General features: G+C 48.9%; 1 protein-coding gene across 1 annotated transcript; it reads right to left on the bottom strand.

The window, feature by feature from the left end:
• Positions 1-58,235: 58,235 nt before the first annotated feature.
• LOC138579599 (cytochrome c oxidase subunit 6A, mitochondrial-like) lies at positions 58,236-265,882 on the bottom strand. The gene is made up of 3 exons (XM_069649865.1): positions 265,570-265,882; positions 78,157-78,299; positions 58,236-58,509 (listed from the first exon to the last, which is right to left on the bottom strand). The coding sequence occupies exons 1-3, from the start codon at positions 265,655-265,657 to the stop codon at positions 58,414-58,416; spliced, it is 327 nt and encodes a 108-aa protein (XP_069505966.1). The 5' UTR covers positions 265,658-265,882; the 3' UTR covers positions 58,236-58,413.
• Between the last annotated feature and the right edge of the window lie 22,476 nt (positions 265,883-288,358).

Genomic DNA, 288,358 nt, shown 5'->3' with positions numbered 1-288,358 from the left:
CTCCGCCCTGAGTGCTTGTAACTCATTCCGCACTTCTTGCGAATCCTCCATCTCAAGGTCTGAAGGCAGGCGTCTCAATCTGTCAAGCTGGGATGTACGTGAAGACTGCGTACCTGTTTTCTTTGATGTGGATCTTGTTGGGGCCGCCAGGCTGTAGCCAGCTGAATGACGAGTGTGTGACTCGGGGAACCCGCCTCTCCACCACCCAAATGGTACAGGGTGGAGGATGGACAGACTCCCAGCGTCACGGAAGGCACTATCCTGATTAACGTGACGGTGGGACTGTGCAAGCACAGACAGGAGAGGCAGCAGTCAGGTTGAAGATTCGGAACAAGGTGAAGTCCAAGGAGAACGCGGGATCACACCAAACAAAGACTAAGTCGGGGCACCAATCCGCAGGAAGACACTTTCAGGCGAACTTCAGGTAGCTGGTTTGGAGATGGCTGACTAGCCCGATGGTCTGTAGATCCAAAAAGGACGAGGCACCAGGCAGGACCAGACAGGAAAAGGGGAACCAGATAGGGAAGGGAAACCAACAAGGGAGAGCCCAAGGAATAGGGAAAAAGACAAAGGCCCAATTGGTCCCAGGAGAGTCAGAGGGGAAACTGGAGCCAAGGGAACCCAGGGCGAGAACAAGGAACCCAGGCTACTGGAGGTCAAGTAGGGCAAGTGGGACCAAAGAGACCCTTGGGCAAAACTGGGCACCCAGGCAGGCAGAAGGCAAGCAGGACAAAAAGGACCCAGGGTTGAGCAGGGCACCCAGGCAGGCTGGAGGCAAGGCAAGGCAAAAGGGCCCAAGAGGACCCAGGGTTGAGCAGGGCACCCAGGCAGGCTGGAGGCAAGGCAAGGCAAAAGGGCCCAAGAGGACCCAGGGTTGAGCAGGGCACCCAGGCAGGCTGGGGGCAAGGCAAGGTGGAAGCAGGAACCACAGGAAACCAGGAGCGAGCAACACGAACGAAGCTTCCGCGTTGAGACGCGGTTAGCTTCTGCTTGCGGTTCCCTTTTATGGGCCGCCGGCACCCGCGAGGCCTGAAACGCAAGCCGTTTCGTCTCCGGGTGCCGGCGGACCCGAAACGAGGCTTGGAAGGCAAGCCCTTCCCAAAGCGCAGGCCCAATCTACAGCGCATGCGCGGAACCGAGACAGCGGTTTCCCGCGCATGCGCCGCAACCCTCCAGCAGCGGTTCCAGAAGCTCTCCTCCTGGCGGCTCCCCAGGCGCGAAAGCGCGGGTAGATCCGCCAGGAGGGAGAAGGGAGAGCGATCGCAACGGACCTCGGTCTCCCCAAAAGTGGCGTGACAAGGAGAGACTGAAGGTTGCTTGAGGCTTTCAAAGGACAATGACTGTGCAGCAGCCAATCGTCCAAATACGGATACACGTGAATATCCTGAAGCCAGAGATAAGCTGCGATAACCGACATCATCTTCGTAAAGACACGCAGTGCTGAGCTGAGGCCAAAAGGGAGCACTCGGAACTGGAAGTGCTCCTCTCCCACAGAAAACCGTAGGTATCTTGGATGTGGATTCCAGATCAGGATATACATATACGCATCCTGGAGGTCCACCATGCTGAGCCAATCGCTCTTCTGCAAAGGGGACTTTATCTGACAGGGCGTGATCATCTTGAATTTCACTTGGGGTAGAGAGAGATTGAACTGGGAAAGGTCTAGGATGGTGCGCAGGCCAGCCTGGTTGGGGTTGTGCACCGTAAACAGCCAGGAATAGAGGCCTTCCCCTCGCTTCCCCTAGAGGAATGACCAGCAATGACCCGCAAATCTGGTGAGGAGGGCAGGGCCGGCAGACACCTTGCTGCCATCGTGAGACATGAAAAGGGATACAAGGTGATAAGCGCAATCAAAACAACAGAGGGGGAGGTGGTAGTACAACCATGCGCGATACCGGTCGTCTTTAGGCAATACTACGATACCCTGTACACCACCAGGGGAACTCCACCAGAAGCGGAACTGCAGAGCTACGTGAGAGAGGCCCCTCTCCCAAAAATGTGTAATGAGGCAACGGAGTCCTTGGTAAACCTCATTACGGTAGATGAGATTGTAAATGCAATTCGAGCTCTGCCCTCCTCTAAGGCTGCGGGCACGGATGGCCTGACTGCTGAGTTTTAAGGAGTGGGGCCCCGTAGTAGCTCGACATATGCTGGCAGTGTGGGAAGAGGGGTTGACAATGGGACAGCTACCCCTCGATGTGCGAGGCAGTTATCACCCTATTCCTGGAAACGGGCAAGGACCCCCTTGAATGCTCATCCTATCGCCCGATATCCCTATTGAACCTTGACACAACATTTTTTGCCAAAATGCTGACGGACCGGTTGCCTCCGTACGTCTCGCAAGTTGTCCACATGGACCAATCTGGGTTCATCCCAGAGAGGTCAACGTCCCTGAATCTCCGGCGATTGTTCACTATTCTTGCCCAGATAGACCCCAACGCACAGGCAGTGGCAGCCCTCCTAGACATGGAAAAAGCTTTTAACTCCGTGGAGTGGAGCTATCTATTTGAAGTGTTGGCTTGAGTTCGGGATCCCAAAATATTTCCTCAGGGCGGTGCAGCTCCTCTATGCAGGATCCAGCGATTAAATAATTGTGGGCAGCACGCGCTGCTGCATTTTTAGGCTAGGTCGCGGTACCAGACAAGACTGCCCCCTCTCGCCCCTGCTATTCGCCATGGCAATTGAAATAATGGCAGCCCGACTGGGAAGATAGCATGGGCATAGGGGTCTGGCAATGGGGAGGTAAGGGGGGTGGGTGAGGGAATTGATTACTTTGTACGCATACAACGCAATTGTCTATATCAAAGACCCCACTAATAACCTAGCTCCGATGACTCTAGAGATTGATCCGTTTGGGATGGCATCAGGCTTGAGAATCAACAAGTCTAAATCCTATCTGTTCCCCCTCAATGAAAACACTTTTCGTCCCCCGAACATCCTGGGATATGGGTGGGAGCAACAGGTGGTCACACACCTGGGGGTGCGGGTAAGTAGGGACGCTGGAACACTTCTAGAGCACAATCATCATAGGTATCTACAAGTGTTGAGATCCAGCGTGGGGAGGTGGTATGGTTTGTCCCTCTCCCTTCTGGGGAGAATAGCAATTGCCAAAATGATAGTGGTACCCAAGCGTCTTTACATTTTTCAAAACGTCCCTTTCTGGCCAGGGGCTGGCTTCTTCCGAGGGATTCTCTCTTTATTAACTAAACTGGCTTGGCACCCAAAAGGCCCATGCATAAGATGGGAGATGCTGACGCTGCAGTGGGAGCGAGGGGCGGGGGTAGGCGCACCGGATATGGAGCTATACTTCCTGGCAGCACAGCTGTCCTTTGCGAAAATTCTGGATGCCGGCAGCCCAGACTACCCCCCACATTCGTATCGAACGAGGCTCATTACACCTGCACTCCCTACAGGGATTGTTGATCTCGGCAGGTCACGAGACAGGTGTAGATTCGACCCGGTGGCATGAACAGTACACGCCTGGAAAAGGGCTCTGAAAAGGATGGGAGTGGATCGCCCATTTGATCCGGGCATCTGACTTTGGAACATAGAGACCTATGGCCCCAACTTGTGACAAGGCCATTATTCAAGAATGGGGGTCTGAGGGGTGGGCATCGCTCGTATGGAGGATATGTATCCAGACCGGAAGTTTGTCTCTCAGGAATTATTTGTAGAAATGATGGGGGCAGCTTCCAACGCAAACTCCAGTATTTCAGACTGAAATCGGCTTTCAGAGAATAGACCCCCGGTATTCCCGGAGATCCCACGAACAACCAAACTACTACAGTATATTAGAAACTCCCCCGGGTGTAGGGTGGTGGTGTCCGCACCGTATAAAATACTCCAGACGGTTACACCCCGGGACGACTGAAATGTATGGGACATTGGGAGCAGGACTCTGGGGTAGAATTCACAGACAAGCAATGGGAGGTGATCTGTTGCATCACGCATGAGGGAGCGCTTAATTCTAGGCTACAGTTAATTCAACATAAGACTCTGCACATAATCTACATCTCTCCAGCACGCATACACCAGTACGACTCCACAAAACCCGCTAAGTGTCTGAGATGCAACGTGGACCCAGCAAATATGGTACATATGATGTGGGATTGCGGTAAGATCCGCCCCTTCTGGGAGGGAGTGGTCAAGGTTATGTCAGAAATGTTGGGACATCCGGTGACGGGAGGGCTGTTGTGTTGCATGTTTGGGTGGCTCCCCCGGGTGCCGAAGCAATATCGTAAACTACTATCTACATGTATGATTATAGCGACGAGGTGCATTCTGATGAAGTGGACAAACTCCTCCCCACCGGGGGTGCAAGTATGGTTGAAATATTTAATATGGTTCAGCGAGATGGACTCGGAATATGCAAATCGTTGTGGACTCCCCAACTGACCCAAGAATATTTGGAACCCTTTCACTACGTATCTACTGAACAGAGAAGGTCCACAGACATGCCCTGATGGTGGGAACGAATAGTGGACTGCCATAACTGTGAGCCACCTCCTAGGAGGGAGTAGCAATTACATTTGATTTAGCCGGGTCTCTCTACAGGTGTTCTATTACCCCGTGTTAAGTACTGCATATTCCTGAGGCGCCTACTTGCATGAATGTATGCTTTACTGTGATATCAACAAAAGTTATTCTGTATCTAGTTGAACACTCAATGTAACGAAATTGTGCAAACTGTATGTGGCCTAGGTGGTGGAGGTACGAATCAAACAATAAAGAAAGTTAAAAAAAAAACATTTGCAAATGGAAATATAAATGAGCTGTAAATTGAGCCATTTGGATTTGTTCTTCACGTGTATATTTTTGGTCATGTAAAACTCTGTTGAAGCTTGATGTAAAATACCATTATTCTGCCAAATACCTGTTGCTACTGAGGTAATCTCTTTCATCATTATAGTTTGCCTACACCCAGCATTGTTCTCTGGCCACTCACCATGAATAAATAACTTTGCTAGGAGATGTTTCCTGGCCTTATCTAGTTCAATGGTACTCATTTTTAAAGTGGATTTTTGCAACCTTAGACACTATCTTTCTACACAGGAACAAAAACCTCATGCTTTATTCCTGCTAGATTTTCCACAATCAATACCAAATCCAACAATCTTTGCATTAATTCTGCACAATATTTAAATTCTGTATACCTCCCCGATTCTCAGGGTTCAGCAAACAGTGGCTTCGAAACAATGCATTAACAACCTTATATCCACCTCAATGTGGTTACAGTAGAATGAATAGCCTGTCAACAACGCACTTGTCATAAATCAAAAACAGCAAGCTAAATCACATTCTCGAGACCCATTTATGTCAGATATACGTATGGGATCACAGGTGATATGGGGAGTACTTCCCCATCCTAATCAACAGCACCACCCAAATACACCTTTTGATTCTATCTAGCCCTGTCTGCGGCTCATCTAGACCCAGTGAATCCCTCACCCTTTAGCAATGCTAAGCCAAGAACCAGGTCGGTGTATAGAAAGAATATATTTGTATTCATTATTCTGGAAAATGTAATATTTACAGTACTTCACATGACACACCACATTCTCTGTGACACCAAAACAAAGATGAAATACAAATATATCACATTTTGGGGATTAACCAGGTTACTCACCGTAGTGAACAACTTACTGCTAGTCCATAGTCCCCTTTCCTCCATACTTATGGCACTTTCCTCCATCCTGTGGGACGGGACCGGAGCACTTTGTAAAAAGCATAACATTTTTCAAAAATGTGTCCTTCCTCACTTTTTATGCGGGGTACCGCACCCCCGTAACCCCGCCCTTCTTCGCTCCACCCAGCGCATCGTCCATCAGTCCTTTTCTATTGCCAGGTCAGAGACCTTAAAGCAATAATAGAGGAACCTTATTAGAGTGGAACGGCGGGTGGGCGTATGGAGGAAAGGGGACTATGGACTAGGAGTAAGGTGGTCACTACGGTGAGTAACCTGGTTATACTCCTACGTCCCATCCCCTTTCCTCAATACTTATGGGAGATTCCCAAGCACTCCTCACATGAACTATGGGTGGATGGAAACCCCTTTACTGAAAAAGGTTTTTCAGTACAGCCTGCCCAAACTGAGCATCAGATCTGGAGCTCAAGTCCAAGCAGTAATGTTTACAAAAAGCCGATGGGGAGGTCCAAGTTGCCGCTTTCGCAATGGTCTCCCAGGGGACATACTTTTGAAAGGCAACAGCAGCTGTCTTGCCCCATACCAGATGTGCATGAATCCCTTTAGGAGACTGCAGGCCCTGAACAGTGTAAGACTCTGAAATACAGGCAGCAATCCATCTGGAGATAGTCGCTTTTGAGGCCTGCTTGCGGACTGCCAAAGGTCACTAAAAGTTGAGAAGAACCCCTAAGCTCAGAAGTTCTGTCCAAATAGAACTTAAAGAGCTCTTCTAACATCCAGGCAATGCAAAACCCTTTCAGCTTCCGAACCTGGGTTTGGAAAGAAGACAGGCAGCGAGATTGACTGATTCAGATGGAAATCGGAAACCACCTTTGGTAGGAAAGAAGGATTTCTCCTAAGGACAACCTTATCCTTGTGGAGAACTAAGAAGGGATGCTCCACCGACAACGCTTGGAGCTCACTCACTTGCCTTGCTGATGTAACGGCGACCAAGAAAGCTACCTTCCACGAAAGGTACTTAAGATCTACCGTAGCCATTGGTTCGAAAGGCTTATGGCACAAGCCGTAAGGACCACGTTCAGATCCCACGTCGGATGCGGTTTACGAACCGGAGGGTAAAGACGCATAAGACCCGCAAAGTGCCGCTTAATCACTGGGTTTGATAGTGAGAAGGAGCACTGGTCCGTGGATAGATAGGCGGCCACCGCCGAAAGATAAGTCCTGCATGACAGGACATGAATGCCCGACTCTGCAAGATGAGAAACGAAATACAGCACAGTGTCAATCGTAGATACCCTGGGGTCCAACTGCTTAGCTAAGCACCAGCGACAGAATCAAAGCCACTTGCTCTTATACTGCGAGCTCGTTGAGGGCTTCCTGGCTGCCTGAATTATGTGCATGTTGTTAGCAGACAGGTTGAGATGTTCTAGAGATCTGAACTCAGGCACCATGCCGCCAAGCTGAATGATTGCGGGGAAGGATGCCACATTCGCTGATCTCTCTGGTGAAGCAGGTCGGGAACTAGCGGAAGCCTGATCGGTGCACACATCGACAGATGTTGTAGCTCTGAAAACCAGAATCTGGCCAGCCACCACGGAGCTATGAGCAGAAGAGAACAATTCACTGTGTTCTTCAGCTTGCAAATCGTCCGATGAATCAGAGGCACAGGCGGGAAAGCATAGGCTCTCATGTTGTGCCAGGGAATCTCAAGAGTGTCTCCCAGAGAGGAAGCTCCCAGCCCATTCCTGGAGGCATACAGAGGAAGTTTTCCTGTTGGCCGATGTCGCGAAGAGGTACACTTCTGGAGTGCCCCAACACAGGAATATCTGCAAGAGGACATCCGCCTTCAATTCCCACTCATAACTGACCATTGTTTGTCGGCTGAGGGCATCTGCCGTGACGTTCAGCTGGCGAGGGATGTGTACTGCCACCAGCCAGACACCATGCTGAACCGCCCATTCCCAAATCTGAATGGCAAGATCCACAAGACGAGGGGACTTGGTGCCCCCCTGCTTGTTGATGTAAAACATGGACACCACATTGTCCGTGCGGACACAAACCACTTTGTTGGCAAGGTCTGAATGCCTTGAGCACCAGGACAATCGCCAGAAGCTCCAGATATTATGTGAAGGAACTTGTCTTGTGGTGACCAGGGGTCGGAGACCTGAACGTCGCAGCCCACCCCAAAAGGGAAGAGTCCGTCGTGTTCGTCATCATCGGAGCGGGGTCTTTGAAACCTCCACCCACCGACAGGTTGCTGAGAGACGACCACCACACCAGGTCCACTCTCATGAAAGCTGGAATCGATATTATTTTGGAGTCCAGACCCACAGCCTGACGCCAAGAACTCCGAAGAGCCATTTGCGTCCGCCTCATCCTGTGTCGAACAAGGGGAAGAGCCAATACGCACGAGCCCATGAGGCCCTGAAGCCTCTGGAACCACCAGGCCGACATGCTCTCCGACTGTGCAAACATCTGACACGTGGCCAACATATCTGCCATTCTGTCCTCGATCAGGTAAACTCTGCAGTCGATCGTGTTCCAACGAAAACCCAGGAAAATCAGGTCCTGAGAGACCGTCATGGAAAATTTCCACCAGTTCACCGACAGCCCAAGGTGAAACAGGAGCTGGAGGAGAGACTGAAGATTGCTCGAGGCTTTCAACGGACAAGGAATGCGCAGCAACCAATCATCCAAATATGGATACACATGGATACCCTGTAGCCGATGATACGCTGCGATAACAGACATCATCTTCGTAAAGACATGCGGTGCCGAGCTGAGGACAAAAGGGAGCACTCGGAACTGGAAGTGCTCCTCCCCCACAGAAAACCGTAGGTATCTCCGATGTGGATTCCAGACAAGGATAGGCATATACGCATCCTGAAGGTCCACCACGCTGAGCCAATCGCCCTTCTGTAAAGAGGACTTTATCTGTGATCATCTTGAATTTCTCTTGGGTTAGAGAGATATTGAACTGGGAAAGGTCTAGGATGGTGTGCAGGCCAGCCTGGTTGGGTTTGGGCACCGTAAACAGCTGGGAATAGAAGCCCTCCCCTCGCTCCCCTAGAGAAACAGGTTCCACCGCCCTGAGATCCAGCAAATTCAGAATCTCGGCTCTGAGGGAGGGTGACCCCGACTGCTGGAAGGGAGGATTGATGGGTGGGGTAGGGGGAAGGGGTAGGCGGAAGCCCACCCGAGCGACTGACAAGACCCACCGGTCCTCGGTGATGGTCTGCCACGCCTCCCAATGAGACGCAATGTGTCCTCCCACCGGGGGTCTCGTGCGAGCGCAGAGAAACTTAATTTAGCTGGTTTTTCGGTGGCAGCGCCACTTGAACCTGAAGAGGAGGTTGAGGAACGGGAGAAAAACCGTCTCCGTTGCTGCCTTCGGCGGGAATTTCCCAATGGGGTATCAACCCTGTGGGACTTTTGGTCCAGAAAACCCCTGAAACCAGAGGAAGGCCGAGGCTGTGAGGACGTTCTCTGTGCCCTGAAAGGCGGTTTCACCAAGACCGACAAAGACTTGGCGGTCAGAGTGCTATCCTTAGTTTTGGTCAGTTCAACGTCTGTTGTGGAATGAAAAAGCTCCTTACCATCAGAGGGGAAGTTCCAAACCTTATCCAGGACATCCTTAGAGAACTTGGAGGCATGCAGCCAAGCCTGACGAGGGATGTCCACGCCAAGCATGAGGCCGCGGGCCGAGGTGTCGACATAATGCGCCTAGGCCTCCAGCATGTCCTTTGCCAGGACCCTAACATCTGACAAACCCGCTCTGAAATCCTCTAGATTTTCGACGGGAATAAATTCCTCAAATTCCGACAGACCTTTCCATATTTTCATATTCGTCCCCGCTAACACCAGTTCTGCATTCGCTTGATGTAACTGCATAGCTGAATTAGCAAAAATACTCCTTCCCAAAGAGTCAAGAAGCTTGTCCTCTTTAGCCAGAACCTGTGTAGCCGTTGCGGAAGACGATGCAGCAGGTAAGGATTGTAAAGTGGCCGCAGCCACTACCGTGGAGGAGGGGGGCGGACACAACGCTAAAGCCACCTCTTCCGAAGAATGGAGCCTATATCGCACGTCAATCTTCTTGTTGCCAAACAGTCCAGAGTGTGTTTTTTCCCAAACTTTACGGACCTCGGCCAAAACGTCCTTCTGCAAGAACAAGTCAGTACGCTCCAAAGGAGACAAGGTGAACGCCCTCGAAAGCACGCATTCCTGCGGAGAGGGTGCCTCGGGTACTGGAACATCCAGTAAACACATCATGGCCAGCACCCGGTCGTGAAAGGCTCTGACAGAGCGGGGCTGGTCATCGCTGTCCTGATCCTCTTGTGCGTCTTCCAGCAGATCCGGCTCAGGCTGAGTTGCATCAGGCACCATTGTAGACCTGTCCAATGGGAACAACGGAGGCAAGGGAGGAAGAGCCGGGGGAGGTCCAGCCGGTAAAGGCGGCGCCAGCGGAACCACAGGTGCCGCAGCTGGGACCGTTGGTGCAGGTGGGCATATCTCCCTAAACAAGCCTCGAAAATACTCCTTCATGGGGTCGGAATGCATTAGTCTTTGACACTTGCCAAAAAAGACGTCCTCCGCCGATGATTTAGGCGCGACTGGAGGAGGCCTCTCATGAGTGGAGTAATTCCAGGGACGCAAGGGAGAGGGCTGCCAAGAGGGCCCTTCTCCACTGGAGTCTACATAAATCAACGGCGCCGATGCCGCAGGAAGCGAGACATTGTGCGGCAGGGGCATCCTTCAGTCATAAACTGGACGAAAAGGATGTGCAGAAGGAAAACGATGTTCACCTGAAAACCCTCTGCCCACACCTAGGGCCAATGGCGTAGTTTTAAAGGAGGTATCCAAAATGGCCGCCATAGTCTTGGCGGGAGCAGCCGCCATATTGTCAGCACCTGAGGAGAACTGTGACACATGTTGAAGTGAGACAGGGGTCTCCACAGGTGGGTCTGGGGTCTTCATTTTAGCCTTGATACAAGGAACCTCGGCCGAACCGGTGCTGCGAGGCCTAGAATGTTTTTGAGACATGCTATCAGCCAGAGAAGCCTTGAACGGAAGGACCTCAGTACTGCCGACAACTGAGGAATTCCGGTCCACACTCAATGCCCCCTCAACAGGTCTGGTGTCATCGCTTGAACGGGAGCGATGAGGAACACACCTCACCGACAAAATCTTAACAGGTCTCTCAGAACTGTTGGTCACCCTAGCCACCAAACGAGGGACCTCGGACCCGAGCCCGGTATCTAAGGCCCTTTCACCATGGGCCTCAAACTTTTGTTCGGTACTAACAGCCTCAACTGAGGCCTCAGGGCATACCCCAGTGTTTTTACGGGAAGCTCCAGCCAAGGAGACCTCGAAGCAAGCTCCAGTACCGGCCGCCACAGTAGAGCTGCGCCCACAAATAGCCCCCACAGGAGGGGCCTCGGATAGTAATCCGGTGTCAATAGGCCCCTTACAGAGACCCTCGGAGAAAACTCTGGTACACTTTTTAGGCCTAGAAAACACCTCAGGGCAAACCCTGGTAATAGAGCTATTGATGCTCCTCCCGGACCTGGAAGACCCCGGGAAGGAGTCCCCCAGCCAGGGTGCTCTAAAAAGTGAAGAACTCACCGGGCGTTTCTTCTTTTCTTCGATGAAAGTAAGAAAATGCAATGGGGGAGCACGCTGGAACACCTCCTCTCACCGCTTCAAACGATGTTGAAGCGCCCGGACCGAAAGGGAGTCGCAGTAAAAGCACGAGTCCCACCGGTGGTCGAGACCCAAGCACTCTAACCAAAGAGGATGGGGGTCCGCCCTAGCGAAGCGTCGCGGACAAGAAGAACAAGTAGGAAAATCTAACTGAAACGGCATAGACGGACTCGCGACCGCTAAGCCGGAGCAGGAGAGGAGGACACTGGAAGGAAAAAATCTTCCAAAGATGCAAGTGCGTCCAGTCCCGATCGAGCAGAGAAAAGGACTAATGGGCGATGTGCTGGGCAGAGCTGAGGAGAGCGGGGTTACGTCCGCGTGCGGTACCCCGCGTAAAAAGAGAGGAAGGAAATATTTTTGAAAAATGTGATGCTTTTTACAAAGTGCTCCGGTCCCCTCCCACAGGACGGAGGAATGTCCCATAAGTATGGAGGAAAGGGGCCAGGACGTAGGAATATATATGTTTCAGTTTTGAAAGGGGCGGGTTGAGATATCATACTGAGAGTATGACCACAGCTCTCGTGTTTGATGGTGGTATCTGTGCCTGCATTTTAACACACATTTATTTCTGCAGCAGAAAAATGTATTTATGTTATTTTTACTGTTCACAGCACAGATCTAGTTCGAGAGCAAGGGAGCACTGTGCTGAGTTTGGGTAGCCAGCATTTGGGCAGTAGCGCGGTATTGGGAGCAGAGGTCTATGCGTCGCTATGGCTGTCCATTGGAATTTGTCCTTAGGTGTCGTTGAAAAAGCCATGTTTTGAGATATTAGCGAAATTGGACAACTGGCGAGGCATTCCTATCCGACACAAAGATCGAGTTCCAGAGGGAGAGTATGTGACAAGAGGAATGTTTGCGGGTCCTCTCTTTGTGGACAGTGATTCAAGCCGGTTGGTCAATTTGCTGCGGAGGAGCGTGCGCCACCAAATATATGTAGCTTAGCAGCCAGGTACACTGGTGTGCTACTCATGACAGCTTTGTAGATGATACATGCAGTGTTGAACACATTCCTTGTACAGTAAAGGTGCAAATTCAGCGCTGCCATGGTGGGGGGGGGCGCACCTTTCAAATACGTACCTGATGGGGGTACACAGCGGGGGAGGGGAGGGCGCATTCCTGGGGTAAGGACCTCATTGACTGCAGCGCTGTGTAATTTATGTGCAGGTGTAGCAGGAGAGGTCCATGGGGAAGACTGGAATTGGGGGTATATAGTGGGGCATGCAGGGGATAGGGATAAGGGGCATGGGTAGTGTGTAGAAAATATAGTGTAGCACGATGTGAACAGCACAACAGCCATTTTGGAGTATAGGCCTCAGGTAAGTAAAACATGCATCTTTCGCAGCCACAGGCCTCATGTCCTGGGTATCCATGAATTTCTCGAGCGCTCAGCTACAGCAGGGTGCTGGAGAAATGTTGCAGTTTGGCCGTTACCAGGAGAACGCAGCCAGAGGAATGGATTCAGCAGATACTTTGAGGCCAGCGAGCTAGGCACCTGGGTGCTCGCTGGGAACTTGTAGGGAATTAGAATCAAATGCATTAACATAAAATCCAACCACGGTGAGGTACGCAATTTCAAATCACCCCTTGGCAGATGGTCATGGGAAGAGGGTTGTGGGGTGAGGGGATGAGCGACGGGGAACCAATCACAAGGATAGGTTTCAGTGTCCCTAGGGTACAACAGTGTTTTGTGTCCTTACCGATTTCCGCGGGGCACCTCATTGGTCGGATGCAATGTGAATGTCTCCCCTTTGCCAAGCTCAGATTGTTTGATGGGGACTGACCAATGGCAGATGAATAAAATTCCAGTGGGCAGCACAAACACGTAATGCTTTGAAACATAATTGTGAGGCGGTGTGGGAATGTTTGTTACGTCATGATGGGTGGTGTTGGACAATGGAGGATGGGGGATTCTGGATGGCATGATCCAATTACAAGTATTCAATGTATGCTATGATATAGGGGACCGACATTGTCCCACCAATCAGCTTGTGTAAGGTGATTTAAAAAATGTTTCAATTGTGTGTATGCAAATTATGTTGTTTGTGTATAAAGGTTTTGCCCGTTGTGAGCAGTGTTGACAGCTCACTTCAATTTGTTCCGATCCACAGACTTTTGAACCATGCTTTCCCAGCCGTGTTCTGGGCCGAAATAAATTGCGCTACTTCTGGCTTCGTGTACTCTCCTTTTAGTATTACTTTGGTGTTCCAGTCGTTACTTGCCTTGGAGGACCCCTGACAGACTTGCTAGGAGAGGAAGCCAATGCAGTTTGTGTAGGACAGGGTGATTCAGTCAAATTTATGTGCATCCGTAATAATATGTGCTGCAGTATGGTGGACTGCTTTTGGGGTAACCGAGTGAGCAGCAAGGAGCCCAGTCAGGCGGGCATTTCCCCAATCAATGTACGACAACATACAGGCCTGCAAAACATTCTGCATGTCCTGCGGCGGGAGTAAGGGTTTGATTTTGCAAAGAGTGGAAATTCTGAGCCAGGCTGTTTGGACCGTCTTTGCTATGTTTTCCTGGAAGGACAGGCTGCTGTCAACGGTGAAGCCTAAGGACTTTGCTGAGTCCAAGAGTTGTGCATCAAATCCTTCTGGGCACATATCATTGAGCTATTGTTGGACAAGTTGTTTTTTAGTAGGCAGAATGATGAGCACAAATTCAGTCTTGGGTGGGTAGAGGCAGTCAACATCCAGGACTGGATGATGGCTAAGTAATCGCAGACAGAAATGATGTCCGTCCGTGTATTGGTGGATGGCTATGTTGGGATCTTTGAGGAGAGTGCCCAGAGGTTTCATGTAAACGCTAAAAAGGATTGGTGAGGGGATGGAGCCTTGAGGGACTCTGCAGGAGACCCGGAGTTGGTTAGAATGCAATGAGTTCATCTAGATGACCTGGTGTCTGCCCGAGAGGCAGGAGGTAAACCAATTCAGGACAGTGCAGAGAATGCCATCCTGTCAGCAAGGAGAATACAGCTGAGAGGCCAAGAGGATGATGATCCATGATTTGGAGGGACATTCACCAACTGGATGGTGGCTGTCTCGATGCTACACTTGGGGCGGAACCCTGACTGATAGTCATTTAGGGAGTGAAGTTGTTAGATTCTGACAAGTAGTTGTGTAGCGACTACTGTTCCCACGATTTTGCCAATAAACGTGAGGTTCGTAATGTGCTGGTAGTTGGTCACGTTGTCTGGATCTAGGGTTGTTTTTTTCAAAAGAGGTCCTATAAGACCAGTCTTGAGGGTGTCCGGGAATGACCCTTCTGTGAGTGAGGCACGAATGATGCTGAGGAGCCCCTTGAGTGCTGGGCCCATCAATTTTGTAATGATGGAGGCCAGGATGATATCATCAGAGTAAGATGTAGGATTGAGGGAGGGAATTGTTTTTAAGGGATCCGGGGGGGAGAGAGAAGCAAATTCGGTCCAGAGAGGAAATGCGTGCTGAGGCGCACTGGGGCGCTAATGCTGTGGGAGATTGATTTGATGGTCTCTCAGATTTTGTAAATTTTTTCTAAATACATTTGTTGATTCCATCGCATTTGTCCTGAGTTCCTGGTACCTTGGGTCGGTAGGGGTTTGGTACAATGATTTACTACTTCAAAAAGGGCTTTCCTCCTGTTAGAGGCTGCCACAATGGTGGTGAAGCAGTAAGTAGCTTTGGATTCGGTAATCAGAATCCTATGGTTGGACCGTAGAGATATGAGTTTGGTGAGGTCTCCAGTGTTACGGTTTTTGCACCACTGTTTCTCTGGAGCTCTAATTGAGCATAAGTTGGGGGTGTACCAAGGGGCAAATGGTTTGGTCTTAGCGTGGCTGGTTTTTACGCCTTAAGCTAGATAATCGGCATGAAAAATGTTGACCTTTGGGGAACAAACATATCTCACAGGAGGCACTTTAACGCCATGAACTTTCTTACAGGTATAGGAACCTGCATTGGCCTATTTTTCTTGAATAAGGCCTGTAACAGCAGAGAGAAGCCCTTTCATGATCTTCACAGCAGATTGGCAATATTCAATCCTCTACTACTTTGTGTTTAGTCTGGTCTTGTAAGTGTAGGTTGCGCTGGTGTGATGTCACGAGAGGCAGAGCATTTATTTTGCAAGAGGAAGAACAGCCGTCATCAGGATTCTACTGGTAGTAGCGCTACAGCGCACAGTCACATTAGCAGCAGATGTCTATTACAACTAATATAATAGAATTATACTAGCATTATCAGTAGTAGCAGTATTTATGATCAGATGAGGAATTGAACCCGAACAAGACGTAATTATGCTCCAGCAAATTGTGTCTTACCCGAAGGCTGCTCCGCAGGAGCCCAAGGTTCGCTAGGTCAGCAGTTTCCTATCGCCGGGGAGCCCTCTCTCAAAGATAAGCAGCTCTGTGCTCAGGCCTCAACATTTTTAAAATCCTGCTAGACCTGCAGGTCAAGTAACATAGTTAATCTACTCCACCTCAGAGAAATTAACTCAACCAATGAACTTGATACCATAATATCTATCAGATGAGAAATTGTGGTAAAGCATGAAGAAACATCAGCAATGTTAAAGTGCCTGTTCAGTACTTTCCTCCTCCTGGACAGGTTGGAACATAATTTTCTAAAGACCACAGAGAGTACAAGCATCCCTGCATGTCAAAGCCCATAGAGCAGGGCTAATATGGATGTTTTGATACATTTGGGTGACAGGCTTAGAGTTGGAAATAGCTTGCTGGCTTGAGTAAGGGCAAGAATGCATCTAAAATTAGGATTTGAGTAAGGGTTAGGATAAATAATGTTTACACAATGGACCATCAGCTGAAGCCCTGGGTAGGGTTAGAATATGAGTTTGTCATTGAACTTATTAAACAAAAGGAGCAGAAAATAGTGCAGGATGTTACCAGAAAGAATATGGTTGACTGCAAACTGGCACAGAACTATAGTCATAAAGATAACAGTGCACTGTTTTTGTGCAATAAGACACATGTGAGTGGTTGCATTGTGGTTTACAAAAGATTGACTCTTTAACATTTTTTGTCAACCAAAATGCAGCCACTCACAAATGATTTGTGTCTTATTGCACAAAAAAGGTGGCAGAGGCTTGCAGATGGGGTCTACAGTCCGCTGCATACTTTTAGTTCGATTTAAACACTCATGAAAATAGATGTGAGCAGCATGGTTCATGAATATAAATGAGCCATCTCCAAACTAACTATACTTGGCAGGCAACAATTTACATTCTATTTTGAGGCTGGACATTTGGGAAAGGTCCCAGGGAAGGGGCTGTGTGCCTTGTGGTCACAACAACCAGGGATACCACAGGGACTTGGCTCCATTGCAGCAGCGTCTCCTCTACAGCCACTCACTTCTGATCTGTCCTGTCAGGAATGTACAAATAACAGCCCATTTTTCAGAGTCTGTATCAACATTGCATTCCCCTTACCACGCCCTCAGATTTTTGTATTCTCTTTATGGCACAGTACTTTCAATGGCAGCTCAGCAGCCCCCGCTTTGAGTCCTCGCTCCACACAATAAACCTGTAGTGGTTTGTCTGTTGCTTGCTGCGGATGCCGTTGAGCTTGGAGCCTAGGGCGCTCAAATTGTCACTGTCCCACTCATGTTCTGAAGGGCAGGTTATGCCCAGCAATGCTTTTCCCTCCATGGACACATCCGGCCTCACCGTCCAAGGCCCAGCCTGAGCTTCAGCCTCTCCCAGATCCATGCCACATCATCAGAAGGCCATTAAACAACTCTGTTATGGACAATGTGTTAATTTTCAAACTCTTTGCAGTGCTTCTCTTCCTCAACATTGGAGCCTGGGCTACCAAACCTATGAATTCCAAATATACATAAATTGATGAGAGAATAATTTTCTGATGAATTATGAATGATTTAACAGACACATTTAGCAAATTTAAATAATCCTATCCAGGCTTAGATTACATAGCCATGGGGTGTCTGATGGGGAATGACACACATTACTAACCATAATCGTATTTCTGATGATTGTATCTGCTTAGATTCACATGCTGTGCATGTAATCCAACATCTAGTGGTAATCGCAGAGTATTGTATCTTTTTTTCGAAGATCAAAAAGGGACGTCGACATGGGCGTTACTGTAATACTATCCCTAACGTGACGTGTAATGTACCCAAAATCCCTCACGCGTCGAGGTCCCACCAGTTGTTTTTCTACTGCCGCGTGGGAACCTTGCAGAATGTTTGAGTGAGTACAGAAGAGAAAAAGTGTAAGATGTCTATGTTCCTTCTGCTCGAATAGGGGAGGAAGGGTGGGCGCATGTGAATCTGAGCAGATAAAATCATCAGAAATGCGATTACGGTCAGTAATGTATGTCTTCTGATGCTTGTGAATCTGATTAGAATCACATGCTGTGCATAGACTAGAGAGCAGTACCCATAGATAGTGGTGGGATGTGTGAAGGAACAGTAGCAAGGAGATGTGTTAGCCCTGCTTGCCCCACCTGAGAATCAGACTTAACAAGTGTGTGTCTAAGCAGTAGTGGTGGGTGAAAGAGTGAACAGAACTCCCTAATTGCTGCTTTGCAAATGGAATCTAGAGGAACATTTGCTATGAATGCTATGGTAGCCCCTGTGCCCCGAATAGAGTGAGCTCTAGGCATAAAGGATAGATCTATCTTGGCAAGAGAGTAACAGTGTGATGCAATTTACAATCCATTTGGAAATAGCTGATTTAGAGACAAGGTCGCCTTCACTACCAGCTGTCACAGAGACAAAGAATTGGTTCGTCTTTCTCAGTGGCATTGTTTTCTCAAGGTAGTAGATTACTGCCAGCCTTACATCCAGTGTGTAGAGGCTTCTTTCTGCCAAGTTAGTGTGGTTTTGGAAGAAAGTGGGATGGTCGATTGATTTACATTGAACTTTGAGATGTATCTAGGTGCATAACTGCATAACGTGAGTCTGTGTGCAAAACCACCTTGTTTTTGTGAACAGTTACAAAGGGATCCTGAACTGAAAGGGCCTGCAGTTTACTAACCCCCCTTATTGAGGTAATGGCCACTAGAAAGGCAGTCTTATATGTGAGGGCCTTAAGGCTAGCCTTGTGCATGGGCTCAAAGGGAGGCCCCATTAATCTGGTAAGGACAACATTCAAGTCCCATTCAGGAGTTGGGTTGGAAATAGGGGGAGGAAGTCTCTTTAGCCCTCCCATGAAGACCTTAATGACAGAAATGTTCCACCATGAAACCTTGCTCTGGGATGTGGTATACACAGAGAGCGCGGCCAGGTGGACCTTTAGGGAATTGAAAACTAGTCCTAAGTCTAATAGGTGTGTTAGATAAGGAACAAGTTACTTACCTGTAACTGTTGTTCTCCAGCATGGGTCTGGCATGGATTCACATGCTCATGAATATTCCCCGTCGTCAGGCTGGGAATCCTTGGTAAAGAAAAAATCAGTGTCAGTTTCTTTTCTGATCTGTCTTTCTTAGTAGTAACCAATCACTGATCTCTGGATCATACTGCCCCCAGCCAATGACTGCCCTCTCCCTAAGCCCCGCCTCTGGCAGCCATCCTCAGATTTGGTAGCACGCCAAGTGGCAGTATGACCAAGTGAAGAGCCGCAGAGGGGTAGGTGGGAGGGTTCGCATGTGAATCCATGCCAGACCCATGCTGGAGAACAACAGTTACAGGTAAGTAACTTGTTCCTTCTACAGCATGGGGTCTGGCATGGATTCACATGCTCATGAATAAAAGAATACATAGCAGTATACTCATGCACAACCACGGGAGGTGGCAACAGGCTCAACATTAAGCAATACAACAACTCAACATTAAGCATCTCTTACCTCCTCACCAGGCTCACCTTAAGCGAACAGGTTGCGCAGCACTGCTTGGCCGACCCTGGACTCCTCCCTGGAGTCCCGATCGACGCAGTAGAATCTTGTGAAGGTGTGCGTCGACCTCCACGTTGCAGCCCTGCAGATGTCCAGCAGAGGCACACCAGACAGGAACGCTGTGGTCGCAGCGATCGCTCTGGTCGAATGGGCTCTCGGACGGCCGGGCAGCGGTCGGTTTTCCAAACGGTGACAATGCATGATGCAGCCGGAGAGCCATCTGGAAATGGAAGTCTTCGAGAGAGCCTTCCCTTGATTCACGGACCCAAAGTTCACAAACAGTTGTGACGTCTTCCGAAAACTTTGTGCGGTCCACATAGAACTAAAGGCGCTCTAGCTACATCCAGCAAGTGCAAAGTCCTCTCGGCCGGCGTCGAAGGCGACGGGAAGAAAACTGGTAACACCAAGGGCTCGTTGAGGTGGAAGTCCAACAGCACCTTGGGCATGAAGGAGGGGTGCGTTCTCAGCACTACCCTTGTGTCATGAAAAGTCAAGTATGGAGGCTTGCAAGATAGGGCCTGAATCTCTCCCACTCGTAATGCAGAGGTGATGGCCACGAGGAACGCTGTCTTCCATGACAGGAACTTCAAAGGCGCCGAATGCATAGGCTCGAATGGGGCTCCCATGAACCTGGTCAGCACCACATTAAGCTCCCACGCCGGGGTAGGGGCCTTCACCGTCGGGAATGATCGGAATAGTCCCTTCATAATTTCCTTTACCAGGCGATGAGACCACAAGGACACCCGTCCCGTAGTCCTGGTATATCGGGAGATGGCAGCCAGATGTATTTTTATGGAGGCGTGAGCCAGTCCAGCTTTGGTCAGCGACAGTAGGTCCGGCAGCACTTGAGGGGACGTAATCCGCAGAGGGTTAATCTTCTGTGCACGGCACCAGACAGAGAACCTCTTCCACTTATGACCGTAACACTTTAGAGTCGAGGACGCCCTGGCCTTTGCAAGAACCTCTCTGCAATCAGCCGGGATATCGTACCCTCCAAACTCTAGTGCTGCAGGAGCCAGGCCTGCAAGTTCAGCGACTGTGGGTCATGATGGAGAATGGCGCCTCCTTCCCTGGAGAGAAGATCCGCGTCTGCGGGCAGCTTGACTGGTGGGGACGTTGACAAGTCCAGAAGGTCCGGGAACTAGATCTGCTTCGGCCATGCCGGTGTGACAAGGATCATCCTGCACCTGGACTTCTTGAGCTGGTTGATGAGGCGGAGCAGCAACGGCAACGGAGGGAACACGTATAGAAACAGCCCGTCCCAAGGGAACGAGAAAGAATCGCCCATGCTCCTCGGCTGTGGGAACCTGCTGGCGAACCTCTGGCACTTGGAGTTCGTCGCTGTTGCGAACAGGTCAATCTGGGGTTTTCCCCATCGTTGGAAGAGTCGATCCACTTGGTCCTGGCGCAGTTCCCACTCGTGGCACGAGCACAGCTCCCTGCTGAATGAGTCCGCAATGGTGTTTTTTTCATTCCTGCCAGGTGGAAGGGAACCAGAAACATCCCCTGGGCGACGGCCCAGTGCCACAGATCCTGGGCCTCCTTGGATAGGGCTGGGGATCTGGTGGCTCCCTGCTTCCGTATATAAAACATTGTGGTGGTGTTGTCGGTGAAGATCCTCACTACTTTGCCCATGAGGGCCGGAAGGAACAACTTGAGAGCCCAGAACACTGCTCGGAGCTCCAGAATGTTGATGTGGAGAGACCTCTCCTCCGGGAACCAAAGGTCTCTTGCGTGGAGGTCTCCGGTGTGGGCCCCCCAACCCTCCAGAGAGGCGTCCGTCGTCACCGTCTCCTGAAACGCCGGGATTTGAAATTCCGTGCCTGTCATGAGGTGAGCACGGATGCCCCACCATAAGATCGCCCGACGGAACCCCTCGTCGAGAGGGATCCTGTCCTCGAAACAGCCTGTCGCCTGAAACCAGCGGGCGTCGAGGAACTCCTGTAGCGGACGCATCCGAAGTCTGCAAAGGGGTACAAGATAGATGCATGAGGACATCATCCCGAGGAGGGACTTGATGGACCTCACCTTGGCCACGTCTGTGGCTAGCAGGCGCCGCACCTTGCCCAGGATGGTCTTGGTCCTCTCCTCTGAAGGGGAGGCCAATTGCCCCACTGTATCGAGCTTCGCTCCCAGAAACAGTGCTATCTGCGATGGAACTAGGTGGGATTTGGGGTAGTTGATGGCGAACCCCAGCTCCGTGAGCAACCAAACGGTCCTCGCTGTGTGTTCGACGGCGAGTTCCCTTCTCCTTGCCCGGATTAGCCAGTCGTCCAGGTAGGGGTAAACGTGGATCCCCTGCAGACGCAGCCGCGCCGCCACTGGTGCCAGGCACTTGGTGAAAACCCTGGGTGCCGACTTTAATCCGAACGGTAGGGCCCTGAATTGGTAGTGGAGTCCCTGAACCACGAACCTGAGGAACTTCCTGTGCCTTTTTAGAATAGGGATGTGGAAGTAAGCGTCCTCCAGGTCCAAAGACGATAGGAAGTCGCCTTCCTCCAGCTGTCCTAGCACATGCTGGAGGGTGACCATCCTGAATTTCTGCACCTTGATGTACTTGTTTAAGCGACGCAGGTCCAGGATGGGGCGCCAACCGCCAGTCTTCTTCTTGACGAGGAAGTACCTTGAGTACACTCCGGAGCCCCGGAGCCCTCTGGGGACGAGCTCGATGGCACCTTTCTTGAGCATCGCCTTTACCTCCAACAGTAGTTGAGGGACGTGATTCTCCTTCCTGGCCACGGGTGGAATGCGAGGGCACTTCTTTTGGAATTCCAGCGAGTGCCCGTTGGCCAGGGTGTCCAACACCCAACGTTCGGTGGAGATGGACTCCCACACGCCGACGAACTTCGTCAGCCGGCCTCCCACCGGGGTACTTCGGTGGGGGCCCGACAACCCGACCGGGTCAGTCTTGCTTGGAGGCAGCCTTGCCGCCTTGGCCTCCTTGGCGATGGCGGCGGGAACCCCCTTGCTTGCCGCGACCTCTGTAGGCCTCCTGGGAAGAGGAGCGGGCCACCTGGCGGTAAGTGGAAGAGCCAACGCTGGATCCTTTGGAGGCACCCTGTCTGCCTCCGGAGCTCCGAAAGGGCCGTTGCTGTTGAAGCACCCCCAGTGCCCGGGCCGTCTCCGAGTCGGTCTTGATGGCCTGTAGGGACTCATCCACCAAAAAGGTTGCTGCTGTCGAACAGCCTGTCCAACACCCCGGTCTGGACGTCCTGGCGAAAGTCTGACGCCTTGAGCCATCCTCGTCGTCGGAGGAAAACTCTGTTGCCCAGCTGGCGAAATCCGGTATCAGCAATGTCCGTTGCCACCGTTATGGCGTGATCCGACGCTGCCTCGCCTTCCTGCAGAATTTCTCCCTTTTGTCATCAGGCAGGAAGTCTAGCAGGGGAGCTATCTTGAACCAGAGCTCCCTGTCGTAGCGGGCCACGATCGCTAAGGCATTGGCCGCCTTAATCGTCATCGCCGCCGACGAGATGACTCGTCGTCCCATAGAGTCCAACTTCTTGCCCTCGCTGTCTGGCGGGGAAGTGGAAGTTGAGGCCACCACACCCGCTGCCTTCTTCTTAGCCGCTGCCGAGACGACAGAGTCCGGCGTGGGCTTGGCCCTGAGGCACAAGGGGGCGGCATCAGGGACTCTGTACTTCTTCTCGTACCTGTCCCTCCTGGCTGGTGTCGTGGAAGGGTTCTTGAGGACAGCAAGCCCCTCGTCCCAGATGTCGTCGAGTAAAGGCACCGCGAGGACTGTCTTCCTCCTGGCCTCTCGTCGTTGGTACAGAAACCCCTCCTTTTTCTGTTCTTCAGGGCAGAGCTGGAAGAGCTCGGATGCCCTGGTTATCATGGCGTGGAAAGAGCCAATTTCGTCGGCTGAAGACACCCAAGGGGGGGTGACGACGGGACGTCCGCTGTGTCATTGCCGCCATCATCATCCATCCCCGTCGCTGTATCCGACGCCGTATCCTCTCTAGGGTCCGGCGAGGGGGATGAGGGGTCCACCATTCTTGCAGGCACGAAGGGCGGAGCGGGGTGGACTCTCCTCCGCTTGTTCGGAGGACTTCCCGACGGGCCTGGTTCTGGATCCTCCGTCGGGGTGTGTGGTAATCTCGTCCTTATCTTGGTGCATAAGGATTCGATTGCCAACAAAATGGCCGCCAAGCTATCCTGGGGCTCGGGCAATGGCTGCGACGGACGGGATGGCCGCTCCACTGGGCCCTGTTCGTCGTCGCTATCTTCGATCACGTCAGCATGGACCATCCTCTGGGATCGAACCTTCTCAAACCTCTGGTTGAGGCCTATGAACCTCTCGAAGAGGCCTAAGGACCTCTCATTGAGGCCTACGGACCTTTCGTTGAGGCCCTTCTCGGTTTCCACCAGTTCCTCCTCAGAGGCTGATTCCGAGTCTGTAATGGCCACCGCCCCCACCTCTTTTTCAGCGGGGGGCTTCACGGGGGTCTTAGCGATGGGCTGGAAAGAGGAATCCCTCCGCGGTGGCAGGGATACTCTGAGCCCGAAGGGCGTTTCCACAGGCGTAGTCTCAGCCGGCTTCGCCAGGTTCGCAGCGACCACTTCGGTAGAGGCCTTTGCCGGGTGGATCAAAGCCCTCACCACCTTAGGTGCGTCCTGGGCCTTCGCCTTGGGGGGAGGGTCAGCGCCTCGCTCCCCCTTCGAGATCGACCGGGTCCGCTCCAGCGGCCTACCTGGGTTCTCGAACTTCCTCTTCCCCGAACCAGAGCGCTGGCTCGTGGTCGAACATGCCGGGGAAGTAGCGCCCTGCTTGGCAACCGAAGAGCCCGACCTTTCGGCGCTCCCGATGGCCGCAGACTTGCGGTGCTTGGCCTTCTGTTGGGCCCCCGTCACAAGGGCACTCTCGTAGGACTTAGAAGCCCGTTCAGACTTCTTCACCTTCTCACCTGCTGTGCCCTTCTCCAGCCAGGCGGCGAGGAGGGAACGACGATCTTGTTTCATCCGTTCCGAAAGGTTTTTGCAGAACGCACAGTCTTTCTCCACGTGCGTCTTGTCCTCATGAATGCAGTAGAGATGTCGCGAATGCTCGTCCTCCTTGAAAACGTTCTGTAATCCGCATCCAGGGCAGCACCTGAACAGCTTGGATCCGGGTGTCGAGCTTCCCTTGTCCTGGGCCATGTCCGTTGAGGTAGGCCGCAGATCTTCCAGAATCCTCCAAGAAGTATAAACTCGACGAAAACTTCACCCTTGAGGGGCGTAGAAGAATTCCGAAACGGGTCCCCGTTATCGGAAGTAGAAACGCTGGAGCTTGAGGCACGATTAAACTGAAAAAATGAGAAAATCTCCTGAAGAAACGTGAAAACGCAGTAAAAAAAACTTGAGAGCTAAACACGAGGACTCCCAACACTTGAGCATGTGGTAAAAATCTGAGGATGGCTGTCAGAGGCGGGGCTTAGGAAGAGGGCAGTCATTGGCTGGGGGCAGTATGACCCAGAGATCAGTGATTAGTTACTACTAAGAAAGACAGATCAGAAACGAAACTGATACTGATTTTTTTCTTTACCGAGGATTCCCAGCCTGACGACGGGGAATATTCATGAGCATGTGAATCCATGCCAGACCCCATGCTGGAGAAAGGAAAATATCTTTAGGGGAGCGGTCAATGGGATTGACGTTTTTAGTATAGTATTGCACCAGATAACAAAGCGCTTCTACTTGTTGAAGTAGCAATGTCTAGTGTTGGGTTTTCGTACTTCCCTGCACATGTCCATCCAACTCTGAGGGAGTTGAAGGTGCCCAAACTCTGCCTTCAGGAGCCAAGCTGCTAAGTTGTGTGCCTGGGGCATGGATGCAGTGTCTCTCCCTGGTCCTGAGACAGCATGTTTGGGCATGCAAGCTTCCTGGGAGGGGAGACTGACATTTCCATGTGTGAACCAAGGCTGCCAGGCCCACATTGGTGCAACCAGGATCATCTTGACTTGTTCCTGCTGCATCTTGTGCACTATCCTGTTGAGAAGGGGAATCGGGGGGGGGGGAGCGTAGGCAAATCTCCCGGACCATGTTATCCAGAGACCATTCCCATTGGAGTGTTTCTGTGGGTACCTGGAAGCGTAATCTGGCCATTGGGCATTCTCCAGAGTTGCGAACAAGTCGATCTCTAGGAAACCCCCTTCTATAAAGACGTTGTGTAGAATGTGCTCTTGCAACCGCCACTCGTGCTCTACGGGTAGGGAGAAGTCTCTGCTGAGCATGTCTGGCGGAAGGTTGTGTTCCCCTGGAACATGTTGTGAGAGGAGGAACATGTCGTGTTTGAGTGCTCACTTCCAGATCTTCTGGGACAGCCAGGATAGCCCTGGAGAGTGAGTGCCCCCCTGTTTGATCAGGTAGTACATGGCCATGTACTTTCTGTAAGGACAAGAACTGTCTTCCTCTGAAGGTGTACTTGGGAGGATTTCAGAGCTTTGAACACTGCAAGCAGTTCCAACAGATTAAGGTGATTGGACGCTAATGATGGGGACCACATGCTGTGCGCTGTCTGTTGAAGGAGGTGAACCCCCCCACCCTGATAAAAATGCGTCCGTGGGGAGTGGCCTCTACTGTGAGGGTGGTGAAGGTTTCTCATGCTGAAGGTTTTCCCTTGACCACCACTGCACAGACTAACAAGGGCTGTCAAGCCAACCGCTAGATCATCGCACTGGCCACTGGCCTGATACCATTGGCTCAAGAGCCACACCTGCATGGGGTGCATGCGTAGGTGAGCGTGAGAAACTAGGAAGACATCATCCCCAGGAGTTACAGAGCGAGGGATCTGGAACCGCATGTTTTGAACCCTCTCGTTGTAGGGCAAGACAAGCTCGTCTTCTGTCCGAAGCAAGGCCCCCAGAAACCTGTTTGACTTGGCTGGTGACCAGACTTGATTTGTTCTCGTCGATAGAGAATCCCAGACTGAATGGGAGATCTACTGTTGCCTGAGTATTCGCTAGGCACGTTCCGTACGAGCCGCCTGTTATGAGCCAGTCGTCGAGATAGGGATACACGGGGATGGACTGCCTGCGCAGGTAAGCCGCTGCTACCACCAGTACCTTTGTAAACAACCTCTGGGCTGAGGCAATGCCGAAGGGAAGAACTTTGAACTGATAGTGCGTGTCCTCTATCATGAACCTTAGGTACTTTCTGTGGGCTGGCAACATTGACATATGAAAGTATGCATCTTTCATGGGCAATGCGGCCATGTAGTCCCCCTGCGGCAGAAGTGGGATTACTTCCTGAAGAGTTGTCATTCTGAACCTTTGTGGCTTAACATACTTGTTTGCAGATCTAAAATACGGCACCTGGTTAGATCCATGTTGGGTACAAGTAAATACACTGAATAAATACCCTTGTTTACCTGGAGATGAGGAGCGACTTTGATGGCGCCCTTTTCCAGCAGGACCTAGACCTCGTCCAACAGGATGCGCAGATGGTCTGTGACAGTAATCTGCTTCTGGATGGATTGTAGCGGGGTGGCCAGAGGAAATTGATGCCGTACACGTGGGCGACGGTCTTGCGTACCTACTGATCTGATGTGACCCCCTCCCATGCGAGGGCAAACGATGTTAGGTGTCCCCCGACTGGGGAAGTGTGGGAGGGGACACATATCGTCGAGTCACTTGGAGGCAGAGCCTGGGGAGCCTCTGGAAGGAGAGTTTCTACTCCTGCCTTTCCCACGACAAAAACTGTTTTGTTGAGATTGGAAATTACCAGAGGAGCCCTGTCTGGAGGACCAGTTGGATCCTCCAGAGCCATACTGTGCATGGGGAGAGCGGCAGAAGGACTGCCCTCGAAAGGACCGGCGGGAATTGGAGTTGCCGCGCTGGACGAAGGGTTTAGCAGAGATCTTCAGAGCATCCACAATCACTTTCCCAAAAAGATTGGTGTCCTCCACTGAATTGTTGATCAAAGAAGCCTGAGTCTCTGGTTTGAACCCAGAATTCTTCAACCAGTCGTGGCGTTTGAGCAGGGTTCCCTGGGCAAGTACACGCCTGCAGTTTCGACAAGAGTCCAAGGTGTTTTTGAGCATATTCTGGGTGACTTGGCTGCCCTCTGCAACCACAGCCAAAAGGTGGGTGCGAGTAGGTTCCGGGACATCCTGAAGGCCGTCCTGGACAAGGCCCCATTGAACGTCATTATAGCTTGCGAGGAGCGTGGTGTTGTTGGCAATCCTGGTGGAAAATGCCAGAGGTGGTAAAACGCTTGCCAAGGGCATGCAACCTTTTGCAGTCTTTGTCAGGAGGGGATTCTGAAGAGAACAGCGGTACATCTGCCCTATTACGAGTAGTGGTGACAACCAGGAAGTCAGGGATGGAGTGGACCCTGATCTAGAAAGTGGTCAGCAGATGTCTTCAAAAGGTTGTTGAACATCATCTGGTCGTCTATAGGTGACGAGTCTCTAGACTGGGAGGCGCATCCAGAATAAATGGTGTCAGTGTACTGTGGCGGGGTGTGCCACGTGCCTTGGTCTGGATCCTGATATGTGAGATCCTGGCTGCCCTGGACATGGTCTTCGGTATAGGAAACATCCAGGCTAGGATCATCTAGGTCATCCCCAAAGACTTCCATTTGGGGGTCCTGATGGGATTCCTCCAAGGAGGGGAATTGGTCACCGGGAGAGTGGAGCCTCTGGGACGTAGGAGTGATCGGGCACAGGTCCACATCCCTATACCTCCTCAAAATGACCTCGAATTGGCCTGTGAACTCAGCCATCCTGTTCATACAAGCCTCAAACGTGCCCCTGGTCCATTCAGAATAGTCTGAGGGATTTGGAGGGGGGAAAGGGCCGTGCATTAGGGGCTGTGTCATGATGTAGGGCCCTAGAAAGAGGGGAAGCCAGAGAATAGCCCTCATGCGAAGATGGGGCCTTCCTAGGGTCCAAAACGGGCAATTGGCCTTAGAAAGCTTCTCCTGAGTGTTTTTGTCGAGTGGACTCGTTTCTGTGCGTCTTTCGGCACATCTGCGTCTTTCGATGCTACTGTGTCTTTCGGCGCTACTGAAGGAGATTTAGTACCAGGCGTAGGCTGCGGAGTCGGATGTGCCGGGGGTGCCGAAATGCAAGGTTTGGAAGGCCCAGATGAAGAATTCGACGGACCTGCAGGCGTGGAAACTTTCCTTGACGTGTCAGCCGGGGAGATTTTGGTGGTGTGTGCTTAGAAGCATGTGCTGCGTGAATGTCCCTGTCGCTGGCATGTGACTTTCCCATAGCACTGCCGGCAGCATGCCTGTCGGGGCCGTGGACGGGCACGTGGGAGCGTGAGGTCTCTACAGTAAGGTCAACGGCCTCCGAATCAGAGCCGCATTGCCGACGGATTCATTGTCTGAGGCAACAGCGCTGGTGGGGCAGTGACTCTAGTCCTGCATGGCGTATGCCGCACACCATTTGTTACGCCTGTCTTTCAGTGTCTTGGGCCGAAAGAGCTCACAGGCTTTACACGAGCGCTCTTCGTTGTCATGAGGGAGACACCCTTGCATCGGAAGGAATTTTGCCGTTGGAAGATGTGCAAAATTTAAATGGAGTCCTCTCCATAGCAGAGGGAAGCAGCAGCTAGGCCAAGAGAAAGGGCAGAGAAGAGGTAATGGAAAGACATTCTCAAGAGAAGACAATTAAATAGGGCTCCACTCTCCCTACTGTAAAGGCCAGGGCGGAGGGTCAAGGCCACGTGGGAAACAGTCGCTGATCGGCCCAGGATGGAAGGTCGGCGGACAGGACCAGTCATCGAACAGCCGTCGAGTAGTCGTCGAAGGCAAGCGAAAACCGCCGAAGACCAGTGAAGTAGCAATATAAACTCTTACTAGTTCTGCATTATGTCTGACCAACTAGGTAGGTGGAAAAAAACAATCTGGTGGGACCTTGACGTATGAGGGATTTTGGGTACACTACACGTCACGTTCGGGATAATGTTACAGTCACGCCCATGCGACGTCCCTTTTCGATCTTCGAAAAAAATGCACTACTCCGTGATTACCGCTAGATGTCAGAATATATGCACAGCTTGTGATTCTAAGCAGATTCACAAGCATCAGAAACATTGGTATACTGAGTGGTATAATGTAAGATCTTTATTTTATCACACCAGTTCTGGGACACCTGAATATCATTTGTTATTAACTACTGACAGGTCTCACTGATGGCTACTCTCTGATCTCCTCTTATAAAAAGCAGAAGCAGACAAAGCCACCAGGCAGACACTCATTGGTTCTCAGTAGACATACACCTCAAAGCTGCTCCAGTGCCCATCCACCCAAAATGCCTTCACCAAGAGGCTTGAATGGCAATCTGCCACAGATTGATTTCAGGTAATTTGGTATTAAATGGGTGCACTGCTGCATCAGGATCGTAGGACAGCCAACGGCTCCCATATCACTGGCCGCCAAAGGAACATGTGTGCCGCAGGCATCCTAATTATTATCGAAATGCTTATCATACTTGGTGGAGCTTGGGTCCCCAATTAGATTTTTAGGCAATTAAAGAGATTCCGGTCAGACGGATACGCACATCGTAACGTACCTAGGCCTTTTTTCAATTAGGCTTATACATGACGCAAGCTTCCCCTAATTTAAAACCACCACCACGGAGAAGGCTCTGTATCAGTGTTCTCGCAACGGTCGTGAACAATCGCCCGGACCCGTGCATCCTGTTTTTCTGAGGTTTTCTTGATTCAAGTAGGTATTTAGTTAGAGTAGGGAAGGATCATTCACTTGAGTCCCCATAGCACCAGTAGTATCACAACCTGGGGTAAGAAAGATTAATCACTTTTTGTTTACATATTTAAAATACCAGAGTGGAAAATGTAATTGGCTATTCTTTCTTCTAAATATAGCTCATGTTCCTCTTCTCTGTAATGTTCCTCAGGGGGTGTGTCCAGTAGCACTCCTTCCTGGGGGAATTTGTCACACAGGCCGTGTAATATAAGCTTGAGGGGCCTATTCTTTAAAGAAGGGGAGGTGCAGCATCCAGTATTTCTGAGAAAAGGCAATATCTCCAAGCTGTGTTGACAGATTGCAAGAACGTTTCTTTCTCTCCTGAGTCAAGGATGCTATGCTTAAGGATTTGGCTTCCACAGCCCAAAATGTGCTTCACGCCAAGAGAACGCAGTATTGTTCTAATCCATGACTACCCTGCAGAGCACAGTGGAAGAATATGCAAAAACCCTGTGCCCTGGGTTAAGGGCTTCTTCCTCGCGCTCGGATAACAGACCAGTCATTCTCTCCTGCCACCTTGCCATAACCTACAACACCTAGTATTCCTTCTTGACCCATGCCTCCCAAATACGGAAGGACCCTTTGTCGGATTCACTATTTGAGCCGACCCCAGTTATATGCTTCAGATCAAGACAGAGTGTTGTTTATATTGTTTAATCTTGAAAGAAAACGCACTAGCCTGGGCAACCCGTATGTAGACGGAAATAGCCCCATATTGAGTGATTATGATGGCTTCTTAGAAGCATTTTGCACAATATTTGATGGCCAATATACTGTTCAGGCTGTCCGTAATGAATTATTACATATTAGATAAGGGGCTGCAGATTTACTCTACTGTATGTCCCATTTTAAGGGGTTGGTTACCCAAACAAATTGGCCTGAAGATGCACAAATAACCATCTTCCATAAAGACCTTAAGGAGGACCCGAAATAATCTCTCCGACTTCCTCACATTAGTAATTTGCATTGATCATAGAGCCATGGAAAGAAATGGAGAGCAACAAAGATTGAAATATCGCCGACCCATGCCTCCTTAATGGGAGCAAGAATCCTCTTCCTTAGGAAGCACCAGAAGACCTGTCCCTCTGGATGAGCGAAAAAGACAAAGACATTTAAATCATGTTTTTATTGTGGTGACTCACCCATCCAGTCAGAGTGTCCTTGGAGGGCACCCTCACCTCGGGGAAACACCAAAGCTCGTCCCCAATAGGGAATCTGAGGCAGAGCCAACCTACTAATTTGGTAGATTTATATCTTAATTCACGTAAGTGGGAGGGGGTTAGCTCTTAGAGACAGCGGGGCATCTGGGAATCTCATAGATTTTGCTTTTGCGCACAAAAACGAGTTTCCTTTACTCCCCAAAGGTAAAACAGAACCTATATAACCAGTGGATGGTTCCCCTCTGTTTCCAGCTCTATATTTTGTATTTTTATTTTATTGTGCATTTGTTAGGCGCTTATACATCAAGTAAATTATGTTTCAAAGCGGTCCCAGGGCAGCAGTGAGGGAATATGGGAATGGAAAATAAACAATGAGAGGAGGCGGACCTATTAGGCCTTGTGAGAATTCAGAATGCGCAATTGCAGAGAGAGCAAGAGGGAAGGGGAGGGTTTAGTTGTATCAGGGGAAGTGCTGAGAGGGATGATGGAGGCGAGCGAGTGCTAGTTGTAAAAGGGGGAAGTGCTGAGAGTATTGTAAGTGCATAGGTGGAGTTGTCAGCTGAGAATAAATAAGTGCAGGCCAGTAGTGACAAAAGCTGGTGGGTGCCAGGGCAAAGTGCTGGGAGGAGTGGAGGCTGTAGGCGATTGGGTGTGAGAGGCCAGGACCCGGGAGGACACATAAGGACCCTTGTCACCAATCTCAGCCACTCTGGGAAATTAGCAGAGGGAGGAAGGGAAGGAGGAGGTGAAAAGGAAAATCTAGAGGAGATTCCGGAATTTGAGGAGATCCAGCTCAAGACATAGAGGAAGAGAGAGGCTGTTCCATAGGAAGGAGCCTGCCGAAGACAGAGATCGGCCATCAGTTCGCTGTTTAGTGAAGGGCTTAACACAGAGTTGGTGCTGGAGGAATGTAGATATCTGGAGGGAGAATATTTAGTGAGAGCAAGTTTTAGGTAGCATGGTCCCTGGCCCCAGACAGCCTTTTGAATGATGCAGAGGGATTTGAATTTGATCCTTGCAGCAACCGGGAGCCAGTGGAGAGTTTTTAGGGCTGGAGAGATGCAGTCCCTGGGCTTGAGGCCAAGGATACGTTTTGCAGCTATATTCTGGATTAGCTGGAGTCGTAGGGAAGAAGAGGGTAGAATAAGGTGGAGGCTATTGCAGTAGTCTAGCCTAGAGAGAACCAGGGCTCTAGAGACTTTGCGTTTCTGGAGGAAACTGAGGAAAGGAGGTGGAGTTGAAAACGGGACCTCTTGGTAATGTCCGGAATGTGAGGGATGGAGGAGAGAGAGGAGTCGAAGATGACTGCAAGTTTTCTGCCCTCAGATGAAGGAGAAGTGGGAGAGCCCATAGAAGATGGGCAGAGTGAGGGAAAGAAAGAGGGAGCAAGAGTCCCAATAGGAAGGATCTCAGTCTTGCTGGCGTTGTGGCAGAGATCACTGGGAGAACACCAGGACTGGATGGCAGATAGACAGTCGGGAATGAAGGGGGAAGTAAGAAGAGTATCAGAGGGAAGTTTGAAGAAGAGTTATGTGTCATCTGCGTAACAATGGAGATTTGGGGAGAAGGTGGAAATGAGGTGTGCAAGCGGAGCAAGGTAGTCGTTAAAGAACCAACAGGAAAAGTTGGAGCCCTGAGGGACGCCACAGGTGGAGATAGAGGTGGTGGAGGAGAAAATGCCCAGAATGACCTGGGATGGACGGTCACTGAAGATGGAGGGTTAACCAGTCCAGTGCCACCTCCGAGATACCCAGGGCATCATAGAGCCGTGTTATGAGGATGGAGTGGTTGACTGTATCAGATGCCGAGGCAAGATCAAGTAGGATGAGAACAGAGTGAAGGGATGCGAGCAGTTCCTCACGGGTGTTCAGAAGAGCAGTTTCCGTGCCTCTGGACGCTCGGAATCTAGATTGTTGGTCATGTAGGCAGTCAACAAGTTCGGTGTGCTGGATCAGTTGGGGGAGGGACAGCTTCCCCAAGAGTTTCCCAAGGAAGGGGTGATAGATATGGGGCGGAAGATGGCTGGCCAAAACGGGTCTGCAGAAGGTTTTTTTCAGGAGGGGCGCACAAGAGAGGGCTTGAGGGAGGAGGGGAAAGACCAGTAACAAAAGAGTGGTTGCAGAGACCAGCGAGTGCAGAGACAAGGGAGCCAATGTTCTCCTTAATGGTTCTGGAGAAGCAGGGAAAACCTGTTTGGAGGAGACCTTCATAGAGCAGACAACTCTGGTGACCTCATTAGCTGTGATAGTAGAGAAGGAGGAGAGCGAGGCAGAGGGAGGTTGGGAGGTCATAGGAGGCAAGGGTGTGGGAGAAGGGGCATGAGAGAAGGATGCAAGCAGACTCAGATTGTCCTGATTTTTTTCAGTGAAATGTTTGGCCAGGACGTTGCAGAGGGTCTGGGATTGACGAGGCGAGGAGGAGACTGCGGATGGGTTGGCTAGTTCCCTGCAGATTTTAAAGAGTTCAGCCGTGTTGTTGGATGCACCAGAGACGCAAGCCTGGATGTGGGCCCTTTTCTTGGTGTGGATGGTGAGTCTGTATTGCCTTTGGAGAAGGCGACAGGCCAGTTTGTCAGAGGGTGATCCTGAGGTCTGCCATTTCCCTTATGGAGCTCTGCACTTGCGTTTCAGGTCTGCAAATTCAGAGTCGTACCAGGTGTTACGCTTAAAGGCATGTTTCAGGTGGCTCCACATGACTGGGGCAGGAGTGTCAAGAGTATTAGTAATGGCAAGTTGGAGGTTGTTGAGAGCAGTGTCGGAGGTAGAGTCTGGAGTGGGAGGAAAAGGTAGATGAGAAGGCAGCAACTGACACTCCTTTAATCGGACAGATGTTCGTGAACGAGGTTGGCAGGGCTGGTGGAGGTGAGGTTAGAGGGCTGAGAGGACCCAGGTGAGAGGAGAGGAGAGTGGTCTGACCAGGAGAGTGGGGTGATCTTAAAGGTATCAAGAGTGTGTTCAGCAGAGCGGGCAGGGCCGGAAAGGAGGATGGAGAGGGAGAATGAGGCGCAAAGGTCATGGAAGAGAGTGAATGCCGAGATTGAGGAGTCAAGGTGGATGTTAAAATCGCCTATGAGAAGGAGTTTAGAAGTGGTAGTGAGGAGGAGGAGAAATCAGCCCATTCAGAGAGGAACAGGGTGGTAGAGCCGGGTGGCCTGTAGATGGTGGCAATGGTCAGAGAAGAGGTGGGAGAGATGACCAACTTGCAGATCAGGCTTTCGAAAAGGAAGAAGAAAAGGTCTGGGCGGGTATGAGGGAGGAAGGGACCACTGCAAGGATGATAAGAGCAAACACCCGGCCTCCGTGGTTAGTGCGAGGCTTGGAGATGATGTTATAACTGAGTCAAAAGCAGTGACTGTGCTGGCCTTGAACCACTTCTCGGTAAGAGCAAGTATGAAAGCCTGACCATGGTTTGTGCTCAGTTCCACCAAGAAGTACTAGAATTCAACACTATAGCCGCACCTCATTTTCAACTCATTCTGGGCACACCACGGCTAAAATTCCATAACCCTGCTATTTATCTGAGAAACCACAGACTTACTTTTCAGGGGTCACAATGTCCTCATTTGTATTAAAAAACCTTTCAGATGACTCTCCCTCATTAATTTCCAGAAGTGTTCCTGTGGTTCTATCCCCTTCTCCCCAGCAAGCCTTATTCACCTTACAACAACTACCCCAGGAGTACCTTGATTTACTAAGATGTATTTGATCCTGAAGAGGCTTATTGATAGGGAAACTAAAGCAAAAATACCCTATCGTTGAATATTACCAGGTTACTCACCGTAGTGACCACCTTACTCCTAACGGCCGCCATTTTGTCCTCATCTGAGGGGAACTGCGGCATGTGAGGAAGTGAGGCAGGGGTCCGCGTCAATGGGTCAGGGGTCTTAATTTTAGCCTTAACGTAAGGAACCTCAGCAGAGCCGGTACTATGAGGCCTGGAATGTTTCTGCGACATACCAACCGCCAACTGAGCCTTCGAAGGAAGGGCCTCGGCACTGCCGGTAAAAGATGAAAACTTTCTTTGCCCCCTCAACAGGTCTGCTGTCACCACAAGAGCGGGAACGGTGCGCTGTCACCGACAGGGCCTTGGTACCAACCGACAAGGGTTGGTATCCTTAGCCTCTGTACGAGGGACCTCGGACCTAGGCCCGGTAGAAGCCTTATCGGCACGGGCCTCGAACATCCGTTCAGTAACCTCAAGCCCAGCCAAGACCTTGGGGCGCACCCCGGTTATGTTTTTGAGGGAAGCCGAAAGAGCGGCCTCAGAGCAAGTTCCGGTACCCCACGACTCAGTAGAACTGGGTCTACAAACAGCTCCCACAGGAGGGGCCTCGGAACGTACTACGGTGTTCACAGGCCCCTTACGGAGACCCTCGGAGAAAACTCTGGTAGAATTATTAGGCCCGACAGGCACCTCAGGGCGAACCCCGGTAACAGAGCGATCAACGCCCCTTCCGGCTCGAGAGGAACCCGGAAAGGTATCCCCCGGCCGGGGTGCTCTGAATAGTAAAGAACTTACCGGGCGTTTTTTCTTCTCGTCGATGAACGCCTGAAAATGCGAAGGAGGAGTCCGTCCGAACACCTCCTCCCACCGCTCTAACCGACGTTGAAGTGCCCGGACCGAAAGGGAGTCACAGTAAAACAGGAGTCCCAACGGTGTTCCGGACCCAAACACTCTAAACAAAGAGGATGGGGATCCGCCCTCGCGAAGCGACGGTGACACGATGAACAGTCTGGAAAATTTAGTTTAAAAGACATAGACAGACTAGTAAACGAACGCTAGCGAGAGCCAGAGAGGGAAAATAAGGAAGAAAATCTTCCGAGGATGCAAGTGCGTCCGGCCCCGATCGTGGAGAAAAGGACTGATGGGCGATGCGCAGGGCGTAGCCAAGGTAGCCAAGGTGGGCGGGAATGCTTTTTTACAAAGTGCTCCGGTCCCGTCTCACAGGACGGAGAGATGTCCCATAAGTGTGGAGGAAAGGGGGCGGGACGTAGGAGTATATGTCCTGACTGAAAGAGAAAAAGTGATCCTCAAAGAATACATAAAAGAGAATCTTAGGAAAGTGTTAATTCGACATTCTACTTCCCCTGCAGGAGCACCCCTAATCTTCATCCCCAAAAAAGAGGACGAACTCTGGCCAAGTGTGGAATATAAACAGCTCAACACGATAACCATAAAGAACCGTTATCCTCTTTCTCTCATACAGGTTTTATTGGATGAAGCCAGAGACAGCCACATATACAACAAATTGCACCTTAAAGGGTCATACAAATTAATATGACTCGCGGAAGGGGAAGAATGGAAGACTGTTTTAAAATTAGATACGGGCATTTTGAGTACCTTGTTATGCCATTTGGGCTATGTAATGCCCCTGCAGTTTTCGATACTTTCTCAATTATATCTTTAGGGATATATTGGACATTTATGTTGACATATATTTGGATGATATCATCATCTTTTCTGTATCTTATGAACTTACCCACGTCCGAGAAGTTTTACAATGCCTTAGAGACCATTGCCTTTATGCAAAACCGTAGAAATGTTCTTCTCACCAAGCCAGGAACTCTTATTTAGGTTATATATTAACCTGAAGGAATCGAGATGAACCCCAAGAACATTTTGTCTGTGATTGGATGGTCTATTTCCCGTTATGTTAAGGAATTACAACAGTTTTTGGGGTTCGCCAACTTTTATAGGTTTATTCCCAGTTGTTCCCACATCTAACTTCCTCTTTTCCAAACTGCTTAAAAAGGAGGTTATGAATGGACTGCTGAAACTGACCTGGCCTTTCAAAACCTCAAGCGATTATTCACTAACGCTCCAGCACTCCGACTACCTGATCCGGATCTTCCTTTTATAATGGAAGCCGATGCCTTAACCGATGCTACAGCAGAAGCTCTTTCCCAAAATGATAAAGCTACCGAAGTAATCCATCCCTTGGCATACCATTCACGTACATTTACACCTCCTAAAAAGAACTATAGCATATTTGAAAAAGAGTTACTAGCAATCAAGGAGGCATTCCTGAATTGCAGACGTCTATTGGAAGGGGCACGACAACACTCACTGTTTTCATAGACCACTGTAACCTAGGTTTCCTGAAAACAGCTAGATCTTTGAATCAATGCCATAATTGGTGGATACATTTCTTTGCTCGATTCTATTTTATTGTCACCCGGATATTTAAACACCAAGGCGGAGCTTATCAATGTGACGAAGAAGAAACAGAAGGTATACCTTTTGTACCCTTGGATAAAATAGTCAGTGCCCTTTGTCTGCAATTGTTCACTTACGAAGAATGCCTCAGAAGAAGTTACACGACTACCTTAAGACATGAATTCCTCCAAAACGATGTTACCAACACGGAAAAACAAGGTCTTCTATTTCACCGAAAGAAGTTATGGTTACCCACTAAAGAGAGTCAAGAAACACTTCTGTCTTGATGTCAGGATTTACCTGGTTCCGGTCATTTTGGCTAAGACAAACCTTAGAGAAGGTTCAGCATTATTGTCATGCGATGCCTTGGATATTGGCGTCTATGGCCCCGTTGGAGTCGCTACCGCACTTCCTGATTTCCAGCACGCCTTCAACTACGTACATGCAGCGGTCTAGTTCTTTTACGTCGTATGTACGTAGTACTATTTAGGCACTCCTCCTCTTGACATCTGCGTGTTGCAACCTTTCGGTCAGCTGTGTTTTTTTCCTTTGCTGCCGTTGTTGCCCTACGCTTTGTTCCCGGTCTCTTCCGGTTTTCTCTCTTTGTTATCTTTCTCTCCCTCTCTGCCCGTACTCCCTCCTGTTTAGGCTACTTTTCAGTGCGTGGACCTCGATACGGGTTTCTTTCCTAGCGGCCTCGCCGCATCTTACTTTCACTTTCTGTCCTGCTGCCTATGCTTTGGGCTTTTGTGGTTGTCCGAACTCCAATTTAACTATTTCGGATTCCTGTGCCCACATTTGGACGAATACGTTCTTCCACTTGAATCCTGCATCTTCCAGTCCAGCTGTCACAATTCCAAGGGGTTTTTTGCCACGTTTGTCTTTTTTCCCTAATTTTGTCCCTCCCGGGAGGGGGGTCCTCAGGGAAGTGCTCTCTAGTAGCCTTCACTGTGGCTTCCTCTCGTGTGAGACTCAAACTTCAAAACAAAAAGGAGAAGGACTACAGATCCCATCGATCCTTGAGCCCAGTGGAAGAGGACACGATTTCCTCAGGTGAGGAGGTGGAGGAGGGAAAGTGGGACATTCAGCCTCAACAAGAAAAGAAAGTTGACAATTATGCCTGGTGGGAAAGAATGAAAGGCGTTACCACTGATTATATCAAAGGATGTGGTGTCTGTGCTTGTGCCAAACCTTGAGACGGACCTTGGCAGACTTGTTTGTTTGATTTCATCACAAACCTTCCTCAAGACAACGTTCATACAGCTATACTAACTACTGGGGATTCCATACACTAAAATGACACATTCTATAGCCTTAAAGGATGTCCCCTGTGCTCCTGTTTTTGCTTGTTGCTTAATTAATCACATCTTTCGTTTTCATAGACTCCCTCGGGCATTGATCACAGATCATGGAACCCAATTCATTTCTGCATTTTGTAAAGAAATCTGTAAGAGACTAGGTTTCGATCATCAATACTCTTCTGCATATCATCCCCAAACGGATGAATAGTGTGAAAGAGCCACCCAAATGCTTGGTCAATATTTACGTTGTTATGTCATGGAAAATGGAGTAGGCTGAAAAAACCTTTTACCCATGGCTGAGTTATCTTACAACAATACTATAATACCTATTTCATGTCTGATGGTTATCATCCTATTACTCTTGCCATGATAAATACCTTTGATCATAAAGTTCCTTCAGCCCAAGATCAGATTCATCAGATTGTCTCAGGACTTAAGGCTAGCAAAAAACATCTCCAAGCTGCACAAGACCATGCTTGCCTGGGTGCAGCCAAAAGAAGACGCCTTGCACCTATATAAAAGATAAACAATTTAGTATGGTTGTCCGCTGATCATATCAAACTCCCGGCTTGTTCCAAGAAACTGAAACCTTTTTCTATCTCTCGTATCATTAATCCAGTGGTCATGGAAGGTTACCTGCACAATATCGGGGGCATCCTGTTTTTCATGTCTCCCTTCTAAAACCTGGTCTCCTTTTGCAGGTGTATGCCTAGATATTGTCTCTGGTCCTTTCCGGTCGTGGGTCCTCAGAAGGTATTCGAAGTTCAGGACATTGTGGACTCCCGTTTTCGGGGTTGTTCTTTGCAACACCAGGTCCATTGGAAACGCTATGGTGTGGAGGAGGGATCATGGGGCCTTGTCTGACATGTCATGGATCCCCGACTTGCCAAACAATTTAATGTCCGGTGCCCATGGAAACCTGGCCCTGTCATTGTCCCAAATCCTCAGGGGGAAGGTTTGGGAAGGGGTGATGTCAGGCTCATAGGACAGCCAAAGGCTTCCGTTCCACTGCCCGCCAAAGGAACGCGCGCGCAGCAGGCATTTCCTAATTATTCTCGAAATGCTTACCGTGCTCTTTGGCGCTTGGGTACCCGATGTGTTTTTTAGGTTTTCAAGAGATTCCGGTCAGAGAAGAATGCACGTTGATTTAGTACATGATAAAGTACCTAGGTTATTTATTCCAATTAGGCTTGTACATGATGAGAGTTTCCTATAGTGTAAAAGCACGGAGAAAGGTCTGTGTCAGTGTTCTCGCAGCGGTCGTACATGTTGCTCCGGACACGTGCATCCTGTTTTTCTGAAGTTTTCTTCATTCAAGTAGGTATTTAGTTAGAGTAGGGAAGGATCATTCACTGGAGCCCCCATAGCAGGAGGAGTGTCACAACTTTGGGTAAGAAAGATTAATCAATTTTTGTTTGCATATTTAATTTATCAGAGTGGGGAATAAAATTCGGTATTCATTCTTTTAAACACAGCTCCTGTCCTCTTCTCTGCATTGTTCCTGAGGAGGTGTATTCAGTAGCACTCCTGCTTGAGGGAGTTTGTCACACAGGCTGTGTAATATAAACTTGTGGGGCCTATTCTTTAAGGAAGGGGAGGAGCAGCATCCAGTATTTCTGAGAGAACATGAGATCTCTCTGCTGTGGTGACATCCTGCCACCTAGAAGGCAGCCGTGGACAGTGCCATTAGTGTATACAAAGATTTCAGAAGTGACACTCAACCACAGGGTTGAGTAACCTGAAAATGGTACTCGACCCACCTAAAAAGTACCTTAATATGGTAGTGGATTTTGCAAGGCCTGGTGCTGAAACAGCCTAAATTTCACATAGATAGAGCACTCTCCAAATTAGTATATATCTCTTGTGGTTTACTGATGTTTTCCTGTTAGTGTAAGTACTGTGATAAATAAAATTAGCAGAGAGCCCAATTTGCATGACTTGCTCAGGAAGGTATCATGCTTGGATCACTATGACAGACATCTTTCATACCTACAATTCTGTGGTAATTCTTATGTTCCCAAAATGCTCTTTGCTTTTAAGAAAATTGTCATGACTCTGTCCCCCCGAAAGTGTGCCGCCCCACCCTCCACCAGCTGCACTTGGCTGTGGCTCTGCACCTCAGCCCTGCGCGCATCACTCAGTCCCCCGCCCACACCATTTCAAGCACCGTTTATGATTGCATGATAACTAGCATTGTTAGTATTGGGACTGGCTTTAGTGCAATTAGTAGTTGTATTGGCAGAAGTAGTAGTAACCGAAAAAGCTTTAAAAGTACTACTAGTAATCGTATTAGTCATTCAACTCTGACTGCAAGTACTGGTTATAATGTTAGTACTATCATGTCCTCAACTATGTGCACAACGTAACAAATTTCCAGCTAATATGTTGAATCTGTATTGTAACACTGAAGAAAATTACATATGGAACCAGCTATTCTCAAGCAAAAAATGTACTGTGATGAGATCAATAGTGCAATTCCTTGATGTAATTTATCCAGATGGAAAAATTGATTAGATATGCAACTCTGGATTTATTTTATTATAAAAGGCATGATGAATAGTTATGTATTTTAATTGTGAGTCATATATGGAATGGAAATTCTTAAATTTTCTTTTTCTTTTATGTTATATTGAAATTGTAAAATTGTTTTATTGTAAATATGAATGTGAAAAAGTTTGTATTTGAAAGGTTGATTTAATCAGCCAAAACAAATAAAAAAAATGTTTTAAAAAATGTTAGTACTGGTGGTAGTTTTAGTACAGGCAGGCCTGTACAGCTCTGCCCGAGTTCTAGGGGTATTGGTGTGCAGGGGCCTCATTTTTCACCAGCGCTATATTCCAACAGCTTAGTATCCTTCACAGAAGGGAATATAATACAATTCAGGGCGAAACATTATCTAACCTGCAACAAACGGTACATAAGAAGGTATCGGAAGGTGATTTCCTGTGTAGGGTTCGGTGAGAGTGAGACCATACAGCAAGCCTGCCCTCAATTTGTGAAGACTGATGATTCCATAGGCAATATGTCCATGCCATCGGCCCCACCATGCAGCTTCATTCTGTTTCATTCCTGCTGGACTTTAGGAGTCGTTCGCCGAAATATGAGGTGGATATTCTCGCGGTTTTGCGCGAGGCTGTAGCGTTTGAAAATGGTAGGGAAGGTTGGTCGATACTGGAATCTAGGTGGTTTTCATGAGGGGCGCTGTTCAGGGGTCGCAGGATGTTGCCCTTCATGGTACAGCATCGCGCATGCACGTGTTTGTAGTTCCTTGTGTTCTCAGCTTGGGGGCTTTTCTTTAAATTGACCACACCGAGGTGTTGCCCTTCTACACGTGTTAAGGTCGGTAGGGTTCAGGGGCACGCACTTTTTGCAGTCGCCATGCGGCATCCATTTTCCTTTGTTTGATATCTTACGAAGATAAAGGTGCAAATCTTAAAAAAGGTTTAAACTCAATATTATGGGATGCCGAAGCTGCTTTTTTGCTTACGGTAAAAAAGAGGAAATGGCCGCCATGCCACACGCTCCTTTTCAAAGCGGTGCAATGGCCAATGCAGGGGCCTGCACACAATGTATTACATTACCCCCCTAGCCTAGGGGGGTTGTCTCTGAGTTACCCCACGTTTTGGGGGTATTGTTACAAGGTTTCGGGTATTGTTACAAGGTTTCTTGTCCGTTGCTCTGTGGAGCAGCAGGGCTAGCAAGATGCAGGGGAATAGGTTTATGAAACCGGCGTGGCAGACGAATGATGGGGTTGCATCATACGGCAGAGCAGCGAACTACACTGGCTTGGCACCAAGTGCTGAACGTGGTTCCTGTACAGTTTTAAGTTTGCATACAGTTCATTATGTGTAGAAATGCTGCAGTTAAAAGTAGAGGCAGGGGTAATTACGGTTGAGGTCCCCATGTCAGGCTCAAATAGGTGGTTATGGAGCGCCAATACATTTTACACATTGTGGTCACCGCACCAGGGGCAATTAAGGTTTGGGATTGCGGCTGGCGAAAATACAAGTATGATGGCCAGTAATTTACTGGGTTAAATCGGGAAGTTATGGCAGGCATAAAAAGAAGGTTATGGCGTTCACTATGGGGGTTTGTCTATGGACCACGTGCCGCAGTTTATTTTCATTGTTGAAGGGGACTTGGGGCGAGGCCGGTGGTAGCACGTAGTTGCTACGCGCGCGCCGAGATTCAAACCTGTGCTAGGCTGAGTAGTGTGGGTTTCTGAAGTATTATCGACGCGGAGGCGTATTACGGTAACTTATGTGTTTATTATATATTTTACATCTTAGGAAGGAGATCAGTAAGTATGTAGCATCAGGCCCCACCGGCTGACGACCTCTTCAGTTGGCCATTCAAACTTCGTCCGTTCGCTCACACTCGAAGCGTCCTCTGCACTATGACGTGCTTCAAAGGATCACCTCTCGTGCTTGCCTGGTCACGAGCTCTGCAGTCTTTTGGCTGACTTGCTTATACTACACATCTCCCCCTTTTAATATTCGAAAACAAAACAAAACTGTCTCTTTACAAATTGTATTGGGCTCATTGTTCGCATACGAAGTCTTTCAATCTGCAGGGATGATGAATGGTTCTCCCTCTTCTTGATGTGCGTGCGATATCTGTTCTTGGTTTTGGCAAGGAAATCATTGATGGATCTTTCTCCTGTGTTACATCCCTCTGACATCTCTCAACATCACTGGTACCATTTGCATTCATACCCACTCTTGACTTTTCTAGACTACTAAGCATTGGTGCATTCTCTACAGGGGTATCCCACACACACACTCTCTTCATATTCCAGACTCTTCCATCTTCAACCCTTACTGCATGTTTGAAAACTTCAATGACTCCAACTGGCTTGGACCATTTACATGGACCATTTCTCAATACAGGTGGAAGTTTGATTTTCACTCGTCCTCCAACTACTAACATTGGACTCCCTTTTTTTTAGAACTTACAGACACATCATGATTTCTTTTGTTTCTTAACTGCATAGTTCTGATGTTCTGACATGCATCTCCGAAATCGTTCTTTATCACAGTCACCCTTTTTAACCAGGATGGTGTTAACTTGGTGTTAGCCTTCCTACCTCTACTCATTTCAAATGGCGACAGACCAGTCGTACAGTGTGTTGTGAAACGGTGTGCATTAATCTTTTGTTTAACGGCTTCTTCCCATTTCACACCGTTTGCCCAAGCCCATCTCACAGCATCTTTAAGCACTCTGTTGAAGCGCTCAACCACCCCATTAGTCTGTGGGTGATATATGGCACTTCTTATGTACAATGGAGTTTTCCACACAATATTTCTCCATTTCCCTTGAACGGAATTGAACCCCATTGTCCGTTAGTATGCTTTTGGGTAAACCTTCCCTTCCACATACTTCTTTCAAGAAATCAACTACTATTTTTGCAGTCATGCATGGTTTAATCATGACTTCAACCCATCTAGTCAAAAGATCAATAATCACTATACAATACTGTTGTTTCCCCTCACTGTAAATTGGACCTATTATGTCCATACCTAAATCTTCCCATATGTTACCTGGAAGATCAGTAATTACCATGGGGTATTTCTCACTCACACAACCTCTATCACTCTCTTTGCAAAGGATACAGTCACGTATGACTCTCTCAGCTTGTAAATCACATCCTGGCCACCAAAATTCATCTCGTATTCTTCTCTTCGTCTTTACAATTCCCTGGTGACCTTCATGACCTAACTCAATGATCTTCTGACGTAGGCTTACAGGTGGAACTATTCTGTCACTCCTCATAATTCTGTTATTTTCCACCTTCAGTTCATTAGCAACGTTCCAGAATTCTAACAGTCCATTTTCTTCATATTTGGTCTTGGTCAATGCATCACCACATATAATGATGTGTTTCAATTTATTGAACGTATCATCCAACTCCTCTGCTTTGTTCCATTCTTTTTCCGATATGGATAGTTCTTCAATGTTTAACACAACCTCAGATTCCATATCTTCAACGTCATCTACTTCCAAGACGTTAGTAAGTCTTGATAAACAATCAGCAGCACGATTTTTTTTTCCTGGTACATATTTCACTGTACTATTATACTCTTGCAGAAGTATGACCCATCTTTTCATACGATTTGATACATTGTCCAAACCTTTTCTCATTATGACATGGACTAATGGTTTGTGATCTGTGCGAAACTCTACTTCTGTTCCCCAAATGAAATTTTGAAATTTCTCTGCCGCCCATTTAATGGCCAACATCTCCTTTTCAATGGCTGCATATGTCTTTTCAGCACCCTTCAGCAATCTGGATGCAAAGGCTATTAACTTTTCTTTACCATCACTTTCTTGGGTGATAACTGCACCAAGTCCTACATTGCTTGCATCTGTCGTGATAACGGTTTTCTTGCCACTCTTGAAATTTCGCAATGATGGCGCTTTATTCAGTTCATGTTTTATCCACTTAAATTCTTCTTCACATTCTGTATCCCATGCAAATGTTTTCCTCTTCAATAATTCACGCAAAGGAACAGTATGTGTAGCAAAATCACGCATGAATTTTGAATAGTATTCAGCCATGCCGATGAATGTACGTACTTCCTCTTTAGATTTGGGCCTTGGCATATTTTCTATTGCTTCTACTAGCTGTCTCTTGGGTCTTACTCCCTCTGCCGATATAGTATGTCCTAAATACTCAATTTCACTACAATTTATCCTGCAATTTTCCTTACTAAGGGTCATTCCAGCTTTGTACAATTTCTTGAATACTTCTCGTATTTTCTCGTCATGTGTTTCTTGGTCAGTAGCATGCACCAAAATATCATCCTGGAAGCATATAACACTGCGATCTCCTTCAAACAATTTATGCATGACTTTCTGGAAAACAGATGCAGCCGATATTAGCCCAAACGGTAATCTCTTGTACTGATATAGACCATCTGGCGTAATAAATGCTGTCATGCGTCTGGATTCTTTGTGTAGATTCACCTGATGATATGCCGAAGTCAAATCAAGGGTGGAGAAATGCTTCGATGGACCAATGGTGGAAACTATTTCATGAATGTTTGGAAGTGGGTGTCTGTCAGGAATTACGCATTTATTCAGTTCACGCATGTCAACACATATTCTCAATTTCCCAGATTTCTTCCGTAAGACAACCAACGGGGATACCCATTCACTGGCGTCAATGCTTTCTATGACTCCTTGCTTAACCAAATCCTTTAGTTCCTTTTTTACTTCTTCTCTCATAGAAAGGGGAATATTCCGTAATTTCTGCGCCACTGGAATACATCCTGGTTTCATTGTGATTTTATGAGAATACCCACGCAAACACCCAATTTCCTTCCTGAACACGTTCTTCATTATTTCTTCTATTTCTTCATGTGTCAACCGTTTTCTTGTTTCATCATTTTCAATATTCATCACTGACTCAACAGCATTGGCATCTAATCTCACTCTGAGTTTGCTCTGATGGGTCCAGCTTAATAAAGGAGTTCTCCCCGATTTCGTAATGTAAATCTTCCCATTCGCTTTTCTGTTTTTAAATTTGAGTGAAGCCCAAAACCATCCAATGATATCTATTTTAATGCCACCATAGGCTCTGGGTCGAATGTCAGGTTCATGTAAATATTCATGTTTCTTTCTGTCCCACATTTCTTGTGGTATTAGTGTATATTTGGCACCAGAATCCACCATCATGTGCATATTCACTCCATCTACACACACCATGGCTTTAGGGCTTTCTATTTCTTCTTGTTCCTCATCAGATATAGCAAAAACACATTCATCATCATCGATATTACTGTCATTGTCACTACCAATCCAATTCATGGAAGTATTTGATGCTTTACAACATCTGGCATAGTGGCCCTTGCCCTTGCATTTGCCACATATAATTTTTAAAGCAGGGCATTCAGGACAATCAGCCCAATGGTCAGTACTGTCACACCTAAAGCATCTTCCTTCATTTCTTCTTCTTGGGTTGCCTCCTCGTCTGCGTGGACTTCTTCTCTTCTCATTTACTCTGGTTGCACCTCCGCCCCTTCTATTTCCATTCCACAATGAATTTCGAGGTCTTCCTGATTTGTCTCTGCTGTTAGTTACATCCATCACTTGGTTTATAGATTCAGTGTTTTTATTTGTGTTTATAATGGTATTACTCTTAGGGGCTTCTTGTTTGATTTCCACAGACTGCATCCTGTTTTCTAGCTCTTGAACACATTTTTCTGTATGTTCAACCTCTTTGGCTATCCTCAGAACTGTGTCGAGGGGTGGGTCATCTTCAGCCCACAATTTTTCCCTTACTTTGCCGCTTCTGCACTCTAACATGAATTGATCACGTAGTCTCTCATCCAATTGTGCATTGAATTTACAGGTTCTAGCTAATTTTCTTAAATTAGTTATGTATTGTTCAACACTTTCGCCTTCCTCTTGAACTTTCTTCCCGAATTTGTACCATTCTAATATAGTGCTTAATTTCTTTTCATAATGTTTACTCATCTTCTTCACAGAGCATTCATAATCGTTTAAATCTGCACTTTCTTCCGGCAATAGTTCTGGCAGATCTTCAAATTTTTCTTGTCCAGCTGGTCCTAAGCAATGTAACAGAAGAGATTTCCTTTTCTCTATACTACAATTAGGACCGCACACTACTCCTGCATAGTGTTCAAAGGCCTTGATCCATCTCTTCCACGGTATTGAAGGTTCCCCTACATCTGTCAAAAAGAACATGGGAGGTGGAACACCACTGAATGCCATTTTGAACGATTGTTAAAACTTGTCTAATTAATATTGCGCCCAATATTGGCAGTGTACCTTTGTGGTAATTCAATTCCAGTTCACATTCATTTTTCCATATCAGCGTTTCTCATTATAATGTGTTTCCACCATTAAAATGTTACACTTGTCTTGCAAAGGAAAGTAGTTGGCTACTAGAGTTCACTTGCTCATCTATAACGTGGTGTGCAATGTAAATATTGTTTTTACCTTTCCCTGCTATTAAAGGTAGTTTGGTAATCAGAACTCACTTGCCTGTCTACAACATGGTGTACGGTAAACAACTTCCATGTACACACTGTGAGCTGACTGAGCGGCGTGGTATTCTCACGGCTGTTTCTTATCAAAGATAACGAAAACACTTACGTGATGGTGTGGTCTCACAGACAGAGGGGTTTAAAGGTGGCCGCTGCAATGTTCACGAGAACGGAGCGGCCATACACATCGTTGGGCCACTGCCACGCTCGGAAAACAGAGCGGAGCGGCCCGGTTCCCCTGGAAATGTTCACCGGCAAATGAACACAGGCGGTGGAGCCTGAATCCTCGTCGCCACTTGAAGTATTATCGACGCGGAGGCGTATTACGGTAACTTATGTGTTTATTATATATTTTACATCTTAGGAAGGAGATCAGTAAGTATGTAGCATCAGGCCCCACCGGCTGACGACCTCTTCAGTTGGCCATTCAAACTTCGTCCGCTCGCTCACACTCGAAGCGTCCTCTGCACTATGACGTGCTTCAAAGGATCACCTCTCGTGCTTGCCTGGTCACGAGCTCTGCAGTCTTTTGGCTGACTTGCTTATACTACAGTTTCCCTTCACTCAGATTCCCTAACCCTGGTCCCCAGATACTGCAGTAATAAACAGAGATTTTTGTTGGTGGAAAAATTATGGCCGTAGGCTTATTTTATTTTCTACAAAACAATAGCACCAATAATAACATGATAAGTAATAAATGACACCACTCGCTTTTGGGCACTTCGTGTCCAGGATGTGTAGATGCCCCTCCCACTTCATGGCTGGTCTTATTTACCCGGGGCATCCGATCCTGGACACGTGCCGCCGCCTACGACATTCTGTGACCGTGTACCGAAGGAAGTACTCAGTGTTCCTGTTCCATGTTCCTTTCTCCTTGCCCTTTGCTGGGTGGGTTGGGTGGAAAAACGTTCCTATCTCCCCCTGATCCAGGCCCTGGGAGCCTACCCGTAGTAGGTGAGCTCCTTACATGACTGTGGCTCGCCTTCTTTCTCGGGGGTATTTATACCCCATTGGCCTATTGTTGCTAGCTGGGGGCAGGACTTCCTCCTGCCCCCATGTTGCTATTTCTCACACCTTTCCCCTAAAAGTTTCGGTTGCCTAGGCTACGCTGCGGGTGGGGGCGCCGCTTGGCTGCCCCTCCCTTTACCCTTCACGCCGTTTGGATTCCCCCCACCCTGCGCCTAACTCCCCAGGCCCTCTATCGTGCCGCACTTTGTGCCGCACAGAGCCTGGGGCATAGGCTGAGTAGTGTGGGTTTCCCTTCACTCAGATTCCCTAACCCTGGTCCCCAGTTACTGCAGTAATAAACAGACAGAGATTTTTGTTGGTGGAAAAATTATGGCCGTAGGCTTATTTTATTTTCTACAAAACAATAGCACCAATAATAACATGATAAGTAATAAATGACACCACTCGCTTTTGGGCACTTCGTGTCCAGGATGTGTAGATGCCCCTCCCACTTCATGGCTGGTCTTATTTACCCGGGGCATCCGATCCTGGACACGTGCCGCCACACCTGAGTGGGTGAAGCCTCGGCCGCTCAGGTCCCCCCAAAAAGGTGTCCCTACTTACAACCTCGCTCCGCTAAAGCTCTAAAAATGTTATCCGTAAAAATTCCCATCCCTTTGTTGTATAAATGTATCCCATCCTGGTGGAACAAGTCTGGATTGTTCTGTGACAAACCATGCTTTATAAACTGGATCCCCATGCTTTTGCAGTATTTTTCTACTGCCTTGTTGAGTTTTTTCCTTGCAACTTCGATTGCATGCCTCCTGTGCGCGCCGTATCAAACTCTGCGTGTGATTATCTCCGACATGAACATTTCGGTTTTCCACCAGCAATGCGCTATCGCCCTTAAGGACTCACACATGTTGCGCAGCAGTTCACCTTTATTTGTCTTGACTAGGTCATTTCCGCCCAGGTGGATTACCAGGTACTCGGGTGGATCCCTGAAACCGATCAAATCCGACAACCGTTCGTGGATGTCCTCCCAGTGCATCCCAGGAAGGCCCCACCAGGAAGTTATTGTCTTTTTAAAATGTAGACCCTCTTTGAAATCTTCGATCCACCTGCCTGCCCGGGTTACAAATGAATGGCCGACTATCCATCCCGACTTGTATGGGCTCGTATCTGCATGGGGTGGATAGGAAAGAAATCATATCAAATGTTCTCTTACATATATTTTGAAGCATTGAGACCTCCACCACCCGATTTTTTCACTCCTTTCTCTCCCAAACCTCCTGCCCATGCTGACGTGGCTGCCCCTATTCCAAAGGAATGGGTCCCAAATTCCGCTGCATCCGATCCTGCTACGGCTATGGTTTTCTTTAGCACTGCCTGGAATTGATATCTGCTGAGCGCCCTGCCGTCCCTATGGATTAGTAGTTGGCCCCCAACATCGGGCCGTACCTCGATGAATTCTTGTGTAATGTACCTGGGGCAGTGCCCCCTATCCTTAATACAATTCAGCTCTATTGTTCTACCTTTCCCCATTTGGTCTGTCTTTGATTTCCTAAGTAGAATTGACATGCCCTTGGACCCCACGCTGATGTCGCCTCTTGCTATGCCGTCCCCTGCCACCGTGTTGCGTGCTACCAGTTCCCCAATCCTAAAAGCCCCGTAATACGCTAATGCAAATGCGGCCCTGAACAGCTTTGTCTCATATATGTCGCTGCACGTGCCTTCCAACAACTGCAAGAGCTTTATCATTTTGCAAAAAATAAGGGGTCTCCTCCTATCCGGCTTCTTTCCTTCCAATTTTGCCCAGCCCTTCATTGCATATGTTATCCGAGGGCTACCAGTTGGGTCTGTCACCCCTGCCACCTTAGCGGTATAGGCGACAGCGGGCAAATGGGCTGCCGCCCAGCTTTTTCTTTTCCCTTGCGCAAATGCTTTCTCCAGGAATTCACACAATTTGGAGATTGTGATCTCCCCCACATCTTGTAAACCAGTTTCTTTTAACACATTATTTACATTCTTCTTGTATTGCTTACCAGTCTTGTATGTTATGGTGTTCATGGCCAATCTTTCTATCACCTGGCCTTGTACTTCCTCTTCTGAGTCAACCTTGTAGCTGACCGTTTTTTCTCCATTGCTTCTAATGGGACCCATGCCTTTAGTGGCGTGGGCGTTTTTATCCTGTTTGCGTCCGGCCGCAGCTCCCGAAATTTGTCCCACTGGAAACGAGACAAGGCGTCAGCGACCACATTTGCTTCCCCGGCGATATGCCTCGCCTTTAATACCACATTATTATTCAGACACTCCAATGTAATTGCCCTCATCAATTCCAATACCAGCGGGCATGATGCGCTTCCATTGTTTACTACATGCACTACCGCCATATTGTCTGACCACACATTCAGCTCCTTGCTATTTAGCTCTGCCTCCCAGGCACACAGAGCTACCCAGATAGGGAACAGCTCCAATAATGTGATATTACTCGTCCAAGATGCCTCCCGCCATGCATTTGGCCACTCTTCTGCGCACCAGTTTGTTCCTAATATTGCCCCAAAACCAAAACCCCCGGCTGCGTCTGTAAATAGCACCCTATTGCTTTCTTCGTTTAGTGGTGAGCGCCAGATTACCGCTCCGTTGAATGTTTTAAGGAATACACCCCACACCTCCAAATCTTTCTTGATTCCTCCGCCCATTCTGATTCTGTGGTGACCTTCTTTTGCCCCTCTTGTTCGCTGTTCGATCCTTCTCTGAAATATCCTGCCTTGTGGTATAACCCTTCCAGCAAATTTTAGTTTTCCTGCCAGTAATTGTAGCTCCTTAACCGTGGCCTTGTTTTTTTCTCTTAGGCTTTTGATTGTACTCAAGAGGTCTGCTACCTTTTCCTCCGGGATCCTGCACACTCCCTTTCGTGAGTCTATTTCTATACCCAGAAATTGTATTCTCTGAGTAGGGTCCATTGTTTTTTCTTCTGCCAGCGGAAAACCCCACTCCTCCGTTAATGTCATGAATTTATTTAAGGTTGCCCCACATAACTCAGAACCCTGTGGTCCGACGAATAAGAAATCGTCCAAGTAGTGGACCACTTGTGCCTCCTCTAGCTCCTTTGTGAGTGACCATTGTAAGAACGAACTCACTTTCTCAAAATATGCACATGAGATAGCGCAACCCATTGGTAGGCATTTATCAACATAATATTCGCCCTCCCAGTGCATGCGTAGCCACCTTTGTGATTCCCAGTTGACTGGTAGTAAGCAAAAAGCTGATTTTATATCTACCTTCGCCATCAATGCCCCTTTCCCTGCTTTCCTGACCACCTGCACCGCATCCTGAAAATCTGCATATGTCACTGATGCTGCCTCTTGTGATATGCCGTCGTTTACTGATGCCCCAGGGGGGTATGATAAGTGATGTATCAGCCTGAACTCGCCTGGTTCCTTCTTTGGGACCAGTCCCAATGGTGAGCATATATATTCGTCAAACGGGGGAGACCTGTATGGTCCCCCTATCCTTCCCAGTTCTACTTCTTTCCTGATCTTCTGGCCCACTAACACTCTGTTTTCTAAGGCAGATTTCAGGTTTTTTGGGATATTATGGGAACCATGACCCTCAAAAGGTATCTTGAAGCCCTCCTGGAAGCCTCTTGTGATTGTCTTTGCGATTTCTTTGTCTGGGAATACCTGTAGCCAGTTTTCCATTCTTTCAACTTTGACTGGCGTGGCCCCCTTTTCCATGTTTATCTCAATTCCGTTTCTCCAGAGCCCTGTGTGTGCTAGATGTTGTTCTGGTACATTTTGCTGTACTATGTTCGCCCCTACAATTTTCGCATCTGTGGCTAAATTTGCATTTCTTGCCCCAGCTGCATGGTACCCCGTTTTCAAAGTTTCTACATTGTGCTGCCTCTGTCCTACTCGGCCCATTGGTACTTCTCCCCCCCCTTGTGCTGTTGGCAATATGTTGTTCTGACAACTTCTCTGTGTGTTGTATTGCCTGCTCCGAAAACTCTGCTCTCTTGATCTGTCATAATTGCTCTCATATCTTCTGTTACCATATCTATAATCGTTTCTGGAATCGTACTGCCAATATTGCCTCCTTTCGATAGCCCCCTGAACTGCTCTGCTCCCTAGCGTCCCATTTTTCTTTTAGCACATTAAATATGTATAGATTCAAGTTCTCTTCGTCCCAACCTATGTCTGGGAAGCAATCCATTTCTTTTCTGAATTCATGGTCGTATTCTTTCCATGCATCCCCCCCAAATGCTTTGTAAACTTTTAACACCCTCTGCTGGTAAGTTACCAGTGACAACCCATCTTCTGGATATTTCTGCAGGATAATGGTGGACATAATTTGGAAAGCCGCTGTCCAATTATCGAAATTCCTAGCTACCGGTGCCCTCTTCAGTAATCCTTTCTCATCTTCTTTCATATCCTCCAGTGCTACATTCTGACCTCTCTTCTGTACATCTAGCAATGAAAAGATATCTATAAATTCTTTCCTCCATATCTTCTCCTTCACTTTCTCGTTAATATACCATACTTGGGCCTTCATTGAACGTCCCTGTCTCCCTCTGATCCAGGCCCTGGGAGCCTACCCGTAGTAGGTGAGCTCCTTACCTGACTGTAGCTTGCCTTCTTTCTCGGGGGTATTTATACCCCATTGGCCTATTGTTGCTAGCTGGGGGCAGGACTTCCTCCTGCCCCCATGTTGCTATTTCTCACACCTTTCCCCTAAAAGTTTTGGTTGCCTAGGCTACGCTGCGGGTGGGGGCGCCGCTTGGCTGCCCCTCCCTTTACCCTTCGCGCCGTTTGGATTCCCCCCACCCTGCGCCTAACTCCCCAGGCCCTCTATCGTGCCGCACTTTGTGCCGCACGGGGCCTGGGGCATATGCTACGTTGTGTTCTGGCTGCCAGGACAAACGCGCCGCACCCGACTCCTGACAGGGGTGGGCAAAGACCAGTTCATAAACAGTGGGACGGTGGGAAGGAGCATTATGGGTTATTAAAGCAGATGGATCTCCCAATTTTGCGAACTACTGCCATTTTTGGATGGTCGAGCAATGCAGGGTTATTGCATGTTCATTAAGGGATTATTTTGGGTACAACTGGTTTCTATTTGAGGATTGTGTCTCATGTGCTACATAGCCCCTATGCACAATGTTTTGTTAAAAACGGTCTTCATTTGTGGGGAGTAAAATGTGTCCAGTACTGAGGCTGGTTTTCTCATGGTCTTTACCCTGCGTTAGCCTTCCAAGTAATTTCTGGGGAATTAAGTACGGGAGTATGGTGGTGCGTGGCCTTGCTCCGCACTATTCCTTTAGGTTTGATACGAGCGCGGGTTGTAAGGTAGGTAAGTGGTTCCCATGCAGTGTAATATGCTCTAGTGAGGTGCAGGTGGCTCTTTGGGGCGGCAGCATGTGGCTCTTGTTCTGGAGGGGCTGGTTTTGTGATAGCTACAGCCATCACAAGGACTCAGGGGGTTCAGCGCTTGCTGACTACAATATGCATGTGATCAGCCTTTTGCATCCTGATGAGCGCTCTATCCTGCTGAGCGCTACATAACGAAACGTCACTATCGTAGCCCTTGGGCGTCTGCTTGCATTCACAGTAATTTAGTAAATGGGCCTAATTTTGCAGATATTAACAATAAATATGGTGATCCATCCCGGTATAAAATGGGTAGTGTAAGTCGAAACAATGCTGGATGATGCCACTTTGGTTGGGTCAGAAGGTGAAAGGTCGCGTCTCATCGCTTCCGGGGATACAGTTCGGGATAGGGCCAAAGGGGTCACTTCCTGTTATGTCATCAGAGGTCAAGGGTGGTGGTAGGTCACTTCTGCCACCCCTGACAATTTTGGTGGATAGACAAGCTAGAAGAAAGGACTGTCATGTGTAATGCGCCTGTACAGCGGGGCATCAGGGTTCCTTGGGGCTAGGACATGGGGCATGTACGCGTCCGTACGCAAGTGTTTCAGTGACCCAGGCTAAGCCAGATGGCAGGTCATTTAATATAACACGCCTATGCACAAGTGTTCAAGGGGCATGGGATCTGCACGAGGGCCTGTCATTTATTTAAAAACACATAGGACATAAGTGTTTTCGTGTTCTTCTTGTTCCATGGAAGAAGTATATGGCAGTTACTTGGCTACAGAATGAGTTGTTCGGGAGCCATTACTTTATAAACAGATGTGGCCAGACCGGCGTCTTGCAATTTTCACCTACTATTGTAGGAGGAGGGCAAATTAATCAAATAGGTAACAATTTATGTATTGGGTTAGCTAATACATCACCAGCTGCTTGTTTGACCAGGGTAGCTGGTTGGCTAGGGGTACCTACGGTCGATGGATGTGGGGCTCCAGTGTGTGTGGATGGGCCAGCTGAGGGACACTAGTGTGCAGATTACGGTGTGAATAACAGATTTGTGCTTATGTGTTATCACAGGATATGAAAACTATGTGGATGCCTCAGTCGGGGCACAGGAGTGTTACGGCGAACGCAGCATAATGATCATGATAGGTCTGGTAAGCGGTGGGACACCCGACAATTACATACCAGTCGTAAGACTGGAGGATGGCATAAAATGTACGATATGTTCCAAATTGAGCTTTTTTTGTGCAGCGGTAAGGTCTGCAAGTACCGCGGCCCGACGACCGCAAAAAGATTTGGGGAGCTAGGTGGCCTCCCGCAATGTGCATGTACATGGTAAACCTAGACAAGGGTGAAGTCACTTATTTACAGCATTTATACATTATTTGAGATGACAAGGCCCAAGGTACGGCAAACAGAGCATACTCATTGGTAGGGTGGTCATGGTTTTTGGGATGGCACTCCTTTAAGACAAACCAATATGCTGGAATTGTGGTTTAGGTGAAGGTGGAGGGTCATTTGCAGCTACAACAATGAGAAGTTAGAATACCGGTACTTATTTACTAAGGCAGCTTGGCGAAAGCATGCCCTGCGGGGAGGCTGGGTGCATCTAGAACAAGGGCAAGCGGTGGGGTCTTACACAAGGTGGATTTATAAGGTAAAACTGGATGTGGAAAACACTGTGATAGGTGGGAATTGTGGTTTGGGTGAAGGTCGTTTACTGGCTAGAGCAAGTATAAGTTTTATTGAAGCATGGGGGCATTGACGTTAGCGGGTGGGGGCCACCCCCAAAGCGCGGCGGAGTTAGGGGCAGTCCTAGCCGGGTCAGAGTTTTCCACGGATTGAACTGTGGGCGGTTACCCGATGGCCGTACCCGAGCCAAAGTATCTGGCGTGTATGTCCAGTGCCTTGTGACATGCATGGAGGCGGCAAGGGGACACCGGAACAGTCAGAAGTTGCCCCACCTTTTTGGTGGCTAGGCGTTGTTTGTGGTATAGATGGTCATGAACCCTGGTGCTTTAGGGCTCTGACTGCCCCCTAATTTGTACTATGCTCCAATAAACTGTGATCTGTGTTTCCAAAATGTAAAATGTTGTTGGTCTATTATTCACTGACTGCTCACGTTCTGGTTTCCAAGATATGTCATCCACACACGACAAGGGGGGGCACCAATGGGGGCTGACACTGCTAAGGGGATGTACCAACCCTGCAGGGGGCGCTCGAGGGACGTCCCACATAGCGTGGGCGCCCCTCAGGCAGCGCCCCCCCGGCTAGGGACGTTCCCACCCCTTTCGCTCCATCACGACTGGGGGCGGCATCCCCAGGGCAGGCATTTCCGCCCAGCCCTGGGGACGGCCTACAAATAGGGAGGAGGACTGCAAAAACGGCCTCTTTTGCAGTCCTCCTCCATCGAATTACCCACCCACCCTCACCCAATAGCAGCTTAGGGAGCACAATTGGATCGAACTGGAGTATGAGGATCTAGGTAGGGAAGAACAGGGAGGGAGGAACTGGGTTGGACGGAGGATGGAGGTATAAGTGGCGGTGTGGTAAGCAGTTTCAAGGGTTGGCTTTCTTGGTGGGGTATTAGTTGACCAATTTGTACAAGAAAGCGAGGGTCAATGAGGGTAAAGGAAAAACTGTTTAAAATGATTTCTTACTTCAAATGGTTTTTTATATTACATTTTCAAAGTACAGCGAGGTGTAAGTGAAGTTGAAAGGAAAGTGGGTTAAATTGTTTGCTGCTCATGGTAGAAATTTCAATCGTTCGGGGGAGGGGTGAATAGCGAAAAGGTTTAAAAAGACCTGCAGACTTCAATTCGTAGTCAGTTTTCATTTTTCAGTGGACATTGAGGTGTAAGTGGTTGCAAAGGCAGTGTTTTAAGATTCGTGTGGCAGGGGGTATAGTTGTTCCAATTTTAAGCATTGACTGGGGTGTGTCGGGCGAAAAAGGTTGCAAAATGTTTTGCATGCTTCATTTTGTATTAATTTTTACGTTTTCAGCGGAGATCGAGGTGTAAGTGGGTGAAGGGATTTGTGTGAAATGACTGGCTTTATTTTGTACTAATTGTTCCTTTTTTGTCACAGGCGGAGTTAGGGGCAGTCCTAGCCGGGGAGGAGTTTGCCACAGCTTGAACCGTGGGCGGTTACCCGATGGCCATACCCGAGCCAAAGTCGGAATGGCGGGCATTGGATCCCTATGGACACTGGAGACTATTCACCTTCATGTGCAGTGGCCCAAGGGAGAAGCACTCTGTGCACCAATCTGGCACGTATGTCCGGTGCCTTGCGACATGCATGGAGGCGGCAAGGGGACACCGGAACAGTCAGAAGTTGCCCCAGCTTTTTGGGGCTAGGCGTTTTTTGTGGTATAGATGGTCATGAACCATGGTGCTTTAGGGCTGGGACTGCCCCCCAATTTGTATTATGCTCCAATAAACTGTGATCTGTGTTTCCAAAATGTAAAATGTTGTTGGTCTATTATTCACTGACTGCTCAGGTTCTGGTTTCCAAGATATGCCATCCTCACATGACAAGGGGGAGGGGGGCTAAGGGGGGCTGACACTGCTAAGTATTTTTCACAGAAGGGAATATAATACAATTCAGGCCAAAACATTATCTAACCTGCAACAAACAGTACATAAGTAGGTATCGGTAGGTGATTTCCTGTGTAGGATTTGGTGAGAGTGAGACCATACAGCAAGCCTGCCCTCAATTTGTGAAGACTGATGATTCCTAAGGCAATATGTCCATGCCATCGGCCCCACCATGCAGCTTCATTCTGTGGCAAAATCCAATATAGAGCAATGAAGGAGACGGTGAGTGGCTGCTGATTATCATCCCGGGCACTGCACAGCAGAACAAACTATGACAGCCAGAAGGGGAGCTGAAAACATACATGATCACTTAATTAAAGCTATTGAGCTTTTTATCTATTAGTCAACGCCCCCCCCCCCCAAGATGTTGGGGTCCATTTCAATCGAACAACTTGAAATGCCTGAACGTTATCCCTAGTAGTGTCTGACTTGGTTATATATTGCAGTTTCACATACTGCGTCCAGCCATTTCTGCGGAGTAATATCAAAAGACTGAATAATTAAAAACCTGTCTGCTTGAGATCGAGTGATGCACAGCAGGGGTTGTGTTCATGCAGTCTCCCCCAGAATGGGAACTGTCACCAAAAACGTTCACGTTGTCTGGTTGAAAGGCCTACGAAATGGGTACTTCTCATAGAGAGCTACAACCCTGCATTTCTGACATATCCACAATGAAGGGAGCATGGGGACAATACACACACACTTGAAGCAGTCCTCCTCTGGGATGATGGCATCAAGGGGGTGGGTTCCAATGAAAATGTTAACACATCACTGTTATAGCTGAAGCAAGAAAGAAGTGAGACAAGAAATAAGAGTAACAGTTTTATTAATATAGTCTTGTTGATACATGTTCTTGGACATTTTGTGAGGTCTCTTCTCATGCATTTTCTTTTCTGGCTGGTGCTCGCCTATCGTCTACAGGAACGGAGGGATCCACTGGATTTCACTGCCCTCCAGTTCATGATTGAGCCCACAAGACAGCCATGTTCAGGGCCCATGGTGCGAGTCTTCGTAGCCGGTCGGGAGAGGGTTGGCATGTGGGTTATGGAAGAGCGAGTGATTCCCATCTCCCCAAGGAAACCGCTGAAAAACATGAGAAGGTTAATTGTGTTCAGATGCCCATGTTAGCCAGTGTACCTGATTTCACTGGAGAACCCTTCTCCTCATTTATCTCTGCTTCTATCACCATCTACCATCCCTCATTACAGACGCGAGTCTCTTGCACCCTGCTAATACTTGCTGCTATCGCCGTCAGCCATCCCTAATTAAAGACCTGAGCCACTTGCACTGCCTTATACCTGCCGCTATCGCTCGCCGTATGCTATCTCCCACTACAGACATGATCCACCTTCACCCCTCTTAAACCTGTTGCTCTCACAGTCTGCTACCCCATTACAGACCTAAGTTCCCAACGCTACTTATACCAGCTTCTATCGCCGCCTACCACCCAAAATCACACACAAGCCCCCTGCATCATACTTTTAATTGCTGCTGCCGTCACCTGTCATCCAGCAATACAGACCTGAACCCCCTGTACACCACTTGTATCGGCTGCTAGAACTGCCTGCCATCCCTAATTACACACAAAATCCCTAACACCCCAATTATACCTGCTGCTTTCCAGAATTACACACAAGCCCCCAGAACCCTACGTATGCATGCTGTTATCACTGCCTGCCTTCCGGAATTACATGAATGAGCTCCCTGCACCTCACTTATACCTGCTGCTATCCCTTCAACCACCCCTCATTACAGACCTGAGCCTAGCGCCCCTCTACCTAATGCTAACATCCAGCATTACAGACCTGAGTACCCTGCACCCCACTTATACCTGCTGCTATCGCTGCTAGCCATCCTCCATTACAGAACTCAGCCTAGTGCAGTCCATTGCTGTTATCGACGCCTGTCATCCAGCCTTACGAACCTGAACCCCCGCACCCTACTTACATTTGCTGCTATTGCTGCAGGTCATCCAGGATTACAGACCTGAGACCCCTGCATCCCATTCACACCTGCTGCTATCACTGCCTGCCAACCCGCGTTAAAGACCCGAGCCTCCTGTACCACACGTATGCCTTCTATTGCTGCCAGCTACCCCCCATTAGAGACCTGAGCCCCGTGCACCTCACTTATAACTGCTGCTATCGCTCCAGCCATCCCCCATTAAAGACCTGAGTTCCCTTCTCTCCATTAATACCTGTTGCTATAGCCACCTGGCATCCAGCCGTACCAACCTGAGCTCCATGCAGCCCTCTTATAACTTCTGCTATCGCCCTCTGCCATCCCTTATTACAGACCTGAAGACCCTTCACACAATTTACACCTGCTGCTATCGCTGCCTGGCATCCCGCATTAAAGACCTGAGCCTCCTGCCCCGCACATATACCTGCTACCATCACTGCCTGTTTCTCGAATTATATACGTGAGCCTGCTACACCCCACTTTTACCAGCAGCTATTGCCACCTGTAATCTGGCATTACAGAACTGACCCCTCTGCACCTCATACCTGCTGCCATCGCTTATTACTGTCATGAGCACCCTGCAACCCACTTATACCTGCTGCTATCGCTGCCTGACATCCCCCATGACATAACTGACCCCCCCTCCTGTACCTGACTCATGACCTGCTGCTTTCACCGCCTACCGCCAATGAGTCATTGCATGCCTAAACCCCATTCAACCCACACTAATCTGCAGTCATCACTGCATTTGGTCCTCAAAGAAAGATTTGAAGTCCCTCCTCATACACCGAGCTGCTGTTATTGTTTTTTGCCATATTTCATAACATACCTGACCAACCCTGTCTCAGCTCAGGGGCAACGTGCTCGCCTTGGAAGCAAGACGACGCTAAGCAACTCAGGTTCGAACCCCGGGTCTGCGCTTAGAAACCTCTGGGTATTAAGCGCGTTATAAATAACGTAGTAGATCATCGATCTCCCATTTCCCAATTGACCTCTTTTTGCACCACATAGTCCAGCTGTTTTGGACCCTTGCCACAGAACTTTGCTTTCGTCATCCCAGGTAGGCCCGGCTGTTATCAATTTGTACAGTCCCCCGCCGCCGCCTCGGTGCCCGTGTTGCCGGACCACCCTCTCCAGTGAGTTTGCCGGCTCCACTGGGCCAGAGCGTGCCTCCAGGATCGGAGAGAGGAGGCGCTGGTCCCAGGAGCTGGGAGGAGACGCCGGAAGACCCTCGGCAACCAGAGATACCTGGAGGAGTGCTGGGCGACAGTGGCCGCATACCCTGGAAGGTGAGCGGCGGGGGAACAGACAGACACCAAAATAATTAAAGGAATCTTTCTGCCTAAACAGTTTGTTAGTGGTGACTGCATACCCATATACAGGAAGCAAACAACACCAAACCTACATCAGCGGCCAGTGTTACTTTGGAATCCCAGAGGCGTCACACTCTACCCCTGGAGACACCCATGAGTGGAGCCAGATGGCAGCTATGCATCCCGAACTATTGTTCCTTTGTAATCCGTGAGGTTTCACACTGTCCCCTGGAGACACCTGTGAATGGAGCCAGTTGGCAGTACTTTTCTCCCCTACCCTGTCCCCCCAGTGAAGGAGCAGATCCCCCCCAAACACGGGGGGGCGACGAACAGTGATAAAAAGGGGGAACCCACCCACATTTTTCCGCAGAGGCATCTTTGGGAGCAAGGCAGACGGAGACAAACCATTCTATGACTATTAACATTTGGGGTCCATATCAGGCATTGAAGCCGCTTAGCATGACATGGTGAGAGGGCAACAAGGAATATAGTACAGTAGGGACAGCCTCCGGAGGGCTGACAGCGCTAGCAATGACTTGAAAGAAGGAAAGTGCCAAGAAGGCAGGCGGGCAGACCAGAATGGAAGCCTACACGACAGGAGGGGAAAAAGAACATGCAACAACGGACAGAGGGGGAGGAGATGGGAATCCAGCGCCAGGCAGGATATCGTGAGAGAAAATCAGGAAGCCAAAATCCAGCTGGAGCAAAAAATAGATGCAGTGGGGCTAGATGTAGGACTCCTAGGGCATGATCTATGTAAAGTCTCTTCGAGAGTCACAGAGGCGGAATACCGTATCTCGGTGGTGGAGGATGCAGTGGGCCCTCTAACTGGAGACGTGCAAGCCAGACTTCGCAGAACGGAGCAGGTAGAGAATAGAAGATGCCAATAGGAGGTCCTGTAGAAGCAACCTACGCCTAAGCGGCCTACCAGAAAGAGCTGTGGGGTCCTCAATGGAACTGTTCCTGGAAGCATGGATTCAAGAATGGATGGGAATGCAAAGTCTGTCAAAGCTTTTCTCCATAGAACAGGTCCACAGAATTCCGAGCAAAAAACCACCCCCAGGGGCGCCACCTAGACAGCTCATCGCCAAGTTGCTCAATCACAGAGATAGAGATGTAATTTTGCACGTGGCCAGGAGGAAGGGCCCACTGGAGTACAATGGAGCGAAGATTGCCATACTTCACAAAAGCAGTTAAAAAGGCTAGGCAATCCTTTGACGCCGTACACAGGAAGCTCTGGGCAAAAGGAATTAAATATGCCTTGATTTTTCAGCAACATTGAGAATAAGCAGCCCACAGGGAGTACGCATCTTCACAAGACCTGCAGAAGCATGGGACAGGGTGGAGGCGGCCACTTCCTCTGCAAATGAACAGCTGCTGAAACCAGCCAAGAGTATGACATGGAGACGAATCATGGGAAAACACTGCAAAATGAGACAGGCAGTGCTTGCCGGAGAAGCCCCAATAGATAACAGACTGACCCTTGAATCCGGTGGCCGACAGCTGAGACACAACGGAAGAGCATTTGAAGATAATGGAGAAAGATCAGGTTTAGGAAAAGTAATGTAGCACCATGGACTGAAACCTGGCGGTGGGGCAGAGCAGCCACTACGCACAGCCCCCACGATGAACCTTGGTTTTAGTTGTGGAACTGGGATGAACAAGAAGGAGTATTGGTTGAGAAAGATGCTTCAGGTTGGGGTGAAGTATAGGGTTGGGGGAGGAGATGGGAGTTGGGAGATTATCAGGGGGAGGAAAGGGAGTTGGGAGGAGTTGAAGTTGGTTGTCATGTTATTAATGCACAATTGTGGATGGAAGCGACCAACACCACCTAACAGGGTGTTAACACCACATGCCCTAGGCAAGTAAACTACAATATGACTGATGGGGAAACGTAGAACAATTAAGTGCTTGATGCGGAAGGTCAATGTCCTTCTTGACAAAATTAAGAGCGGATTGGTGACCCGTTACATACGGAATCTGAAAGCAGAATTGATACTACTAAAAGAAACCCATTTGATGGGAGCGATGCATATTCTTTTAGGGAAAGGCCAATATACAGTGGTAGAGCATGTGGGGTATAAAGTGATAGAGACGAGGGGTGGAGGGAGATATGTTGTGGTCACGGGTGACCTGTGGGGAGAATCGGTCTTAATTGCTAATGTGTATGCCCCTCCTCCGCAACAGACAGATATGCTAGCAGAAATACAGGGAGCATTAGCGGAACATGGGGCTAACCTCACCATAGTTGGAGGGGACTTCAATGATGTCCTTAACAGGGGGATGGATGGGTGGTTGCAGGGGCGGGAAAGACCCAAGGGTAGGGATAGCATGAAATTAGCAACATTCATAGAAGCAACAGAGCTGCAGGATGTGTGGAGAGAACTACATCCCGTTGAGCAACAATTCTCGTTCCACTCTGGTGCCCACAACTCGATGTCTGGCTGGACTACCTGTTGCTGCCCTGCATATCGCTTGATAGAGTAACGAATGCACAATATTTGGCCAGAGGGCTCTCGGACCATGATCCGTTATACATTAAAATTGAAAGGAACTAAAGGGTCGGGCGTGGCGAGTGGAGACTTAATGCCTATTACCGAGGAAATGACAAAATCACTTGAACAGAGGTACAGTGGACAATAGCAGCACGTTATGGGAAGCATATAAGACCGTGATTAGAGGGATAGCGCAGTGTGCGGTAGGGCCACATAAAAGGGATGGGAGAAACTACAGGTGAAAGAAGACGAAGTGGCTGGGGCAGAGAGGCGCCAAGTACAAGCACACACTGTAGAAACAAAAAGGGCCTTGCATATAGCTCTTACGGCATATAGGGTGGCGGCGATGGATTAAGCCCGCAAAGCTTACTGGGCTACACGAGCCAGGGTGTACGGACTGGGGCTCAGATGCTGGCCTGGCTAGAGAGGAGAGAGGAAGGTGTAAGGTGGGTGAGAACCATTACTGATGGGATGGGGGAATACTCGGAAGGGGACGAGATAGCACAAGCCTTTGCAGAATACTACCAGACGCTCTGCAAGGAGATACCATGGCCCTCACCCACGTAGATAGACAGATACTTGACGAGGATAGCCCTGCCAAGCCTGGGAAAACAGTCACGACCAAACTTAGACAAAAATATAACAAAAGAGGAGGTCTTAGCAGCAATAAACAGTCTGGAACAAGGGAAAACACCCGGACCAAATGGAATCCCGGTGGAATTCTGTAGATGTGTGGGGGAAAAGGTGGGTGAACCCATGCTGGGAATGTTTCAAGACAGTCGGGAGAAGGGGGAACTCCTGAAGGACCTGAGGACAGCCACCATTGTGGTCATTCATAAAAAGGGGAAGCCTCCAAATGAAAGTCCTTCATATCGGCCCATCGCGTTACTGGACGTGGAGGCCAAAATACTGGCAAAGGTTCTGGCTAACAGACTGCACCAATTGATAGGTGAGTTAATACATTCAGATCAGTGTGGCTTTCTGCCTAGGAGAGCTACCGGGGTGAATTTGAGAAGGATATACATTGCATTGGCACTCTCAGAATTACTAGAAAGGCCCTCACACGGTAATGACGCTAGATTCCGACAATTCCTTGGTCTCAGTAGGGTGTAATTTCCTCTAGGCGATGATGGCCAGGATGGGATTGGGACCCAATTCCTTGGCGTGGGTACAGCTACTCTAAACACGACCACTGGCTCGGGTGAAGGTCAACGGCCATACATCTTGCACGTTCCTGCTGCAGAGGGGCACCCAAAAGGGCTGCTCACTATCACCCCTGTTGTTCCTTAATGCGATTTAACCATTAGCACAGAGAAATAGGGTAGACCCACTGATTCAAGGCTTTTACTGGCATGAGGAATGGGAGTACAAGATCTCCCTGTACACAGACAATCTCATATACTTGGGGAACCCGGGAAGATATGGCCTGAGAATAATAAAAACATTGCGGGAGTTTGGGTGGTACTGCAGAGTTAAAATTAACTGGGACAAATCCGTGATCATGCCAGTAATAGGTGGGAAAGCTGCAATACAGACGGGCTATCCCCTGCGGGTGGACGAAGAAGTGTTCAAATACTTGGGGATACAAGTGTATTGGGAAGCGGGGAAATTCCTGGAAGGCAACCTCGACCCATTAATCTTTAGATTAAGGGAGGATGCCAAACATTGGGCTACATTGACAGTAAAAATGCTAGGGTGAGTTAATCTGCTCAAGATGCTGGCACTTCCCCGGCTGTTATAAATATTACAAAACACTCTTGTGTGGAAGGGCGCTGCTGTCGGAGCTGTCAGGGCCCTGACCAACATTGTGTGAGTTGGCTCTGCTCCCTTTCCAGCACAGGAAGGAAGTGCTGCCTTAAAAGCCCTGCGTCCAAGCTCTTGCGGCGTAAGCCCGCTGTGTGAAAGGGCGCTGCAGCCTGGGCAGTCTGGGCTTCCATGGTAAAGGAGGCCCAATTGGAGCAACCAAAGCCACTGTTGCGGCGCCATCGAAAAGGGCTGAACAAAGTCAGCTCTACACGTGCCCCAGCCGCCTTGGATGGTAGGCAGTACACGTAACCTGCCGAGCCTGGTAGAGTGAAAGCACTACATGACTAAAGGCAAGTGTTGGAGTGGGAAGTGCGAGGAGTGACTCGCGCTATGCCGTGGGGGGGTGTTGCCTCGACTTTCACACTTTCAAACTTCCCAATACTTCCCTATATTTCCTTATCAGACTGCTTGCTGGTGATGCGTCGCCGACTGTGGCTTGCAACCACTTGCAGGCTTGTTTAACAAAGTTATTCACTGTAGTGACTACCTTACTCCTAGTCCATAGTCCCCTTTCCTCTGTACTTGTGGGACATTCCGTCCTTCGGGACGGGACCGGAGCACTTTTGTCAAAAAGCATCAAAAATGAAAATGTTTGTCCACCTCTTTTTACGTAGGGTACCGCACACGGCCGTAACCCCACCCCCCTGAGCTCCACCCCGCGCATCGCCCTTCAGTCCTTTTGTATCAACAGGTCTGCAACCATTTAAGCAATAGAGGATACTTATTAGAGGGGACGGCGGGCGTGCATATGAAAGAAATGGGACTATGGACTAGGAGTAATGTAGTCACTACAGTGCTTAACTTTGTTATACTCCTACGTCCCTTTTCTTCCATACTTGTGGGAGATTCCCAAGCACTCCTCACAGGTAATATGGGTGGATGGAAACTCCTTACTGAAAAAGGTTTTTAACAACAGCCTGGCCGAATTGAGCATCAGCCCTGGAGCTCAGGTCCAAGTAGTAATGCTTACAAAAAGCAGATGGGGAAGCCCATGTAGTCGCTTTGGCAATGGTTTCCCAGGGAACATATTTTTGGAAGGCAACAGCAGCCGCTTTGCCACGTACAAGATGGGCATGAATGCCCTTCAGAGATTGAAGGCCCTGAATGGTATACGCCTCTGACATACAGGAGGCAATCCAACGGGAGATAGAAGCTTTTGAAGCAGGTTTCCCTTTTGGGTCTCCGAACATAACAAAGAATTGGGAGGAGCCCGAGTTCAGTTGTTCTGTCCAGATAGAACTTCAGACCTCGTCTGACATCTAAATTATGTAATACTCTCTCGGCATCTGAGGCCGGGTTCGGAAAAAAGACAGGTAATGATATAGATTGATTCAAATGAAAATCAGTCCCTACTTTAGGAAGGAAAGAAGTATGAGTGCAGAGCACAACCTTGTCCTTATGGAAGGTGAGGAACGGATGTTCCACAGACAAAGCTTAAGGCTTGCTTACTCGCCTTGCCGAAGTCATTGCAATTAGAAATGCAACCTTCCATGAAAGGTACTTTATATCCACCGTAGCCATTGGTTCAAATGGTTTATGGCATAAGGAGTTGAGGACCACATTTAAATCCCATTTTGGATGAGGATTTCGTACAGGTGGAAAAAGATGTAATAGACCTGCGAAATGCCTTTTAATGACTGGTGTTGTCAAAGAAAAGGAACTGTTGTCAGTGGACAGGTAGGCGGAAATAGCAACAAGTAAGTCCTACAAGACTAGACATGAATGCCTGAAGCTGTCAGATGAGATATGAACGAGATAACAGTGTCAATCGTAGCATGTCTGGGGTTCAGCTGCTTAGCTAAACACCAGTGGCAAAACCGGAGACACTGCTCCTATACTGAGACCTTATAGAGGGTTTCCTGGCCGCTTGGATAATGCGCAAATTGTCCTCCGACAAGATAAACCGGGCTAAGGTTTTGAATTCAGGAACCAGGCCGCCAAGCTGAATGATTGTGGGGAGGGGTGCCACATCTGCTGATCGCACTCATGAAGCAGGTTGGGAATCAACAGCAGTCTGATCAGAGGACAAATCGACAGATGCTGAAGTTCGGAGAACCAGAATCTGGCTGGCCACCACGGAGCTATGAACAGGAGAGTGCAATTCGTTGTATTCCTGAGCCTGCCAAGTGACCGATGAATCGGAGGAAGAGGCGGGAAGGGATAGGCCTTCATGTTGTGCCACGGAATTTTGAAAGCGTCGCCTAGGGAGGAGGCCCCAAGGTTGTTCCTGGATGCATAAAGAGGACGTTTCCTGTTTGTAGAATCCGCAAAAAGGTCCACTTCAGAGTGCCCCACTATGGAAAGATGGTGGAGAGGACCTCCGTGTTCAGTTCCCAATCGTAGCTGGCCACTGTCTGTCAGCTGAGTGAGTCTGCAGTCACATTGAATTGACCCGGAATGTGTACCGCCAGTAGCCAAATGCTGTGCTGGATGGCCCATTCCCAAATCTGAATGGCAGGGTTCACAAGAGGTGGTGATTTGGTGCCACCCTGCTTGTTGATATAAAACATCGACACTGAGGTATCCGTGTGGATGCAGACCACCCTGTTCGTGATGGACGGTTGGAAAGCTTTCAGCGCTAGAAAAACAGCCAGGAGTTCCAAATAATTTATATAAAACTGCCTGTCCTGCAGCATCCACAGAATAAAAACCTGGAGATGATCCCGCGTTGTGCCCCACCCCAGAAGGGAGGCGTCTGTGGTAATCGTCACTTGTGGGCAGGGCTCCTGAAATGAGGCCCCCCACTGTCAGATTGTTGGTCGAAGACCACCATAGAAGGTCCGCCATCATGCAGGATGGAACTGGGATCATCTTGGAATCCGAGTCCAAAGCCTGACACTAAGAGCTCCGAAGACCCAGCTGCATACGCCTCATTTTGAGACGCGCAAGAGGAAGAGCAAGTACGCACAAAGCCATGAGGCCAAGAAGTCTCTGGAAACACCAAGCTGTTATGTGCTCTGACTGGATGAAGAGATAACACGTGGCGAATATATCCGCAATCCTGTCTGCCGTCAAATACACCCTGGAGTCGATCGTGTTCCAACGGAAACCCAGGAAAATCAGGTCTTGGGATACTGTCATGGAAGATTTCCGCCAGTTCACTGACAGCCCAAGATGGAACAGGAGCTGGAGGAGGGACTGGAGATTGCTCGAAGCCTTCGGTGGACAAGGGCTGCGTAGGAGCCAGTCCAAATACGGATATACATGAACACTCTGTAGTCGAAGGAAAGCTGCAATGACCGACATCAGCTTCATAAAGAGATGCAACGCCGAGCTGAGACCAAAAGGGAGCACACAGAACTGGGAAAGCTCCCCTCCAAGGGAGAACCGCAGATATTTTCGATGCAGCCTCCATTTCAGGATGTGCATATACGCGTCCTGAAGGTCCACTACACTGAGCCAGTCGCCCTTCCGAAGAGAGGATTTTATTGGGCAAGGTGTGATCATCTTGAATTTCTCTTGGGGAAGAGAAAGGTTGAACTGGGAAAGGTCGAGAATGGTGCGCAGGCCAGCCTGGTTGGGTTTGGGCACCGCAAACAGACGAGTAGAAGCCCTCCCCTTGTTCCCCAAGGGCAACAGGTTCCACCGCCCTGAGGTCTAGAAGCTTCTGAACCTCGGCTCTGAGGGATGGTGTTCCGATCTGTTGGAAGGGAGGGTTGAAGGGTGGGGTAGGAGGGAGGGTCAAGCAAAAGGCCGCCCAAGCGATGGACAAAACCCACCCGTCTTCAGTGATGGTCTGCCACGCCTCCAGATGAGACAAGATTCGCTCTCCCACTGGAGTCTCGTGCGACCGACAAAAAATATAATTTTGCAGATTTGTCCGCAGGGAGACTACCTGCTCCTACAGAGGAGACTGATGGGTGAGAGAAAAACCGACCACGTTGTTTTCAACGGGTGCCGCCAACTGGCGGTTCAGTTCTGCGCACCCGGCGGTCCTGAAAACCCCTGAAGCCAGAGAAGGATTGAGATTGAGACCCTGACCTCTGTGTATAAGGGGCCTTAACTGGGACCTTCGCAAGGACCGACAAAGATTTGGTGGTTTGGGTGCTCGCCTTGGTCTTTGTAAGTTCCTCATCCGTAGAAGAATGAAACAATTCCCTGCCGTCGAAGGGAAGGTCCAGAGCTTTATCTTGCACCTCCTTCAAAAACTTTGTTGCATGGAGCCATGCCTGGCGGGAGGTGTCAATTCCCACCATAAGGCCTCAAGCTGAGGTATCCACAAGGTGTGCCGCAGCTTCTAGCAAATCTTGTGCCTACACCCTGGCATCCGACAAACCGGCTTTGAATTCATCTAGCCTATCCGCAGAAATACACTCCTTAAAATCAACCAACCTCTTCCACAGCCTCATATTAGCTGCAGCCAGGATGAGCTCGGTATTTGCTTGACAAAGTTGGAGTGCTGAGTTGGCAAAGACTTTCTTGCACAAGGAGTCCAGAATCCTGTCTTCCTTGGACAGAATCTGAGCCACATCCGTTGAGGTCTCAGAGGCCGGCTTGGACTGAAGCGTCACCTCAGCTACTGCCGTCGAGGAAGGGAGCGCAGAAGACGCCAAGGCTATCTCCTCAGAGGTGTGGAGCCTGTAACGGGCGTAAATTCTCTTATTGATATGTAGCCCAGTGTGGAGCTTATCCCAGACCTTACGGGCCTCAGCCAAAACATCCTTCTGCAACCGCCAGGGTGGAAGGTGGAGCCAGAGGTTCAGGGTAGATTTCCTTGAAAAAACCCTTAAAATACTCCTTCATGCGGTCAGAGCGCACGAGCCTCTGAAATTTCCCGAAAAATACATTCTCTGACGAAGGTTTAGGCGCTGGGGCAGGCAGAGGCCTCTCATATCGGGCATACCCCCACGAACGCAATGAGGATGCTTGCCAGGAAGGCCCACCACCAATCGGGTCAGCATAGACCAGTGGAACAGAAGCAGGTGGAAGCGAGATAGTATGAGGCAGCGGCATTCGAGCACGCCAGTCATAAGAAGGGCGGAACGTTGGCAGGGCCGGTAACAGAGGAGTTACGGTTTATGACCACCCTCTTTGCCCCCTCGACAGAACCGGTATCACCGCGTCCCTGAGTGCGGGAATGCTGAGGAATCACAGACAAGACCTTCAGAGCAGGTCCCTCGGTTTTGTCGGTACAGACCTTAGCCTCAAAAAGAGGAACCTCGGGTTTCCTCCCGGTACGTGTAGCTCCCTCGTGAGGGGCCTTAAGCCATGGCTCGGTACAGAAAGCTCCAGAAAAGGAGGCCTCAGGGCGTACCCCGGTGTCTGTGTGGAAAGCTCCAGAAACGGAGACCTCGGAGCGAACCCCGGTCTCCAAAGCCACAGATTAACTGGGCTGAAGTTGACAGGTGAACCTCGGAACGTTGTCCGGTCTTGACAAGTCCATCGCGGGAACCCTCTGAGAAAACTCTGGTACGCATATTAGGCCTGCGAGGCACCTCAGGGGAACCCCTGGTGGTAGATCTGCTCAAGCCCCTGCCGGACCTAGAAGACCCCGGGAAGGAGTCCCCCAGCCTGGGCATCCTAAAAAGTAAGGAACTTACCGGGCGTCTCTTCTTTTCGTAGATGAAAAGCTGAAGATGAGGTAGAGGAACACGCTGAAAAACCTCCTCCCACCGAAGAAGACGGTGCTGGAGTGCCCGGACAGAGAGGAAATCGCAGTAGAAACACGAATCCCAGCAATGGTCCGGACTGAGACGCTCCAAGCAGAGAGAATGGGGATCCGCCCCAGCGAAGAGACATTCGCATGAAGAACAGGATACATATCCCAGACACTCCGGCATAGACAGAGGACTGAGCGAACGCAGAACCGGAGCAGAAGAGAAGGACAACGGGAACAAAAAAATCTTTCCCGGTAATGCAGGTGCGTCCAGCCCCGACCGCGCTGAGAAAAGGACTGAAGGACGATGCACGGGGCAGAGCTCAGGAGGGCAGTGTTATGGCTGTGTGCGGTACCCGCGTAAAAAGAGAAGGACAAACATTTTCATTTTTTATGCTTTTTATGCTTTTTCACAAAAGTGCTCGGGTCCGAAGGACGGAATGTCCCACAAGTATGGAGGAAATGGGACGGGACGTGTGAGTATACCCATTCCAGGTGGAAACAGAGGGTACGAGACAGGCTCTGGCTGCCTCCTGAGCTATCAGGCGTGCCCTGTCTACACTACCTTGCCAGGGATTTGCTTGGGATGCTACCCTGCCTTGCCATATGCCACCTTATGGAGGGAATCCTCACATGATGCATTTAACTTTTACCTGATGGTCTATTGGTTGTTGGCTATTGCTGGCCTTCCAATTCCTGGAGGTCTACAAGTAGCGACTAGCAGTGACACTCCCACCATAACATTTTGTGTATCCTTGTGTGCTCCACCAATTGCTGCTCAAAATTGTTGCACCAATTTAACCAACTTTAGCATTTTAAGCATTTCAAGCATTTTACATTTTAAACACTTGCATTATTTTTTTTCTTATTTATATTGAACTATTTAATTATTTAATGTTGTGCTAAGTTAATTGCTAAAACCGTTGTGCATAGTATATTTCTTATCCTCACCACTGGACTAACATTGTTAAACCGAAGGCTGAAGGCATGATTTCAGGGGGAGGGGGACAGACCAAAATATCTTGGCTTTTTAAACTTATAAACGTGGTTAATATGGTAATCACTGAAATTAAGGTTTTTTTTGGATGACATTGATGGTCCTGAGCAATGGCAAAAAAAAGAAGGGGGGCAAGGGTGGTGTCAAATTCAGCCTCAAACTGGTAGCAGGAGATTTTGGGGACTTGATCACCTGTGAAATTTTGCCCGAAAAGGAGAAGAGGGTGGTGGGCTCTAACACGCATATTGCAAGGGTGGATCATATGGCGCCTTTTAAAATTCCCCTCACTTCTACCCAGGAGGGGGGCCGGAAGTTTGTGCTTTGTGCAAAACAGTTAGGCAAAGATCCAGGAGCACTTCCATTAAGTATTGTGGAGACCCATTCCCCCGCCCCCATGAAGGAAGGTGCAGCTTTCGGGGTGAGTGGGGGTATCAATACTAGCATTGGAGCATTGGGAGGGAATGTGGACCGTGGAGGGCGACCTGCTCCAACCCCCAATGGCCCCCTCCTGGCCCCTCCTGAATCTCTCGATCAGCTTGATGCCCCCCCAAATGAAATCTCAGAATGGGAAACATAGAGGCCCCATGGAAGCTGGTAGCTCGACGAAAAAGGGGTAAGTGGAAAAAATGTAGACCACCCCTATTGGAGAAGCAATCTATTAAGAGGGGGCCACTTCTCCCAGCTCCCGGGAAATTAGAACTCAGACAGATTTGCAAAATCCAGTCCTGGAATCTATTAGCCATGACCACAAACATAAGCCCTCCAGAGAATCTGGCAACCAACTCAGTCAACCAGTGTATCCCATTGGTGGAAGTAGCTTTGGCCAAGATCCTTGGCAAACAGCTGAGCACCATCATGGAAGAATTAAAGGTGCTTAGGGGACTGATCGTTCCACTGGGGATTAATCTGGAAGTCCTTGGGCCTGCATTGGAGGCTAGTGGCCACCCCATCAATGGGACAAGCAAGAGGGATTGACTTGCGTGCCATCCCCCCTATGGGTATAAAGATCGAGGTACGCTCTCAGCAATTCTTTGAATCTAACCTCAGACACGTGGCTGTATCCCCCAACAACCCAATTGTGTGTCCCATATTATGGGGGAGGTTCGGGGGAAGGAGCCTTGTTGGCCACTATAGGTGGCATAGCCATTACTCCGGACAACACCCCTGTTTCCGACCAGCTGGATTGACTATTGGGGGACGGACCAGAGGTGGCTACCCCCCTAAGATTTATTTCCAGGAATATAGCCGACTTAAATCAAGTGACCATTGATCCGGCTTGGTGTAACTTCATTAGGGGATATCAGGTCCTACTGTTCCAGGAAACGTGGGCTATGGACCCAGTTGCCTTCCAGGGCTATGTGACCATCACAATTCATGCCACTAAAGGCCATAGTGGGCTCCAGATTTAGTATGATGTTAGGCTTGAATGGGAAGTGGTATCTGTTGACACAGGTTCTGCGGATCTCCAATTAGTGGTTGTGACTTTAGAGGGGGAGCAATTTTTGCTCTTCAACTTATACATCAGGCTGAGTGTGAACAAGGGCTTGGAGACCCTATTGAAATTACATGAATTGCGCAACTCTGATACTCGCCTGATTTTGAAAAGCCACTTTATCTTGGTGGCTGGGGACTTGAATTTACAAGTGGAACCTTTTGCAGTAACAGAAGATCTCTGGGAAGATCAGGACCTTGCACGGTCTATTCCCCAATACTGTCTGTTCCCCCCCAAAAGATTTCTCAAAGCGGCATTAGAGACAGCATGCATTATTGCCAGCTTGAGTCTTAGAGCATGCAGGGAGCATGGTCCGAAGGGAGCCTCTCACGTCGACCTCATATTCATTTCGGCCAGTCACTGGCCAATAACCTGGAACCTATCATTCATAGGATGAAGAGTGACCATAAACACTTGTCCCTCTCCTATTGCATTACACCCAGTGGAACTCCGGGTGCGGGGTGGGGGGGGGGATGCGAACAAATAGTGGTCGAGGGTCACACTAGGTCATCGATAAAGTGGGCAGAGTGGACCGAGAGAGGCATAAAGGATGAGGCGTATGCGGCAACAGTGGGAAACCTGGGCAATATTTGTAAAATTGGCATACCAGCATCTTCCATAATCGCAGAATTCCAAGATTCTGGGCAAAAAACGGATACCTCGACAAATGCAAAGACCAAATGTAGGGCCATGGCTAAAATAAATTCTTGGTACAATGTCGAATGCTCTAGATCAAAAAAAGACCTAGGGCCTCATTACGAGGTCGGCGGTAAGGGGTGAACGGCAACGGTAAGGGTGCCGTTTCCGTTAACCCCTTACCGCCGCATTACGAAGCCCCTTAGCGGGTCCCGCTAAGGGAGCTTGGTTTTACCAGGCGCCCTTAGTGGGAGCCGCTAAGGGACCAGGTAGCTAATAATGGGCCTGCTATTAGCGGGCTCGTTAATAGCTCCATCCCCATTCCCATTGAGCCCTATGGGGGCTCGAATGGGAATGGGGAATGGTTCTCAGAATGGGGATTTACCGGGTCCTCCAAGGTTGGTCCCTATTCCGAGAACCCGGACCCGGAATGCGGTAAGGGGGTAGCCATGGTGCTAATAGCACCATGGCTACCTCCAACTTCGTCATGAGGCCCCTAGTGTTGCATGTTACAACTCCAAGACCTGTGGACAAAGGGGTACTACAACAACTGATGCATAATCACAAAGCACTTTAGCGTGCAACGAAAAAAAAACACATGCCCACGCTTTTTGGGCCTCCCTTCGTGAGGCAATGGAAAAAAGGGACATAGTGTGGTTCTAGAAGTTGGTTTCCCTGAGTAAGCTGGATGGCAGCTAGTCTCTACAATGCTGTATCTCGGGTGCTGTCTAGCAAAGGTATTTTTCAAATCTGTATGCAGCCCCGGGAAGGCACAATGTGTACCATATCGCTGTTGAACTGGATGCAATTCCCCCAGTAGCATTGGCTATAACACTTAAGGAAGTGGAAGAGGCACTGGGTTCACAAAAAAAGGGGAAAGCGGCTAGGCCCGATTTGATCCCTTTAGATTTCTATCGGGATGAAATGACCATCTGGGTCCCAATTCTATGTAGAGTATTCAACGCTGCCATTCGAGCCAAGGAAATCCTGCGATCCTAGAGGGGAGCCACAATAGTACCCATACATAAAAAAGGGCCCAAAGACCACCCCAAAAATGATTGCCCCAATCGCCCTACAAGACTGCACCGGGAAAACATTTTGCAAAGTCCTGTTGGGAAAATTGCAGAAATGGGTGGAGTACACAAGACTTATCAGTAATGCCCAGGTGGGATTTCGAACTGGTCGAGGCACTGCGGATCACTGCTTTTTGTTGACTCTACTAATCCAGAAATACACAAAATTATAAAAAATTAATTTATATGTCATTTTTCTGGATCTCAAAATGGCCTTTGATTCTGTGCCAAGAGCATTATTATGGGTCATTCTGAAGAAGCGGAAAGTCCCGAAAGAACTACTCTGCACACCTAGGCCACAGTGCGATATGGTCTGGGAGGGGACCAGACTGATCACTTCGAAGTATTGAAGGGTGTTCGCCAGTGATGCGTTCTGGCTCTGGTTATTTTCCCGTTTATACATCCAGGAAATTGTGGATTCATTGGAGGTAGGTGCCCTGGATGCCCCAAAATCGGGTAAAAAAAATGGCCTACCGTATTTTTCGCGGATGACGTGGCCATTCTCGCCACTTCTCCAGCTGAGCTGAGAGTGGCACTTAACATCTTCTCAGCTAAATGTAAGGAGCTTGGCCTTGAGCTTAATGGCACCAAAACTAAAGTTATGGTCTTCAAACCCCCCTTTCAAAGACCTGCCAGGTGAAGATCAAGGTTGATGGCCTCGTATTGGATCAAGTTAGGCAATTTGATTACCTGCGTATTAGGTTCAACGAGGGGGCTGGGGTGGTCAGACCAACTTGTTAAATCCAAGGTAAATCTAAGTAAATATAACGGGACTATTCGTTCTTTTTTTACAGGCCATGGTAGGTGGGCAATCTCACCGGCACTAGAGCTATTTGATAAAGAAGCATTGCCTGCGGCACTCTATGGTGCAAAGATTTGGGGCTGTGCAAGTACAAAAATTAGATCTCATGTTGAGAACAATTTCTTAAAGAAGTTATTGCTCTTGCCTAAGAACGCTCCAACCTCGTTGATCCATTTGGAACTCCAAATTTTGCCTCTAGCCGACTTGATTGCCCCCTTTATTGGGTGAGACTTTGGTCTACCCCTAGTCTGGCCCCCTATAGAGATGCTCTATGGGATTTTTTGCAATTGAAAGGCGCAAAAAACCAGGGCTCGGTCCTCCATGTGAAAACAGAGTTGTGTGCGTTGGGTGCTAGACATTTTTGGGAAAAGCCTAGTGAGTGTCGTCCTTTACTTAGGGCCGACCTTAAGACAACTGCCAAACGCAACGCTTTCAGGAATCTAGAGATTTAAAGGTATACCTTGAAAAATGGCCCAGTGTTTCTCCTACCCAACTCTTTGGGGAATTGCAAACCATTTTTAGATGGAATACATGCCCCTTAAGAGCGCTCCCTATATGTTCGTTTCAGGCTGGGCTTTTTGCACACAGCTTATTATACTTGTGAATGGTCCTTACACAACTCTGGTGTATGTCCTCCTATAACCAAGCAGATGAAACGCTAACTCATTTCATGTTGATATGTCCAATCCTAATGGAACCTCCTCCTAGTTGACATGGAGCTAAGAAATACAAGGGAAGCAATGCAGTTCCTCACTATTACACTGGAGTGGATATTAGTATTTGCTTCAACTAGGTATTTTAACGGGGCTTGGCTCCTAAGAAGCAAGTTGATGGGCATTGAGTCATTGTAACCATAGATCACCCCTGAGGCTGCGAGCTTGCTCTACTCTTGAGGCCTAAACTTAATTTCATTGAAGTTCTTTTAACTAGCATCACTTGTTTTTAAGAATCTTGTGGTTTTACTTTGAATTAATGCTTTGTGGTTTTCATTGAATTTTATGTCAATTGAATGTGAATGTAGTAACTGTGATTGTAATGTTTTGTGCTAAAGGACCACTCTGAATAAAGCTATTAAACAAAATATTACAAAACACTCCAATGCGGATACCCAAAACACAATTCGATGTGATCAATGCCCTGATGAGGGAGATTAGATAAGGTAATAGGAACCCACGCATAACCATGAATACACTGACAAGATCTGTATGGGAACGAGGGTTTGGACTACCCGACATTTAGAATTATTACTTGGCAGCCCATCTGATAGCTGCAAACTAATGGCTTTTTGGGAGGAAGAATCTCTCGCATACAAGACTCGAGATAGTATCCATGCAAGGAATGGACCACATGCAGATACTCTATGTGAACCCAGGGTGGCGCTGCCTCCCCCCCAGCGGGTCAGAGACGGGTGCAAATACAGGAAGAAACCACAACAGCTATGGGATAGAAGGAGAAGATAACTAAGTGGCAGCCACTGTGGGGAAACCAGGGACTTAAGGAGATCTGTAAATTAGGGTACCAATCGCGATGGGTTGAGGTGGGAATTAATGAAGTGGGGATGTGATCGAGAACAATGGGCTGATGTCGTTCAAGGCTAAGAGAGAAGCATGGCCTGGCCCCTGAATAAGCATGTACATATCTGTGATTGACACATGCTATGATGGCACGATTCGGGGACGATTTTGACCTTTTGGAGCAATGTCCCTTGGAAATCAATCTTTTCACAGATGAGCAGGAGGAGAAAGGGATTTCCAGCTATATCAGGCCATTAATAACTTTACGGCATACCGACTCACACAATTGAAGGGCAAATGGGAAAGCGATCTCAGGACCCTAGAAAGTGAGGAATGGGTGGAGGCAATGGTGGATACAAGGGAGACAAATGTATCTGCACGGATGAGACTGATACAGTACAATATACTGCACAGGGTGTATTACTCGAGGGATAGATTGTACAGGATGCAGAGAGCCAAGAGCAACTACCGCCTTAAGTGCGGGGTGCAAAGGGCACCTTTCATCACCTGCTCTGGGAGTGCCAATTGTTCTCTGAACTATAGGACAAGGTTCTCGATAAACTGTCAAGAGTGCTAGGTAGCGCAGTACCTAAATATCCCAAAATGCTACTACTGCACACCAGTGGGGAATACGATGGGAGCAGATGGGAAAGCAAACTGATCTCAATAGCTGCAATGGTGGTTGTAGCAGTAAAGTGGTGATCCAGACAAATGTCCACGATGGGGACCTGGAAGATAGGTATGGAACCCTTTCTTAGTATGGAAGAAATAACATATAGGAACAGAACGTTGCAAGGGAAGTACCTGAACATTTGGGGGAAGTGGGAGCAGGTTATGGGGTAATGCCAATGCAGACATGGAGCGCTGGGAAGGCAGGACTGGATTTGGAAGGGTAGGGGAATGGGTCAGGCTAGTTATGAAAGGGACGGGTGGCACGAGTGAAATTGTGTATGTTGGTATTGTTTTGTTTAGTTGTTTATTCATGAAAATGTCAATAAACAGAATACATTCTACAGTCCCATATTTCTGACCGCAATCGCATACCTTGGTGCGGATCCGGAGGTGGTGGTACGGTTTGAACTCTGGAGGCTCATGGGGGTGGTTCTCCTTTTTGAGCCATGCATTGAGCATGCAGATGGCCACGCCGGGTAATGCCACCACGAAGGTCAAAACCTTCCACGTGCGACCTGCTCAACAAACAAAAAACCCATGATTAATTAGCAGATTCTTAAGTAATATGACTGAGCAGTAAAACTGTGTGAAAATACTTCGTCAGATTTCAAAACACTCCTTGATAGGTGTGTCTGCAGATTAATGCTTTTCCGAACATTATGAGCAGTTTGCACACAATGTTTCAGGTGATAGGAGCTAAAATAGGACAAATAGGATATGAGTGGTCACATTTTGGAATCAGTCTTGTTAGGCAGAGCAAGAGGTTGCTAGAGCAGTTGAGAGAATAGGCTTTAGTCGAGGGAGAGCAAGCAAATTAACAGGTTTAAGTTGAGGGACAAAAGTAAAATAGGATTTAGTTGAGCAGGTGGTGGAAAAGTCAAACATGATAGGGCATCTTTTTGTGACTACTTGATACTACATCCGAGTAAACACTCTCCATGACATAAAACAAATAACATCTCTTGTGAAAGTGAGAAGAACAACATCCCAGACTTGTTTAGAGGCAGGCAGGTGATTCCATTCAGTGGCTATAAAAAGTCTTTTAACTCTTTGGTGGCAAGAAGAGATTATATTCAGTGGCTAGAACTAAGTGTGCCTTTTTTGGGACATGTATAAATACTAGCAAGTGTTAAAGATGGCCTCAAGAACACACCAACTCTCGAAGACTGTTTGAGGATCTTTATTTGAATTTTTAAATCAGGTCTCACTGAGGACCGTCCCTCTCTCTCTCCCGTGGGGTTTTCCTGCCCTGGCGTACCTCGATCTGTAACTCCTACTTTCTGTGATCTGACTGGCTACATGTGAGGACCTAAAGGTAATCAATCACCTTGTCACCTTCTCTATCTTCTCTATCTAGCTGTGTCTGGGTATTTCTGTGCGGGTCCTAACCAGAGTCCCACAAAGACTAGGAGATGTTAAGAGAGGGTGCCGGTCTCACTTAGCCTTGCCCTTTCACTCCCTTGGAGTTACCTCCCAGATCCTTATTTTCTTCCTCCTCGTTCTACTCTCCTCCCTGCTCTTCCCCCCACTCTCCTCCTCTCTGTGTCCCACTCTCTAGCCTTCTGGGTATCCCCCTTTACTTTGCCTAGATAACGTTCCCTATACTTACTGAGTCTTCCTCCACTTCGCCCGACATTCACTTTGCCATACGTTTACTCCTTCATGCCTTTGCTTCATCTCCATCGTCACATTGCGAAGCTGGTAATGAATGTGGTTAAGGTTAGCTAATGGTTAGGGTTGGGGCTAAGGGGAGCAGGGGATAGAATATGGGGTAAAACATAAGGGGGGTGGCTCACGGGGTCACTCCCTGCAATGACAAAGTGAATGCTAGGAGAAGTGAAAGACAGGTGACATAAAGGTATGGAGAAATAAATGTAACTAAGTGAATGTGTGGCAAAGGGAATGCAGGCGAAGTAAAGACATACATCCATCCCTCCAATGTTCTTTGGTCTTACTGCGCTCTACTACTTTCTCTGCTCCACTGCACTACTCTCCACTCAACTGCCCTTCTCTCTCCACTCGATTTCTACAATGCACTCCACCCTCCTTCTCGAGGTCATTTTTCATTCACTCTCCCATTAACCTGGCACACTCACTCGCACATACAGCCCCAACTCATATCCTTAATATCAGTCACTCACTTTGCTCAACATATACGCATTCTCACAGCCAAGAACCACTTTCTCTAACCAACCAATCACTCATCTTGCACATGCTCTTTACAATTCTCCTTCATACTCTGCAGCACTTGCCTACCTCCTCTTGATCTCTCGGTGTCCCTCCTCCTCCTCTGACCTCACACGAGAAACCCACACTGCCTGGTTTCCTATGTCCAGCTTTATACTCCTCCTCCCCCTCCATTGGTCCTTGTGCCAACCTGCTTTCCCGGGTCAATAGCTATCCTGTTTCTCCAGCAGGGACGTGGTATACAGGTGCGAGGCTTTAACATGCCAGTGTAGTCGTACCCCCTCCTCCAAGGGTCATCTGGAGTTCTGCAATGGTAGCCTGTGAAACACATAATTAGTCTTAAAGTTCAAATCCGTTTAGTCTCTAAATGCTGGGCCTGCCGGAGTTCTGCAATGACAGTCCCTCTGCAAGTTCTTTGGTGTGTGCTTTGGAGACTCTGGGTTACCGATTCACAGGCGCACTGCTCCCCTGTCTGGTTGCTATCTGCCAGCTCTCTCACTGGTGGATCGTGTGTCCTCTTCCGCCGGAAGGAATTATGGATTTTGCGGTACTAGAAAAGAAGAAAACAGACACTGGCGATCATTTTATATGGAAAGTAAGGGGTGACAACAAGTGTTACTTGGCATTTGTAGCCAGGCACAAGTAGAAGGGACAGGGCTTGGGCACTTCAAACTCCCACACCCCACCTCTGGGTCAGGCCTCCTGCCCCAAGTTGAGAGAGGTCCTCATCCCCTCTTGGCAGGGTCAGATCCCTGACCCAGTCACAGAAAAAATAGAAAAAGTCTTAGAATTCTTTCTGACGGGAGGAGATTAGATTTAGTGCCTGGAACGGAGTGTGCCACCTTTCTGTGATGAAACAAAATACTAGTAGTGAATAGAAAACCTCTTACAATTCTTCGGAGGTAGATGATTTACATTACGTGGTAATAACCGAATGAACCATTTTTTGTGACAAGATAAACTACTAGTAGCAACTAGAAAGAGTCTTAGAATTTTTTAAGGCAGTCGAGGATTGAATTCAGTGGCTTTAACTCACTGCGCAAAACAAGTGTCAACATATTGTGGATAAGGAAAAGTGACCATTTTGAGTGCTAATATGTCTGGCGAACCTAAACATGTAATTGGAAGAGGGATTCATGCAGAGAAAGTTTAGTCCACTGTCTCTAGAATAGAAGGGAGGAAGAAGTTGCAGATTTTATCTACTGACGACTTGGGAGAAAAAACAAACAACGTATCAGTGGAGGATATGTGAAGCTCCTGATCTCCCGTTCCAATACTGTGCTCATCCAAAGATGATGAGTCTGAGAATAATGTTGATAATGATGAGCATCAATAAGGTGACCTTTCGGAGTCCAGGTCGTTGCACATAATTTTGGATTAAAGTGAAACAGAGGAGCAGAAAGAGGAGAACAATACTGTTGTTGCAGAGAAAGGAGGTAAACACAAAGCTACTCTTCCATGTATGTACAAGGTCTTTGAAAGACAGCCTGTCAGATTTGAAAGTGCAAAACATCATCATGTAGCAGCCACAACACTAACTCTCCCACCACAACTGCCTCCGGATGACACATTTTCTTGGTCCAGAAAAGTACAAAATATGGAGGTTCTTTATAATACATGACAAAGAACTACAGCATCTCGCCACCTGCACGTTGTACAAAAAAACTGTCAGGGAAAGGCCAAACCTAAGTTTGGTATCACATGTTTGCGGTGCTATATAATTAAACACAATGTGCAGAATTGGGATGAACCCAGAAAACCTGCACTGCAGCTCTCTCACAAGTAGCTAGTCCCCATACCACTCCTGAGTCTGTACTGTCACCCCAAAAAACATGAATGCTGTCCCATAGCTCCAATGACGGACTAGAGTGCGGACCAGACCATCCAGTTTATCGCAAGTTCCCGGTTTGCAAAATAACCACAAAATCAGTTGACTGCTGCCATGCCACAAAAGTGCCCAAATGTGAACAAAACGTGCACGTTTTCTTTTAAGGAAATGAAAAGTTCTTTCCTTAATAGAAAAAAAGAGGGCACATTTGATTGCACATATCCGTGATGGGGCTAAGCATAATGCTGAGGCCATGCAGCAAGGTGGAGAGTCCCCAGGGGATGGAGATGGAACCAGAACCCTAGATCCAGATGGCATGGCCAACTACCGGCCCATTAAGATCCTCCTGTTTATTGACAAAATCTTGGAAAAAGTAGTTGCTGCACAACTACTCACCAGAATCGAACAACTCCACCTCCTCAATGACTATCAGTCAGGGTTCCTCACCAAGTGTAGCATCAAGACAGCCACCATTCAGGTGGTGCGCGATACCCTCCAAATCATCGATAAGGGTGATTCATGCCTTCTCTTCGTCCTCTGGGTTGCATTCGACACTGTCGAACACCGCATCATTTTCTCCCTCCTTGATGACAGGATGGGATTCTCTGGCACTGTCCTGAATTGGTTTACCTCCCATCTCTCTGGCAGACACCATGCAGCCACCATGCAGACACCATGCTGTCCAGATATACTTGTTGTGCTCTAACCGACTCCAGGTCTCCTGGGGAGTCCCCCAACAATCCATCCTCTCACCAATCCTTTTTAACCTTTGCACTGAGTCTCTGGGCACACTCCTTAAAGATCCTACTATAGCCATCCACTAATACACAGGTGATACTCAGTTGTACATGAGATTAAATAGCACGCAGGACACCATTTGTCTCTGCAATTACCTGACCATCATCCAGTCCTGGATGTCGACTGCCTACCTCAAACTAAACCCATCTAAGACTGAATTCGTCCTCATTAGTCCACCCGCTAAAAAACAACTTTTCTAACGGCTAATGATATGCGCCTAGAAGGATTTGATTCACAACTCTCAGACTCAGCAAAATCCTTAGGCTGCACCATTGACAGCAGCCTGTCCTTCCAGAAGCACATATCCAAGAAGGCCCAAATAACCTGGCTCCAAATCGCTAGCCTTTAAAAAAAAAACCTTTCATCCTACCGCAGGACTTCCAAATTGTAGTGCAAGCCCTTGTGGTCTCGCACATCAATGGGGAAAATGCTTTCCTTATAGGGCTACGAGCTGCTCACTTGGCTCCCTTAAAATCAGTCCACCACCCTGCAAGACATCTTACTACGGGAGCAGAGAAATTTGACTGAAACAACCCTATCCTACGCAAACTACATTGCCTTCCTCTCCAAGCCAGGATACTGCTCAAGACTGCATGTATCATCTACAAAGCAGCCACAAGTAGCACACCAGCGTACCCGGTGGCTAAGCCCTGCATATCTGGTCGCATATGCTTCTCGCGCAGCAAATTGACCAACCGGCTTTAATCACAACTAGCCCGCAAAGACAGGACCCACAAATAATCCCTTTCTTGTGTTGCACCCACCCTCTGGAGCACAAACCTGGTGTTGGCTTGGCATGCCTCCACAATTCTCTAATTTCGCAAATCTCTCAAAACATAGCTCTTTCAACACCTGGCCAATGACTAATTCCAATGGACGCACATACCAACACACAGTCCACACAATAATGCTCTACTGTTAAAAGCTGCAAGCCCAAATGCTGGCTACCCACACTCTGTACAGCACTCCGCTGCTCTCGAGCTAGGTCCGCGCTTTAAACATTAGAATAAAATGGAGCATGGGAGCATTGAAATTCCTTTTGAGTGCTGCAGATCTCCCAGACCTGGGCTATAAGGTATTGATGTGTAAAGGATAGCGAGTGTTGACATGTCCCATTTCTCTGAGCCCCTCTCTCTCTCGCTACCCCTTTCTCTCACCTTCTCTCTCTCTCTCGCTCTTTTTCTCCCTCCCCACCCAAGCCTCTCTCTCTCGCTGTCTCTTTCCCTTACTGACCCCCTGGAGTCCAACTCTCTTGCTGTTCCTTCAACTTGACCCGTCTTTTGTGCTTCCCCCAATCCTGACTCCCTTTTGTACTCCCCTAGCCCCTTGTGTGTTTCTGCAGGACCCTAACCCTCTTGTGCTCTCCCAGCACATCCCTCTTTTGAGCATCGCTCAGCATTCGCACCTTTTGTGCTCCTCTAGCCCTCTTTTGTGCTGGCCCCAGCATCCAGACCCTCTTTTGCACTCCCCCAACTCAGCACCCTCTTTTGAAGTACCCCAAACCCATTACACTCTTTTGTGCTTCCCCGGCACTCTTTTGTGCTCACCCCAACCTCATGACCCTCTTTGTGCTCCCTTCAGCCCTGCATGCCCTGGAACTGTATTGTGTCACCCTCCAGCCCTGGCTAAGAATAGTCATTTAGTGATTAAACTAGCTCTTCATGCTGGACTCCTCATACTTCTAAGCACTGTAAATAGTTAATTTTGTGTGTGTGCCACCACGGACCTTTCTTTTTTTCATCTGTCCCAGCCCCAGTGGCCCTGTCACTGTGTATTACCCCAGTTCCACCAGCTGGTGTTGTGCCCTCTCCAGACCTCAGCCCTCTCTTATACCCGGTTGGCCCAGTCCAAGCACTTCATGCGGGATTCCTCCAGTTTCGAAGCGCTGTCATTTGTCACTTCCTTGTGCGCCAGATGGCCCTGTCGCTGTGACCTTTCTCAACCCCACAGGCCGTCACTGTGTCCAACCCCTGCTCCTCCATCCTCGAGCCTCTCTTAAGCATCCCATATACCCCAGCACTGTGTGACCCTGTCAAAGTTAAGAAAACCATCATTGACGATGGAAATGGCATTTTGTAAACGCTGTAAAAATGTTCTAATAATTACAAACCTTCTTTTCTCTCTGTACTATAGCTATAAAAGTTGTGTATGCTTTGGTCTGAAAACAATAACGAGTGATGCATTTCAGCATTAAAAAATGCCTCAATAATCATGCAAAACCCGCCACAACGTGCCGTAAAATGTCACATTCCATGCCGCAATATCTTGGAGGGTCTTCTGACAGATTGTAACAGCAGGAGATGCAAATATAATTTGTGCGACTACTGTTCTGTCCTTGAGACCTGTCCCAGCTCTTTTACAACCACAGTTAGGCAGACAGAGCCACCTTTCAACAAGGCAGATATGACCCAGGCCTTGCGAAATACTTTAAAATTCTGCTACATCTGTGTAGGTGAGTAACTTAGTTTACCTATTCGACCTAACAGAAATGTACTCGACCCATGGCGACAGTGATAAAAACTTTACCATTGCTTTCTGTAAAATGGTGGATGTCACGATAACCCCACTTCATGTTTGATGCACTGCTGCCACCCAGAAGCCAGCCCTGCACAGTGAAAGTTTTATTTAAAATGTACTACAAAGTTTCCCTACAGTAAATGTCAAATAAATGTTTCTAACCACCCAAGAATTTCATTTTTACTTGCCAGAAATGTTAAGTGCCATGCAAGGTACTAGACCTTCATAAAAAAAAAAAAAAAAATCCTTGACTATCTGAGTGGTACCTGCTACCCCTGGCATTGTTTTCAGTTCTCCCAGTGAAATTACACGAGCTGCGAACATGAAAATGTTTTGGCTGCTCTAATTGCTGCTACACAAGCAAGCATCACAGCCAGAAACATGCAAGTTTGAACGCCCCTGGAAGTTCATCTAGCATTGGCGATCACACAGGATGGTTAAGTGGAATGTCTTCCAAGTAGGCAACATTATAATTGTATATTCAACTGCAGGTATTTAGTTTGGTGCATTTTAATGTTCTACAGCATTAATTGTTTTTGTGATTATCCAAAATTGAAAACATCTAAAGAATTGCTTCATAAAGAACACCATCTGCCCCAGGCCATCAACTTTAATATGACGAATTTGCAGATCTAAGTTTGGCATTGAACCAGCCTTACTATCTACATTTGGGGCCAAATTACAGAAGGGAATAGTTTCTTACCTGTAACTCCATTTCTCCAGCATTGGTATCTTTCATGGATTCACATGCTTAGAATATTCCCCGTCGCCACACTGGGAACCCTCGGTACACTTATAAAGCCGTTTTCCATAAGAAAAACGTCGACACTTTTCCGTCCTATCTATGTCGTTTTTGGGCTGCTCACGCATGCCCCAATAGGACGTAGTGGTATAAATGCCCCGCCCCCGCGGCTCCCTTCAGATTTTAATCCCTCCAAAGTAGCATGGGGGGAATACAAACATGTACATTGCATTCAGGGGAGGCCGATGGGCACATGTGAATCCATGAAAGATAACAATGCTGGAGAAATGGAGGGTAAGAAACTATTCCCTTCTCGAGCATTGGATCTTTCATGGATTCACATGCTTAGAATAGATTGTATAGCAGTAACCCTGATATGGCGGTGTGAATGCAATCCAACATCATCATAAGCATATATTTTTTCCAACTTTTATTCATTATTATTATTATTATTTTTTAAAACAACTACAGGTTAGTTCAAAGAACAATCACCACAGTAATCACACTAACCACCATATGCATTTAGGTATACGTATATATGTATATATACATATATATATATATAAAACAAGGTAATTCCTCTGAATAGGGCTTACCTCACTGAAACAGATGGCGCAAGACTGCTCGTCCCATCTGCACATCGTCCACATGTTGCCATTCGAGGCAATAATGGCGGGTAAATGTGTGTGGCACCGACCAGGACGCCGCTTGGCAAATGTCCGTCAGCGGAATCTCTGCTCACAGCGCCGCCGAAGACAAAGTTGATCTCGTGGAATGAGCTCTCGGACGTCCTTCTAGCGGTTTCCCCGCCTTGGAGTGACAAAAAGCAATCGTCGACGAGACCCATCGATCTAGTTTTGAGATTGCCTTTCCTCTCGTCGACGGACCATAAGCCACGAACAGTTGTTGCGTAGTCCTGAAGGAACAAGTTACTTACCTGTAACTGTTGTTCTGCAGCATGGGTCTGGCATGGATTCACATGCTCATGAATATTCCCCGTCGTCAGGCTGGGAATCCTCGGTAAAGAAAAAATCAGTATCAGTTTTGTTTCTGATCTGTCTTTCGTAGTAGTAACCAATCACTGATCTCTGCGTCATACTGACCACAGCCAATGACTGCCATCTCCCTAAGCCCCGCCTCTGGCAGCCATCTTCAGATTTGGTAGCACGTGAAGTGGCAGTATGACCAAGTGAAGAGCCGCAGATGGGTAGGCGGGAGGGTTCGCATGTGAATCCATGCCAGACCCATGCTGGAGAACAACGTTACAGGTAAGTAACTTGTTCCTTCTCCAGCATGGGGTCTGGCATGGATTCACATGCTCATGAATATAAGAATACATAGCAGTACACACATGCACAACCACAGGAGGTGGCAAAGGCTCAACATTAAGCAATACAACAACTCAACATTAAGCATCTCTTACCTCCTCACCAGGCTCACCTTAAGCGAACAGGTTGCGCAGCACTGCTTGGCCGACCCTGGACTCCTCCCTGGAATCCCGATTGACGCAGTAGAATCTCGTGAAGGTGTGCGTCGACCTCCACGTAGCAGCCCTGCAGATGTCCAGCAGGGGCACACCAGATAGGAAACGCCGTAGTAGCAGCGATCGCTCTGGTCGAATGGGCTCTCGGACGGCCTGGCAGCGGTCGGTTAGCCAACCGGTGGCAGTGCATGATGCAGCCGGAGAGCCATTTGGAAATAGAAGACTTCGAGAGAGCCTTCCCTTGATTCACATGTCCAAAGTTCACAAACAGCTGTGATGTCCTCCGAAAACTCTTCGTGCGGTCCACGTAGAACTTCAGCGCTCTAGCCACATCAGCAGTTGCGGGACGTGATTTTCCTTCCTGGCCACAGGTGGAATGTGAGGGCACATCTTCAGGAATTCGTCCTCTTGCCAGGGTATCCAGCACCCAACAATCGGTGGAGATGGACTTCCACACGCCGATGAACTTCGTCAGCCGGCCTCCCACCGGAGTGCTTCGGTGGGGGCCCGAGTCCACGGCCGGTTCAGTCCTGCTTGGAGGTGGTGGCCTTGCCGCCCTGGCCACCTTGCCGACGGCGGCGAGGCGCTCCCTGCTTGCCGCGACCCCTGTAGGCCTCCTGAGACGAGGAGCGTGCCGCCTGGAGGTAGGACGACGAGCCACCGCTGGATCCCTTGGAGGCCCCCTGTCTGCCTCCGGAGCTCCGAAAGGGCGGTCGTTACTGAAGGGCTCCTAGGGCGCGGGCCGTCTCCGTGTCCGTCTTTTATGGCTTGGAGGGATTCGTCCACCGCCTTCCCGAACAAGTTGCTGCCATTGAACGGCATGTCCAACACCCTGGTCTGGACGTCCTGACGGAAGTCGGTCGCCCGGAGCCAACCCCGTCGTCGTAGGCAAACTCCGTTGCCCAGCTGGCGGAACCCGGTATCGGCAATATCGGTTGCCACCATTATGGCGTGGTCCGACGCCACCTCGCCTTCTTGAAGTATTTCCAGGGCCTCGGACCTCTTGTCGTCCGGTAGGAAGTCCAATATGGGGGCCAGCTTAAACCAGAGCTCCCTGTCGTAACGGGCCACGATCGCCAGGGCGTTGGCCGCCTTGATCGTCGTCGCCGCCGACGAAATGACCCGTCGCCCCATGGCGTCCAACTTCTTTCCCTCGCCGTCCGGAGGGGAATTCGACGTTGAGGCTCCTGACCCCGCCGCTTTCTTCTTCGCCGCCGCCGAGACGACCGAGTCTGGCATTGGCTGGGCCCTGAGGCACAGGGGAGCGGTCTCTGGGACCCGGTACTTCTTCTCGTACCAGTCCCGTTTGGCTGGTGCCATGGAGGGGTTCTTGAGTACCGACAGGCCCTCCTCCCAGATGTCATCGATTAGAGGCACCGCGATGACAGTCTTCCTCTTGGCCTCCCGGCGCTGATAGAGGAAACCTTCCTTTTTCTGCTCCTCCGGGCAGAGCTGGAACAATTCGAACGCCCTGGCGATCATGGCGTGGAATGAGCCAATCTCGTCGGGCGGAGATGCCCGTGCGACGGGAGACCCGTTCCGTCGTCGTCGCCCTCAGAACTCGTCGTCGAGCCCACCGCACCGTCATCTCCCCACTCGTTGGAGGATGAGGAGGGAACTGCAGGCCTTACGGGGGCGAGCGGAGGAGAGGGTTGGGTCCTCCGTCGTTTGTTCTGAGGACTTCCCGACGGGCCAGGTTGCGGGTCCTCCGGCCTGGGCCGTGGTAATCTCGTCCTTATCTCAGAGCATAAGGACTGGATCGCAAACAAAATGGCCACCAAGCCATCCTGAGGCCTAGGTTCCAGCTCCGCCGGAAGGGAAGGCTGCTCTTCCTCGCCATCGTCGTCTTCCTCGGTTATCTCCCGAGGATCTTCCTTGCGGGACCGAACCTTCTCGAATTGTACTTCGAGATTCCTCGCGACCTCGGTCAGTTCCCCCTCTGAGGTGAGGCTGACTCCGAGCTCGAGGAGGCTACCGTGCCCCCCCACCCCCTGTTCCATCATGGGGGCCATGACGATGGGCTGAAAAGAGGATTCCCTCCTTGGCGGCAGGGAAACTCTAGTCCCGGAGGCAGTCTCCGCTGGCGGGGTCTCTGCAGGCTTGGCCAGAGTCGCCGCGATCGCCTCGATAGAGGCCTTTGCCTGCTGGGTAGGGGCCTTCACCACCTTAGGTGCGTCCTGGGCCTTCTCCTTAGGGGGAGGGGCGACGCATCGCTACCCTCTCCCGAGATCAGACGGGGCTTCTCCCGAAGCTTACCCGGGGTCGGGGCGCCCGCACAGGACTTAGAAGCCCGCTCGGACCCTTTCTTCTTCTTCTCACCAGTTGAGCACTTCTCCAACCAGCTGGCGAGACGAGATCGACAGTCCCTCATGGTCCGCTCCGACAAGTTCTTGCAGAACTGGCAGTCCTTCTCTACATGAGTCTTGTCCCCATGAAGACAGTAGAGGCATCGCAAATCTTCGTCCTCCTTAAACACATTCTGCAGCCCGCATCCAGGGCAGCTGCGAAACAGCTTGGGTCCGGGTGACGAACTCGCGTCCTGGGCCATCTCGAAGTAGGCCGCGAATCTTCTGGAATCCTCCAAGAGGTTGATTCGACGAAATCTTCACCCTTGAGCGGCGTAGGAAAATCCCGCAACGGGTACCCGTTAACGGGAGTAGAAACGGTGGAGCTTGAGGCTCGATTAACTGAAAAAATGTGAAAATTCACCTGAAAAAGCGCGAAACACGCAGTAAAAGCTCGAGAGCTAAGCACGAGGACTCCCAACCCTTGAACGTGCGGTAAAAATCTAAAGATGGCTGCCAGAGGCGGGGCTTAGGGAGATGGCAGTCATTGGCTGTGGTCAGTATGACGCAGAGATCAGTGATTGGTTACTACTACGAAAGACAGATCAGAAACGAAACTGATACTGATTTTTTCTTTACCGAGGATTCCCAGCCTGACGACGGGGAATATTCGTGAGCATGTGAATCCATGCCAGACCCCATGCTGGAGAATTGCTGAGTCCGATGAAGATAACATTTTAGAGCTCTCTTCACGTCCAAAGTATGGAGGGCTTTTCCTGCAGCCGATGAAGGAGTCGCGAAAAAGGTAGGTAGAACAGTTGACGAATGTTTATGATAAATAGTAGGAACTTTCGGAATGAAATGAGGATTAGTCGCCAGCACTACTTTGTCCTTAAAGAACCTCAAGTACGACGGATCTATAACCAAAGCTTGTATCTCCGACAGCCGTCGTGCTGATGTGATAGCTATTAGAAAAGCCAACTTCCACGATAAGAACTTCATAGACGAGGAAGCCATTGGTTCAAAGGGAGCTTTCATTAGCCCCGCTAACACCAAGTTAAGACTCCAGGTCGGTGGAAAGTGTTTAATCGGTGGAAATGTACGGAATAAACCCTTCATGAAGTGCTTTATCAGCCTATCACTAAACAAGGGAGACGACTGTCTTCTCCGCGTGAATCTTGAAATGGCAGCTAGGTGTACCTTTATCGACGAAAAGAATAACCCACTCTTCGCCAAATGCAGCAAATATTGTAGAAGCTGTTCCGGAGTTATATTCAGGGGCTGTAATCCCGGCTGATTTTAACACCACACGCAGAATCTCCTCCACTTGCATGCATACGAAGTGTTCATGGACGGAGCCCGCGCGGCCTGCAGGATTTTCTGGCAATCCAACGAAATACTCAGGTACCAAACTCCGAGAAGTCAGGAGCCAAGCTGTGAGGTTGAGACTATCCGGGTCGTGGTGCCACACTGTTCCCTTGGCCCGGGACAGGAGGTTCGGGACTTTCCGAAATGTTATCGGCCGCGCTATTGACAGTTGTAGCAGGTCCAAGAACCACGCTTGTCTCGGCCAATAAGGAGTCACTTGGATCACTCGACACTTGTATCTGTGAATCCATTGCAGGGTCCTCCGTATGAGAGGAAACGGGGGAAGGTGTACAGAAACTTGTCCGTCCACGGGAAGGAGAACGCTTACCCGAGCGAGCCTACCTGTGGCCACCTGCTGGTGTACAGTTCGCATTTTTAGTTCTACCCTGTTGCAAAGAGATCCAGCGGAGGCTGCCCCCACTTTCCGAAGATCTTCGACAACTGAAGATTGTCCAGCTCCCTTTCGTGTATTTGGTCCATTTTCCGGCTGAGGGAATCCTCTTGCTCGTTCCTTACCCCGGGGAGATGGTGAGCTACGACGGTTATATTGTGTTTCAGAGCCCACTGCCATACTTTCTGAGCCTCGGTGGAAATGCTTCTGGAATGAGTACCTACCTGTTTTCTCAAGTAAAACATTGTTGTAGTGTTGTCTGTCAATATTCGCACTACCAAGCCCATTATGTGCGGTAGAAAAGCTTTCAGGGCCCAACGCACTGCCCTCAACTCCAATATGTTGATATGCAGGAGCGATTCCTTGGGCGACCATCGACCCTGCGTTTGGAGAGTGACCATATGTGCTCCCCAACCAGTCAGCGACGCGTCCGTCACTATGGTCACACGGAATTCCGGTTCTTGCAGGGGTACCCCCCTGGATAGGTTCTGGAAGTCTTGCCACCATCGAAGAGCTCGCAGGAGCTCGTCGTCGACGATCAGCTTGTCCGACCAAAGTCCCTGGGTCTGGGTCCATCGGTCCGCAAGGAACTCTTGAATTGGCCTCATGAAAAGGCGGCAGTTGTTCACCAAAGGGATGCACGACGCCATAGCGCCCAGTATCGACATATATCTCCTCACTGATACTTTCGTATTGACCCTCCACTGTTTTACCAGCTGATTGAGTCTGTGGATTCTGTCGACGGATGGTCTTACCAACCCTGACTGGGTTTCGAACTGTGCACCCAAGAACACTAAGCTTCTCGACGGAGTCAACAAGGACTTCTCGAAGTTTACTGCAAATCCTAGTCGTCGTAAAAGCTGCATGGTGGCCTGTAAACTTGCTTGAGTTGCCATAGGGGACGATCCCCTCACCAACCAGTCGTCGAGATACGGGTAAACGTGATGCCCTTGCTTTCTCAACCATGCTGCAACTGGAGCTAAACATTTCGTGAACATCCTAGGGGAGACTTTTAGTCCAAAAGGAAGCACTGTGAACTCGTAGTGAGTCCGCCCGACCACAAATTTTAGGAACTTTCTGTGTCGTCGACGCATTGGTATGTGGAAGTACGCATCTTGAAGGTCCAGCGACACCAGAAAGTCCACTTCTTGAATAGATCGGATCACTTCCTGAAGTGTGAGCATCTTAAATTTTAGGCTTTTCAACGTTTTGTTGAGGTCTCGAAGGTCGAGAATGGGACGCCATTTTCCATTGGGCTTTTTCACTACGAAGTATCGGGAATACACATTGACCCCTCTGTGACGCAGGAACCAATTCTATAGCCCCTTTTTGTAGCATAAGCACTACCTCCTGTTTCAACACGCTCAGGTGGGGTTGAGCTGAAAACGCTGGTGGAACTGTCATGATGCCCGCTCCTGGGGAGCCGGTTCAAGCCCTGCGTCCCCGAAAGTGGACATCCAGTCCCCAAGGAAGGACCCAGCAACCCCATATAGGGGCCCTTTGGACAGTGTCCTGGCGCCTATGGCGCCAGGCTAATAAAAGACATCAGTCCTGGCGCCATAGGCGCCAGGCTCATTATGGGAGTGCTTGGGTGCACTTACCTGATGCAGACCATGCTGCAGGATCTCGGCCTCCTTGAGGCCTGAAAGGAACTACTTTACCTGTGGGACTAATTTACCATTCGGGCGTGGTCGGGGAAGGATACATACCTGATTGGAGGAAGGATACATACCTGGAACTTCTTCCAAGGCTATTTAAACCCCACCCGAACAGCCACACGTGCTTCGCGTTATTCTGCATCTAGCAGCTGGACGCTCACCGTGTCTGCTCCTGCATCCTGACTTCTGCCACGCCTGCCAGCATCCTGGATCACCTGCAAAGGAAGAGAAGAAGAGAACAGAAGAAGGAAAAGTCCTTACCTGCTAAATCCGCATCCCGGAGACATCTCGCCGACAATCCTGAAAAGGAAGACTTTTATTTAAAAGCTCATCGCGTCGATCGCTGCAGCGCCGCATTCCACTCACCTTTACAGGGCGCCTCCATGTTCAGCAGCGATCATCCGGATTCGCAGTCACGCCCCAGCGCCTAGGGAGAAAAAGACCAGAACAAAAGGTGAGAGAGAGAAGGGAATAAGGAAAGCTAAATCTCCATGTTAAGACTTACCTGTCGATTCATTCCCTCTTCATTTCGGGTCCGCGCCGCATCCTGGCATTTCCGGACCCCGGCCCCTAAGGGGAAAAAGAGACATCAGCGTTAATGAGCGAATGAAAAGACATTACCAAAAAACGCTCATTAAAGACTTACCTGATTTCTACAAGGATTTCACCTCTCATCTCGGGTCGGTGCCTGTTCCCCGGCATTCCGTACCCCGGCCCCTATGGGGAAAAAGACACTAGCATTAGTACATTAATGCATGGACACAAGGGGAACCTCTTATCAAAAAACTTACCCGGAAGCCAAGCAAGTTTGGTTCTCACCAATCCGAAAATCCAGTGAAGTAACTGGATACCAACGCGCCCCTGCATCAGAAGCAGGATGGAGAGCTTGTCCTTCCAGACCCTAAGGTGAGACGTTACGAGGAATCACAGAAGGGTTTCGAGGAGGGTGAGAGGGGAAAGTGTGAGGCCGATTGCATTACCGCGCAGACAGTTAATCCCCTATTTTCGCCTACAGAAGGATACTTCTGCGAGCCAGACAAGCCAGATTTGGGGGCCCGGTCCAGTCCGTCTTCCGAACCCTGCGCATCACCTTAGAAGAGGTCACAGCAGCGCGAACCAGGCCAGCGCCTCCGTGGGAGTCAGGTGAGCGTAACAGGAACATGCGGGGGATTGCTTTTGAATTGCAGGGAATGCCCGAACTTTACAGTGTCCAACACCCACTGCTCCGTGGTTATTTGTTCCCATTCGTCGACACAATGAGATACCCTGCCTCCCAGGACGTTCTGACGCCCGTCAGTGCTGGTCTTTGGCTTGTTTATCTTTCGATGACGAGGAGTAGCCTGTCCTCTTCCTAGAGGCCTGTTAGTCTCGGAGTCTTTTTGTGGTCTGAGAAGCCCACTTGTAGCCCTGCGAGGAGTACGCCGGCCTATTGAAAGCCCGGTCCCTTGATGTTGAGAATCGGGAGTTTCCCGATGCTCCTCTAAAGGGGCGAAATGAACGAAAATTTCTCTCACTCTGGAGGGCACCCAAAGAACGCGTCGTGTCAGAGTCCTCCATCATGCCATTTAAGGCCTTGTCCACCTTTTCGCCGAAAAGAAGGTCTCCCTCAAAAGGCATATCCAGCACCTTGTATTGCACCTTGGGTCTAAAGTTGGTGCATTTAAGCCACGCCTGTCTCCGTAGAACAACCCCGTTGTTGACTTGTTTAAACCCCGATTCTGCGAGGTCCACAGCGATATTTATAGAATGATTAGAGGCTTCTTCCTCCTCTCGGACGAGTAACATCACCGCCTTCCTGTGTTCTTCTGGGAGATGTTCTAGTATGGGTGCCAACCGGTGCCACATCTCTCTATCATATCTGGCCATTATAGCCAGAGAGTTGGCCGCCTTCACCGTCGTTGCACCCACCGACAACACCTTCTTGCCAAAGGCATCTTGTCTCCTGCCCTCGTTCTCCAGAGGAGTCGTGCATTTGTGCTGGGACCTTGCTTTTCTCGCTGCAGCCGCTGACACCACCGACTCTGGGGTTGGTTGGGAGGATAAACATTTGGGAGTGGATTCTGGAGCTTTAAATGTCTTCTCCAGTCTACCTTTTATTGCGGGCTCCGAGAAGGGATGACGCATCGTCTGTAGACCCTCCTGCCACACATGATCTTGGATGGGGACTGAGAACACCGACCTCCTTCTCTTCCCCATGTGGTCGAACAGAAAACAGTATTTTTTCTCCTCCTCCTGGGCCAATCCGAATTCGGTACAAGCCTTACTCATCACGGCATGGAAAGACCCAATGTCGTCCGGGGGCGACGGTTGAGCTGGGCTCCCTGGAGCTTCGAACTCCGCTTCCGACTCCCAGGTTGGATCCCTAGAGGGGGATAACAAAATATCCGATATGGACCTCCTGTCTCATTCTGAGTCCAGCAGCTCTCCTTCCTCCGGGCGTGTACGTGGGAGGTCCTCACGGGCCGGTATTGCCGTCGACACCGTCGGAGCTGGCCGATGGGAAGGACCGGCTCGTCGATGTCCGGTATCGTCAGAGCTGCCACCTGAGGTAACCTCTCATCCAATTTCCTTAATAAGGTCTGCAATGTAGACAGAACCTCCAGAGATAGAACAGTCTGAGGGTTAAGCAACGATGTTGTAACCGGGATATTTGTCCCGCTCGAAAGAGTCTAACCCCTTGTAACCCCAGCTCTGCAGGTCCAGCTACCCACTCACACTCGTCGTCCACTGAGGATATGGACAAGGCCGCCTCCTGCTGCAGCAAGGATTCCGGCAAAACTGGGTCGTGTACTTCCGGCCGCCAGGCCTCCTGTAGAATCTCCGTCGACGAGGCTTAATTTTGGCCAGCCGTCGTCATCGTAGTCGTAGCCGCCACCTGTGGCAGAGCAGCCGATGAAACCAACTGCGTCATTGGTAGTGAACGAGTCGACGACCGTCCTCCCGTCGACGACGGTGGTATCTGCGCAGCTCCTGAAGGCGTTCCCGCCTTTTTTTAACTTGACCTGTGTTTCTCAGACTCTCGACTCGAGGATGATCTACGATGATCACCTGAGGAGGATCTCGACTTCTCTTTCCTCTCCTTTTTCGATGAGGATGACAATGAGGTTTTCTTCAGTGAAGCTTCTCTTGCGGAATGCTTTTCCGAAGACCCTTTCTCCGAAGACCCTTTATCCGCAGAGCGTGCTTTCTTCACCGGGGGTTCAGCTGATGCTGAACGGCAGGGGGCCCACAAAGATGTTGTTGTCGAGGCCAAGCTACGCGTGGAGCCTACCTCCGAAGGCGGGTACGCACCTGCTCCGTCGTTCAACCAGGCCACCAACCGCCGACTTCGGTCTTTAAGAGTCTTCTGGGAGAAGCCCTTACAGATGTCACACTTGTCTGCCGAATGGTGAGGGTGTAGACAATATATACAATCCATATGGCCATCTCCCTCATATACTTTCTTTAGCCCGCATGTAGCGCACGGGCGGAAAAGAGCTTTTCCAGACATTAGGAAAAAACGCAACGAAACAACCTAGTCAAAATAGTAGAAGACGCGAGGTGATCCCACTACTTTGGAAGACGGTTGAAATCTGAAGGGAGGCGCGGGGGCGGGGCATTTATACCGCTACGTCCTATTGGGGCATGTGTGAGCAGCCCAAAAACGACGTAGATAGGACACAAAAGTGTCGAAGTTTTTCCTATGGAAAACGGCTTTATAAGTGTACCAAGGGTTCCCAGTCTGGCGACGAGGAATATTCTAAGCATGTGAATCCATGAAAGATCCAATGCTGGAGAAATATACACTGGTGCAAGTGCAATTTCGTACAGTAATAGTACTATTGCAAACAGCATATGCTTTCAATGTAAATTTGCACCAGGGAAAGGTTTTCCCTGGTGCTACTACCATTCCATATTAGCACTAGGGCACAATTTGCCCTGGTGCAAAAATGTGTTGAAATGTATTGAAATATGTCTTGAAAGTGTAGGTTTTTGTGCACGGGAAAACTTTGCCTTGGTGCTAAGACTGTGTAAAATTGTACTTACAACAGTGCAACATTTCTATAAGGCCCTTGGTGTTGTCCATCAAGTTGGTATCACCACATGTCCTCTTCAAAGGGTTCAATTTTGGTTTCTTTATTCAGCCAAATCAATATTGAAAACTGATTCATTGGTGAGGGGGCGCTCGAGAGCCCAGCTCTGATGGCTGCCTTTGAGTGAGCTACCGCTCTACCCTCGACTGTCTGGTTACCATCCTGCGGTTCCAACGCTGTTCTGCTGTTGCAGCATTCTCTATCTGCGTGTGAACATATCAGGCAACTTTTGAGCCCTTTTACAGCCTCAGCAAATACTTTTTCTGTCTCTAACACCGTGCGACGAGTGCATTGCTGAGCCCGGGCTCCCGCCTTTTCCTCCAACGGCCGCGCATAAAGCATGAGCTGCCGGGGGCTAGGATCGCTTGCCAGATGAGTCAGGGATCTTGAGGCAATTGGGAAGGAGGGAAAGAGGCCCAGGAGTGTGCAGTAGTAGCTCGGGGAGGATACAGGGGGAACGGGGTCTGGGATCACCAGGGTCTGTAGTGCGGGGAGGGTGGTGTATGCGTTAGCTTTAAAATACAGTGAGAACTTAAGATGCCATTTTTAGATATTAGCAGCCATATTGGAATTGAGTCCTAGCTCCGCACTACAACCAGAATCGCAGCCTGGACATCAGTGTGCGCACGCGAGAATAGGGAATACCATGCAGCATGGGCAGAAAGGCCAGAGCTACAGAGATTCATAAACCTTTAATTGTCTCATGTTGCCAGCATTAGTATCCCAGAAGGAATGTGCCCTGCAAGGCCACAAGGGGGTTGAGAGCTCTCTGCGAAAAGAGATCCCACAAGGAGGGCACGAGACTCCGAACTTCCCTGTCCCAGGTCTAAATAATAACATCCAGAGGCCCCCATCCCAAGACCTTCAACATTCCAAGGTACCAGTCAGTCCCAGACCCCCAACCATAAAACTGTTAAACGCCCCCAATCGATCAGAAAAGATCAGAAAGCAGGGACCAGTTGCCTTCACCATAGGGCACGTGATTTGTGCTGCAAGGTGCCAAGAGGGATAAAACAACATAGCTAAAACGATGGTGTGAAGATTTGGATGGGTGCCGATGTGTCTGGAATCAAGATAGCGTGTGCGATGATATGACCTTGAAGTATCCCCTTAGCCCTTGTCTGCAGGACCAGGTGCATGTTAGGTTAGAGATAGAGCATGTATTGTTTTTCTTCACATAATTTCCAATTACTTGTATCATTGTATCTGATGATGCGCAAGGAGGAGCACACATGGAAGAAGAAAGGACACACGGGGCAGGGACCAATGCCTGGCATCCCGCACAGAGCAGATACCCTATGTATTGGGTCGCGCCAACCAGCCATTTGAATTTTTTACCTTGGGAGGCGTGGCCAGAGCTCATGGAGTAGAGAGGTGCCTGGGCAGAGCGTCCAGATCCTGCATACAATCCTCTACGTCAACGGTAACTGCAAATATAAGGGCTGAAATCAGGGCCCCTGTGGAGAGCAAGTGATTCTAGATCAAGCAGGAGAAAATCTGACAAAAATCGGACCCTGCTTCCTGGTTATAGAGGTGCACAAACACAAGCCCCCGAGCGAACACGATGGCGGGCGGCGTTGTGGCCTAGGAGAGGAAAGAAGGTGGAGCTGGACTAGCCACAGCTACGCACTTAGACTGCACAGGACGGAGCGGCTGGTGATTTTTCCAGGCTGAAGACCACTAGTGATCAAGGCTGCGACCCCAGACAACTGAAGGCAAATGAACCATCGATCGCAGCCAGTGGAGAGCAAAAGAAGCCGTCTCCAACATCAAGACGGGCCGGAGACGAGCCGAGTTGGCAGATCGCAAAGCCAGGAGGGACAGAGGAGCTGGCGGAGCTGCGTGTGCCGGATGGTTACAGCACGGCAACCCCGCTGAATGAGGACACGGAGCTGCGGATAACAGGTTGGATGTGGCGGACAGCCCAGCGGGGAAACGGGAGAAGAAACAGCAGCAGACGCGCACGAAAACCGGAGAGGTGACACCTGTAAGAGAAGCAGTGCTGGGAAATAAGACTCGGAAGAGAGGCTTGTCACTGGTGGGCCTTAAGGGGGAACCCAGGCGGCAAGCAAAGCGGAGCGGACGCTGCTGGGAACAGAGGGAGAAACGGCAGGCTAAAGGTGCAGAACCCGGCGCACTTGGTGCACAGCTGTAAGGCAGCATAAAAGGCCACACTGGGACACGGCAGAGTTGCTCCACACAGACAAAGGGCACATTGCCTACATGGGAGCCGTGGGGCCCGGAATGCTGGAAACAACCACATAAAAGAAAGGAAAGGCGCGGTATTACAACACCACTACACCGAACAGTGAAGCCCAGGAAACAGGGCTGAGAGGAGGCCCTGCTGAGAAGCGAATTGCTACCAGGAAACCCCAGAGGGATGCACGTGGCGGCTCCGGACACTGGGGAAAAAAAGCTGCGACCATGCATACTACGGGTGAGTGTGCCTGCTGTGGCAAATGCTCACGCTGTTTTGGGGATACCGGGGGACAACAGGCGCCAAGCGAGTATAGCAGATATGAGGCTCGACATAATACAGCACTGGCAGACACCCAGCAAGGAGGCAACCACACGGTCTGCTGCGGTGCACCTCCCCCTGGCCGGATAGAACCTTGGCTCGGGGTCAAGAAGGGAGAGCGGACAAAGCAGTGGCCGGGAAAGGGGCGGATGCCACGAACATAAGGAAAGACCGCTGCCTTAAGCTATCTTTCCAGCCCACACACTAGAAACACTTAAAAGTAGAGGTGAGACTGCGCTCCTCACACTGTACAAAGGGATCAAGTGCGAAGTGTGAACAGTGAACGCGGCTGACACAGATATACCCCAAAGCAGTGGAGGGCCACCGCGGGCAGCACCAGGCGCAAGACTGAAGTCAGGAAACAACGCACGACCGTCACTTGGGTATTAGGGAGACACCAATAAATAAGCGGCTGCTCTCACCTAAGAACACGAGCGTGTGATAGCAGGGAGAGCTGACACACTGTCAGGGTAGTGCGAGATCTGGGCTTCAATACAACACAGCTCCAACCCGCAAGTTGCCATTAGCCAGGACCACCACAGGTGGCAATGTCCCAGTCCAAAAGGAAGAACAAACCTACCATCATGGAATCCTTTGCTGCAGCCAAACCACGGGAACAAACGCAAAACACCAATGTGGCCCACCCAAATCAAGTGGCCCCAGATGAACACAACATAAACAAACAGGTGTTGGAGGCCATTGCTGGGCTGCAATCCTTTATAGACACCAAAATAGAAGAGGTTAAGACAGACATCCAACTGATGCGCCAGGATATGCACAACCACATGTAGCGCGTAACAGCCAAAGAGACTGAGCAACGGGAAACAACAGAAAAACTGAAAGACATCCAGAACAGAGTGCAGGAATTGGAGAGGGCGGAGGATGCCAAAGGATGGTCAAGACGCAACAATGTGTGCCTACTATGAATCCCCGAAGGGATGGAAGGCTCAAACCCCACACATTTTGTAGAAACCCTGCTACAACAGGAGATAGGAGCGGCCCGTCTTTCACAGGGCTTTGCGGTGGAGAGGGCCCACAAAACCTTACAAAAAAGGCCACCACCTGAACACACCCCCGACCGATAATAGCAAGGATCCTGAACTTTCAGGACAGGGAAATCATATTGTGCTACTTGCGAGAAGGAGATGAAATAAGAAGGGATAACGCCAAAATTGCAATATACCCAGATTACACGCCAGCTGTACAGAGAGTGAGAAATTAGTTTGTCCCAATCAAGGCCAGGCTGCTGCAACTAAACCTCAAGTACATGCTGATGTACCCGTCCAGGCTTAAGGTGCTGCATAAGGGGCGAGCTGTTTTCCCAGAGACACCAGCGGCGGCCACCATGTGGCTGGAAAACAACAACATGGCGGAAGGGGAAGAAACTGTAACATAACCTAAATCGCTGAGACTAGGTGGGAGCACCCGACGAACACGGAATCCTGAAAGTGCTGCGTACAGTGGCATTCTTCTATGGACATCTAACTTAACCGTAACCAAGACAAAGCACTTATGAAGGATGGGGGAACTGCTGGGCCACTTGGCCTGAGCCAGAAGGCACTCCCCGGCGAAAGGACTGGTGCCGACCCGTTGTTGGTGCACCACAACCCACACCACACCCCGCTCAAGAGGTCCCAGATGGGTCAAGACCGAGCCGGGGCATCTGAACGTTGCCTGACTAGGGCAACGGCTGGGTTCAGTTGGTTAAGTTTGGTTTGTTGTTTGAAATGTTTCAAAGTCTTCACAATAACTGATGTAATGGGACTACGGGTGCTTAAAGGGGTGAAAATGGGAGACTGGGATAAAAATTGGGTGAGGGCGAAGGTTTAGCGGGAGCAGTTTGGGTGGGGGACATGGAAGCGGGCTAAAACACACAATAATGGTGGCTGATATAAAAGTGCTTACATGCAACATCAGAGGAATGGGCACTTACATGCGTAGGAACTGGGTCAAATCCTTTTTGAAACTGAAGAAAGTATCCATAGCATTGCTACAAGAGACCCACCTCAATGCTGACGGCAGCAGCAAAGTAGAGGGACATTGGGGGGGGCAAGGCTTTGGTGCAACATACTCCAAATACGCAAGGGGTGTGTACACATGGATTAGTGAAACTGTACCCTTCTGCCTGCTGGCAAAAGAGGCAGATGCAGAGGGGAGATACCTGATAGGGGAAGCATCGAGCAGGTGGAGATCTGCATAGTGAACTCCTACCTTCCCAATTGTTGGACCTTGGCGTACTTGAACGAGCTGATCCTGAAACTGGCCCCTTATCGCGACTGCTTTTTCATCTGGGGGGGGGCGGGAGATGGGTGATTTTAATTGTGTTCGCGATGCCATTCTTGACAGGTCTAATCTGCCGTCGAAGGGGGCGGAGACGACTCCATTGAAATTAGATAAAGTGATAGGGAACCTAGACCTAGCGGAAGTGTGGAGAGAGCTACACCTGGGGGAACACGGAATTCTCCAATTTTCTATCTCCGCACGGGCTATATACCAGAATAGATTATCTGCTGATAGGCAGGACACATCTCCCTCAAATAGAGTCAGCAAAGTATCTGGGTAAATTGATATCGGACCACTCACCGTTACTCATGGACTGGAAAATGCGGGGCCCTACGCCACCCATACCACAGTGGCGTATGCCAGTGGATGCCTTGACAGGTGGTGCCTTTAGAGAGGGACTCCGGAGTAGAATATCGGGATACATAGATAATAATGTGGGGAGTGCAGAGAGATGGAGCACAGTCTGGGAGACACTAAAAGTTGTGGTGAGGGGGGAAGCCATTGCCAGTGCGGGAGGTATCAGAAGGTTGCTGGGACATGACCTGGAGGCAAGTGAAGAAAAGATCAGACAGATGGAGGTATGCGCCCAGAAAACCAGGGAGGTAGAAGAGGAATTATCGGCAGCCAGGGACAGTTACTATGACACCTGGAATAGGCTATCGAAGTTCGATTACATTGCAAGAACCACTAGGACACACTCAGGACATAAACAAAGCAGGCTGTTGTTGTGGCTGTGCAAAAGGGAAACTCCGAGACACCTGACCACAGTGATTAAAGATGAAACTGGTGAGGTGCACACATCCCAACTATCAATTCATGACCCCTTCAGAAAATTGTATTCCCGATTGTACGTCCACGACATGCCAGTACCCCACAGCGACATACTAGACACCATATAAGAAATAGGCCAGCCCACACTTAATAGCACACAGCGCAAAGCACTATAAGGGGAACTAATGGCAGAAGACATAGGCGAAGCAATCAAATCATTAACCGCTTGCAAGACCGCTGGGAGCGACGGGTTGCCCCCTGAGTTCTATAAGGCGTACAGCCCCAAATTAACCCCATTCCTGCACTAGGTATTTAAGTAGGCGTATCAAAATAAGGTACTGCCTGGGATCATGAGGGAGACACTAGTGGTCCCAATACCTAAACCTGGTAAACCCACGGATGAGTGTGCGTATAAAAATAAGGTACTGCCTGGGACCATGAGGGAGACACTAGTGGTCCCAATACCTAAACCTGGTAAACCCACGGACGAGTGTGATTCATATAGACCATTAGCGACGCTGAACTACGATGTCAAAATATTGACAACCATACTGGCCAAACGGCTGTCTAGGGTCATTGGAACCATAGTACATGGGGACCAAAATGGGTTTATATCAGGCCTAAATACAGCAATAAACTTGCGACGGCTGCAACACTTTGTGGCACAAATGACAGGCCTGCAAGAACAGTACGCAATAGTCTCTAGATGCTATAAAACCATTTGACTCTATATACTGGGAATGGCTGATTGCGGTACTGAGGGAATAGGGGTTAGGCGAATACTTCATCGGCTGGGTCAAAATACTATATGAAACGCCGGTAGCAAGGGTGAAAACTGGAAGAACAGTGTCAGCAACCTGGGACATCCAGAGGGGAACCAGACAGGGCTGCCCACTGTCGCCGATGCTTTATGTCTAGGGCTTAGAGCCGAAAGCGTTATACCTGGGGAACAATTTTTCGATGCAGGAATCAGAGTGGGTGGAGTGGACCATATAGTATCCTTATATGCAGATGATGTACAAAAAACCCACATCTTAATCTGCCAGTAATTATGGAGGTGCTGGAGAACTTTGCACAAGTATCAGGGATCTCCCTTAATAAAGGGAAATCCTGCATATTTCTGTTAGCAGGACTGGCAGGGAAAACAGGAAGACCTCCCGGTCGTTGGGCTCCGGTGGCAGCTGACGTCGTTTAGATACCTAGGAGTAAATATCTGGCACACACCAGAACATATGCACGTGGGAACCACCGCACTGGCTGTGACAGGACTCAGGAAGTCAATTAAATTCTTGTCTAAACTACCGCTGTTGGTGATGGGCAGGGTCGCCATCACTAAAATCAAAGTCCTGCCGAGGTTTTTGTATTTCTTCCACAATGTCCTTTATTATATCCCGGCCTCCTTCTTTCGCCTACTGGAAAGGTTACTGAGAGAACTTCTCTGGGGTCCCACCAGACACAAGCTATCTCTGACCACACTCATGCTACCGTATAAAGCAGGTGGGGTATAATTACCGGATCTCGAGTAATACTATCTGGCAGGACAACTCAGCTTTGTGGCCAAGTGGCTGGCAGATGAGACCACATCGGAAACAAAGCTGATAAAACAACTAGTAGCGCCTGCACACCTAAAAGAAATACTGTGGGTTCCACTGGGGTGCTTGGGCAATGTCCCAATGATTGTAATGCTAGGCAGGAGGGTTTGGGGCAGGGCACTGAAACTGCTGGGACAGGAACATCCCTACTCGCCTGAGACCCCGATGTTTGCACATCCAGAGCAGATCTGGCGAATGCGAGGCAATGGGAAAGCTATGGCATTTACACCTGGGGGGACGTATATGAGGAGGGTGTTTTCAGGGAATTTGCAGCTATGGGAGAGAAAGAGGGACTACCCAAGGGCCAGTTTCTATGGTATCAGAGGACCTGTAGGATAGCAAAAAATAAATGGAAAGTGTGGCCAGAGGAGCCAGCAACAGATCCAATACTAACGGTACTACACAGCCTGGGCGATGGGTGGCGGCCAGTATCAAGAATCTATAGTCAGCTGGTGGATAGGCCCAACCCCAAGAGTGCAGCACTGAAACAGTTGTGGGAGACTGACCTGGGAACCAACATAACGGAGAAGGAATGGGATAGAATCCTGATGTATCCCCGGAAAGTGTCACGAAATGTTCAATTTAGGTTGATCCAATTAAATATTTTGTATAGGACCTACATGACACCCAGCAGAATGGCTAAATTTAGTAACAGAGCACACCCATTATGCCTTTCGTGCAGGTCACATGTTTTGGGGGTGCCTGAAGATACAGCGCTTCTGGGCCAAGATAAAAAAAACTTGCAAAAAGGCAGGAGTGATAAGGTATGAATGGACACCGAAAGAATGCTTACTGGGGGCTTACCCAAGAATAAGCAAAATTCAGACATGTGGTCAAATTCATGGACATGGTATGTATACTGGCCAAAAGGTCCATCGCAATGGCGTGAAAGACGGTGGGGGGCCTGCAATATGCCAGATGGCACAGAGAACTGGAACACTGGACAGGGGCAGAAACCAGAGTATGGGGCGATGCGGTAGCCAAAGTCGGAGGTGATGCAAGCCCAGCATTTGAGACCTGGAAAGGAACAAGTTACTTACCTGTAACTGTTGTTCTCCAGCATGGGTCTGGCATGGATTCACATGCTCATGAATATTCCCCGTCGTCAGGCTGGGAATCCTCGGTAAAGAAAAAATCAGTATCAGTTTCGTTTCTGATCTGTCTTTCTTATTAGTAAACAATCACTGATCTCTGGGTCATACTGCCCCCAGCCAATGACTGCCCTCTCGCTAAGCCCCTCCCCTAGCAGCCATCCTCAGATTTGGTAGCACGTAAAGTGGTAGTATGACCAATTGAAGAGCTGCAGAGGGGAAGGAGGAAGGGTTCGCATTTGAATCCATGCCAGACCCATGCTGGAGAACAACAGTTACAGGTAAGTAACTTGTTCCTTCTCCAGCATGGGGTCTGGCATGGATTCACATGCTCATGAATATAAGAATACATAGCAGTATACACATGCACAACCACAGGAGGTGGCAACAGGCTCAACATTAAGCAATACAACAACTCAACATTAAGCATCTCTTATCTCCTCACCAGGCTCACCTTAAGCGAACAGGTTGCGCAGCACTGCTTGGCCGACCCTGGACTCCTCCCTAGAGTCCCGATCGACGCAGTAGAATCTTGTGAAGGTGTGCGTCGACCTCCACGTAGCAGTCCTGCAGATGTCCAGCAGGGGCACACCAGACAGGAATGCCGTGGTAGCAGCGATCGCTCTGGTCGAATGGGCTCTAGGACGGCCGGGCAGCAGTCGGTTTGCCAACCGGTGACAGTGCATGATGCAGCCGGAGAGCCATCTGGAAATGGAAGCCTTCGAGAGAGCCTTTCCTTGATTCACAGGTCCAAAGTTCACAAACAGCTGTGATATCTTCCGAAAACTCTTCGTGCGGTCCACGTAAAACTTCAGCGCTCTAGCCACATCCAGCGAGTGCAAAGTCCTCTCGGCCTGAGACGAAGGCGACGGGAAGAAAACTGGCAACACCAAGGACTCGTTGAGGTGGAAGTCCGACGGCACCTTGGGCATAAGGAGGGGTGCGTCCTCAGCACCACCCTCGTGTCGTGAAAAGTCAAGTATGGAGGCTTGCAAGATAGGGCCTGGATCTCTCTCACTCATCGTGCGGAGGTGATGGCCACGAGAAATGCTGTCTTCCACGACAGGAACTTCAACGGCGCTGAATGCATAGGCTCGAATGAGCCTGGTCAGAACCACGTTGAGCTCCCACGCCGGGGCAGGGGTCTTCACCGGCGGGAACGATCGGAATAGTCCCTTCATAAATTCCTTCACCAGGCGATGAGACCACAAGGACGCCCGTCCTGTAGTTCTGGTGTATCGAGAGATGGCCGCCAGATGTATCTTGATGGAGGTGTGAGCCAGTCCAGCTTTGGCCAGCGACAGTAGGTATGGCAATACTTGAGGGGCCGTAAGTGGCAGAGGGTTAATCCTCTGTGCACGGCACCAGACAGAGAACCTCTTCCACTTATGTCCATAGCATTTGAGAGTTGAGGACGCCCTGGCTTTTGCAAGAACCTCTCTGCAGTCAGCCGGGATATCGTATCCTCCAAACTCTAGTGCTGCAGGAGCCAAGCCTGCAAGTTCAGCGACTCTGGGTCGTGATGAAGAATGGCGCCTCCTTCTCTGGAGAGAAGATCTGCGTCCGTCGCCAGCTTGATAGGTGGGGACGCTGACAAGTCCAGAAGGTCCGGGAACCAGATCTGTCTCGGCCACGACGGTGCGACGAGGATCATCCTTCACCTGGACCTCTTGAGCTGGTTGATGAGACGGAGCAGCAACGGCAACGGAGGGAACACGTACAGGAACAGGCCGTCCCAAGGGAACGAGAAAGCATCGTCCATGCTCCTCGGCTGTGCGAACCTGCTGGCGAACCTCTGGCACTTGGAGTTCGTCGCCGTCGCGAACAGGTCGATCTGGGGTTTGCCCATCATTGAAAGAGCCGATCCACCTGGTCCTGGCGTAGTTCCCACTCATGGCACGAGCGCAGCTCCCTGCTGAGTGAGTCGGTGATGGTGTTTTTTTATTCCTGGCAGGTGGAAGGGAACCAGAAACATCCTCTGGGCGACGGCCCAGTGCCACAGATCCTGGGCCTCCTTGGATAGGGCTTGGGATCTGGTGCCTCCCTGTGAAGAACCTCACCACTTTGTCCTTGAGGGATGGAAGGAACGATTTGAGCACCCAGAACACGGCTCGTAGCTCCAGGATGTTGATGTGGAGAGACCTCTCCTTCCGGGAGCCAGAGGCCTCTTGCGTGGAGATCTCCGGTGTGGGCCCCCCATCCCTCCAGGGAGGCGTCCGTCATTACCGTCTCCTGATACGCCGGGGTCTAAAAGTCCATGCCTGCCGTGAGGTGCGCACGGGCACCCCAGCATAGAATCGCCCGACAGAACTCCTCGTCGAGCGGGATCCTGCCTTCGAAGCTGCCTGCCGCTTGAATCCAGCGGGCGTCGAGGAACTCTTGTAGTGGACGCATCCGAAGTCTGCAAAGGGGCACAAGGTAGATGCATGAGGACATCATCCCGAGGAGGGACTTGATGGATCTCACTCTGGCCACATCCGTGGCTAACAGGCGCTGCACCTTGCCCAAAATGGCTTTCATCCTTTCTTCCGACGGAGATGCCAATCGCTTCACTGTATCGAGCTTCGCTCCCAGAAACAGTGCCACCTGCGACTGGACCAGATGGGATTTGGGGTAGTTGATGGCGAATCCCAGCTCGGTGAGCATGCGGACGGTCCTTGCTGTGTGTTCGACGGCGAGTTCTCTTGACCTTGCACGGATTAGCCAGTCGTCCAGGTAGGGGTAGACGTGGATCCCTTGCAGGCGCAACCGTGCCGCCACAGGTGCAAGGCACTTGGTGAACCCCCTGGGTGCCGACTTTAATCCGAACGGCAGGGCTCTGAATTGGTAGTGACGCCCCTGGACTACGAATCCGAGGAACTTTCTGTGTCCTTTTAGAATGGGGATGTGGAAGTAAGCATCCTCCAGGTCCAGAGACGATAGGAAGGGAATAGTTTCTTACCTGTAACTCCATTTCTCCAGCATTGGTATCTTTCATGGATTCACATGCTTAGAATATTCCCCGTCGTCAGACTGGGACCCCTAGGTACACAAATATAGCCTTTTCCTATAGGAAAACTTCTGACACTTTTGTGTCCTAGCTACGTCCTTTTGGGGCCCGCATACGCATGCCCCGTAGAACGTTGTGGTATAAAAGCCCCGCCCCCGTGGCTTCCTTCAGATTTCGGCCCCTCCAAAGTAGGAAGGGTTAAACCTATAAAGCATATACATTGCATCCTGGGGAGGCTGGCGGACGCATGTGAATCCATGAAAGATACCAATGCTGGAGAAATGGAGTTACAGGTAAGAAACTATTCCCTTCTCCAGCATTGGATCTTTCATGGATTCACATGCTTAGAATAGATTGTATAGCAGTAAACTGGAAGACAGTGGTGAGAATGCAATGCAACATACATCCACACAAAATACATAATGCATAGGTACACAAGAAATAGGTTTACCCATACACCTGTACCTCCATGCATAGGTACACAAGAAATAAGTGTACCCATATACCTGTACCTCCATAAAGCATACGGTTAACAACAGGTAGAAAAAACTCTCCACAGTGCAGAGCTTACCTTATTGAAACAGATGGTGCAGGACTGCTCTTCCCATCTGCACCTCATCCGCATGCTGCCTCGCAAGGCAGTAATGGCGGTTAAACGTGTGGGGCACCGACCATGCCGCAGCCTGGCATATGTCCGTTAGCGGAATTCCTGCCCATAATGCTGCTGAAGAGGACGTTGATCTTGTAGAATGGGTTCTAGGATGCCCTTGCAGTGGCCTTCCGGCCTTGGAGTGACAAAACGCAATCGTCGACGAGACCCACCGAGCCAGTCCTTGCTTAAAAATTGCATTTCCTCTCTTCGACGGCCCATACGCGATGAACAGTTGTCGAGTAGACCTGAGTTCTTGTGTACAGTGTAGGTAAAATTTTAGGGCCCTCTTAACGTCCAAGGTATGAAGGGCTTTTTCCGCTGCCGATGATTGGGTCGCGAAAAAAGTAGGGAGGACAATGGACAAGTGTTTGTGATACACTGTAGGAACTTTCGAAACGAAAGTAGGATTAGTTGCCAGAACCACCTTGTCTTTAAAGAATCTTAGGTATGGAGGGTCTACGACCAAAGCTTGCAGTTCCGAGATTCTCCTAGCTGACGTGATAGCTATTAAGAACGCCAACTTCCACGATACGAATTTCATGGCCGAGGTGGCCATAGTCTCGATGGGTGGTTTCATTAAGCCTGCCAGCACTATGTTGAGACTCCATGTTGGTGGAAACCGTTTTATTGGGGGAAAAGTTCGAAATAAACCCCTCATGAAGTGTTTCACTAACCTGTCGCTGAATAAAGGAGACGACTGTCTCTTCCTCGTGAACCTAGAGATGGCCGCCAGGTGCACCTTTATCGATGTGAAAGATAAACCCCCCTCTGCCAAGTGAAGCAGGTAAGGCAGAACTTGCTCCGGAGTCACCCTTAACGGGTGTAGTGCTTGTTGTCCTCGACACCACTCACAGAACCTTCGCCACTTATAGGTATAAGATTTGTTGGTAGAAGGGGCCCGAGCCGCTTGCAGAATTTTTTGGCAATCCTCCGAAACGTCTAAGGTACCAAATTCCGAAAAGTCAGGAGCCAGGCTGTGAGGTTGAGACTGTCCGGGTCGTGATGCCACACCGTACCTTTGTCCCGGGATGGTAGGTTCGGGATCCTCGGAAACGCTATTGGTTGTTCCAGCGACAAGTGAAGCAGGTCGGAAAACCATGGTTGCCTCGGCCAGTAGAATTACCCGGCAACTGTACCTGCGTATCCACTGCACTGCCCTCCGTATGAGGGGGAATGGAGGAAAAGCGTAAAGGAACTTGTCCGTTCATGGGAAGGAGAACGCCTCCCCCATGGAACCCTCCTGAGGCCATCTGCTTGCGAATTGCTCGCATTTCTTGTTTTCCTTCGTTGCAAAGACATCCAGTGAGGGGTGACCCCATTTCTCGAAAACTTTCGTCAGCGGAACTGTGTCCATTTCCCATTCGTGTATCTGGGTCATCCTTCTGCTGAAGGAATCCGCCTGCGAGTTCCTCACTCCCGGGAGATGGTGAGCCACGATGGATATCTCGTGCTTTAATGCCCAATGCCACACTTTCTGTGCCTCTATGGAAAGGGTCCTGGATGAGTCCCCCCTTGTTTTCTCACATAAAACATGGCCGTCGTATTGTCCGTCAGCACTCGTACTCTCGATCCCTTGATGTGTGGTAAGAACGCCTTCAAGGCCCATCGCACTTCTCTGAGCTCTAACACGTTGATGTGTAGGAGTGACTCCGTTTGAGACCAACAACCTTGCGTTTGAAGAGTGCCCATGTGAGCTCCCCAGCCGGTTAGAGACGCATCCGTGACTATGGTTAGCTGGAACTCCGGCTCCAGTAGGGGTGCACCACTGTTCAGGTTGTGGAAACTCTGCCACTACTGAAGAGTCCGAAGCAGTTTGTCGTTGTCGATGATTATCTTGTCTGACCACGATCCTTGGGCCTGTGTCCACCGGTCCGCCAGGAACTCCTGAACTGGCCTCATGAATAGGTGACAGTTGGCCACCAGATGGATGCAGGATGCCATGGCCCCTAGGACCGAAACGTATTTTCTCACTGAAAGCTTGGTGTTTCGCCGTAGACAACCCGCCAGTTGATTGAGTTTTGAGATTCTGTCGAGGGAAGGCTTCACTAGCTCCGACTGGGTTTTGAACTGTGCCCCCAGAAACACCAATGTTCTCGATGGCATCAACGAGGATTTTTCGATGTTTATGGCGAATCCCAGCTGTTGTAGAAGCTGCATGGTGGCTTGCAAACTTGTGTTGGTCGACGCTGGGGAGGATCCCCTTACCAGCCAGTCGTCGAGATAAGGGTACACATGGTGGCCCTGCCTTCTTAGCCAGGCCGCTACTGGGGCCAGGCATTTCGTGAACGTTCTGGGGGAGGTTTTGAGCCCAAAGGGAAGAACCGTGAACTGGTAGTGAGTCCGCCCTATCACAAACCTCAGGAACTTCCTGCGCTTCCGACACATTGGAATATGGAAGTACGCGTCCTGCAAATCCAGGGACGCCAGAAAATCCCCTTCTTGAACGGCTCCGATCACTTCCTGGAGCGTGAGCATTTTGAATTTTAGGCTCTTTAAGGACTTGTTGAGATTGCGTAAGTCTAGAATGGGACGCCATTTTCCGTTTGGCTTTTTCACGACAAAGTATCTTGAGTAAACCCCTTGACCTTTCTGAGATGCTGGAACTAATTCTATCGCACCTTTTGCTAACATGAGTGCTACCTCCTGTTGCAGTACCCTCAGATGGTATTGAGCGACGAACGCAGGGGGAAAGTGCGGAGGGCTGCGCTTGAATTGTAGAGAATGTCCGTTCCTTATTGTGTCCAGCACCCATTGATCTGTCGTTATTCGTTCCCATTCGTCGACATAGGCTGATACTCTTCCTCCCAGAACGGTGTGTTGCTCGTCATTGCTGATCTTTGTTTTGCTTCTCTCTCAACGACGGATAGGATGGTCTCTTCCTGGAGGTCTGGAAGTTCCGGCGTCGGTTTGTTGCTTGAGAAGCACGCCTGTATCCCTGGGAGGGGTACGCCGACCTACTGAAGGATCTGTCTCCTGACGCAGAGAATCTGGAATTACCTGAAGTCCCTCTAAAGGGACGAAAAGACTTGTAGCTTCGGCCACTCTGGAGGGCACCCAATGAACGTGCCGTGTCAGAGTCCTCTTTCATTCCCTTCAGGGCCTCATCTACTTTCTCTCCGAATAGAAGGTCTCCCTCAAAGGGCATATCTAATACTTTGTATTGTACCTCCGGTCTGAAGTAGGTACATTTAAGCCATGACTGTCGTCGCAACACGACCCCATTATTGACTTGCTTGAAGCCCGATTCAGCGAGGTCCACCGCGATGTTTATTGCGTGATTGGAGGCTTCCTCACCCTCTCGGACGAGTAACATTGCTGCCTTCCTATGCTCTTCCGGAATATGATCCAGCAACGGAGCCAGCCTGTGCCACATTTCTCTGTCGTATCTGGCTACAATAGCCAGAGAGTTTGCAGCCTTTACTGTAATTGCTCCCACAGATAGCACTTTTTTGCCGAAGGCATCCTGACGTCTTGCCTCGTTTTCAGGCGGAGTCGTGCACTTGTGCTGGGCCTTAGCTTTCCTCGCCGCTGCCGGCGAAACCACAGAGTCAGGCTTTGGTTGGGAGGATAAGCACTTGGGGGTACACTCTGGAGCCTTAAATTTTTACTCAAGGCGACCTTTTACCGCCGGCTCGGAAAAGGGGTGACGCATTGTCTGCAAACCCTCTTTCCACACATGATCTAGGATGGGTATTGAAAACACTGACCTCCTTCTCTTACCCATGTGGTCGAAAAGAAAACAGTCCTTTTTCTGTTCCTCCTGGGACAAACCGAATTCCTTACACGACTTCTCCATCATAGAGTGGAATGATGCAATATCATCCGGGGGGACGGCTGAGCCGGGCTCCTTGGGGTTTCTAGTTCCATCTCTGACTCCCAGGCTGGATCCCTGGAGGGGGATGAGGAGATATCCGACATGGCTCCTCTGTCAGAATCCGAATCTGGCAGCTCACCTTCCTCTTGGGGTGCTGGTGGTGCTGAGACTGGCGTGCGTAAGTGAGTCGGTGGACGGGACGGGCCCGGCTCGTCGACGGGTGACTGTGGCAGGTTTACCTGAGGTAGCCTCTGGTCCAACGACTTTAATAAAGACTGAAGCATGGACAGAACCTCCAACGACAAAACAGATTGAGGATTGAGAAGAGGGGCAGACACCAGAACTCCGGATCCCCTCGTCGACGACTTGCCAACCGCTCGTAGCCCGAGGTCTGCCGGGCCAGGTATTCCCCCGCTCTCGTCCTCTCCCGAGGACAGCAACACTGCCTGTTCCTGCAGTAAAGTATCTGGAGGGATCGGATCGAAAACTTCAGGCCTCCAGGCTTCCTGTAGAACCTCCGTCGACGAGGCCACCGTCGCTGTCGTTGTCGGCGGGACAGTAGGTACCACGTGCGTCAGTGGTAGGGAGGAGGCCGATGACTGGACCGCCGTCGACGACGGTGGCATAGCAGGTGGTTTAGGCGGTCCCGCCTTTTCTGCACTTGACCTGCTTTTACCCGACTCTCGACTCGTGGTCGATCTATGGTGATCGCCCGAGGAGGATTTCGGCCTTTCCTTGTCATGCTTTTTGACGAAGATGCCGATTTTCTCGTCGAAGATTCTTTAGCTGAATGACTCCGAGATGACTCTTTCTCCGCCGGTCGAGATTTCTTCGCCGGTGGTTCCGACGAAACAGCGCGGTGTGATGTTTTTGCTGATTGTGTGGAGCCTACCTCCGAAGGGGGGTATGCCCCCGCTCCATCATTCAACCATGCCACCAGACGCTGACTTCGGTATTTGAGAGTCTTTTGAGAAAACCCTTTCCATATGTCACAGTTATCAGCCGAATGATGAGGGTGGAGACAGTATATACAATCCATATGTCCATCCCCCTCTCGAACTTTTTTCAAGCCGCACGTCGCGCACGGACGGAACAGCGCCTTTCCCGACATGAAGGAAAAAATTCACCTAACTCCAACTTCAAGTACACAACCTTGTACAAAATAGTAAGACGACACAAGGAGATCCCTCTACTTTGGAGACGGTTGAAATCTGAAGGGAGCCTCGGCGGCGGGACTTTTATACCGTGACGTCCTACGGGGCATGCGTATGCTCCTATAGGAAAAAGCTATATATGTGTACCGAGGGGTCCCAGTCTGACGAGGGGGAATATTCTAAGCATGTGAATCCATGAAAGATCCAATGCTGGAGAAATGGAGTTACAGGTAAGAAACTATTCCCTTCCTATCGTCTCTGGACCTGGAGGATGCTTACTTCCACATCCCCATTCTAAAAGGACACAGAAAGTTCCTCAGATTCGTAGTCCAGGGGCGTCACTACCAATTCAGAGCCCTGCCGTTCGGATTAAAGTCGGCACCCAGGGGGTTCACCAAGTGCCTCGCACCTGTGGCGGCACGGTTGCGCCTGCAAGGGATCCACGTCTACCCGTACCTGGACGACTGGCTAATCCGTGCAAGGTCAAGAGAACTCGCCGTCGAACACACAGCGAGGACCGTCCGCCTGCTCACGGAGCTGGGATTCGCCATCAACTACCCCAAATCCCATCTGGTCCCGTCGCAGGTGGCACTGTTTCTGGGAGCGAAGCTCGATACAGTGAAGCGATTGGCATCTCGAGTCGGAAGAAAGGACGAAAGCCATTTTGGGCAAGGTGCAGCGCCTGTTAGCCACGGAGGTGGCCAGAGTGAGATCCATCAAGTCCCTCCTCGGGATGATGTCCTCATGCATCTACCTTGTGCCCCTTTGCAGACTTCGGATGCGTCCACTACAAGAGTTCCATCGCCCTTACCTCCAACAGCAGTTGAGGGACGTGATTCTCCTTCCTGGCCACGGGAGGAATGCGAGGACACTTCTTTTGAAATTCTAGCGAGTGTCCGCGGGCCAGGGTGTCCAGCACCCAACGGTCGGTGGAGATGGACTCCCACACGCTGACGAACTTCGTCAGCCGGCCTCCCACCGGGGTGCTTCGGTGGGGTCCCGACGCTACTGCTGGTTCAGTCCTGCTTGGAAGAGGCCTTGCCGCCTTGGCCTCCTTGCCGACGGCAGCGAGACCCTCCTTGCTTGCCGCGGCCTCTGTAGGCCTCCTGGGACGAGGAGCGGGCTGCCTGGCGGTAAGTAGAAGAGCCACGGCTGGATCCCTTGGAGGCTCCCTGTCTGCCTCCGGAGCTCTGTAAGGGCCGCCGTTGCTGAAGGACGCCTAGGGCTCAGGCTGTTTCCGTGTCTGTCTTGATGGCCTGGAAGGGCTCATCCACCGTCTTTCCAAACAGGTTGTTGCCGTCTAACGGCATGTCCAACACTCTGGTCTGGACGTCCTGGCGAAAATCTGTCGCCTTGAGCCATCCTCGTCGTCGGAGGCAAACCCCGTTGCCCAGTTGGCGAAATCCGGCATCGGCAATGTCCGTTGCCACCGTTATGGCGTGATCCGACGCCACCTCGCCTTCCTGCAGAATCTGTAGGGCCTCCGCCCTCTTGTCGTCCGGTAGGAAGTCTAGCAGAGGAGCTATCTTGAACCAAAGCTCCCTGTCATAACGGGCCACAATCGCTAAGGCATTGGCCGCCTTAATCGTCGTCGCCGCCGACGAGATGACTCGTTGTCCCATGGAGTCCAACTTCTTGCCCTCGCTGTTTGGCGGGGAAGTGGAAGTTGAAGCCGCCGCACCCGCTGCTTTCTTCTTGGCCGCTGCCGAGACGACAGAGTCCGGCGTGGGCTGGGCCCTGAGGCACAAGGGGGCGGCATCGGGGACCCGGTACTTCTTCTCGTACCTGTCCCTTATGGCGGGTGTCGTGGAGGGGTTCTTCAGGATAGCCAGCCCCTCGTCCCAGATGTCGTCGAGCAAAGGCACCGCGAGGCCTGTCTTTCTCTTGGCCTCTCGTTGTTGGTAAAAAAACCTTCCTTTTTCTGTTCCTCAGGGCAGAGCTGGAAGAGCTCGGATGCCCTGGATATCATGGCGTGAAAAGAGCCAATTTCGTCGGGCGGAGATGCCCGGGGGGGGGTGATGACAGGATGTCTGTTGTATCATCGCCGCCGTCGTCGTCCGTCCCCGTCGCTGTATCCGTTGCCGTATCCTCCCGAGGGTCCAGCGAGGGGGATGAGGGGTCCACAGGCCTCGCAGGCACGAAGGGCGGCGCAGGGTGGACTCTCCTCCGCTCGTTCGGAGGGCTTCCCGACGGCCCTGGTTCTGGATCCTCCGTCGGGGTCCGTGGTAACCTCGTCCTTATCTCAGTACATAAGGATTGGATCGCCAACAAAATGGCCGCCGAGCTATCCTGGGGCTCGGGTAATGGCTGCGACGGACGGGATGGCTGCTCCACTGGGCCCTCGTCGTCCATATCGTCGCTATCTTCGATCACATCAGCGGGAACCTTCCCAAGGGATTGAACCTTCTCGAACCTCTCGTTGAGGCCTACGAACTTCTTGTTGAGGCCTTTCACGGTTTCCACCGGATCCTCCTCGGAGGCTGAATCTGAGTCCGTAATGGCCACCTGCCCCCCCGTCTTTTTCCACCGTTGTCTTCACGGGGGTCTAATGATGGTCTGGAAAGAGGATTCCCTCTGCGGTGGCAGGAAACTCTGGGCCCCGAGGCCACCTCCACTGGCGTAGCCTCAGCCGGCTTCGCCAGGGCCGCTACGACAACCTCGATATAGGCCTTTGCCGGTTGGATCAAGGCACTCACCACCTTAGGTGCGTCCTGGGCCTTCGCTTTGGAGTGAGGGCCATCGCCTTGCTCCCCCTCGGCTCCCTTCGAGATCGACCGGGGCCTCTCCAGAAGCTTACCTGGGTTCTCAGACTTCCTCTTCCCCGAACCAGAGCGCTGGCTAGTGGTTGATTCTGCCGGGGAAGTCGCGCCCTGCCTGGCAGCCGAGGAGCCCAACCTTTCGGCGCTCCCGGTGCCCGCGGACCTTCAGTTGGGCCCCCGTCGCCAGGGCGCCCTCACAGGACTTAGAAGACCGCTCAGACTTTTTGTTCGCCTTCTCACCTGCTGTGCCCTTCTCCAGCCAGGCGGCGAGGCGGGAACGACGATTTTGCTTGGCCCGTTCCGACAGGTTCTTGCAGAACGCACAGTCCTTCTCCACGTGCATCTTGTCCTCATGAAGGCAGTAGAGACATCTCGAATGCTCGTCCTCCTTGAAAACATTTTGCAATCCGCATCCTGGGCAGCTCCTGAACAGCTTGGATCCGGGCGTCGAGCTTCCCTTGTCCTGGGCCGTGTCCGTTGAGGTAGGCCACAGATCTTCTGGAATCCTCCAAGAAGCGTAACTCGACAAAAACGTCACCCTTGAGGGGCGTAGAAGAATTCCGAAACGGGTCCCCGTTATCGGAAGTAGAAACGGTGGAGCTTGCGGCTCGATAAAACCGAAAAAATGAGAAAACTCTCCCGAAAAAGCGCGAAAACGCAGTAAAAGCTTGAGAGCTAAAGCACAAGGACTCCCAACACTTGAACGTGCGGTAAAAATCTGAGGATGGCTGCCAGAGGCGGGGCTTAGGGAGAGGGCAGTCATTGGCTGGGGGCAGTATGACCCAGAGATCAGTGATTGGTTACTACTAAGAAAGACAGATCAGAAACGAAACTGATACTGATTTTTTCTTTACTGAGGATTCCCAGCCTGACGACGGGGAATATTCATGAGCATGTGAATCCATGCCAGATTCCATGATGGAGAAACATTGATCTGGGACATGTTCTACCCATCAGACGATAAACCCCCATGACTGAATAGGGACCACGCTTGGTGGTAACTAAGACTTACTATTAGCTAGACTATTGAAACATGGAAAACCGAATGGTCACCCAATTGCCCCCCCCAACAACCACGCTGTTGCCCTACACCCCAGAATCCCCTTAGGCTAAATGAAGAGTGCCCCAAAGTGCGACTCAAGCAATGAAGACCGTTGTTGTTATAACATAACTTGTTTTTGCTTTTAACCTGTTATTATATGCAAATATGATAATGATGGCAAATTTCGATGCTAAGTGCAAATGCACATTATAAATGCCAATAAAAACATTTTAAAATGAAAATTGGATTTGTACCTTATGTAATTTACGTCACTGATGACGCTGTGTGCCTTTAAAAAATATTGCTCATACCTACTTTGGCAGAACCTTCCGTGGCAGCAGAGTGCTTTGCTGGCGCATTTCTATTTTTGTGGAAATAAAACTTTGTTCTCCTTGCAAGAGGTGTGCTTGGCCCTTTTCCCTAGTGGGTTGCATTTTTTTCTGGTGTGAGCGTTGTGGAGTTTCTCAAACTTTTTGGTGACCCCGATGTGATCCCACGACCCCCGCGAAGACGGAGTTTTCCAGGCCGCATTTCTGGAGAGGCCGCGCCCATCTACAGTGACCAGTCCAAAGCGTGCAACCCGCAGTGGTGTAAATGAGCCATTTTCACAGAATCGTTGTCTGCTCTTTAAAGTGGGGCGCAGCTCCTAGGAGAGTGAAGGTCGTTATTGGGACCAGCTGATGGAGAAGCTCGGGTGAACATGCAGATGTAAGTACACCTCTTGCGAGCGACAACGGGGACAGAGGTGAGGTGCAGTTTGTGCATGTGAAGGGAGAGTGTGCAAGGCAAGTTTTTATATTTTTTATTCTTATTATTAAGGAGATAACCAGGAGGAAACAGGAGTGCGGGAACCTTTATGAGTAAGGGGAGACAATGGCGCCATTCTTTATTGTGATAGAGGGATACAAAAAGTAGGAGCTCTGTATAATTAGAGAGCTCGGATTCCTGTGCCCAATATATTTCGGGTGAGCGAAGGAGGCAGAGTAGTAATAGTTGTTTTAGTGTATTGAGTTAGTATTGTGAATTCGGTGGAGGCCGTGGAAGGGCAACAGGTGGGAGGGAGCGCAAGGGGAGGGGGCATGGACAGGGAGCGACTGGGAGGCAGGAACAGAGGACTGGTAGTGAGTGTAATAACACTGTGTGTGACGTGTCTATCTTTTGAACATACCATTATCAAAATGGGGGTAACGACTCTGCTAAGGACCACCATTGAGGAACAGATTTGGGCGAGTAGCCAAATCTGTTCCTCAATGGTGGTCCTTACAAGCTCTCTGCTCTGGGCGATATCTCTGGCGCCTCCTGGGCGTCCCCTTCGTCATCTTCAAATTCATCCACAGAATCCCACTCTACTTCCTGCAGTTCTCGATCCGCCTCCCTGTCAAACCTTACAGTCCCATAACCTACGCTTTCCGCCCGCCATGATCGCCCTTCCCTCTATCAACATGCACATCTTTTATTGCAGTGCTATCCAATCTAAACAGAATGTCTCTCGCCCTCCACTCATCCAGCCCACACCCCTGGTTTCTCTCCACTTGCTTCACCGCCCTCAGGCGGGCCAGTTCTGCTTGTGTTACCTACAAAGCACCCTCTAACTACTTCTGTGACTACTTTCCTGTGGCATAATGTTGTTTGGTGTCGGTCGGTATGGGGGCGGGGCGGTGGCAGGCGTGGGCACATATGTCGGATTTGTGTATGCTGTTCCCGGGCAGGTAGTAAGTGGACAAAGCTCCACTAAGCATTTGCTATACTTCTGGTGGCACTATCTTCGCGCCGGGGTGTACACTCAACGTTATCCTTTATATACTCCACCGTTGGCAAGAAAAAAGGGAAGTGATGGACGGAAAGTGAGGCGAGGAGTGGACACTCGACTATCGCTATTACACAGGGGCCTGGAAGGGCACATTATGTGCTATGGGCTGAAATGGACAAGAATTACTTTATCAAAACTCTCCCGCCCCTTACTGCCAGGGCCGGGAAATGGAATATATCCTTTAAAAAGCAAACAGCAGGGATTCCCTTGGCGGTGTGGGACATGAAAAGTTTACTGGTCGCAATTGTGTGAGATTAGCCGAGTGGCATATGGGTTAAGGCCGGCTATCCAGGAGTGAAGCTAGATGGTGATGAGCACAATGGGGCCCCTTTCAACAATATCAGAGCGCAGGTGTGGGACGCACTGCGGCGAGCACATCCGGACACATCGTACTTGCAGTACACTAAGAGGGGCGATGAGGTCCCTGCGCAGTACATTTTAAAGGTTCTGGAGATCTGGAGAGCAGAGAAGGCTGATCAGTGGGACCAATCAGTTCATCTTTTCTACTTTGTTATAAAAAGGGGATTACCCAAGGAAGTGCAGAAAGCACCCAACAAGATAGTGGGAGGAGAAGGGGTGGGCTGAGATTCAGACCATCATATTACATCTTTGTAAAAGGATGCAAGAACGAGAGAAGGAAACAGCTCAACGACTGCAGGCTGAGGAAGCAAAACTAGTGCCGAAAATATTATCTAAAATAGCACTTGAAGGGGCGGTAACAACAAATACATAGAATGATTAAGCGGAGCAGAATGCAGCGCGCACAGATGTGAGGATAGCAGCGTTCTGGCCAGGTTAAGGACAGGGACAGTAGGGCGGCGGACCTCAACATCGGTATCCTTAATGGCAACAAGGTCAGCAGCGAGGGAGGGGGGTGTTGCATGGGGAGTAAGGGGGTTCGGTGGAATGGGACCCAGGAGTGGTGTGGGACCTTCCTAATGCTGGAGCTCTGGGAAGTGGGGATATTTTGCAAGATATTGTAGACGCAGGCAGGGTATAACCCATATGACCAAACTGCCACTGTATCACCACAGCCGTGTACCTTGCCACCTCTGAGGTGCACCACTATCCCCGATGAAATACACCAAGCCTACACCCAATTGCCATCAAGGCCCCCATATGTGCAGGCACACACCTCACCTAACACACACCCACAAGCTGCCCAGCAGAATACTTTGTATGGAGGACAAATGGCCACAATCAATTCAGTGCCAAATGGGACGGTAGAGCCTTACCGAAGGGTCAGTGTTATGGGTGGAAACCCTTTCACAACCCCAGGTACCAATACCTACCCCAATTAGGACAGCCCACATAAAGCTCTTGCGTGCCAGTCCTATCCATTACTACCCACCGTGTCGAAGAACCCTTGGTGGGTGCTGAGATAGCAGTTCATCTTTATGGTCGACACAGGTGCCACTAAATCATGCATCAGTGATGGAAACTTCCCAATATCAGGTGAGACTCTTGAGACGCAGGGATTTGGTGGGGCTGTCACAACAATTGCCTACACAGAAGAGGTAGCTATCAAAAGAGGAGGAAAAGTGGAGCGTGCACCCCTACGGTACTCATAAGCGTCCCCGATAAATTTGTTGGGGCGGGATTTGTTGAGAAAACTGCACATGACCATTTACTTTACAGACCACTTGGTGGTATGTACTACCCCAGGAATGTGTGCCTTAACGGTAATGGTCATCATACAGGCCCAAGGAGGGGAGGTGGTGGTTTGCGGTATCCCTGTGGACCCGGACATGTTTGTATATGGAATAACAGTATTGCTTAATGCAGTGCCCCAGATGAACAAGTTACTTACCCCTGGAAACGTTCTTTCGATTGGATGTTCCTCCCACATATTCCTCATCTTATGATAATTATCCTTACAGCTTCAGCTGCTGCTTTATAATTGTTTTCGACAGGGGGTGCTGTGTGCCGTCTCGTCGAGCCGATGTCCCTCAAGGGCCTCCGTTCAACTATCAACGTCATCATCAGTATAAGTAGTGCACTCAGCACCGATTGGCTTCAGTTCTGTTTTTCCCTTTCTGAAGAGGAATTACCAGGCGTACCATAGACCTTAGGCTCCGAGAAAGCGTAAAGTTTAAGAACACTTAAATTCTACGGTGGGGTAGACGATGAGGAATACATGGGAGGAACATCCAATCGAAAGAACGTTAACATGGGTAAGGAACAAGTTACTTACCTGTAACTGTTGTTCTCCAGCATGGGTCTGGCATGAATTCACATGCTCATGAATATTCCCTGTCGCCAGGCTGGGAATCCTCGGTAAAGAAAAAATCAGTATCAGTTTCGTTTCTGATCTGTCTTTCTCAGTAGTAACCAATCACTGGTCTCTGGGTCATACTGCCCCCAGCCAATGACTGCCCTCTCCCTAAGCCCCGCCTCTGGCAGCCATCTTCAGTTTTGGTAGCACGTAAAGTGGCAGTATGACCAAGTGAAGAGCCGTAGAGGGGCAGGAGGGAGGGTTCGCATGTGAATCCATGCCAGACCCACACTGGAGAACAACAGTTACAGGTAAGTAACTTGTTCCTTCTCCAGCATGGGGTCTGGAATGGATTCACATGCTCATGAATATAAGAATACATAGCAGAACACACATGCACAACCAACGGGAGGTGGAAAAAAGGGCTCAACATTAAGCAATACATCGAAACTCAACATTAAACAGTTCTTACCTTCTCACCAGGCTCACTTCAGGCGAACAGGTTGCGCAGCACCGCTTGGCCGACCCTGGACTCCTCCCTGGAATCCCGGTCGACGCAGTAGAATCTCGTGAAGGTGTGCGTCGACCTCCACGTAGTAGCCCTGCAGATGTCCAGCAAGGGCACACCAGACAAGAACGCCCTGGTAGCAGCGATAGCTCTGGTCGAATGGGCTCTCGGATGGCCAGGCAACAGTCGGTTTGCCAACCGATGACAGTGTGTGACGCAGCCGGAGAGCCATCTGGAAATGGAAGCCTTTGAGAGAGCCTTCCCTTGGTTCACAGGTCCAAAGTTCACAAAAAGCTGTGATGTCTTCCGAAAACTCTTCGTGCGGTCCACGTAGAACTTCAGCGCTCTAGCCACATCCAGCGAGTGCAAAGTCCTCTCGGCCAGAGACGAAGGCGACGGGAAGAAAACAGGTAACACCAAGGACTTGTTGAGGTGGAAGCCCGACGGCACCTTGGGCATAAACGAGGGGTGCGTCCTCAGCACCGCCCTCATGTCGTGAAAAGTCAAGTATGGAGGCTTGCAGGATAGGGCCTGGATCTCTCCCACTCGCCGTGCGGAGGTGATGGCCACTAGAAACTCAGTCTTCCACGACAGGAATTTCAACAGTGCCGAATGCAGGGGCTCGAATGGCGCCCCCATGAGCCTGGTCAGCACCACGTTGAGTTCCCACGCCGGGGCAAGGGCCTTCACCGGCGGGAACGATCAGAACAGTCCCTTTATAAATTCCTTCACCAGGCGATGGGACCACAAGGACGCCCGTCCTGTGGTCCTGGTGTATCGGGAGATCGCAGCCAGATGTATCTTGATGGAGGCGTGAGCCAGTCCAGCCTTGGCCAGCGACAGTAGGTACGGCAGCACTTGAGGGGCCGTAATCCGTAGAGGGTTAATCTTCTGTGCACGGCACCAGACCGAGAACCTCTTCCACTTATGTCCGTAGCACTTGAGAGTTGAGGACGCCCTGGATTGTGCAAGGACCTCTCTGCAGTCAGCTGGGATATCGTACCCTCCAAACTCTAGCACTGCAGGAGCCAGGCCTGCAAGTTCAGTGACTCTGGGTAGTGATGAAGTATGGCGCCTCCTTCTCTAGAGAGAAGATCCGCGTCCGTCGGCAGCTTGACTGGTGGGGATGCTGACAAGTCCAGAAGGTCCGGGAACCAGATCTGCCTCGGCCACGCCGGTGCGACCAGGATCATCCTGCACCGGGACCTCTTGAGCTGGTTGACGAGTCGGAGCAGCAACGGCAACGGAGGGAACGCATAAAGGAACAGGCCTTCCCAGGGGAACGAGAAAGCATCGCCAATGCTCCTCGGCTGGGGAAACCTGCTGGCGAACCTCTGGCACTTGGAGTTCGTCACCGTCGCAAACAGGTCAGTCTGGGATTTTCCCCATCGTCGGAAGAGTCGATCCACTTGAGCCTGACGTAGTTCCCACTCGTGGCACAAGCGCAGCTCCCTGCTGAGTGAGTCGGCGATGGTGTTTTTATCCCTGCCAGATGAAAGGGCACCAGAAACATCCCTTGGGCGACGGCCCAATGCCAGAGATTCTGGGCTTCCTTGGAGAGGGCTGGGGATCTGGTTCCTCCCTGCTTCCGGATGTAGAACATTGTGGCGGTGTTGTCAGTGAATGTTCTCACCACCTTGCCCTTGAGGGACGGGAGAAAGGACCAGAGGGCCCAGAACACTGCACAGAGCTCCAGGATGTTGATGTGGAGCATCTTCTCCTCCGGGAGCCAAAGGCCTCTTGCGTGAAGATCTCCGGTGTGTGCTCCCCACCCTTCCAGGGAGGCATCCGTCGTCACCGTTATCTGGTGGGATGGGGTCTGAAAGTCTGTGCCCGCCGTCAGATGAGCGCTGGTGCCCCACCACCGGATCGCTCGTCGGAAGGTCTCGTCGAGCGGAATCCCATCCTCGAAGCTGCCCGTCGCTTGGATCCAGCGGGAGTCGAGGAACTCTTGCAGAGGGCGCATCCGAAGCCTACACAGGCGCACGAGATATATGCAGGAGGACATCATCCCGAGGAGGGACTTGATGGACCTCACCCTGGCCACGTCGGTGGCCAGCATATGCTGCACCTTGCCCAGGATTGCCTTCATCCTTTCTTCCGACGGTGAGGCCAGGCGCGCCACTGTGTCGAGCTTTGCTCCCAGAAACAGTGCGACTTGCGACGGGACCAGGTGGGATTTGGGAAAGTTGATGGAGAATCCCAGGTCCGAGAGCAGCTGGACGGTCTTTGCTGTGTGATCCACGGCGAGCTCCCTTGTCCCTGCTCGGATGAGCCAGTCGTCCAGGTAGGGGTAGACGTGGATCCCCTGCAGGCGCAGCCGCGCCGCCACCGGTGCGAGGCACTTGGTGAACACCCTGGGTGCCGACTTCAATCCGAACGGGAGGGCCTTGAACTGGTAGTGCCGTCCTTGGACCAAGAACCTGAGGAACTTTCGGTGACTTTTCAGAATGGGGATGTGGAAGTACGCATCCTCCAAATCCAACGACAACAGGAAATCGCCCTCCTCCAGTTGTCCCAGCACATGCTGGAGGGTGACCATCCGGAACTTCTGTGCCTTGATGTACTTGTTCAGCCGTCGCAGGTCCAGGATGGGGCACCATCCTCCTGTCTTCTTTTTTACTAGGAAGTACCTTGAGTATACTCCGGAGCCCCGGAGCCTCTTCGGGACGAGCTCGATGGCACCTTTTCTGAGCAACGCCCTCACCTCCAAAAGTAGTTGAGGGACGTGATTTTCCTTCCTGACCACGGGTGGAATGCGGGGGCACTTTTTTAGAAATTCGAGGGTGTGCCCCTGGGCCAGGGCGTCCAGCACCCAACGGTCGGTGGAGATGGACTCCCACACGCTGATGAACTTCGCCAGCCGGCCTCCCACCGGGGTGCTTCGGTGGGGGCCCGACCCCGCTGTCGGTTCAATCTTGCTTGGAGGATGCCTTGCTGCCTTGGCCTCCCTGGCAACGACGGCAGGGCCCCCCCGACTTGCCTCGTCCTCTATAGGCTTCCTGCGACGAGGAGCGGGCCGCTTGGCGGTACGTAGAGGAGCCACTGCCGAATTCCTTGGAGGCACCCTGCTTGCCTCCGGTGCTCCGAAAGGACGGCCTCCGTTGCCGGAGAACGCCTAGGTCCCTAGCAGTCTCTGTGTCCGCCTTGATGGCTTGGAGGGACTCATCCACCATTTTCCCAAACAGGTTGTTCTCGTCGACCTTGGCTTGTACATCCTGGCGGAAATCCGTCGCCTTGAGCCAACCTCGTCGTCTAAGGCAAACGCTGTTGCCTAGCTGGCGGAAACCAGTGTCAGCAATGTCCATTGCCACCGTAATGCCGTGGTCCGACGCCACTTCGCCTTCTTGCAAGATCTCCAGAAGGAAGTACAACAGGGGGGCGATCTTTTACCATAACTCCCTGTCGTAGCGGGCCACGATCGCGAGGGCGTTGGCCACCTTAATCATTGTTGCCACCGACGAAATAACTCGTCGTCCTATTGCGTCCAGCTTCTTCCCTTCGCCGTCCGGCGGGGAAGTTGACGTTGAGACCGATTCCCACCGCTTTCTTCTTGGCCGCCGCTGAGACGACCGAGTCCGGGGTAGGTTGTGCCCTAAGGCACAAAGGGGCCGCGTCAGGGACCCGGTACTTCTTCTCGTACCAATCCTTTTTGGCAGGCGTCGTAGACATGTTCTTGAGAAGGGTGAGACCCTCGTCCCAGATGTCATCCAGCAGAGGCACGGCAAGGACTGACTTCCTCCTGGCCTTGCGCCGTTGGTAAAGGAAACCTTCCTTCTTCTTGTCTTCGGGGCAGAGCTGAAAAAGCTCGGATGCCGTGGCGATCATTGCATGGAAAGATCCAGTCTCATCGGACGGGGAGGCCCGGGCTGGTGATGGGAGCTCCGTCCCGTTGTCACCGCCGTCGTCGTCGGTACCCGTCGTGGCTGTGTCTGTTCCCGTGTCATCCCCAGGGACGGCGGACGTGGATAAAGGCCGAGCAGGCCGCGAGGGCTGAGAAGGCGGGGCTGGGTGGATCCGTCTTCTCTTGTTCGGGGGGCTTCCCGTCGGGACCGGCTCTGGTTCCTCCGTCGGACCTGGTACCGGGTCCTCTGTCGGTGGTAAGGGCAATCTCGTCCTTATTTCCGAACATAAGGATTGTATTGCCAACAAAATGGCCGCCGAGTTATCCTGCGGCTCCGGAAGCGACGGCTGACTAGGACCCTCGCCGGTGCCGCCGTCACTCTCGTCGTCACCCTCGTCGGGATCCCTCCCGTGGTGACGGGCCTCTTCGACGCCCTCGTCGAGGCCCTCTAGGACTTCTGCCAGCTCCTCCTCGGATGGTGTGTCCGTGTCCACAATGGCCACCGCCCCCCCCCCCTTTTTCCGCCCTGGTCTTCACGGGGGTCTTTTCGATGGGTCTGAAAGAGGCTTCCCTCTGCGGAGGCAGGGAGACTCTGGGCGCCGAGGTCGCCTCCCTGGTGTAGCCTCCACAGGCCGGGTGAATCAAGGCCTTCACCGCCTTAGGCGCGCTTGAGGCCTTCACCTTGGGGGGAGGGTCACCGTCTCGCTCCCCCTCGGCCGAATCCTTCGAGATCGACCGGGGCCTCTCCAGAGGCTTACCCGGGTTCTCGGATTTCCTCTTCCCCGAACCAGAGCGTTGGCTCGTGGTTGATGGTGCCGGGGAAGGCGCGCCCTGCCTGGCAGCCGAAGAGCCCGACCGTTCGGCGCTCCCGGTGCCCGTGGACTCACAGTGCTTTGCCTTCTGTTGGGCCCCCGTCACCGGGGCGCCCTCACAGGACTTAGAAGACCGCTCGGACTTCTTCTTCTCACCTGACGGACTCCTTCCTTCCAGCCAGTTGGAGAGACTAAGGTGTCGGTCCCAGATGGTCTGTTCCGACATGTTCCTGCAAAACGCACAGTCCTTCTCCATGTGTGTCTTGTCCTGATGAAGGCAGTAGAGACATTTCGAATGCTCGTCCTCCTTGAACACATTCTGTAGCTGGCATCCAGGGCAAACTCTGAACAGCTTTCCGGGCGTCGAGCTTCCTTTCTCCTGGGCCATGTCTGGGTAGGCCGCAGAAACTTCTGGAATCCCCCAAGAAGCGTAACTCGACGAAATCTTCACCCTTGAGGGAGGTAGAAAAAAATCCGACACAGATACCCGTTAATCGGATGTAGAGACGGTGGAGCTTGAGGCTCCATTTGACCGAAAAATTTGAAAAAAGCACGAAAACGCAGCAAAAGCTCGAGAGCTAAACACGGGGACTCCCAACACTTGAGTGTGCGGTAAAAATCTGAAGATGGCTGCCAGAGGCGGGGCTTAGGGAGAGGGCAGTCATTGGCTGGGGGCAGTATGACCCAGAGACCAGTGATTGGTTACTACTGAGAAAGACAGATCAGAAACAAAACTGATACTGATTTTTTCTTTACCGAGGATTCCCAGCCTGACGACGGGGAATATTCATGAGCATGTGAATCCATGCCAGACCCCATGCTGGAGAAGTAACTTGTTCTTCAAATGGATTGTGCCCTCCGACGTATTCCTCATCTTATGATAGACTCCCAAAGCAATAATAATTTGGTGGTGGGAGTACAAATTATATTTTGTTTTAACTGTTGTCATGGACTGAATGAAGGACCGCTTTTGCAAATTGCCCTTCCTGACTGGAAGATGAGTCCAGGCAGTAATGTCTCACAAACGCGCGAATAGGCGACCAATTAGCCGCTGAACAAATGTCTTTGATTGGGACACCTCTCTGAAGAGCAGCAGAGGTTGCCATGCCCCTTGTGGAATGTGCTCTCAAGCCTTCAGGCGGGTCTTTGCCCGCTAACCTGTAACATTCCCCAATAGCCATGGTGATTCATCTGGATATGGTTTGTTTTGTAACGGCTCAACCCAATTTAGGGCCTGTATAGCCAATGAATAATTGGTAATTTTTATTAAATGTAGCCATTCTTGATATATAAAAACTAAGAGCCTTTTTGGATCCAGCCTATGCAGTCGTTGCTCCTCCTTTCCAGGATCAGGAGGTGGATAGAAAGTTGGCAAAATGATCTTTTGCGACAAGTGGAAGTCGGAGACTACTTTAGGTAGAAAAGAAGGTTTCACCCTGAGAGCAACCTTGGGCCTCATTACAACCTGCCAGTCCGGGACCGTGCAAAATCCGTGACGGCGGTAAAAACGTTTCCGTGTCCGCAAGGTTGCGGAAAAACCGTCCGATTACACGCTGTCGGTCGCGCGCACCACACGGACTCGGAAACGTTGTTAACGCCGTCACGGAAAACCCCACGGAAATGGAAATAACGAAGCCACAAGTGGCGCAAAACCCGTTTCCGCCTCCGCCACCACGGACACGGAACCGGAAATACCATGATCGCCAAAACAGGAAACAGAGAGGCGGCCATCATATAAAAGCACAATCCATTGCCATCCAGAGCCAGCACAAGCACAATCCTAACTCTGAGAAGCCAAAAGGGACCACCAGCATGTCTGCCAGCACTCCTGCTCAGAGGCAGCGCAAACAGCGCTTCAGCGAGGCGGAGCTAACCGTCTTGGTGGAGCACATTGTGGACAATGCTGAGATGCTGTTCAGCGCCGACCAACGGCGTGCCACACAGCAGCGGAGGAAGGAGGTGTGGGCCGAAGCTGCACGCAAGTGCACCGCCGTGGGCGTGGCAGTGAGGAGCGTGAAGGACTGCCACAAGCGTTGGGACGACCTGAGGCTGAGGGTACGCAACCTCATTTCCACGCACCGCCAACGCAGCAGTGGGACAGGCGGAGGACCACTTCCCCACTGGGGCTGCAAGCATGGGAGGAGCATTGCAGCAGCGTCCTCCACCTAGAGGGAATCCATGGGATCGGGCAGGCTGAGGCAGGAGTGAGCCCACCTGCAGATGCCGGTAAGTGCCCAAACATGAATGCCACATGTAAATATGCAGTTGTGAGTACTGGGCCAAAGGACCCATTAACAACCCCCCCCCCCCCCATGCAGTGCATGTGTGGGGACCAAAGGACCCATTAACAACCCCCCCCAGGCAGTGCATGTGTGGGCAAAAGGACCCATTAACAACCCCCCCCAGGCAGTGCATGTGTGGGCCAAAGGACCCATCATGATCCGTATGGCAACCAATATCACTGAATGCAGACACCAGCAATCAGATGCATGTGACTAACACTATTCAATGTACAATCTTAATGACGCATGTGATGCACCCATCTGCCACCGCAACAAAGGTGATGCTGGAAATGCATCTGAGGGACAGGGCCTCTGAATCCTTGTCCTTTTTCTGTTTTTACCGTGTGTTCTGTCATGTTTTCTGCCCAGGAGTCCATGAGGGACTCCTGGCAGTGCAGCTCTCTCTTTTGGTTTGGTGAACAGACCCATGGGATACCCTTATGGCATCCATGGGTAGGGGTACAACCCTGTGCCCCTAGTGTATGTTTTTGGGCACCTGTGGGTGGCCCACAGAGCAGGGTATGGGCTGGTGGCAGCTCCATGCTGAACTTGACAGGTGCTCTGGGTGTCCTCCATTTTGGGATACCCAGGCCCTGCCATTGGGATCAGTTGATTCCTGATAGAAACAAGATGGCCCCTGTGGCCTCTTGCTTTCTATTGCCTGTTGTCTTGTTTTTCCCAAAGTCCTGGGAAGCCCTGACTCTGTCCCTTCCCCCTGACTGGCTGTTGGGTGGAAGTTCCATATATGGTGTGGTTGTGAAGGCCCAGCTAGACTGACTGGAGCCTTCCCAGTGACTGTATGTTATGGGTACCTCCTGTGGGTGGGACCTGGGTGAATGGAGTGTGTGACCAATATACACTCCTTGTTGTGGTTGTCTGGTTTCTGGCATATGAGACAAAGACTGAGACAGCCCTGCCCGAAACTGGCCTGAATGCAGTGTGTAGTGTTGAATGGCTGGGTACTTGTCCCAATCCACATTCCTTGTTGTGAGTGTCTGAAAGGGAGGAGTGTGACCTGAATGCACTGTGTGCCTGATTGGCTGACTGACTGCATGAATGCCCTTCTGTGTGATTGGCTGCTGTGTGTGTGCCAGCAGTGTGGATGAGAGACAGAATAGTATATCTGGGGACCTCTCACCACTGGAAGTTGTTCAGAAGCGTTCAGAAGCTGAGTCTCCACTCAAGAGTAACTGGATTTGCTGACCCTCGACGCCCAGCTGGAAGAAGAAGACTTGCTGTTGCTTTTGCTTCGACCGATCCGAAGGCTGCCGTGTTCGTCGAGGACTGACCCGAGAGAGGACCTGGCTAGGCGCCCTCTTCCCGTGCTCCGAGGGACCATCGAGCACCGCTGAATCTTCGCCGAAGCGCCCTGGAAGTCAGACCCTCGAAAGGCTGCCGACCCGAGACGGGACCGCCGAGGAGATCGAAGTGAAGCACCCGGACATCGACGCCGTCGAAGTCCATTGCCGTCGACCAGGGTTCGCAGGTCTGTGTAACCGCTGGAGGCCCGTCGAAGTTGTGTTGCCCAGCCGTGGGAACCACTTGACGCCGTGCCGCCGACGACCGGAGCCGTCCGCTCCTTGCCTAAGAACATTTGAATTGAAGGACTTCCTCGACCGCACCGTCGACCGCTTTATCCTGCCGGAGAAAGTCGAGGACGACCAACGCGCCGAGGAGAATCCGCCGGTGGGTTTCCCGCCACCTCACGACCCCAAAGACTCGAGCGACTCGACGCCCTTGTTGGGCTACCGTCATTCACAATCTTTGCGGTCCAGAACTAGTGTCGCCGAGGTGCCCCGCACGCCTCTTCCTCGCAGGACGCCGACGTCTCGACGCCGACGAGCACCGCTCGGATCGAAGCCTGCCGCCTCATCGACGCCGCTCTACCCTGTTTGTTGTCGGACGTTCGACGCCCCGTGTCTCCCGCTTGAAAGGGAAGGCATTCAAGAAGGGCCGTCGATTCCCCCGACATCGAACACCGAGTTCCTCGACGCCTCTCGACGATCCGTGACTCCTGCTTTAAAGGGGGTCATTCAAGAAGGATCTGTCGACGCCTCTTCGAAGAACTCGACTCCACCAGGTACATTGGGGGGGTAAAAACATTGTAGGAGAGAATAAGACTATTGAACAATATATGGACTGGGCTTGTGTTATATCTCTTTATTTTACAGGTTGCCCAGGTGGGGGGATCTCCACACAGAACTGTGTCCAGTGGTAGGGGCCAGTATTCTGCCTATTGTTTCAACCCTCTGTTATCTCTCCTCTCTCTATTGCTGGTTTCCTTCTTATTGATCTGTGTGCCATTTTAACAGTATTGTGAATGCACTTTAATGAGGTCTAATATTAGTGGTACCACTTTAGAATTGTAGCTATTTACCATTATTGATTTTCCTGAGCACAAAGTGCGTTATTGTGATAAGTGTACATAACCTTTGAATATTAATTATATAAAGACTGTGTTTTCAGTAATACAGTGTGTGGACATTCCTTTGTGGGGGCTTGGGGGATACACTGTACTTAAGAACCAGCCTGCATCACCTCCTGAGAAGCTAGGCCTTGATTGCTCGTCCATCGCTACCGTAATAGAGAATCTTGGCTGGGGTCCTCTGTGCCTCTCCTCTACCATATAGAGAGCGGAAGTACAGACCCCCCCACCGGTCTTCACAAGCTGGTGGCAGCGGTGGGATGCTTATGGTTTTAAGACTCAGTGTATAACCGTGCCACTTACAAAATATCCGCACTTTATTAGATTAAGGTTTGGGTGTGTACCAAATAACTGCATTACAGGCAATGGAGCCCATTGCAAATGGTAAATTGACTCGGATGAGCTTAGAGGCTCTCCAGAGTGCTTGTGAAGCCAGGGAGTTAGACTTTGTGGATAAGTCCAGGGCTGAGCTGATAGCTGCCCTGGTGGACTACCAGACTGATGGTGAAACCCTTGATGAAGGGGGGGATACAACCAGTGAGGACTCTGCCCCTGGGGTTGTCGCTGAATCTGTTTCTGGGAATGCCACCATTCCTGCTGCCTCTGTTCCAAACCCCAGCAATTCCATGGAACTTGAGTTATTAAGGATGAAATTGGCCTTTGAATATTGCAAGTTGGAAATAGAAGCTGAGCTTAGGAAAGAGGAGCTGGCACAGCAAGTGGAACTCAAGAATAGGGATCTTGCGCTCAAAGACAAGGACACTGAATGTCAGAGAATCCAGCTAGAGAGAGCTAGAGTGGAGACTTCAGCTAGACCAATTGAGAGTGGCAGGTCCCCAGCCACCAAGTTTATGAAAGATTTGGTTGGTGTGTTTATGGAGGGTTCAGATAACCTCCAATGGATTGAAGCGTTTGAAATGGCTTGTGCAATTCATGATGTAGATAAAAGAGATTGGGCTAAGTGTTTGTTAAGCAGAGTGCCTCAAACTGGATATGACTGTATTCTGAAGCTGAGTGTGGAAGAAAGGGGTCAGTATGAGTGTATGAAGTCTGCTTTGATTGCCAAGTTTGGCAAGACACCTACCCAATACCTTAAAAGGTTCAGGGATTTTAAGAAAAGAGAGAATGTGTCTTGGGTTGACTGGGTGAGTACTGCGCACATGAACATGATGGGGTGGATTGATGGTTACAAGGTGAAAACTTTTGTTGAGTTGTCCCACCTCTTGTTTTTTGAGCATTTTTCTGAAGCCTGTTCACCAGAGCTGCGTCAGTATGTGGCTGACCAGAACATTTTGGACCCCTTTAAGCTGGCTAGGTTGGCTGACAAGTGGGTCTCCCACCGGGTGTCCCCTAAGGACTCCAGTGGGAAGGACAAGGACAAAGAAAAGGGGACCTCTCAGAAAGCTGAGGAGTCCCAAAAGCAATCACAGTCGGGTAAACCAAAACCTTCCTCTCCTAAGACCCAAAAATCTAGTGGGGATAAGTCCTCTGTGGGTGGGAATAAGAGTAGTGGTCCACCTGCTGCAAAGCAGGTTCCCAGTGGTTCCAGTACCGTACCCCGCACTCCTGGCACTTGTTGGGATTGTGGGGCTCTGGATCACAAAAGGGGTGACCCCAAGTGTAAAGGTAAGGCACTTGGAGTACAGGCTGTCAGCCTGACCTACCCTTACCCCGTGTCTGAGGTGGAGGCCACTGTCCTCCCCTCCTCTACAGGAATCACATTTGGTGCTCCGGTAGAGATTTCCTTAGTGTCCCTTGGGGCCTGGGACCAGTACGCAGAAGTACTGGCAACTATCCCGCAGAACACCCGTAGGTTTTTGAGAAGTGTCCTCTTGAATGGCCAGCCTTCTACTGGTTTGAGAGACACTGGGGCAAGCATGACAGTGGTGGACAGGACCCTGCTCAAGCCAGAGGACTATGTAGGTGCTCCTCTGAGAACCACCAGGTTAGCTGGTGGGCCTCCCAAATTATCGCCTGTAGCCCTAGTCACCCTCATGATTGGAGACAAGACAGCAAAGCTTCCTGTCCTGGTTCAGGACAATGTCCCTGCTAACATTCTGTTAGGAAATGATCTAGTAGAATTGGGGTTGATCTCGGATGGTCTTCCCACGACTGCTGCTGCAGTCACTAGGTCACAGGTGACACCGGGTCTGGCTGTGAGTCCGGTACCCGAGCCAAAGGCGAGGCCTAAGGCAAGAAGGAGGAAGACCAAGAAGGCCACCTCTGTGGAGGGAACACCTTCTCTTCCTGCTGTTCCGACAGCACCCATTGGGATCCATGCTCCGGACGGGCTGGGTCCAGTGGAAAACCCAAACTCAACTCCTGTGGGAGAAGAGACAGAAGACTCTCCTGTGGGAGAGGTTCTCAACCCGGAGGATCATCCCGACCTTCAATGCTTGTTAGCTGAAGGGGGACCCTCCCGGGCAGACTTCTGTAAGGGACAGAGAGAGTGCCTCTCTCTCTCGAGGGACTGAGGAAACAGGCCCTGTCCCAGGCACAAGGAGAAGTGCCTAAGACATTCCGGATTTATTGGGAGGGTGAGCTCCTTGTTAGTGAGCCCACTAAGCCTGAACCTGGTGCCCGCAAGAGGTTGGTGGTACCCCAGGTTTACAGGCCCTTCCTACTGCAGTTGGCGCATGAGGTGCCCTTGGCTGGTCATCTTGGGACCAAGAAGACTAAGCAGAGGCTCTCTGCCCATTTCTACTGGCCACGGATGAGAGTAGAGGTGGAGTCCCACTGCAGGACCTGCCCAACTTGTCAGTTGTCTGGCAAAACTGGAGGCAGTGTCATTGCCCCACTACAGCTGTTGCCAGTGGTTGGCACACCATCTGAGAGGGTGGGCATCGACATCGTCGGTCCCCTTGACCCTCCCTCATGTCTCTTGCTAGCTTCCGGGCAAGAAGAGGATGAGAGTGAGCCCCTTCCTGATTTGCTGCATAGCAACCCTCAGGATGGCTCAGTGGAGGGAGTACAACTCTCTCCAGATTTGACAACAGAGCAGCAGAGGGCCTGCAGGGCTTTGCTCCAGCAGTATGCCTCTCTGTTTTCACTGACCCCGGGCCTTACACCGTGGTGTAAGCACGAAATTGACACTGGTGACAGTGTGCCTGTCAAAAGCAGGAGCTATCGTATGTCAGATACCGTCAAAAACCACATCCAGGCTGAGGTTGCCAAGATGTTGGATCTGGGTGTTATTGAACCCTCAACCAGTCCCTGGTCCAGTCCAGTGGTCCTTGTCCCCAAGGCAAGTTCCCAGGCGGGTACCAAGGATTGGAGGTTCTGTGTGGACTACCGAGGAGTCAATGCCGTCACCAAAACTGACGCGCACCCATTGCCCAGGGCTGATGAGCTCGTGGACACTATAGGTGCTGCCAAATTTGTGAGCACCTTTGACCTTACCTCAGGCTATTGGCAAATAGCTCTGACGGACCATGCCAAGGAAAAAACGGCATTCTCCACACCTGAGGGACTCTACCAGTTTAGGGTCATGCCCTTTGGGTTGAAGAATGCCCCTGCCACCTTCCAGAGATTGGTCAACCATGCGCTCAGTGGGCTGGAAGCCTTTTGTGTGGCTTACTTAGACGACATTGCCGTCTACAGTTCCACCTGGGAAGAGCATTTGACACATCTGGATAAGGTGTTGCAGGCCTTGAAAAGGGCTAACCTCACTATCAAGGCCACCAAGTGCCAGATAGCTCAGGGGAAAGTTACCTATCTTGGTCATGAGGTAGGAGGGGGTCAAATCCAACCTCTCTCCAGTAAAGTACGGGATGTACAGAACTGGGAGACTCCCACTACTCAAACCCAGGTGAGAGCCTTTTTGGGCCTCACTGGGTACTATCGCAATTTCATGGCAGACTATGGAACCATAGCTGCACCCCTGACAGCTCTAACTTCACCCAAACAGCCTAGGAAGGTTAATTGGACTGAAGACTGTCAGAGGGCCTTTGATGGCTTGAAAGAAAGTCTGTGTAGGGCACCTGTGTTGAGTGCGCCTGACTACAGCCGACCCTTTATCGTCCAGACGGATGCCTGCGACACCGGAATTGGAGCTGTCTTGTCCCAGTTAGATGACAAAGGGAGAGAACATCCTATCATATTCATCAGTAGACAACTCAAGGGTAGAGAACTTAGGTGGGCTACTGTTGAAAAGGAATGTTTTAGTATAGTGTGGAGCCTTAGGCGTTTTAGGCCCTACCTTACGGGGTCCACCTTCAAGGTCCATACAGATCATAAACCCCTGAAGTGGCTTATGCAGATGAAGGGTGAGAATCCGAAATTGCTCAGGTGGTCGATTAGCCTACAAGGGCTAGACTTCACCATAGAGCACAGACCAGGGAAGAGTCACAATAATGCAGATGGCCTTTCCAGAAGGTATGTTGACCGTCTGGATGAGGGTGTCTATCCCGTGGGAGATTAGGCACCCTCCACCTCAGTCTGGGGGGGGCGACTGTGATGCTGGAAATGCATCTGAGGGACAGGGCCTCTGAATCCTTGTCCTTTTTCTGTTTTTACCGTGTGTTCTGTCATGTTTTCTGCCCAGGAGTCCATGAGGGACTCCTGGCAGTGCAGCTCTCTCTTTTGGTTTGGTGAACAGACCCATGGGATACCCTTATGGCACCCATGGGTAGGGGTACAACCCTGTGCCCCTAGTGTATGTTTTTGGGCACCTGTGGGTGGCCCACAGAGCAGGGTATGGGCTGGTGGCAGCTCCATGCTGAACTTGACAGGTGCTCTGGGTGTCCTCCATTTTGGGAGACCCAGGCCCTGCCATTGGGATCAGTTGATTCCTGATAGAAACAAGATGGCCCCTGTGGCCTCTTGCTTTCTATTGCCTGTTGTCTTGTTTTTCCCAAAGTCCTGGGAAGCCCTGACTCTGTCCCTTCCCCCTGACTGGCTGTTGGGTGGAAGTTCCATATATGGTGTGGTTGTGAAGGCCCAGCTAGACTGACTGGAGCCTTCCCAGTGACTGTATGTTATGGGTACCTCCTGTGGGTGGGACCTGGGTGAATGGAGTGTGTGACCAATATACACTCCTTGTTGTGGTTGTCTGGTTTCTGGCATATGAGACAAAGACTGAGACAGCCCTGCCCGAAACTGGCCTGAATGCAGTGTGTAGTGTTGAATGGCTGGGTACTTGTCCCAATCCACATTCCTTGTTGTGAGTGTCTGAAAGGGAGGAGTGTGGCCTGAATGCACTGTGTGCCTGATTGGCTGACTGACTGCATGAATGCCCTTCTGTGTGATTGGCTGCTGTGTGTGTGCCAGCAGTGTGGATGAGAGACAGAATAGTATATCTGGGGACCTCTCACCACTGGAAGTTGTTCAGAAGCGTTCAGAAGCTGAGTCTCTACTCAAGAGTAACTGGATTTGCTGACCCTCGACGCCCAGCTGGAAGAAGAAGACTTGCTGTTGCTTTTGCTTCGACCGATCCGAAGGCTGCCGTGTTCGTCGAGGACTGACCCGAGAGAGGACCTGGCTAGGCGCCCTCTTCCCGTGCTCCGAGGGACCATCGAGCACCGCTGAATCTTCGCCGAAGCGCCCTGGAAGTCAGACCCTCGAAAGGCTGCCGACCCGAGACGGGACCGCCGAGGAGATCGAAGTGAAGCACCCGGACATCGACGCCGTCGAAGTCCATTGCCGTCGACCAGGGTTCGCAGGTCTGTGTAACCGCTGGAGGCCCGTCGAAGTTGTGTTGCCCAGCCGTGGGAACCACTTGACGCCGTGCCGCCGACGACCGGAGCCGTCCGCTCCTTGCCTAAGAACATTTGAATTGGAGGACTTCCTCGACCGCACCGTCGACCGCTTTATCCTGCCGGAGAAAGTCGAGGACGACCAACGCGCCGAGGAGAATCCGCCGGTGGGTTTCCCGCCACCTCACGACCCCAAAGACTCGAGCGACTCGACGCCCTTGTTGGGCTACCGTCATTCACAATCTTTGCGGTCCAGAACTAGTGTCGCCGAGGTGCCCCGCACGCCTCTTCCTCGCAGGACGCCGACGTCTCGACGCCGACGAGCACCGCTCGGATCGAAGCCTTCCGCCTCATCGACGCCGCTCTACCCTGTTTGTTGTCGGACGTTCGACGCCCCGTGTCTCCCGCTTGAAAGGGAAGGCATTCAAGAAAGGCCGTCGATTCCCCGACACCGAACACCGAGTTCCTCGACGCTTCTCGACGCCTCTCGACGATCCGTGACTCCTGCTTTAAAGGGGGTCATTCAAGAAGGATCTGTCGACGCCTCTTCGAAGAACTCGACTCCACCAGGTACATTGGGGGGGTAAAAACATTGTAGGAGAGAATAAGACTATTGAACAATATATGGACTGGGCTTGTGTTATATCTCTTTATTTTACAGGTTGCCCAGGTGGGGGGATCTCCACACAGAACTGTGTCCAGTGGTAGGGGCCAGTATTCTGCCTATTGTTTCAACCCTCTGTTATCTCTCCTCTCTCTATTGCTGGTTTCCTTCTTATTGATCTGTGTGCCATTTTAACAGTATTGTGAATGCACTTTAATGAGGTCTAATATTAGTGGTACCACTTTAGAATTGTAGATATTTACCATTATTGATTTTCCTGAGCACAAAGTGCGTTATTGTGATAAGTGTACATAACCTTTGAATATTAATTATATAAAGACTGTGTTTTCAGTAATACAGTGTGTGGACATTCCTTTGTGGGGGCTTGGGGGATACACTGTACTTAAGAACCAGCCTGCATCACCTCCTGAGAAGCTAGGCCTTGATTGCTCGTCCATCGCTACCGTAATAGAGAATCTTGGCTGGGGTCCTCTGTGCCTCTCCTCTACCATATAGAGAGCGGAAGTACAGACCCCCCCACCGGTCTTCACAACAACACTAATTGCATGCCCTTTGTGTCCCCACAGCCGTTTCAAGTGACAGTGATACTGCACAACAGGCCAGCCAATCTGCAGTACACTAGCCACCGCCACCACACGGGAGGATGCTGCCGGCAGTTCTGCACCTCTGGCCACATTACCAGCCACTACAGATGTGCGGCACACCACCACCACCGACATCCCCACCGTCTCCACACTGGCTGAGTTTAGACAGGTGCCACGGGAACCTATCATGGCCACCCAACACAACACCGAAGGCAGCAGCACTGCAGAGGGGGCGGCCTGCAGTGATAACAGTGCCCCGCAAGAGCACTCGGAAACGGGGCCACAGGGGGAGATGCCCACATTGGAAGACCTGGGCTCCTTCCATGAGCTGGGGTTCAGCCCCACTTCACTGGGGAGTCCCATGAGGTCGCCCACCCCATCCAAGGCCGAACTGAATGCCCGCATGCAGCGGATGGAGGACCAGCAGGCTACCCTCACCCAGCTGGTGGAGAGGCAGCTAGAGGAATCCAGGCTGCAGAGGGAGAGCTACAGCGCCTCAGTGCGTCGCCTGTCGAGGTCCATTGGACGCTTTGCGAGCACCATAGTGACCCTTGCACGCCATGTGCGGGAGGGCAACGACCACACCTCCAGGCGTGTAGAGGCCATGTTGGTTGGCCAACAGGCAAATCTGGCACGGATGCCCTCAATCCCAGATTCTGGCCCATCAAACACTACCACCCCATCCAGCTCCACTACTGCCAGTCCAAGGAGGCGCTCGAGTAGGCTAACGGGTCCTTCGGGCAAGGTAGCACAGGCACAGAAGCGCACACGGAAGTGATGGCATGTGTGTGGGGTAGTGCAGGACACATGTGGACTACAAGGGTGTGAGAGGGGTGGGCACGTTTGGGTGGTGGGGTAGGTAGTTTTGGGGGTTTGGACAATGGGCTCTGGGTGGGGGTGGGCACGTTTGGGTGGTGGGTGGCCCCGGGTGTACAGCTTCCCTAACCAATGCACCTTCTTCCCTGTTGTTATTACATCAATACATCACCATTTCAAATCAAGACATACATGTGTGGACATTGATCATTTATTTTGCAGTGCAACTATTAATTCATTGTTGTCACCATGTTTGTGCATTTCTGTGAATGTGCTGTGACTCAAAAGTAAATGCGAATCAGGGCATCCCGTGCTCTCTGGCCATCATGTGGACCCCCAGGGGGAGGCGGTGCCATCCCATCTCCATCCCCATCTCCATCCCCATCCCCATCTCCATCCCCATCCCCATCTTCCGCATCTGCGTCTGGTGGCATTGGGATGTTCCTGCGCAGGCATATATTGTGCAGCATGGCACATACGAGCGTGATTTTGCCCGTCTTCACTGGGCTGTACAGCAGTGATCCGCCAGATCTGCTCAGACAGCGGAAACGGGCCTTCAGCAGTCCAAATGTCCTCTCAATCATTCCACGTGTGCGGATATGTGCCCTATTGTATGCCTCTTCATGCCTGTTCCTTGGTCTCCGTACAGGTGTCATCATCCATGGCGTGAGTGCATATCCCGCATCACCTACATGGGATGTAGATGGGGGAACATGTCAGTGTTTGCGGCATCATGTCCTCATCTGCTGCTGTGCATTCGTGTATCATCATTCATTCATGCATATGTACCATGCAGTGTATGGAGGTATGTCTTGGGCATCACAAGGTATGTCGCTGACTGCATATGGGCCTTGCATGTTTACTGTGCCCTGCGGGTGACATTTGATTGTGTGCATGTCATGGTGCAGTGCTGTCCACACATGGCAGAGTGACTCCACTGTACGGAAGTAGTAAATACACGTCGTCTCATTTACACGCCTCTCATGCTTTTTGGGGCAGTGTTTCAATTGAGGGTGGGTGTCTGCAGTGGCACAGGGTTCATGGGACAGTGACGGGATTGGCTGTGGCAGCGTGTGCACGGGCACATTGTGGTGCCCTGTCATGTCTTCCTTCATGATGTTTGGCATCCGCTGTGTATTTGGTAGATGGAAGGGGGGTGATGCATGTGCGGTCACAGCGGCACACTCACAATGCTCATTGGCCTGGACACACACACACCACTCCGACAGGGTTGTGGCATCGTCAGCTGTACTCACCCAATAGCCATGTGCTTTGTCCGGCATAGCGTTCCATGTACCGTGGCAACGTGGAATTCTGCAGTACCATTGAGTCATGTGATGAGCCTGGGAAACGTGCGCAGCAGTGTGTAATCAGTTGCATGGCATCACAAACCATCTGGACATTCAAAGAGTGATACTGTTTCCTATTGCGGAACACCGCCTCAATTGCATGTGGAACTGTCAGCTCGACGTGGGTGCAGTCAACTGCGCCTATGCAATTTGGCATGCCTGCTATGGCATGGAAGGCCAACTTGGTGGCAATGACCTCGGGGAGGGTGCGGGGTAGGGCTATGTGTTCCGACACATGGCGCAACAGGGCATCCAGTACCTGTACCAGGATTTTTGAGAAACACGGTTGTGATATGCCGTGCAGCTCACCAACCTTGTGTTGATAGGTGCCAGTGCCAAGGAAATGCAGAACTGAGACAACCTTCAAGAGGGGCAGGTGGTGGTGGGGGTGTCAATTAGGCTGCTGATGTTGTCCTCAATCATGGCGGTGATGTGCAGGATTGTTGCACGGTCCAGCAGGTATAGGGTGTGGATCTGTCCTGGGGTGAGGTTCCAGGGTGAGGCCCTGATGCGTGGTATTGGTGGCTGGCGGCGGGGTCGGGCTGGCTGGGCAATGGGGTTTGCCATAGCTGCAGGGTTGGCTGGTTGCCGCCTGCGCCTCCTCCGCCTACGCCTCCTCCTCTGCGCCATTACTGCCACCATGTGCAGTGCTGCCTGTTAGTTGAGTAGGCCCAGTCCCAGTGCTACTAGACCTGCTGCCTGCATGGTTCTGTGTTGTGTTGGGCTGGGTGTGGCCCTTTTGTAGGCTCCCAGTGGCCTGCTAGGTCCTGCTGGGCTGATTTGGTGCACCTGTGCCCTGATTCAGTTCAGCAGGCAGTGTATAACGCCATGTTCGCGGTGGCGGCGGTTCCGCCACCGTGATCACGGTATTTCCGCCATTTTTTTTCCGGTATTTCCGTGTCCGCGCTAGTTGTGATGCTCACGGTGTTTCGTGTTGACGGTAACGGAGGGGTTTCCGTGCAGACGGACTTAACGGGAACCCTATTTCCGCGGTGGCGGTTTAGGGTGGTGCTATTACCGGGGCCGCGGGTCATGATTGCGCGTACATGGAAACGGTGCCGGTATGGTTTTACCGGCAGTGTTAATTCCGGACCGGAGTACTTGTAATGAGGCCCCTTGTCTTTATAGAAAACCTATGTGGGGGTTTACAGGAAAGTGCCTGCAACTCGCTTACCCTGCGGGCTGACGTTATTGCAATTAGCAAAACTGTTTTGAAGGTGAACAGTCTTAATGGGCATGAGTGTATAGGCTAAAAAGGAATGCATGTTAGAAATCTTAACACCAGGTTAAGATCCCATACAGAGACTTTGAATGAAACTGGTGGAAATACATTAGTAAGACCCTTTAGGAATTGAACAATCAGAGGGATTTAAAAATATGAATCCTCCTCTGACAAGCGCTTAAAAATAGAGCCGCCAGGTAACCTTTAATTGTTCCAATCTGGAGCCCTAGATTCACCAAGTGTAACAAAAAAGAAAGCACCATAAGAGTGTCACATAGAAAGGGATCCAAATTCTGATCCCTGCACCAGCTGCTGAAATTGTTCAAAAGGCAGCAGTACAAAGATTTCGTTGCTGGCCTCCTGGCCGAAAGCAAGATCTCCATTTCGTCATCCAGTAGGTCCCAATCCTTGTATCTCAACCTCTCAGAAACCATGCGTGAAGGTTGAGAATCTTGACCTCTGGATGGAGAACCTAACCCTTCTCGAGGTCCTTTGTGGAAGACGTATTGGAGGGCAGATGGACATTTCCGGAAGGTCCAGGTACCACGTCCTCCTGGCCAAATCTCGGGCAATTAGGATCATGTATTTCCCAAACTTTCTCAACCTCCTGATCACATGAGGAATGACAGGGATTGGAGGAAACGGGTTCAGGAGTGGAAATTACCAGTCCACTATGAACGGGTCCCCTAGAGCTCCTCTTGGGTGAAATTCCCTGCAGCAGAACAGTTTGCACTTCCGGTTAACACTAGTGCGAACAGATCCACTTGAGGGGTTCCCCAAAGGGTGAAGATCTCTTGAATGACGTCCTAAGCTAGTTCCCATTTGTGGGAGACTGTGCCCTGCCTGCTCAGAGCATCCACCGCCATGATCTTCTCTCCGGCTAGGTGAAGTGCCTATAGAGAGATTCCTTCTTGGATTGCCCAGAACCAGAGCTGCATTGCTTCTCTGCACAGTGGTACTGACCCTACACCTCCTCTTTGTTGAGGTAGTACATGACCACTGTGTTGACTGTCATTATCAGGACGTTCTTTCTCCGTACAGAGGACAGGAAGGTCTTTAGCGCTAGTATGATGGCTCTCAGCTCCAAAAGGTTGATGTGTGGTTTGGACTCTGATGGAGACCAACAACTGCTGGTTGTCAGGTCGTCGGCGTGGCCTCCACACCCAGTGAGGGAGGCGTCCGTCACTACAGTTATTTCCGGCGATGGTGTTAAATCTGCATTTATCTATGATAGTTTAGCATGAGCTAATCCAGCCACTAATTAATGCATTCATTTGGCATTCATTTAGTATGGGCCATTTTTTAAGCACTATAGTTTGTTTTGATTGTAGCAGAACCATGTAATTATGTACTCTTGAAATCATGTATAGCACATTCTGTGTTTCTAGGCGCTAGAAGTCTGTTTTGTGTCTTGTATCTTGTTCATATTACTAGACTTTTTGCTGAGCGAGGAGCAAGAATTGTTTTCGAAGCCGAACACAGCGTGTAAATATTTTAATAACAAATGTTGTCTATTGGCGGACCGTCAGATCCTTTGGCACAGAAAATATAGCCTTAACTACGGGGCTGCAGATATAGCATGTAGAATGTTTTCGTTCTGCAGGAGTTAGGATGCCTCGTACGAGAGAAAGAATTTTTGCTTCTTAGAATATGTTCTAGTACAGTTCATGCCATAACAATGTATGCACGTAGGTAGACACATGCTGTTTTCCATGAAATGCTTTCTACGCATATATGTAATGTGCATCATAGCCACAACGCTAATGTACAACAGTGACTGTTCTGTTCAGTAGATTAGGTTCAGCGAGCTAGAGGGGGTTGTCTCACAGCTAGTTGAGAGAGAAGTGTGAGAGTCACAGTCTTAGGGCCTCATTAGGAGGTTGGAGGTAAAAAACTGTTTTTACCGGCATGGAGCAAATATCGTGTCCGTGTAGGTAGGAGGCCGCTAACAGTGGCCCATTAGGAGTTAGCGTAAACAAGCGTAGCGGCATGCCGGTAACAACATTACCGGCATGCCGCTAAAGTCCCCAAAATGCCCCTTAGCGGCATCATGGGAAGCGCAGACAGCACTACCGCCGCCGTCCACCTCTAAATAACGGGCCCAGCATCAAAGGATATGGCATTAGCGGTCACTGCTAATAGCGGCCACCGCTATTAGCGGAACCAGAAGTAACGTTGTTGCGCCGGAACGGGAAAGGGCACGGCGGCCATCTTTAAAAACACATTCCATTGCCATCCTGACTACACAGGACCTGGAGCTCATTCTGACAGAAGAAAAACATCTACTCCACCGATGCTAAAGGCAGTGAAGAAAGGGGCATCGCGGCAGCGTAAGGTTCTCGGAGGACGAGCTCACAAAGCTAGCAGACACGCTGGCTGAAAATGCTGAGGTGGTCTTCGCAAATGACCTCAAGAGAGCAGCCCAGCTCAAGAAAAAGGACATCTGGGAACTAGTATCCCATAAAGTGAGCGCAGTTGGGAAAACACCCCGCACACTGAAGGATGTGCGTAAACGTTGGGACGACCTGCGCCTCACGAGTGCGTAACATCATGTCGGCCAACCGGAGCCAGGTCATGGCTACAGCGGGGGCCCAAGCTCTCCTATTAAACTCAGCCGCTGGGAGGAAACCTGCATCAGCACTATTGGCATAGAGTCGATTGAAGGTGTGTGCGAGATGCAACATGGCGCCACGTCATCGACAGATGGAGGTGAGTGTCCTAAAATAACACTGTAATGCAAAGTATGATGATAGTCCACCAATGTGACCATGCCATGAGGCAATGCATGGCCCATTTCAGACACATGGACACATCCCTGCATAGATGCCGTCCTCAGCACTGACAAATCCACAAGCATGCAGCATGCCAATGCCATACCTGAGAAACATTCCACAAACATGGAAATGGCATTTGCCACACTGCACGTAGTCCACAACAAAAAAGCCTGTAACACAGCATACACCACCTCAAACATGTGTTAACCTAACGTATGCCTGCATGCTCCTGCCATATAGCAAGCAAGCTGAAAATCAAAACTCCAATACCTAATCCTCTCTAATGTGTAGAACAGCAATAATACCAATGTATGCATGATGCATGTAGAACCATCACTGATGCCGTCCCTCTCTCGGTCCCCCACAGGCTCAGATCCTGACAGTGAGTCCTGGGACTCAGTGGTGCAGGCAACAACTCGTAGGAAGAAGGCCAGGGGCAGGGAAGAAGGCAACAGTCCTTCTACATCAAAAGGCCCAAGCAAACCACAACTGCCACAGAAGGGGAAGGCACCACAGGATGCTCCGTCACTGGGGCGGCTAAGGGCCACTGCCACAGCAACTGTGCCCACAACTGCTGTGCCCACTGCACAGGAACCAGTGGGCGATGGTGTCCTTTCAGCTACCAACAGCTCTGTTAGGGAGGCAGCAGCCACAGCACCCCAGAGTGATGAGGATGTACAGAACTAAAGCCAGGTGTGTGTCCCTGTGGAGGATGAGTCATCAGACTTACCTGCGACACCCAGCCCCCCACCACCACCCCAGATCACCCCATTCAGCACCACCAATGACAGCACACAGGAGCAGTCTGGAGGGGAACCAGGGCAAGGGAGATGGAGCCCCACAGTGGAGCCACATGATCTGGGACCCTTGCCACATGCAGCATCCACCTCCACTGGTTTCCGGGATGGGGTGCAGCAAAGGGCACACACGGAGCAACGCCAGGAGGAGCTGGCAGTTTGTATCGGACAGTGCCCATGCAAGGCAGGAGGGCCGGGACAACACAGGGTCTTTGAGACAGGACATTGAGGCAAGCACAACTCGTATATACGAGGAGTTGTCTGCAGTAAGGCAGGTCATTTCCCGAATAGCGGATGCCTTGGAGGCAGAGCGTCCTGCCCCAAGACTGGAGCAAGCGGTCTCGGCCTCCTCCTCGAGCTCCACTTAGACCAGCCCCCTTCGCCGGTCTGCGCGAACCTTGCGGCACTCAGACATTCCGCCATCAGATGCGGGAAGTGGAAAAAAGTAGCAGGGGCAGCCTGATTATGGCAATTTATGCTGCAACCTGCAGCATCCAATAGAACACCATGTTTGGGGGAGTTGTGGTGGGAGGGGGGAGAGGGTGTGTGGGGGAGTTGTGGGGGGAGAGGGAGAGCGTTTGAGGGGGATTGCGGGGGGAGGGGGAAATGGGAGAGGGTGTGTGGGGGAGTTGTGGGGGAGGCGGAGGGGGGAGAGTATTAGAGGTGGAGGATATGAGCACTTTTTACTATTTACAGTTTAATACACTTGTGTACCTGAAAAAATACTTGAGTGGACATTCCTTATTGAGTATGTGTCATTTATTGGTTTACAGTGCATAGTGTTAATGTACTCCCACACCCAGTGCCCTCAGTCCCACTTTCATGGCACCCTCTGCACCCATGTGTCTCAGAAATATTGGCCAATCACAGACTGGCGCACGGCACGTCCCTCCTGTGCATCGCCACTGCCATGATGTGCGCCCACATCTTCTTCATCATCACCTGGTGGTTGCTATTCAATGTCAGGGGGCAGGGGCACGTTCCGTCGGATGCACATGTTGTGCAGCATGACACATGCTATGATGATCTTGGCCACCTTCTCATGCCTGTAGGAGTGCCCCACCCGACCGGCTAAGACAGCGAAACGTGCCTTCATCAGACCAAAGGTCTGCTCGTTGACTACACGGGTACGGGCACGATTGTAGTCCTCTTCGTGCCTGTGATGCGGGTTCCGGACAGGGGTATGGAGCCACATCTTCAAGGGATAACCACTATCACCTACATGGGTGCAAAATAAGGTATGTGTCAGTCAAATCATGATGGACAGCTGTACTTATCACACATGCCTGCAAATATTTGTGGCTCACATGCACATGTCCCTGGTTGTATGCACACATTTTACCTTGCCACAATGTGTGCTGTGCCATGGACTTATGGTGTGGATTGCGTCTTCAAGATGATACATGGTGTACACTGCCTTGATGTTGCTCAGGCACTGTGGACGCATACCACTGTTTGTTTTGAATATGTGATGTGTAGTGTTCAGTATGATTTACTTTCTGGCAGCGTTGGCAGTAGTCTCTGCATTATTTAACATTCAGCGCTTATTATTCCCATGGTGACATGCTGCACTACTGTGGTGGTGGCCCTATGACAAGCAGTGGATTCCCTTGGTGGTTTTGATGTGTGCACTCTCGTGGATGCTTGTCCTGTGTAGTGATTTGCTGCAGACATTTACATTGTGCATACTCACAGCATGTTGCTGGATTGTGTTATGGAGGGTGAGGACTGATGATGGGTGGTGGATGTGTTGTGGGATCTGGGGTGGTAGGAAGTTTGGCATGTTGTGCAGCTTACATCATTGCTATGGGGATTGGTTGTCATGTTCAGTTTGGGATGCTTTGGGGCACATTGTTTTGGGATGTGGACATTGTGCAGTCACCACAACAATGGCACCATGGTGGTGTGTGTGTTAGGGAGAATTCTCTGTATAGGCTAATTTCCCAAACCTAGTGAGTCCCCCAGCAGCTTTGCTGGATTTTTGGGGTTTATTTTTTTCTCCTGCTAAGAGTGAGACTCTTTTTCTCCCACTCTTAGGCATGATTTGAGAATGTCCTTTGACTTTGTAATGTGTTTTATGGGCTATGGGGTCTTTTACTCCATAGGGCTTCATGTGTTTTTGGTATATGTGTTACACAGCACCCTCAGTGCAGTAACACAGTGGTGTCATAGTGACCCCCAAACATACACTCCATACCCTGGGACTGACTACTGTCTCCCAGGGCATGTAAAGTAACCATTGGCTTTACTAATCTCAAATTGTGAACAGAACCAGTACAAACCATCATATTGTGGAAGTACTGGTAGGGGTAATTAGATTGCCCCTGGTTCTGATTTCCAAGGGGGCACTGTCCAGTCCCCCCTTGTCGAGTTTCTGGCTGGTGGCAGTGGATACCACGCAAAATATTCCACCGGAATATTTCCTATGGGATTTTCCCATTCATTTTAAACGCACCACTTTTTTGGTGCAATGTTAAAGATACCGCTGGGTTATTTATTTCATATTTATTCCCCGGTTGGGTCTTTTTGCCAGGACTCGGTTTTAAAATGGCGTTTGTGCTCGCCTCTGTAACTCCAACCCAAGTCGAGCCCTTTGTTCCACGTTTGGCGGGCTTCTGCACAGAAGCCTCCAAAAGTGGTGCCACTCTGTCTGGGTCTACAGGATGTGTGGGAGGGGGGAATAGGCACCCTGGACTGAGTTGCCTCGGCAACTCAAGTCGCACTCTTGTGTGATTGGCCCAGTGGTGAGCCGCCCGGCTCACCACTTAGCATGTTTGAGTGACAGCTAGGATTGATGAATGGGGGTTTTCTGCATAAAAGCAGGGCTTTGGGGACTGGAAGTTCAGAAGTCGCCACAGGACCTAAAGAATCCAGTAGGGAGAAGCTGAACCGACCTGCAACAACGACACCACCGGTGGAGCCCTGCTGAACCGAACTCACCACTTCCCAATGACAGAGAAGATCTTCCTCCAGGAGAGTCTTCTTCCTTTGCGCTGGTGGGGTTAACCAGTTCGCCTTTTTTTCGCCTGCCTGGATCGTCTTGTGGTCGAATCGCCCGTGCCAAGCACCCCAGCGGCCAGATAGCCACGCTTCACCACTACTGCGAATAAAAGGGTAGTACCTTTTAACCGGGAAACTCTGCGGCTGGTTTCTTCCCTGGCAATGCATCGACCTCCAGCTTTCCTCCACGTCGAGATCTTCTCTTCCCCTGGACGGAACAGAGACTTGCACCCGCTGCCAGGAACAACTGCCTCCGCTGGAGCTTTCTCACCATTTCAGGTACTGTGTCCCGTCTGGTCTCCCTTGCAACAGACTGTTCAAGGTGTCCCGTAAATCCTTGACTCTCTATCCTGGGGTGACCTCGGACCTGTTAACTAACTTTTCTGAACTGATCTAACTCCTTTTTGAACTACCTGCAAAGACTTTTAAAGTGTACTTCAACTGGGTGATCTTGGGCACATTCAACCTTCCTCTCTCCAAGAGTGGGCCTGGCCTATGAACATTTTGCTCTACAGTAGACCCTGCCTTTCTTGACTTGCTGTGGTTCTTTAAAAGTGTTGGTATTGTGTGTTTTTCTATTTCTGCCTTTTCTCTCCCTTTTTAAATCATTATTGGAGTGCCATCTATGGTTAGGCGCTCACCTCTGCTTTGCTAAATAAGTGGTGTACTAACATAGACTTGTCAAATAATTGATTAGGGAGGTGTATATATTTCTAGTGACTGTGTTTGAACTTGCTTGACATATTAGTGCCAGTGTGTAATTTTACAAGTGTGTTTTTAAATAAATAATTATATACTTTTATACCAAAGCTCTGGTCATTGTTTGCTTGTGCTACTGTATTTTTGTACCTAATGTGTGTACTCTATATACTGCCTAACTCTTCTTGGGAGAAGTCTGACTGCTCAGCCACAGCTACCAGGTAAATCTGGGTGGTACAGACTGCTACCAATTGGGTTTACTGCTAACACTTGTAGTCTTAAACTTTTTGCAGTGGTCCCTAAGGGAACTGCACAGGTTTCTGCCTAACAGTGTGCATCTCTCCCCCCATTACACTGCCATGTGCCTGTCACGCAACTTACCAAGCAGCCAGGCATGTCGTCCTGCCTGTCGCTCCATGTAGCGTGGTAGCGTGGAGTTGCTCAGGACCATTAAGTCATGAGATGATCCGGGAAATCGGGCACAACAATGTGTGATGATCTTGCTGGAGTCACATACCATCTGTACATTGATGGAGAATTTATATCTTACGGTTGCGATACACCACATCCGTTGCATGCAGGACCACCAATTCCACATGGGTGCACTGAAGTGCACCAATACAATTTGGCATGCCTGCCAGTGCATGGAAGCCAACTTTCGTGTCAAAGATCTCCTGGGCAGTCCGTGGTAGGGATATGTAGTTCCTTGAGTGCTTCAGGAGGGCATCCAGCACTTGGTACAGCATTCGAAAAAATAAGGGTTGTGATATGCTATGCATCTGCCACACTGTGTGCTGGTAGGTGCCTGTGGTCAGGAAGTGGCGCACAGACACTACCTTCACTAGAGGTGGGTGGGATGGCGGTGCATATTCCAATCAGGCTGACAATGTTGTCGTGTATCATGTCCACAATTGTGGTGATGGTGTCCCGGTCCAGACGGTACAGGGTGTGGATCTGCTCAGGGGTTAGGTTGAATGGAATGGCTCTGATGCAAGGGATTGGGGGCTGCCTGTGTGGTACCACTGGCTGCACTGGTGGGGCTTGCTGGGCCTGTCCCACCCTCCTTCTCCTCCTGCGTCTCCTCTGTGGTGCCTGTTGTTGTTGCTAGTGTAGCAATGCAAGCATGTCCTCCAGCCCCAGTATTACTACTACAAGTGGAATCATTTTGGTGTGGAAAGGGGTGTGGTGTGTGGGTGTGCGCCTTTTGTGCTGGGCTAGACTCCATTGCCTCCATCTGTGCTGATTGTGTGCACTTGTGGCAGTTGGGAACACTGCACATTGCTGTTTGCGGGTGGTTTGCGATGCCGGTATTGCTGGCATCCCGGTATCCCTTATTACCACCTTCATGATCCCGGTATTTGCATGTCTGCCTGACTTGTGATGTCCTCCTGTTAGCGGCATCCCGGTATTGCCGGACCGAAGGGCCGCGTGCCTGCGCGCATGCCGGTAGGGGGGAGCACGGTATCAGCGGTGCCGCTAATACCGGGTTCTTGAGTCGGAATAGCCCGGAGCGGTATGCGGTGCCGGTAATTCCTCACCGGTATCGTTTTTCCATTACCTCCAACCTCGTAATGCGGCCCTAGTCTTGGAGGCTAGCTGGTTTGGGATTACTGAAGCTTTCATTGCTAGAGAGTGATTGCTTTTGCTGCCTATTAGAGATTAGTGACATTCTGTCATGCATAACATAAACCTGCATTTTGCAATTTATTATGAATTCTGTGTTTTGTGATCTCTCCGTGTTAGTATGTGTTTCATTCTTGTTTCAGTAGTATTTACCTCTAGATTCACAATGGCTGCCAAAAAGATTCTCCCATGAGAATGTTGTCCTTGCAAGCCCACCACAGAAGGTCCTGAGAGACTCTGCTTGGAACTTTCAGGTTGTCTGACATTCTGCCTAAGAATTGGGACCATTGAGTCCTGGGAGCCCATTGGAAGGATCTCATTCTGAGGCGGGCGCTGGCACCAGAAAAATGCAGGATGCTATGAGAACGAGCAACCTCAAAAAATTGAAGACCAGAAGATGCTGGGCACTCTGGAATTTGGTGGAGACCATCTGTAGAATATGTTGAGCTCTCACCTCAGGTGGCGAGGATTTTTCAGAGGAAGCATCCAGGACTGCTCCAATAAATTGGGAGTGTTTGAGATGGTATCATGTGGGACTTCTTGTAATTGTCAGAGAAGCCTAGACTGTGGAGAGAGTGGCAGGTTACGCTGAGATGTTCCTGGGCTTGTTCAGGTGAACTCCCCCTGATCAGCAAATCGTCCAGGAAGGGGTAGACGTGAATCCCCCCTCTCCTGAGACTCGCTACCATCAACTTGGTGAAAACCCTCGGACGGAGGTCAGCCCGAATGGCAGAACTCGAAACTGATAATGAGAACTGCCAACCTCACGTACTTTCTGTGCTTGTGATGGATGGGCACATGAAAGTAAGCATCCTGAATGTCCAATGACACCATACAGTCTTGGGAGTTGGAGAGCCTGAAGAATTTGGGAAAAGGTAACCATCTTGAACTTGTCCTTCCTGAGGAATTGTTCAAGTTTCTTAAGTCCAAGATGGGCCTCAACATCCGTCCTTTTTGGGAATTAGAAAGTATGTGGAGTAACAACCCTTGTTCCTTTCCGCCGCAGGTACTGGTTCTATATCACCTTTATCTAGCAGGGTTAAAATTCCCTGCACAAGGAGCGGATCGGAACTCTGAAAGAGTTGTTCCCCGCGGATGATCCAGAGGCCTTTTGTGAAATGGAAGGCAGTAGCCTTGGGCTACAGTTTCTAGCGCCCAAGCATCTGAAGTAATGCCCTACTATTCTTTCAGATGCTGAGTAAGTGTGCCTCCCACCGGGGTCATGTAAGTCAAGGCCTCAGAGTGGTTTTGAGGCAGCTGAAGCGGCGGCTGAGGGTAGAACTGCTGCTGCTTGGGTTGGCTTAGCACCTTTCCCTCGTCCATCACGAGGGAATCTTCTCTGACCTCTTTGACCGACTTGTCCTCTTCCTCTTCCAAATGAGGAGTAGAATGAAAAGGACTTACCCCTCCAAGAAAATGAATCGGAGTAGGGGTGTTTAGGCTGTCTAATGGCGGCGCTAAAGAATTTAGCCGCCGCTTTCCAGGTCTGCAGCTTTTCCAAACTCTCATCAGGCTTGCTGTCAAACTGCTTCAAGCCGTCAAAAGGCATATTGAGGAGTCTAGACTGCACATCTGGTGCAAATCCGAACTTCTTCAACCACACAAATCTGCGTAACACAGTGCTAATTTCCATGAATCTGCTGATGTTGTCTGCAGTATCCAGACCTGACTGGAGGCATTCACCCATTGTCTCCTTACCATCCTTGATGATTGCCAGGAAGCCGTCTCTTTCTTCACCTTCCGGGATGAGGTTAGCCTTGGTGTCAAACAGCCTCGAGCCGTCAAAGGGCATATTAAGGAGTCTAGACTGCACATCTGGTGCAAATCCGGGCTTCCTCAACCACGCAAATCTGCGTAAAACTTTGCTAATTTCCATGGATCTGTTGATGCTGTCCGCGGTATCCAGACCTGACTGGAGGCATTCACCCATTGTCTCCTTACCATTTGATGATTGCCAGTAAGCCGTCTCTTTCTTCACCTTACGGGATGTGGTCAGCTGCTATAACTACGCAGTCCCACAGGGTGAACGTAAACCTTGACAAGGTACAAGTTGCGTTAGTTGACTTTAATGCCATACTGCCAGCAGTAAATATTTTTCCTGCCCAGGCATCCACTCTCTTATCATCCCTATCAGGAGGGACAGAGGGTCATGCTAATTGCTTGGTAGATCTAGCAGCCTGAACCACCAAACATTCTGGTGTTGGATGTTTTGTCAAGTACTCTGGGTCGCTGCTGGATGGCCTATATTTTTTTCCAACATTTTTATTTACTGCAGCCGCAGTCTCTGGTGTCTCCCAATTTGCTGAGATCCTTTTTTGTAGTGCAATGTGAAATGGCAAAATTTGATCTTTTTGGGGACCCTGATCCAAAATATTGGTCAGGTCATCCTGCTCAAAAGAAGGAATAGGCCTGCTCTAGCCAAAAAATTATATCACCCCGCTCATCAGCTTCCTATATGAGTCAGTGAGATCAGTAGGATCTGGTTTACCAAATTAGAGTTCGGGAGAGGTATCTAACCCACTGGCTGATTGAAGGTTATCATACAAGTCTCTTAACTAGACACTTCTGAGATAATGTCCTGACACATTAGGGGTGCCATATTGTAACCCAAATGGTGGTGTGCTATCATTTGAAGGTTCATTATCTTCATAGACAGATGATAAAGACTTAAAAGAATCTTCTTTGTCAAGGGGTTCAAAATCTTTTCCTGGGTTACTGTTGCCTTTGACAACTTCAACGTAATCGTTGACAACGACTTCAGAGTCGATTTTGTCGGAGTCCACTTCGACACTGGCGTCGACGGCTCTGACGCTGTTAGCGAAGGCATCAGCTTTGTCGACTTCTTATGCTTTTTCGAAGAAACCCTCAATGAGCTGGATTCCTGATTTGTCGAAGCCCTCAACGATTTCTCGTCGCATCGAGATTTTTCTCGATGCTGTAGGGGCTTATGGCTCGGTTTCGAAGACTTTGTCTTCGACTTCCCTTTATCGTCTTGCTGCAGATCAACAGGGGCATGGGATTTTTGCTTGTCCTTCGAGGGGGTTGGGGCAGCATTCTCGAAGATCTGAAGCATTTCATTACGAAATGCATCCCATTTTGCTAGGGAGTCCGACTTAGTTGGACATTTGATTACCTCGACCGAGGAATCACTAGAAGTCAAAGCTGACCTATGATGCCGTTTCTTGCCTTCTTCGAAGAAGAATGGCGCGATCGACTTCTCGATCGAGATCTTTTAGATATTTACCATCGAGGAGAATCTCTCGACTCATCAGGCTTCCTTTTTGAGCTCTTCGAAGGAGACTTCGAAGGTAACCTCCCCACCGCCAATTTACCTTTACACTCCCTTAAATCCTTTTCGGTCATCGCCTGACAGGAGTTACAGTCGGAGGTAAGGTGACCGGTACCAAGACACCACAGACATGGTGGTCGGTGATCGACATCTTCGACCCCCAGTCTTGGCACTTCCTGAAGCCCGTCTTAGGCGAAGATGGAGCCGACGGGGAAGACATTTTCGTTGATCGAAAATAGCTGACGAAGTTCAGTGAAGAACCGAAGTGCGCCGTAATTCTTCAAAGCGTTAGTTGGGATAAAATGGAACTGAAGCTAACGGGCCTGTGTGCACTACTTATACTGATGATGACGGCGACAGTCGAACAGAGGCCCTCGAGGGACATCGACTCGATGAGACGGCACACAGCGCCCACTGTCGAAAAATGTTCCGAAGCAGCAGCTGAAGCTGGAAGGATAATTATCCTAAGATGAGGAATATGTGGGAGGATACAAGCCATTCGAATGGTAACGTGTGTTGGCTGGTACTGTCAGATTTCTACCAGTGATGACCCCAGAGCTTGTGGCAGGAACAATACTTTCTCTGGACTTGCAGGGCCTGGTTGTGTCAAATAAAAGGATTGTTATGGTAGACACAGATTCTGACGGGTGCAAGTGGCCTACTGTATTGTGCATTGACCCAATGATGCCCCTCAAAGAAGTTACAGATGCAGAATTGTTTGAAGATCGGGTTGCAGTTGGGGTGATTGTGTTATCCATTTGTATGACCTGTGAGATTATGGTACAATGCCACAAAGTGCAATGCTCCATGATGGCCCTTGTGGCCCCACCCCTTCACTGAAACAGACTTAGAGCAGGTCCCAGAAAGATGATGGACAACCAATGTCCACAATGTGGCACCAGTTTGAATAACACTCAAGCAAGGCGCGGTGTTGCCCAGAGTGAAGCTGTCCAAAGAGCCAAAGGAAGGCATACAGAACACCATTGTGGCCCTCCTGAATCAGGGAATAATTGTACCCTCCAGCTCCCCATGCAACACAGCGATCTATCCGATAAAAAAACGCGAAATGAGGAGAGTTGGAGAATGATCCAGGACCTCCGCCCCCTAAATTACATTGTCCAGCCAGAATTTCCTGTGGTCTGGAACCATGCAACAATATTGCGCAGCATCCCTAAAGAGGCGACCCACTCCACTGTGGTAGATCTCAAAAACGCCTTCTTCTCCATACCCCTTCACCCCGATTCGCAGTACCTCACCGCGTTTATGCATGGGGTGATGTGTTTCAAACACACAAGATTACCTCAAGGGTACAGTGACCCCCAGCATCTTCAAGAGGATCTTGCACGCTGATTTAGGGAACATTTAAGTACCTAATACCATTATTCAGTATGTTGACGATTTGTTAGTGTGCAGTGACAGTGAACAGCAATGCTGGAAAGACTCCATCACCCTCCTGCAACTGCTAGAGTACAAGATGAAGCTGCAATATTGTCTCCAAGAAGTGCTCTATTTAGGGCAGCTAATATCTGTTCATGGGAAGAAAATTATACCGGATCATGCCGCCTCATTGCGCAGCACTCCCCAACCCAACACTGTCAAAGAGATTCAGAATCTTTAGGGCTGTGTAACTACTGCAGAGCCTGGATTCTAGATTATGCAGCGTACACCAGGCCCCTGTTGCAGGGCCACAAAGAGGCTCAAAAGAATGACTGCAAGATTGCATGGACGGAGGACATGCTCACCAGCTTTAAGGCCCTGAAAGAAGTGATCTCCACTGCCCCAGTACTAGCTAACCCTGATTACGCACAAGAGTTATATCTATTTTCCCATTCAAACGGCCAGTTGATGACTGCAGTATTGACACAAAAGAGCACGATGGGCCACAAACCACTGACCTACTACAGAAGACTGCTATATTGTGCGATACAGGGCCAATTTCCATGTCAACAGGCGCTTGCTGCAGCTGCATTTGCAATTGAGAAAAGCTCCACAATTGTTATAAGGTGCTCTTTAAAACTACACGGAGCATGCAGTATTCACCATTTTCGAGAGTTCCAAATCAACGTTGACTACACAGTGGGCATCCGCATATGAGATCATCCTGTCCATCCCAAACATTCACATAGTGATGTGCAAAACTGTAAATCCTGCCACATTTCTGACAGAACAGCGCACTGAGGAAGACCTTGCAACACTTTTGAGGGGGAGGAAGAAGACATCCCTAAGGCAAGGGAGAGCCCACTTGAGTGGGGGCCGGGGGTTTCTTTTCATTGATGGGTCGGCAACCATCGACCAGGGCACGGGGTTGAGTCATACTGGGGTGGCAGAGGTCCGCCTAGTGGACGGGTCTATGAGGTATTGGTGCAAAAAAGGTTACTAATGTACTATTCGACCCAAGCAGCAGAACCCATAGCACTCATTGAGGCGCTTCTGGCGTCTCTAGAGCTCTGTGTTACCATCTATTCTGACTCGACCTATGTCACCACCACGGTGCATGCATTAATGGCACGCTGAAAGTGGAGGGGATTTAGGAGGGCTGATGGGTCCCCGGAACAACATGCAGCACTGCTAGATAAGCAAATTGACGCACTATCCCAACTCTCCTTGATAGCAGTGGTGAAATGCACTGCCCATACCAACAGCACAGACGAGATCTCGCTCGGTAATGCTGCCACGGACGCAGTGCCAAGCAATCAGCGTATTTACAGGTGCAAAGTGTTTCTGAGTACCCAGTAGTAGCGTACAGCAAACAACAGCTGCCAGACTCCTACAATTCCTTAACAATTGCACAACTAATTGAGTTGCAGGGGCGTGTCCCACAGGAAGAGAAAGATTTATGTAGGAAATGTAAGCAGTCCCATACAGATTTATTGTGGCTGCAAGAAACATCGGGCAAAGCAGTTATGCCACACGAATTTCTGCTAGTCGCTTTTGACCAGCTGCATCATCCCTCTCATGTATCGAAAAACCATATTGCTGCAGGCATACAGAGGACCCAAATCTGCAAGAGGCTTTAACTGCCATGGCCATTCATTGCACCACATGTCAGACATACAGTACTACTGGACATACTCTTAAGAACTATTCGAGGTACCCTGCCCCGCCCTAGTGGCGTTTCTTCAAACTGCATATAGATTATGCGGACATGGGGGAAAGGTGTAACGGGTCTCGCTATTTAATAGTGATTGTATGTCCCTTCTCACGGTGGGTGGTGGCTGGTCCTTGTGCAAACCCTGATGCAAAATGTGCTGCCAAGTTCTAGGTCAGAGAGGTTTTCCCTCGATGGGGCGTGTGCGAAGAATTGAGGTTTGACAACGGCACGCACTTTCTCAATGAGCTCTTCAATGAGATCACTGCATTATTGGGTATTAAGCTTCGGATGTGTACAATTTACCAACAGGGTTGTGGAAAGGATAAATGGTCTTCTAAAGAGCCAATTATCCAAGCTTTGCACCACGTTGAAGAAAAACTGGGTGCACTACTTGCCCCTTGCTCTTTATCATGCGCATGCAGCCCTGTAAGGATCACCATTTATCGCCCCACGATGTGGTAAGAGGACAGTGCATGCATATGCCCTCGTCTCTGATCAGAAGAGCATCTGATGCTCACAGGGCTGTGTCAATTCTAGGGGAAGTTTGGAAGTTATTTGCATGCCCTAACGAAAGCTGTATTTCTCTCAACAGATCGCACCGAAAGAAATGAAGAACTGACCAGCGCTGCGCCTGCCTCTCCACCTATGTCACCCCCTCAGCATTTCCCTGGTGATTTTGTTTTCATAAAGAACTTTGTCCGACAGTGGAACGAGCCTAGATGTAACGGACCCTTTGAGGTCATATATGCTACTCCTCTTGCGGTAAAGGTTTGTGAACGATGGTACTGGGTGCATCTATCTGATGTTTGCAAAGCACCTCAGGCCACAACACCCGCCCAAGCTCAGTAAAATATTACCAGTGCACGTTGAGTTCTGCGCTTACACCTTCTCCTCGTGGTATTGCTCCTAAAGAAAAACAGGTTGTTCACTTTATTTGTGTGTTCTTGATCTTCTGTTCTAAAAGTGCTACAACTCAACTACCTCAGTGACACCTTAAAACGCTTCTATGCACTGTTTGACCAGAGAGCACGCTCTCTTTCTCCTTTTTTTTGTAATGGAAGTACAAGGGTCAACAACTCCATCTATAAAAAGCGACATTATCATCTTCAAGACTATTCTCTTTTAACAGTATTTTCTTCCATATAAATATATATATACCCCTTCACCCCGATTCGCAGTACCTCACCGCGTTTATGCATGGGGTGATGTGTTTCGAACACACAAGATTACCTCAAGGGTACAGTGAGTCCCCAGGCATCTTCAAGAGGATCTTGCACGCTAATTTAGGGAACATTTAAGTACCTAATACGATTATTCAGTATGTTGACGATTTGTTAGTGTGCAGTGACAGTGAACAGCAATGCTGGAAAGACTCCATCACCCTCCTGCAACTGCTAGAGTACAAGATGAAGCTGCAATATTGTCTCCAAGAAGTGCTCCATTTAGGGCAGCTAATATCTGTTCATGGGAAGAAAATTATACCGGATCATGCCGCCTCATTGCGCCGCACTCCCCAGCCCAAAACTGTCAAAGAGATTCAGAATCTTTAGGGCTGTGTAACTACTGCAGAGCCTGGATTCTAGATTATGCAGCGTCAACAGGCCCCTCTTGCAGGGCCACAAAGAGGCTCAAAAGAATGACTGCAAGATTGCATGGACGGAGGACATGCTCACCAGCTCTGTTTGACCAGAGAGCACGCTCTCTTTCTCCTTTTTTTTGTAATGGAAGTACAAGGGTCAACAACTCCATCTATAAAAAGCGACATTATCATCTTCAAGACTATTCTCTTTTAACAGTATTTTCTTATATATATATATATATATATATATATATATATATATATATATATATATATATATATATATATATATATATATATATATATATATAGTGTGTGTCATGCACTGTCTAGCTGGTCTTTTTTTCTATATCTATGTTAGGATTAGGCATTTATGTAGGATGTACTTTTATACGGGGTGGTCATATAAAAGGGGGTATAGGACATGCAAATATCACAAATGACTCATTAACCAATGGTCCCTTTGGGTCTTCAACATAACACACTGCTGTAAATGTATCTGGATCAAACCAAACAAGTGAAGTGAATTATACCACCGCCGCGCTCCATTATATACAGCCCAATGCATCTGTTGATGACACATAGAAGATTACAAATATACTGGTGCTGTAATTTTTTCCTGCGTTTCTGATTTATTTGTAAATAATAGTTTCTCTCCTAGTGCCTCACATCTTAGCATTTCAAAATGTTTTAAAAGACAAATTAGAAGAAGTTACTTACCCTGGTAACGTTAATTCGACTGGATGTTCCTTGCATGTATTCCTCATCCTTGATATTCAAAATCCAGCTTCAGCTGCTTCGGAAATTGTTTTTCGGCAGAGGGCGCTGTGTGTCGGTGCAATCGACTTGATATCCCTCGAGGGTCTCCGTCTCGAGGATGATGTCATTGTAGGCATATATACAGCACGTGCAGCGCCCGTTGGCTTCAGTTCTGTTTGACCGTACTCAACTTTGAAGGAGCGAAAGCTGTAATAGCATGGGAAATTCTACTGTGGGGTAGGCTGGGAGGGCGATAAGGAATACGTGGGAGGAACATCCAGTCGAAAGAACATTACCAGGGGTAAGTAACTTGTTCTTCGAATGGATTGTGTCCTCCCACATATTCCTCATCTTTGATAGACTCCCAAAGCAGTATTTGATTTGGTGAGGGGAGTAAGAATTCAGTTTTCAATGGTTTTCAAGAAACTAATGGAGAACAGCTTTCCCAAAGCTTCCAGCTTCCATCCTGACCGCGGGAAGACTCAAGGCAGTAATGTTTTGTGAACGTGTGAATAGTAGACCATGTCGCTGCCTCACAAATATTTTTGATCGGTACACCCCTTTGCAGGGCTGTAGAGGTAACCATGCCCCTAGTGGAATGGGCCCTTAATCCTTCCGTAAGATCCTTGCCCGCCAGTCTGTAGCATTCCATAATTGCCAGAATGATCCACATGGATAAGGTCTGTTTTGTAACAGTCTGACCCAGTTTGTGACCTGTACAGCCCATAAAAAGCTGTTTGTCAATACAAAGGCCCTCATTACAACCCTAACGTGTCCGTGCTGGAGCGAAGCCATAAAAAGTGGCACATTACGACCCATCGGGCATGAGCATTGCGCCATGCCGGTAATGTAAACTACGCCATGGCGTTAATGCCCCCAAAACGGCACCTACCAGCATCGTATGCCTCGCAAGGTGCACTACCGCCACCCCGGCCACCGATCTGAGCGGTGACCGTAATTAGCGGTCACCGCAATTAGCGGTGACCGTAAATAAGCGGAACCGGAAGTAGCGTCATCGCGGCGGAACGGGAAAGAGCACGGCGGCCATCTTTAAAAACACAATCCATACTTTCACAGACCCAACCTGCTGAGATCAATCATGAACGAAGGCTCTGGACCAAGAGGAAACATGAGGAGGCCCACACCTCGAGCCAACATACGCGGCCAAGGCCCGGACTGTAACAAAAATGCTTAACGGTTGACGGAAACGGAACGATCCCAGCTCTATTGTTGTTGAATTTGTTTTTGTGTTTGTTTTTCTTTTAGGGGGGAGGGAGGAGCGAAAGGGGAAACACACCAGAATCCAAGGAAGAGGGAGCAGGGGAGTTATAAAAGTTAAAACTCATGGACGTACTACAAACTTGAAAACGGACGGGGGGGGAAGAGGGATGAGAACAATACTGAGATTTAAGTATGCTGTTCCTTACCTGAATGTTTGTAACTAAGACTCCATGAGAAGAAAATAAAGTTGTTAAAAAAAAACATAATCCATTGGCATCCTCCGCAACCAGTGGACATCTGACCCTGAGAACCGGCAAAAAGCATCAGCTACATATTTCCTGCAAGAAAATGCCTAAAGTTGTGAAGAAAACTTGTGACCGCCAGCGGCAGGACCGTTTCACCAGGGAAGAGCTGAACATGTTGGCGGAGACCCTCCAGGAGAACGCCGCTGTAGTGTTTTCAAGCCAAATGACCAGACCGGCAATTGCAAAGAAGGCCATATGGACCCTAGTTGCACAGCGGGTCAGTGCTGTGGGAACAGTACCCCGCAACGCGAGACAGTGCCGTAAGCGGTGGGATGATCTCCGGCTCCGCGTTAGGAGCATCCTATCTGCAAACAGGAACATGGGCATGGCAACCGGGGGAGGATCAGAGTCCCCAATAAAATTGAAGCCCTGGGAGGAAATCTGTGCCACTACAATCGGCATCGAGAGCATTGACGGGGTGGGAGAAATGGAGAGAGGAGCCCCGACATCAGGCAATGCAGGTAGGTGCCTCAAATCAAGCCATGCAAAAGTAGTCCATTCATGTGAAGCACAATGTTGCCCTATAGTGTAAATGCAACACATCAGCAGGAGACTGCCTACAGCCACATCCGACCTCAACCCTGTACACATTCAGTATGCAGACCCTAACTGTAGGCACCCACATACCTCCATGCTACTTCCACACAAAAGGGAGACAATCTGTATGCCCCTGCCTCAAATGTGCCGCATCTAGTAACCAAAATGATGGCAGTCATCACAATGCCCGCTCAATGTCCGCAGACCCATCAATAACACTTTCCCTCCTTTGCTCCACCACAGGCTCAAATTCCGACCTCGACGATGAAGACACTACTGCCACCACACCTGCCAAGAAGGCCAGGACCACAGTGCCAGCAAACCAACCCTCCACCTCTGCTGTACAGACCAAAACCCCACAGCAGCCAAAATCCGTGGCAAAAACACAGGACAGGGCACTGACAGGCACCCCAGCAGGCAGTACGGTACCAGCAGCAGCAGCAGACATACCCCAAATGGTGGCCACAGAAGGGACTGGTTCAGCAGGAAGCAGCACAATCGGGGAAACTGCTGCCATTGCAGCTTACTCGGACAGTGATGCAGGGAATGATGAGGAGATTGATGTAGGACCCCCCACTGCCCACCCTCATTCCCCCTACCTGTCCCAAAGCAGCCCGCATGAAGATGCCACACAGGGGCAATTAGATGATGAGGATTGGCCAGACTCTCCATGCTCAGTGCATGATGTGCAGGAGGTGAGCAGCCCAATGGAAATACCACTGGCAATTCCATGGGCCAGAAAAACCAACAGTCGTTGGAGGAGATCATCACCCGGCAGCAACAACTCTCCTCCCTCCTAACTGAGCATGTGGCAGAATGTGGGGGAGCAAGGGCAGCAATGGAGCAATGCGCAGAGACAGTGAAGGCTGCAATACAGTCCTCCACAAAGGACATATGTGCTGAACTCGCTGCGGTGCGGCACGTGATCTCCGAACTTGTTCAGACAATTCGGGACATGCGTCCCAATGAGCAGCCAGGCACCTCCTCTGGTGCCAGTTCAACACCAAGCAGCCCAGTCCGCCGATCGGGCAGGAACCTGCGTAGCACAAGCAGTGGTGCCCCGGGGGCCAGGGGGTGGGCTGCCAATAGTGGCCGCCAAGTGGAGAAATCCAACATCAGCCACTGCATCACAGACTTCCTCACACCTTTGTAGGGAGTTCAGGGAGGAGGGTGGAGGGGGGAGTTGGTGTGTTGGGGAGTTCAGGGGGGAGGGGGGTAGTGGGTGTGTTGGGGAGTTCAGGGTGGAGGGGGGAGTGGGTGTGTTGGGGAGTTCAGGGTGGAGGGGGGAGTGGGTGTGTTGGGGAGTTCAGGGGGGAGGGGGAAGTGGGTGTGTTAAACAAAATCACATTTACAATACACTTTTCCTTTTTGCACAATTCACATGTGTGGACATTGCTCATTGTGTATGTGTGATTTATTGGTGAACAGTCCCCAGTGTCCATATAACAGACACACACAGTGCCCCAATTGTCATCTCCATGTGACACCCCCCATCCGCGTGTGCTAGAAACATTGGTTGATCAGAGTACGACGCATTTCACGCCCCTCCTGTGCATCGCCGCCTCCCTGAGGTGCTGCCCCATCCCCACCCTCCTCATCCTCATCGTCAGGTGGTTGCAGTTCTGCGTCAGGGGGCAGGGGCACATTTCGTCTGATGCACATATTGTGTAGCATGACACATGCCATGACGATCTTTGCCACCTTCTCATGGCGGTACAGGAGTGCCCCACCAGACCTGCTGATGCAGCGAAACCGTGCCTTCAGTAGGCCGAATGCCTGCTCAATCACCACCCGGGTACGTGTATGTGCACGGTTGAATTACTCCTTGTGCTGGTTCTGTGGGTTCCGGACTGGTGTAAGGAGCCGCCTCTTCAGGGGATAGCCTGCATCGCCTGTATGTGGGCAACAATGTATGTGTCAGTCATGACATCTAATTCAAAACATGACGTGCCACCATGGCATGCATTCAACTGTTACTTTGTACCACTTTTAAATGCACTAATGGATTCACACTATGTGACCGGTATATGTTCATGGCTCTCATGGACTGTTTTGCATGCCATCAACCAATGTATGCAGGGGGGTCAAGTGCCTTGTGAGTGCCCATCCACTGTGTTCTTTCATCGCGTTTGTTTTGGTGACCTGGCACGTGTCCTGTGATATCAACGCTCACATCATTGCAACATTGCTGTCAGCCTCATAATGACCCCAATGAGCACTACTGATGTTGATAGGGACATTTTGTGGGCCTTGGTGTCTGTGTAATGGTGTATTGATGTTTCTGTCCGTCATGTGCCTCCTTTGTGCGCAGTTATGGGGGATAGGGCTTTCAGTTGATGGTGTTTGGTGCCGTGCATGTAGGTGCATTTCATTGAAGTCAATGTGGTCCGAATCGGTACAATGCACTTGCAGATGGTTGTGTCATGGTTGGGACACACCTTCATTCACATGGTAGGGCAGCTTACATCAGGCATTATGTTTACAGGTGTCAGCTGACGTTTGTGCTGCTTTAGGGTATGAGCTGGCTCCATTGCCTCTGCTACTCGCAGCCAGCTAAAGTATGCATCATTCCCCCCCCCTTTCAGCCAGGTGAAGTATGCATCATTCCCCCCCTTTCAGGCAGGTGAAGTATGCATCATTCCCCCCTCCCCCTTTCAGCCAGGTGAAGTATGCATCATTCCCCTCCCCCCCTTTCAGCCAGGTGAAGTATGCATCACCCCCCCCCCCCTTTCAGCCAGGTGAAGTATGCATTGGTACGTCGATCACCTACCCACTTCACATTTCCATGGTCATGACATGAGACTCACCGAGTAGCCAGGATCTTGGCCCTGCATGTCGCTCCATGTAGCGTGGTATTGTGGAGTTCCTCAGGACCATTGAATCATGGGTTGATCCGGGGAATCGGGCACAACAATGTGTGAAGATCCTGTTGGAGTCACAGACCATTTGCACGTTGATTGAGTGAAATAGTTTACGGTTGTGGTACGGTACCTCCATGGCATGTGGGACCACCAATTCCACATGGGTGCAGTCGATGGCACCAATGCAACCAGGTATGCCGGCTAGTGCATGGAAACCCACTTTGGTGTTTGCAATCTGCTGGTCAGACCGTGGTAATGAGATGTGGTCGTCTGTGTGCTTGAGGAGGGCATCGAGCACTTGGATCAGTGTACGTGAGAATAATGGTTGTGAAATGCCATGCAAGTGCCCCACTGTGTGCTGGTAGGTGCCTGTGGCCAGGAAGTGGAGCACAGACACTACCTTCAGTAGGGGTGGGATGGCGGTGGGTGTTTCTATCATGATGACGATGTCGTTGTGTGTCATGTCTACGATGGTGGTGATGGTGTCCCGGTCCAAACGGTACAGCGTGTGGATCTGCTCAGCGGTGAGGTTGAATGGACTGGCTCTGATGCGTGGGCTGCCTGCGTGGTGGCAATGGCTGTGCTGGTGGGGCTTGCTGGCCCTGCCTTACCCTCCTTCTCCTCCTGCGTCTCCTCTGTGCTGCCTGTTGTTGTTGTAGTTGTAGCACTTGCATTGCTATCAGGTCCTCCAGCCCCAACATTGCTAGTCCTATTGGAATCATTGTGGAGTGTGACTGGGTGTGGGAAGGGGTGGGGTGTGCTCTTTTTGTACTTGCTGAGTCTGTATTGCCTCCACCTGTGCTGATTCTGTGCACCTGTGGCAGCTGGATACACTGCACATGGCCATTTACAGTTGGTTCGCGATGGCGTAATTAGCACCATGGCGGTAAGGTACTTAACAGGCTTTGTGATGGCGTTAGGAGCATGTCCACTTGGTTCGTGATTCGCGTAGCTTTGCGCCATGCCGGTATTTACGGCGTGGCAGGTCGTGTGCGCGCGACCTTGGTGCAGTTAGCGGCAGCGTTAAGTACGATGCCGCTAATGGCATCGTAGTTAACGGTCACGGGTCATGATCGGACCTAGCGGAAAACGATGCCGGTAATCATTTACCGGCATCGTTTTTCACTTACCGCCAGGGTTGTAATGAGGGCCAAAGTGTTGATAGCCTAGATATGTAAAAGCTCAGAACTCTGCATGGATCCCATCTATGTAATCTCTCCTCTTTGCCAGGATGAGGTGGAGGGTAGAAAGTGGGTAAAACAATGTTCTGCCCTACATGAAAATCAGTAATGATTTTAGGTAGAAATTAAGGCTTAACCCTCAGAACAACCCTATCCTCATGGAAGATAGTAAAGGGTGGCTTGGATGAAAGTGCCTGCAAATCACTCACTCTACGGCCTGAAGTTAATGCTACCAAGAGAATGGTTTTAAATGTTAACAACCTTGATGTACATGAATGTAAAGGTTCAAAGTGTGCACACATTAGAAATGTAGTACGAGATTAAGGTCCCAAACTGGAACCTGGAAAGGAGATGGGGGGGACCACATTGGTGAGCCCCTTTCGAAATGGTGTCACCAGTCAAATTTTGAAATATGAACATTCTTCTGACGAGCACTTGGATAGCGCCGCAAAATAGCCCTTAATAGTTCCAACCTGGAGCCCCAGATTAGCTAAGGATAGTAGAAAGGATAATACCTCCTGTGTTTTTCACAGAAAAGGGTCTACATTCTTGTCTTTGCACCAGCTGCAGAATTTTTTCCAACAACAACGGTACAGGGACTTTGTTGCTGGTCTTCTGGCCGAAAGCAAAATCTCCATGACGTCATCTGGGAGGTCCTAATCCTTGTATCTCAGCCTCTCAGAAACAATGCATGAAGGCTGAATGTCTTGACCTCTGGATGGAGAAACCGACCCTCCTCTCGCAAGCGAAGGTCCTCTTTTAGTGGAAGACCTATTGGAGGGCAGATGGACATGTCCAGAAGGTCCGGGTACCACGTCCTCCTGGTCCAATCCGGGGAAATTAGGATCATGTATTTCCCGAAATTTGTCAACCTCCTGATCATGTGAGGAATGACGGGGACTGGAGCAAATGTGTACAGGAGTAGAAACTCCCAGTCCACTACGAACGCCTTTTCCTTTTTCGGAGGAAATTCCCTGGAGCAGTACAGTTTGAACTTCCGGTTGACACGGGTTGCGAACAGATCCACTTGAAGGGTTCCCCAAAGGGTGAAGATCTCTTGAAGGACTTCCTGAGCTTGTTCCCCCTAGTGGGACACTGTGCTCTGCCTGCTCAGAACATCTTCCGCCGTGATCTCTTCTCCGGCTAGGTGAACTGCCGATAGAGAGATTCCTTCCTACACCTCCTCTCTTGTTGAGGTAGTACATGGCCACTGTGTTGTCCGTCATTATCAGGACATTCTTAACCTGTACAGAGGGCAGAAAGGTCTTCAGCGCTAGCCTGATTGCCCTCAGCTCCAAAATATTTATATGCAGTTTGGACTCTGATGGAGACCAACAACCGCTGACTGTCAGGTCGTTGGTATGGGCTTCCCACCCCGTGAGTGAGGCGTCTGTCACTACTGTGATCTCTGCCCATGGTTGCCAAAAGGGTTCTCTGTTCAGAATGTCATCCTTGCAGGTCCACCACAGGAGATCCCATGTGACCCTGATTGGAACCTGAAGTAGGTCTGACATGTTTCCTGAGAACTGGGACCATTGTGTTCTGAGGACCATTGAAGGGATCTCATTTTCAGGCGGGCCTCTGGCACCTGGAAAATGCAGGATACCATGAGGCCGAGCAACCTCAAAAAATCGTAGGCCGGGAGACGCTGGGCACTCTGAAACTTGGTGACCATCTGCAGAAAGTCTAGAGCCCTCACCTCGGGTAGCGTGCTCTTTCCCAAGGATGTATCCAGTACAACTCTGATGAACTGGAGCTTTTGAGAAGGTGTCATATGGGACTTCTTGTAATTGAGAGTGGAGCCCAGTCTGGCAAGAGAGTGGCAGGTCATGCTGAGAGGATCCAGAACTTGTTCAGGAGAACGCGCCCGTGCCCTGATCAGCCAATCGTCCAGGTAAAGGTAGATGTGAATCCCCCCTCTCCTGATACTTGCTGCCACCACCGCCATCACTTTGGTGAAAGCCCTTGGGCGGAAGTTAGCCCGAATGGCAGAACTCAAAACTGATAATGAGAACCGCCAACGGCGAACCGCAGGTATTTTCTGTGCTTGAGATGGATTGGCACATGAAAATAAGCATCCTGAAGGTCCAATGACACCATCCAATCCTAGAGTTGAAGGGCATGAAGGATCTGAGAAAGTGTGACCATCTTGAACTTGTCCTTCCTGAGGAACTTGTTCAAATATCTCAAGTCCAAGATGGGTCTCAGTCCTCCATCCTTCTTGGGTATTAGGAAATATGGAGAATACAATCCCTTGTTCCTCTCCGCTACAGGCTCCGGTTCTATAGCGCCTTTCTCTAGTAGGGTCAAAATGTCCTGCACAAGGAGCGGATCCGGAATCTTCAATGAGTGGTTCCCCGGTAAACGGTTCTGAGGTCTCTGATTGAAAGGAAGGCAGCAACCATGGGCTATGGTTTCCAGTGCCCAAGCATCCAAAGTAATGTCTCGCCATTCTTCCAGATGCTGAGACAGTCTGCCTCCCACTGGTGATTTGTGACTCAAGATCTCAGAGAGGTTTTGAGGCGGCTGATGCAGTGACTGATGCCCCTGTTTGAGTGGGCTTCGCACCTCTCCCTCGTCCACCATGAGGGAATCTTTTTTGGCTTCTTTGACCAGCCATTCCTCTCGCTCTTCCAACTGAGTAATAGCGAAAAGATCTACCCCTCCAAGGCTGCCCTGTGGGGCGATAGGGATGAGGCTGCCTAAAAGTGGGACCTACAAATTTGGCTGCCGCCTTTGAGGTCTGCAACTTCTCGAGGCTTTCATCAACCTTGTTGCCAAAAAGATGAGACCTGTCAAAAGGCATGTTGAGGAGTCTAGATTGCACATCGGTGCAAATCCCCACTTCCTCAACCACGCAAATCTGCGTATTACGATGTTAGTAACCATGGCTCTGCTGATGCTGTCAGCAGAATTCAGACCCGACTGAAAAGATTCGCACATGGCTTCTTTGCAGTCTCTAACAATAGCCAAGAACCCTGTCTCTTTCCTCCCCCTCGGGAATGTGCTCTGCCGACATGGAAATGCAGTCCCATAGAGTGAATGAGATTTTTGCAAGGGCGCATGTGGAGTTGGCTGATTTTAGAGCCATACTCCCTGCAGAAAATACTTTCCTTGCCCATCCATCTACTCTCTTGTCATCCGTATCTGGAGGGATAGTAAGATAAGCTGTCTGCTTGGAAGTTGCAGTAGCTGCCTGTACCACCAGACTCTCTGGAGTGCAGTGTTTAGGCAGATAGTCGGGGTCACTTCTGGAAGGACAGTATTTGTTGGTCAGGTTTTTATTCACTGCCGGATTAGTTTCTGGCATCTCCCAATTTGACCTCACCCTTTTTTGGAGAGCCATATAAAAAGGTAATATAGGATCCATCTGCGGACCCTTATCAATGATGTCTGTCAGATCATCCTGTTCAAAGGGGAGGGGAGGCGTACACCACCCCATATAGTCTACCACTTTAGACATGATCTGCCTATATGAAGCATCTGAGTACTCACCAGCCTCAGGTCTACCAAAATCCAGGTAAGGTGTCTACCCCTCTGGCCTTCTGTAAATTATCATAAAGATCTCTCAACCTAGACTCTTCAGAAAAAAAGCTCTCAGGCACATTTGGTGTACAAAATTCAAGACCAAAAGGCGCATAATTGTCCGAAGGTTAATTTTCCTCATAAATTGAGGAGAGAGATTTAAAATAATCTTTCCTTGGTAAAGGAATATTGATTTTTTCTGGCATAGGCATCGAAGGCTTAATAAACTGTGTATTCGACGCTAGGAGTCACAGAAATCCTTTTTGGCTTCGATGGCGCCATAGGTTTAGAAGGCGTGGTCGGCATCAATGGTGCAGCTAGCATTGAGGCCGCAGCCGGCGACAATGGCTCTGCTTGCAGTCAGCGTCGATGGTGTCGCCGATGTCGAGGGCGCAGCTGGCGTCGATGGCTCTCGATGAGGATCTGGCCTTCGTCACAGGCTTGAGGACGCGCAGGATTTGGCTCGAGCCCTTTCCTTACCGGCTTCTTTGGAAGGCGAGGTAGGAGCATGGCTTGCCATGGGTTTTTGTTTTTGGAATATTTTCTGCATTTCTGACCTAAATGCTTCCCATTGGGCAGTATAAAGACTGGAGGGGGTATGTACTTCTGCTCTCTATATGGCAGAGGAGAGGCACAGAAGACCCCAGCCAAGATTCTCTATTATTGGTAACGTAGTCGAGCAATCAAGGACTAGCTTCTCAGGAGGTGATGCAGGCTGGTTCTTAAGTACAGTGTAGTCCCCAAGCCCCCACAAAGGAATGTCCACACACTGTATTAATTAAAACACAGCCTTTATATAATTTACTTCAAGGTTATGTACACTATCACAATAACTCACTTTGTGCTCAGAAGATCTACAATAGCAAATATATACAGTTCTAAGTGGTACCACAATTATTATTAGATTTCATTAAAGTGCCTCAACTGTATTCTGGTTAAATATCACACAAATCACTTAATAAAGGTAACCAACAATAGATATAGGAGGAAAGCAGTTGGTAAGAACAATTGGCAGAATACTGGCCCCTACCAACTAGACACAGTTCTGTGTGGAGATCCCCCCACCTGGGAAACCTGTAAAGTAAAGATATATCACAAGCCCAGTCCATATATTGTTCTAAGTCTTTTTTCCTTCTATAATGTTTCTACCCCCCCAATGTACCTGGTAGAGCAGAGTTCTTCGAAGAGGCGTTGATGGATCCTTCTTGAGTGACTCCCTTTAAAGCAGGAGCCTCGGATCGTCGAGAGGCGTCGAAGAAGGTGAACTTGGCGTCGACGATGAAATGTTTGGTGGTGCCGAGACCACAGCGTCGATCCAGGCGCTGCTCGTCGGCGACGTCCTGCGTGGATGAAGTGTGCGGGGCACCTTGGCCTTTGATAGTTCAGGACCGCAAAGAGTTTCTGAAGAACTGTGGCCCGAGAAGGGCGTCGAGTCGTCGGACTCTTTGTGGCCTTCGGGTGGCGGAAAACCGACCGTCGGATTCTCCTCGGTGCATCGGCGTCCTTAACTTTTTACGGCGGGACAAAGCGGTCGATGGTGCGGACAAGGGAGTCCTTCGATTCAAATGTCTTAGGCAAAGGAACGGGCGGCTCCGGTCGTCGGCGGCATGGCGTCAAGTTGTCCCCTCTTCTGGTCAACACGGCTTCGACAGGCCTCCAGCGGTTACGGCGATACTGCAAACCCTGGTCGACGGCAATGGACTTCGACGGCGTTGATGTCCGGGTGCTTTACTTCGTTCTCCTTGGCGGTCCCCGTCTCCGGTCGGCAGCCTTTTGCGGGACTGACTTCCAGGGAGCTTCGGCGAAGGTTAGCAATGCTCAATGGTCCCTCAGAGCACGGGAAGAGGGCGCCTAACCAGGTCCTCTCTCGGATCAGTCCTTCATGAACTCGACAGCTTTCGGATCGGGTTGAAGCAAATGCAGCAGCAGTTCTTCTTCCAGCTGGGTGTCGAGGATAAGCAGCTCCAGTTACTCTTCAAGTGTCAACTCAGCTTCTGAACAATTTCCAGTGGTAGGAGGTCCCCAGATATACTATTCTGCCTCTCATCCACACTGCTGGGTCACACTCAGCAGCCAATCATACAGAAGGGCATTCATGCAGTCAGTCAGCCAATCAGGCATACAGTGCATTCAGGCCACTCAGCCCTCTCAGACACTCACAACAAGGAATGTGGATTGGGACAAGTACCCAGCCATTCAACACTACATACTGCATTCATGCCAGTTTCGGGCAGGGCTGTCTCAGTCTTCGTCTCTCATACCAGAAACCAGACATCCACAACAAGAAGTGCATATTGGTCACACACTCCATTCACCACGTCCCACCCACAGGGAGTACCCACAACATACAGTCACTGGGAAGGCTCCAGCCAGTCTGGCCTGGACTTCACAACAACACCATATATGGAACTTCGACCCAACAGGCAGTCAGGGGGAAGGGACAGAGTCAGGGCTTCCCAGGACTTTGGGAAAACAAGGTAACAGGCAGTAGAAAGCAAGAGGCCACAGGGGCCATCTTGTTTCCTATCAGGAATCAACTGATTCCAATGACAGGGCTTGGGTATCCCAAAATGGAGGATACTCAGCACACCTGTCAAATTCAGCATGGAGCTGCCACCAGCCCATACCCTGCTCTGTGGGCCACACACAGGTGCCCATAAACATACACTAGGGGCACAGGGTTGCACCCCCACCCATGGGTGCCATAAGGGTATCACATGGGTCTGTACACCAAACCAAAAACAGGAAGAGCTGCACTGCCAGGAGTCCCACATGGTCTCCTGGGCAGAAAACAAAACAGAACACAAATGAAAAGGACTACATGACAAGGACAAGGAGGCCCTGTCCCTCCAATGCATTACCAGCATTCGAGGCAGGTTTTGAAGTTTTTCGTGGGGCAAGATACCCTCTCAGGGGAGGTGTCCGATGGCAAAGTCGAAGAAGGCGACCTGTGGTGCCTCTTTTTTTACTTCCTTGACGACGATGAGGAGTGGTGGGAGCCAATCCTCGATCTTGATCTTTTAACCTTCTTCCTTCGAGGAGAGTCGCCTCTCGGATGCAGGGTTTTTTGACGGGCTAGATGGGATTTATTGGGGTTTCTACCCACCACCAATTTCCCCTTTCGCCCCTTCAAATGCTTTCCAGTCATTGACTGGCACTTGGAGTAGGCTGAGGTCTTTTGATCCACCCCGAGACACCACAGACCTACTCGGTGTGGGTCGGTTAACGACATTTTCGAATTACAATCTCAACACTTCTTGAACCCGGTCTTCGGGGTAGTCAGTGTAGATGAAGAAGACATATCGCGAAGAACAAAGGAAGCGCGCCGTAGTTTTCTCAAAGCGATAGCTTACGCAGAAAAATTGAACTGAAGTCAACGGGCGCTGCACATGCTATATATGCCTTCGATGACCTCATCCTCGAGACGGAGGCCCTCGAAAGACATTGAGTCGACTGCATCGACGCACAGCACCTCTCTGCCAAAAAAAATATTCTGAAGAAGCTGAAGCTAGATATCTAATATCAAAGTTGAGGAATATGTGGGATGAAACAATCCATTCAAAAGGTTTGATACAATAGAAGATGTGCACCATCCAGAGTGAAGTAATAGTTGGTATGCAGACATGAGCTCAATTGCGAAAAAACTGTTATGCTTGCTCTCTGATACCACACGTGTTGGGTGCCCCCAAGGTATTAATGCCACAGGAAATTCCGATTTTGGAGGCTCAATGTTTTCTCCATCTGATATTGTTCAGGCTGTGAAGCACTTTCCAGGTACAAAGCGTGCAATTTGAAGTAATGGATGCTGATCAACTGCAATGTGCTAAAAAACACAAGCGTGTGCAGTGTTTGCAAAGACTGTACCTAAAATTGGAAGGAGTAAGGTTCATAGCAAGTAGATGGCAAGAAACCACAATGAGCTGCATGGCGGGAGGATTAGTGGGATCTGGAGAAATGAAAATTCTCGTCGTCGGACTCTTTGTGGTCTTCGGGTGGCGGAAAACCGACCGTCGGATTCTCCTTGGTGCATCGGCGTCCTTAACTTTTTACGGCGGGACAAAGCGGTCGATGGTGCGGACAAGGGAGTCCTTTGATTCAAATGTCTTAGGCAAAGGAACGGGCGGCTCCGGTCGTCGGCGGCATGGCGTCAAGTTGTCCCCTCTTCTGGTCAAAACGGCTTCGACAGGCCTCCAGCGGTTACGGCGATACTCCAAACCCTGGTCGACGGCAATGGACTTCGACGGCGTTGATGTCCGGGTGCTTTACTTCGTTCTCCTTGGCGGTCCCCGTCTCCGGTCGGCAGCCTTCTGCGGGACTGACTTCCAGGGAGCTTCGGCGAAGGTTAGCAGTGCTCAATGGTCCCTCAAAGCACGGGAAGAGGGCGCCTAACCAGGTCCTCTCTCGGATCAGTCCTTCATGAACTCGACAGCTTTCGGATCGGGTTGAAGCAAATGCAGCAGCAGTTCTTCTTCCAGCTGGGCGTCGAGGATAAGCAGCTCCAGTTACTCTTCAAGTGTCAACTCAGCTTCTGAACAATTTCCAGTGGTAGGAGGTCCCCAGATATACTATTCTGCCTCTCATCCACACTGCTGGGTCACACTCAGCAGCCAATCATACAGAAGGGCATTCATGCAGTCAGTCAGCCAATCAGGCATACAGTGCATTCAGGCCATACTCAGCCCTCTCAGACACTCACAACAAGGAATGTGGATTGGGACAAGTACCCAGCCATTCAACACTACATACTGCATTCATGCCAGTTTCGGGCAGGGCTGTCTCAGTCTTCGTCTCTCATACCAGAAACCAGACATCCACAACAAGAAGTGCATATTGGTCACACACTCCATTCACCCAGGTCCTACCCACAGGGAGTACCCACAACATACAGTCACTGGGAAGGCTCCAGCCAGTCTGGCCTGGACTTCACAACAACACCATATATGGAACTTCGACCCAACAGGCAGTCAGGGGGAAGGGACAGAGTCAGGGCTTCCCAGGACTTTGGGAAAACAAGGTAACAGGCAGTAGAAAGCAAGAGGCCACAGGGGCCATCTTGTTTCCTATCAGGAATCAACTGATTCCAATGACAGGGCTTGGGTATCCCAAAATGGAGGATACTCAGCACACCTGTCAAATTCAGCATGGAGCTGCCACCAGCCCATACCCTGCTCTGTGGGCCACACACAGGTGCCCATAAACATACACTAGGGGCACAGGGTTGCACCCCCACCCATGGGTGCCATAAGGGTATCACATGGGTCTGTACACCAAACCAAAAACAGGAAGAGCTGCACTGCCAGGAGTCCCACATGGTCTCCTGGGCAGAAAACAATACAGAACACAAATGAAAAGGACTACATGACAAGGACAAGGAGGCCCTGTCCCTCCAATGCATTTCCAGCATCACAGGCAGGTTTTGGAGTTTTTCGTGGGGCAAGATACCCTCTCAGGGGAGGTGTCCGATGGCAAAGTCGAAGAAGGCGACCTGTGGTGCCTCTTTTTTTACTTCCTTGACGACGATGAGGAGTGGTGGGAGCCAATCCTCGATCTTGATCTTTTAACCTTCTTCCTTCGAGGAGAGTCGCCTCTCGGATGCAGGGTTTTTTGACGGGCTAGATGGGATTTTTTGGGGTTTCTACCCACCACCAATTTCCCCTTTCGCCCCTTCAAATGCTTTCCGGTCATTGACTGGCACTTGGAGTAGGCTGAGGTCTTTTGATCCACCCCGAGACACCACAGACCTACTCGGTGTGGGTCGGTTAACGACATTTTCGATTTACAATCTCAACACTTCTTGAACCCGGTCTTCGGGGTAGTCAGTGTAGATGAAGAAGACATATCGCGAAGAACAAAGGAAGCGCGCCGTAGTTTTCTCAAAGCGATAGCTTACGCAGAAAAATTGAATTGAAGTCAACGGGCGCTGCACATGCTATATATGCCTTCGATGACCTCATCCTCGAGACGGAGGCCCTCGAAAGACATTGAGTCAACTGCATCGACGCACAGCACCTCTCTGCCAAAAAAAATATTCTGAAGAAGCTGAAGCTAGATATCTAATATCAAAGATGAGGAATATGTGGGATGAAACAATCCATTCAAAAGGTTTGATACAATAGAAGATGTGCACCATCCAGAGTGAAGTAATAGTTGGTATGCAGACATGAGCTCAATTGCGAAAAAGCTCTTATGCTTGCTCTCTGATACCACACGTGTTGGGTGCCCCCAAGGTATTAATGCCACAGGAAATTCCGATTTTGGAGGCTCAATGTTTTCTCCATCTGATATTGTTCAGGCTGTGAAGCACTTTCCAGGTACAAAGCGTGCAACTTGAAGTAGTGGATGCTGATCAACTGCAATGTGCTAAAAAACACAAGCGTGTGCAGTGTTTGCAAAGACTGTACCTAAAATTGGAAGGAGTAAGGTTCATAGCAAGTAGATGGCAAGAAACCACAATGAGCTGCATGGCGGGAGGATTAGTGGGATCTGGAGAAATGATAAAAAAAAAAGGATGAATCGCATTTGCAGCGAATACTGGAATGAGCAAGTGGCGAAACTGACATGGATTGAGTTAATGGACAAACCAGTGAAGGTGCAAAGACAGGAAGAATACAAACTATGTTTCTACAATGAAGGGAGCATCTTTGTGCGGGCCAATAGTAGGTGCAACAAGACATATATTACAGATCTCAAGAAAGGGATGGCAGCAGTGATAGACAACTACTGGGTGTGCGGCCAGCAGGCATTTTTGCACCTCCCGCCATCATGGATGGGCACGTGCTTGCTGGCATTGTTGCACTCAGCAATCCTGGTGGTCTCTGAAAAACATTTGATAGTGGGACCAGGTGGCTTGTCAGCTCCAACACCTACACCAATGTCTGACATCCCCATAACAATGCTACCACAACGGCCTATATTCCGTATCTTGTCAGAGAAGGAGAAAAGGAAAAAATGCAGAGAAGGAGAAGGTTGCATTATCTGTCTCAAGATTCCTCACGGTTGCGTAAAAAGAAATACCAGACAAATATCGACTATACAGCAAAAAAGAAACCTTTTTTGCATCATTACTATTACCAGGATTGCAAACTGCTGCAAACGCCAAATGGCTCCAGATAGTGCGTTGGTAAGTGATACAGATGCCCAGTGACACATGACAAGGCCTCAACATGATCAAGTTGGAAATGCATGCAATCAGGCTGATGACGCTGCAAAATCGATACATGCTAGACCTCATCACAGCCATGGAAGGAGGGGTCTGGAAAAATATTGTCAATTCATGTTGCACCTACATACCCCCTAATGATGCAGAAAACGGGTCCCTTACAAACATAATAGGGGTCCTGCATGTCCTCAGCACTCACATGCAAACAGAAGCTGGCATAAAAGAGACAGATTGGTTTGACAACGTTTTTTGGTGGGCACCGTCCTGGATGGGAGCTATCGTGAAGATGCTGGTTCCTGTGATCGTTTTCGTGTTGGTGATCTTCTGCACCTGCCAGCTGGGGCTTTGATGCTGCACCATAGCAGGGCTTAGCAGCACAATGATGATGGTCTCAATTGGGGTAAAGGAGGCACTTTGTGGCACAAAACATAGCGCAGTACCAACTGATGACCCAGACAAGCCACGCATGGTTGCTATAGAGCAACGCTTTCACCCCCCAGACACCACTACGGTTACCCCACCAGAACCCGAGAATTACATAGAACACTGGGTAGATCTAGCAGGGGATGGAGAGTGTATATGCATGACATATACGCCCAAGCAATATGCACAGGCAGGGGAAAGTTTACGGTCCGTATGTAGTGCATGGGTAACATAGGATGGGTCACCACCATATTTGGAAGCTGAAAGATTGGAAAACGAATGAGGGATAAAACAGGACGGGGAGATTACAGGAGGGAGGGGGTTGTCACCAGGGGCTGTGGTGCAGGAGGGTGGTGTATGTGTTAGCTTTAAAAGACAGTGAGAACTTAAGACACCATTTTTAGATATTAGCAGTCATATTGGAATTGAGGTCTAGCTTCGCACTGCAGCCAGAATCGCAGCCTAAGGCACACATCGACAATTAGTGTGTGCACGCAAGAACCGGGAATAAAGTGTAGCATGAGCCGGTGAGAATGGCCAGTGCTGAAGCGATTCATAAACCTTTAATTGTCTCATGTTGCCAGCATTCGTATCCCAGAAGGAATGCGCCCTGCAAGGTCAGGAGGGGGTTGAGCGTTTTCTGCGAAAAGCAATCTCACGAGAAGGAGGGCACAAGCCTCCGACCTTCCCTGTCCCAGTTCTAAATAATAGCACCCAGAGGCCCCATCCCAAGACCTTCAACATTCCAAGGTACCAGTCAGTCCCAGAGCCTCGTCCATAAAACTGTTAAACCCCCAATTTATCAGAAAAGATCAGAAAGCAGGGACCAGTTGCCTTCACCATATGTCACGTGATTTTTGCTGCAAGGTGCCGGGAGGGATAAAACAACATAGCTAAATCGAGGGTGGGAGATTCGACGTGTCTGGAATCAAGCTAACGTGTGCACTGATATGATAGTGTTTCCGAGATTACTGATTTTTACCAGTATGCAGCCGCTGTTGTACTGATTTTTACCAGTATGTAGCCGCTGTTGTTGTTTTATAAATCTCGTGGGACGCCTATAAACCCCGGTATTTCAATTAATTTAATCATTAATTTCCGATATGGTGCTGCTCTGCATTGGTTTGTTTCAAAGACCAATGCATTGCAGGTGAGCTATCCTCCAATCCTTTGTTAGTGGGCTCTATTGCTGTCTATGTGAATTCAGGACCCAGTGATATTTTTTAACAGCCACTAGATGGCACTATTTAGCTTTCTTTTAACCTGCCAGCATTACATACAGGTATAATAGCTGAAGCATATTATTCCACATTACAAACAGCATCTGAGCCCCAGGCAACAGTAAACAATGCCCAATATTATTAATACGTCCTGTTCATGAAAAACTACATGTCAGTGACTAAAGGCTGAGAAGCTTGCAATTTCTGTGACTGGGGCCGGATGATTGCTGGATGGAAGGAAACGGCAGACAAAGAAATAGGAGCATTTCGCTCCATTGAGTGGTTCCTTGTACTTGTGTTCGTCACTGGAAACGCCTACTGCAAGGCTGTGTGTGTGTTTGTACAATCCAGCCGTTCATCTCCAGGGTGCCCTAGAAACGTGTCACGTCACGCTGGTGCCTTTGAAAGGCCAGTGGAACTGGGGCATTCGCACGTCAAGATGCCACGCTGGTAGGAAGGCTGAATCGATTCCATGGCAGGTAAACTTGCCTCAGAAAAATCCTGCACAGAAGAGCCCAGTTACATGGCATGCATTAATCACCACCACTTGCCCCTTATTCTCGGTGTAAACATGCCAAACGTGCTAGTCATCTCGCGGTCTGGTCGGAACCTTCCCAACCAGAATAGACTTCATTTTGTTTTTTCGTTTCCTCCTCTGGTGGGGGCTGTTCACCTTCCACCTACTACTGAATTTCAGGGGGCAACCAGTGTGGCAAGTCACTGTGGTGGCTTTGGGGAAATGCAATAAACACAGCAAATAGGTACTGTGTACACCTCACAGCAGGCTGGTGCCTCTGCTCCACCGGCATGACGTGACTGACTTACTTCTATCCGCACAGTCTTTCTGATAATTCTGACAAGCTCTGCCATGGAATTAGATCCGCTTTCATCTTCTGCACTAAGAACCAGGTGAACCTGACCAGATTACCCATTACAATCATGTCTGTAAGTGATACGCTGTGAGCCTCCAGGAAAGAAGCTGCCCTGTCCTGCTATGTCCTCTCTTTCTCTGGGTAAGAAGAAATCTGTAAAAAAAGATCGGGAGGGACACATACTGGCCAACGTGAGATGATGAGCACAGATTTGACTGGACAGAGGGCACTTACACGTAGGACCACCAACTCATGGAAAAGTGGAAGATAAAGTTAGATGACCAAGAAATACCCTAGTTCACCAATGCATCGGGCTGATGTGATGGCTCAGAGGAATCAGACCTTCCAAGAAAACAGACATTAGATATTTCCTGGTTGCTGGAACTTTGCAAACCGCACATTACAGGCTGCTGCCCGTTTGCAGGAAGGGGCATGTTTTTCACCCCCGTCCTGCAGAGCTTTTCCCTGGACCGTTTACATTACAGAAACCCTTCCACAAAGTTTACACATCTCCCATTTAGGTTAAATCACTGGCTCAGAGTTGTGAAACTATTTCGAGCTTAAAAAGGTACTCCTTGTAGAGGGTGGCCCAGTTCAGGCCTTTCAGGATTGTCGTTGTCCTAGGTACTCCGAAAGATGGCATTCTACCCAGGTTCATTATATGAATGTGTTTGCCTTTTACCAACTCAGCTGGAGCAATCAGCAGAAGAGTTGATCTGTCTGCAACTATCCTAGTTACTTTATTCATATTCACATTGGACATTGGATCAATGAAACCTGGATTTGGGTCGACACCAATGGGTCAGCATCAGTGAGTTCACATTTTACACTTGGATCTAACCATTATGCACACAGTGAAAGAATAAAAGAATGTGTGTGTGTTCACACTGAAAAACACGGTTGTCTGCGATTTTTCAAAGTGGGCACACGAGAAAACACTGAAAAACACAGATTCTGAAATGTTTTGAAAACACTGGAACAGCACCCCCGGAAGTAAAAAACATAAATAAGCCCCTAAAACAGGAAACCCTAGATAGAGCAGGTATTGCTTTTCTTTATATAATTGCCAATTACTTGTATAATTGTATCTGAGGGCACGCAAGGAGGAGCCCACGTGGAAGAAGATGAACAGACGTGGCTGGGACCAATGGCCTGGTATCCCAAATGGAGCAGATAGCCTATGTATAGGGTTGCGCCATCCAGCCATTTGTATTTGTACCTTATGTAATTTACATCACTGATGACGCTGTGTGCCTTAAAAAGTGTTAGTCGCACTAACTTTGGCAGAACATTCCGTGGCAGTAGAGTGCTTTGCTGGCGCATTTCTATTATTGTGGAAATAAAACTTTGTTCTCCTTGCAAGAGGTGTGCTGGGCCTTTTTCCCTATTGGGTTGCATTTTTTCTGGTGTGAGCGTTGAGGGGATTTTCTACACGCCCCAACCAGCATTTTTGAATGCCCACTGATATTCCACAGATTACCCGAGGTTGAGGATCCAAGCATCCAGGAAGCTTGTTTTTACATCAGCAGGCCCTGGGGAGACCTACGAAGAAGAGCAGTGTGCGACTCGGCTCGCCTGGGGCATCTTCGGAGCCAGCACATGGCCTCGTTTGCAAGTGGAGCTGGTGGCATAGCTCATCGAAGCTTGCAGTACCACTGAAGCCTGCCGAGGGCCTCAATGGGCATGCCAGACATTGTGAACAAATTCTGCTTCTACCCATGGATCGGCAAATGCAGAAGGGATGCTAGGGCTCCTATCCGGCAATGGGGTATGATACAGCAGCCTGACGGAGTCGGCACGCTGCCACTACCTTTTTTTAAATTATGTTTGTGCCCTTGTATTCCCCTTGTATTCCCCGGAACACTGTTCTCTCCTGCTACAGTGGTTGTTGGGTCTCTAGCTGCACTCCTGTCTGCTAGCCACCATTTGCGCCCGCATCTGCCTGAGTTCCACCTTCCCTGGACCTCCCAGATTGGCAATCGCACGTAGGTTCTGGGGTAACTGCCGAGGGGTGGGAATTGCAGTTTCTCAGTGTCCTGTGACGCTTGTCATCTCTGACGTCAGAAGGGCCTGCCCCTACATAGTTTCCATGGCTCCTTGCCCATCGCTCTTTAATCAACCTAGTGAATTGGACCTGGACCCTGGTAGTGGTCTGTTCCGCTTGCGGTGTGCCTGGCGGCTGATTTCATTTATATTAGGCACCCCTTTATGAAGGGCAAACTGGCGTGGCGCCAGACCAAGATTCATTTTGCGGAAGGCATACTATTCCAAAGTAGCAGACAGCCCAGATCTATCTCTCGAGAACTCACCTGAAGCTATGCAGGACATCAAAGAAATGTTTGCCCAGCTACAGACTGGGATCCAGGCTGTAGACATCAAACTGGACACACTGACCTGCAAAGTCGATCATATGCAGATCAGGCTCAATAAACATGGCGACAGATTGGATGAGGCCAAAAATCACTTGTCAAATGTGGAAGATGAATCCTCTGCATCTTCAAGAGAAATAGCCAAACTGCAGAAAACGCTCCAGGAAATATCTGAGAAGCAGGACGCTCTTGAATCACGATCTCGAAGGAACAACCTCAGGATAATTGTAATTCCTAAATCAGGTGCCTCTGGACCCATGCAACTCCTTGAGGAAACTATCCTTTGTGATTATTTGGGACACAATAAGTTTTCATTTGTTGTTGAGAGGGCTTGTTGTAGCCCCAGCGGGAGAACACCTGTTCCTGGAGCTCCAGCACCAATCTATCATCGCTAGGCTGCTTAATACTGGGACATGGGGCCTCATTACACGGAAGGCGGTAAGGGTTAACGGTCACCGGTAAGGGTACCGGTGACCGTTAACCCTTACCGCCTTACTACGAGGTCCCTTTGCAGGACCCGACCTTAATGGCTGGTGTAGACCAGCCGTTAAAGTTGGGACCCACAAAGGGACCTTGGTGCTAATTACGGTACTGCAATTTGCGGTACCGTAATTAGCTCCTTCCCCATTCCCATTATGCCCTATGGGGAAAAAATGGGAATGGGGAAGGGCCATGGAGGAAGGGGGAATTACCGCCCCGCCAACCTTGGAATGGGGTGGTAATTCCCCTTTCCTCCATGGTGGTACCGGTATGGTACCGGCAGCAACCATGGTGCTAACAGCACCATGGTTTACCGCCTACCGCGTAATGAGGCCCACTTTGCTCTGTGTCGCTCTAGGGAGCTTGGAGATATTATATATAAAGGTGACATGATACGTCTGTTCCCGAACTTCTCCAACAAGGTCCAAGCTTCCAGGAAAACGTTTCTGGATGTCAAGAGAAGGTTATGTGAAAAGGGCCTCAAATATGTCATGCTCTTTCCCATCAGACCTTGGGTAGAATATAAAGGGAGGGCAAGGTTTTTTCAATCTCCGGAGGAGGCCATGGTCTTTCTTGACTCGTCACTTTTGGGTTAAAAATCCTCTGAGGGTTATAATAATCAGGGGGGTTCTAGTGCGGGAGGCCGTGGCTGACGAAGAAAAGTGCTGTTGATACCGCCATGATGAACTGTGTTGGTTGAAAGCTTGTTGGTAGGGTAGGATTGGCTGGACCTCCTTGTGGTCCTCATGTAATGACACACTGGGAGTGTTGTATTAGTGGCTGGGAATTTAAAAGGCGGGTTGGGGTTGCCGGTGCGGGACAGGGGGTGGGATGGTGGCTGCTAAATGCATTGGAATTGTTAACCTCTGTGTTACTCCGGACATCTATGATTCTGAAATTCCAAAGTAGGGGGTTGACATGACTTCCTAATAGGTGCAGCCCTCTTGGGATGATATGAGTTGAGGATCAGTTAATGGGGTGGGGCTTAAGCATACATTTGGGGGTTGCTTGTGGGGTGGGTGCGGTATGTTGGGTATAGCTTTCTTTGTTATGTTTATTCAGACATTAGGGTGCACTGGCTCAGTGAACATTATGGTGTTTCACTTACTAAAATGTTTCGTAGTGCGGGTGCCAACAGAGGAGTCTACACTACTTCCCTTATGTTTCATCACGTGTTAATGGATCAGTCGAGTAGTGATCGCAGGTCCGCCTTTATAATTGTTCTTTGGGGTCTGCATGGCTAGTAGCAGGGTTAAATGAATGACACTGAATGTCTGCCAAACCTTTACTGCCCCACTAAATCTAGGAAAGTTTGCTATATATGCAAAGACATCATGTTGACATAGCCTTTTTGCAGGAGACTCACTTCTCTCCCTCGGATGAAGCTACATTTGCCAAATCCTGGGGATGCCAGATATTTCTCTTCCTTTTCACACTACTCGAGGGGTGTTTGCATACCTATTTGAAGAACATTGGTATTTCGTTTTTCAGGCCTAATAAAAGATACTAAAGGTAGGGTGCTGAACCTTTCTGGGTTGTTACAGGGCCAGAGCATCACAATAGTCAATTACTACAGTCCCAATACGCATTCGCTTGACACACTGGTGTGGATAGAAACTCACCTTCGGAAGTATCCGGGCAACATTAAGTATTGATTCCTGACCTGGATAGATATGGGGGTTTACCAGATCGGTCTCTAAGGCCATGCATAAGATTCTGCAGATTTGCTCTACTAGTGAAGTTATCGATTTGTGGGGAGATCGTCATCGTCTTGATAAAGGTTATACATTTAGGTCTTCTGTACACAACTCAGCGTCCCGACTGGATTAAATATTAGTTTCGCAGAGGGGTGCTGGTTCAGAGAGACTGCTGAGAGGGAAGTGAAGTTTTTACACAAGCAAACATCGGTCCACCAGTAGGGTGCGGGGCAGCACCCAGGCAGGTTGCTGGCTCATGTAACTTGAGTTGAGACTCCTAGATCCCATATTACTGCTATTAGGAGCCGCACTGGGAACTTGGTGCATACTGACAATGCCATTGCTAGGACCTTTGTGGAATTTTACTGTACACTCTATTCTTACAAAATTACAGTACATCAATCTTCAATTGAGAACTATCTCGATCAGGTTGGTCTGTATTGGTTACTCAAGGTGTAAGGGACTGGCTGGGCAGACCAATCTCTGCTGAAGAGGTCCACAGCGCCATCAAGGCTCTTCCTTCGGGGAAGGCACCAGACCCGGACAGGTACTCTGCTGACGTTTATGTAACCTTTGCAGCAATTCTGGTGCCCCACTTGTTGAATGTGTATCAGCAGGCATTGACAGATAGTAGTCTTCAGAGTCAATGCGTAAGGCTGTTGTTGCTTTGCTCTTGAAACCTGGGAAGGACGCAGAAGAACGTTTGCCATATAGGCTGATATCTCTTATAAATATGTTAACAAAATATTGGCAAGGATTCTTGCTAATAGGCTTGTCCCACTAATGTCTAAGAGTGTTAAGGTTGATCAAGTGGGCTTTATCCCTGGAAGGTCCACATCGTACAGATTGTGCAGGGTCTATGGCCGGCTCTCGGCAATAGACCATAAATCCCCTGTGGTTGCAGACCTTCTTGATGATGAGAAGGCATTTGACTCAGTGGAATGGCCCTTCTTGTTCACAGTGCTTACACGCATGGGGGTTGGTGAGGAGTTTATCTCATTGGTGTCCTTGTACGCATCCCCTGTAGTGCGGCTCAGAGTGAACGGACGAATATCTGATTCGATTAAGATGGGATGTGAATGAGACAGGGTGTCCCCTCTCCCCTGTCTATTTGCCCTCACAGTGGAACTTTTCATGCACTGTTTGGTAATCTCATTATATGCTGATGATAAGATCTTGTTAGTCACAAAGGTCAATCTGGTGCCTATTGTGGAAAATGTCCTAGAGTTTGGGCGATTTTATGGTCTATGCATTAACCCTACAAAGTTGGTGTTGTTTCCTCTGACTGAAGGCTTGGTGAGGTATTGTGATGGGCTGGGCTTTCAGTTGCACAAAGAGTGCACTCGTTATTTGGGAGTTGAGATTGCGCGATCCCCTGAGATTCTCTACCAAACAAATGATATGTTATGCTAAAGGTTTTTATGTTGCACACTATTGCCACCTCCTTGGTTTCTTGGTCTCTGATCTGTAAACCAAAGTGGAGGGTTGGTTAGTAAGAATGAGAGGGAGAAAAGAGCAAGAGGGCTGTGATATGCTGTTGGCAGCTTCAGTTCAGTTGACACCGTTCGCTGAGTGTAGGTGTGTTTTTCGGTTGGTAGCCGCCATGTGCTGTTGGGCGATGCTATGTGTGGTTTGTTTAGTTGGTGTGGTGTAGTGAAGTGCATGCGGATTGTTGTGCTGTAGAGGTCTGGTTGTGTTCATTTCAGGGTTTGAGAGTTGTAAGTGGAAAGATTGTTTTTTTAGTAGGTTTGGTTAGTGGGACTGTCTTATACTGCCCCCTATTTTTTCATTGACTGTTGCCAATAGCCCTCCCCATTGCATATTCCGGTGTGTTAAATTACCGCTCCTATATTGTGGGCTACAATTACTCAATCTAGGTCAATGTTGGAGAGGTGGAAACATCTCCCATTATCTTTGTATGGACGTATATGTCTGTTGAAAAATGATTATCCTCCCTAGGTTCTTATATCAATTCCTGAATGTACCTACTTTCAGGTACCTAAGTCCTTTTTCATTGGGATGAAATTTGGGGTCTCTAGTTTTATTTGGCGGGGTAAACAACCCTGAATACGCTGGAACAAGCAAATGACTCCACTTGCAAGGGTTGGGCTTGCACTCTCGGATTTTGAATCCTATTATATCTGAATTGTATAGGTAGAGCTAGTAACATGGTGGAGATCACATGTAAGGCGTGAATAGAACAAGTCGTGCCAGGATGTGCTATATTCCTTCTGCCCGTTGTGCATATTCCCGGATCCTGCTAACCAGTGAAAAGGTTTACACTCATTGTTTGAGCCAGTAGGGTATCTCTTGTTGGCAAAACCTCTTTCCCCTGGAACAATTTCTCTCGATGGAGGAGTTTAAACGACTGGGTGGCACTTCTGCACTGGATATGTTTTTATACTTTAGGCTTTGGAATATGCTGAAGGACTGGTTTCCCTCTTTTCCTGAGGCACGCCCTATTGATGTGAAAACAAGCCTAAGACAGCTTTTCACTTATCATGCGGCCTGTAGCCAGCGAAACAATGACAAATGCAGATGGCAGCTATTTTTACATCATGCAGGCCTGCAGCCATTGATAGCCGAAGAATGGTTGTCAAACATACAGCCCATGTTTTAGACAGAAAGCTAGTGTGCACGCTTGCTGCACGAATATGTCTTGGCCTAACCAAAGTCCAGGAAGTGATGCTTTCCTGTTCTGGTAGATGAGCAAACCACAAACGGTAGCTGCCTTTAACTGCACACCAGTAGGTGTGAGCGTTCACTTCACACCATTGAGTGTTACATCTGATAAGGATTCAAGGATAGGAAATAGGCAGACACGAATAGAAGCATGGTGCACATCTGCAACACTATGAAGTAACAAGTGACAGAACTGTCTCTTGGCTAAGCCAAGGCACATGGAATACAGTGGAAGCAGTCACTGAACAAGTACAAAACTCTCACCAAGAGGTACTAAACCCCACTTAATGGAGTTGTACATAGGAGACCGTACTCAACGAGCACAGTGACACGCTGAGTTATAGGCCTTACTCTTCCAGATAGTGGATATAACGCACACACGCAGGCAGGGAAACCATGTTCCTTCTTACATTTAAGGCCCGAGCAAAAAGAGGAACAGGGTTCAGCAGACCTGCCTGTCCATTGAGGCCAGCGGGGCTGGGGAAGAGTACAGAGCAGAGGAGTCCTGAGCAGAGCAGCAGCAGGAAGGAGACAGCCGGGCCCAGCTAAGCAGAAACTGTAAACCCCAAAAGGCGCTGTTTCATTTGAATCAAATTCTGCTCTAAACGTGAGTGAAGGGTGGGTACTTGCTGAGTGCATTGAGAATGATGGCGTGTAGTGTAGTATTGTATAGCATAGCTCCAAGGTTACTCATGCTGTTAAACTAAAACTACCACTTTTTCGATAATTTATCTATTCAAACATGCTCTTTGCCCACATGGCAATCTTGTTCATTGGTGTGATGTTATGTTACATTATATCTGCTTTTGCTTTAGCTTGTGTAATGAGAATAAAGTCCCTCAGAAGATAGGGTGTCATATTAAATACATTAACATAACTCCTGTGTCAAGTGTATAATTGAGAGTAATGTGTCAAGTGGTTTCATCCAAACCACAAAGGCCCCTTTTTGCAAACAGACTATCAACTACCGGCTACACATTTTGACACTGCGTGTAACCTTTCATTGCAATTTGCTGCGCAGCAAGGCTTATCACCTGCCCAGCAGCCACAGGTACAGATAGACGCAGGAGGAGTGCAGCCACAGACATGGAGAATTATATTAGGGTCTTGCCCTTCCAGAAATGAGGACATACTCAAGTGGTATTCAGAAAAGCTAGGACAGCTGCAAGCCGCCTATCCCCAGGTTACACCACAGCATAGGCATAGGGTGCTGGCCATGTTCCTACCCGCTGGCTGCACACCGCCTTTAGCGAGCTGTGACAGCTGGATCTCAATTTGAAGCTGGCTTTATTTACAGCTGATAGGCATGCCGTCTATCACATTGCTAGCATTAATATTGGCAGACATTATGGGAACACAGGGCGCTGTTGCCGCCATGAACTTAGGCTTGTCCATAGCATCTAATAATTATCAAATGGTTGAAAGCATAATTCTACCCTTATTGAAAGTAGAGCCTGCAAGGTTAAAGTTCATAGAACATTGTCCCAGTTAAATTAGCAATTTAAAGGGAGCAATTTGGGGACATAGTGACATCCACTATCAATCACTAGGCAGGGATCACCCAGGCAGGAGATCTGCTGAGGCACAGAAAAAGGCTAACAAAGATAGTAAGCCAGACAAGGAGACACACCACAAAGGGAAACCATTGAAAGGACGGGGATTGTTTCAAGGTAAAAAGGGTGGTAAACCACATAGACAACAGCTTTCGCCAATAGAGGAAGAAAAATACCCAGAGCATGAGCCAAAGAATGGGAAAGCTACAGGAAATAGGGATGCCCCGCAGTGCCAAGGCACTCACAGGAGTAGACGATCTTGGGGTGAATCTAGGGGGCAGCCCCAGTTTAGACAAACTGATTATGATTTCAGAGACAGAAAACACACAATGTCCACAAAAGTATGGCACTCATGAGGGTTCATCTCATTCTTCACAGGTAAAGATGCCAGACCATTCTAAAACGGAGGGGAAGGATGTGAAAGTAGAGAAAAAACAAACTGCAGCTCTACAAGTTTTACAGAATGCAGAGCCGACACACTTAGTCACTCACAAGAATAGCTCATCGTGAAGTTACCTTATTAGGGTTCACTCTTACAGATGAGGGCAGAGACTTGTCAGAAGATTGTCTAATTTTGCTGAGATAGTGAAACCACTGTATGTTTTTATTGTATGCATTTCAAAGCAGCTCACTCGTTGGCAGAACACACTCACATTCTGCACCATGTGTACTCATTAATGACTCAAACTGGCCCTTTTCAAGACAGAAATACAGAAACAGACTTAGAAATAAAACTGTTAGTGGGAGACAATGCTTTCACATGCAGTTTGTGATCTAGGAAAGAATAAACCAATTGCATAGATTGTTGCTTGCATAGCGTACCCAATGCAAAGGCATTACATACCAGGTGGATTCAATGGTCAGCATCTCAGCATGCTCCGGATGTAAAGTATCATTATAAGGAAGAATTGCAAAGAATTAGTGGATTGACTTGGACAATGGACACAGAGCCAGACACCTGACATGCCATTGTTTTGATTTTTTTTTCCAAACAATTTACTGTGATGACTCTGCCATGCCAGCTGTTGGGACACATTCCAAATATGCTGCTGCATGTGCAGCAGTGGTAGGACATTTTACACATGAAGAGGCATTTATACACACTTGTATTGCAACAAAACATCTTGGAGACATGTCTTCCCAGACTGCTGAATTGCATGGATTGCTATTTGTATTGCGCTAAGCAGACTCAGGGAAGCCCACACTAGTAGTCTCAGATTCAGATTACATTGTCAGGGCTTATAACACTGATTTGCATTGGTGGATTCAAAATGACTTTAGAGACATTAGGCATAAAACAATTGCTTCCAGGAAACTCTGAAAACAAGTTTGGGAGCTTAAACAGACTTACCCTTTGCTATGGGTGATGCACACAAGAGCACATACTAAAGGACACATTCATAGCATTGGCAATGTATTGGCAGATAAATATGCCAAAGAGCACACATTGAGAAAAACTATAGCAGCCATAACTCGCTCAGCAACTGCAATGGATGAGGAAATAAAAGAAGCTTGTTTAGGTATCAAACCTAGGCCGAAAGGTTTTTTAAGTAATTATATTTATGACATTGAGAATACGAAAGCAGTAGTCACAATTCCTATGAAAAAAGGGGATCCTATTCAAAGATTAATCCCTAATAGAGCAGACAGGGAAAAGCTGATTGCAGTCACACATGCTGGACTTGCATCTACCAATGTTGGGGTTACTGCAATTGTACAGCTACTCCTTAACCGGTATTGGTAGCCAGGATTCAGGCAACAGGTTAAAGTATACATAGCGAAGTGTGACACATGTCTGAAGACAACTGTGGATCACAGAAATAAATCCAAAAATGGTCCTATAGGAAAGGCAACCTCACCTTTTGAGATTCAGTATCTGGATCATATAGGCTCAATACCAGCAATAAATAAGTACAAATATATTCTAGTAGTAGTGGATTCTTGAACTAGGTTCACCTGGATGATTCCTCAAAATAGAGCAGACTGCAAATAAGTCATACAGGCACTCCGATGTGTAATAGCCATGACAGCAACTCAAACGCTTCATTCTAATAATGGTCCAGCTTTCGCAGGGTAGGCCCTGAGAAAGGCATTAAAGTCTTGGGGATCAGAGCTGCACTTTTCTAAACCTGTCTCATCCAGAGATGGAATGGGCTCATAGTAGAAGGGCAAACCACTCAATAATGTTGTGCATGACTAAATGCATCCTTTCAGTGGGGGATAACTGGGTAGACCATGTGCATCTAGTTAGCAGAAGTTTAAATAACTTACCACGCCAGTCTCTATGTAATGGTAAGACTCCTGTAGGACGCTTGTTTGGGAGAAAAATGTTTATGTCTGCTCTGCACACTCTCCCCAGCCCCCTCTCTGAGCAAGAGCAACTGCTGGCAACAACTCTGCTGAGGGAATACCTCTGGGTGGAAGCTGCCAAGGCCAGTCCTGAGACCACTATCAAAGCAGGAGATTGGGCCCTGGAGAAGATCCATAAGACTCTGTTTGGCCCGTTTTACAGGCCAGCAGTGCAAGTAATCAGAGTGAAAGGTTCCAGAACTGCTGTCCTGCCCACAATACCACCCAAGAGAGGTACCAGGCAAGTTTATGTGGATCGCTTGAAACCCGCTCCAGGTGTTTACCACAATGTTCCATGCAATCCTCCTCTTCCAGTTGAGGGGCCCACAGAAGAAATGGAGATCCGACAAGTGATGATGATTGACGGTCAAGATGAGGAAGAATATGCCACTCTTGACTACAACTCCACAATTCAGGGAAGTACTGCTCGTCTGCCAATTTGGAAACAGAAAGCCTTTCTAGTTGCTAAAGTAATTAAAGTATTCTTTTGGACAGACTTTCTGAAACAGTGTTACATAATGCTGGCAAGTATATTTCCTCCTACTGTGGCTGAGCCTCACCGTGTTTCTCATCTAACTGCAAGGTTTCCAGTCCACATGCAAGCAAAGAGGTTGTTCTAAAGCCTTTAAGTTCTTCACACATGTTAGAGAAAAGAGAGCTCCAAGAGCGAGGAACTCCAGCCTCAATACAAATGTTTCCTCTAACCATGGGTCATGTGTGGGTGCCATCATTTAAGACATTTCATGGCCCAGCCAAGCAGCTGCAAGTTCACACTTTTTCTGTGATTGACGAATCCAGACTGTTTGCACCCAGTAATCCTGTGTCCAGAATATATAGGTAATTGTTAAGAACTAGGCTCCAGACATTTGCACCAAATGCGTTTGATGTTTTTGATAATGTTGACCCCATGAGATGGGGCACCATGTGTGTTATGCGCAATATTCAATGCCTTTCTACTTGTCAAGCGTGAGCCCATCCTGTAGCCCAAATACACTTTCTGGGAACACTGTGAAGGGACATTTCAAACCGATAGACCTGAATTCTAAGCACAATTCCCATATATTTCACTGAGACCATACCAAGCGGGTGATTACATGTTTTAAAATCAGTATAAATTCCCTTGAGAGCCACATAATGCACAACACATGTATGTTGCAGAATCAGTCGTTTGTGACAGCAAATACTTTTCAAACATGAAACCTGGCAGGAAACTGTCCCTCTATAGTCTACTTGGGGTCAACCGATATGGCAAATCAAAGGTATTCACACATTAGACATGTCAGGTAGATTCCCACATTTGATGTATATTTTTAATTATATGCAGTTCCAGACCACTTGCGGTAATAGGAACTTGAGGTAAGAAGGTGAGTTCTGGAGTGCGTCCTATAGCGAAGAAAAAGAACGCAATGGCACCAAGCATATTACTTAGGCATCAGGGAGACCTGTTTTATGGGCGGTTCAAGCAAATGAATGCAATAAAAGAAAAGCAGGAACCAGTGTGGGCCCATATAATGCTTGGAATTCCCATAACACTTTCCTGACACAAGCTACATCCATAGGTAAGCTGTGCCAAGGAATGCTTTCGCGGTATCCCTTGAGTGAGGTGATACAATCTATACATATCTTCACAAAAGAAGAAATTTGGACAGCTATCATGCAGTCAGCTACTGTCCTGAGGCACACACAAAGGCACACACACAAACCTGCACCACCACTGACCCTAGAGTGCCTTGTGAGGTGGGACAAGCGTCCATAACAGTTAGAACTTACACTTGGTCACAAGCAATAATGCAAATCCTGCAGAAGGAAAGTGAGGCAGTGCGGCTAGGATTTCATGCATCCGATTATAATGAACAAGCGCTAGAGCAGGGCTTCTATGCGCTAAAAGAGGTCATATACAGATGTAGTGGGATTGGTTCAAAATTAGCGGTCTATGGTTAGAATCGACCAAGAAGCCACAGTAAGTCTTTCTGTGGTAACAGATTTCGCGGAGGAGTCCCAGATTGGAATGTTATTTCATGGCCAGAACAAATAAATGCACTTAACGTGTCCAAGGTTGCAGTACGCCAGGCAATGTCAGGCTCTACGTTCTTGTTGCTTAGTGTACTTAGTTGCCTCCCTTGGCCCTCTTCCTGCTCCCACCCGTGAGGCTTAGAACCTCTGGGTCATCTTTGACTCCACGCTTTCCTTTTCTCCACACATCTGTAACGTCTCTAAGAAAAAAACTACCAACTGCACCTCCTCAGAGGTATTCTTCCGTTCCTCTCCTCTCCTTCCCCCAGAAGCTCACTGTCTCTAGAGCTCTGGTTCTGTCTAGGCTGGACTACTGCAACAGCCTCTTTCTAAATCTGCCTGCTACTACTCTCCGCTCTCTGCAACTCATCCAGAACAGGACTGCGAGATTTGTCCTTGGCCTCAAGCCCAGGGATCGTATCTCTACAGCCCTGAAATCTCTTAATCGGCTGCAAGGATTAAGTTCAAGACCCTCACCCAGGTAGGTGCACCCACACATGTGAGGTACTGTTTTCATCCGGACACCTGTGGGAATGTGGGATGGTATGACATGTGTTGATGGCGGCGTTTCAGTAGTTTTCAGGTGGGAATAGTCTGAAAATTAAGATTTTTTTCCTAAATTAGGGACTTTGCCAGGGTTTGTGGATAATACATTCTAAGGCGATTCGCCCAGGTCAGACCTCTGTGGATTCCCACGGGTGTCTTCTTTTCGGAAATGCATGGGGTTCCCCGTTTTCCTCATTGGCTGCGACCCACTATGCCCAAATCTGTAGGTTGTCCAATAGAGCAAAATCCCGCAAAATCTGCTCTGCCAAAAGACTTCGGGTTACCAGTGGTTTAGCCTTTTCCCTTTGTGGCCAGGTACGTTCACCCACACATATGAGGTACCGTTTTCGTCCGGACACCTGTGGGAACGTGGGAAGGTAGGACATGTGTTGTAGGAGGCGTGTTTGGGCGGCTTGGCAGGGGGAAATGTTTGAAAATTGAGGTTTTCCCCCAAATTTAAGACTTTGCAGGGGCTTGTGGGTAATACATTCTGGGGCGACTCCCACAAGTCAGACCTCTGTGGATTCCCATGGGTGTCTTTTTGGAAATGCAAGGGGTTCCCTGTTTTCCTTGGAGGCTGCGACACCCCAGGCCCAAATCTGCAGGTTGTCTCCCCAAACCCTTTGGGGGATTGCAGTGGTTTAGACTTTTCCCTTTGCGCCCAGGTCGGTGCAACAACACATGTGAGGTACCGTTTTCGTTGGGACACCTGTGGGAACGCAGGTAGGTACGACATGTGTTGTTGGTGGCGTGTTTGGGTGGGTTGGCAAGGGGCAACGTCTGAAAATTGTGTTTTGTTTGCCAAATTTAGGACTTTGCCGGATATTGTGGGTAATAAATTCTGGGGCGATTCGCGCAAATCAGACCACTGTGGATCCTCACGGGTGTCTTCTTTTCAGAAATGCATGGGGTTCTCCTTTTTCCTTGGTGGCTGCAACCCACTATGCCCAAATCTGTAGGTTGTCCATACGACCAAAATCCCGCAAAATCTGCTCTGCTGAAAGACTTGGGGTTCAAGGCATAAAATAAGCGGTATCGCATCGCAATTTGCGAGTTAATAATGATGTTTTGCTGTTTACTTTAACAATCATGTTTCACCAACTGCGATATGATTTCCACAGCAAAAAGAAGAAAAAAAAAGATTGTGCCTTTTAAAGTTCTGCCTGCTGTGCACAACGTGCACTGCAGGCGAGGCAGAAGCACCTGGGCTGGGCTAAAAACATTGTATCAATGTTATGTCAGCCCAGCCCCGATGCGGCGTCATCACGTGGTGAGAGGAGGATCTCCTCGGAGGCCTTCTGCAATCAGCAGGCTGCGTTATTACGGCAGGTGCTGGGTGTGAGCAAGTGCTGGACGTCATCCACTGTATAAGAGCCTCGAGCGCGCCCGTTGGCTTCAGTTCTGTTTTTTCGTATATATTGTAGCTTATGGATTTTAATTAATGGTGTGCTCCTTTTGACCCAAGCTTTAAAAGAATTTAGAGTGTAATTCACGTAAACTGTACTGTGGGGTTGGTTGGGAGGGTCGATGAGGAATACGTGGGGGGAACATCCAATCGAAAGAACATTACAGTTGGTAAGTAACTGGTTCTTCGAATTGATTGTGTCCTCCCACGTATTCCTCATCTTAGATAGACTCCCAAAGCAGTTTTGTCTCGGAGGTGGGAGTACAGAATTTTTCTAATCGTGTACAGAGTGGAGTACAGATTTAGCAAACAGACTTCCTTAAGAAGAAGTCAAGTCCAGAGCATAATGTTTTATAAAGGTATGCATGGGTGACATGTGGCTGCTGCACAAATATCTTGTACAGGGACACCCCTTTTTAGTGCTGTTGAAGTTGCCATGCCCCTGGTTGAATGACCTCTCAGTCCATCAGGTGGTTCTTTCACAGCCAATCTGTAGCATTCTGTTATAGCCAAAATTATCCATCTAGATAATGTTTGTTTAGTTACCGCAAGTCCCAGTTTGCATCTAGTGTACCCCACAAAAAGTTGATCACACTGATGTATTTGTATTTGTTTATTTATAACGCGCAAGCCATCAGGCCCGGAGGCATCAGGGCGCAATTTGTACAAAGTTATAATAATGCATATATGCAGACATAAAAATTACATTTACAGAATACTAACAGTGTTTCTATCTACATACATTACAGTGTTTACAATGCCGCTAAGGCTTGACAGTGGATATACCCATAGGGTGTACAGAAAATAGTAACGGAGGTCAGCGGGCCAGAGTATGTAAGACAAGGGCGCAAAGCATGTCTTAGTGCTGGTCGAAAAGCCAAGATTTGGTTTTGGACTTGAATGTGTTGAATGAGTCTTCAGCTCTGATTGTAGCGGGGAGGGAGTTCCACAACTTAGAAGCTAGGACAGGGAAGCTAGTGCCCCCCGCTTTTTGAAGTTTGAACCTAGGGATCGATAGACAGTGGGTCTGGGCAGTTCTTAGAGGTCGGGAGGTCGAGTGGCGAGACATCCGACTACAGAGGTAGATAGGGGCCTTGTTAGCCAAACATTTGTGCGTGAGGGCAAGTGTTTTAGTGAGATTCTCTGCTTGACAGGTAGCCACTTTAGGTTAGTTCTGGATTCTGAAATGTGGTGGTTGCGGGGGTTGTTAAGGGCAGCTCGAATGGCATTGTTTTGGGTTGTTTGGAGTTTATTCAGGTTCTCTTGGCTGGTACCTAAGTAGAGAGCACTTCAATAATCAATTTTGGCCATAATGAGAGTTCTAGCTAGTGTGACACTGTTAGAGGTGGTAAGAAACGGTCTGCAAGCTGCAATAAGTTTGCACGTGTATGCAGAGGCAGATCTGACTGCATTTATTTGTCGAGATAAGGATAGTGTGGCGTCAAGGTAAAAACCTAACGTTTTGGTATCTTTCGAGACTCATATGGTATTATCGTCTATGGTGAATGACTGATAGGACGGCTCTAGTTTGCTCAAGCGTTGCGAGGTGCCCAGGATAAGGAGCTCCATCTTGTCGTCATTTAGGCATAACTGGTGTTGGGCCATCCAGGCTTGGATGACCAGGTAGACGTCGTTAAGGGCCTTGGTGTCAGCTAGATAATCAACTGTGATGGGAATGAGTATCTGGGTGTCATCCGCATAGTTAGTGTAGGAGACACACAGATAGTCAAGCACATCAAAGAGTGGTTTCGTGAAAATGTTATAAAGTGTAGGTGACACGCAAGATTCATGAGGTACGCCGCAGTGAATTGGGGAAGGGTCCGCAGCTGCGGATGGGGCAAAGACCCTCATGGATCTATTGCTCAAAAAGGATTTGATCCAGGCCGCAGCAGAGGACGAGAAGTTGGCAGCAGAGTGGAGGTGCCTGCAATGGATCTGGTGGTTGACCAGATCAAATGAGGCAGATAGGTCGAGGAGTAATAGCACTGCTAGTTTGCCCTTATCCTTCAATACCTCAATTTATGTTTTTATGTCTATTAAAGCAGTTTCCGTCCCGTGTCTGGGACGAAATGCAGATTGTCGTAGACCTAGCAGATTGTTAGATTCCAAGGAATCTTGGATCTGAATTTATGCTGCACGGTCTAAAATCTTAAGCAAAAACGGTACCGTGGTGATAGGTCGGAAGTTAGGTATGCTTGGGCCGAGGGATGGTTTTTTGAGCAGTGGGATCACCCAAGCGTCCTTAAGGTTGTCCGGGACAATACCTGTTTTAAAGGAGGAGTTGATGAAGGCCGTAATGAATGGGGCCAAATCATGTGCAGAGTCCTTAATGATGGGAGCTGGGTAAGGGTCACTTTGACAGTTGGATGGTTTAATTCTCAGGATGATATTTTCTACCTCAGTAACGGTGAGCGGTGAGAATGCAAATGGTTTAGTGTTAGCAGTGTCTAGAGGGAGGGCCCTAGCCGGGCAGAGTGAGCGGTTGTCGAGCTTCAGACTGTCCTGCTTGTCTTTAATTTTAGATTGTAGCGTAGAGATTTTGTTCAGTAATGCTGCTTGACTGTTAGCACACCATTTACTATCTTTCGTGCAAGTGTCTAGGGGGGAGACTGGAGTTTCTAGCTCTTTTAGGATTCTGAAGAGTTCCTTTGTATTCGAATCAGCTTGCAGAATACGATTATTAAGAGACTTTTTTTTGCAGTGATGATAGCATCTTTGTAGGTGAGTGAGGCAAGAAGGAAACCATCTTTATGCTCATCAGAAGGGTGGCTTTTCCAGCGCTTTTTCAGCACAGCGTTTAACTTTGTGGAGCATTCTTAACTGTGGGGTGAACCATGAATTAAGATGTGCTCATGGTTTGGCCTTCCTAAGTTTGATGGGTGCTGTAGAGTCTATAGCCGTGAGCATAGTTTGATTATAGGTGTCTACTAGGGAGGTTGGATCATAGCAGGTGTTGGTGGCCGCATTGAGGGAAGGGAGTAACAGTGGGAGGAGTTTCTCCTTAGTTTTGTCCTTTTTACTTCTAGTGGGGAGTGCTGGGGCTATCGGTGTCGGGGCTCGATATTGAAAGTTATGATGTGATGGTCAGACCATAAGCAAGGGGTATTGTCGAGAACCTTGATATTGCAGTTAGCGCTGGCTAGCCAGTCAAGGGTCCTGCCTTTGATATGGGTGGGTTCTAGAATGTACAAGGTGAGGCAGAGGTCAGTTAGAACATTCTCCAGATCTAGTGCCACAGGATCTTTTGGGTCACCAAGACCTAAGTTAAGGTCGCCTAGGATGATTGTTTGTGAATTATTTTTAGTTTTGTCAAGGAGGAGAGTGGATATTTCACTGACAAAGGTCGATGCCGGACCTGGGGGCCTATAGATAAGGTGGAGGGTGGCCGTTTGGTTAGGCGTTAGTGATAGTTTGACTGACAACAACTCAGCTGATTCGAGTTTGGAGTCGGATACCATTCTTAGGTCAAGAGAGTTTTTATGGATGAAGGCCACGTCACCGCCTCTGGATTGGGCAGTGGTACGGTCACAACGTCTGATGCCGTAGTCAGGCGGTAAAGCAAAGGATAGTGAGGGGCCAGATGCGGCATGTAGCCCAGTTTCGGATATAGCGATGAAGTCAAGGTCAGAGGTGGTGATGAGGTCAGCAATGTCGAATGCGTGTGCTGGGATAGATCTAGCGTTGATAAGGGTGCCCTTGAACACAGGCAGTTTAACCACTGTGGTAGTGGATTTGCATGTAGCGGTAGATGAGGGTGAGCCAGGTGGTGTATGTGAGGTTTGCTTGGTGGCGTTGTTGCGTGAGTATCGTAGGCGGAATCTAGTGCCTAGTCTCTTGTTTCTAAGAAAGAGGGGGCAAGGTTGGTTAGGTGTGGGTTTCCTGGCGAGGTGTTCCAGCCACAAAGCTGGGTCATTAAGGTATTGGTTAATATGGTTACTGGAGTAGTGTAAACCTGTGGTGGTTGCTGCAGGGCTCATTATAGGAGTTACAGTCACAGTAGGCAGTGCCTGGTGGTGTAGGTTCGGGCAGGCCAGACTATTAGGTGGCGGATCGGGTTTAGCCCAATGGGGGAAGGTTGTTGCAGTGGGTAACTGAGTGACTGGGGCAGCCCGTCCAATGTACTTTTGCCAATCTTGAAATGTAGAAACTAAGAGCTCTTCTGGGATCTAGTCTATGTAGCCGCTCCTCTTCTTTGCTTGCATGAGGAGGAGGGTAAAAAGTAGGTAAAGTTATTTTCTGTGACAGATGAAAATCCGAAACAATTTTTGGCAAAAAAGATGGTTTAACTCTGGCCTTATAAAAGATAGTGTGAGGAGGACCGCTAGAAAGCGCCTGCAACTCACCTACCCTGCGGGCTGATGTCAATGCTACAAGAAGTATTGTTTTCAAAGTAAGGAGCCTTAGCGGACAAGAGTGTAAAGGAGCAAATGGAATGCATGTGAGGAATTTCAGAACTAAGTTCAAATCCCACACTGGAACCTGAAAAGGTATTGGTGGAAATACGTTATTTAAACCTTTTAAGAATTGGATTATTAAAGGTATCTTGAAGTAAGATTCTTCTTCTGAAGAGTGCTTAAAAATGGATAGCGCTGCTAAGTATCCCTTTATCGTACCAACCTGGAGCCCCAGATTAGCTAAATGTAATAGAAAAGATAAAATTGTGGGGATATTACATTGAAATGGATCCACATTCTTTTCTCTGCACCAGTTACTGAACTTGTTCCAACGACACCGATATAGAGATTTGGTTGCTGACCTTCTGGCCGAAAGCAAAATTTCCATCACGTCATCCGGAAAAGATCCCAATCCTTATATCTCAACCTCTCAGAAGCCATGCGTGAAGGTTGAGTGTGTTGACCTCTGATGGAGAACATGACGTTCCTTTCGTGAGAGAAGATCCTCTCTTCTTGGAAGACGTATTGGAGGGCAGATGGACATATCCAGAAGGTCCGGGTACCACGTTCTGCTGGCCCAATCCGGGGCAATTAGGATCATGGTTTTCCTGAACTTTCTCAACCTCCTGATTACTTGAGGGATCACAGGGACTGGAGGGAATGCTTACAGGAGTGGAAACTCCCAGTCCCCCACAAGCGCGTCCCCTAGAGCTCCTCTCGGGGGAAATTCCCTTGAGCAGTACCGTTCGCACTTCCAGTTGGTACCGGTCGCGAACAGATCCACTTGAGGGGTTCCCCAAAGGGCAAAGATCTCTTGAATGACTTCCTGAGCTATCTCCCACTCGTGGGAGACTGCTCTGCCTGCTCAGAGCGTCCGCTGCTGTGTTTTGCTCTCTGGCTAGATGAATTGGCGAGAGATATCCCTTCTTGTATTGCACAGAACCAGAGTTGTATCACCTCTCCGCACTGCGGCAGTGACCCCACTCCTCCTCTCTTGTTGAGGTAGTACATGGCCACTGTGTTGTCCGTCATTATCAGGACATTCTTTCCCCGTACAGAGGGCAGGAAGGCCTTCAGTACTAGTCTGATTGCCCTCAACTCCAAAAGGTTGGTGTGTAGTTTGGACTTCAATGGAGACCAACGACTGCTGATTGTCAGATCGTTGGTATGGGCTCCCCAACCCGTGAGTGAGACGTCCGTCACTACTGTTATCTACGGCTATGGTTGCCAAAAAGATTCTCCTCTGAGGATATGATGTCTGCAAGCTGGATGCCATTACGCTGAGCAATCTGAGAAAATCGAAGGCCGGAAGATACTGGGCATTCTGAAATTTTGTTACCAAGCGCAGAATGTGGTGAGCTCTCTCTTCGGGAAGCGAGGCTTTGCCCGAGCAAGTATCCAGGACTGCTCTGATAAACTGGAGTTTCTGTGATGGTATCATGTTTGACTTTTTTAAATTCAGAGAAAACCCTAGTTTGTGAAGGAAGTGACAAGTCATGGACAGATGATCCTGGGCTTGTTCTGGGGAACGTGCTCTGATCATGCAATCGTCCAGATAGGGGTAGACATGAATCCCCCATCTCCCGAGACTCGCTGCAACCACCACCATCAACTTGGTGAAAACTCTTGGGGCGGAGGTTAACCCGAAGGGCAGAACTCGAAACTGATAGTGAGAATTGCCAATCGCAAACCTTAGGTACTTTCTGTGCTTGAGATGGATTGGCACATGAAAGTAAGCATCCTGAAGGTCCAATGATACCAATCAGCCCTGGTGTTGGAGAGCCTGAAGGATATGAGAAAGTGTGACCATCTTGAACTTGTAATTCCTTAGGAACTTGTTCAAGTTTCTCAAGTCCAAGATGGGTCTCAGTCCTCCGTCTTTCTTTGGGATGAGGAAATATGGGGAATACCAACCCTTGTTCCTCTTCGCTACAAGTACATGTTCTATTGCACCTTTCTGTAGCAGGGTTAAGACTTCCTGCAACAGGAGTGGATCCGGATGTTTGACAGAGTTGTATCCCGGAGGGTGATTCTGAGGTTTCTTTAGAAAAGGAAGGCAGTAACCATGGGATACTGTTTCCAGTGCCCAAGCATCTGAAGTAATGCCCCACCATTCTTCTAGTTGCTGTGAGATGCTGCCTCCCACTGGGGTCTTGTGGGTCAAAACCTTAGAGTGGTTTTGCGGCAGCTGCAGCAGTGGCTGAAGGGACAGATGGCGCTGCTGGGGCAGATCTAGCACCTTTTCCTCGCCCCCGAGGAAATTTTCTTTGACCGCTCTGACTGGCCTGTCCTCTTCCTTTTCCAACTGAGGAATAATAACGAAAAGGACGATCCCTCCAGGAAGATGAGCCTGTGTACGGGCGTTGCTGAGGTTATCTTATAGCAGCACTGAGAGATTTAGCCGCCGCTTTGGAGGTCTGTAGCTTCTCCAAACTTTCATCCGCCTTGCTGCCAAATAACCTCGAGCCGTCAAAAGGCATATTAAGAAGCCTCGATTGCACATCCGGTGCAAAACCAGACTTTCTTAGCCACACAAATCTACGTAGCACCGTGCTAGTTGCCATAGACCTACTGATACTGTCAGCTGTGTCCAAACCTGATTGAAGGCATTCTCCCGAAGCCTCCTTTCCATCCCTTATTATGGCTAGAAAGCCATCACACTCTTCACCTTCTGGGATGTGTTCAGCTGTCGCTGACATGCAGTCCCACAGGGTATATGTGAACCTTGCCAAGGTACAGGTTACATTAGTAGACTTCGAAGCCATACTCCCTGATGTAAAAATCTTCCTAGACCATGCATCCACCTTTTTATCGTCCCTATTTGGAGGGATTGTAGGGTATGCAGCATTTCTTGTGGAAGTGGCTGATTGTACTACCAGACTTTCTGGAGTTGGGTGTTTGCTCAGGTATTCTGGATCAGAATTGCAGGGTCTATATTTAGACACACATTTTTTATTTACTGTCGAGATGGCTTCAGGGTGTTCCCATGCAGAACTAACCCTTCTCTTCAAGGCAATGTGAAATGGAAGAATGGGGTCTTGGTGAGGTGTTCCTGATAGAATATCAGTCATGTCATCATCCTGACAGACTGGTGAATTTCTACCCCACCCCATAAATTCAGTAACTCTATTCAAAAGTTTTCTGCAACCTGCACCAGTCTGCTCTGATGGGCCTGGCTTATCAAATTCGTACTCTGGAGAAGTGTCCAGATCACTTGCTGTTTGCAAACATTCCTGTAAATCCTGAATTTTTGACTGAGGATCAATTAATTCCTCTGGAACCGATCTTGTGCCAAATTTAACACCAGCAGAGGTGATTTCTTCATCTGCGGATTCTCCCTCATAGATAGATGACATGGTCCTAGAAAAATCATGTCTACTCTCAGGTTGAAAAACCTTTTCTGGTAATGTAGGTTAGTCCCTCATTAAAGGCGTCGACGAAAAGGTCGATGGCGTCGATGGCGTTACCACAACCTTCGATGTTGTTGAGGGAACCTTCGATGACCTTGAGGTAATCGTCGAGGGAGTTGTGGAAACTGTCGAAGGAGCTTTCGAAGTTATCGATCGTGTTCTCGACGCAACTTCCTTTGGAAGAGTTGTCGACGTCTTGTACTCGAGAGCCTTCGAAGTCTTCGAAGGCGTCAATGTGAATTTTGATGGCCTATGTTGTTTCAACTCCATTTTGTTTCCCTCTTCTTTGATTTATGCACCGGAAAGTCTTTTTCATGAGGTGATCGGGAAGAGTCCCTAGATGACACACTCGACAATTTTTGGTCGGATTTTCTTGTTTTGGACCTTCCTCTGTCACGTTTTTCGTGATTAGGGGCATGGTCTTCTTTAGCCTTTTTTGAGGGGGTCTGAGCCGCGTTCTCAAAAATATTTAGCGTGGAAACTTGAAAGGCTTCCCATTTACTCGGGGAGTCATGCTTGGAATGACATGCTATCACCTCCTCCGAAGACTTCGAGGAAGAAGAGGGAGATAGATGTCATCTTTTCTTTCTCTTCTTGGATGACGAAGAAGAAGACTTTCTCGATCTACTCCTCGACCTATGTTTTTTATGATATTTTTTCAAAGACTTCGATGAACCCTCCCCCATCGCCAGTTTTCCTCTGCGTTCTTTTAGGGCCTTATGGGTCATCGACTGGCACAAACCACAGTCTTCAATTCGATGGTCGGAAACCGAGGCACCAAAGACAATTCTTGTGTGGATCAGCCAAAGACATTTTCTTTCCACATTTTAGACATTTTTTAAATCCCGTCTTCGGTGTGGAAGGGATTGATGAAGATGACATTGCTTTTCTTTTCACGAAAGACTGAAGCGCCGTTTGAAACGATCCGAAGCGAAGCTAACGGAAAAACGGAACTGAAGCCAAAGGGCGCGCTCGAGGCTCTTATACAGTGGATGAAGTCGGTGCTCGACGGGTGCCGCCGAGGGACATGGACGCCGCGGCCTCGAGAGGAGCGCCCTCTGATAGAGAGAAGAAAACATTTTTCCGAAGCAGCAAGCTGAAGGTAAGGTTATATCTAAAATGAGGAATACGTGGGAGGACACAATCCATTCGAATAATATTTCTCCCGCCCGAACGTGCGGGAGAAAAATGATCAGACATTTACACCCAGCACCCGCCTTAATAACGCAGCCTGCTGCTCGTAGAAGGCCTCTTCTAAGAGCCGCAGGCCGCGTTATTACGGCGGGTGCTTGGTGTGAGCAAGTGGCTGAGAATAATATTTCTCCCGCCCGAACGTAATAAATGCCGTAATAACGCAGCCTGCTGCTCGTAGAAGGCCTCTTCTAGGAGCAGCAGGCTGCGTTTTTATGGCGGATGCTGGGTGTTGGAGAGCACCCGCTCTTTAACACCGAGCACCCGCCGAAATAACGCAGCCTGCTGCTCGCAGAAGGCCTCTTAATACTTCGCAGAGCAATTACATCACAGGAAAATACAAAACATGCATTGTTGGCCCCACTGGAGCATTCTAGAATGCACAACCCATCAAACAGCACAACATGGAAAGATGTTCAAATGTTTAAAAACTTAACAGAAGGTAATGATACAGTAGGCAATGTTTGCCAATGCTCTGTAGCACTTTCCCGGGCAATACATATTTATTCCTGCAGTGCAAGATGAATAACTGAACAACATGGAGACTGATACCCGCCTCAGTCTGATAGGCAGATGCTGTGTGATGGTGGTAGGCTCTGCCACTTGCCTTCAAAGTGGTTCACCTAAGGCCTGTCCCGGCCAGAGTGTAGGCCAGAGTCATGTAGCTGTCAGGTCACTGGATTGGTCTGAGCCCATCACTCGAAGTAATCACCCACCCACCGCACAGACAGACTAATGCGTTGCATGCTTTGTCCTGGGCCGGTCTCAAGCATCCTGCCTCACAATCACACCTGTAAAAAGCAGTAGGATCTGTCACCCAAATCTGTAGGTGGTAGGACTGCTTAAAAAGCAGTAGCCTACTGCCTAAATCAGTAGGGTTGGCAAACATGAATAACGCAGCCTGCTGCTCGTAGAAGGACTCTTCTACGAGCAGCAGGCTGCGTTATTACGCCAGGTGCTGCAAAATAATTAGTTCAGATTTAATATCTGAAAAATCTTAAATTTGATTAAATGAATGATGAGCCTATCTTCACTCTGCTACTTTCCACTGCTCCCGCACTGTTTGTGATAATGAAAAATACTCAAAGGATCTGGTCCCTTCTGACTTTCAACCAGGCCATGTGTATGCCATAATCCTGTTCAGGCTTGATGACTGTTTCAGGAGATTTACTGAGTGCCTACAGAGATGTATCTCCTTATCTTTTGTGTCAGCATTGAACAGCTCGTAGCAGTCTTGCACATTATACCTTCTGGTCACCTGTTGAAGCACCACCATTGTGGCTTCAAGTTTGATGCATAACACACACATCTAACAACCTAATTGCAGCCTTCTGATGCCTGGTATCAGGGCGGACTGCAGCACAGTGTAGAGGTGCAGGCCCCCTCAAGGCCACCCCCACACCTTCCTTAATGAGAAGCCTTGCTAGTGGTGTTAACTATCACTGGGACCAGGTGGAAGGGGTGGCAGGTTGGGTTGCAGGCATGGGGGATTGTGAACTAAATGCACGGCAGCAACAGTTATTAGCACCTTGAGGGGCTGCACTACAAGAGGCCAGGCCAGGATTTGTTTGCTTGCCTTGGTCAATGTGCTATGCATCACAGTCATGGTTCTAATTCTCACACCATAGTTCTCACTCTTACATCCTAGCTCTCACACCTTAGCCCTCTCGACATGCACATGCACTACTCTCATGTATTCAAATAATGCACTTCTCACTCTCACTTTAGCTCTCATTTTTACTCAAACCTAGTTTTCATGCGTTCTTGCACGATAGCTCTCAATCGCAGTCACCCACACCCTTACTTTTACTTGCACCTGATATCTCACTCACAACTGCACTCTTTCTTGCATATAGCCCCCCACTCTCCCTTGCTCCCTGTCTCCCATGTTCTTTAGCCTTCATTCTGCCTCTCACTCACCCTTGTTCTCTCACACACTGCCTGCAATAAAAGTCTTTCAGAGTTTTTTAAAATGTTTACCAGAATCCAGCTGCACTTTGATCTTGTATGCTATCCCGCAGCCTGATGCCTGTGTTCAGAAGCGCATGGCAAAAGGTCCTGATCTCGATTTACCCTCCCCTTTTGCGATTACACCTACATATCTTAGTCTTTTGAACAGTTTTCTTTTTTTTGCACCCCTAAACCGCCCACCCCGGCCCCAATTACTTTTTGATAGCTGGCTGCATTAGTGGAAGATGGCATTTTAACACCTAACAAAAACAAATAAAACTGCAGAATCATTACAGATGCAGCCAATGATGTTGCAGTTTTAATGCAGGAAACTTCGAGCTCTGTACATGCGCTCTGGGTCAAAATACATGCAAACCTCCTAATTTGCATATGTTTGTAAAGGTGAAAGGCCCCAACGATGTCCTCATTGCTTGGCTGGGTGTTGGCAAGTGGCTGCACTAGCATTTGTTGGGCTGTCGATTCTCGAGCTCCCACCCGTCAGAGTGAGTGTGCATTGTTATGGGTAGGTAATCAGTTGCTTTTTGCCTATTTTGTAGGAATTGGTATGCAGTGTAGAGGAAGATTAGGCAGAGAGGACCTTTCCACTGTGACTTAGCAACAGCCTTAAGAGGTAAGCCAATCCTAGCCCAACTTTTTATTCTAAAACTATCTTTTTAATGTAATTCAAAGGCGTTCTGCAAGCAGGATGTGTTATTGGTGCAGGTGGCCGCGCTGGGAATGAATTTTCTCCTGTCCGTTTGGGTGGGAGAATTACCAGGTTACTCACCGTAGTGACCACCTTACTCCTAGTCCATAGTCCCCTTTCCTCCATACTTATGGGACATCTTTCCGTCCTGTGGGACGGGACCGGAGCACTTTGTAAAAAGCATCCAAATTCTTTCCAAAAATGTGTCCTTCCTCTCTTTCTGGCACGGGGCCCGGCACGCGGCCGAAACCCCGCCCATCTTGGCTCCGCCCCGCGCATCGCCCATCAGTCCTTTTCTATCGCCAGGTCAAAGACCAATTAGCAATAACAGAGGAACCTTATTAGAGGGGACGGCGGGCGGGCGTATGGAGGAAAGGGGACTATGGACTAGGAGTAAGGTGGTCACTACAATGAGTAACCTGGTAATACTCCTACGTCCCGTCCCCTTTCCTCCATACTTATGGGAGATTCCTAAGCACTCCTAACAGGAACTACGGGTGGATGGAAATACCCCTCACTGAAAAAGGTTCTTCAGCACAGCCTGACCAAACTGACCGTCAGCCCTTGAGCTCATGTCAAGACAATAATGCTTACACAAAGCATATGGGAAGGCCCAAGTAGCTGCCCTAGCGATGGACATATTTCTGAAAAGCATCCGCGGCTGCCTTGCCCCGCACCAGGTGTGCATGAATATCCTTAGGAGGTTTCAGCCCTTGGACGGTGAAAGACTTTGTGATGCAGGCGGCGATCCACCGAGAAATAGTTGCCTTAGACGCCTGCTTGCCCTGAGGGTTACCGAAGGTCACAAAAAGTTGAGAAGAACTCCTAAGCTCGGAAGTCCTGTCCAGGTAGAACTTAAGAGCTCTTCGGACATCAAGACAGTGTAGAACCCTCTCAGCCTCAGGGGCAGGGTTCGGTAAAAAGACCGGTAGGGAAATCGACTGATTCAGATGGAATTCGGTCACAACCTTCGGCAGAAAGACCGGGTTCGTCCGAAGGACTACCTTGTCCTTGTGAAAGACGAAGAAAGGATGCTCCACCGACAATGCCTGGAGCTCACTCACTCTCCTTGCTGACGTAACTGCGACCAAAAAGGACACTTTCCAGGACAAGTACTTGAGGTCCACAGTAGCCATTGGTTCAAAGGGTTTATGGCACAGCGCCATCAGGACCACATTTAGGTCCCACGGCGGGTGCGGATTACGAACCGGAGGGTAGAGGCGTGTCAAGCCAGAAAAAAGCCTCTTCACCACTGGGTTAGTCAGGGAATAAGAACACTGGTCTGTAGAAAGATAAGCGGAAACTGCTGAGAGATAAGTCTTGCATGACAGAACATGAACCCCTGACTCTGCTAGGGAGGACACGAAGGACAGCACCGTGTCAATCGTGGCCACACTTGGGTCCAACTTCTTCTCCAAACACCAATGACAGAACCTGAGCCATTTACTCTGGTACTGAGATCTGGTCGAGGGTTTCCTGGCTACCTGGATAATACGCATGTTATCCGTAGACAAATTCAGATGCTCTTAAGACTTGAACTCAGGCACCATGCGGCCAAGCTGAGCGATTGAGGGGAGGGGTGCCACAGCAGTTGTTCCCCTTGGTGAAGAAGATCGGGAGTTACTGGTAACCTGATTGGCAGATACACTGACAGGTGTTGAAGCTCTGAGAACCAAAACCTGGCCGGCCACCACAGGGCTATGAGTAGAAGGGAACAGTTCACCAAATTCTTCAACTTTGAACTAGAGGCAGAGGCGGGAAGGTGTAAGCTCTCATGTTGTGCCATGGAATCTCGAGAGCATACCCCAGAGAGGAAGCTCCCAGCCCCCCTCTGGAGGCATACTGAGGAAGCTTCTTGTTTACCGCCGTAGCGAAGAGGTCCACCTCCGGTGTGCCCCAACGCGAGAAAATCCATGAGAGGACCTCCGCCTTCAACTCCCACTCGTAGCTGACCACTGTCCGCCTGCTGAGGGCATCCACTGTGACATTCAGCTGGCCCGGGATGTGTACTGCAAGCAGCCAGACACCATGAAGCACGGCCCACTCCCATATCTGGATAGACAGGTCCACGAGGGGGGGGGGACTTTGTTCCCCCTTGTTTGTTGATGTAATAAATTGACACCACATTGTCCGTGCCTATGCGGACCACCTTGTTGGCAATAAGCGGTCTGAACGCCTTGAGTGCCAGAAAGATCGCCAGAAGCTCCAAATGATTTATGTGCAGGAGCTTGTCCTGAGGCGACCAGAGGTCCGAGACCTGAAGAAGATCTAACGTCACACCCCACCCCGCAGGGAGGAGTCCGTTGTGATCGAAACCGCGGGGGCTGGGTACTGAAACCCTGCACCCACCGACAGGTTGCTGAGAGATGACCACCAGTCCAGGTCCACTCTCATGGAATCCGGAATCATTATCCGCTTGGAATCCGGGTCCACAGCCTGACGCCAGGAACGCCGAAGAGCCATCTGGGTCTTGAGACGAGCAAGAGGAAGAGCCAGCATGCACGAGGCCATGAGGCCCAGAAGGCTCTGGAACCACGAGGCCGACATGCTCTCCGACTGCACAAACATCTGACACGTGGCTAACAGATCTGCCATTCTGTCCCCGGTCAGGTACACTCTGCAGTCGATCGTGTTCCAGCGAAAACCCAGGAAAATCAGGTCCTGCGAGACCGTCATGGAAGATTTCCGCCAGTTCACCGACAGCCCAAGATGGAACAGGAGCTGAAGGAGAAACTGGAGATTGCCGCTGCTGCTAGCGGACAAGGGCTGCGTAAGAGCCAGTCGTCCAAATACGGATACACATGGATACCCTAGAGACGAAGATAGGCCGCAATCACCGACATCATCTTTGTAAAGACATGCGGCGCCGAGCTGAGGCCAAAAGAAAGCACTCAAAACTGGAAGTGCTCCTTTCCCAAAGAGAAGCGGAGATATCTCCTGTGTGGGTTCCAAATCAGGATATGCATGTACGCGTCCTGAAGATCCACAATGCTGAGCCAGTCGCCCGCCTGCAAGGAGGAGCGTATCTGGCTGGGCGTGATCATCTTGAATTTCTCTTGGGGTAGGAAAAGATTAAACTGGGAAAGGTCTAGGATGGTGTGCAGGCCAGCCTGGTTGGGTTTGGGCACCATAAAGAGCTACACGAGGGGAACAGGTTCCACAGCTCTGAGGTCCAGAAGTTTCTGAACCTCGGCTTTCAGGGAGGACGAGCCCGACAGCTGAAAAGGAGGGTTGCGGGGTGGGGTAGGGGGTAGAGGTAAGCGGAAGCCCACTCGAGCGACTGACAAGACCCATCTGTCTTCTGTGATGATCTGCCAAACCTCCCAATGAGACGCAATCCGTCCTCCCACCGGGGTCTCGTGCGAGCGCGGAAAACTCTCATTTAGTAGGGTTATCGGTGGCGGTGCCACCTGAACCTGAAGAGGAGGCTGAAGAGCAGGAGAAAAACAGCGTCCGTTGTTGCCTACAGCGGTTATTCCCCGCAGGGGTATCCACTCTGTGAGATTTCCGGTCGAGGAAGCCCCTAAAGCCAGAGGAGGGTCGACTTTGTGACAACAGTCTCTGGGTTTTGAAAGGAGCCTTAACCAGGACAGACAATGACTTAGCTGTCTGAGTGCTATCCTTCGTCTTGGTGAGCTCTACATCTGTTGAAGAATGAAAGAACTCCTTACCATCGAACGGAAGGTCCAACACCTTGTCCTGCACTTCTTTTGAAAAGTTTGTGGCATGCAGCCACGCCTGCCGTGAGGTATCAACCCCCAGCATAAGGCCCCGAGCCGAGGTGTCTACGTGATGAGCCGCAGCCTCCAGGAAATCCTGGGCCAAGACCCTGGCGTCGGATAGGCCACCCTTGAAGTCTTGCAACTTCTCGACCGGGATGTGCTCCTCAAACTCCGACAGACTTTTCCACATCCGCATATTAGCCCCCGCTAATATCAACTCAGCATTGGCCTGCCTGAGCTGCAAGGCCGAGTTGGCAAAGATTTTCCTCCCTAGGGAGTCAAGGAGCTTATCCGCCTTACCCAGGACCTGAGTAGCCGTCGCGGAAGAGGATGCTGCAGGTCTGGATTGCAAAGTGGCCGCAGCCACCACTGTGGAGGAGGGAGGCGGACAAGACGACAGGGCCACCTCTTCCGAAGAATGTAGCCTGTACCTCGCGTCAATCTTCTTATTGACAAAAAGTTCCGAGTGTGGCTTTTCCCAGACTCTTCGGACCTCGGCCAGAACATCCTTCTGCAGGAACAGGCCGGTACGCTCCAAGGGAGACAGGGTGAACGACCCAGAAAGCACGCCCTCCTGCGGAGCGGGTGCCTCGGGCACCAGAACATCTAAGAAATTCATCATGTCCAGTACCCGGTCATGAAAAGCTCTGATAGAGCAGGGAAAGTCCTTGTTGTCCTGATCGCCTTGAGGGTCATCTGACAGGTCAGGATCCTGCTGAGCCGTGTCAGGCACTGCCTTGTCCACTGGGGACAATGGAGGCAAAGGTTGAAGAGCCTAGGGAGGCACCACGGGCAAGGGAGGCCCCGGCGGAACCACCGGTGGAACCACCGGAGGGACGGGTGGAGCCGAAGGCGTAGGTGGACATATCTCCCTGAAAAGCCCTTTGAAATATTCCCTCATGGGGTCTGTGCGCATAAGCGCTTGAAATTTACCGAAAAAGGCGTCCTCCAGAGACTGTTTCGGAATCTGAGGAGGCCTCTCATGAGGTGGACAAATCCAAGGACGTAGCGGGGAAGGGTGCCACACCGACGCCTCCACCAACGTATCCACATAAATCAAAGGTGCCGCCCACGCGGGCAACGAAATATTGTGCGGAAGAGGCATCCGGGCGTTACCATCATAAACCGGCTGGTAAGGATGCGCACAAGGGACATTAGGTTCACCCAAGGGACCAAGCCCTACACCACAGGCTGATGGCGTAGTTGTAGGGGTAGCACCTAAAATGGCCGCCGCAGTCGTGGCGGGAATGGGCGCCATTTTGTCCTCATCTGAGGGGAACTGCAGCACGTGAAGTAGTGAGGCGGGGTCCCCGTCGATGGATCAGGGGTCTTAATCTTAGCCTTAACATAAGGAACCTCGGCAGAACCGATACTATGAGGCCTGGAATGTTTTTGTGACATACCAACCGCCAACTGAGCCTTCGAAGGAAGGACCTCGGCACTGCTGGTAAAAGAAGAACTTTGCTTCTTTGCCCCCTCAACAGGTCTGGTGTCACCACAAGAGCGGGAACGGTGAGCAACAGCTTTCACTGACAAAGCCTTGACCGGCCTCTCAGAACTGTTGGTAGCTTTAGCCTCTGAACGAGGGACATCGGACCCAGGCCCGGTAAAAGCCTTATCTGTGTGGGCCCAGACAAGGCTTCGGGGCGAACCCCGGTCTTATCTTTGAGGGAAGCCAACAGAGAGGCCTCAGAGCGAGGTCCGGTACCCCACGACTCAATAGAACTGTGTCTACAAACAGCCCTCACAGGAGGAGCCTCGGACCGTACTCCGGTATTCACAAGCCCCTTGGGGAGACCCTCAGAGAAAACTCTGGTAGAATTATTAGGCCCGAAGGGCACCTCAGGGCGAACCCCGGTGACAGAGCAATCAACGCCCCCTCCCTGCCCGAGAGGAACCCGGAAAGGTATCCCCCGGCCAGGGTGCTCTGAAAAGTAAAGAACTTACCGGGTGTTTCTTCTTCTCGTCGATGAACGCCTGAAAATGTGAAAGAGGAGTTCGTCAGAACACCTCCTCCCACTGCTCTAACCGACGTTGAAGTGCCCGGACCGAAAGGGAGTCACAGTAAAAACATGAGTCCCAACGGTGATCCGGACCCAAACACTCTAAACAAAGAGGATGGGGATCCACCCTCGCAAAGCGACGGTGACAGGATGAACAATAAGGAAAGTCTAGCTTGAACGACATAGACAGACCAGTAAACGAACGCTAGCGAGAGCCAGAGAGGAAAAAAGGGAAGAAAAACTTCCGAGGATGCAAGTGCGTCCGGCCCCGATCGAGCGGAGAAAAGGACTGATGGGCGATGCGCGGGGCGGAGCCAAGATGGGCGGGGTTACGGCCGCGTGCCGGGCCCCACGCAAGAAAGAGAGGAAGGACACATTTTTGGAAAAAATGTGGATGCTTTTTAAAAAGTACTCCGATCCCGTCCCACAGAACGGGGAGATGTCCCATAAGTATGGAGGAAAGGGGACGGGACCTAGGAGTAATATCAATACCAGCCACTTGCCTGCGGTCAGCCTCACACTAAAAGCACTGCCGGTGCTGCAGAAAGCCTTCTTTCAATCACAATTGGAATATTAGAGTGCTTTCTGAGCAGGCTGTGTTAAAATTGCAGGGCTGTGGGCAAAATATTCGTCCCAGAGCCCTTTGCTAGCACGCAGCTCTGCACTGATAAAGCCTGCAGAAGGCTAAATAATTTGTTTTTTCCTGTCAGCAGCAACTAAGACTTGCAATAATAGATTTGTGATCATCATGTTAGCACTTGAATCAGAATAGTGGGAAGCAAGAGGAAACGGGAGACCGATTTAGCAAAGCTAACTGTCAATAGTCCTGTGAATGTGTAAATAAATAGATGCCTTAAACACCACATTTGCACAGAAAGTGACTCAAAGCTATTTCTTTTTAAAGCCGAGTTCATCTATGAGATCAAACATGGTTTTGCATTCTGAGATGTGTAGTCTTCGGTGCAGGGTGGTGCAAATACTCCAAGGAGGTTGCTATGGGTGTACTGTGCAAATAAACAAGACCATTGTGGCTCTTGTTTAACCCAAAACAAATGTGTACTAATTAGAGCTTGGAAGTAACATTCATGCAGCGAACCTTTACATTTTACAGACATTGCACTGATGTTATACTTCAGGAGGTACACAGAAATCATTTCTGCATTCTTGCTAATTCTATATCTTGGGGTACAACTAATTCTGTTGACATTCAATATTAGTACAAAATTACTAATCAAATTAGTTGATTTGCTAATCAAAAAAATTATAATTAGCAAAATCTGCTAATCAATTTTTGAAAACTAATTTATGACTTGGGGTTCAGTGGTTTAGATTTTCCCATTGTGCACAGGTAGGTGCACCCACACATATGAGGTACTGTTTTCATCGGGACACCTGTGGGAACGCGGGAAGGTAGGACATGTGTTGTTGGTGGCGTGTTTGGGTGGGTTGGTAGGGGGAAATGTCTGAACATTTATTTTTTTGGGCCAAATTTCGGAATTTGCCAGGGTTTGTGGGTAATACATTCCGGGGCGATTGGCGCAAATCAGACCTCTTTCGATTCCCAAGGGTGTCTTCTTTTCGGAAATGCATGGGGTTCCATGTTTTCCTTGGTGGCTTCGACACCCTAGGCCCAAATCTGTAGGTTGTCCACAAGAGCAAAATCCCTCAAAATCTGCTCTGCTGTAAGACTTGGGGTTACCAGTGGCTTAGACTTTTCCCTTTGCGCCCAGGTAGATGCACCCACACATTTTTGGACGTACCATTTTCATCGAGACACCTGTGGGAACGCGGGAAGGTAGGATATGTGTTGTTGGCTGCATTTCGATGGGTTGGCAGGGGGAAATGTCTGAAAATTGTTTTTTTCACAAATTTCTGATATTGCCAGGGATGGTGGGTAATACATTCTGGGGCGATTTGCGTGAGTCAGACCACTGTGGATTCCCACGGGTGTCTTCTTTTCGGAAATGCATCGAGTTCCCTGTTTTCCTTGATGACTGCAACAGCCTAGGCCCAAATCTGTAGTTTGTCCACAAGAGCAAAATCCCACAAAATCTGCTCTGCTGAAAGACTTGGAGTTACCAGTGGTTTAGCCTTTTCCCTTTGCGCCCAGGTAGGTGCACCCACACATGTGAAGTACTGTTTTGTCGGGACACCTGTGGGAACGCGGGATGGTAGGACATGTGTTGTTAGCTGCGTGCTTCAGTGTGTTGGCAGGGGGAATTGTCTGAGAATGGTGTTTTTTTTTCACCAATTTAGGACTTTGCCAGGGATCGTGGGTAATACATTTTGGGGCGATTCGCGCAAGTCAGACCTATGTGGATTCCACGGGTGTCTTCTTTTCGGGAATGCATGGGGCTCCCTGTTTTCCTTGGTGGCTTCAACACCCTAGGATAAAATCTGTAGGTTGTCCTCAAGAGCAAAATCCCACAAAATCTGCTGTGCCGAAGGACTTGGGGTTACCAGTGGTTTAGCCTTTTCCCTTTGCGCCCAGGTAGGTGCACCCACACATGTGAGGTACCGTTTTGTCGGGACACCGGTGGGAACGCGGGATGGTAGGACTTGTGTTGTTGGCGGCGTGCTTCAGTGTGTTGGCAGGGGGAATTGTCTGAAAATTGTGGTTTTCACCAATTTCGGACTTTGCCAGGGATTGTGGGTAATAAACTCTGGGGCAATTCGCGCAAGTCAGACCTCTGGATTTCCACGGGTGTCTTCTTTTCGGAAATGCATGGGGTTCCCTGTTTTCGTTGGTGGCTTCGACACCTTAGGCCCAAATCTCTAGGTTGTCCGCAAAAGCAAAATCTCACTAAATCTGCTCTGCCGAAGGACTTGGGGTTACCAGTGGTTTAGCCTTTTCCCTTTGCACCCAGGTAGTTGCACTCACACATGTGAGGTACCGTTTTCGTCGGGACACCTCTGGGAATGCGGGAAGGCAGGACATGTGTTATTGGCAGCGTGTTTCAGTGGGTTGGCAGGGGGAATTGTCTGAAAATTGTGTTTTTTTTGTTTCCAATTTTGGACTTTGCCGGGGATTGTGGGTAATAAATTCTGGGGCGATTGGCGCAAGTGAGACCTCTGTGGATTCCCACGGGTGTCTTTTCGGAAATGCATGGGGTTCCATGTTTTCCTTGGTGGCTTTGACACCCTAGGCCCAAATCTGTAGGTTATCCACAAGAGCAAAATCCCGCAAAATCTGCTCTGCCGAAAGACTTGGGGTTACCAGTGGTTTAGCCTTTTCCTTTTGTGCCAAGGTAGGTGCACCCACACATGTGATGTACCGCTTTAGTCGGGACACCTGTGGGAATGCGGGAGGTAGGACATGTGTTGTTGGTGGCATGTTTCGGTGGGTTGGCAGAGGGAAATGTTTGAAAAATGTGTTTTTTTTCACCAAATTTCAGACTTTGCCAGGGATTGTGGGTAATAAATTCTGTGGCGATTCGCGTAAGTCATACCTCTGTGGATTCCCACAGTTGTCTTCTTTTCGGAAATGCATGGGGTTCCCTGCTTTCCTTGGTGGCTGCGACGCCCCAGGCCCAAATCTGAAGGTTGCACGCAACAGCAAAATCTGCTCTGCCGAAAGAGTTGCGGTTACCAGTGGTTTGGCCTTTTCTCTTTGCGCCCAGGTAGGTGCACCCACACATGTGAGGTACCCTTGGTATCGGGACACCTGTGGGAACCTAGAAAGGTAGTACATTTGTTGTGTTCACTTGCTTTTCATAACGTTTTCATACATTTGCTGCTGTACTTTGTCACACAACCATTTAGTTTCCCAAATGTAACCTACATTCAGTCGCTGCTTTAGGCACTACACGCTTTTGTTACGTGCAGAAGTCACCTACCCTTCAAAAGATCTGCCTGCACTCTTTCAAAAAATGTATGCTTTCCATCCCTCACCACATTTGTTTTCCTTATTTACACATGCTAAGTATGTCTGTCTAGGCCGTAAGCATAATAATCCTGTGTACCATAGCTCCGTTTTTTGCTTGTGGTTTTGCCTGTTTTTTGAAACATTATGAAAAATGTGTGACTTCTTATCTGGAAGCGTCCAGGGAATGTAGCGGAGCATTGTTTTTCTCAAAATTCAAAAAAGCCATTGCCTTACCGGGCAAACCCTTTCCACCACATACCTTTTTTTGCTATCATTTTTCCAATTTTCCCTCAAACTATGGATATTTTCCCCACATAGTTGTTGCCTGACCTGCGCAAATCACCCCTTCCTAAACTTGGAATTTTGTCTTCTTTTCAGAAATGTATGCCTTTTTGTCTTCCCTTTCAGCTTTCCTACCCTCCTCTTCCATTCCGTCCATGCATGTCCTATTGGAAAAAAGGGCATAATCGCCTACCTCTCACAAAACCTGTCCTTGAAAGCCTGGAAAATGGCGAATTCAGCACAGCAAACACTTTGTTCCTACTTCTTACAAGGCAAACAATACAGGCTTCTTTGTACATCATTATAATTGTCATTTTCTGAAAAAACACAACTTTTTCTCCCTCACCCCCATACAGCAAACTAGAATTCCTTGGTGGCGTTATGACCACCTACAAGTGGGAGGAAAAGGGGCCAAATTAGGCTGAGATATCTCATGTAACAAAACAGTTACAAGGGATTGAATGGCGACATACTGAAATCACCAAAACAGGCCTTGGCACTGGGGGATTGGGGGGCAGCCTTGGCAGTTAAGGGGTTAATAGCAGATTTAAACTGGTACACTTCAAATTCTTGCACCAGTTTTATTTTACTCCCGTTGACCTACATAGGTTCTTCCCTGATACATCTGAGGCGTGCCTGCAATGTGGGTCTCATATTAACTCCTTTTCCAACTTGTTTCACTCCCTTTTCAACTCTGCAGACAGTAGTGTATCATCAGCACCGAGAATGGGTCAATTTGAATAGCAAAATCAGACTGTGATATAGACTTCTGCAATGCATTGTGAATGTCTCGCACAACTCGAGCCACACCTGCAATATTCGAGGACTATCTCTGTGGCTGCAAGTCTGAAGCCAGTGACCCACCTGCCCTTTTCATATCCTCTTGCTTAATACCCAATCAGTCACCTACAACCTGCAAGTGGATATGGTGGTACTGGAGAAGAAAAAATTACTTACCAATGGTAATGTTCTTTCGACTGGATGTTCCTCCCACGTATTGCTCATTTTATCACATCTCCTTCCAGCGCCAGCTGCTTCAGGACCAATTTGCAGTAGAGGGCGCCGTGCGTTGTCGACTCGATGTCCCTCAACGGCATCCATCTGCTCTCGAGGCTGACGTCACCCATGGTATATATAGCATGCACAGCATCCGTTACTTCAGTTCATAGTTTTTCCCACCTCTGGTACCAGAACAACGGCTTTCGCGAGGCCAAAAGACCAGGCACTTAGGAACGAAAGGTGGAATACACAGAAATTCTACTGAGGGGTAGGATGAGAGGGGTGATGAGGAATACTTTGCAAGAACATCCAGTCGAACGAACATTACTAGGGGTAGGTAATGTGTTCTTCGAATGGACTGTATCCTCCCACATATTCATCATTCATCATTTTATGATACACTCCCAAAGCAGTCTTGTATTGGAGGTGGGAGTACACATTTATGATATGTCATTAATGCTGTGAATCACAGCCTTCCCAAATCCTGCTTCCTGTCCTGACGCAGAGTCCAGACAGTAATGTCTTGTGAAAGTATGTAGAGGACCAAGCGGCTGCCACACAGATATCTTGTACCGGCACCCCTCTCTGCAAGGCTGATGAAGTGGCCACACCCCTCGTCGAATATGCTCACAAAGCCCACAGGGACATCCTTCCCAGCCAAGTTATATCACTCAGTGATGCACAGAATTATCCAACAGGATACCGTTTGTTTTGTCACTGCAAGAGCTAGTTTGTGCCCACTGTAACAACTGGCCATCTTACCTCACCAAGAGATGTACAAAGATTTAAGTCCTTTTGGGGTCAAGTCAATGAAGTCTCTCCTCTTCCTTACCAAGATGAGGTGGAGGGTAAAAGGTTGGTAGGACAATTTTTTGATAAAGGTGAAATTCCGAAACAACCTATGGGAGAAAAGTGGGTCTGACTCTCAGAACAACTTTTTCCTTAAAGAAGGTTTTTAAACGGCGGTTTGCACGACAAAGCCTGCAATTCGCTGACTCTGCGTATGTTAGCATCCTTAAAGGACAAGAATGAAAAGGCTCAAAAGGAGAGAACAGAAGATATTTCAGAACCAGATTTAAATCCCAAACGATAACCACGAAAGGGACTGGGGAGAACACATTGGTGAGCCTTTTCAGGAATTGCATCACAATAGGTATCTTGAAATAAGATGAACAAGTTGTGGGGGTCAACCGTTATAAATGGAGGACATAACAAATGCACACTTTTTTGTTGGATAGAATAACAGCCAAATAACATAAATAAATTTAACATTTCAATATATTCAACACAGTATTTTGTGTGTATTTATTCCTTCATGAATAGAATTTCTACAGTCATCTTTTGATCAATCACTTTACATAAAAGTATATACCACAATTTGTAATATGCATAATGCATAATTCTCAATATTAACAAATTCAACGTAAACAAATTATTTCTTAAGTTCCTCAAAAACCTGTCTATGTAGGAAATATTCTGTTCACATTGTGCTGATATCCTTTATCTGTTGTTTCAATTGGTGCTCATGAGTTGAGCCTCTAGGGTTTTAACCTAGGTCTTCCACTACGCATTTCGGGCTATTTGTCTGCCCTTCTTCAGGTGGTGATATCAGTACTTCTCTGTCTTTATCTACAAATACAATATATAAGAAATACTTGATTAATTTCTAAATCCTTCTTTAATTAGTTATGCACATTTTCGGGCTCTTAGCACTGTACTAACCTTGATAGAGCCAACCAAAGTCGCGGCATCAGCTTGCATACTTCTGCACTATAGCCACATATTCCCTCGCGAGTCTGGTCCACTTTCTATGGCAAGTAGAACTGTCGAGAACAAGACGCTATTTCAATGGTCTATTCTTTTGACACTAACATTCATAAGAGTATAAATGACTTGCATATATAATGTGATCACGAGTGGGACCAGTCGCTACAAAAAGCGCTCGGCCCCACTCTGTGATAATAAGTGGGAAAAATGACGTTGTCTTGTTATTACACTTACCCAGTGGCATTATCAAGTTTAACACTGATTTTGGAGACCGGTTCTCCGTGTTGTTAAGTATTGAGTGCCTGATTTCAGAGACAGGTTCTCCGTGTTGTTAAATATCGAGTGACTCTGTAAGAAAATGACGTGAAGGTCATTCTCTAATTAGGTGTCATTTATCATAATTACTTAGCTGGGTATCTCTTAAAGGCTATATTGGTTCCTACTTGTTTGCCGCTCTCATAAGGTTTAGTAGATGTTCTGTGTTCGGCTCTGTTCGATACACCGCGTACCGCTGCAGGTCTCAAGGAAAGCTGCCCGCAGGGCAACGTATGGAACAAGTTACTTACCTGTAACTATTGTTCTCCAGCATGGGTCTGGCATGGATTCACATGCTCATGAATATTCCCCGTCGTCAGGCTGGGAATCCTCGGTAAAGAAAAAATCAGTATCAGTTTCGTTTCTGATCTGTCTTTCTTAGTAGTAACCAATCACTGATCTCTGGGTCATACTGCCCCCAGCCAATGACTGCCCTCTCCCTAAGCCCCGCCTCTGGCAGCCATCCTCAGATTTGGTAGCACGCCAAGTGGCAGTATGACCAAGTGAAGAGCCGCAGAGGGGTAGGTGGGAGGGTTCGCATGTAAATCCATGCCAGACCCATGCTGGAGAACAACAGTTACAGTTAAGTAACTTGTTCCTTCTCCGACATGGGGTCTGGCATGGATTCACATGCTCATGAATAAAAGAATACATAGCAGTATACACATGCACAACCACGGGAGGTGGAAACAGGCTCAACATTAAGCAATACAACAACTCAACATTAAGCATCTCTTACCTCCTCACCAGGCTCACCTTAAGCAAACAGGTTGCGCAGCACTGCTTGGCCGACCCTGGACTCCCGATCGACGCAGTAGAATCTTGTGAAGGTGTGCGTCGACCTCCACGTAGCAGCCCTGCAGATGTCCAGCAGGGGCACGCCAGACAGGAACGCTGTGGTAGCAGCGATCGCTCTGGTTGAATGGGCTCTCGGACAGCCGGGCAGCGGTCGGCTTGCCAACCGGTGACAATGCATGATGCAGCCGGAGAGCCATCTGGAAATGGAAGTCTTCGAGAGAGCCTTCCCTTGATTCACAGACCCAAAGTTCACAAACAGTTGTGACGTCTTCCGAAAACTCTTTGTGCGGTCCACGTAGAACTTCAGCGCTCTAGCTACATCCAGCGAGTGCAAAGTCCTCTCGGCCGGCGTCGAAGGCGACGGGAAGAAAACTGGTAACACCAAGGGCTCGTTGAGGTGGAAGTCCGACGGTACCTTGGGCATGAAGGAGGGGTGCGTCCTCAGCACTATCCTCGTGTCATGAAAAGTCAAGTATGGAGGCTTGCAAGATAGGGCTTGAATCTCTCCCACTCGTCGTGCAGAGGTGATGGCCACGAGGAACGCTGTCTTCCATGACAGTAACTTCAAAGGCGCCGAGTGCATAGGCTCGAATGGGGCTCCCATGAGCCTGGTCAGCACCACATTAAGCTCCCACGCCGGGGCAGGGGCCTTCACAGGCGGGAATGATCGGAATAGTCCCTTCATAAATTCCTTTCCAGGCAATGAGACCACAAGGACGCCCGTCCCGTAGTCCTGGTATATCGGGAGATGGCAGCCAGATGTATTTTTATGGAGACGTGAGCCAGTCCAGCTTTGGCCAGCAACAGTAGGTACGGCAGCACTTGAGGGGCCGTAATCCGCAGAGGGTTAATCTTCTGTGCACAGCACCAGACAGAGAACCTCTTCCACTTATGACCGTAACACTTGAGAGTCGAGGACGCCCTGGCCTTTGCAAGAACCTCTGTGCAATCAGCCGGGATATCGTACCCTCCAAACTCTAGTGCTGCAGGAGCCATGCCTGCAAGTTCAGCGACTGTGGGTCGTGATGGAGAATGGCGCCTCCTTCTCTGGAGAGAAGATCCGCGTCCGCCGGCAGCTTGACTGGTGGGGACGTTGACAAGTCCAGAAGGTCCGGGAACCAGATCTGCCTCGGCCACGCCGGTGCGATGAGAATCATCCTGCACCTGGACTTCTTGAGTTGGTTGATGAGGCGGAGCAGCAACGGCAACGGAGGGAACGCGTATAGAAACAGGCCGGCCCAAGGGAACGAGAAAGCATCGCCCATGCTCCTCGGCTCTGGGAACCTGCTGGCGAACCTCTGGCACTTGGAGTTTGTAGCCGTCGCGAACAGGTCGATCTGGGGTTTGCCCCATCGTTGGAAGAGTCGATCCACTTGGTCCTGGCGCAGTTCAGTTCCCACTCGTGGCACGAGTGCAGCTCCCTGCTGAGTGAGTCCGCGATGGTGTTTTTTATTCCTGCCAGGTAAAGGGAACCAGAAACATCCCCTGGGCGACGGCACAGTGCCAATGATCCTGGGCCGCCTTGGATAGGGCTGGGGATCTGGTGCCTCCTTGCTTCCGTATTTAAAACATTGTGGTGGTGGTTCCAAGATGGCCGCCGGGGTGAGGAGTCGCAGCTAAACCGCGCTCCGCCCTGGCCGCCAAAATTAGCACGACCGAAGCCGTGACGAACCGTCTCTCTACCCCCCTGACTGCTAAAGTTCCCCCCCACATCCCCCCTTGCGAAGAACCGGCGCCGCAGCTGAGCGAACTCCGGACGAGAAGCGAGGAGAAAAGCAGACCGGCCCCTACCCCATCGGGGCCGAAGGAGACTCTCCCGCGCCTCAGAGGACCACACAGCGCGGCACAGGGAGACCGAGAGGTGGCGGCCAGCGAGGGAGCTGGATCGAGGGCTCAGTGGAACCCTGAGGGGAAGGACCGCCCCCCCACCCCACCCTGCATCGCACCAACGAGCGCGGAATGCTGTGGAGAGCGGAGATGCAGCGGCAGCAGCTGCGGCCAGGGAAGTGGTGCGGCGCCAGGAGAAGGCAGCGCGATCAGGGCGACCTGGGCGGACCGCTGGAGAGGAGAAGCGGGGGCTGCCCTGAAACATTGCGCATGAAGTGGAAAAGGTGAGCTAACCTGGGGGAGAAAACTAGCACCCGCCCGTGCTTATATACCCCGGGGGGACCCAAAAAGACACGGTATACTCAAAAACACTCCGCATCAACTCGATCAGAGATTCCCCCCGGTCCTAAAGAGTACACTACGCAAGACCCACCCACGCAGGCCGGATCCAAGGAGAGGCCTCCTCCCCCACAAGCGGGGGGGAAAACAATTAAGGAGAAACACGTAACTGCCATTAGCATTCAGGCACTGAGCGACGACGGGGGAAGAAGCGGAAACGCAGATTGCACATCTACTTAAAGCAAGAACCCCCCCCGCGCACAAGAACATTTCAGAGGACAGGAACTGGTGGAGGGCCCACCGGAGGACTACACGAGGCGAGGGCGCAGAAGCCCCATAGACAAGCTAACAAAACACTCTACCATGTCTAGAGCAAAAGGAAAGGGGAACCCCATCCAACAGACTCCTCAATCTGCAAAACAAGGCGCGGATATACTGCAAATGTGGTCAACAGAGGGGACATCGCAACCGAGAGGGAGAACCCAGGGAGAGCCCATGGGGGAGGCAGATTCACTATCCCAGCAACAACAACCATTGACTAGGGAAGACATGCAAACCTGGTTCATGGACTTGCAAGAAAAATTCATGTCTACAGTCCAAGAACAATTTGCAACCATGAAATATGAAATGAAACAAGCAGTACAAGACATGAGAATCGATATAAACAACCTAGAAGAAAGAACTGACATAGTGGAAAAAACTGTGCAAAGTCTTGAAGAAGACACAAGACAAACAAGCGAAACGCAAGAGCACTTGGTGACACTCACTCACAACTTGGAAATACAATGTGAGGACTTGGAGAACCGCTCTAGACGCTCCAACATTCGAATCAAGAAAATGGCGGAATCAGTGCTAGACAGAGACATACTGTGGACGCAAGATACTGATGATATCGGAGTCGACAGAGTCCACAGGGTAGGACCGAAAGGATCTGGGGCCCCAGGGGAAAGACCACGCGATGTCCTGGTGGCTCTCTCCTCATACCCGCAGAAAGAACAGATCCTCAGAAGAGCCAGGGAAATGGAGCATATTAAAATGAATGGGCAAGACATCCAATTGTATCAGGACCTTGCTCTAATAACCCTCCAAAAAAGAAGAGCAATGTCCCCACTGGTGAAAGTATTCATAGAAAAACAAATCCGTTACAAATGGACCTTCCCATTTGGGCTGCTATTTACGTGGGAAGGAAAACAGAGAAGAGTGACCACGGTGGAAGAAGGCCTTAGCACTATGGGTCTCCAGGATAAAGAGATGGAACGGGGGGAGACCTCAAACAGGAGAGAACGAACGAGAAGACCAATGGGCTGGGAAACAAGCACGCAAAAGAAGGCAAATGCAGGGAGGGAGACCCAGAGAAAAGTACCATGAAGAACCCAGGAATACACATTCTTGGGGAACGGAAAGGTAGTTTTTGAAACCCTGTCGGGGTGAAGGAGGAGAGCGGAGCGGAACGGACAACACACAGATGGCCGTCGGGTTAAGAACCGATGGTCTGGGACTCGGCGAAGACCAATGGGTCAATGGGGTTTAGGACTCCCCATAACAGACCCCCCGAGGGTATGGAGGGCAGGGAGCAAAGGGCGCAATGCCCTAGCATCAATAGGAACCCTCGCCCTACTCGGGGGACAGTTTGGTTGGTTTAAAGTTCAAAGTTGGGGGGGTGGGGAAGTTCAAGGGAGGGGAAGGGATCGGAGGAATCAAAGAAATGAAACAAGAACAGAAGGGGACCCGATGCAACGGCATACAAACATAACAGAATGGGGATAATACGCGTTTTGACCTACAATATTAGGGGCATGAATCACCCAACAAAAAGAGCGAAACTGGAGAAACAGTTCAATAGGGGGAAGGCAGATATACTACTTCTCCAGGAAACCCATATTAGAACAAGGGATAAGCAGAAAATGCGGATAAAAGGATACAAAATTTGGGCTCAGGCAACGGCAACTGAGAAAAAAGCTGGGGTGCTGATAGCGGTGAAAGAAGGAAAGGACACTAAACTGCTAGATACAAGCATAGATAAAGAAGGGAGATATGCTTTCGCCAATGTGGTAATCGAAGGATTTCGCATAACACTCGCCTCAATGTATGCACCCAATCAGGGACAGGATGGCTTTCTCAGAAATGTACTATCGAAATTGGAAGACTATGCTAAAGGGGAAGTGATTATGGGGGGAGATCTTAATATCGCGTGGAACCCACATCTAGATAGGAGTACAGGGAAGACACATGGCCAGGGGGCGCCATCAAAGCGTCTGGGACAACAAATGGACCAGATAGCCCTGAATGATGTCTGGAGGGAACTGAAGGGTGAACAGAGGGGGTACACATATTTCTCACATGTCCACAACACTATGTCTAGGATTGACTACTTCTGGGTATCGGTGGGACTACTGGGAAAGATACATGGGCTTGATAAAAGCACAATAGCCCTCTCGGACCATGCCCCGCTATGGTTAGAAGTGACTCTCCCAGGGAGGAAGAATGGGCTCTGGAGGTGGAAGCTACCGCAGAAGTTGATCCAGACCCAAGTACAGGGGAGTCCATAAGGGAAATGATAGAGGAATACTTCATACAAAATGACACCGGGGAGGTCGCAATGAGCGCAGTCTGGGACGCGTTTAAAGCAGTTTTGAGGGGGAAAATCATAGCGTTGAAAATCACAAGAGATGAACAAAGGTTTCTGTGGGAAAAAGAGCTGGAAAAAACAATTGAAGATATCCAAGAGAAATTACTGACACACTCCACTAAGATACTAAAAAAAAATCACTGAAACATACACAGGGTCAACTAGAGATGCTACGCACGAAGGGCGCAGAGAGGAAACTACTCTATCTGAAACAGAGATATTACATAAGAGCGAACAAAGCAGACAGACTCCTGGCGAGACAATTAAGGGCAAAACAGAAAGAAACGATTAAGGCCATTTATGATGCGAAGGGTGACCTCCAAACACGCACACGCGACATGGGGGAAGCTCTGAGGCAATACTATCAAACTCTCTACTCCACAGAATACCCCGAAGCAAACGCCCAAGTCTCATACTTAGAAGCCCTAAAGTTCCCGAAAATTTCAGAAGAGGACAAACAGTCACTAGAGACTCCTATCAGTGAAGAGGAAGTCAGTAAACCATAAAAGGACTCCCAAGTAATAAAGCCCCAGGCCCAGAAGGGTTTACGGCCCCATTTTATAAAAAATATGCAGACATATTGACCCCGATCCTAACGAGGCTCCTGAACTCCTTTAAGGATAGCGGTAACGTGACCCCCACTATGAATGAAGCGAAGGTACTGCTGTTTCACAAACCAGGTAAAGATCCAATAAACCCAGCATCATATAGACCAATCTCCCTAATTAATCTAGATTCGAAAATTTATACGAAGATTCTGGCAACAAGGTTATCCCCGCTTCTCCCTAAACTGATTAGTGAAGATCAATCAGGCTTTATTCCCGGCAGGCAAACCCACGACAACACAAGGAGGCTAGCCCATCTAGTGGAAAAAATAGGTATAACCCACACCCCAGCGATACTACTGTCGGTAGATGCCGAGAAGGCTTTTGACAGGGTGGAGTGGTCAATATTGTTCAAAATTCTGGAGTGCATGGGGTTTGGGGACCAGTATATTTTGCGAGCATTAGAGCGAACTACAATTCCCCATCCAGTAGAATAGTCATTAATGGCGAGGTTACGAACATGGTGAAGATATCGAGAGGAACGAAACAGGGATGCCCCCTTTCACCACTGCTGTACGCTCTGGTCTTAGAACCCCTCCTAATTAAAATACGGGAATCAGTATACATTAAAAGGATAGAAATGGCAGGTCAGCAACACAAAGTGATCGCGTATGCGGATGATATGTTAATAACCCTAGAGGACCCAGAATCCACGTTATTAGCTGCAGTGAGAGGACTAGAAAACTACGGGGCCATCTCAGGCCTAAAAATTAATAAGAAAAAAATCAGAGATCCTAATCCTGGCAGGGGACAGAGCAAACATAGAAAGGGAAGCAAAACTACTGGACCTTAAGATCGTACAGAAAGGTATAAAGGATCTGGGAATAATTGTACCTCAAAAAATAGAGCAATTCTATGGGGAAAACTACCCGCCACTAATTACAAGCATCCGAAGGGAAATAGGCAGATGGAACCCACTACAGATATCCTGGTGGGGTAGAATTCAATCTGTCAAGATGACCATCCTCCCAAGGGTACTATATTATTTTCAGGCTCTCCCGGTGGGTGTCCCAGACACGTTCTTCAAAACATTAACAAAAGTGGTATCGTCCTTTGTATGGAAGGGAAAAACGCCTAGAATAGCCAGGATGGTCCTCACAGCCCCAACCAGAGAAGGGGGGATGGCGCTCCCCCATTTAAAAAAATTCTATCAGGCAGCACAGCTTAAAGTCCTGAGGGAGTGGGTGGGGGAGAATCCGCAGCAGATATGGGCCAAACAAGACAGAGCAGTAGCGAGGACCCCACTGGTAGAACTTCTCTGGAAACAGAGGCAGCACAGACATGAAAATTTAGGAATAAGCGAAATTATGAAGACCATGTTGGAAGCATGGGACTGCCAAACACGAAAAGGCATAATAACCACGGCGATAGGACCCTTTACACCCATCTGCAGAAATCCACAATTTCCACCGGGGTTGGAACAAGGGGCATACGATAGCTGGGAGAAGGTGGGCATTACTAAAATTGGCAAGATGTTCGCAGACAAGGAAATCACATCCCTTGAATCCTGCTTTGTAGGCATGAATATCCCCAAAAGTGATAGATATAGAAACGAACAGCTAAAACACTGGCTAAACTCCCCGATAATCACTGAGGCAGCAACCAGGGTCCTTACAGGATTCGAGACATACATCATCTCCAAGACGGGGGAAAAAAAGTGGGTATCAACCCTGTACAAATACATAAACTCACAAGTGGAAAGCATTAAATGGTCATACAGAATAAAATGGGGCAGAACATTGGGGGAGGAACCAACGGATAGACAATGGGAAGACCTATGGAAGCAGATCCCCAGAATGACCCGATCGGCACAAACCAGGGAGATGTGGGTCAAAATAAATGACACAGTGGCATTATACTCCAGAGAGGCTCCACTCGATGTACCCAAACACGCCAAACTACTTCTGGAGAGGATGTGACGAAGTGGGAACATGGAGACACATATGGTGGGACTGTAAAGGCATAAAACCCTTTTGGGAAGAAGTGAAAAACGAAATGGGCAAAATATTCCCGGATGTGGGGTTGATTGGGGAGGAGGTGTGGCTCTGCAGAATAAGAGATGATACAGCAAGGCTATACAGTAAATCACAATGGAGAAGCTTTATGGGACTACTCATAGCGGCATGGACCACCATAGCACAAAATTGGAAAAATAAGAATACCCCACTGACCTATACATGGCTACAGAAGGTTTGGGCCCATATAACAATGGAGAAAATCACCCACAAAATTCAAGGCACTGGAGACAAATTTGTAAAAGAATGGGAAGGGACCTTGCAATATCTCCAGTCAGACTTTATGGAACAATGGTGCCCCCATAATGTCAAAGTTTCAGACATTTTCAACGTATAATAGGAACCCGGGACAATATGATTTCATCCGATCCGAGGGGAGGGAGGGGGGAGGGGGAAGAGAAAGTTATAAGATTCAATGTTATCTCTTCTGTTTTATTCATGTAAAACTAATAAATACAAGTTATAAAAAAAAAAAACATTGTGGTGGTGTTGTCGGTGAAGATCCTCACTACTTTGCCCATGAGGGCCGGAAGGAACGACTTGAGAGCCCAGAACACTGCTCGGAGCTCCAGAATGTTGATGTGGAGAGACCTCTCCACCCGGAGCCAAAGGTCTCTTGCATGGAGGTCTCCGGTGTGGGCCCCCCAACCCTCCAGAGAGGCGTCCGTCATCACCGTCTCCTGAAACGCCGGGATTTGAAATTCCGTGCCTGTCGTGAGGTGAGCACGGATGCCCCACCATAAGATCGCCTGACGGAACTCCTCGTCGAGAGGGATCCTGTCCCCGAAACAGCCCCTCGCCTGAAGCCAGCGGGAGTCGAGGAACTACTGTAGCGGACGCATCCGAAATCTGCAAAGGGGTACAAGATAGATGCATGAGGACATCATCCCAAGGAGGGACTTGATGGACCTCACCTTGGCCACGTCCGTGGCTAGTAGGCGCCGCACCTTGCCCAGGGTGGTCCTGGTCCTCTCCTGTGAGGAGTAGGCCAATTGCCCCACTGTATCGAGCTTCGCTCCCAGAAACAGTGTTATCTGTGTTATCTGCGATGGAACCAGGTGGGATTTGGGGTAGTCGATGGCGAATTCCAGCTCCGTGAGCACCCGGACGGTCCTCGCCATGTGTTCGACGGCAAGTTCCCTTGTCCTTGCCCGGATTAGCCAGTCGTCCAGGTAGGGGTAAACGTGGATCCCCTGCAGACGCAGCCGCGCCGCCACTGATGCCAGGCACTTGGTGAAAACCCTGGGTGCCGACTTTAATCCGAATGGTAGGGCCCTGAATTGGTAGTGGCGTCGCTAAACCACGAACCTGAGGAACTTCCTGTGCCTTTTTAGAATAGGGATTTGGAAGTAAGCATCATCCAGGTCCAAAGACGATAGGAAGTCGCCTTCCTCCAGCTGTCCCAGCACGTGCTGGAGGGTGACCATCCTGAATTTCTGCGCCTTGATGTACTTGTTTAAGCGACGCAGATCCAGGATGGGGCGCCAACCGCTTGTCTTCTTCTTGACGAGGAAGTACCTTGAGTACACTCCGGAGCCCAGAAGCCATCTGGGGACAAGCTCGATGGCACCTTTCTTGAACATCGCCATTACCTCCAACTTCCTGGCCACGGGAGGAATGCGAGGGCACTTCTTTTGGAATTCCAGCGAGTGCCCCTTGGCCAGGGTGTCCAACACCCAACGGTCGGTGGAGATGGACTCCCACATGCTGACGAACTTCGTCAGCCGGCCTCTCACCGGGGTGCTTCGGTGGGGGCCCGACAACCCGACCGGGTCAGTCTTGCTTGGAGGCGGCCTTGCCACCTTGGCGACGGCTGCGGGAACCCCCTTGCTTACCGCGACCTCTGTAGGCCTCCTGGGAAGAGGAGCGGGCCGCCTGGTGGTAAGTGGAAGAGTGACCGCTGGATCCTTTGGAGGCACCCTGTCTGCCTTCGGAGCTCCGAAAGGGAATTCCCATTCGCTGTTGAAGCACCCCCAGGGCCCGGGCCGTCTCCGAGTCGGTCTTGATGGCCTGTGGGGACTCATCCACCGCCTTACCAAACACGTTGTTGCCGTCGAACGGCATGTCCAACACCCTGGTCTGGACGTCCTGGGGAAGGTCTGTCGCCTTGAGCCATCCTCGTCGTCGGAGGCAAACTCTGTTGCCCAGTTGGCAAAATCCGGTATCAGCAATGTCTGTTGCCACCGTTATGGTGTGATCCGATGCCGCCTTGCCTTCCTGCAGAATTTCTAGGGCCTCTGCCCTTTTGTCATCAGGCAGGAAGTCTAGCAGGGGAGCTATCTTGAACGAGAGCTCCCTGTCGTAGCGGGCCACGTTCGCTAAGGCATTGGCCGCCTTAATCGTCGTCGCCGCCGACGAGATGACTCGTCGTCCCATAGAGTCCAACTTCTTGCCCTCGCTGTCCGGCGGGGAAGTGGAAGTTGAAGCCGCCGCACCCGCTGCCTTCTTCTTAGCCGCTGCCGAGACGACAGAGTCTGGCGTGGGATGGGCTCTGAGGCACAAGGAGGCGGCATCTGGGACTTGGTACTTCTTCTCGTACCTGTTCCTCCTGGCTGGTGTCGTGGAAGGGTTCTTGAGGACAGCAAGCCCCTCGTCCCAGATGTCCGTTGAGTAAAGGCACCGCGAGGACTGTCTTCCTCTTGGCCTCTCGTCATTGGTACAGAAACCCCTCCTTTTTCTGTTATTCAGGGCAGAGCTGGAAGAGCTCGGATGCCCTGGTTATCATGGCATGGAAAGCAATTTCGTCGGTTGGAGACGCCCGCGGAGGGGTGAAGCCGGGATGTCCGCTGTATCATCGCCGCCGTCATCGTCCGTCCCCGTCGCTGTATCCGTCGCCGTATCCTCGCTAGGGTCCGGCGAGGGGGATGAGGGGTCCACCGGTCTCGCAGGCACGAAGGGCGGAGCGGGGTGGACTCTCCTCCGCTTGTTCGGAGGGCTTCCCGACGGGCCTGGTTCTGTATCCTCCGTCGGGGTGCGTGGTAATCTCGTCCTTATATTGGTGCATAAGGATTGGATTGCCAACAAAATGGCCGTCGAGCTATCCTGGGGCTCGGGCAATGGCTGCGACAGACGGAATGGCCGCTCCACTGTGCCCTGTTCGACGTCGTCGTCGCTATCTTCGATCACGTCAGCAGGGACCACCCCCTGGGATCGAATCTTCTCGAACCTGTCGTTGAGGCCTATGAACCTCTCGTTGAGGCCTAAGGACCTCTCGTTGAGGCCTAAGGCCCTCTCGTTGAGGCCTACGGACCTTTCGTTGAGGCCCTTCTCGGTTTCCACCAGTTCCTCCACAGAGGCTGATTCCGAGTCTGTAATGGCCCCCGGCCCCCCCCCTCTTTTTCAGCTGGGGGCTTCACGGGGGTCTTAGCAATGGGCTGGAAAGAGGAATCCCTCTTCGGTGGCAGGGATACTCTGGGCCCCAAGGGCGTTTCCACAGGCGTAGTCTCAGCCGGCTTCACCAGGGTCGCAGCGACCACTTCGGTAGAGGCCTTTGCCGGGTGGATCAAAGCCCTCACCACCTTAGGTGCGTCCTGGGCCTTTGCCTTGGGGGGAGGGTCAGCGCCTCACTCCACCTTTGAGATCGACCGGGTCCGCTCCAGCGGCCTACCCGGGTCCTCGGACTTCCTCTTCCCCGAACCAGAGCGCTGGCTCGTGGTCGAACGTGCCAGGGAAGTTGCGCCCTGCTTGGCAACCGAAGAGCCCGACCTTTCGGCGCTCCCGGTGCCCGTGGACTCACGGTGCTTGGCCTTCTGTTGGGCCCCCGTCGCCGGGGCGCCCTCACAGGACTTAGAAGCCCGCTCAGACTTCTTCTTCGCCTTCTCACCTGCTGTGCCCTTCTCCAGCCAGGCGGCGAGACGGGAACGACGGTCTTGTTTGGTCCGTTCCGAAAGGTTCTTGCAGAACGCAGTCTTTCTTCACATGCGTCTTGTCCTCATGAAGGCAGTAGAGACATCGCGAATGCTCGTCCTCCTTGAAAACGTTCTGTAATCCGCATCCAGGGCAGCACCTGAACAGCTTGGATCCGGGCGTCGAGCTTCCCGTGTCCTGGGCCATGTCCGTTGAGGTAGGCCGCAGATCTTCCGGAATCCTCCAAAAGTATAAACTCGATGAAAACTTCACCCTTGAGGGGCGTAGAAGAATTCCCAAACGGGTCCCCGTTATCGGAAGTAGAAACGGTAGCGCTTGAGGCTCGATTAAACCGAAAACATGTGAAAATCGCCTGAAAAATGTGAAAACGCAGTAAAAGAAACTCGAGAGCTAAACACGAGGACTCCCAACACTTGAGCGTGCAGTAAAAATCTGAGGATGGCTGCCAGAGGCGGGGCTTAGGGAGAGGGCAGTCATTGGCTGGGGGCAGTATGACCCAGAGATCAGTGATTGGTTACTACTAAGAAAGACAGATCAGAAACGAAACTGATACTGATTTTTTCTTTACCAAGGATTCCCAGCCTGACGATGGGGAATATTCATGAGCATGTGAATCCATGCCAGACCCCATGCTGGAGAAGTTCGCTATTTCACTTGCGATGCCGTCGCTAAAGGGAAATATGTATATATCACTCTAATTGCACTGACAACTAAGGATAACATTCGCGGACTAGCTTGCATCAATTCTATACCTCATCGGTTGTCCGATCCCTTCAGTGCCTTCCGATTATCGCGCTCACTCTGCTTCCCGGGTCCGGCATCGGAGCGTTGCTAAGCAACGGTTCTGAACTAGTCTGTCTGTTATATTGCCTGTAGCAGTCAGTTACTCGTCTTTTCTGACCGCCATATTGGGTGTGTTTGTTCTACTGTGTACTGAGTTCCAAGTTATTATAAAGTGGATAGTCTAGATCCAACTAATCTTCTCTTGTTTCAGACATGTTATAAATATGTTATCCTGATGAGAGTTATGTCATCCTAGATCGTAAACAATTGAAAATATGACAGTTTATAGTCTAATTGAACATTGTTTCCTTTGCGTACTCCAGTAAGACACATCATTCCACATATAGGGCCTCATTACGAGTAGCCCAGTAAAAGCGGGTTCATTACCGGCATGCCGGAATGAGCGGGTCCGTGCTCGTTTGAACCCGCTAATAGCGGGTGATTACGAGTGCGTGAGCATGTGCGTTCCCCCATGCCGGTAATGGCAATTCCGCCATGCCGCTAAAGGGCCTCCAACTCCCTATACAGGCATCGCAGGACCCGCCCATAGCGGTACCGCCTCGTACCAACCCCTAAATACCGGCACGGTAATACCACCATGGTAATACCGTGTTCGCAAAAAACGGACCCGGAAATTACGTCATCGCGCAGGAATGGGAAATGGGCCGGCGGCCATCTTTAAAAACACAATCCATTGCCATCTTCACCAACCACCAGTCCATTTGTGTTGTGCTGTGGCAGAAAATAAACAGGATGTCCAAGGCATCCAGGAAGATGACCCCCAGGAAGCGCAAACAGCGTTTTTCCGACGCTGAACTTAGTATGCTCGCTGACACCCTGGCCCAGCATGCGGACACCATCAGGAGTACCGTCATGAAGCATGCAGCGCAGACCAAAAAGAAGGAAGTCTGGCAGGAGGTCGCACAGAGGGTGTCGGCAGTGGGAACCACCCCAAGGAGTGTGCGCGACTGTCGCAAGCGGTGGGATGACCTCCGCCTCAGGGTGAGGAAGATCCTGGCAGACAACAGGAGGGCCACCATGGCGACAGGCGGGGGGCCACACTCTCCAGTGAAGTTGACTCTACGGGAGGAGACAGCCAGTACCTTTATAGATCCGGAGTCCATAGAGGGAATCTGAGAGCAGGAGGTGGGCGCCGCATCATCCCAAGAAGAAGGTGAGTGACCCATCACATCCCTGTAGAGTAAACCATGATGTGGCACAAGTGACGTGGAAGTGAGACTAGGCAAGGCAATGCATGTCCCAGGCCCACATCAACATATCCAGTCAAGAATGTGTGCCACACCCTGCCACACACAAATGCATGCTGAGTGCCAATCCCAATCCCAACACATGTGCAACATGACTCGACCGTGCCCATGTAACTCACCACACAGACACCATACCAATGCCATGCCACCAGCCATGCATTGATTGCCCACATGCCCCTTCAGAACACCAAATGCCACATTCCTGTAAGAACTGGATGCATGAATGTATGAACATATCACAGCGCAATAGATTATCGCTGCCATGTGACACCATCACTGATGACCTGCATCTCTTCTATCACCCAGGCACCGATGAGGAAGATGGCAGGCAGGACAGGGGTGCAAGTGCATCTACTTCACGGCAAGGGTCCAGGGCCACCGCCACCCCCCAGTCCCACAAACTGCCCAGACCAACCGGCAGTGTGCCACACCGAGCAGAGACCCAGCAGGAAACACCTGCAGCCAGAGTCCAGCAGCAGCCACCCACAACAGTGGGAGGCGGTTCCATTCCCGCTCCGCCAACCACCGCGGACGTTGCGGATGCTGATGTGGAGAACGAGGGTGACACAGTCATGTCCACCACACCCACCCCAAGCCCCATCAGCAGCCCCCCCCTACAGAGGCCGAGAGCAGCGACGATCCATGCCTCCACGACTTGGACCTTGGAGAGTCTGACATACGCCTCTTCGAGGAGGACTGTGCCATCCACCACCCTGCCTACCACCACCACCCCGGCCACCAGCACTCCTGCTGCCAACGACTCCTTCGAGGCTCGCCTGTCAAGGGTTGAGGCATGACAGGAGTCGATGCTTGAACTAATGCGGCAACAAATTGCCGATGGTAATGACTCCATGAGGGCCATTGCTACAGCCATCGCTGACAACACTGCTGCTGTTGGGGCATCCACAACTGCCATGAGGGAGTGTCTGGGGGCACTTACGCAAGCCCTGATGTCAAACCTGCCTCAAATGCAGCGCCCACACCTTGGGGCAGGCATGGGACCGGCCACTGACACCTCCAGTGCCACAACCCCTTCGACCTCAGCCCAATGAAGCCCCGTGCAGATGACACGGAGGAGTGCACGGCGCATGGACATGGCACCCCCGGATCCCAAAATAGCAAAGAAGTAGAGTGGGCAGACAATGCCATTGGACAAATGGACGTTGGTCAAAGGAACAGTGTTTGGTGTACATTTGGGGTTTGTAGGGTGGGTGAGGAAGTTCACTGGGGTATTTATGGGGTTTGTAGGGTGGGTGAGGGAGTTCACTGGGGTATTTTTGGGGTTTGTAGGGTGGGTGAGGGAGTTCACTGGGGGTTGTGAGGGGAATATGTTTACATTATCACGTGTCTGAAAAATACACCCGTTGTTTGCAAGAAAATCAATGGCTGGACATACTTCATTTTGTGCATGTACATTTAATGTGTGATGGTGTACAGTGGCGAACTTCTAACAAAACAAGTGTGCATGTTCTCATGCAGCCAGTGTGTCACTAGCACATTACTTTCATGGTCCCTGCGTTACAAAAGTATTCGTTGATTAGTGCTTGGCGTACAGCATGGCCATCCCGTGCATCACGTACTGGCAGGGGGGACTCCTTCGCTTCCGTCTCCATCCCCTTCATCCTCACCCGGCCCATGCATGTCAATGTCAGGTGGCAGTGCTACATTCCTCCGGACGCACATGCTGTGCAGCATGACACAGGCCATGGTGATCTTTGCCACCTTCTCAGGCCTATATAGGAGTGCCCCACCAGACCTGCTTAGGCAGCGGAACCGCGCCTTCAACAGGCCAAAGGTCTGCTCAATCACAACACGGGTACGAGTGTGCACACGATTGTACTCTTCATGGCTGTTCTGCGGGTTCCGCACAGGGGTAAGTAGCCACGGCCTCAAAGGATATCCTCCATCACCTGCAAGCAGATACAAATAGGATTGTGTCACTCTGAACTGCCACTTTCAGGAAGCACAGTCATGGCAGCAGCTATTTGGTGTGGGCATGCACATGTCCTTGTACATATACAAAATAGTCACCTAGATGCAATGTATACTGTAATGAGGTGTGGTACACTGGATGGGGTTAAATAGATGATGCAGGGTGTAATCATGCATACTGAGGCAGATGTGCTGTGGTAGTGCGACAAAGTTTAGCCTCCAATTCATGCTGTATATTCTTCAGTATGCATGGTCACACTAGCCACATTGCCACAGGTGCCATCCTGTTCAGTCATGCATTGCTTGCCATCACCATGGTGGCCTGGTTGTGCCTCTTACTTGTTGTCATCCATATGCATTATTTGTGATATGTGGCCCAGTGATGTGTCATGTTCCGTTTGGCTGGTTCAGGTGAGGAGTGTTTAGCTCTTCATGCATTCTCCACTCACTGGCTATTGCCACCCAGGTGCACTATTCCCCCCCTTTCCCACCCTGGTGAACTATTACCCCCCTTTCCCACCCTGGTGCACTATTCCCCGCCTTTCCCACCCTGGTGAACTATTCCCCCCCTTTCCCACCCTGGTGCACTATTCCCCCCCTTCCCACCCTGGTGCAGTAGGCCCCCCCCTTCTGCATTCGCACACATCAGTACCCCACAGCACAGCCATGGGACAGTTGTGCAACTCACCAAGCAGCCAGGCATGTGATCCAGCATGTCGCTCCATGTGACGGGGTAGCGTGGAGTTGCGCAGTACCATGGCATCATGTGTGGATCCAGGAAATCGGGCGCAGCAATGGGTGATGATCTTGCTGGAGTCACATACCATTTGCACATTAATGGAGTGGTATTGCTTGCAATTGCGGTACACCGCCTCTATGGCATGGGGGACTACCAATTCCACATGGGTGCAGTCGATGGCACCAACACAATTGGACATGCCTGCCAGTGCATGGAAGCCTACTTTGGTTTCGGCTATCACCCGGGCAGTCCGTGGTAGGGATATGTGGGTGCTTGCATGCTTCAGGAGGGCATCCAGCACTTGGGTCAGCATGCGTGAAAATAGTGGTTGTGAAATGCCATGCAGCTGGCCCACTGTGTGTTGGTAGGTGCCTGTGGCCAGGAAGTGTAGCACAGACACCACCTTTAGTAGTGGAGGGATGGCAGTTTGTATTTCTATGTGGCTGGCAATGTCGTTTGGTATCATGTCCACTATGGTGGTGATGGTGTCATGGTCCAACCGGTACAGGGTGTGGATCTGCTCAGGGGTTAGGTTAAATGGGCTGGGTCTGGTGCGAGGGATTGGTGGCTGCCTATGAGGCACTGGTGGCTGTGCTGGTGGTAATTGTTGGGCCTGTCTCACCCTCCTTCTCCTCCTGCGTCTCCTCTGTGCTGCCTGTTGTTGCTACTGTAGTTGTAGCAGTATAGGCATGTCCTCCAGCGCCATGATTGCAACAGCTAGTGGTAGCATTTTGGTGTAGGAAGGGGCGTGGTGTGTAGGTGTGCTCCTTTTGTACTGGGCCAGTCTACATTGCCTCCACCTATGGGGGGGGGGGTGGTGTGTGGGTGTGCTCAGTTTATACTGGCCCAGCCTCCATTGACTCCACCTGTGGGGATTGTGTGCACCTGTGGCAGCTGCCTTGTATCCTGATTGCTGTTTGCGGGTGGTCCGCGATGCCTGTATGGCCCGCATCGTGCAGCCCGTGATTACCGGCTTCGCGATGCCGATATTTGCATGTCTGTGTAGGTTGGGATTTCCCCCTATTACCGGCATGCCGGTATTTGCTCCCTGAAGGGGCGCGTGTACGCGCCTATGCCGTTATTAGCGGCACCGTTAATTAGGGTGCCGCTAATACCGGGTTTGCGGGTCGGAGTGCAACGGGACGGTAAACGATGCCGGTATTAGCATACTGGCATCATTTGTGCCTTACCGGGCAACCTCGTAATGAGGCCCATAGTCATCACGGTGCATTAATGGAAGTTCAACATTATCATATGAAAATACAGTATTTCTGAAACAGTTTTCCACAGAACAAATGACAGTTGTCTTGAATATTTTCCCACTTGTAATTTGTGTCACTTGGACATTCAATGTCAAGTCTTTTTCCATACATTCAGATTCAAGTATTGTCTTTATGAGCATTTCTACCATAGTCCATTTTTACCAAGTAGATACATGAAATATGGTGCATTGATTTCTATACAACATTTCATGTGGGTAGATAATTACTGCTCAAGGAATTCTGGTCCGTGTCAGTTCTATTTGCTAAAGAACAGTTTGTTTCAAACCTTCTGAGTTTTATGATATTTTAAGCCAGTCACTGGCAGAGACATAATCTGCCTGTTCTCAATTTACAGAAAACAGATTAGGTCCTATTCCATGTTCATGCCCCCCGGATACATACTGTCCAATTTTGTAACATTTTGTTCAAATTACCTCCTCTCTGTGGTAATATTACATGTTCAAGTATCACAAACTTAATTTGCGCAATCGTGTGTTTCTCTTTCAAAAAATGTTGGGCAACTGGGGATTTCTCAGATTCTTAGACTTTCTCGGACAACCAGAAACAACTGGAAGGAAAGAACAAACAAATAACGAAGAGACTAGGGGAAATAGCCAAGTACCAACAACCTCTAAACAAACGAAAACGAAAACTGCAATACCTACATACTCTTTTTTTAGACCGAATCCGTGCCGAAGAGGGAAAAAGAAAAAATCCCTCAAGAAAAGCCAACTTACAACAGAAGAAAACCTAGTGATCAATATATCCAGTTACCAACTCACAAGCTTTAAAAAAAGACGTTACATAAAGGAATTTCATTTGTTCCATCATATATAAGCATGTTACTTAAGGAAAAAATAGATTTTTTCAAATTGACTCGGAAAATGAAATTGAAAATATTTTTTGATTCACTAGAAATACAAGAAGGAACTCCAGCCACTGAGAATCTGGAAATGAAATATAAGAGCACCTTCAATCCCCCTGTACAGAATCCAGTGATGGATGCTTTTCAAAAAATAGTATTAAAAGATTTACAGACAATCAGATTTAAAGACAGAAGACACTCTAACTTGACAAATAGAGAAAAACAAGTTCTAACTAAATTATGGCAGAATCCCAATATTATCATGAAGCCTGCTGATAAAGGAGGAGCATTGGTTATTATGGATATTGATAAGTATAGGGCAGAGGTCGAACGACAACTGAACGATCAGGACACCTACTTAGAGGCATTCTTGGATCCAACAGAAAGGATAAGGGAGATAATAAAGAAAACACTAGAAGAAGCAGAAGCAAATGAGATCATCACAAGTAAAACCAAAATGTTTCTGATGAAGACACATCCAATAATGACGGTCATCTATACACTGCCAAAGATTCACAAGAATTGTGAAAACCCTCCGCGATGTCCCATCATTGCAGCCAAGAACAGTCTATTGGAGCCACTCGCTCAATATGTGGATAACGTAATTCAACCTCTGACACAAAAATCGACCACATACATTAAAGATACTAATCATTTCTTGAAGAGACTGGAGTCCGTTACATTCGAAGAAATTACTGACATCATGTTCACAATGGATGTGACAAGTCTTTACACCAACATTAATTATCAAGCAGGACTCAAAGCCATGGAATGGCTTTTACTTAACACAAAATAAGTTGTCTGAAGCGATCAGTTTGTTCAGTTTGAAATTGTTAACAGTAATATTGAACAACAACTACTTCATGTTTGAGGATCGATATTTTATCCAGATCTCAGGGACCTCCATGGGTGCCATCATGGCCCCCAGTTATGCCAACACCTACATGACATATTTAGAAGAAACATATGTCCTACAGAACCCGAGATGGAAGAACAAATTCAAATGCTTGGTACGATTTGCAGATGACCTCTTTAGAATTTGGAACGGGACAGAGGAAGATCTGAAAGACTTCTTTGCGTTCATGAACACAATTAGGCCAAGAATCAAATTAACACACAAGTTCAGTAAAACATCAATCAAATTTCTTGAAGTAATAATGGTCTATCTAAACTCCAACAACTAGAGACAACAATCTTTACAAAAACAACAGACAGAAAGTTTACTACTCGCATCGAGCTTTCATCCGAAAAAGACAGTAGAAAGCATTCCTTTAAGTCAATTTCTGAGATATAGAAGGATCATATCGAAGGAGGAATAATATGACATCAAAGCGAGAGAACTCGGCAAGACATTTTTGGAGTTTTGGAGAGAGGTTACAGCCCAGATACAGTATCCAGACACTCTGCTAAAGTCAAGGAAATTTCAAGGTCAGAAGCAATGAAACCGAAAGCAAAGAACACTGCAGCTGAACTAGTCTGACTACATATTCACAAAAAAAAAAAACGGGATCAGAAGAATAATTAAGAAAAATTGGAAATTACTTGAATTGGATCCAACACTAGCAGCTCTATTTCCCAACCCGCCACTGTTTGCATATGCTACGAGCCCATCGATTCGAGATCAGTTAATGAAATCCGACATTGGACATAAGAAAATCATCACAACATACAAGGGAACTATTCGCTGTAATAACTGTAATTGTTGCAATAACTTAATTAAAGGAAATGTAATCAATCACCCACGTAATGGAAATAAAATAAAATTGGGCCTCATTACAGGTCGGGCGGTCCGGAAATAGCAGTGGCGGTAAACCCGCCACCACTGTTAATTCCGGACCGCCCGATCCCGACTCCTGCAGGCGGGAGGTGATGTTCCCGCCAGGTCTGACCTGGCGGGTTTAACACCGCCTGCCTGCAGGCGGACGTGGAAACACCAGCACCATCACGAGATGGTGCCGGTGTTTCCACTTCCCCATTCCCATTGAGTCCTATGGGACTATGGGACTCAATGGGAATGGGGATTTACCGAATTCCGCCTCCGGAATTCCCAGGACACCAGGGTCGTAATGCCCTGGTATTTCCGGGAGTCACGGAGGGGGAATGGTAATACGAGTCAGGCGGTAACCAGGCAGTTTTACCGCCTTGGTTTACCGCCGGACTTGTAATGAGGCCCACTGTCACACACTTCAACTTGTGACACTACAAATGTGATATATGGAATCAAATGTCCTTGCGGGATTTACTACATGGGATTAACAGGACGGAAAGCCAAAACAAGATGGTGTGAGCATAAATCAAACATAAAACAGCAATCCGAGAAATCACCAGTTGCCCAACATTTTTTGAAAGAGAAACACACGATTGCGCAAATTAAGTTTGTGATACTTGAACACGTAATATTACCATGGAGAGGAGGTAATTTGAACAAAATGTTACAACATAATGGATAATGGATAGAAAAATTGGACAGTATGTATCCGAGTGTCAGACTCTAGGTTCTGTATGTTTGAGAAATCCCAAGTTCCCTCCTCCTCCTCTTCACCTGGACTTTCGTAGTCTTCGTCCACCGGACTGAGAGATCTTCTGCTTCTGTAATCTCTTTCTTTTTTCTTCTGTGGTTTGTGTCTCACACGGGAGGAAGCCACAATGAAGGCCACAGAAAAAGCACCTCACCGTGACCCCCTTCTCGGGAGGGACAATGAGGGGAAAAAGCCAACTGAGGCAGAAAAAAACCCTCCTTTACAGGTGTCGGCAGGAACTCTTCTGGAAACTGGGCTTGGTAAGTAGAAATGGAGTAATGCCAGAATATGTGAATTCCACAGGAGAAAGCAAACTTAAACTCGATGGTAAGTAGAAGGACAAGCGGAGCCAAGGCAAACCAGTGGACCCCGTAAGAAAGTAGGAGGAGTCACAAAAAGTTATGAAGGAAAACCAGGAAGTAAGTAATCAAACGGAGAAAGCGCTGCTCGGAAAAGGAAAAGATAGCAGCAGGTAAGCAAAGAAGGGAGAGAAAGAAGGAAAATAATGCGGAGGAAAGGAAATGTTCCAAAACGTAGCAGAGAAGCAAAGTAGTACAAAACGCGTAGCACAACAGGTGGCAGCGGAAAGAAACAGCAGCTGACCGTGAGGTTGCAACGCAGGTTGCCGAAGGGAGGCGTGAAGCCCTACGTACATCTGTGGTGGAATGAACTAGACCGCTGGATGCACGTAGGAGAAAGAACGTGAGAGGAATCAGGAAGTGTGCATAAACACCCGGGGTGACAGGCGCCAGAATCGCATACGGCGCATGACACCGAGGGGCATGAACATGGAATGGGACCTAAACTGTTTTCTGTAAATTGAGAACAGGCAGATTATGTCTCTGCCAGTGACTGGCTTAAAATATCATAAAACTCAGAGGGTTTGAAACAAACTGTTCTTTAGCAAATAGAACAGACACAAACGAGAATTGCTTGAGCAGTAATTTATCTACCCACATGAAATGTTATATAGAAATCAATGCACCATATTTCATGTAGATACACTTGGTAAAAATGGACTCTGGTAAAAATGGCTCATAAAGACAATACTTGAATCTGAATGTATGGAAAAAGACTTGACTTTGAATGTCCAAGTGACACAAATTACAAGTGGGAAAATATTCAAGACAACTGTCATTTCTTCTGTGGAAAACTGTTTCAGAAATACTGTTTTTTCATATGATAATGCTGAACTTCCATTAATGCACCGTGATGACTATATGTGGAATGATGTGTCTTACTGGAGTACGCAAAGGAAACAATATTCAATTAGACTATATGTCATATTTTCAATTGTTTACGATCTAGGATGACATAACTCTCATCAGGATAACATAACATGTCTGAAACAAGAGAAGATTAGTTGGATTGAGACTATCCACTTTATAATAACTTGGAACATAGTAAACAGTAGAACAAACACACACCCAATATGGCGGTCAGAAAAGACGAGTAACTGACTGCTACAGGCAATATAACAGACTAGTTCAGAACCGTTGCTTAGCAACACCCCGATGCAGGACCCGGGAAGCAGAGTGACCACGATAATCGGAAGGCACTGAAGGGATCGGACAAGCGATGAGGTATAGAATCGATGCAAGCAGGTTTGTGAATGTTATCCTTAGTTGTCAGTACAATTAGAGTGATATATACATATTTGCGTTTAGCGACTGCGTCGCGAGTGAAATATCGAACATACGTTGCCGTGCGCGTCAGCTTTCCTTGAGACCAGTAGCCTGCAGCGGTATGCGATGTATTGAACAGAGCCGAACACAGAACATCTACTAAACCTTATGAAAGCGGCAAACAGGTAGGAACCAATATAGCCTTTAAGAGATACCCCGCTAAGTAATTATGATAAATGACACCTAGTTAGAGAATGAACTTCACATCATTTTCTTACAGAGTCACTCGGTATTTAACAACACAGAGAACAGGTCTCCAAAATCAGTGTTAAACTTGATAACGCCACTGGGTAAGTGTAATAACAAAACAACGTCATTTTTCCCACTTATGATCAGAGTGGGGCCCAGCGCTTTTTGTAGCGACTGGTCCCACTCGTGAACACATTATATATGCAAGTCATTTATACTCTTATGAATGTTAGTAACAAAAGAAAAGACCATTGAAATAGTGTCTTGTTCTTGACAGTTCTACCCGCCATAGAAAGTGCAACAGACTCGCGAGGGAAAATGTGGCTATAGTGCAGAAGTATGCAAGCTGATGCCGCGACTTTGGTTGGCTCTACCAAGGTTAGTACAGTGCTAAGAGCCCGAAAATGTGTATAACTAATTAAAGAAGGATTTAGAAATTAATCAAGTATTTCATATATATTTATTTTGTAGATAAAGACAGGGAAGTACTGATATCACCACCTGAAGAAGGGCAGACAAATAGCCCGAAAAGCATAGTGGACGACCTAGGTTAAAACCCTAGAGGCTCAACTCATGAGCACCAATTGAAACAACAGATAAAGGATATCAGCACAATGTGAACAGAATATTGCCTACATAGACAGATCTTTGAGGAACTTAAGAAATAATTAGTTTACGTTGAATTTGTTAATATTGATAATTATGCATCTTACACATTTTGGTATATACTTTTATGTAAAGTGATTGATCAAAAGATGACTGTAGAAATTCTATTCATGAAGGAATAAATACACACAAAATACTGTGTTGAATATATTGAAATGTTAAATGTATTCATGTTATTTGGCTGTTATTCTATCCAACAAAAAAGTGTGCATTTGTTATGTCCTCCGTTTGTAACGGTTGACCCCCACAACTTGTTCAGATTTTTGTATGGTAACAAAGACTTAACAAATAGCACCTGGGACTGTCAATAATTACAGTGAAGTTACAAGATTTAGATCAAATAAAGGAAATACATAAGTGGTGTGTGCACCTCCCCACCCAACCCTCCATCTTGAAATAAGATGCCTGCTTAGGTGTGCGCTTAAAGATGGAGAGTGCCGCCAAGTATCTCTTCACAGTGCCAACCTGGATCCCCAGATTGGTTGGATGTAGCAAGAAAGATAACACCATAGTGTATCAAACAGAAAAGGGTCCATATTCTTTTCTGTGCACCAGCTGCAAAACTTATTCCAACTGCAGCGATACAGATATTTCGTCGCTGGCCTTCTGGCCGAAAGAAAAACTTCCATCACGTCTTCTGGGAGGTCCAAATCCTTATATCTCAACTTCTCAGAAACCAGACATGAAGGTTGAGAGTTTTGGCTTCTGCATAAAGAACCCGATCCCCCTCTTACAAGAGAAGGTCCTCTCTTTGCGGAAGAAGGCGTCACAATGCTCAAACTCCCCTTCACCTGAGGTGTTAGATTCGGTTAGAAAATATCCTTCCTCCTCCTCACCTGAAGTACTCGGATCCGGTGACAGCTCTTTCTTCTTTCTTCTTTGAGGAATCTCTCTTTTTTTAGCAGGTAGGGCCTGCCACGAAAGGAAGCCACTTTGGCTGCCTATATGGCAGAAGAGGGACTTCGCTTCCGGGACAGCCGGATAAGGGGAAAAAGCTGCAAGGCATAAAAAAACCCAGTTGAGAGATCGTTTGATTCCAGGTAAGTGATGTTGTCTTTCCTTTACCAAAAAGTCAGAGCTGGGTTTGGTTCCCAAAAGAAGTCTGATGAAAGATATGACTGGTTCCAGATAGAAAGGCAGTGACTGGGATGGGAGAGAAAGTCTCCGCTGTAGACAGAACACAAGTCCTGAAGTCAACAGCAGAATACAAATGGAGAACCGAAGATTGCAGGTAGGTAAAAATGGTCCAATTGTTGGGGAAGAAAACTATCAGAGCGTGTACCAGAATGGCACGGTAAGAGGAAGATAGAAGCAAAGTGACAGGAAAGACTGTAAGGACGGAAATAAGAAAACACACTGACCGGGAAAATGTGAGTCCGCGGAGCACAATGGAAGAGGAAGAGAAGAAAACAAGGGGATAGTACAGCAGGGGAAAAAACGAAGCGCGCGAGAGAGAGAGAGAGAGCTGAATAGAGTTACGGAGGATATCCGAGCGGAAAGAAGCAAAATCAAGGAAAAGAGAAAAGGCAGCAAGGAAGGACAGAAGACAGGACAGGCGGAGCACCACCAAATGGAAATTACACAAAGCTTGAGCAACAAAGCAGAGCAAGAACCATACTAGTTGAAACGCGCCGGTTGCCGTGAAACTCTCTGACTAAGAGTTCTCGGAGGCGACCATGTTGGCAAATAAAATAGACCGCATCTAGCAGAACTGAATGAACGTGATGGCAAACCTAATGGAGTCCGTTTCTCTAGCGGCTCCATAGCTTCTAGCCCCCCGGGATGCGTGACAGAAGAGCAGCTGGACATATCTAGATGGTCCGGGTACCACAGTATCACGTCCTCCTGGCCTAATCCGGAGCAATCAGGATCATAGATTTACCGAACTTCCTCAACCTCATGATAACATGAAGGATGACGGGGACTGGAGGTCCTCTTGGAGGAAATGTTCTGGAGCAGAACAGTTTGCACTTCCTGTTTACACTGGACACAAACAGATCTACCTGAGAGGTTCCCCAAAGGGTGAAGATCTCTTGAAGGATTTGCTGAGCTAGTTCCCACTCGTGGGAGACTGTGCTCTGCCCGCTGAGATCGTCTGCTGCCTCGTTTTCCTCGCCGGTTATGTGAATTGCTGATAGGAAGATTCGTTCTTGAATTGACCACAAGCAGAGCTGCATTACCTCTCTGCACAGTGGTAGTGACCCTACACCTCCTCTCATTTTGAGGTATTACATGGCCACTGTGTTGTCCATCATTATCAGGACATTCTTTCCCCGTACAAAGGGCAGGAAGGCCTTCAGCGCTAGTTTGATTGCCCCCAGCTCCAAAATGTTGATGTGTAGTTTGGACTCCAATGGAGACCAATGACCGCTGACAGTCAGATCATTGGTGTGGGCTCCCCAACCTGTGAGGGAGGCGTCCGTAATACTGTAATCTCTGGCCAGGGCCCAAAAAGGTTCCCCTTTCAGAATGTTGTCCTCGCAGGCCCACCACAGGAGATCCTGTGCCACCCTGCTCGGAACCTGAAGTAGGTCTGTAATATTGCCAGAAAACTGAGACCATTGTGACCTTAGGGCCCATTGGAGGGATCTCCTCAGGCAAGCCTCGGGCACCAGATGAATGCAGGATGCCATGAGGCTGAGCAACCTCAAAAAGTCAAAGGCCTGAAGATGCTGGGCATTCTGGAACTTGACGACCATCTGCTGAATGTGTGAGATATTGTACTTGTACTAGCATACGCTGTACCCTATTTGTCCCTGCCAGCACCCTTGGCCCCCGTCCACAATGCGCACGTAGAGGAAATACTCACCAATAAACCTCCCTTCATGCATCTCTGCACTACGTCCCGCGCACTTTCCCCCTCGAGACAATCAGCACTGTGCATCCCACCTATACACCAGTAGACTTCCAATGTATGATTTAGACGACACTGCTTCATTGGACCTGTCTAACGTTTTCTTTTCTCACAAATGCCAACACCGTACTATTAGAGTGTTTATTACTATGCTTGCTCAGGCTTCTCTCATTGTTGAAACACACATGCTACTACCTGCACCGTCTATTATTGTACCATAATGACAATACTGATCCATCACAGTGTTATCCTTGCTACGCTGATTGCAACGTTTTATCCCTGCTAGCACCTCTGTTTGTTGTCAATACACTAGTACCCTCGCCAGTGTGCCGCTCACTTGACTACCCTCCACTCTATGCCATTTACCAACCTGTGCCTCCCTACTCGCACAGCAAGCACAGTAATCCCTACAGCACTCACCTATTCCCCCTACCCTTAGGCTCTACCTCACGCTCACCAGAACACATAATCGCATTACCAACTCTGTACTCTGCTCTTCCACTCAGACGCCCAGGTACCTGCCCCCTCAGGCATACAACACCACACACAATAACGACCACTGCATACAAAACCCTCTACAACTTCCTGCCCACACCGTTACTCCCCTCCCTCCTCACTAAAATCTCACACCCCCATAATATCCAGAAGATCACCAAAACACCTCCTAGTAAACTGCCTGTGACACAAATCAACCTGATTGCTAACCATCAAAATGCCACGACTTCCACCACACACCCAAGACCCCCTCAACATTAGAAATAATCTACTTAGGCTTCGCACATCTAAAGCACCAACCACCAAGTCACCACACCACCCTCCCACCTCCACTATGACCATGACCCCACCAATGACTACCAAGACACCATCACCACCCAAACAGCCCCTCAAGGCACTAGCCAACACAGACCACCCCACCACCTCCGACGACCAAGCCCCCACATTCACACATTCAGCATATCATCCGCACCCACACTATGAACACAGCGCCACCCCTGACCATAAAGCCACCACCCACACCCAAACAGACCATCAAACCTACAATTTCTGCTAAAATCTTTACAGCAACTACCACCACCCTCCCAACCAACATCAAAACACCTAAACCGGAAGGTCCCACACACATGCAATGTGCACTGATCAATGCAAGATCCCTACCAGCAAATGCCACAGAAATCTTTGACCTTATCACTAACCTTGATCTGGACATTCTGGCCATTACCAGGTCCTGGCTCCATGAAGCCGCGGGACCCGCCCTCTCCCTAGCACTCCCTCCAGGACACTCCATGTTCAGACAAGATAGAGTCCAAACTAAAGGCGGAAGAGTTGCTTACATAGTAAAAGACTGCCTGGAAATAAGACAATCCACATCTCATCTCGGGGAAAATACTGACTCCCTCACAGTTAAGATTGCCACGTCTCCTAATATTACCCTCACCATCCACCTAGTATATCACCCTCCCGGCCTAATAGCTGACTTCCACGACAATCTTTTGCACCTTCTAAGCGAAAATCTCCAAAAATTGTCGAAAACACTCCTCATAGGCGACCTAAATCTGGGACTCAATTAACCCAAAGATAGGTCAGCAAAAGCCCTAGGGCAAGCTCTTACTGAGCTTGGATTCCACCCACAAAATCTTACACCGACACACTGCAAAGGGCGCACCCTTGATTGGGTTGTATACCACAACTGCGAAGTAGATATCAGCTCTAATAATCCCATCCCATGGTCGGACCATCATCTCATCCATTTTCTCATTCCCACCTGCTCCGCCACATCCAAAAACCCTAACCCCATCCTCCCCGCACTAGCCAGAAGTGCACGGAATCTCACAAAGGAAAAGATCCTCCCATATCTAGACAAACCTACACTTCACCACCCCACCTCCTCAAACCCATCGGTACTGGCCAAAACATACAATTCTATAATGGAAACTGCTATTGATGCCATAGCACCACTTCAAAAAAAAAAAAAAAAAAAACACACCACCTGGTTCACTGCTGAACTTAAGGAACTCAGCACTTTAAAGCGCAAGGCACTGAGTAAATGGCAAGGCTCCCCAAGTCAAGCCACACTCTCTGCTTACAAATCCACAGCTGCTAGCTACAAAAAAAGCCAGTTAAAGCCAAATCCTCTTCTTACAACAACAGAATCACCAACGCCACGTCCGCATCCAAAGAACTCTTCGCCATCTTCAGGGAACTTTCTACCCCTGCCACCAAATCGCAAGAGATCATTAAAGACAAAGCATGGTGCACCAGTGTGTAAGCAGCCCTAATAAACAAAATTGAACGCCTACAAGAAAAGCAAGGCATAAATTAGTTTACAAACATTGATTAGCAGATTTTGCTAATTACAATTTTTTAGATTAGCAAATGAACTCATTTGATTAGCAATTTTGTACTAATATTGAATGTCACCAGAATTAGTTGTACCCCAAGATATAGAATTAGCAAGAATTCAGAAATGATGTACCTCCTGAAGTATAACATCAGTGCAATGTCTGTAAAATGTAAAGGTTTGCTGCATGAATGTTACTTCGAAGCTCTAATTAGTACACATTTGTTTTGGGTTAAACAAGAGCCACAATGGTCTTGTTTATTTGCAAAGTACACCCATAGGAACCTCCTTGGAGTAATTGCACCACCCTGCACCGAAGATTACACATCTCAGAATGCAAAACCATGTTTGATCTCATGGATGAACTCAGCTTTAAAAAGAAATAGCTTTGAGTCCCTTCTGTACAAATGTGGTGTTTAAGGCATCTACTTATTTACACATTCACGGGACTCTTGACAGGTAGCTTTGTTAAATCGGTCTCCCGTTTCCTCTTGCTTCCCACTATTCTGATTCAAGTGCTAACATGATGATCACCAAATCTATTATTGCAGGTCTTAGTTGCTGCTGACAGGAAAGAACAAATGATTTAGCCTTCTGCAGGATTTATCATTGCAGAGCTGCGTGCTAGCAAAGGGTTCTGGGATGAATATTTTGCCCACATCCCTGCAATTTCAACATAACCTGCTCAGAAAGCATTCTAATATTCAAATTGTGATTGAAAGAAGGCTTTCTGCCAGCACCGGCAGTGCTTTTAGTGCGGGCTGACCGCAGGCAAGTGGCTGGTATTAATAATTCTCCCAACCAAACGGGCAGGAGAAAATTAATTCCCAGCGCGGCCACCTGCACCAATAAAACATCCTGCTTGCAGAAGGCCTTTGAATTACATTAAAAAGACAGTTTTAGAATAAAATGTTGGGCTGGGCTTGGTTTACCTCTTAAGGCCTGTTGCTAAGTCACAGTGGGAAGGTCCTTTCTGCTTAATCTTCCTCTACACTGCAGACCAATTACTACAAAATAGGCAAAAAGCAACTGATTACCTACCCACAACAATGCACACTCACTCTGACGGGAGGGGGGCTTGAGAATCGACAGCCCAACAAATGCCAGTGCGGACACTTGCCAACACCCAGCCCAGCAAACGGGGACAGCGTTGGGGCCTTTCACCTTTACAAACATATGCAAATTAGGAGGTTTGCATGTATTTTGCCCCAGAGCGCCTGTACAGAGCTCGACGTTTCCTGCATTAAAACTGCAAAATTATTGGCTGCATCTGTAATGATTCTGCAGTTTTATTTGTTTTTGTTAGGAGTTAAAATGCCATCTTCCACTAATGCAGCCAGCTATCAAAAAGTAATTGGGGCCGGGCTGGGCGGTTTAGGGGTTCAAAAAAAAAATGTTCAAAAGACTAAGAGATATGTAGGCTTAACCGCGAAAGGGGAGGGTAAGTCGAGATCAGGACCTTTTGCCATGCGCTTCTGAACAGAGGCATCATGCTGCGAGATAGCAGACAAGATCAAAGTGCAGTTGGATTCTGGTAAACATTTTTAAAAACTCTGAAAGACTTTTATCGCAGGCAGTGTGTGAGTGAACAAGGGGGAGTGAGAGTGAGAATGAACGCTAAGAAACATGGGACACCTGGAGCAAGGGAGAGTGGGGTCTATATGCAAGAAAGAGTGCAGTTGTGAGTGAGATCACAGGTGCAAGTAAAGGTAAGGGTGTGGGTGACTGCGATTGAGAGCTATCGTGCAAGAACGCATGAAAACTAAGTTTGAGTAAAAATGAGAGCTAAAGTTCGAGAGTGAGAAGTGCATTATTTGAATACATGAGAGTAGTGAGTGTGCATGTCGAGAGGGCTAAGGTATGAGAGCTAGGATGCAAGAGTGAGAACTATGGTGTGAGAACGAGAACCATGGCTGTGGTGCATAACACATTGACCAAGGCAAACAAACAAATCCTGGCCTGACCTCTTGTAGTGCAGCCCCTCTGTTGCTGCCGCACGTTTAGTGCAAAATCCCCTATGCCTTCAACCCAACCTGGCACCTCTCCCACCTGGTCCCAGTGATAGTTAACACCACTAGCAAGGCTTCTCACTAAGGAAGGTGTGGACTTGAGGGGCCCTGGACCTCTACCCCGTGCTACAGCCCGCCCTGATACCAGTCATCAGAAGGCTGCAATTAGGTTGTTAGATGTGTGTGTTATTCATCAAACTTGAAGCCACAATGGTGGTGCTTCAACAGGTGACCAGAAGGTATAATGTGCAAGACTGCTACGAGCTGTTCAATGATGATTGCTGACACAAAAGATAAGGCGATACATCTCTGTAGGCACTCAGTAAATCTCATGAAACAGTCATCAAGCCTGAACAGGATTATGGCATACACATGGCCTGGTTGAAAGTCAGAAGGGACCAGATCCTTTGAAATTGTGCTTGTGGTAGATCTGTCTCTTTTGACCTTCTTGCAGCGACCATGTGCCAGCCACAAAACAAAGCATTTTTCATTATCACAAACGGTGTGGAAGCAGTGGAAAGTAGCAGAGTGATGATGGGCTCATCATTCATTTAATCAAATTTAAGATTTTTCGGATATTAAATCTGAAGTAGTTATTTTGCAGCACCTGCCGTAATAATGCAGCCTGCTGCTCGTAGAAGGCCTCTTCTACGAGCAGCAGGCTGTGTTATTATGGCGGGTGCTGGGTGTTAGAGAGCGGCTGCTCTCCAACACCCGCCATAGCTCTAACACCCGGCACCTGCCGTAATAACGCAGCCTGCTGCACGTGGAAGAGGCCTTCTACGAGCAGCAGGCTGCGTTATTCATGCTTGCCAACCATACTGATTTAGGCAGTAGGCTACTGCTTTTTAAACAGTCCTACTACCTACAGATTTGGGTGACAGATCCTACTGCTTTTTACAGGGGTTGGTATGTGACTGTAAGGCAGGATGCTTGAGACCGGCCCAGGACAAAGCATGCAACACATTAGTTAGTCTGTCTGTGCGGTGGGCGGGTGATTGCTTTGAGTGATGGGCTCAGATTAATCCAGTGACTTGACAGCTACATGACTTTGCCCTACACTCTGGCCGGGACAGGCCTTAGGTGAACCACCATTGAAGGCAAGTGGCAGAGCCTACCACCATCACACAGCATCTGCCTATCAGACTGAGTAGAGTATCAGTCTCCATGTTGTTCAGTTATTCATCTTGCACTGCAGGAATAAATATGCTTTGCCAGGGCAAGTGCTACAGAGCATTGGCAAACTTTGCCTACTGTATTATTAACTTCTGTGAAGTTAGGTAGTGAATTTGGTGTTAACTTAACATTCAGAATTATACATTTTAAACATTTGAACATCTTTCCATGTTGTGCTGTTTGATGGGTTGTGCATGTTAGACTGCTCCAGTGGGGCCAACAATGCATGTTTTGTATTTTCCTGTGATGTACTTGTTATGCCAAGTATTAACAATTACATCACAGGAAAATAGAAACCTCAGGGGAGGAGTCCATGCCACTTGTGCTCTTCAAATTCTCATAGAGACTGTCTATTCTTGACTCCTCAGACACTAGTGCTCTGGAACATTTGTTGTCCCATGCTCTAGGCCAAAGTGTGGCCTGAGGGCTATGCCTCCTCAGGGCATAAAGCTCTTTTCCATCTCCTTCAAAGATGTCGATGTCTTGTGACGGCGGAGATATTGCCTTTGATGGGCTCAACCCACAACTTGAAGGAGTCGTTGAGAGTAGAGGAGTAGGCCTCTCCTCGACTCGAGGGCTCAGCGGTTTTCATCCTGGGCTTGAGGGCGCCCAAGCTTTAACCTGTTTGGACGCCTTATCAGCCTTGGTAGGTGAAACAGGGTCGTAGCCCTTCAATAGTTCCTTTGCAGGGGCCAGAGCTGCCTTTTCGAAAATCTTCATCATCTGAAGACAGAACGTCTCCCCATTCAACTTTTGAGGCTGACCTATCTGGGCAAGACACCCTGCGGTCGGGAGAGGAATCGGAGGAGCAAGATAGTGATCTGTGATGCCTCTTCTTTGATCTTTTCCTCGACGAGGAGGAGTGACAAGAACTGCTCCGACAGCAAGAATGCTTTTTGGCACGCTTTCTCTGTAGAGACTCATCCCTCGAACTTTTTTTTGAGGACATCGTCGATGGGGACTTATGAGGGGGCCTACTCGCAACGAATTTCCCTTTTCTTTTCTTCAGTGCCTTTCCTGTCATAGACTGACAGGAACAGCAGTCTGGCATTTTATGCTCGATCCCGAGGCACCATAGGCAAACGCAGTGTGGGTCATGATCGACATCTTTGACCCACACTCAATGCACTTTTTAACCCCTATTTTAGGGGTCGACCTTTTTGTAATAACAGTGGAGACTCAACAAAAACCGCACCGTATCTGAAGCTAAGCAAGCGGAAAAACAAAACTGAAGTAACATGCGTGGTGCGTGCTATATATACCATGAGTGACGTCAGCCTCAAGAGCGGATGGAGGCCGTCTAGGGACATCGAGTCGATGACACACGGTGCCCCCTACTGAAAATAATTCCAAAGCAGCTGACACTGGAAGGCAATATCATAAGATGAGGAATATGTGGGAAGACACAATCCATTAGAATGTGTCTCTACATGGCATCCTCCATTGGTATGGATTTCGGTGTCCCCTTGTCTGATGCTCATCTGCAAATCCAATTAGTGTTTGCCAGCATGACGCATCATGAAGTCCAATTGTGTCTACCCAATACAAGGCTACCATCACCACCATGAAGCAGTGGTGGTGGGGACACACCCTTGCTGGTAAATGCTGCCTCTGGAGCAGTATGCATGGTAGGGCTCAGAGAAAGGGGCTGATGGCAACTTGTGCAGATGTATCCGGTCGCAAGTATGTGTGTCCTCCTGTGAGGAACTCACAGGTACTCTCTCACTGGCAGCACCACTTGAGGGATTTGTGGAAGAGTGGTCTCTTGATGGTGAAATGTGCGGTCTAAGAGAAGTCCGCCCAATCTTGCATTTTGTGTTCTTGGCCAATGCTGTGGTTCCGAAGGAGCAACCCATCTTTGGCATAACATGCTTGAATGGTGTCTTTCATAGGTTCCATTTCACAGTGCATTCCTCCCCCATCACAGTCTTACCTTCTAGCTAAATAAGTACCAAACCCAAGACGATGTGGGCCCTGGCATGGATCAGGATGCTGTTCCCTGTCCTACCTGGTTCTTGCCAAGGAATGCCTTGTCTGGCGTTGCAACCTTTGAAAGGGCAGGCTCAGGTGGAAAGCCCTCAGTCTTTTCCTCCAATGATCCATCCGCCATTGGGACTGTGTCTCCTCCACCTGTTGCTGGTCCATCTCCTACACCACCACAGCCAAATCAGAATCAAATCTCCAACTGAGGCTCAAGGTACGTAGTTACACACCACTTCGGTGGACACCAGCCACAAGCATGGTCTCTCACTCGCACACATTCGCCTCCATACACCAGACAGAAACACAAAGCACAACATTGCTGCCATCAGAATGCAGCTATGTCCAACAGCACCAAATGTTCGGTCTAGCTGGATACATATTGAGTCTCTCGTGCTGGCGCACTCTCCTGACCACCTCTCAGCACCCATCCGCATGCCTGACCATCATGGGTAGCTTACTGAGGCTCAGCTTTCCCACCCAACTCCCTATTTGGCCAAATGCACACATGCATTCTAACCTTTCTGACAATTTTCCCACACCTTGGACTTCGGTCCCCTGAGGGCGTTCCCCGCCACAAGCGCATTGAGGCCATACCCATGGAATAAAATCGCTATATAAATGACAAACTACTACTACCACGCATACCTGCTCCCTTCCGTCTGTTTTAGAGTAGCCCTACACATCTGCTGCACTCTACCCCCAAATCCAAAGTTGTCATTATCCAATAAGAACTTTAGTTTATTTGCAGCTATAATGCTTTCTCAGTTCCGTGAGTGAACTATGGCAACTATTCCCCATATACATTGGTGGCTCCTTCCACAACCATTGGTACAAAGAATCCCTGAACCAGCCCTGCCTCCTCCACCACTCCTCTCTGCCACCACCCTTTGTGGCAGTGGCAAACTCTTTATTGCCAGCCCTACCTCATTCATCTCCTGCCCGCCTCCTCCCGCAGTGGCAACCTTCCGTTGTCAGACCTGCCTTCTTCCCTCTTTCTGAGCCATCCACAATGTCTCTCCCACCACAGGCAACTCCTGCTGTGCAGGCCTGCTCACCTCCACTTACACAAGGCATTAAACATCCTTGTTCTACGAGAAGTGAATCTCCTCCACTTCTCCTACGAACACAAACCATGTTGTGCTTCGGGATTTCAATTCCCACCTAAGAAAGAACTAAAACTAGACAAAATTAACGAAGACATGGGACTGACTAGGCCAAACAAATGTATTCATAATGGGTCCTCTGATACAAATGAAGGTGACTAAAAATAATTAAGGATTCTATTGTTTACGCATACGTGGGATGTTTTTAGGGGGGGGTTTCACGAACTAGTGGTAATACAAAAGGGAACAACTGTTTTTATTTATTTTTCGGGTAAAAGCAAGGTAAGGGTAACAAATGGAAGACATCTGACAAGGCCTTGTAGGACAAGAACATAGCCAATTAGGATCATGAAGACACAAGAAAAAGTTTTTTTTAAAATTTCATTAAAGGTTTTTGTTGACAAAAAGGGAAAAGGGAACAAACAGGGTCACATGCAAAGAAATCCTTTAAGCTTTTTATGAGGGACAATTAGATAGAAAAGGAAATACAACTACTCAGGTTTATTAAGCACACACAGACAAAAGGCAGCAAAAAGGGATCATAAATAACAAACTGCTAATAAACTAGAATACATTTATTTTGAATTAATTTATTTGGATTTACAGCTCAGTTTCTGAACGTTTGCCCACATATAAAAGATTACATATATCACATAAATCAAAAACAAGTATACAATTAATAAACTTACAATTCATAATGTAACAGTACAGCACATCAAAAACCTCTCCATTAAAACATAATGACATCCTAAAATTCATTGGTAACAATTAATTGCATAAATTAACCTAGTTAAGATTTAAATGATTCACATAATTCACTGCCGCAATTGTCAATGGTACATAACGGCCACTGTATAGAATGGTAATCCATTTTTCCCTCGTTAGCAATCCATACTGGGTTTTAAAACTTTCAAAGAAATGTGTCCTTACTCCTTTTAAAGAGATACAATCGATCAGGAGATGTCTCAAAATTTTTATTGAATTGGAACAAAATCTACAATTACAACCAAATGTTTTGTCCTTAAATAGAATTCCCAGATGTTCTTGTGTAGGGAGCAGGATAAACCTTACTCTTAAAAAGATGTTTCTAAATTTAGAGCTGTGGAATTTGCCCAGATATTTAGGGAGGACATTAAAAGCTTTAGTTTCATGTTTAAAATTTTCAAAAATGTACTTTTTATGAAATGATATGGCATTTATAAAACGCCTATACACAAGTGTTTCAAGACGCGACGAGACAAGGGAGGGGAAAACAGTGGAGAACCTGGTCTTCAATGTTGGCAGATCCAACTTTCCGATTTAGCAGAATGAAGTGTGTCATGGATAGTGTCACGGATACATTGAAAGAAGCCTGAAAAAAGAATGTTTATTGACGATGGCTGATACAGATATTTCTATAGACCTTTTGCTGAATAATGCTATGAAAGCATCATTTTAAATGTGGGTAGCAAATTGGTTGATGACTCAGCTTGCTTATCTTCCTCTTGGCCCTCTTCCTGCCTCCAACCTTATGCAATCTAAAGCATAGGATCAACCAACGTAACATACCACGATACAGAAACAAGATTACTTGGTTTCAGGACGTAGTAATGTCAGAGCATACTAGCAAGAGTGTAACACAAAGTGTTCTCCATACAAAGCTCATCATGGACTTCTGTGCCAGAGTGGAGTTACAAGGCCCGTCCTTGCCTTCAGACATGTACCGCTGGAAAGAAGACATCTGGGATATCTTACTATTCCATCAAGGTTGGGCAAAATAAGTGTATGCAGTATCCCTATTACTGACTGTTTGGAAAGACGTTTTAATTATATGTTGCATGTTGCATTTTTCCCACATGCCAAGCGTGAAAGGTCTTTCTTACTCATCCCCAACTGCATGCAACTAGTCTAATCCCAACCAAGCACGATTTCATGAAATTCAATTGGAGAAAACCTATGGAATAATCTTTTGTTAAAGCCGAAGCTGGTAAAAAAACACGATTTGAGTCTTCCAACCTGCCATTGCCAAAAAAGAAAGCAGATCCAACTGATATCTAATTAAAGTCATGGGTGTACTCTTAGGAAGGGCCAGAAGGCGCTTCCAGAATAAACCTTCTAAATATTGCCAGTTTATCCCTTACAGTTATTGAACGCTTCAGCTCCATACGTAAGAATTGGTACTACTTTTTGCTTATAAAACAGGAGCAAAGGACATATTGAATAAGAAACATATTTTTTCTGTCCAAAGGATGCTTGAGCTGCCAGGGTAGTAGCCTTTGATTTCAACTTTGCAATAATAGAATAATCGCCTCTCGGATAATTAAAACACACACCCAACTAGCAATACTCATACAGAAATATGATTGGCTTTAAATCCAGCAACCACTTAGATGCTCTCAGACTGCCTCTCGCATTTTCTCTTATTTCATCACATTTGATTTAGAAGTAATAATCTTCTGTCTGTTGAATTGAGCATATTGAGAGGGTGCATCCAACTGGTGTTGGAGGCCTATAGCAGTTTGAGCTATCAAAACAAGGTTGTCTGCATAAAGAACCATGGAACAGCGCTACTGAGGGGGGAAATGCCCAGATTTTCTCTAGATGGAGGTGGAGATCTGCTATGAAAAGATTAAAAAGGGCAGCGGCTAAAGACCAATCTTGCTTAAGACCTCTAAAAGTGGTGATAGGGTTAGGTAGATCACCTTCCTGATTGAGGCAAATGCAAACTGAGGTGTTACTATAGAGACCTTGTATCAATTACAACAATTCTTCCGGAGAGCCCCCGAATTTCAACTTTTTTCACAGAGCCCATCCAGGGACACTATCAAATGCCAATTTAAAATCAGTTAAAGCCACATAAAGGGGCGTTTTAAATTGAAAGCCTATAGCTTTAAAAAGGGACAATAAAAACCCATTCAGGAATGTCCCAATTCCCTTTACAAAACCTGATTGGTTAAAATCATAAATGTTTGAAGATAAAATCCAATCATTCAATTTGGCAACTAGCATAAAAAGACCAGCAACCTACTACAACGTCCCACAAAATCTCTACAAAACACAAATTGAGGGTCTGCCCTTTACACTAAAATAAACTAGAAAGAAAAATTAAATTGAGATGGTGCCTTTTTAGGGCATCCAAGCATCCCAGTACCAGCCAAATCGCATTACTCTGGGGTTCAGTTTGCATGCTGAACAAAAACTCATCTTCCCAAACCCTTGTATAGATTCATGTGCTGTTGGATCTGCCGGTGATCCCAGAGAGAAAGCATGGGTCCACGAAGCCCATCCTCTGGATTCAACCTGTAAGACTGGGTAGAGGTTCACCCAGCCATATTTGTGCACAACCAATTAGAAATCCGATCTACCAAATAGAACTGAGATTAACAAATGTATATTTCAGTAGATTTATCAGAATTCTAAATCGCCTATTCAAAGTTGACTGAACCAACGGAAATCCTAAATGACTAATCAAAAATATCTGAATGATCCTTTGAAGATGTGTTTATTTATGAAGAGCACTGATATATATCTGTATCACCGGTAGGGAGTGCTCACCACCCACATAAATCAATTGGATTAAATGATTTTTAATCAATAGGAATGCAGTGGCTGTTTAAGAAGAAAATGAAAAATTAAAGGAGATAACTTGCTACAGCCACACATTCTTTTTGCTTCTTTCTGGAAGACTCAATCGTGTGTTTTTACCAGCTTCGGCTTTAACAAAAGATTATTCCATACGTTTTCTCCAATTGAATTTCATGAAATCGTGCTTGGTTGGGATTAGACTGGTTGCATGCAGTTGGGGATGAGTAAGAAAGACCTTTCACGCTTGGCATGTGGGAAAAATGCAACATGATTAAAACGTCTTTCCAAACAGTCAGTAATAGGGATACTGCATACACTTTTTTTGCCAAACCTTGATGGAATAGTAAGATATCCCAGATGTCTTCTTGCCAGCGGCACATGTCTGAAGGCAAGGACGGGCCTTGTAACTCCACTCTGGCACAGAAGTCCATGATGAGCTTTGTATAGAGAACACTTTGTGTTACACTCTTGCTAGTATGCTGTGACATTACTACGTCCTGAAACCAAGTAATCTTGTTTCTGTATCGTGGTATGTTACGTTGGTTGATCCTATGCTTTAGATTGCATACAGTTAGCAGCTGCATAATCAGCCTCATTACGAGTTAGGTGGTAAGTGGTAAAATTGGCGATAACTGAGTTACCGTCAATTTTACCACTACGCCAAATTATGAAGTTGGGTTTTGAGTGGAGGATTTAGCTCCAGGGAAATCCTGGGGGTAAATCTTCCCACTCAATGCCGCAAAATCTGCAGAAGTGGCGTAATTACGCTACGGTAATTCTGCAAAAAAAGCCCCATTGGATCCAATTGACCCAAAATAAATGGGGAATTACACTGCCACCACCACGTGTAATCAGGCAGAAATTCCACCTGACCAAGTGGCAGTAACGGTAATTCCTTAGGGAAATTTGTTGGCAGATTGACTGCCGAATTTCTGCCTAACTTGTAATGAGGCCCATAGGTCATCCCAATCTCTACAACTCCCCTCCATCGTCACTTTACTCACCTGTATGCAGTATTTCCAGAATTTAGTTAGAAACAAAAAAAAACAATCCCCAGCCTGTTCAGCTATGATTATTCCCTGCTCTTTCCCCAGACCAATAAGACAGACCGCTGCATGCAACCCTCTGTTTTTTTTCTTCTGTACTCAACAATTAAACAAGAGGCACACCTTCAGCAGAGCATGCAGGCGCAGCAAGAATTCTGGCTTGAAAAAAAGCAAGACATCATGAGCTTGTCCTAGGCGGCCAGTGTCTGTCATGGACCTTTGTGGAACCTGGTCCTTAACAGAAGTAGTGATTATGCGGGCAAATAGTATAAAACTGAAATAAAGACACAGGCTGTAGCACTAATGACCTCATCAGGGGGCGCAGAAGAGCCATTACAGCTGTCATCACTTAGGAAAAGGATAAGTGAGTGAAGAGGCTGATTAGGTAGGTGTTGTGGAGCCTGCCATATACCCAGCTTGAGCAAACTGAGCTGAAACAGCTGAATCCCACTAATGAATCCTGGCAATATGTAACAAGACCAACCCCTTGCATTCCTGGTGTTCTAATGACAGGGTATTACCCTCCTAACATACATCCTCACAAGCCTCCTTGTGTTCTCGTGCTAGGGTATTGCCCCTGACATATATCCCGCTTTGGCATCTATGTATTCTCATGATAAGGTATTGCCCCCCATATACATCCTAATTAGCCTCCTTGTGCCTTAATGCTAGTGCATTTCCCCCTTATATACAGCCCCCATGAGGCGCCTTGTGTCCTAATACTAGGGCATTGTCCCCTCACATGCATCCCTCATTAGCCTCCCTGCGTTCTCATGGTAGAGTATTGTCCACTCACATACACCACCCATTATGCTCCTTGGGTTCTCATGGTATAGTATTGCCACCTAACATACGTCCCTATTAGCCTCTTTATGTTCTCATGCTAGGGTTCTGACCCCTCAAAGGCATCCCTATTAGCCTCCATGTGCCCTAATAGTAGGGTATTGGCCCCTCACACCCATCCCCATTAGAGCCCTTGTGTTCTAATGCAGGCTGTTGCACCTCTGTTCTAATGCAGGCTGTTGCACCTCAAATTTATCCTTGTTAGCCTACTTGTGTTTTTATACTAGGATATTGCCCCCTCACATACATCCCCATTAGCCTGCTTATACCCTAATGGTAGGCAATTGCCCGCACACAATTCCCCAGTAGTCTCATTGTGTCATAAGGCTAGGGCATTGTCCCCTTAAATAAAACCCCAAATAGCCTTTTCATGTTCTCATGTTAAGGTATTAAGCTCTCAAATGCATACCCCATTAGAGTCCCTGTGTTCTCATGCTAGGGTATTGTCACGCTCACCTGATACTCTGTGGGTGCGATGTATCCCTCCGATATCTACTCTGCAAATGGGTCCTCCTTCCCACTCCAAACTGAGACCAGACAATCTGTCAAAACACACAAAGAAAGGATCAGTGCTCCTACTAACAATCTGGGACTCCCTCCCTCTGTGAACCTGTGTGTTATGAAATCAGTGTTCTAGGCTCACCTTTAGTGCTGGTCTGGCGTGCTCTCCATCCTGCTTTTGAGCAGGGGTGCTGAATCTTGGTTGGTTGGTGCCAGGAAATCCAGGATAACCCAGTCGCTGGAACTGGCGGATAGTTCAAGGGCTACCGAGTTACTCCACTGGGTTTGCAGTTTATGAATCCCAGTTACTCCACTGGGTTTCATGTGCCGGTAAGTGTCTGATTCCCAGTTTTCCCTCACTGGGTTGCAGTGTAAAGGCGGATTCTTCAGTCCCCAGTTACCCTACTGGGTTTTGAAATGTAGGCGAGTTCTCCGGTCCCCAGTTACCCCACTGGGTTGTCAGAGTGCAGACTAGAACGAGCCCAAGGATGAGGGCTGACCCCTTTCTGCAGGAAGCTCGTGAGTTAATATTGCTGTCGGATTGAAGTTCTACTCACTGTTGATTTTTTGTTTTCACTGTTGCGTTTATGTTTTCACAGGTGCTGCTGAAAGCGGAGCACGCTGCAAACGCCGTGATGTTCTGAAACGGAATTGCAGAGCGGGTCCGGAGCTGTGTGCTAACTGTCTATGTTTATGTTTTCACAGGTGCTGCCGGAAGCTGAGCGCGCTGCTAGCGCTGTGATGTTGCAAACCGGATCGCAGAGCGGGTCCGGAGGTGAAGCGACGTCCAGACATACAGAAACCCCAATAGCCTGAAGAGTGGGGTGTGGGTACGCGCCATGATGCGCTGAAGCAGGATTGCCTAAGCGAGCCCAGAACAGGATCAGGTAGGTTGCAGTCGGTTGCAGTCTGAAGCCTTCTTCCCCTTGCAGGAATGTCCAGAGCGTGGAGAAGTCACAGAAGAGCTGGAGCTGCTGGAGCCGTGGTGAGCGTGTGAACAGTTTCTCACACGAAGCACAGACCTGTCTTTGGGCGTGGCTTAAATAGCCAACCACGCCCAAAGACTAGACTGCACAGTGTACAGTCTTAGTGGAGCGCCATGTTGAGGAGGTTCTAAGTGCTATGATGTAATGAAGAGGTGTACCCAGCCTGGTATGAAGTTACACTAGCCCTGTTATGCCAGGTCCTGACCCAAATAGCTCCCAACTGCCTATAATGGGTTCCCATAAGAGCTCGGAGAGTGGAAGAACTAGCGGTGAGACCAGTCCCCCTGACAGGTATTGTCCCCTTGCATATTTCCCTACTTAGCCTCTGTGTGTCCACTTGTTAGGGTATTTTACTCTCACATACATTCCCCATTAGCCTCCTTATGTCACAATGCTAGGCTATTGCCTCTCGCACAAATACCTCATTAGACTCCCTGGACCACATTACAGAAACGTTGCACCGGGGCAAGTGCAAAGTTGCACAGTATTGGCACTAGGGCAAAAAACACTGGGGCCATATTAGAAAAATCTTTCCAACACAAGTGCAAATTGTTCAGGGTATAATGGTATCTAGATGCCCCTTAGCCACATTGCACCTCATTACAAGTCTGGCGGTAACCTGCTGGTGCAAACGGCGGATTGCCGCCGGACTCGTAACACTTTTCCAGCGCCTGACTTCCCGGTGCCGCCAGGACATTACAAGTCCCGGCAGACCTGGAAGTCAGGCGCTGGAAGTTGTTAGTCGCCATTCACATGAAGTCCTATAGGACTCTATGGGAATGGGGACACAGATGCACCAGCACCGTTGCTAATGGTGCTTCCATGACAACTCTGCTATCTGGGGCCTTGCGCCCGGCAGATCAGACCTGCCGGGTGCACAGCCCCAGTAGGCAGAGTTATACTGTGGCGGTCCGGAAAGGGTGACGGTATGGTGTGACCGGCACCCTTTTTCCAGACCACTACAGTTGTAATGAGGGCCAATGTCTAAATGCTAGAGTGTTGTCCCGCTCAGATCTATCCCCCATATGCTGTCTTGCATTCTCAGGCTAGGGTATTGGCCCCTCACAAATACCCCCATTAGACGCCATGTGTCCAAATGCTAGGTTATTTCCCTGCACATACATCCCTCATTAGCCTGCCTCCTTATGTTCTCATGCTAGGGTATTACCCACTCACGTTTCCCCAATTAGCCTTTTGTATCCTATAGCTTGGTGCTCCAAACATCCCTGTGAGCCTCCATTTGACCTAATGCTAGGCTATTTCCCCCTCACATACATCACCCATTAGCCTCCTAATGTCCTTATTCGAGGGTGTTGCCCCTTGTGTTCTCAGGCTATGGTATTGCCCCCTCAAATACATCAATTAGCTTCCTTGTGTCCTAAAGCTAGTGTTTCATCCCTCAAATACATCCCCGTTACCCTCCTTGTGTTCTCATGCAAGCGTATTTTATTTGTATTTTATTGGTACACGGAGTGGGTAGCTAGCATATTGGTTGGCATCTTTTAACAGTAATGCAGTACTGTAAGTTATAGTCTGTGCGTCAATCTGTAAATCAATTGGGATTCGTCCATTGTCAGCTACCGTTGAAAAAGCCACGTTTTGAGATTCTTGCCTGCATTCCGCGCCGATAACAGGATCTGTGCCACCAGATTCACAGAGCTTAGCCATCATGTACGCTGGTGTGCTACTCGTGACTGATTTGTAGAGCAAACACGCAGTCCTGAACAGTATCCTGGCCTGGAGAGGAAGCCAATGTAGTTTGTTTTGGACATCGGCGATTCGGTCAAATTTCTGCACAACTGTAACACGAATTGCTGCAGTGTGGCGGACTGCTTTTAGGGGACCCAAGTGAGCAGCCGGGAGCCTCGTCAGGAAGGCATTTGCCCCATCGATGTGCAAGACACTACAGTCCGGAAATCCTGCATGGTATGAAGGGTTTGATTTTAAGAAGGGTTGAGATTTGGAGCTAGGCCATTTGGACCTTCTTGGCTATGTGTTTCTTAAAAGGACAGTCTGCTATCAATGGTGAAGCCTAAGGATTTTGCTGAATCCAAATGTTGCAGATCAAATCCTTCTAGGAGCATATCATTGAGCCACTATTGAACAGTTTGATAGGCAGTCGACATCCAGCATTGGATGATGGCTAGGAAATCGCGGAGGCGGCTGATGTTCCGATGACCTATCGCCCTCTCACATACATCCCTCCTTAGCCTCCTTGTGTTTCCATGCTTTTCCTGCCTCATATACACCCATATTCACCTAATTGTGTCCTAATGCTGTGTTATTGCAGCCTCATTCCCCATTAGTCTCGTCATGGCCTAATGCTAGGGTATTTCCCCCCCTCATATACACCTCCATTAGCCTCCTTGTGTCCTTATGCTATGGTACTCCCCCTCGCATACATCCCTCCTTAGCATCGCTTGGGTATCTCCCCCTCACATACACCTGATTCCCATTAGCCTCCTTGTGTTCTAATGCTGGGTTGTTGCTCACTCACAAACATCCCACATTTGCCTCCATGGGTCCTAATGCTAGTGTTCTAATGCTGAGATAGTCCCCCTCACATACATCCCCATTAGGCTCTTTGTGTCCTGATGTATCATCTATAAAGCAGTCACGAGTAGCACACCAACTAATTGCGCAGAAAATCGATCAACCGGCTTGAATCGTCACTCGCCCGCAAAAAGGACCTGCAAACAATACACCTCTTGTCACCCACCCAACCGTAGGAAATAGATCCAGTTTTCGGCTACGAATGCACCCAAACAATCTCACAAAACGTGGCTTTTTCAACAATACCTGCCAAGGACGAATCCCAATGTATGTACAGACTGACGCACAGACAATAACTTACAGTACTGCGTTACTGTTAAAAGATGTCAACCAATATGCTAGCTGCCCACACCACATACAGCGCTCTGCTGCTCTTAAACTAGGTATGTGCTTTAAACAATAAAATAAAAAACCCTTGCATGAGAACATAAGGAAGGTCAATGGGATGTATTTGAGGAGTAGAACACTAGCATTAGGTTACTGACCCCTCACATGCATCCCAATGACCCTCCTTGCCTCCCAATGCTAGGGCATACTTACCTTGCATAATCCATTAGCATTCTTGTGTCTAAATGATAGGGTACTGACGCCTCACATACATCCCCATTAGCCTCGTGTCCCAATGCTAGAATATTGCCTCTCATACACCTCCATTAGCCTCCTCATTGCCTAATGCTAGTCCCTCTCACATACATCCGCTATTAACCTCATTGTGGCCTAATACTAGGGTATTACCCCTCACAGCCATCCCTCCTTAGCCTCCTTGTGTTCCCATGCTAGGGTATTGCCAGCTCACATACATTCCCATTACCCTCCGTATGTCCTAATCCTTCAGTACTGCCCCCTCACACACATCTCTCATTCACCTCCTTGCGTCCTAATGCTAGGGTATTCCCCCTCACCCAATCCCCAATTAGCCTCCTTGTGTGGTAATGCTAAGGTATTGTCCCCTCAAATTCATGCCCACATAATTCTAGGGTATTGTTCCCCAAATACTTCCCCATTAGCCATCGTGTGTCCTGACAATGGGGTAATCACCAGTCACATACATCGCCTCTTATGTTCCTTGTGCTCCCATGCTAGGACTCACACTCCTAGCATGGGAGCACACTCACATATATCCTCATTAGCCTATTTGCGTTCTAATGCTAGAGTATTGCACCGTCACTCAAGTCCACCATTAGCCTCCTTGTGTTCTCATGCTAGGGCATTGCCCCTACTTCCACATATATCTCCAAGCGGCCTCCATGTCACCGGATGCCAGGGCATGTGCCCTCTCACATGCATTTCTCAACCAACCCCGGGGCGTGGCCGCTAAAATTCATCTATCTGCAGGCTCACTGTGGTTTGATACCCGGGCTCGTGTCCCCATCTAGAAATCTCCCCTCTGCCTACTTTTGTCCAAATGCCAGGATGTTTCACCCTTCTCTCTATCTTCAGTCTCCTTTTTCGGCTAACTTTGTGGTATGACTTCTCACGGGTACATCCCCCGTATAATGCCAGCTTTTGCCTCCTTACTCAACTCTCCACCCTGTTCCAAAACTGCAGAAACCATGCACCTGTGAATGTGTTTTGCAGGGCGTGTGCACAGGGGCAAACATTGCCATAGAGCATAAATAAATTAAAATAATACATATTTGCACGCTAAGTTCATTCGCCATGATAAATGCCATATCATATCATGCGTCACTCCAACGCACCCGTCGCCTCACGGCACATGCTGTACTAACGACAAAACGTATTTCACCGGTCTGCCATACCATTTTTGCATAACAGTTTTAGTAGCATGTACACCTACTGCATGAACCATACATGTGTGTTGATAAAATAAAGTTATAACTCAATGGGTTTATGTTGCAGAGATCTGCGTGAGACCACCCTGGGGTTGAGTAGATAAGCTCACAATAGGGCTTATTTTAAAGTTGCAGTTGCCCTGCGTGGTGAAGGCAGGTTTTGGGTCAATGTGCGCGCGCGTGTCTGTTTTTTTTAGTTAACGGAAGCCCCAAGCTCTATGGCCTCCCTTTGACCAACCCCCGAGGGCCCCTCACCTGCCGTTCCGTGCTTTTTGGCGACAGGACCAGTTGCCATATTCCGAGTCGGAACTTGCCGGCCGAGCTTTGCCAGCAGTAGAGCCATCCTGCTGTTTCAGTGGTGGAAATAAAAGTGCAGCGGAGGTGTAGGAGAAATCCAAGAGAGGAACAACAGAAATTCAAGAAATGTGTGGGAGATGCCTGCCCGCCAAGTGCAGCTAGTAACCGCCAGAAGTTACCCAAGTGTTCCCCGAGAGGAACGTAGAAGTTGAAGGGAATGTACTTCCCAGGTCACCTTCAACAGTTCTGCAGGCTTCAGGGGAACCCTTCTAGAATCGTCTACCCAATCTGCATCCTGATTGGAGGGTTACTAAGATACGCGGGCCAAGAGAAAGGTGACTCCTCCCACCCACTTCTAGCCTGACATTTGAAAATAACGTCTCCCCTGCCCTCCAGAATCCGCGGCCGGCCTTATGTGACTCCAATGCTCTGCTATTATGGGTTTGGCTACTGTCCACGTGTCTCGTGTAACACCAGCACCAGGGTCTGCTCACGCACTGCTGTGAGCGATGATGCCTATCACAAATGAGCGCAATGGCTAAAATAGAAAAACGGTGCCAAGGGGGTGGCACATCAAGTAAGGGTCAACATGCCAAACCGATCTAAGTAAGTACAATTTACCAAGCTATTCAAAAAAGTCTCCTCATGCAAGGTCAGTAGGTTTAAGATAATACACATTTTCACCAAGTTAATACACCCCCAAAAGGTTATCTCACGTTGAACAGTTGCAAAAAGCCACATCAAAAAACTTCATAGGCATTTAGTCTTACAAGCATTTTACTGTATGTTTTTCATTGAGTACATTTGATCATAGTTGCTCTAGCTTACAATCAATCAACAAATATATAGCAAAAGAAATGAACAGTCTGCAATTACCCCCTCTTTCAATCATCAGGTACCTTCATGGTCCAACCTACAGTACATGACCCTCAATGGTACCCCCGACAAATGTATACATTACACCTCCAACATGACAATTCACCAGTCTTCCTTAAAGTACCCAATCAGTGTTTTAAACAGATAACCTATGCAGTATTCCATATAACCCATGTCCAATATTTCAAGTTTAACAATAATAACGTCACAAGTCTAAGTTCTGTGTAGGCCGGATAGGGTGGAAACGTCCCAGGGGCCCAAGTTAAAGTGCAAGTGCCTTAACGTTGGGCCCGGTGCTGTTACCCACCGGATTGGGTGATATTGCTATTAGCACCCCAGGTTTTCAATTCAGAAACCTGGGGTGCGATGACACGGAGCGGCAGCTGCAGCGATGGTTCCAGGTAAGTGGGGTATTAAGTTGGGAAGGAATCAGAGACCCAAGGGAAAGGGAAGGGAGGGCGGTGGTAGGATGGCAGGGTAGGGAAGCAGCCATAAGGTTGCTTGGAACGTGGCTGAGATGGTGGGATTCAGCCTGCGATCAGATTAACCTGATTGATTGGCTCCCCCACCCTGGGTGCTAATAACTGGTATTACCCAATTTAATAGTAATGTAAAGTGGTCCTGTAGAGCTCATCTCTAAAATTTGTGGTGGCCTTGTGGAGTGTAGATTTGCCAAAACCGAGGAGGGGGTGGTTATAAGTGATTTGCTGGTACCAGAATCTTGAGTGCCGGTATGGTTCTTTGTGGTTTGTGTCATTGACACTTGGGTATGCGTTCTATCTAGAATAGAAACACATTGGGCCTCATTACGGGTCCGGCGGTAACACTGCTGGTGTTACCGGTGGGCTGCTGCCGGGCCCGTAATATTTTACCGGTGCCTGACTTCCCAGTGCCACCGGCTGATTACGACGAGTCCAGCGACCCGGGAAGTCAGGTACCGGTAAATTGTAAATCCCCATTCCCATACAGTCAGACAGGACTCTATGGTAGTGAGGACATGGAACAGTGTTAACGGTGCCGGTACTTTCGTGACGGGTCAGACCTGTCTGGCAGAGCGGCCATGGCAGGCGGACTCAGAATGTGCTGATCCGGAAACAAGGGTGCCAGTGAATTTACCGGCACCCCTGTTTCAGGACCGGCAAACTCCTAATGATGCCCATTATCTATTAATGTCACAGCTGGGACACTGAGAGAGCCTCCGGCAGAGCACAGTAATAAAGCTTAAGATGTTCAAATAGTTTCACCTGGTCCACAAACATGTCTCTCACTCTCTGGCATCCCCCCTGCTGCCTCGAATCAAAGGCGTGTTTTACGTGGCCTGGGGTGAACTGCGGGTTGTTGAACAGAGGGGTATAAGCGGAAGGATAGGTAGTAATGTGTGACTGTTTTACTACGTAGTCCCATGCGTCCCCCACCGCGGTTAGAATTGCGCTACTGTGCATTTGTACTGGTCTGTCTGCTTGGGTTTCCATAAGATCCCCTCAAAACCTCCCCCTGCCACAGCCCTATCCATTGGTCTCCATATTTTCCCCAGGTCGTCCCATTACCAGTCTCTGATGACCCTTGTTTGTGCGGCCGTATAGTATGCCCTGAAGTCTGAGCTGCTAAAACAATCATAGAGGTGCAGGCCTTGCTGGGGCTGGCTGTCGTATGGAGACTGATACACCCTGATTCCCGTGCTTTCTCTTTCTACTCGTCAGTACATAACTCGCACTCTTGTATCGACAGATGGTTAGTGTCTGACATTCTCGTCAGATGTATAGCGCAGATGTACATCCTACCTACGATCTTTTCTGATCATTCCCCGGTCACTGTCTCGTTGAGGTGGGGTGAGAACTGGGGGGCGGCACTCTCTTTGAGACTGAAACCAAACGCTTTGCTAGATCAGGTATTCGAATCGGAGCTAGGGTCGAGTATAAATTACTTCTTTGAGTTCAATGTCAGGTCAGTGGATACTCAGCCCACTCTCTGGGAGGCCTTCAAAGTTTACATCCGCGGAGTCACCCTGGCAAAGGAGACTGGGGTACTTGGAGTGATCCGTATATCCATTGGGGAGAGCGAGCTCCTACTGGCCCGGCTGCTAACGCAATTCGCCTCATCCCCAACCACTGCACACTCGCAGAGATTGGGGCTGCTCTCGACTCCTTTCGTATCCTGGCAGATCGAGAACGCACGTTCCTGAATGACCCCCAGAGCGCTAGACAATATGGTGAGGGAGACCGACCCGGCCGGTTGTTGGCCAGATTGATCAGACATGAGGGGGACGCTCCTCATATTCCGACCATCGACAGAATGGATGGTACACTTGCACTTTCATGTCAATAAATTAATCATAAGTTTCGCTCCTTCTATGAAGCATTCTATGCTAATGTTGACACCTCTCCTTTGGTATATATAGAATCCTTCCTTGACAGTCTTCCATTGTCAGTGTTATCTGCTGAGACTAGGGAGATATTAGATCGCCCAATGACGACAGAAGAAATATTGAGTGCAGTGGACTCCCTATCGTCTTGGAGGGCTCCCGGGGCTGACAGACTCACTACTGAATTTAATTAGTGTTACAAGGGCGCCTGGTATCCCGGCTGTTAGCCATCTGGGAAGAGGCATGCAAGGTAGGTAAACTTCCCCCCTCGCTCCGCGTGGCAATTATTACTGTACTGCTGAAACCTGACAAGCCAGCCACGCAGTGTGGCTCCTACCGGCCCGTTTCCCTTATAAATTGTGACGTCAAAATATTTGCCATGGTATTGGCCTTCCAGCTGGCTCCATATATCATATTCAACATTCAACCTGATCAATCAGGATTTATCCTTGGGCGCTCCACTGCCTTCAACCTGTGTCGCTTTTTTGATATTCTGGCACAGATATATACGGAGACGCAGTCTGTAGCAGCGACATTGGATATGCAGAAGGCATTCGATTCGGTCTCCTGGAGGTTTCTGTGGCTGGTACTAGAGAAAGGTAATTTTGGCCCCCGTTTCCTGTCCTGGGTGAAACTATTGTATGCCTCCCTGGTCGATAGGGTCCGAACTGAGGATCGATACTCCACCCAGCTCGAGATAGACAGAGGTACCAGACAGGGATGCCCCTTTTCCCCCCTGATTTTTGCTTTGGTCATTGAGCCTCTGGCAGACAGAATTCTCCAGCGGCATGCTCATAGAGGCATAAGATTACCAGGGATCCAGAGATCATCTCGCTCTATGCAGATGATGCATTGCTCTATATCCGCTCCCCTGAGAAGAACCTAGCACTGATAATCAACAACGTTATGCTTTTCGGTGAATTATCCGGGCTGAAGGTTAACTGCACAAAATCCACACTTTTCCCATTGACGGATACCATCTTAGTCCCTCGGGATCCTTCAAGGGTTCACCTGGTCTCAGTCCAACTTAAAGTACCTTGGGGTAGTAGTTACGCGTCACCCGTCCTCATTATATGACCACAACTATGGAAATTACCTCACCTCCCTTAGCTGGAAGTTTGATAGTTGGGCTAAACTCCCGATCACTCTGGCCGGGAGGGTGGGACTCCTTAAAATGGTGATACTCCCACAGCTCCTATATAGATTTCAGAACATCTTGTTCTGGCTAGGAATTGAATTCTTGAATAGCTTCCTGTGGCACTCTGAAGTTGGACATGCTGGCTACCCCCTTTGCACAGGGAGGGTTTGCTGCCCCGAACGTTTAACATTATTGGATTGCCGCCCAAGCCAATTTTGCTGCCTTCTGGTTTGAGCCCGGTGGATCTCCTCCCCATGTCAAACTGGAGCACCTGGCAGCTGGGAATCTATATATTCGTTTCCTGGTTCTCCCCTCCTCATGTCTGAAACTTGACCCCAAATGGGGTCACAATATTGGCGTGGCATACACTTTGGAGACAGGTAGGTACCTCCCACCCATTCCATGGTGACTTTCCCCAGTGGAATTGCCTACCCGGGACCCCCTTTGTGGATGGGTCAATGGTTAGCCACTGGTCGGCAGCAGGATTGGGTTCAATATGGAATGTGTATGCTATGGGAGCCTTTACAGAATGGCATGACCTACAGGAATCCTTGAGAGGGCGCCCGTCACGTTGCCTACAATGCACAAGCGTACTCTAGGGCGCTCAAGGCCAAATGGCAGAAATTCCCCTCGACCCCCCCCCGACGATTCACTATTATCTATGATTATGGCCGTTTACTTGAGGAATGGTGGCGTGGCCAGGCTGTATAGTCTCCTTCAGGACAGGGCAAGTCGGCCACTGGACAAGCTCCGGGGTGCATGGAGCCGGGATTTGGGTAAAGACTTGACAGATGAGATTTGGGAAACCATATGTGCCAGCACTCGGGAAGCCTCCTTTATTTCCAGATTCAGGCTGATTCAATTGAAAGTATTGAACAGATTTCACTACACCCAGGCAAGGTTGCACCGTATGTCGCGACATCGGTCCTCTCTCTGACCTAGATACAATGCTGGATATATTCACCTGCTATGGGCCTGTCCAAAAATCGCTGCCTTTTGATAGGGGGTCTGCGGGGCTCAGTCTCTGATGCTGGGCTAAACTATTACACCAACCCCAATGTCCTGTCATGTTCAAAAGTTCCCCTGCACTGGCCGCAACCTCCGGAAACTGGCTGGTCTCTGTATGCTGCTTGCAACTCGTATATTGTTACTGTGGTTGCGTCCTGTGTCCCCTACCTTTGACCAATGGCTGCAGGCTATCACTTGGACCTCTGATGTGGTGGAGCATTGGCCCACTATTCAACCGGCCAAGAGTAGGCCCAGGAACATTTGGGTCCCTTTTCAATCCTTTCTGCATTCTCGAACTGCTGAGGATGAGGATGAAAGCGACAATCCGCCGTCCCCAGACCACTGACCTTGCCATAATGCCTGTACGCTAAGTTGTTTATTATTTACCCTCATGCTTTAATGTTCTCATGTTTGGGCCCTCTGGGACAACATTGCTCAATCTTATGCTGTTGATGCTGTTGGAGTACTCATGTAATGCTCGCTGCTTCCAGTTGTAAAGTCAAACATGTTAAATAAAGGTTTTTTTTTCAAAAGTGGACCCAACATAAGGTGGGGCTATTTAATACTAATGTGGAGGAGTCTATGTACTCCACCACATTGGAATGGAAATTCAATACCTTCAACTTGATGTGCTTTGACCACTTTATTCATGACCACCTGAGAGACCAACACCTAAAACCCCTAGATATAAACATATACATCATTTTGATCTCTTATTAGCTCAGGAAAAGTGGAAAAGGAGAGCACAAATTAGAGCTATTACCAATAAGTATGGGAGTTATAGGGGGCTAGGTTATGCTGACATCAAAAAAGTAAAACAGACCTATTGCAATTGGTCTAGGAGTTATAAAGTGCAGCTACTTCAAAGGGACGTAGAAGTTATTATGGATTTATTTTGCAGAAGTGACTCATCTCTATTTTGGAAAATGCTTAACAACTGCAGTAGAGATCAAGTAGATTTGCTGCCGAATCCTATTGCCGAAGCTAAATGGGTGGAACATTTCAGCACAATTTCTGGTTGTACATATGATTAGCCTTGTATTGACTCCCTTTTAGAGGGAATTAAGTCAGCAAAATGAAACATAGAGGTTGACCAAGAATTGATCCATACTGTTATTATGAGAAGTAGCTCTTCGAGAGCGCCAGGACCTAACAAATTATCAAATGTTATTTTTAACCACAATTCAGTAATGTGGTCTTTGATTTTAATGATGTATTTTAAGATAACTATTGCCTCCCAGACGTTATCAATTTTCTGGCATATTGCTCTTGTGGTCCCAATTTTTAAACGAGGCGTCCGCACTGCACCCATGAACTATAGCCCGATTACCATTCTGGATGCAAACTCTAAAATGTTCGCAGCTCTGTTGCTTGAACATCTAACGGCATGGGCCGTAGCAACAGGGAAACTCCAGAAATGGCAAACAGGGATCCGTAAAAAACATTGTACCACTATCTATGTTTTTTTTGTGAGATCGGCACAGAATTTGGTTAAGACCAAGAAAATTGATTCTTTGTATATCTTCTCATTTGATTTAACACACACCTTTGATAAGGTGGATAGGAAACTACTTTGGAGAAAATTAGACAAATGGGGAAAACCATGGGCACTTTTAAGTAGGGGTGTACCGAAATTCGGCTTCGAGTAAGTATTCGGCCGAATTCCGGCTGAAAAAAAGCTATTCGGCTCCGGCCGAATAGTTTCTAGCTATGTGGCTCTTGCCGAATACTTTGACATTATCATTTGAATACAATGCAACATGAACTCAGAAAGGCAAATATAGACTTCTGTTTGCAAAACTGAATAGAATTAGACCAGACAAATTGCTATCACACAGCTGAAAAAATATCTTATATTGTAATCTGCTCTTTAGGGCATGTATTGTTACAGATTCTTAGACAAAAAAGGTGCTCATCTTTCATACTTAGCCTGCAGCAATACAGGAACATCTTTTCTTTTGGCGAATGTTTATATGCAATGTGCACTTTTTTCAGTTGGAAAAAACAAACTGAAAGAAATGTACATAGATACTTTCAGTTCCTGTTATGTCACTTCCCATTTCGTACGTCATAGTCCCCCCTTTTCTTTTTTTAAGGACTTGAGTCTTGAGTTTAACATTATCTGATATTCTATCATGAAATTATAAGTTGAATATGCTTGTGTATTGAGGAGAAAGAGTGGCTAGGATAAGTGAAAAGTTGTGAGATGGAGTTCACACATTTCAGATTTTCTCTTGACTTGTGTGCTGCATGAGCCGACATGAACCATTTAATACATTTCTATGTGAGTTTTGAAACTCAACTACATCAACTTTGCAACTGGATAGAGAATGCAATGCATCTGATTCACATAGGCAGTATTTTGCATTTGTGAAGCCTCCTACTTTAACTGGCACTGGTACAGCCCTACATTTAAGTCATATTATTGCACTTTACACTAATTTCAAAGTTAAGGTGAGATTGAATAACCAGGGTGCCCTATTTAAGGTGATCTCTAAGCATAAAGGGCTTAGGTAGGGCTTAGGTAGGGATGCCTGTTGGCTCCCTACCTCCTTAACCTATATGTCTGAGACATAGGGGGATCCCTGGATAGGGTCTCGTTGGCTTCTCCTAAACATAATGATCAGAAGTTGATATGGTTATTGTACGCTGAGACCTTTTATTATTTGACTTGACTTAACTGCTGTGGGGCTTCAAAGGTTAATCAGGGCCTTTAATGCATATGCTTACCAGAACTTTCTGCAAATTAATACCACGAAAACTAACGTTATGCAGTGCACTTTAAAGACATCATGTAGAAATTAAACTTCTAGCTGCAGGGCGGGGGGTGGGACTTGATCTGGTATCACGTTTTTTCTATATATAGAAAACTACTAAGCTTGTTATCTGGGTGTTAGGGAGAACTCCCAGGCAAGCAGGGTGGTTTGCTAGGAGTTCGCGAACTCAGAACTCATGGAAGGCCTAACTCCTTCCTCTTTCCCAAAAGTCCAAACAGGCAGCAAGTTGAACTGTGGTTTATTACAGACAACAAACTGACAGAGATAGTACACAGAGGTAAATCCAGGCACACTCAACGAATACTGGCTCGCAGGTCAGTTTTGTACCAAAATTACATCACTAATACTTCAGTCTGGGCCCCGCTCCAGGAAACCTATTTGCACTCTGGATTGGGTGTTGAGTGGTAGTCCCCCTATAGTGGTACCTATAGAGTCTTTTTTACTGGCTCTCCCCATGTCAGGTGTCAGACATGGACCATCCCTGTAAACTGCTACTTCTAAATGTTGCAATATGTGGGCTTGATGATTGGTGGGTGCCCCCAACTAACCTCCTGTAGAGTCCTGAATCGTGATTGGCTGAGGTGCTCGCCCCCAGGCCTGGGACTTTAAGGTGGTTCTCAGCTCGGAGTGTACCTGTTCAAAGTAATATGGGCAACGATGTGTCTGCACCATAACCGTGTGTGAATCACTATCACCATGAAAGTGCTCCTTTCCAGCGTGCAGCTTCGGCTCTGGTTGTAACGGCTTTGTTGCGACCATTGTCTGTCTCGTGAGACGGCGGTTCTTCCCAACTACCAGTTCTTGGTTCCTTGTCAGTCCTGCCAGACCACGTGTCCAGAGACCGTGTTTGTGAGCTCCGAAGCTCTGAATTACTCTGTATTTAAGGAGAATTATTCGTATCTGTCGCTCTGGTATTATTTCAGTGCAGGGGAAAGAATGTCATTTGCAACATTGCGACCTTGGCAGTGGCCCTGTTCCACACACGGCAGCTCGGGCTTGCGCGGTATTCAGCTTAGCTTCAGCTTTCTGAGACCATTGTGGCCTGCTGTGATTTCCTAAGCCATGGTTCGGTTTCGGCTGTATGTACTTTTCCATAGTATCCATAGGTGAGTAGATTATGGCTCTGTCAGGTCCCTTGAGTGCTCCTGCCATTCCATAGAGGCATTTGAATGTAAGCATCTGCAAGCGTTTACACAAGCTCTTCTTGTTTCCTTGCAGTTTCTGTGTTGCTGTGAAAGCTAATGGCAAAAATAATAAACGTGCAGACAGTATGTGCATGTCACTGTCTTCTCACTTATAGAAATATTTGTGTAAGCATGTGGCTTCAGAGGAGGGGCTCAACACGGACAAGATACGGAGCGAACAACCGATAAAGATAGGTATGCAGTCTGGGGAACAAGAGGACGCGGAAAACACATGGTGGGGTAAAAACATCCGCAAGTGACTACCCACTAACCGAATCCCAGAGAACTGGAAAGCACCACAGAGGCGACCGCAGTCACCCAACATGCAGAAAGACACCAGCCACTGTGTTTTCATTTGAAAGCAGCAGACTGCCTATCGCGGACTCGGATGGCAAAAACAAACTAACACCAGAAATACATGGCAGGATTAAAGGTGGCGTCCGCACTCGCCCCTTTGGAATTAAGACTCAGGCTGCAGAGCTAAAAAGAGAAAGCAGCAATTGCCTATTCTTAGCCCTCGGCGCGGGAAGCGAAGACACGTTCATGCAGCAAACAAACAAAAGGGGACGGTTTGAAAGAACGGGATACCGCGCACGTCAGCGGGGAAAAATAAAGCCATATGGAAAACCCTCGATAAGCATGATTTGCCAGCGGAACATGAGAAACCATGTATATCAACCTGGTTGTAAAACACTTACCATAAAGTCACAAACTCCCCGAAGGAGGAAACTTCAGAAGGCAGTTCCAGCGAGTCCCACATGAATAAAGCATTATGGTGGCCAGCATTCGAAAAGAAAGGGGGTGGGTCTTGGGGGGCTTATTAAGCTTTCACAGCATTAAGAGCCCTGATTGGATTAGCGATCTCCTGCCCCTATATAAAGCAAACAGTAACAAGGGACTAATGGAGTTTTCTTCTTTCGGTTTTAGAACAGAGACAGAGGAGCACAAGAAGGGTCTGAGTTCCGTTGGGCATACGAGGACTAAGCACAGATACCTGCCTTATTTTAGGAACCCAAGGGGACTTGGCCAACTCTTAAGTTTTTTTTCATCTTTATGGAGAAGTGACATCCTGTTCATTTTTTTCTTTGGTACTTTAAGTCAATATAGACTACCTTTAATTTGGAAGTATCCAGTGTCCAGCGTATTCCATCACAGAATGCATGTGTTCTTCATGTATGTGGGTGTGTGTGTCCCCCGAGTGTGCAGATGGCATGTGTGTTTCATGTCTAACGCTGCTATGTCGTGTTGTCTCTGACAACTTGATGTATGGCTTCTTGGCGCTTTAGTCGAGACTGTCAATGGAGTTGTCTTTGGTCCCACTCTGTGGGTCTTCATCCACCTTGGGTAACATCCACACTGCTCTTGGATTGTAAGGTTGACTGAGAGGGTATCTTTCATTGTACTTGTCCATGGTAGGTGCAGTGGGTATTGGTGTGAGCTGGTACGATCGGCAGCCGTATTGTCTTTGATGGAACGGCACCTGCGAGCAGATCTACATGGCCTCCCCATTCCCATTGAGTCCTATCGGATTCTTGTTCCAGTTTGTGTATTTCGTGGGTGGGGGAACATAGCTGGATTTCGATCATCCCTCTTGAGTAACCCCTCTGGCCGACTTGTCGACCACATCAATATCGAACCGTGTGTCGTGAATTAGGCGCCATATCTTTGTGATCCCTGCAAAATGTCCATAGTAGTTGACGTGATCGTCAAACAACCAGTACATATAGGCACATCCTCCTTCCGGTTTGCACCAAACCCACTTCCCTTCATACTTCCTTGGGTTAGGTGGATTATCCACTTCCATTCCAGCCAGAAATAGGTCACTTGCCTTTATCCTTTCGCTTAATCTTTCTCTTTCTTTCAGAATGTCATCCATTGGTCCTTCGATATTCACATCCAGCATAATTTGCATCCCTATGGCTTCTTTTGCTGTCTTTTTTCCTCTTCCAATACATATCTTGATACCACACAGGGCTGCTGCTCCTAGCGCCAGAGCTCCATCTATCATCTTCAGTCCGTCTGCTAGCCAGGATGGCATCCATGACCAGAGATATGCTAGCCAGCTCTTGTGTTTCCCTGTTCCACTTGCTTCATGTTCCATTTTTGCATGCATCTGGGACAATTGTGCAACAGCGTCTGAGAGAGTTCTGTTATCTTCATCGTTGGCAGGAATGAATGTGCAACATGAACTCCCGATTTTTGCGCAAACTCCTCCTTCCATGGCTGAGAGGAGATATAGTATATATCTATTCTAGAGCGCCACCAACCTTATTGCCCTGAGATCTTCTTTTATGGCGTTGAACCCATTCACTGTTGACTTTATAGTTACCATCATCTCCCATCGAGTGATCTGTAACCACTTCACATTAGTGTATGTCTGTATCCCTGGGATTAGGGATCCAAAAAACATTTGTGTTCTGCTGAACGGTCTGTGAGATGCTGGTACTTCATCCAATGCTGCTTCCGATTTGCCTGAGAAGTAATTGTCCTCTCTGAACTCAGTTCAGTCCTTTCTGTGAGTTAGTGTTGTCTGGTTGGGTAGATGGTGGTGTCTCCACTGACCTCTTCCTCCTTTTGTTGTTTTCCATTTTCGGGAAGTCATTAATCTTCACATCTTTCTTTGGCACCACCAATGAGGGCATGTTGACGTGTACTAGGGAACATATTCCTCCCCAGTTAGGTGGCAGCTTCTTGTATGCTTTAGTTCCACAAGCCTATTAATGATCCATCACTAGTGCTGTTCCTGCTCCCATTTCTGGGATTTTCTCGACCTTCTGACATCCTAAGTTTTCTCCAACCTGTTCATCACTGTTGTGTTGATAACACAGTGCGGGTGTCTTCAGGGGGATTGTTGGCATCGGTCCAGCTTCATTATCCACCCATGTTATTAAGTTTGCCCTTCGGTCTCATTCCTTCAGGCATTTGTCATTTTATTCCTGCACCTTGTTCACTGCAGTCTTGGCCAGTGTTAGTGCCTTGCTACCCACCACTCCATCGTCCCAGCCATCATTGGTGTATACTTGTCCATAGATCAATATGTGCGGTCTTTCCAGCAACCGGGCTCTCCTCCGATCTCGTTTACTCTCGACCATGGGCATGGGAAATCCTTTGGTGTGATAGTCTTCGTCTCTCCCTTCTCTGGCCCTACAGTTATGTATTGTGGCCCTTCACCGAGCTGGCAGTAATTATTCATCATGTCTAATGCGTTGATGTAACTGTCTTCATATGGGAAGATCCCCTTGGACATCCACCTTAGAGTTGCTATTTTCCCTTGGAACCTTCCTCGTGTCTGGAACATTGCGAGGTAAATCAAACATTGTGCTCTTGCTGCGGGTATTTCTTTTGCCACAAAGGTTCTGGAGGCACTTATGGCATAGGGGATTAAGGAGCAGACATAACAGCTCTCCCCTGTGGTGTCCCTACCAACCTTGGACATGTGTTTATACCACATGTTGTTTGTTACTCTTGTTGTGTCTGTTAGATACGTGTCTACTCCCGTTATGTCTGTATCAACACTGTGCTTACCTCTCCTTACCTTATCAGCAGTGTCTTGTCTTTCACCTGACATTGTAGTTCCTGCTGCTTGGGTCGGGGAATCTTAGTCAGGGAAACAGCTGTAGCCTGCATTGCAGACAAAAATCTGCCACAATACCGAGCCCAATACTCCAGTGGTTACTACTAAAGACACCAATGACAAAATAAGCTTTATTCTTTCCATTATTACCACTTACACTGCTTTATCTGAGCAGCTGATGAGATGATAAAGTTGCCCGCCTGAAAATCGCAAAGAAAAGCATTATTATTTTAGTAGTTATCAGTATTCCTAAGCTCTGCGAACTAAATAATTTCTTATTGCAAAGGCAAATACTTCCTCCCATACTATTCTTATTGATGGAGCTCTCGATGTTGGTAGAATGGGATATGCACTGTGTTCAAGTTGGGGGTATGCTTGGGCCAAGTACTCTATGAATACACAGAAGTATACTTCAGGGGATTGGGCTCTGAAATGTGTGGGTCTTCTTACAGAGTGTACGAATTGGTTGGACAATGCTTCAGGGTGGTCAATGGGAGGCAACATCAAGCTAGCTTCCTAACACCTTTGGACAATCATACGCAACAACCTGCATGTGCGAGAAAAGAGAAAAGGTTGAATCGTGGTACAGCTATCAATGTACATATCCTGCGTGCGCGAAAAGAGAAAAGGTTAAATTGTGTTACTGCTGTCAGTGTGCACATGTATCCAGGTTGCAGGTTTTACAATGGGCATGTGCTTGAGGCAGGGAAACGAACAGTGTTTTTTATTTGTCAATTTGCATCAGTGTTATTGCAGCTGCTTCGGCGCCGACCCATCGGGTGGCCCATAATCTCTAGTTCAGCTGTATTTGGGTTTTCTTGTGAATCGTTGTTAGTTGCAGCATTGGTCCTGTTGATCTCTGCAGTTGAGTTGCTAGGCAAGGCCAATGCTTTGTAGGGCTTGATGTCTTGTTTGTAGTTCCAAACCGTTTTCCTTTCTAAGCGAACAGCTCTGTCTGTTACAGCCACCAGTGTATGCGGCCCTGAAAACCTAGGTGCGTTCCAGTGCCTAGCAAAGTTTTTAGGAGAACTAGGTCTCCCACTTGTACCAAATGGTCTTTGGGGGTCTCTTGTCCAGTGTTGTCAGAATTCTCTTGGTCATTGTCTTCTGGCCTGCCCTGTGACTGCTAAATCTGGCTAGAGATAAAAGAAGCGCTAGAAACCAGGGAAGTGACATATTCATACATTTCTTGGCCTAAAATGTCTGCAGTACTCTCACAATCCTTTAACTTTTCTTGGTGCTCTGCTGAGTTTTGGCAATGCACTCCTTCAGGAGGCCATTAGTGCGTTCACACACTCCATTTGCTTGTGGGTGGTACGCACATTCGAATTTGTGTTTTATTCCTAGCCAGGTAGTGATGTGTTGGAACATTTCATTGGCGAAGTGAGGGCCATTGTCAGACCTCAGGACCTCATAAATGCCCCATCTTGGGAATACTTCCCGGACCAAACGTTTGGCAGCTCGGAGAGCGTCAGCATGTGAACAGGGTCCGGACTCTTTCCACCTTGAGAATGGGCAGACAACCACTATCATTTAGCGGTATCCTTGACACACTTAGATCATGTCCACGTAGTCGATGGAGATGCAGAAATGGGCCTTCAGGTCTAGGTATGACCCCTCTCACAACTCTCAGAGTATGGCCAGCAGTGAACTGCTGACAGGTCAGACAATTGCTAATTAAATTTGCTGCATGTTCATTTAAATTTGGGCAGAACCATGATTCCCCAATGCGTTCAGCAATGACCTCTTTCTCTGTGTGTGTTGGATGATGCAACTGCACTAATGCTGTTTTCAGTAGTGCAAGCGGCATGACCACTTTCCCTGTGTTGTTTTGCCACCATAGGGTGTCTGTGGGAGACATAGAACACCCTTTCTTTACCCACAGTTCCTTTTCATCTGTGGGTGCTGCTCCCTGCAGTTCCATAATTTGAGTTTCTAGTAGATAATTTAACCCTTCTTTCAGCACCTTGTTTCTCGCCCTTAAAGGGATTTTGGATCTTTCCTTCAGTTCCCACAATTCTGCTGCACACTTTGCCTCGTAATCTGTTGCTTCATTTCCCTTTGAATTGGCATCTGCCCCTTTGGTGTGGGCCTGGCACTTCACCAATGCTAACTCCTGCGGGTATGTTATTACTTCAATCAGTTCTCCTAATAGCAGCGCATGCTGTAATGGTGTCCCATCAGCTCTTCTGTACCCCCTCCGGAGGCATCGGGCCAATCTTGAATGTACTGTTGATGTGTCAGAATAAATTGTCACATCCTTACCTACGCTGTGTTGTAGGGCCAAGTTGAGGGCCACGAGTTCTGCTGCTTGTGCTGAATAATGAAGTGGTAACCGGGCACTCACAACTACCTCATTAGTCCCATCCTCCTTTAACCTCACAACAGCAGCCCCAACCCTCCTGATCCCATCTGTTTGATCAATAGTTGAAGAACCATCAATATAGAACACATCTCCCCCCTCAAGTGCATTCTCCTCCACCTTGCGTGTCTTACTGAATTGCTCTATATTCTGGGTACAGTCGTGAGCCCAATCCCCTGCATGGTAGACATCTGCCATGAATATTTCTTGGTTTGCGGTTCTGCATCTTACTATCCTCAGTTCTGCCATTGATAGTATTATCTCATATCCTGATCCTCTTTGCGTGGTCAATGTGCTCTTTGCCTTTTGCAGTATCGCAAACAGGGCGTGCTCCACGTAAAGGGTGGTGGTTCACCCCATTCTTATTGAAGATGCTCTTTCTACTGCGAAGGCTGCATCTGCCAGAGATTGCTTGCATGCATAGTGTCCTCTCATTACTGGGTCGAGTTGTCCACTGTACTAAGCAATTGGCTTATGGCCCATGTTTGTTTTCTCTGTCAGTACTGCCTTCATAACCACACCGTCAGTGTGGGAAAACATGAAAAATTCAGTTTTATAGTCTGGGGACCATAAGACTGGAGCTGTGCATATTGCTTCCTTCAGCTCCTCAAATGCTTCAGTTATCTCTTGTACCCAGACCAGTGTTTTTGCTCCTCTCTGTGCTTCTTTTAGTGCTGTTAAGAGTGGTCTGATGTATGTGCCGTAATCGAAAACCCATGCTCTGCGGTAGTTGCACAACCCTAGGAATTTCTACATTTCCCTCACTGTTTTAGGTTGTGGTGTTTGGTGTATTGCCTGTGCTCTCTTTGTGTCATGATGCCTACCCCCGGGGAACCAGACCAGGTCCAGCAACCCCAGAAGCAGGCATCAAGTTACTTTGAGCAAGCCCAAAAACCCCTGCTAGGGGCTGTTTGTGTGCGGCCTATGGCGCCAGGCTCATATGAAGAGTCAGTCCAGGCGCCATAGGCGCCAGGCTCATAGACTAGAACTTACCTGATGCAGACCATGCTGCAAGCTTACCTGATGAGGCTTGGAAGGGCCTATTTAACCTAGGGACAATTTTTTACTCGGGTGGGGCTGAGGAGGAATACTTACCTGGGACTACTTTGGAGGCTATTTAAACCACGGCCAAAGAGCAGCACACGCTTCGCGTTATTCTGCATCCAGCAGCATAACGCTCACCGTGTCTGCAAGCCTGCATCCAGTGTTCTGCCACGCCCGCCTCGAGTCTGCAGCTCCTAGAAAAAGGGAGGAACAGAAGGAGAAGAGGTTAGAATAAGAGCAAAACCTTTGATCCTTACCTGAATTCCAGATCCACTGCGCCTTCGAGGTGGAAGAAAGAAGCATTTTACACGCGCCGCCTCGCCTGCTGCAGCGCCGCGCTGAACTCACCAGCCTTCGCAGCATCCTCATGATCCACCACATCCTTCTGCACGTTCCCGCGGCACTCTGGCACCTAAGAGGAACACAAGAACAGCAAAGGTGAGCCAAGGGAATAAACAGAGGCAATAGTAACTACCCCCATAGACTTACCTGATTACTGCCGGGGGTACTATTCCGCTTCACGGGTCGGCGCAGTCTCCATTGCATCCTCGCCGTACCCCGGCCCCTAAGGGGAACAAAAGGACAACAAGATGAGACGAAGGGACAAACAAGGGGAACTCTTCTCACCACAATAGACTTACCTAATTTTACCGCCGGAGGCATTATTCCCCGAAATTCATATTTTCTCTCCACACCTGAATAAGGGAGCAAGCCACAGGTTACATTCTGGCCTTATTTTATTGAACTGTGTAGGATAAGCCAAATCCTTACCTGAACTTCGTCAGCTACCACGAGGAACTCTTCGCTGGGGTCAAGCTGCAAACTGCAAGGAATCGGACAAGAGTGAAAGTCAGACATGTGAACTCTTACGAACTACATACTCTTCGGAGTCAATATTGTTCTGGAACTCACCAATTCCTTCGAGCCAATGAAGCAACTGGTTACCAACGCGCCCCTGCGCTCAATGACGGTTGGAGTGCTCATCTTTTCAAACCATCAGATGAGACTATAAGAGGGGACATCAAAGGTGATCTGTGGGGAGAACAGCGGGGGTGGGGGGATTTACGCTCAACCCCACGGGTGGTTAATTCCCTTTCTCCATTTACAGAAGAATATTCCTACGGGTCAAGCAAACGAAGCTAGGTGGGCCAGTCCAGTCCGTCATCTCGGCCCCACGCGTCACATTGGTGGAGACCGCAGCGGTCCAGTTCAGATCGACGCCTCTGTGGGATCCAGGTGAGCGTAACAGAACGCGAAGCCTACCCACAAATTCCCACCCAGGCGTTATGGATACCTCAGAGACTGACCAATTGGCCCAATTACTAAGGGAACTGAGGGCTGAAGTGCATTCCGCCCGTCAAGAAACCAGTGCTCTTAGGAGAGAACTGATTTTGTCAAAGGAGCGAACTGATGACCTTGCTAGGCAACTATTGCAAAGCCAGGCTGGACAAGCACCCCTACCTGGTTCCGGGGGAAATCCAGCTCCTGTGTTATCGAGTAACCCTGTGCAAATAAACCTGCCAGGAAATATCCCATTAGCCCCACCCAAACGCTTTGCCGGAAATCCCAAAAGGTTTGCTGTGTTTATGAACCAATGCCGCTTGCACTTTTTATGCAGACCTGGAACCTTCCCAAACGATCAAGCCAAGGTAGCCTTTGTATTGTCATATCTCAGCGGCAGTGCAGCTGATTGGTCAATTCCACTAGTTACTCAGGATGACCCAATTCTTCGGGATTTTCAGGGCTTTCAAACTAGCATAGAAAGACTATTTGCCTGGCACTCCCAAGGACAGGTCCTGCATAACCAACATTTGTCCCTACGACAGGGTAACCAGGACCTTCTATCCTACATCGCAACCTTTAATATGTTAATAGTGGAAACTGGATGGCCTGAGGTAAAACGAATCACGTTATTTCATCGAGGGCTTCGAGGAGAACTCAAGGATGTCTTGGCTCAAGTCGTGAACCCACCTCAAGACTGCGCTGAATATATAGACTTAGTGGTCCAGTTAGATTACAGACTTCAGAACAGAAAGGCTGATCGAGCCACGTTTGAGAATCGGGTGTTGGTCAAAACCCACGCTAACCCCAACGGAGCAGATGCTTCAGAACCCATGCAAATAGGAGGGGTTAAAGGACCCTTAACCCAGAAGGAAAGAGAAAGGAGACAGCAAATGCAATTGTGTCTATATTGTGGAACTTCTGGACATTTTCTACGGGATTGCCCTGTAAAACCACCCAAGAAGGTGGTAAGAGCTGCTGATAAAAGCCATATGGAGTCAGACTCGGGAAACGACCACGCCCGACAAGCGTAGAGGTCCGCTTGCTGAGCTTGAAGAAGGATACTCAGACCTCGCATTTCATCATACCAATGGTCCTCGTAGAGCCAGGGCAGCCATCGCGTATGCACGCAGTAAGGGCATACATTGATAGCGGGGCCATAGGAAACTATGTGGACTATGAATTGGCTTCCAGGATGAATCTACCTCTCTGCCGAAAAACCACCTCAGATGTCATCACCACAGTCGATGGAACTGAAATTGCCTCTGGGCCTGTAACTCATTCCACCGCAGAGATGACACTATTGGGTCAGGATGGGCATCGAGAGACTATTGTGTTTGATCTAATCACAGCCCCACAGTTCCAAATAATACTGGGGATACCTTGGTTGGAAACACATAATCCTTGTATTGATTGTCGAGAGAAGAGAATAACCTTCCCGGATTGTGCACAAACCTGTTACCCAAAGAAAAATCAGAACGCAGGCCTGGCCACAGTAACCACAGCAGTCATGCAACCACCTCCAGAATACCAAGAATTCCAGGATGTCTTCCAAAAGGAAAAGGCAAACACCTTGCCTCCTCACAGATCGTACGATTGTCAAATCGATTTCATACCCGGTGCACAACCCCCTTGTAGCAGGATCTATGCCCTTACGGAACCTGAGAACCTTCACCTACGACAATACTTAGACCAGTACCTTGCCAATTGCTTTATTTGCCCATCCAAGTCCCCTGCATCTTCAGCTTTGTTCTTCGTGCCCAAAAAGGAAGGTGACCTCAGAACGTGCATAGACTACCGCACATTGAACCAGATAACTGTTAAGAACCGATACCCATTGCCTCTGATCCCTGAACTACTAGACCAAGTGAAGGACGCTTGTATATATACTAAATTAGATCTCCGGGGGCCATACCATCTGGTACGTGTAAAAGAGGGCGACAAATGGAAGACTGCTTTCCGCACTAAGTATGGGTTATTCGAATACCAGGTGATGCCTTTCGGTTGTGCAACGCACCAGCAGCCTTCCAATACTTCATGAACGATGTCCTTCGTGAACTCATTGACGTTTGTGTTGTCGTGTATATCGATGATATTCTAGTATACTCCTCTCCAGAATCTGACCATGTGAAGCACGTCCGAGTGTTAGGCAGAATTCTCTCTTTAGGCTGAATTTCCTAACCTAGTGAGTCCCCCAGCAGCTTTGCTGGATTTCTGGAGTTTGTTTCTTTCCTCCTGCCAAGAGTGAGACTCTTTTCCTCCCACTCTTGGACATGATTTATGGTATTCCTTTGACTGGTAATGTGTTTTATGGGCTATGGGGTCCTTTACTCCATAGGGTCTCATGCGTTTTTCCTATGTGTGTTACACAGCACCCTCCGTGCAGTAACACAGGGGTGTCATAATGACACCCCACCATAGACTCCATATCCTGGGACTGACTACTGTCTCCCAGGGCATGTAAAGTCACCATTGGCTTTACTAGTCCCAAATTATTAACAGAAACCAGTACAAACCATCATATTGTGGACGTACTGGTCGGGGCAATTCGATTGCCCCGGGGTCTGTTAGTCGAGGGGGCACGTCTCCGTCCCCCCTGATCGAGTTTTGGCTGGTGGCAGTGGAAACTACTTTTTATATTCAACCGCAAATATTTTCCTATGGGATTTTCCCATTGTTCGAGGCTAACAGCTTTCATTATTTAATTCTCATAGCCTCGAACATACCGCCGGTTTATTTAATTAATATTAATTCTCCGGTTGGTATTTTTTGCCAAGACTCGATTCTAAAATGGCGTTTGTGTTCTCTTCTGTGACTCCAACCCAAGTCGAGCCCTTTGTTCCACTTTTTGGCACGCTTTTCCACAGAAGCCTCCAAAAGTGGTGCCACTCTGTCTGGGTACCACAGGGTGTGTGGGAGGGGGTTTAGGCACCCTGGACTGAGTTACCGTGGTAACTCAAGTCACACTCTTGTGTGATTGGCCCAAGTGGTGAGCCGGCCGGCTCACCACTTAGCATGTTTGAGTGACAGCTAGGCTGAGTGAATGGGGGTTTTCTGCATAAAAGCAAGGCTTTGGGGACTGGAACTTCAGAGCTCGCCACAGGACCTGAGAATCTGACAAGGGAGAAGCTGAGCCGACCTACCATGACGACACCACCGGTGGAGCACTGCGGAACCGACTCACCACTTCCCGACGACAGAGAAGATCTCCCAGCTGGAGAGGCTTTTTCCCGTGACTGGTGGGCACAACCAGTTTACCTTCCTTTCTTCGCACCCCAGCACGGTTTGTGGTCGAACTGCCCGTGCCAAGCACCCCGGCGGCCGGATAGCCACTCACCACTGAACCACGAATCAACGGACCGCTCCTTGTACCTGAGAAACTCTGCAGCTTGTTTCTTCCCTGGCAGTGCAACGGGCCCTTGTCTTCCTCCACGACGAGATCCTCTCTTCCCCCGGACGAAGCACCAACTTGCACCCGCTGCCAGGAACAACTGTCCCCGCTGGAGCGTTCTCACCACTTTAAGGTACCGTGTCCGCCAGGCCTCCTTTTCTAAAGATTGCAACAAGGTAATAATAACTCCTTAACCTTCTGGACTGGGCTGGCCGCCATGACCCCCTAACTGGTCCCTTTTCTTTGATCCAACTTCTTTTTGAACCATTACAAGACTTTTGTGCACTGCAACCATGTGACCTTGGACACATTTCGTTTGGATCCTCTTAAAGCGGATCCGGCCTACTACTCTGAATTCACGGTTTTACTTTGCCTTCCTCTCTTGCTATGTTCTTGTAAAAGTGTTGGGATCCGTTTCAATTTGTTCTCTGCTTTTCTCTCCCTTTTAAAAAAAAAACGAACTATTAGAGTGCCATCTACGCTAAGCGCTCACCGCTGTCTGAAAATAAGTGGGGCTTTACTTAAGACTTGTCTAATATTCTTTTAAGGGAGTGTATATCTTTTAGTGACCGTGTTTTTGAATTGCTTACTATTAGTGCCTGTGTGTTTTTCTAGATGTGGTTTCAAATAAATAATTATATCTCTTTTACACCAAGCCCTGTTTACTTGTTCTATTGTGTGCTCTTGACCTATTGTGAATACTCTGTATACTGCCTAACTCTTCTTGAGGGAAGTCTGACTGCTCAGCCACAGCTACCAAGTGAATCTGTGTGGTACAGACTGCTACCAAGTGGGTTTACTGCCAAACACCTGTAGCCCTAAATCTTTTGCAGTGGTCCCAGAGGGAACTGCACAGGTTTCTGCCTAACACCGAGCAGTCCTTGAGAAATTGCGCCAGCACAAACTATATGCAATACTAGAAAAATGCATTTTTCATGCCACAGAAGTTGAATTCCTTGGGTTTATCCTGACCCCAAAGGGAGTCCGAATGGACTCACAAAAGGTGGACGCAATCCTCAAGTGGCCATCACCAAGTTCAGTTAAAGGAGTACAAAGCATGCTCGGCTTTGCCCATTTCTACCGCAGATTCATCCCAGATTTTTCACATGTCGTACATCCCATCACAGCACTCTTGCGAAAAAATATACGCTTTATGTGGACTAAAGAAGCTGAAAATGCCTTCCAAGAGCTGAAAGCGAAATTCACGTCTGCACCTGTGTTAAAGCACCCGCGCCCTGAACTTCCATGCATAGTTGAAACTGATGCATCCATTCTAGCCATGGGAGCTGTCCTGTCTCAAAAGGACCCTGAAACTGGCCAGCTTCACCCAGTAGCATTTTGGTCCAGAAAGTTCTCAGCACCCGAGTTAAACTATGCGGTTACCGACAAGGAGTTATTAGCCATTAAATCCGCCTTCAAGGCTTGGCGGCACTATCTTCTCGGTGCCAGGCATACCATTACTGTGATCACCGATCACCAGAACTTACAGTATTTAAAAACATCCAAGGCCCAATCGTCACGTCAACTCCGATGGGCATTGTTCTTTGCCGAGTTCGATTTTGTGATAACCTAACGACCAGGTTATAAGAATGGTAAAGCAGACGCCTTATCCCGAATAGGGATGGGAGAGGCAGAAGTGAACCCAGAACCAGTACCTATAATTTCCGAACAAAGGATTCTTGGCATAACTACTCTACAGACACTAGAGGACATTAAAGTAAAGATCCAGCAACTCTTTGATCCTACAGCC

Source organism: Ambystoma mexicanum, chromosome 3p (assembly GCF_040938575.1).
Source record: "Ambystoma mexicanum isolate Mex_15411 chromosome 3p, UKY_AmexF1_1, whole genome shotgun sequence".
Taxonomy (NCBI): Eukaryota; Metazoa; Chordata; class Amphibia; order Caudata; family Ambystomatidae; genus Ambystoma; species Ambystoma mexicanum.
The sequence above is the reverse complement of the archived record's forward strand: the minus strand, read 5'-3'. Positions and strand labels throughout refer to the sequence as shown.

Bases quoted from the DNA above. Each gene is read 5' to 3' on its own strand.
- LOC138579599 (XM_069649865.1), bottom strand. From the start codon at position 265,657: ATGGCTCTACTGCTGGCAAAGCTCGGCCGGCAAGTTCCGACTCGGAAT. The intron at 78,300-265,569 runs GTGAGGGGCCCT...TTTGTTGAGCAG, and splicing joins CAAAAAGCACGGAACGGCAG to GTCGCACGTGGAAGGTTTTG. The intron at 58,510-78,156 runs GTATGCGATTGC...CATGTTTTTCAG, and splicing joins ACCTCCGGATCCGCACCAAG to CGGTTTCCTTGGGGAGATGG.